The sequence below is a fragment of the Lissotriton helveticus genome, chromosome 12 (assembly GCF_964261635.1).
Source record: "Lissotriton helveticus chromosome 12, aLisHel1.1, whole genome shotgun sequence".
Lineage (NCBI taxonomy): Eukaryota > Metazoa > Chordata > Amphibia > Caudata > Salamandridae > Lissotriton > Lissotriton helveticus.
In genome coordinates, this window is record NC_136073.1 from 416,196,508 (window position 1) to 416,484,865 (window position 288,358).

The 288,358-nt window shown below is 42.1% G+C and overlaps 1 protein-coding gene across 1 annotated transcript; it reads right to left on the reverse strand.

The window, feature by feature from the left end:
• Positions 1-10,908: 10,908 nt before the first annotated feature.
• Positions 10,909-215,587, reverse strand: TOX3 (TOX high mobility group box family member 3). Its single transcript, XM_078669357.1, has 8 exons — positions 214,816-215,587; positions 87,991-88,056; positions 86,404-86,433; positions 79,184-79,435; positions 48,144-48,413; positions 45,071-45,298; positions 31,231-31,311; positions 10,909-12,775 (listed from the first exon to the last, which is right to left on the reverse strand). Exons 1-8 carry the CDS (start codon positions 214,915-214,917, stop codon positions 12,029-12,031), a joined length of 1,776 nt encoding a protein of 591 aa, XP_078525483.1. The 5' UTR covers positions 214,918-215,587; the 3' UTR covers positions 10,909-12,028.
• Positions 215,588-288,358: the final 72,771 nt, after the last annotated feature.

A 288,358-nucleotide genomic window follows, 5' to 3' on the forward strand; every position in this document is an offset into this window, starting at 1 on the left:
CAATATTGCAGGGGTTCTTTTGACTTGCTAAAACTTTGACCACTTCAAGCAAATTGTGGTGGATATGCATACTCAAGTAGTGCAAGCCTGCATCCAGAATAAAACAAGCTACAAGCTACATATAAATAACCAAGTAGTATGCAAAGTAATAATTCAATGGTTCAGAAAGACTAACTTCAATTTACGTAGCAGTGCTTGCTAACTTTGGACGTAGATAAGATGCATAGATTTTAGTGTTGATAAATATTTTAGTCAGTTAAACGCCCAGCATTGTTCCTGGTAAACATTTTCTCTTTTTAAGTGATGAGAAACCTAAGCATAACCAATAGGTGGGAAGGGGAATATTATGTAGTGGTGTATTTTGTGTATCTTACTTTTGAAGTAGAACTACATCGCCATTAGGAACTTCTTAGTGCTTCAAAGGAGTGACTTTGGGTGATACAGCCGGACGGTCTGTCGAGTTAAACTAATCAAATGTATTCCAGTGTGGGTGTGGTTTTATATCGCAGACTGGGTCTAGAGTTTTTATGTGTTCCATACGTCAATGTAACATGGAACCTCATTTGGATTTATGTGTTTAATCTGATAATTTTCAAGCATCATTTGATTACATTTTAAGCCAGCAGAGTAAGTAGAGGAATGCGAGTATTAAATATGGACAACATAGATACTGAGGGCCATATGTATGAAACAAAATTTTGTTTGCAAATGCCGAAATGTGCAGAATTTCAGCGTTTGCGATCGCAATTCAGGTAAGTGGGATCTAACAGCCTCGCAAAATAAGGAATCGCAAAATAGCGATTCCCTATTTTGAGATTGCATTTAAGGAATCGCAAATTGCGATTCCGTAAATGCAATGTAAGAGGCACAGAAAATGTGCAATTTGGCCATAAAGAATCGCAAATTACCACCAACTTCAAGTTGGTGGTAATTTGCGATTTCTTTGAAAAATGCACTTTTTTGCATTTTTCAAAGTGCCACAAGCACACACATGTACATTTCAGGGGTGCAACAGGGTGTTCTTTTGGCACCCTGGAATTTGCATTCGCAATTTGCGATTCTCTAATTGCGAATATCTCCCCATTCATTCCTATGGGCCTCTAGGCCCATAGGAATGAATGGAGAGGTCTTCCTTAATTGCGAATCGCAATTAAGGAATATGTAGGATTCACAAAATTTGCTAATCCTACATACATAGCATTTTGAGATTCTCAAATAGCGATTCGCAAAAAGTCGCAAGATTACTTTTTGATACATATGGCCCTGAATGAGGTCATAGAAGGTCAGAAGATTAATAAACGGTTGCAAAGCTTTTCTTTGTTTTTAAATAAGAAAAATATGGCTTATGAAACCAGATGGATAACAATGTTCAAACAGTGTTGCATCCTTGATGAAAAAAACCTTGAATTTCTTCACGAAACAGCTCTTTTAGGAAGTTGAGAAATTAAAGATGTGACCTCTGGAGAAATGGAGCTTAGAAAGCAGCGTAGATAATAAGGTAAAGCATATCCTGGACATACATTTTGCTATTCTTTGCTTTAACACATAAAGAAAGAAAGGAGTACTCAGAAAAAGAGGTGCTAATCCCTTGGCCTGCATGACTCATACATATTAATTCTTTCTGAGGGAATAATTTGGCTGTTTATTCAAGAGGAATAAAGGAGTCGAGCCTACCTTGATATAGATTTTTTGAGTAGACTGGTGCAGTGGCAGATCCAGTACCTGCCATTTCCCAAATCTTATTTGCAAAAACATTTCAAAGAGGAATGTGTTATATTGAAAGATGCAAAAGCCTCCAAGTACTTGCCTAGGCTTATAATGAACTTCTCAGAAAAAAAAAACTTTATTAGAGTAGGCCAGGTAGTCATAAGGAATGGATCGATAAGAAGGTTCATCCTTACATCTAATAAGCAGAACGGATGTTTCCCATCAAACATCAGGTTCATTGGGCCCACGTGGAAAACACATCTAGCATCTCCTGGTTCACTCCAGACTAAGTCTACTCTGTAACAGCACTTCAATTTTTTTTAAAGAACTACAAATGTAGAACTCCAATCCCAGTGTTAAGGCCAGGCCCTATCAGTAGCCTTTCTCAGCTCCTTATCAGGCTCTGGAATGTAATTATTATCTATGGTTGGAGTGCTGACGAATATGTTGGGAATACAGGGCCTATGGCAATTAGCCATACATTGATACTAGACAACCATGTCTGAAGGCTTCCTAATAATACCTTCAACTAGTGCACCCCATGAGTGGCTGGACATGAGTTCCAAAAACGGGGATGTTGTTAGCATGCTAGACTTGACAATTTGTCCCTTGTGGGAATTCTCTCAAAACTGTGGTTTTCAATAAAACCTTCACAAATGTCTTGTTATCTTACATTCTGAGCATCCAATCAACTGGTGACTCAAGAGTTTCAATGCATTCAGGGCAGTGGAGAAGGCAGATACATATTGTCAGCAGTGTAAGAATGTGTAATTACATGAAACAGTAATCTTCCTACGGACGGTCTAACTCTCAGAAGTTTTTCAAGGCATTACAGGGACGACTATGATCCAAACGCTGTAAAAACAAACTCACCAATGTTCATATTAGAATACTGTTTGAAAGTAGAACTTCTAGGTCAGGTCCAGATATTTTGTTACCAGGTTCCCCTTTTTAAGGACATTAAGTAGGAACATTGAGCCTGCTCCACAGATCTCATCTGCTGCAAGACCATGAGTCTACATATTGGGACTGAGTCACTTAAGTATACTCTCTGCTTCCATTAACAAAATGGGATTGACCACAGATGGCCACAATGTGTGTTGAACATTCAAAAGGTGTACATCACCAATTTTGTTGTAAATTCCAAGCCATTCATTTTCTGTATACATGTAATTTTGTAATCCCAACTAGACGACATCACACTAGTAGCTATCCCTATTAAGGTACAAGGATAAAAATGAGGGTTGTGCAAAGTTTACGTAGTATGCTCTCACTTAATTATATGGCATTTCATGAAAACATCAAATTATACAAAATTCAAATCCGACATTTTAGAGCAAAATAGTCCTTCCTTACATTGACAGGATGATGCTCTCTGCACCCAAAACAGGGCAAAAATCTAGTGCTGCCAACAACTGCTTGTGTTCTAATTGTTCGCATTCCTGCGCTTCCATGTCATGATTTTGCTGTGAATGTGGTGTAAATTTGGGATGTGGCATAATTTGGAGTGCTTTACATACGCCAGCGTAACTTAAATTTCACTCGGGCCTAATAAAAATAAATCTTTTCCCAGAGAATTCTGGAGAACACAAATGGATTGTGACCAAGGTGCTCTGTGATATAGTATAGCTTTTTCTGAAAATCCATTACAAAGCTATCATTTAATTGAACCAGAGACATGATATGATTGCAATAACTAGTTTCATTTTACTTCCTGCACACAGAAATGTATCCAGCTATTGATAATAAAAGTTTACACTGTGGTCAGTTTATAAAAAAACAGTAATCGCAACATAGCGAAATATATACGAATTAAAATGATAAACACACACTTCTCAGAGTATCATTGAAAATAAACGAAGGTCTAGATGGACCATGAACAACTCTGACCACAACAAAGTGAGATTATTTTCAATAGAACTCTTTGCAAGTCTTCCATTCAATTTTGTGACTTAACAGGTGTCGAATGCAATACCAGTTCGGATCAACTCTAACACTCCCCAGCAGTAAAACATGTCCAAATATAGTTATTTGCACATTTTAGGGTCGCTACAAGGGATTGAAGGTAATATCACATCTTTCTACCTGAAGGCAAAAAAAAAAAAAAAAGAGATGAGTCTTGAAAGTTTTTGACCATCACTGAGCAAAGCTGCAGAATGCACCAATTGAAATTGGAAAGGTATTTCTAAGAGAAGACTTTAGACTCTATTTAAGTGAGGAACACATTTCAGAATCTAAATTAAAGCCCTGGGGTGCAAGAGAGGATGATCTTTGTATGCATTTAAACTCACTTTTCAGGTCTTTTCCTCTATCTCCTTTCCCATCCAACATGAGAATTAAACCGGTGTATAGTAAAATATAAGAATTTTGAATTTTTTCCATGGTTCCCTACAACAAGATGTACGGCTGTAATGTAGACAATATCATCTTTTCAAAGCCTTTCGATGTTTTAACATGTAGTCTCACTGCATGTGCTATATTCCTAACATTTAGTTTGTTACACTCAAAGAAAATGATAACAGATAACATGAACATTGAAAGATCATTTAGTAACAATTGATTTTGAAGTACGTTTCATTTCACTATTATTTTTTAATTCGTGGACAGACTTTGCAATTTCCAATGTAGTATAAAGCTTAGGATAGCTAAGGGAGCCAAGTTCTTGGTTGTTCTTTTATTGGTAATGAAATATTCTTGACACAATAGCACCCATGTTCATAACTTGATGTATGTGATTTGGGGAGGACAGCTAAGCTTGAGCTGTAGATGTCATGCATTTGACATATCTATCTTATTTATTTTGAGATATAAAAGTCCACACTGACTAGATGCAATGTCTTTGAAAATACATCTTTATTACTTTTTCATTCATCATATTGTGTAATGAATGTTCAGGAGCCTACCAACTAACTTGCTGATGATGTTGTATTCATTAAGATAGCTTCAGACTCCTTTTTACATCCCATTAGCCACTAGTGGCCACTCTGGTCTGCATGGAATGGCAAGTTAACTACGCAGACGACACACAACTAATCCTCCAGATTGATAACTGCCCTCAAGCCCACGCCTATGTGCAAAACATACTCAGACACACTGTGAACTGGATGACGCTAATTCGCTAAAAATCAACCCTGATAAAACCAAAGTCCTTGTCATCCCCTCTAAAAACAATCCCTGGAATTATCTCTTCTGGCCACAAGAGCTTAGCACCACCACAACTCCAGTCGTAAAAAGCTTGGGCATCAAGATTGATACCAATCTCTCCATGGCAAATCAAGTCTCTACCGTGGTCGGAACCTATACGGGCTTAATGAGACAGCTGCGGAGACTTTCCCCCCCTCCTTTCATATGCCACGCTACAGATGGTCGGGTCGGCTATGATTGTGTCCAGATTGCATTATGGTAATGTCTTATATATTGGTCTCCCCAAGAAACTTATAAGTAGCAGATGACCATGAATGATGCAGCTAGGTTGATTTTTAGGCTTCACAGATGGGCTCATGCTACCCACCCTGCTGCAGCAGCTGCACTGGCTCCCCATTAAACAGAGAGCAAAGTTCAAAGGTCTCTGCGCTCATAAAGCGGTTCATGGCCAGGCCCCAGCTTATATCAAGGAGCACCCAGGGAACTATGTGCCGGGACGTACACTTCGATCGTCCGAGGAAGGCCTTTTGCCCTACCCGCGGTTTAAATCCGCATCTAAAGTCGGCAGAGCCTTCCCGGTCCTAATCCTCAACTTTGAAATAGACTGTCCAAGAATCTTCGCAAGGAACCAATACTCCTCCCTTTCAGGAGGCGACTTAAGACTCTCCTATTTAGGGAGGCTATGGACACAGCCTAAAACCCCTCCAAGTGTTGTATCTGTGATTTCTGGTGGGTTTTGGCCACTCTCTTAAAGCGCTAAGAGACCTGCTGGTGATTATGCGCTACAAATCTCAGTTAACATAACATATTATATATCTTGGTTTTTTTTGAGGACATGACAATTTAGTTGAAAGCTGGAAATTAGTATTTAAACACTACTATGTCTCACTTACACCAGGAGTCTAAAACCACAGGAAACCCAACCACCTTAACAATGTGTAACTGGCAAGGTTATCCCAAAATATCAGTGAAAGAGAATACATGGAACACAACATAAACCCTATAGAACTAAGAGCAGAGGATTCTTAACTCACTTCTATTATGTGCAGAAAGATACTCGACAAGCAACTTCATTGAGATTGCTAATATACAGTAAAATCAAGAACAGATGTGTCACAACCGCACTGTGGCACAAAGAACTCACAATGGCAACCAGCATTGTACCAAGGAGCTGCCATAGTCATAAATAGATGGCAGAAATGTGATTATTCAACAGTGGCAATGTGAACTCAAATATTAACACCCAATTGAAAAAAGAAGATAGACTGTGAGGTAAATAATTCAAAATAAACTTGGGAATCGGTTTAATAATTGTACATAAATTGCAAAAACAGGCTTTAGAAAATGATGCAATTATAATAAATGTAAAAGCATACAAATCATGTAGGGCAACAATTATACATTTGACCACACTAGTAACTGTGCCAACACCTGGTTTGGAGGGAAAATATTAATATTTTGCTGCTGTATTTATCTCAGGAAAGACAAATCATTTTTCACTTACCATTTATAAATGCATACCCTACTGATATTGCTGTTACTGAGAAAGTCTGTTACATGCTATATAGTTCCCCAAAACTTGCCAGTGTTCTGATTACACATAATTTGACCAAGTTTAAATAAGAGATAATGTACACTAATATTAATGTTTAGGAAGATGTGAACCGGTTTCCTGAGAATATTACATTTCTAATTTTTTAAGTAATACAAATAATTATTCATGGGTAGCAGTGAATAACGGCAACATTTTTCACCCATGAAATAGACAACAAAATAAAAGTATGAGTTGTCTATAATGTCACTGAGATGCCCAAAATATAATTTTTTTAAATTTATGGTAACAAATCTAAATTGTATATTATGTATGGCTCATACAAATAATTTCCTACTGGTTTCAATAGCTATGCAGGAGTAGAGGAGCAATTGAAGGATTCAACATAACATGGCCTCTCTCATTCCAAATGTAAAAAAACAACAACAAAAGACCCAGGCCTTCTGCATCCACCCTCTGTCATTCCAATCCCTTCTTCTCCCAGAGATGTGCTAGAGCCAGTGCTGCACCAACAGGCCCGGTTAGAGCAGCCTGAAATTTATTTTTGATGCAGCAACAGTGGAAAACAAATGTTGGTTCCCACTATTGCCACATCATTGCTGTGCATAACGAGATTTAGAATAGGTTATTCATTACAGAAGTTCCTAATAAAAGCCATACATAATATATAAATATATATGGCTTCGTGAGCATTACATGCCATTCGCCAAATAAAAACGGTATTATACTGACGTAAGGAGATGGATTGCCCTTACTGTGTCTACCTAGATTTCTTGGATTTCACCGAGCGCATACGCCAGAGGTTGTATGAGAGCACGCTGTGGCCGCATGCCCTCCTTGTTGTTCCAACACAATTAGGAGCTACTCATGAGCTTCAGTAGGCAGCAATCGATTAGTCCACCTATCAACCATTGGATCCCTTTGAAAACCATAAGGATTTACACAGACTATTCTTTTCTTGTCCTAAGGAAGACCCTAGTTGTTGTTTTTCATATTGCACAATATTATGTGTCGAAACGTCAATGCCTAATCAGAACCACTAGTCCACTTTGACATTTACTAATAAGAAAAATTGATATCTAGGTCATCCTGAGATTAATATTATGTTCTCACGCTATATTCACATGTATTTGTTTGTCATGTAAATAATGACTGTATCTGTTGTGTTGTGATAGATGTACAATTTACTTTCTTTTCATGTTTCATCTCTGTATATGTCCTGTCTTTAAGCAACTTATGATGATTGTTTGGTTATATTACGTCTGAATTTGAAGCAATTAATTTGTAACTTTTTTCTTGAATATGTATTTAGACGGATTTCTTTGGTTTTCATTCAGTGAAATCCCATGGTAGCAGGGGATACAAATGTAATAAGTGTGTTGTGGCAGAACCACTGTTCGTTTAATGGTATAATCCCCTGGTTCTGCATATTACTGGGTATCCCCATTGAGTAATATTCATTTTTTACAATGAGCATCTATGTCAGTCATTCTACTTTTTCAAAAGTATATTTATCTTTTCAAGCAATGAAACAGGACTGTAGGTAAGCATGGCAGGGCAGAAAGTCTCCCAGCTGGAAAGCAACGTCCTCGTTTTACCAGTAGAGCTTCTATAGCATTTTTCTTTCTAAAATGAGTCAATTTTTCCTTTTTTGTCTTTTGATCACAATTGGCTTCCATCCTCTAGTTGCTTTGCTTGATTAATTACAGCATCTGTCCTGTCAGAAGCTATATTGAAGCAGTCTTGATATAAATTGCAAATTACCAAAGGCACCAATCTTAAACAGCTTATGAAAAAATTAAAATTAAAATCAGTAAGTGTTAATCATGACCAGAATCTTAATGTGAAAGGAACAACATTGTTAGAGGTGCGATCTACCGATGAAATTTCAATTAGATTAGGTTTATTACGTTTTTTCTTCCCTGTGGCTGCTTCATGCATTCACTCGTTCTAAAAAGAGCAGTTTATATTTCTTTGTTACTTTTAACATTAATTAGCAAGCGCTTACACTGTATAGATTTTCTTTCAGAAGTGTTCATGTTGTCCAAACTGTTTATACGATGAACAACCTACAGCTACAGAAATAAAAAAAGATAGGTGTGCATTGAAATGTACTTTGTTTTTTTAGAAATGAGGCGAACTCAAGGGTGGCAATGACAACCTCAACCTGCTGCATGCAATATTTTGTGAATGCATTTCCCAAAACGAGTGGGAATACTTCACTGCAGAACGGTTGGTGAAGTTCTCATTTACATACTTTGGAAATCACGTTGACAACAGACCATACACTGCAAAATAGGCAATGTGTTACTTCAGTCTTGTATCGACACTTTAAAAAATGTATATGCAGCTAATCAGGAATAAGTGCCTGTGAATGATTTTTTTTAAAGCACAATGAGTGAGCCTGCTTGTCTAGTAGTGTGTGGCACGATTATTAAGTGAGATGGTTGAACATATTTAAAATCTGTCCAAGTATATGACAACGTTTTTTCCACACAAGTGGTAGTATGAATACACAACAAGCTTGAGTTTGCTAATGCTTTTCAATGAAAAATCCCAATTTTCTCCATTTGCCCTTAAGTAAACAGGGGTGGCTCCTCCGCTAAGAAGGAGGAGCAGGTCAAAAAGGAAAAAATAAAATGAAAACACATTGTTATTATCATTTTATTTTTCCATCATTGCTCAGCTGGTAAGGGGTGGGGCTGTCACAGAGGAGCAGGTGGAGTAGTGGTGAGAATTCTCTGAAGTGAACAGGACTGAATGTATGACATTACAACGAATTCCGTAGCAACGCATGCCTTTACCACGCATGCGTTACAACGGAATTCGTTTACCACGCATAACATTTACCTCGATTGCTTGCGTGGTGACGTCATACATCGTTAAGAGAAAGCGGAAGTTTATTTTCCGTTTTCTCTTAAACAACGCTGATTAAATACATAACCTGACGTGACTTCAGGTGAGTTTTTTTTTGGGGGGGAGACTCCCCCAAGCCCCCCTTTTTTTACTTTTTACCTTTACCACATATACCTTTACTACAAACCTCGTAGTAAAGGTATGCGTGGTAAAGGCTTTCGTGGTAACCACGCATGCGTTGTACTGCATGCGTGGTTAATGTTTCCGTGGAAACGGCTTCGTTGTAATGGCCGTTTCCCAACAGGACTATTTAGCCGGCCGCCTTGGCCGGCCAAACAGTCATGGCCACTTTGCATGTTCTCCACCAGGCTGTAATGCACAGTTGGTTGGAGAACATGCATAGCCACCCAGACCCTCTCTGAGCACCAAACCATGGTGCTCAGTCCAAACACAATGCTGCTGTAACAGCGTTGCAATTGTCTTGGGGAGCCTGTGCTTCCTGCCTTTTGCTTGGTGTCCTGGAAGAGGGCAAAGAGGACTGAGAGGCAGCAGACAGCAGGCAGGCAAGTGTTTTTTAAATTATTTTATTTCATTCCCTCCCACCGCAACCTGCTCCCCACCACCATTAAGTATCAGCCGCCACAGTAAGTAAAATCCAAAAACATTAACACTGGCATGTAAGTAATGTCACAGTGACAAAATAATACATCTAACCATTTGTTTTCTTTAAGTGGCACAGACAAGGTTACTTGTGCAACACAGCTCATGCAACACTTCTGGATTCCCTATTCCTTTGTGACATTTCTGTTCAACCAAGTCTCTTGGTAGCCAAGATATGAAAGCAGCATATGCTTCAGAAAAACTGCAAATCATGATATACGAAAGCATATGTTTGCTTCATAAAAATGGTACTCAACCCGTTTGCAGACAAGAGCCATCAAAAAAACAGAAATCTTTCTGTATCACAACAAGCACATTTCATTGTTAGAGCAGTATTTTCTTGGTAACACTTGCTAAAAATGTGTCCCTTCTCAGATGTCTAATGTGACCTTCGGCTGTATATTAAATGTTAGTAGCTGTTTAACATGGAGGGCCTATGTTCTAGTTAAGGTCACATTAGTGAGTTTTTTGGCAGTTAAAAAAAGGAAGTGTTCGTAGCTACTATTTGTTTGCTTTTCCCTTCACTCTACTGTTCGGCTTTGTTCAACCCATAGACATATACCTAGTCCAGTCTTCATCAAGTGTTACACAGAAGAAACTCAGAAGGTGGAACAGCAAAAAAGCATGAACGTGGAAGACGCCCAATGCCACCAGTGAAAAGACTTACCATACATTGCACAGTCCTTGTATCGACACATGATATAGATGGACAACTTAAAAAAAAATATGAATAAATAAATGTTTTTGGTTTGTGACATACAAATGTTGCATGTATTTAACAAGTGCCACCTGGAAGACAACCAATCACACAAAGTAATATAATCTGTTTCAGGTGAAATCGTTCAAAGCCAATGAATCCCCATTTACCTTAAATGATAACACTTACTTCAGGAGGTGCAACAATTTCTCTTTGAAAGCCACATTACATTTTAAAGAGCCATATAGTTTTTCCGCATGGTTTTCTGATGAACAAAGGCAACACCAAAGGCTTTACTGAAATGTGTTTATTCTATAGCAAGATAAAAGCTTTTTTCAGGTAAGCAAATTACAAACAACTTAATTGCTGCTATTGAAAATCATAAAAAAGTATAAAACAGCATAAAACACAATAAGCGATGTCGCAATTAATAGTTCATGAAACCAGTGTTTTACATTAAAGCCTCATTTATGAAAACTTTACAACACATGATATGAAAACGTACAACTTAGAAAGAAAATATTTACACCAGATGTAGACATCCTTTAAATATTCTACCAGTATTACAGTAAGTTACAACTGTTGCATTTTTTAAACTTAGCTCTTGAAGTAACTGTTTTTACAGTAAGTGCATTTCCCTTTTAAAAATACATTGTTTTTTTTTTTAAAGAATCTCATCACTTGGACACAGAATATAGTATTCACATTTGTTTTCTAATTAAAATGTACATAGTTGGGTATGCTGCCAATATACATATCATTACAAAGAGGTTTTATTTTTGGGAAAACGAATCCAGTAAAGAATTGAATGAAAAGATCAACATGAAGTTTAACTATTTGCATTCCGTTTCTCAAGACGTTTCAGAGAGGAAAACAGAGCTTTGGCAAATATCTGTGATTTACAATTTGCATGGCAAAAATGCCATCAACTATTCATTTCATACAAATACAATTGTATGAAATTGAAATCATAATTTTACAGGTAGTTACAACTGTGCTTTTGAGGGCCCAATAAGGTTCCCTCTGCCCTGAAGTGCATTTCTGCCCTTGAAAAGAAACAAGGGCTTATACTTACAGTATGGTGCAATTCTCGAGTGAAAGTCCGTGTTTATGATACCATCCAAGCAGTGTATTCATCTGGACGTTGTATTCACATATTTTAGGAAAATGTCCAATAACTTAAAAAGGCATCACAGAAACAGCACAGCTTTCAATTTTAAGAAAACGATTTAATAAGCTAAAAGATGATGCACTGCTACATTGTAGTTCTTTATTGCCTATCTAATAGACACATTAGAGAATATTTTGATCTGTTATGCATCCTTGCATAACCCATACCAACAATTTACAGGTTTCAACAAAACGCAATTACCACCGATGAATGCAAGTTGCAGTCGCAAGTGCATTTATCTTCAGAAAATGCTGACCTGTGATAACACTTGAGTCTGTGCTTGGGATTGTATTTGTGATTGGTGTTGCTGTGGTGGTGGCTGAGGGCTCCCAATTGATGGGATGGGAGACCCCATCTGTGACCCCGCAGGGGAGTGCTGCCGAGGAGAGTGCTGTGATTGATGCTGCATGTGTTGCATTTGCTGCTGCTGCATTTGCTGAAGCTGAATTTGTTGCAACTGGTGTTGCATTTGCTGCTGACTCATCTGTTGCTGGATATGCTGCTGCTGCTGTTGCTGATGCAAATGTTGTTGCATGTGATGCTGAAATTGCTGATGCTGCATTTGCTGTTGTATCTGTTGATGTATTTGGTGCTGGTGCAGCTGCTGTTGCTGCATTTGTTGCAGCTGTTGGTGTTGGAGCTGCTGTAATTGCTGCTGCTGCGTTTGGATCGAAGGGCTCAATTGTGATGTAGGGGGTGATGCAACCATTGGTGCTCCCATTGAGCTCATTAATGGAGTTCCAATGTTTGAAGACATGTTGGGTGAAATGGCAACAGATGTAACTATCTGATTCTGCTGCAACCTCATGGACAGAGGTTTGGGTGCTATTGGTCTAGGAAGAGACTGTTGTAGAGTCTGAGCAGCAGCAGATATGGATGCATGTTGAGAAAGAGAACTATTCATGAGAAGAGAGGACGACAGATTTGTAGAAGCCAACGTCTGCTGAACAGATCGTATTGTCTGTGCTTCAGCTGATTCTGCAGCAGCCTATGTGAAACAAATTAGGAAACCAAATGTTATTGCAGCATATTCAGCCAAACCATTTAAATTATTTTAACAAGAGAATCGCTTAACTGACATGTTAGTACTAAGGAAAATATTACTTACCTGTAACACTCCTTTGCAGCTTGTAGGGCTGTAGAGTCGCATGCTTTACCATTTGGTGCTGGAAACAGGCACTGCAGGATGGTTTTCTGAGAAATACACGTTTTGGTTTTGATGTGACTTGTGATACTTGTCCAAAAACCCACCATGCACTAGGACGTAGATTCCACCTTAGCTTATGTTTTGTCAATATAGATAAGAGTAAGGAGATGTGGAGATGACAAGCTAGTAAGCATAGGTGCACTGTTAAGTAAATATGTATTTGAAAAAAGCAGTTTGTTGAAAACGTCACAGCATGAGAATGTATCTGGAGAAGTGGTCGGTCGCATATGAATCTGGAGCATTGCAAACTGGAAACCACTTCTTATAGGTAAGCAACATTTTCGATTACAGCTTGTACTATGCAGATTACATAATTTTCATAGACTAAAAAGCAGTGCCCTTCTCCCTCATGTGGTAGCTTTTGAGCAGAAGGGGAAGATTTTCAGTACAATTTGCCCAACTTGTGCCTCTTGTTGGGCCCAAATGTCCACACAGTAATGTCTGCTAAAGTGTGGATCATGGACCATGTAGCAGCTCTTTATAGGTCTGCGAGTGGAATGTTGCCTAGGAATGCCATAGTGACTCCCAACTTGTGTGTGGAAATGTCTCTAAAAGTGTAGTTTGGCACCTGCATAGCAAACCTGAACATATTTAGCAATCCAAATAGTTGTGGCCTACTTTAGAAATTGCTTTTTCAAGATGGAGCAGGCCTAAAGCTACAAATAACTACTTGGTTTTCCTATTGGCTTAGGTAGGTCAACATAGCACATAAGGGCTCTTTCAACATCTGGTGTGTTTAAGACTCCTTCTCAACCAAGTTTGGGATAACAAACTTGTCATATCAATAGTTTGGTTTACACAGAAAAAGACAACCTGAGGCAGAAAACAAGGGAGTGTTCCGAGGATGACTTGATTCACTAACTCAATGGAGAGAAGTGACTGCAGCAAAAAAGATCACTTTCCGTGCAAAGAACTGCAATCGGCCAGATTTGCATGCCTAAAATGGCAGCCCCATAATTTGTGTAGGACTAAAGTTGAGGTCCCATGAAGGGACTTGTAAGGCTTTAAGAGGAACCACCCTTCCAAGGCCTTACATAAAGGCCCTAATAGAGATCTTGAAGATGCTATTCTTTATTTTGCAGGGGGACAGCTACAGTAGTCGTTCACATAAACCTACAAGGGCTACTTATGGAGACTGTTACAAAAGTGGCTTTATAAGTTTCACGTGGCCACATAGCAAGCCTTCATAGTGGACCTTTGGGCTTCCATTAGATTTTGAATGCACTCTTCTAGCATCTAGGATTTCAGGTTCCATTTCACAGAATTCAGGACCCTGAGGTTGGGCTGTTGCAGAAGAATGGCCCTTATTATGCACTACATATGAAATTAGTAGTATTCGCGGAAAAGCATATGCAAATATCCCTGCCCAACTCATCAACAGAGCATTGCCAGACTGTGGGTCCTACTATTGGGGTCCTCCATCAAAGGAAGTATTGTTGGATAACCTGGGCACTGGTGTCACATATTGTGCCTGCTGATGCGTCCTGCTGAGCAGGCCTGCAAAGTGGTTGTTCACGCCTGGTAAGTGTTTTGACAGCATAGAAAAGTGTCGGAGCAATATTTTGTTGCAAGTGAGTGTTGAACATTTACAGCACTAGCTTAACTGCCTTCAATGTGAGTACATTGAGAGTTGTTGTTGTTGTGGAGACCTTTGACTGCAAGTTGGCCCATTTGCTTTCTTCACCTCATGAGTGATGCATCAATGTAGCGGATTGCTGATGGTTGGCCACTGAGGAATGACCTGCCCTGGAACCGGTCTTGTTGGTCCACCATTGCAGTTTGTGCTGAACCCTGGGCTCCACCAAAACTAGACACTCCCACTGTCTCTTCGCTTGTGAGCATGTTCTTCTAAGCTACTCTTGCAGAAGGTGCATGTGCAGCAGAGCATTTAGTACTATTGCAATATTAAATTGCCATCAATTAGCAACTTTTTCAACATCAGTCCTACTGTCAAAGAGCAGGACAATGAAGCAGCCTGTGAATGCTTTGCATGACTATTTAGAGTATGGCTACCAAGAACGGTTGTTTAGTCTGGGGCAAAGGGGAGATTTTTGGCATTGATGGTGAACTCAACATATGAAGGAGTGAGAAGACAATGTTCAGTGCAAGCAAGGGTTTACGCAAAGCTGCTGCTTTCTACCAGCCAGCCCACGAGGTATGGAAAGACACGAATGGCACTGCGACAAAGATACGCAGCTACAAAAAGTACTCAAGGTGGTGTTGTACCCGCAAATGATGACACTTTGAAGTGATAATGCATTCCACTTGCAACAAACCCGAGAAACTGGTTGTGTAATGGGTGAAAATGGATGTGCCAGTAGGCATTCTTGAGATTGAGGTTCACCATGTATTACCTGACTGTAACAGAATAACATCTTGGAAATTGTCATCTTGAGGTGCTCAAACATGATGTATTGATTGTGTGGTTGGAGGTCTAGTATGAGTCGCAACATTCTGTCTTTCTAGGAGATGAGAAAGTAAAGGGAATACACTCTGTTACCACTAGTTTGGTTGGACAAGCCTGACAACTCCCCTTTAAGCCAGTGCCAGCACTTCTTGAAGCAGGCTTTGTGAGGTTGGCTAATGGTGTACCAGTGTAGAGGAAAATTGAGGGGCATGGTATGAAACTGCAGGCAATAGCGGTCAACAGTGGAGAGTACCAGTTTGTCCAAGATTATTTCTTCACACTGTGGAAGGTATAACCTCAGGCATCTGGTGTTGAGTGCTCAGCAGAAGGGGGACCCCCAGCTGATAAACAGCAGGTAAGTGGGGAGAAAGTAAATTACAACAAGAGAAAAGATACCTGACAGGTAAGTTAAATATAGGCCTCACAAGGAGGTCCTTTAATACATTTAGAACCACCCAAACCAAAATAGATCAATTCAACACATAATGGAAAATAGATACAAATGTTATTCCATAAAAAACAATTTATTTTCAATATGTAAGCAACAGACCACATGGGGCTTTTTCTTAAAAACCAAATGATTAACAAATATAGTCCCACATATACAAATCATAAAAAAAAAAAACTTATACCTTCAAACATACCAACATTTCAAACAACTCATACCACAACCAGGCATACAATAGAACAGTACATAATAGCCATTGGCTGATCTAATAATCACAGATGGAACACACTCATCAGGGGGATGGACAAGAGATCAGTCAGATAAACCCCAGATGAAAACAACGCCGACGCGCGTTTCAGTGTAAGGCCCCAGAGGGGGCTACATCTTCTTCAGGGCGATGATGTACAATTCACAGTGGGACAAACAATCAATTTTAAATGAAGACACACCAAATCTCATGGGGACTTCAGAAAAGCAACGATCCTCAAATAGGAAACATCAGGATATGCTCATAGGGAATAAAGGTCATTCTTATGGGTGACTCCCATGATTAATTCCGTCCAATGGCGCCAGGTCCAAAAGATGAAGAAAAGTGGGAGGTGCCAGAAATTCACGAGGTAATCTCCGCAGATGTGCGAGGCTGACTTCTCAATTTTCTATGGAAAACCAGTGATGCACAATCTTCAGGTCGACAGAAGGGTGTTCACCCGCTCCCCGTGATCGAGGGCGTCAGCTTGGAGGCGGAGAATCTCTTTCTTTTTGCACTCTTGTCTTAGAAGCGACCGCTGGAGTACATTTTGGATAACTGAACATCCTGAAAGGTCTGATGTGGCTGTTACAGAAGACACTAGGAGGATGCTGCAGACTTTATTCCAGCACAAGTGTGTTGTCTTCAATATGTCACTTTTGATGGCTGTGGTTGGAGTGTTCTCTAGCATAAGCTGTGTATGTATTTTATTTTTAGCTTTTCCTACATAGAGCCAATTTGTGTGCTGAAAAGCTGTTCTCCAAACCACACTGAGAAGATAATTTTATACTTCAGAAACCAGATACTCTCAAGTCAAGCAATACAATGAAGGACAATGCTGGCTTTGGTTTCACTGGAGGCAGTATCAGCTGTGTTTAGGGTGCACCTAATTCTGCATTTGTGATGTTTTTTCTAGTGGAACAAGTTCCTTACTGCATGTGTCAGGTAGGCACATTATTAACTCCATCTTCTCCCAGTGACATCTGTCATACCTTGAGAGCAGCCCAACACAGAGGGTTATGCATGATGGCCCACACAGCTACTTGCCTACCTGCAGCTTAGATTTGCTTGTCTTCTTTGACATGTGAAGAAGTACTCCCCAAAGCTTGCATGAAAGCCCTTTTGCCTGTTATACGCAATAAAAGTCAATCTGGGTTACCATGACATCTTATGTAGATGGAGTCTTGTGGCATCCCTTTATACCTTTTCTTGACCCTAGGCAGGACAACTCGTGCTTTGACAGGGTCTTTGGGAGTTTCCTGTAGAGCATTTAAGCCCAGAAGGAACCTGCAGACTTGTCTGTTGTTGTCATCTTTTCAATGAGGCAATCATCACCTTCATCCACCACATGAAATCTGAATTTGTGAATGACAGTCTGCAACAGGCTGGACAACTGTGTGGCATGCAGTAGTATTGTCAGGTGGGGTGGCTTGACAGGACAGCTTCAAAGATTGGTCACTTGGTGGATCAACATTATGGTCCTATCATGGGTCATCTATGTCATGTCATCCGTGAGTACCGGGTCCTCGTAGGGGTCTGGCTACCCTATGGTGGGATTCGTATCTAAACTTGTATTACCCAACTATCCTGGGGATGGAGACTGTGCAGGTGATGGGGTGGTGGGACAGGCCTTCTAGGCTTTAGCTTGTTGGGAAAGGGGTTTACCATGAGATCTTCTGAGATTGCTTTTTTGAATGGGAGATGATTTATTTGTGTGAGGTTGACCAGTTTGAGTGGTCATGTTACAATATGCCTTGAGATATATAGCCTCCCTTGTCTAAAATCTGATTGTTTTCTTTTATCTTCTGCTTGCTCGATTTCACTTGGCACTGAGGCCGATTTCAAAGCTGATCTCAAACTCGATATTGATATCTTTGCCAGTTCCAAGGCAAGCAGTGTAGCCACTTGGGACAGGGGTGGGGTGTCTGTGTCAAGGTTTGAACTCAGGGTCTCGATGCTGTCCCAGATCGGAGAATGGTTTTGTTACAGAGATGGCTTGGGAGTAGTGTCTGCACTGAATTCTCAGGCATCTTTGGAGGTGGTTCAGGGCTTCAGGCATTGCACTGTCTGGCCTGTTCCGTGCATTGGAGCCAAAGCTCAGTTGATGTCCAACCCTAAGGAGAAGATCCTCTAAATGTGCTGATCAAGACACCTGGGGTGCGGGTTTTGTTACGGGCCTTGGCAAAGTATGCTTTCTGAAGTCAAATTTTTTGTATGAGAAATATTTAGGACTCCTCCTTTTGGATCCCAGTTTACTGGCAGTCCGACCACCTTCGATATTCTAGTAAGTTCTTTCAACACCTACAATACCATGTGCAGTTGACAGCTTGGAAAACCTTGGTGCTGCATTCCAAATTCCGTCCACTATGCATCTCTTCATGTCCAGAGCTCTGTTACACTAAAAGGCCATTTAAGCTAAAGAGGATGATTCTTCGTGGTCCCTCAGGAGGTTGCAGACCTGATGTTGAGCAGACTACAGGAAACTTCTGTTACAATTATGAGAGAATTCCAAAAGGTGTAATATTCATGCCCTTTTTCCCCAGAAGCCATTTGCATACGACGCGTCACTAAAAATTGTGGTCCGATTCAGGTCTAAAGCGTGTGATGATCTTTTTGTGTTAAGGGTAGTGATTTCTGTGTTTCATGTCTCTTCTGAGGTACAGTCGGATAGGAGCTCTCCTATATATGTCAGAACCCATTGGTGAAAATAAAAACAATATAAGTGGAGCCTATGTTCTGGTTCGGGAGAGGTATCATGGGTGATATTAAAACCAATACCTCTCCTCCAAAGAAAAACAACTTTCAATGTCTAGGCCTAACACGGGATGGCAGGAGTGTGCAAAGCATATGATCTCCATCAGCCCATGGTGCAAGCATGTTATGCCTACTGTGAGGTAAATCTAACCTAATTTCTAAGTTTCTTAAGACACATGCTATTAAAGGAGAACTAGGAAAATATTTCCTGCTATAGTATGACATCCACACAATATCGAAAAGTATTGTATGGAAACCATGCTACACTAGGTTACATAGGCAAAATTGTACACACTCCGTGAACTCTCGGAAGTGTGCTGAAACTCCCCTATGTAATTTTAAAGCCTGGTCACACAATTGCCTAGGGCATTGTCATAGCAAGAAAATATGTTTACTATTTCTTTCTAAATGATGTTCAGTGCATTTGCATGCCTTCCCTTAACATGTTCCTTTATATGGGTACTAGTACCGGTTGCATTGCAGAGAGAGAGGCATGGACCACCTATTTGGGGACATATGGCTTTCCATGAAGTGTACATGGCATAATTTGTTCAAATTAACCATTTTGCAATAAGCAACCAATAAAGACACGTAGTGCTGATTTTGTGTCTCTGCGTTTACTTAAGCACAGCAGCATTCTGTTTGCTGTATTTTTAAATGATGTAACTTGAATTAGGGTTACTGCCATTACCATAGACTTTTAAGATGTTGCCTCAACTCCAAGAGCAAAAGTCAAGAAGAGGAGAATTCTACGATGCTTCATATGTTTAAGATTATCTGGTAATAGTTGGCAACTGTGTTGCCAAGAAAACTAATGCTCCATACCGATGTTTAGATTTTCTACTGGTGTCACTGGCACTGTAGCATGGTCCATTAACAACATTTTGGTCTTGGTAGAATTCATTTTCAAGCTTTTAGGCATTTTATGAAGCCACAGTACTATGTTTAGAACGGATTAGAGCTTAACAGTGTTTAACAATTATCATTGGGACGCCTTTTTGTATTATTAGCATTTTGCCTACTGCTTGGGACTGACTACTCTGCAGCCTACCAGCCTTCCAGCCTTTCTGCCCACCTCTCGCGGAACCCGCTCCGCGGGTCCCGCATCGTTGGAGTCTTCGTGTTGCCGCCTGGACTTTAAAAGGGACAGCTGAGGGAAGTTTGTAACGGGGCTGCGAGCGAGCGCGCCTGCTCCCTGAGGGACTTCATTTCCCAGGAGTGAGCGCCAGCCCGGAGCAGCATCACCTGGGCCGCTCTCCCCGACCCCTCCCACCCTTCCACCGAGCACTCTTAAACAGCATTCGCTGGGACTGAGAGCGGGACGCCTTTTTGTATTATTAGCATTTTGCCTACTGCTTGGGACTGACTACTCTGCAGCCTACCAGCCTTCCAGCCTTTCTGCCCACCTCTCGCGGAACCCGCTCCGCGGGTCCCGCATCGTTGGAGTCTTCGTGTTGCCGCCTGGACTTTAAAAGGGACAGCTGAGGGAAGTTTGTAACGGGGCTGCGAGCGAGCGCGCCTGCTCCCTGAGGGACTTCATTTCCCAGGAGTGAGCGCCAGCCCGGAGCAGCATCACCTGGGCCGCTCTCCCCGACCCCTCCCACCCCTTCCACCTTTTGTGTGCAATTCCTATATTAACCAACCACACTCCCGCAGCGCGGGAGAGCGCGCGGGAGAAGCCCGGGACAAGGGCGGGACCGTCTGTGGCCGTCCGGGGCCGCTGGAGGCCGGGCAGGGCCACCCCCTTAACAACTATAGACTCGTGTTTGGGTATAATAAATTTGTCTAGTGTTCACTAGGATTATTTAATCACTTGAGGATAGCTGGGGGGTGTGCACTATGGCGAATACCTTAAATACTTCGGCCTTACAGACCTCCATGGGAGAGGCTGATACGGCGGTCATGGGGCCCTTAGACTCGTATTTCAAACGTCTGCCCCAAGATATCGATAGGGAGATTGCCCTGGCGGAAAGACGCGCCGGGCGAAGGTTATCGAGAAAAATCCCCTTGAAAAACACATAGGTCAAAGTTTCCCTGCATTGGTCACACCGTTATCTTCTACAGTACTGCCACTCTCACAAGATACACTGTATGATATATCTGTATCTAATGAGCCACTGGGTTCCTCTCCTGTAGACAAAGTGGTTACCACCTTATCATCAGAGCATTTAAAGGGTGCTAATATAGCACGAAGAGGGCAAAACGCCATACCAAAGGCAGGTGTTCAAGCACAGGCTATTAAACCCAAAATATGCGCAAAGAGGAAGAGGGCCACAACCATAAAAAAATCCTTAGTCCCCAATCCAGCCAGGAAGGTCAGGAAGCTGGCCACTAAAACACCTATAACTAATGTCCCACCAGAAAATCTTAGTGGGGTAACAATGGGGGAGGAATTGGTTGTTCTAATAGACGCAGAAAACCCAATGATTCCGGAATCATCAGTAATAGAAATAAACCCCATTACCATAGCAGCCCCTGGGCAAGTGAGGCTCCATCCGGAATATCTATTGGATCTGGAAAAACTAATACGCTCCCTCTTAAATCCCCTCGAGACTAGACTTGAGAAGTTAGCAAAACAATTAGATCATCTCGAGCAGGCTAGTTTAGATAATTTTTTTTCAGTAAAATCACTAATTAAGTCCCACAATAAATTGGGAGATAATGGGTTAAAAAATAAGCTAGCCGATCAGGATTTAGGTGTCACGGTGGCCGAAGTGATTCCCCCAATTGTGAGTGGGGCACCTATTCAGCAGAAACAGGGACAGAACAAAAAAAATATAGCAGTACCCCTACCTCCTGTACACAATAGTTGCTCTGGGCGAATTAACACCAGCTGTATTAGCGCAACGGCCAATAGTACTAAGGATGCCCCCGCGGCTAACAAAAAGAGTTCACTTTTACCACCTACTACAGACCGTGACCAGAGTACACTGATAGATACAGATAAAAATCTAGGTAAGAATCTTGATGGATTAAATGGGCCGCCTGTCTCTCAGACAGCAAACAGGGGCGGTTATGTAAGGAATGGTAACCCCGCAGCCGGTGGAAATAATGTTAGTATGGTTGTGGGAAATAGTGCTCCCTTGAGTCTTGTTGCCCCAGAACGCTGCCCACCAAAACCACATGTTAATAAACCTTTAATTCGGATTCCCCCGGTTCAACTTACCCCTGATTCTTATCCATATGTGGCCATTCTCACTAACGTCCCACCCCTACCGGATGGCCAAAGGGAAACATATGACATGTTAAAAAATAAAGCCATGCATTGGCTGCGGGTCAATAGACCCCTGCCAGGAGACGTGGACGGCCTGATCATTGGGGTTAGAAGGGTCAATTGGATTGGGAACACTCTGAAAAAGCAGGGGGGTGAGTGTATCATAATTAACTTTCAAGACCCAAGGGTAGTAGGGTTAATTACGAAACCTGGATGGAATATTAGCATTGGTGGGATTGGCGTTGTGGATTTGACCTTTTTCTACCCTAGATCTTTGTCATCTTATCCGGGGGGGAATGAGTCACTGAGAACTAGTCTGCCTCCTTGGGGAGAGGCTGGCTCTTTCCCGGCTCCTTTCTCGCGTCCACATGATGGTTATAACCAGGTTTATAACTTTGAGGGTGGTGCAGGGTACATGAGATGGGGATGCTGACAGAATTTAGTTGAACTCTTTGACTCAGTTGTCCAAATGGACAGGGAAATTATTGTGGAGTCAATTTTGTTATCCAAGGGGGATGCAATGTATAATTTAGTAGAAGAGGTCCCAGATAAGGATTGTGGAAGTATGAGGGGGGGTAATAGGGACTGTCAGGGCGGTTGGGGAGGTGATTCTGGTCCGTATTTTTGTTTAGGTACAAACGACGTCAATGTGGCCAACTGTGTAAATATTGCTATGGGAGAGGGCGGTGACTGTGAGTTCTTGACTAATTCTCCGGTTATGGTAGTTACCGAAAGGGGGACAGGCAATGACGATACTGTGGGGAGGTTCTTTTCATGGAACATAGCAGGTTTGGCCTCCAGATTGTTGTCTCAAGATTGGTTAGATTTTGTTAATGGGTTTGAAATGTGCCTATTTCAGGAAACATGGGCTTGTGATCCAATCTACCTGCCAGGTTATTTAAATTTCTGTATACCAGCAACTCGGGGTCCTAGGGGAAGGCCTTCGGGAGGCTTAACAGCCTGGGTCAAGCAGAATTCCCAAGTTAAAATAAAAGTTATTGATCTAGGCTGCAAGGATATACAACTACTGAGGTTTACATTAGGACAGGGTGGTGTAATAGATATTTATAACATTTACGCTAGGGGGATAAGTGCTGGGAATTCCCCCACCCTCGATGTTCTATTAACCTCCCTTGAATCCAACTCTCTTGGTAATAGAGTGGTTGTGGCAGGCGACCTGAATAGGACTTTCGAGCCTTTGGAAAATACTGAACATCCTATAGGTCAAGAGGAGGATGCCTTATGGGGCGTACCAACCCTAAATCTACCACCAGTGAAGCGCTGGACCAAGGATGTACTACTGTTGAATTCGTTATGTCTGGAATATGGCTTGAGGGCCCTTAATGGCAGGACAAAAAGTGACCTAGGAGGAAATTGCTCTTTCGACAATGGGCATAGTAAGAGTAGGATCGACTATGTCATTTGTAGTCTTGAGCTATGGTGTGGCCTGGGTGATATGGAGATAGTGGCGAGAATAGAAAGTGACCATAACCCACTCAGTGTTACCCACTCATGGTGGAGGGCTGCACCCGTTGACCTAGTGTCAGGTAGTGAAATTGTACCTGTTATAGCAAACGATTCAAGAAGGGTGAAATGGCCAAATGTGTTGGCCAATTTAGCCACTATAGAGCACATTAAGCTGGAGGTGGATAATGCTATTACAGCCATGGAATCAGTATACCCTGTAATACCGGGTTCCTCCTTAATAGCAGACATCCACGACGCATTCTTTCTTTTGATAAAACCGTATTTTATCAAATCTGTTAAGGCAAATAGAAATCCACCTATCAAATTGGTAAGGTGGTTTAATAAGCAGTGCAGGGCAACCAGGTTGGAGTTGGGCAGGGCAATCAAAAGCAGGGACAAGGCTTTGATTAGTACTGCTAGGAAACAATATAAGGAGAATATTCGTAAGGCTAAGAAGCTGTGGGACGAGGAATATTGGGAGGAGTTACTTGAGGCCTCTGGGCAAAAGGACTCAAGACTCTTTTGGAAAATTATGAAGTGGGGCAGAGGTGGTACGCCAAACAACCCCGATAATAATGTTAACGAATCCTCATGGGTTGAGTATTTCCAACCCCAGTATGCGGAGAATAGGGATATAATGGACATTGAACCAATCCCTGTGGTATTTTCCAAGGGAGACCTATTCTCATCTAAAGATGCAGAACTCGTAATTTCATTACTGCGGGGGGGGAAAGCTCCAGGGCTGGATGGAATTCCCTCAGACATTTTTAAGCACGATAAGGTTCGGTGGGCAAAATATGCGACTGTGCTCGGAAATGCCCTTGCAAAAGGGGCAAAAATCCCGGATGTCTGGAAGGGGGCAATTATAATTCCGATCTTTAAGAAAGGCGATCGGTCGCTACCGGCAAATTATAGACCCATAAGTCTGCTGGCCACTATCCAGAAAGTGGTGGGCAAGATGGTGGTCGACAAACTTATGTCTTGGGTAGATGATAACAATGCCTTATCCCCCTACCAGGCAGGATTTAGACGTGCAACCAGCACGGTCGACCAGATCTTTCGTTTCACTATGCTACGGTGGGGGACTGTACTCCTTGGTGAAGGCAGCCTTTATGTAGCATTTGTAGATCTGAGGGCTGCCTTCGATTTGGTGCCCAGGAGCAAGCTGTGGGGTGTCTTGAGTAACATAGGGGTTCCACTCGAACTACTCACATTAATAATGCGTCTCCACGAAAGTAACTTTGCTAAAGTCCAGTGGGGAAGGAACGGGGAATCTTCCATCAATTTCCCTGTTGAGCGGGGGGTACGCCAGGGTTGTGCCATGGCACCCTTGTTGTTCTCCTTGTTCATCAATGGTATTGTCGATAGGATGTTGGATGCGAGGGTAGACGCACCATCGCTGGCGGGCATCAGGGTTCCGATCCTGATGTTCGCCGACGATACCCTGATTGTGTCCAAAACCCCGGTAGGACTCCAGCGAGCCTTGAATATATTCGATATGTTTTGTAAAGAACGGGGTCTTGAAGTCAATGTAAACAAAACTAAGCTGATGGTCTTTGGGCAAAAGCGTCACGTCCAACCCAGAGTATCTCTGAACAGTATTAGACTAGAGGTAGTAAATGTTTTTACTTACCTAGGGGTGGAGATATCAAGTAAACTTGGGTGGACAAGACATATTGAGAAGGCAGTTTTGAAACATCAGCAGATTTCGGGAGCGCTTCGAGTGGAACAAGCCAAATCTAAAACCAGGCCGATTAAACCTGTTCTCATGGTATACGACGCCAAAGCCTTAGGCGCAGCCCTTTATGGAGCTGAAGTCTGGGGCTTTGAGAGGTTTGATACGCTCCAAAGATCAGAGAACAGGTTCTTGAGAGGGATAACTAGTCTTCCCCAAAGTACCCCGCTAATACCACTAGGCCTGGATTTAGGAAGAAGATCGCTCAGTGATCGCGCCCGCTTAAGGCCTATCCTTTATTGGAGACGGTTGTGGACAACCCCAGAAATTAGACACTATGCCGAGGGGTTTTCTGCCCTAGTAAAATCAGATGTTTTCCACAAAATTACATGGCTAAAGAAGCTCAGGGACGTGCTTGCCGAGCTTGGTCTATCCCAACTGTGGGAAAATCCCTCTGGGGAAGTATTCCCTAGCAAAACAACTATAAAAGCTATATATTGGGATCATATTGACCAGAAGTTTTGGAGGAGTGCGACCCCAGAATCTATGGCGGGTAGGTTCATGGAAATTAAAACAATACCTGTACTAGAACTATATTGGGATACTTTAACTGTTCCACTAGACAGGAAATTGTTTTTCCAGCTAAGGGCAGGTTCACTCCCCCTGCGGTCATTGACGTCTAACTGGGGATCTAATAGTAGTTCGTGTTGCCCGATTTGTGGCGCCCCCAATGAAAGTATAGCACATTTTCTATTCTTGTGTGAGGCCTATCTGAAACCAAGAAAGGTGTGGCTGGCACCTGTTTGTAGGAACCTTGGTGTCGTAAGTGGTGTCGAGGGGCTGAGAATTATTTGTTCCTCGACCGAATTGCCCATAGTAATAGGAACGGCAAAATACCTGGGGTGGGCATGGTCCATAAGGCGTAGGTTCCTATCCCTATCTAGTCTTTGAATCTTGTTTTCTTGCTTACATGCTTGTATGAATTGCAATGCTAATTATTTGGAGGGAGATAATTATGAATTTTAGCTATAAATATGCTGCTAAATGCACGTAATAACTTTTGATTGTCTAAACTTTGCTTATGGTCCACATTGTGGGAGATTCGGTTTTTTAACTTGCATTTAGCTCATGTACCCTATGAGAAAGCTTATATTAACTTTTGTGTGAATATTTTATGTGTTTATACTGTGTATTTTAATCTGGAAACAAGTGTTAATGTATGTTTAGAGTTTTTTAAATGTGTAATTTTATATGTGTGCTTTTATGAGTGTATAACTCGAATAAAGCTTTTTCAATTACAATTACAATTATCATGGTATCTGAAGAACCCAATACCAAATAAATTAACCACTCTCACGTAGGGTAGCAACCACATGCTAAGAAAGAGAGGGAAGAAAAAAATCCATTTGGAAGCCTAAAGGGAACTACAAGAGTAGTGAACTGAGTGGGAGGTGTACCAATGGACTCAATAGCTTCTGAAAGAAGTGCCTTAGTCAGTTTCAGCAGGCAAAGGCCATTTACCAAGTATGGAAAATATGTGACCTTCTATAAATGCCTAATAATGCAATGAACAAATAGATGTAATTTTGAGAAAGACTTCCAATTAGACATAGCAAACAGATTAGCCTACTATTTTATAAAAATCAGTGTAACAAGTACTCTTAGGGGAGGCAAGCAGTGTTCCAGTTTGCAGTGATGGGTTCAGAAATTTCCGGAGTGCAGATTCATCCTAGGGTAGGAGCTAAATTCTTCAAAGCCTGGTAGCTGATAATCTGTGAGTGATCCTTGTGCATAGTTAAATAGGATCAGTTTCTTCTGGTCTTGATTTATGGTTGTGGATTGTGGTATATGCCGGTTACATTCTCATGTATACATGGGATCTGTTCTTTCAACTTAAGAAGAGATGGATAACTAATTTAGTGTAGATTTCTATAACTAATATTCTAAAGTTCTTTGAGTCATCACCAAAGTAGGGGTCAGTGGTGTAGAGAAAGATTTTCTCTTTTTTTCAAGAATATTTTACAACAGTCTAAATTACTTAGGTGCTTTAGCTTTTTATGGAATTATAGTGCCTTTGCCAGTTTTGTTACAATTAGAATAATTTTTTCACTCCAAAATGTGGTGTGTGAAACAATGATTTTCATTCTTTACCAAGGTTTGTATAATTTGTGTTTAATGAAATCTAAATAAAGTACTCTAAATCCTAGTAACTTTTACAAAATGGCAAGTGGTGTTTCTAGCTGCACCCATCCTAAAGAGACTTTTATACTAGTTTAAGAAGGCCATATCTGTCAAGTTATTTTTACTTTCTCATAATACTGTCATTACCTGATTTATCTGTGAGGTGACTAAATGGGACTACAGGGTAGTTCTACTTTATGAATTTAACTGAATCAATTATTTGGCCTAATAACAAGTATAAGTTGCAAAAAGTGGAGTATCTCCAAACTGATTCTAATGCTATTTGAAGGAGATCCAGCTGGCTACTGGATCTAGAGCGGACCAAAATTACCTCCGGAATTTCCGAAAAGGCAAATTTACCCTTTTTCCTTGTTGAACCGGATTAGCTTTGCTCCCCAAACAAAAAAGTAAGCCCACCACAGTTGTTTTTAGGAGCACTTTCAGGATGACCCAGCTAAATTATACAAAGTGTGTTGTAGAGGTGGGCGCTAAACTCTGCTGTGCCTGCAGAGTTTGTTGAGTTTTGACCACTCCACGCTTCGCCTGGAGTGTGGAGTTCTAGAAAAACTCTAGCTTTCTAGCATGCAATGTGCCAAGGTTAAGGAGGCGAGTGAGATAAATTGAGAGCTAGGATGAATCCCTAATGATTTCTCAATGTGGACAGTTGTGGCAGGTTACTACCGTTCAAATTAAGAATGCTGCCACTCTAGTAGGAAATCTATTTGAGTGGTATAATGAAGCAGAGCCCTCTGGCGTGTTAATGTTCATGCTGCTTTACAATGCAGAACAAACTCCCGTGGCTACAAATCAGAGCTAGCAATGCAACATGCTGAACTTCTACCGCTCACAGAACTTTGCAGAATCTCTGACCTCCCCCCCGACCTCAGAAGCAATGAGGCACAAATCAGCATGGTCTAAGGTGCGGACCACCGATAGAAGGTAATCTACGGATACCAACCTGTTCCACCACCAGCCTGAGGAGGGTAACCGGATGCTCGAATGATCGAGCTCCACCCCAAATCTTGAGGAGCCCAAGATGGCCCATGAATAGACGGTTGAGATACAGACCGTCCCTACAAATGTGCTCCCACATCACTTTGTCCTGAAGAAGACCCCAACACGAGGCACTACTAACCTGCAACCATTTACGGGGTCGAAGCGTAGACTACACCAACCAGACACACCATAGGATCTAATGATTTGGATTGCCTAGCCTATGTATGATGTGACTAGGGAACATGTATACAAGCTAGAATGTAACGGTCTACTGATTTTACTGTGATACTATTTGATGTCACACCACCTTTACCCAGTCCCTCACATACCCTACCACGCCTATTCCTTTCTTCTCACCGTTTTCACTGAGAGCACTACTCAAGTAATGTTTTGAAAACTATGTGTGTAACTTTGATTACGAAAAGTCATCTTTTGATATGATTAAGTAATTGTGATTCAGACAAAAGAAATACAACTGGACTTTGAACTTTGAGAATTAACTTTTGCAATCTACTATTTCTATCTAGGCAATGAATTATGAATGATGGTATATAACATGTGGTGAACATATGTATGGTTGAATACAGTTTTGAAATAATTGTTCAATAATCATTCAAACTTGGACCATCTCCTTTGTACATAGGATGACATGGGCTGACAACCGGGCATTCTCGAGGTTGGTAGCTCCATTATGGTACCACCGAAATATATCATGTTTGGTATCAAACAATGGGCTTTGACATCCCCGACACAGATCTTGTGCCCTAGGCGATGTGGCATACACCCAGGTAGCTAACTTATAAGTTGCCCATCTGGTAGCCACAGCTTCTCTGTGCGTTCAGCCCACGCTTCATGCATTTATGCCACCAAGACAGGATTTTGATCACTTGCCAGGCAGTGTGATCACTTCTAGGAGTCAGGAATAAAGTCTTAGGTAGGAAGGAGTTCACACCTCCCTCCTCCCAAGCAGACTAGTGTAGTGGTACCTCAAGTCGGTGAGCTTCAAAGGCTGTACCGCCTCTGATGTGCATCAGGCACATTTGCACCTGAACAGGCAGGAAATGACTTATGCAAGGAGAAGTACAACCCCAGAAGTCTAGTCACATCTTCAGGGTGAGCGCCCTGGTCTGCAGACTAAAATTTTATTTCTGTCATCTTTAGGAGTGGCAGAATAGAGGGTTCTGAATAGAAAAGGTGACACACAGCCCAGGCTGTGGTCACCTCAGGGATGGACTAGCTGCAGGGACTTGCTGACCATTTACTATTAGCTTCCGCATCCATAACTCCCCTAAATCTGGGATTTAAGGGACCCCTTGACACCAGAACCTTAGTACTTAACCTGCAAAGAGGACAGAAGAAGAGCTTCGCATCAGCAACAACAAGGTTTGACCAAAGCAAAAGAGAGATATCTTGCACCTGTGACCATGCTCTTGGAAATGCCTGATCGAGACTCATCCTAGGCTATTTCTTGGTTCCCCCAGAGGGACCAATGTGAAAGCCTGAAGCACCCTCAGCCTGCCCCTGGACTAGTAAACTAATCCCCTACAAGCTGCAGGTATAACAATGCTCTGGATCCAAATAATTACTGGTCCTCGGCACTCCGAGGGAATCGCCCAAATACAGATGGTCTAGCATATTGTGGAAACTGTAGCCCTGCTTTCCACAAAGTTACAGGCAGCTGCCGCGTTGCCCTGGGCTACCAGATATCAAAGTTACGACTTTCTGCTGTACCAAGGCTTGTTGGTCGCAAGTTAAACAACTGCGGGAGAAAAGTGACAAGCAAATTCCAGGATATTAAGGTTGTTCCACAAAGTTACAGGCAGCTACCGCGTTGCCCTGGGCTACCGGATGTCAAAGTTACGACTTTCTGCTGTACCAAGGCTTGTTGGTCGCAAGTTAAACAACTGCGGGAGAAAAGTGACAAGCAAATTCCAGGATATTAAGGTTGTTCAATAAGCGTGTTGTGACTGTTTTCTTAACCTTGACAAGAAAATTATGCATTCATTTTTGTTGTTTTTGAAATGGGCAATTCTCAGACATTCTAGTTTGCATTCTCAATAGAATGGCTCATAGCATGTAAATGCATTTTACATTCAAAATATGCAGTGGGTTAGAAACGTCTGTTATTTACAGTACTTAACCTCGCCAGATGTGTGGTATCTAAGTGCTAAGCGAGAAAACAAGTTATATTTGAAATATGCAGTGGTCATATTTAAGCTCTATCTAGCATTGTACTTGACATCAACTGGCTTATACCCACAGTCACAGAAGTGTTTTAAAGTTTCCAGATGAACAGGAGAAGGATCAAAGTAATAGTTTATATTATCTATGTATAAAAGGCTGGTTGCACTGCACATTTGAATTGTAAACACTCAAAATGCTTCTACAGAAGGTGAAAGAACAAGCAAACTTTTAGTCTGCGATTATTACTAGAATAAACACAGAGGCAATTTTCAGACAAACCTGGCAATGCTTATAATATTTAACTGCATTGCTTGGTATTTTTAGAATTCCTGTGTAATGCCACAAAAAACTTAACAGTAGATTTTAAGTGCATTGCCATTTTATATGATTCATTTGGCATATTTTCATGTTTTAAAGGTTATTTCACAACACAACTTCAAAATACCTCGTTCTTTAACTCTTTAAATTTGACAAGAATTGACTATTTGTGTCAGGAAACGTAATGCTGTTGAAGGCTGAGTATGCATTTAGTATGGTGTTTTAGTTATGATAAATCAACAACCAGTAACTAGGCTAATGCAGGAAATGGTTAGATTACTGCTGGCAAGTGAGGGGAAAAAAAGTAAACCGATTTTGCTCAGCTAAGACAAACTTCATACATACCTTAGAAACGAGGCTTGCTCTATATGCAGCTAATGCTTTCAGGTATTCTTTTTTGGCAGCTTCAGTTTTTCTTTTGTAAACCTGTTAAAAAAAAATGAATAGAATAATATAACAAGAGTGTAGTGTACTTCTCAAACAGTCAAACATTTTTAAATAATTTGCTATAGTAATAATTGGAAGAGTGCAGTGTCCCTCTGGAGAAGGCGTATTCAACTTCGGCCCGGGTGGACAAGTTCTGAGACAGATTTTCATTATAACTCATTACTAGGTGAATTAATTTTAGTGTATGCAATTCATATTATGTGGCAGGTTGAAAATATCACTTGGCCATACCCCTGCGGGGCCTTCTTGGGACATCACTGCTAATAATCAAACTGCTGGTGTGAATTGGCAGGTACACGCAATGGCTTGTGACTGGCTTAAATAAAATAAGGTGAATAGCTCTAAATATTACAAAGTCTCTAAGGCTTTTTGGAAGAATGTTCATTTTTATTAACAGCACCCTAGAGTAACTCTTAACAATTGATCTAAAATATTGTTAAATCCATCTCATTCGGCGAGTTGCTGGCATCCCTCAAATCATTCAAATTGTTCTCTACCTGATTTATTACTTTTGGAGGGTTTTATCCAATGCCTCCACGCTTTGGAAAAATGAAAGGCTGATTTGGTGTCCAGTGCCCTCGACGCTTTGGACAAATAGAAGGCTAAATCAGTGTCTTTCAAATCTTTATTTCGGCATTACGCCATAAAAGAACAGGTTAAACATTACAATTTAATATAAATACATAATCACTAAAAAGATAAAAAACATTCTATATAACTGTGCAACACATATTGGAAAATACTTGGAGCATGACAATAAAAATCATATGAGACAGGAGGACACCAATAGTTATATAAGCAAATTCGATTGTGTAGTGCTATTAGTGCTAATATGAACAATTTCAGTTCCATAAATCAGGACCAAAGTTATAAAAAAATTCGATTCACAGCTGATGGCCCATTTTTTTCCTACGGTAGCAAATAGAAAGTAGAAATCTACTGACACTGAATATTATCTGTTGTGTAGTGTTGGTAGTCAAAATTCTCAGAGCCTGATGGCAGGACCTCAAGCCTAATAGAAGGCATATCGGTTTAATCCATCTTTTTCTTTCATGGGCATAGATAGGACAGAAGAAAAGAATGTGCTGCTCATTCTCTATTTGGTTGTTTTCACAAAGTGAGCAGGCTTCGTCCAATACCTCGGCCGATGGATCACGGTTCCTTGCCCAACGTGCCAAAGTTGATTTTAATAAAAGATTACCATATCTAAACTTTAGAAATAGTGTTTTGGCAAGTGGGGGCTCTATTTCGTCCATAAAGGACTCATATAAGGGTTCGTCCTTAAAACTTAAAAATGTTGAGACTAATGAGCCACTAGTACTGATGTTTACAGTCATATTTGCTACATAGGACCAGAAAGCTTTTTTCAGGACTAATTTGGGATTAGATGGTAACAACTCGGGATGCACCCAAAAATGTTTCAGGCCTATGATGTTAAGCCAAGTCCTAACGTGTGTAAGCCAAGGGATTTTTTTGTTACTGTCCAACGCCATGATCTCTATCAGCCCTTCTCTATATGCTTGAAGCTCAGAAACGTGCCACAATCTTACCCAGAGCATAAGCGGTCTAAGAAGAACGTGATGATCTGTTCTTTTAAAATCGAGGTCCAATTGCAGGGGTACTAATGGGGTTCCTCTCGGAACCCTTACCAAGCTTCGCATAAAGTTGTTATTGTGGATACTAAATGTCTCCTTGGACCCTGGCCCCCACAATTCAGCACCATATAGCACCGATGATTGAACCTTAAATTTAAAAAGTTCCATAACTGGACGCACCGCTTTACTGGTGCTTAAGCTTTGCTCTCTGAGTATTGGTTTGACGTTCTGAGCAAATAACAATTTGCTTTTTTCCAATTGTGCTTTCCAGGTAAAGTTGCAATCTAGTGTCACCCCTAAGTAAGAAAAGTGAGGCACTGATTCCAACTTTGACCCTTTTAAAGTTAGGCAACCCTTGTCTGGTTTGGTTGGATTAAGGGCCATGTATTTCGTTTTCTTTACGTTAATCTCTAGCCCCTTTTGACTACAATAATCGTTAAAAGTATTCAATAAAGTCTGCAAGCCGTTTTTTGTTTGGGATATCAGAATAGTATCGTCAGCAAACAATAGAGATGCTACCCTTTCGCCATTCAATTTAGGTGCATAATTTTTACATCTTTCTAAGTATGAGGGAATATCGTTCACAAAAATGGAAAAGAGCGTGGGGGCCAAAACACATCCGTGGCGAACTCCACGTTCAATTGGAATTTTCCGTGATAATTCGCCATTTTGTCCCCATCTAATTCTCGCGAAGTTCCCATCATGTAGTTTTATAATTTGAGCTACTATATTGTTTGGCATACCCGCTGCACTCAGCGTCTTCCACAGAAGATCACGTGGGACCAGATCAAATGCTGCCCTTAAATCAACAAAGGCAACATATAAGTGGGCCTTCTTTATCTTTACGTACTTCCAATAGAGGCAGCAGAATCTGAAGCACTGATCTATAGTGCTGACTTTAGTTCTGAACCCGGCTTGAAATTTAGTCAAAAATTAATTTTCATCCAACCAGTTACTCACTCGTACTAAAATATGGCGTGAGTATATTTTCTGAAGGATGTCCATTAAGCTTATTGGGCGATAATTACAGGGATCCTTCCTGTCTCCTTTTTTATATATTAAAACAATTTCAGCTCCTTTCCAGCTTTCAGGAAATTCTAAGCTGTAAGATAGTTTGTTGCATAGGTAATTGATATAAGGTGCCCATGTTTTCAAGTCATGCTTGTAAAGATCCCCAGGGATTTTATCCAAACCTGGGGCTTTCCCAGTTTTTACTTGACTTATGGCCAGCTCTGTTTCCCCCAAGGTAAAAACAAGCGGATCTACTGGAGTTTCAGGACTTGTTGCAGTGGATGCTGTATAAGGGTCGTCATATTTCCTATACAAATTAGTAAAATGGGTTACCCAGGTTTGCTCGTCTAGAAAAGTGTCATTGACCACCCTTCCTACCTTATTCCCATTTGCTATCAACTTCCAGAAAACTACAGTGTCGTGTGATCTTGCAGCTGACAGCAATTCCGCCCACTTTTCTTCCTCCCGCGCAATTTTCGATGTCCTTTGGGCAGTTTTATAGTTACTTCTAGCTTTTTTTACTTCCAATTGCGACTTGGATTTAATAGCAATTAACAGTTCCCTCTTAGACTCTCTACAGGAACTGTCATACCAGGGCTTGCTATGAGACAGGTTCTGAGTCTTCTGCTGGGGTTTTTTAGGCATTTTTGTTACCAGTAACTTTAATTTTTTTTAAAACTCCTGATGTATGGTCAAAAAGGGAGTTTTTGCTTCCTCCTCAGCAGTTAGACTTAGATATGTAGCAAAAGTCCCAGCAAAAAGTGAGTATATTTCACTCAAGATATCACCATGATCCAAAATAAATGGCCATTTTAGCGATCTCCTGTTATTGCTAATATGAATATCATTACCATCCCCAACACCCTCCTCAAGGGAGAGTGGTGAAGAAGGATCGCTAAATAATGCAACGTTTAGGGTCAAGTTTAATGGAAAGTGATCACTTTCTGCCCTCTCCATTATTTCAAGATCTATGAGATACGACCAAAGAGGGATAGAAACTATCGCAAAATCCAAGATGCTCCTATATGTATTCCTACTAAAGGTTGGTTTTTTTAAGGTGTCAGACGGTAACCGGCCGTTACAGGCCCTAAGGTGATGCTCTGTACATACTTTGATAAGTTGGAGAGCCAGAGTGGAACATTTCACCGATTTGTTGCTCCCGAGGAGGGGGATTTTGTTTGCCTGATCTTCCTCCTCAAAAATCTCACTTATGCCCAACACAGGTTCGTAGTTACAATTCAGATCCCCAGCCAAGATGACAAAATCCTCCCCAGGATCCAACCCTCTCAAAAAGCAATCCAACTTAAAAACAGTCGGGGATTCCTTTGATGACGGCGTTGGCCTATTATAGATATTTATTAGGAATAATTTGTTCCCATTGGAGGTTGTTATTTTTAGTGCTAGGATATCTGCAGAGTTTGTGTCTATCACCTCAATGTTAACCCTTAGATTGATTTTAGCCCAGATCAGGAGACCCCCAGACGGCCTACCACTCCTAGATGGGATTGCTCCAATACCAAAAGTCTTGTAGCCCACCCTATGAGGAGTGTCCACTGCCCATGTTTCCTGAAGTAAGCAAAAGTCAAAGGATTCCATAAATGCGGCCCAGTCAGGATCCCTCAAATTGCTGGCAACCCCAGCTACATTCCAACTGACTAGCTTAACCGAAGTCCCCGGTACAGGAGACATAACAGTATTAACCCTTGGCATCTCATCACCGGTATATGTCACTTGTTGGATTCCCGAAGATATTCCCTCAGAAGGTGAGTGTCTTAAAATACGAGTTAATTCTACCTGTTCTTCAGGAATATTGACGTTACATGTTACATTTTTTTCAGAGATCGAGATACCGCAGTTGGCAATAGATTACACTCAGTTACAACTCCCATATCAGTGTTTCCTTGTGTCCCCTCCCTCCTCCCCCCCACTCAGAAACCTTCAATCGCAACTGTCAAGGCCACTGAAGACATCAAAACGATTTGACGTCTCAAGTGGTGTGAAGGGTTTCAGATGATCCATCCTTCTGTCTTGAAAGGTTTGAGAGTTTTGATGTCTAACTGGGACAAAGTTCCATCCCAAGGGATCTGGGATTGTTACAGGGCAAGGGGCACAAGGTATATTTCTCATACTCTGATGGATCGGGGGGTGCTGAGCATATTGACTACTCCCAACATTCTGTACAATTGAAAAATTAAGTGGATGAGTTTGCGTTGGACCCTGTAAAAGGGGAAACTGAGATGGAAACACCACTGACCTTGGATAAAAGTACGTTAGAGGTCTTGGGATTATAGTACTATTAGAGCTGCCCATCTGCCAGTTCAATATATAGTGGACAGCATTTGGATCCCTGAAATTAACAACCACTACGTCACCTTCGATGTCTTTGGTTCTGCCCCCCAACCATTCGAGGCGTCGAACATGAACTATTTCCCCATTGATATAATTTGCAATAGGCCTGTGTGTTCTCAGCCAGTGACTTATCTTGTTTTTTAATTGAAAAAAACCCTCCCTCTTATTTTGTTCAAGGGCCGGCACACCTGTTAGGACTACCACATAGGGTAATGCCTCCGGTGGAAGTTCAGGCAACGGAACCCTTTTTGGTTTCCCCCAGATGCGTCTAGTTTCCCTCACCTCCCTTGTTAAGTCTGTCGAGGCTAAATTAGTTGTATTGCCAGTACTTTTAGATGTATTAACACAGGTTTTACTAGCAGCAGTACCCAGCAGTTGATCACCAGTTTTTACTTGAGATGGTCTAGGGACAACATGGTGATGAACAATAGCTGATACTGTATTCCCCAAAGATTTTGGTGCGGATAGAGTTGAGAAAGGGATAGGTACAACATAAGGGGAACTAGGAGGAGGAGGTTGAACAGTAGATAACAAAACTTGTGGTGCACAATTAAGTACTTGGCTGTCTGCGTTGCTAACACCTTTATGGCCTACAAGATCGTTTTTGGGCAATGCATTCTCAATTTTTGACAATCTACACTCCACCTCCATTAACCTCTCCAAAATAGATGCAGAATATGATCTAATCAGATTCTCAATATCAAGTAGGGACACAGGACCCTTATTCTCAATGTAAACATCATCTCTCGCATTAGTATCCATATTGTCCTCTTTAACTACAGATGTATTCAGTAAGGCTGGGGATGCGGAAATGATATGGATCCCCTCAGAGTCAGATTGAACAACACAGGGATTCTTGGCAACTGTGGACAATTTTTTGCCAAAGTCAGAACAGCTCAATTTGGGTTGCAACGGGTCCCTCCTTTTCCGTCGTTTTTTGTTCGGAGGGGGACCATAAATTTTCCCCGTAGCTGGTAATTTTTTAGCCTTAATGCGGGCTGCATGCAATTGTGACAAAGCGTCTCCCTTTAATGTCGATAAGCTACTTCCAGTAGATGTTGCGGACGGGTCAATCATATCCGCTCTAGATACGGTTTCAGGTGAAAGAACAGCCGTATGTACATCCGGGAGTATACTATCTAATAAAGAGATCGACTCATTGACTAATATCCCAGTAGCATTGGCAGGGGGTCCAATCACAGGAGATAAAGATGGTAAAGCGGACCCATTCTTCATACTTTCCACTGAACGGCGGCGGTCTGCCCGCCGCTCCGCCAGCACAATCTCCCTAGCAATATCAGGCGATGATTTGGAGAAATAACTGTCCAAAGTCCCATTGAGCAGCAAACCCTGTTTGTCCTGCACATGCAGCTCAACATTAACAGTTGCCATATATAAATAACAGGGATCGGTTGGTATGGCAAATAACGATGGTGATACGAAGATTGAATAAAAGAACAGTCAGTACCTGTATACAGGAAGGTATGCCCAGTCCGGTCTCCTCGGTTCTCGGAGGGTCTCAGAGGGTCCGCCCTTAGTCCGGGCTTAGTCCCGGGATATGTCCCGCACACGTGTCCCGCTACCGCGTAAGTGCACTAGGTCTTATTCGTTCTATGAAGAGGGGGCGGAGTCACGGGAAGAGGCGGCAGGTGTGCTCGATGGATCCCGCACAGCCTGCCGGACCTCGCAGTCCCGTTCTCCTTTGGCAGCAACTCTCCCCCTCACAGATCCCAAAGTCCAGCGGGGCTCCAAACGGGCAGCAGGCAACACAGGTTCACACTCCTTGGCGAGCGGCTCCCGCGAAGCGGGGGCCGCGAGGAGTTAAGAAACGCACAGGGCAGAGGGCGGAGTCACGGGAAGAGGCGGCAGGTGTGCTCGATGGGTCCCGCACAGCCTGCCGGACCTCGCAGTCCCGTTCTCCTTTGGCAGCAACTCTCCCCCTCACAGATCCCAAAGTCCAGCGGGGCTCCAAACGGGCAGCAGGCAACACAGGTTCACACTCCTTGGCGAGCGGCACCCGTGTCAAAAGGACTTATAGATTTCGCCAAGTTATATTTACATTAGAGCACCGAGTTCCTTTTTAATCGGATAATTATACAAAAAAAAACTCCTCTAGGTATTTCAAGCGGCACCTCGGCACGATCTTACTCCCATGAGTAATATGGGAGTTTTGGAAAGTTGCCACATTCAAAATACACACCATTATTTTGAAGTACCGCTTCCATACTTTTAGCTCATGCAGCATGCCCAATCAGGTAAGCCTGCTTACGTTTTATCCCCACTCGGAGCAGGTCAGATTTACACCACTTTCTTCTGCCTCAAGATGTCCTACATGCTGCTGTATAAGACATTTCACTCAGGAGTTCCATATTTTTAGTTTTCTGTATAATAATGATTTATGGTTTGTATACAATCAACCATTGATGGCCATAGTTTGTGATTTTGTTCCCCCTCCTCTCACCAAGTAAGACTCTGCCTTCTAGCCTGTGCGCTCGAGACTACTGCATTTGCTTTGGTCTAGTGTCCAGAACCAGACCGGCCCCTTTATTGGTGGCTTGGTGGTATTACACAAAGCCCAGGCCTCTACCCCATACTATAAAGGCCTGCCTGATATTCAGACAGGTATCATTATCATTTCCCTGGTCCAATCTAGTTATTATAGAGGCAGCGTTAACCTAATCCTGGGACTTGGGGGGCAAAGCGTCTCTCCACTTCAGGCATATTTCCCTTTGAGCTATTAAAACCAGGTACAACAGTTAGCCTCTATGTGTATGTCTCAACTTCTTGCTGAGCGTGCCATCATCTCCAAATAGTAATATAGTCACTTTTAAGATGATTTTATCTCCGAAAATACCAGATAAGGCTTCCTCCACTCCCCTCCAGAAGCCGATGAGTCTGGGGCACTCATAGAAGATGTGTGGGTCATTAGCATGGATAAGGTCACATCTTGGGCATTTGGAGTTTGAGAGAGAAGCGAACTTTGCTATCTTGGCAGGGGTATAATATAATTGATTAATAGCAAAGAAGAGGTTCTTCTTAATATTTTTCGGTTTAACATACTTGTACAGCAGCTTCAGGGAGGGAGAGATCTTCAATGTCACATTCCAAGAGGACCTGATTCCGTGTAATGGTGGGGGGAGTTCCTCATCCTCTGCCTCTACAAACATCTTGTACTATTTTGAGATTTCTTTACGTTTAGGATTTACATCTTTAAAGGAATTTTCAACCTCCCATATCCCTTGAATTTCCCTCTTCTCGGCAACAAAGTGAGAGACTGATTGCATATATTTATATCTGGAGAGGCCCCCTCCAATCCTAGCTCTTAAAGCCTCCCATGGATGTATCCCCTCAGAAAACACCAAATCTGACCAGATGGTGATACCTGCTCTTTTGATTGATATTGCCAGGCTATCCTTCAGACAGCCCGGTGTCCCAGGGGAGTCCCAGATTGGGGCATACTCAAGAGTAATACCCTATCCCCCATCTGGTTCTGACCTTATGCCACAGACCGAGGGCATCCTTTAGAACTTTCAAACAAACTTTTTTGAAATACCTAGGTGCTCTGAATTTATACAGGAAACCTTCTCCTCCCTCCTGCCTTATCTCTGCTAAAAGTCTGCCCCAAGTGGACTCGTCTGGTTTTAAGAGAATCATCCGGATATTTTTTAATTGGCAGGCAAAACAGTACCACTTTATATTCCTGGGAGAGCCAAACCCCTTAAACAGCCTACACCTAAGCTTCTTCCAAGCCAGTCTGGTCCCTATATAGGCCCATATAAAACCTGTGATCTTACTCTGGATTTTACTGATATCTAATTTTGGAAAGGTAAGGGGAATGGCATTAAAGAGTTACGTTAGTTTAGGGAGAATAACCATTTTGACTAGGTTGACCCAGCCATAGACTGTTTGGGGGAGATTTTTCCACCTGGCTAGTAATCGGTCAAATTCTTTTATAGTCCTGTTTTGGTTGATCTGCAGGATTTTCTCAATCTCTTTGATGATTGTGATACCCAAGTATTTAAACTCTTGACTTGCACTACCCTCCCAGTTATCTATATTCCAGAGCATCACCTCTGTTTTAGAGGTGTTCGCTAGATATCCTGAAAAGTCTCAGAATTCTGCCAACAAGGCTTCAATCCTAGGTATTGCCACCGCTGGGTTATCAGTGTATACTAACAGATCATCCACGTATAGAGACCTTGCTGCTGTACTGATGGTGGAGTCCGGAAAAATCATCACTGGCACTCCTAATCAGCAATTCCGTTTTTCCTGAGCTTGTTGTAATAGGTGATCACTGTCCCTGTAGTGAAGCAGCCGCACTACTATCGGCTGAGGAGGGGCCCCTGGCTTGGGCAGTCTAGTCGGGACCCTGTGAGCTCGTTCGAGTGCATAGAATTGGGAGAGCTCCTCCGGAGCCACGTCGTTTTAAGCCAGTTCTCCATAAAACACACTGCATCATCCCCCTCCTCCCGCTACGGGACCCCCACAATGTGCAGGTTGTTCCTGGGGGGAGAGCCCCTCGCTGTCTTCTGCTCTCATCTCCAGCACCCTGACCGTGGCTTCAACTATTTTAAGAGAATGCTGTAGTGCAGTAACCACCTCCGGGACTTCCTCCAAGACCTTCTTGTTAAGTTTCACTCACTCCTTGAGCTTGCGGTGGTCATCCATCATCAGGTTGAGATCCACCCCTATGGAATCCATCTTTGTTTCCAGAGCTTCCCTCGAAGAAGTGAAGGCCTGCATGATATCCACCAGAGTGGGGCCCTCAAGGGCAGCATCCTTCCACCTCGCCGCCACCTACTCTTCATCATCAGTGTGCTGCCTGTGTCCTCCAAGTGCAGCACTGCGAACCCTTTCTTTCTGGACACCCTTCCCATTGTTAGTGGCTGCGTAGGTACTCGGGGGTCTCTGGCGCAGTGACAGCAAAGAACTCCAGGAGTTAGCGTCAAGTTCGACTACAGAGCCCTCTTCCATGCACACAGGCTGTCGGCATGGAACACCGGTGCGGGGAAACACCTCTTCGCAGTGACCGCCCGCACAGGCAGCCTCAAAGGGACACCCAAGTGAAGCAGCGCCTTCCCGCTGCGTTGATGCCCTCGTGCACCGCTTAATCAGTTTACAATCTAATCCAGTAAGCTCTCACCCTCTTGCTCCCAGCCGCTCTCCGTCCTGCAGTGCCCCTGTTCAGAGTACCTCACAGCACATGTCCAGTACAGCACCACCCACCGTCTCCCCAGTACCTCAGCACAGCACTCTGGGTGTGCACCCCAGCTCCCTTCAGGCTGGTAGATGAAAGCGGGTTGTTCTACAGCGGTCACCTTCAAGTCGTACCCCCGCAAGGTGCCTCTCACTGCCGCCATCAGGGCTCAGCATTACCGTCCACGGCTGCCATTTTGTGGAGGTGGTGGGTCTCCAAGCAGTGCTCGCAGTGAGCCTCAGTTCTCACCGTCAGTGCGCTGGTAAGGCCGCCCCGCCAGGGCCCGGCCGGCATCTTGATCACCCTGCACCCAGAGCCGTCAGGAATATAATCAACGTTTTCCCCACAGCAGAGGGACCGTCACCCTTCTGCAGCCTCACAGCGCCGGCACCAGTGCTTCGCCACTAGTTGTGCGGTAAGGGGCCCCATTAGGACATCAGGATCATTGCGGGCGGGGGGAAGCCACGGACGGAACCCTGGAGTCCGCTTCCCCTCACATAGGCGCCTAGCCACTCCCCACCCTTCCACATTTAACTGAGAAATGTATATTTGGATTTGAATGTCCAAAAGGTTTCAGTAGTATACAGTGCAATAGTGTTATTTTAGAATAGCATAAATAACTGTAGATCTGCACTTAATTTCCCCTACCTCGCAATCTGTACATCTACTTACCTGGCACTTATTATTGACAGTAGAAAAAAATATCCAAAGAAGGCCAATTTTCAGTATTTTTCTGCATTTAAAAATAAATACAACCAGGAAAATACTTTTTTGTCTGTATTGATCGGTAAGAATCAGTAAAAACAGAAAATTGGGAGCCCTCTTTATGATCCATTTAGTAGAGCATTATTGAAAAGAAGCATCGCTTGCTACCATCGAGAATATTCCCATTGGGCAAGGTGTAATCTTAAGTCAGGTGGGGGTTTTTCATACCAGAGTTCATATGTGCTACACTACCACAGACCCGGCGAGAATTTCCACTGTGTGATATGAAAGAGTAGGAATAGAATGTTGTAGGGAGCTGGCTCTCTATATAATGTACTAAACCAAAGTATACTGTGAGCAGTGAACTCCTTATTAGTTTACAAAGACAAAAGTAGGTAATACTAACACTATTTGGGGTAATGTGGGTGAGCATTTGTTGTACCCGCCGAGACAATCAATGAGACACACTCCAGAATAAACCCAAGACCAATTTACAAAAATAATATCAATTTTTATATAATTTTTCAGACCATGAACTTCGTTCTACAATAAGTACTTTTAAAGTTATGAATTTTTAGAGTTCAGAAAATCAATCACATTTGTGAGCAATTACACACCATTGAAATCAATAAAGAAAAAGACAAAAATGCATATAGAATTATACAGTCTACTTTCAAGGTTCATCTCTCGGATCTCATTAGTTAGCAAGGCCAGGTCCAATGTTCCACCAGCGGATTCTTGGGAAAGTCCTGGTTTCAGCCGGAAGCAGGGTGCTGAGGTTGTTAGTAGCTGGAGTGCTACAGAAGAGGGGGGCCACTTGAAAATGCTCTGGACAAGGGAACTTACAGATAAGTCCCAGGGACCCCACTCAAGAGAGCAGGATGCAAGGGTCTCAGTACCATGGCAGCACAGCTGGATAACCGTTACCGAGGCCGGTCGGGTGCAGACTAGAGAGGTCAGCCTGCGTCAAGATGTTCTCGCAGTCCGGAGCAGGCAGCTTGAAGAGGTGATTTTGGGACAGCTGGGCCACTCACTAAGTGGGTCAGAGGGGTTTAGACGTCCCTCAATGGGTGCATGCTTCCTGGGCAGTTGGAGTCGGAGTATACTCTTCGTCTCAGTGCAGGTTGAAGTGTTTCTGGTACTGTACGGCTCTGGCAGGTCCTGGTGTCCTCCCAAGTTGATGGGGGGACAGATCTGACCATTTGGAGCTGGTGTACCTCTTTTGGTCTGGGTGCTGCATCAAAGTTAACAGGGAGTAGCAAGTCACGTTTCAGTACCTGCTGCTACAGGGGAGCAGGGCCTCTGCTCTTAAGGAGGCTCCAAAGGAGGCTCTTTGACAATTTGTCAAATATGAGAGGTGCTCCGGGGTTCTTGGAGTCATTACAGTGGCAAGGCGAGGCAGCACAGTAGAATTCCTGCCATCTGAAAATGGAGGATTTGGAAAAGTAGTGTCCACATCACCTGCCGCACCTTAGGGGTGGTGCTGGCTGAATGTGGGCATACCTCATGATATTACCCAATGTGGAGCAAGACGAGGGCGTTGCTATCCCCCACTATCTGTGGAAGCCTTGGTTGACCTTCAAAAGGTGGGACCGCCTTTGAAGCTTCCCGCTCTGGAAGACCATTCGGGCCTGGAGGAGGAGTGCAGCACCTCCACCCAGTGCAGGCTTTGTTTCGGGCCTCAGAGTGCGGGCTCTCACCCCATGAGGTCAGAAACATGTCGGGTGGTGGCAGGCTGGCAATGACTAGTAAGAGATCAAACCAGTGCTTGGTAGCCTTTCAGGGGATCTTTTAAAGGGTTTCCTGTGTGCATTTGTCAATAAATCCAAAACTGGCATCAGTGAGGATTTATTAAGACAAGATGGTTGGTACCAAACATCTTAGGGTACAGTTAATCCATCATGAAGCTAGGAAACACGTAATAACAAGTATCCAGCCAATGTACTCTCTATGGCGTCCCTTTGCACTTACAATTTCAGATATTGCAGGGTCACATCTGCCCCTGCAGATATGTCCACACATGGGATATAGTGCAGGCCTGCAGTAGGGGTGACGTACCTATACTTCGTGCAGTGTATGGGATCATCGCACTCAGGGCTGTTTGCCATGTTGATTTGTTAATTTTCTCTGCACCAAGACCTGCATCCTCAAATGGCAATTTGCATAGTCTTGGTGAGGGGTTTGAGGGGTGGCACAGTTGGTGCTGCACCCCCAGAGGATCTCTTCAGTCCCAATGTTCGGAGCAATTGCAGCACCTGCATATCCGACCTGCCACAACTGCGCTCCATCACATCTCCTGAACAGGGGGACAAATCTAAAATTGACCACAATAGTGCAGGTTATCTACAATTAAAAACCCAACTGTGTAGGCATTTCTGAGTTCACTTCCTGTACACTTCTTTGATCACTGGGTACCATGTAAAGAGTGCTTCAAAATTGTATAATTCTTGTATAATGTATCCCCCCATCTTACCCAATTTTTCCCTCCCTTCCTAAAACTTTGTAGACCACCCTCAAACCTGTAAAGCGCTCTGATACCCTGACGGGTCGGGTTCGCGCACTATAAAACCTTAAAATAAATAATAAAGTAACAGATGGCAGCACCATGTGAGTTGGCAGGTCTGACGATACCATAAATAATGACATGCGTTAATCCTACATACCTGCTGCTTTAATAGCAACTATATGTTATTGGGTTAATTCAATTTCATAAACTGAGGTTTAATCAAGTGCTTTAATAACTGACTATTTCCTATCAGCACAAACTAATTGACATACTGTTGGATTCATCTTCTGGTGCACGCTACAACCCATGCGTATTTGGCAAAGTCACAGAATCTAATTGTATCAAAAAAGTTTGTCATACGTTTCTTTTAGGTACCTGTTTTTGTTCCTCTCCCAGACCATCCCACATAGATGCAACTATTTTGGAAACCTCTCCGAAGGTAGCATTAGGATTCTGCCCTTTAATGGCCGCTTGTGTGTCTCTGAAAAACAGCGCATATGCTGATACGGGCTTCTGCGGCTCATTGGGATCTTTCTTTTTCTTCTTCTTTGGAGTTTTTGGCTTTTTGCCGGAATCTGGAGCAGCTCTTTTTTCAGCAATTCCCTAGAAGGAAAGCAAACAGGTTGACTAACCTTACCAAAATACCTTTTCAGAAATATTCATTGCTTGGACTCTGCTTTTTCAACAACCTAAAAAAAAGCAATTAAATTGGAAAAGTGAGTCCCGAGAAACGTTATTTGTTGGTTGCCAGATGGGCTAGAGATGCATTCCTTCATTTAATTATTTAAGCTGCAAAATTGGGGTAAATGATGTTCTACAATGTGGAAACAATTGGATGTATACCTAACAAATGTGAGAAAAAATAGTGACACAAAACTGTCAAAAGATGTTGTGGAATGCATCACACCATTTGCCCTACTAATACAATTCCTTGTAATGCTGTGTCTCCACACACATAAGTATACATTTTATTAGTAATTCTGGAAGTGACAGAAAGGAGTGGCTGGCAAATGGGGAATATTTACCACTGAAAGGGAAGGAAATAGGAAGGACTAAGGAGAGATTAAGGGAGGAGTTTAGGGAGGGATGTCTAGCACCCACAAAAGAGTATGTCTATTCACAAACTGCACTTTTAAAGTATCTACAGTCAAAAAGTGACCCAAATCAGTAGTAAATTACTCCATCTTAGAGCTGAAACCTGTAAAGACGACACGTGGTCAACCACGGGCACTACAATACCCTTCCATAGAAATCAATAGTGTTAAGAACTTAAACTAAAACCCAGTGGGAAATAATGCTAAATTAAACTAAAATAATTTACATAGGCACAAATATAAATAACTACAATTTAATGGTAAAAATGTATATGAAACGGTTCAAAATATATATAACTACAGTATCATGTTAAAAATATATATTAAGCAGGCCATACATTTTGATTTATTATTAAATAGTTTAATACATATTTTGCATTAATAAATAGAATACATCATATTAAATAGTAGTACATTACTTTTAATTACTTCTATACTTCACTTTTATTATTCATGTACAACTGGGAGAAAGTACTGATTTCACTGATCAGTAGATTTAATATCATTAGAATGGTTATTTTTTAATATTTTTTATACCTCTTCTGTTCTATTCCATTATTTGTTTCAAATTCTTTATGCCATCTTCACTCCAATATTAGTAGCTTTATATGGGGCTATGAAAGAGCTCTCCGAGCTGTGAAATTCCTTAATTTGTCCATCTTAAAAGGCGGCTGTCATTTCCCAAATTCCCTTTTATACTTTTGGACAGTGGTGGCAAATAAACATCTACCCTCATTACCCCATCATGTGAAGGTAGTTGCCCAACCATGTAGCAACTATATTTGGGGCCTCAGGTTTCAGGTCATGTTTTGCAATCCCAATTACTACGAAACATGTAAAATTTAAGGTAGTGAAGACAGAATTGTACATATCGTAGACCTGGTGAAAAAGTGTTCAAATCTCGAGAATATGCAGATATAAACAACTTGGTCAAGAATAATCTTTACAAGAAATGTTCTTTAACATGGTATACTGTGTTTGGTAGTAACATGGCTTCACATTCTCTGTGAAAGTTGTTTCACAAAGGTACTTTCTGCAATTTTAGTAATATTCAAACCTAATTTGCTTTAAATAGAAAGTTTAAAAAAAAACTTTTACTAAAAAGATTCTTCGCAGAAGATCAATAGTAATGATCTGAATATGGATAGGATACATTTTATAGCAATAAAGCAAAAGAGGCAAAAATGTGTCAGTATGAATAATATACAGCCTTAAATCGTTGACTCCATGGTTGACAGTTAAGAGCATCTATCCACTCAATCATAGAAAGCTAAATTTGACGCCATCAGTGGACATCTTGACAGAACATACGTTATGATTTGGAGCCAATTAACAGTTTCAACAGTCTCAAACTGTGCAGGTGCTGCATTATGTGCATATCAAGCAGTATAAATGGAAGTGGAAAAATGATTGTAACTGCTCTAGAAGCAGCAACATGGATGCAGATGATTGGCACGCATTTGCTACATTAGTCAGATAAATACTGGTCTGCTATAGCTTGTAAAGTAAGTTGCATATTACAAACCGCTATTCATTTTAAAGTTTAATATGATGCCTGGCTTTGATGATGGAAGTATCTAACAGACTCTTATTGGGTTATGTTTTATTTCAATAGTGGCTGCCTGACCTGTTACTGTCAAATATTGGATAGATTCGAAACCCCTCACTTCTGAATACATGTTGGCTAGCATGCATACCAAGAATTGAAAATAAAATTATTATAGAAGCTAGAAAGCTATACCAGAAATGAGATAAGGGGGTGGTCTACTGGGGCCCTTTTAACAAATAGATTAATATGCTTTAAAGGTAATGATGTAACTAATCATATACGAATGGAAGGTATAACATGCTGAGTCATATGACCAAGCTCAGTCCTTTAATTAATGCTTTGTATAAGCGGTTGATCAATACGTGTATGTATGTGTGACATTTGTTCTTATTTTCTCTACCTTCTCAATAAAAAAAGAATTGATGATTTAGATGCAGAAACTGGAACTCTATTAGAAAAAAACAAGATTACTGGTCACCCATATGTACAGATCTAAAGACACATTAACTATTTAAGGACCATTTACAGAACTGACTGACGTGTTAATAGCAATATTGCAATATTAACAGACATTCTTAAAATGTGTACAACAAAATGCACTACATTACTTTATTCTGTACCTTGAAAGCAATGTGGAATGCATTACCAGGATGATCTGTCAATAAAAATTAATCAAATACTATCATTTAAAATATATATCACACAAGCAGTACAATGCTGTGACCAGTTGAAGTACCCACTCTAACATTATATTGTTTTATGACTGTTCATCACTCTACAGAAATTGTGCCATGGGTTAACCTACCCGGTTAGATTCCTCTGCATCCTCTTCATTAATTGAACTGGATGGAGAAGGCGTTGCAGACTTGCTAGCAGGAGGTGATGGAGAGGTATGTGGTACGCTTGATCCTCCTAAATTTAATCCCAACTGTGCACTCAACTGAGATTGATTTATGGTGGTTAGCTGACTTGGTGACATCATTCCTGCATGAGCAGCTTCAGTCATATGGATGATAGACCTCATTATCAAGGCCTGATCTTGACGATATTGTGAAATTTGCGTCTGTCGGTGATCCTAAAATAAAAAGGTTAAAATGTTAAATGAAAATGTACCACTTGAAGATATGGGTTATCTTTATGAAAGTGAGCACACAAAACAAATGGGATTCGATATCAAAGCATTCTTAAATACATACTAGGAAGGGGATTAGAAGAATGTTATGTGAACACAATTGAGACTTTGCAACAATATCTTAAACCAACATCTATTGGAGAAGCTTTAAATATTTTACTGAATGTCCCACTTTAAGAAAATAATGAAGCATTGTGTTAAATAGCATGCTCAGAGAAATGTCATCATAGTACATAAGGTAATATTTAGGCAGATTCAGGATCCCTGATGGCAGCTTTTCCAAGGAATAGCAATTACTTATGGGCACTACAGGTAGAGAAACCAAATATTTAGTAATACAAGAGAAACCCAGATGGCATGTACGATATGTGCTTGAGCTGAGGGATTTATAACACAAAAGGAGACTGGGAAACTTTTTATCAGGACAATACAAATGGAGGAACCTTCGTAAAAAGTGAAGATGAATTGAGATCAAAGATAAGAAGGTAAATACACATTAAAAAGTGAATTATGTTGGGTCATATATTTTTATATATTTATTTCTGTGGAGATCACCTAACAATTTCTCCATATAGGATAACCATTACATAGCATAAACAGATATGCAAATGTGTAGTAAGAGCATTGCATGTCTCATTTATAAAGATTTAGAATGATGTACAATGTAAATGGAGATCAGATATTGTTTGCTACATTTGCAAGATCAAGTCTGATTTTGGAGATTGCAAAATGGAGGCATGCATGTGACGTTGGTTAGGATAGAGAAGTTTGTATTGTGTGTTGGCTGATGCATTCTAGTGAGTTGTGTTTACAATCAGGAGGGTTCAGTTGATTGATTAGGTTTAATACACTGTTAGAACATGTGATCTTCAGTTGCTGAGTTTAAATGGGAGATGTTGACAGTGAAACCACTGATCCGTAGTGAAAGCCCATTTGGAAGATTCTGTTCTGGTAACCCAACGTGCAAGAAGTAGCAGCTCCATACATGTTTGGTTGTTTCGCTAAAGCCAGTCAAGAGGTTTCACAGTGAACAGCTTGATTTCACCTGAGCAAATGGTGACTGCCTCAGTTTCGAAAACTTTTAACATGAATGGTAAAACAAATTTTAACAAAAGACTTCTGGCGACTATGAACACCTTAATTATTTCAAGCACCTTACAGGTTATATAAGCATGCAGACAACCTGCAAGAGGTTCTCGGTGGTAAAATAAAAAAACAAATGAGTATGGTAACAGGAGTGGCTGCTTCTAAACAATATTGCTTTTGATACTCGCACTGAGAGCAAGGAAGTGATGTAATAAAGTGAAACATGCTTTCTTGTATTACACTTCTTCCCATATAATATACAAAACATTTAAACTGTTAAACTTTAAGCTCAAGCAATAAAAGAGATTTAACTCTGAAAAAGGTGGTCTATTTAAGAACTTAATATGCGTTTCTCTAATAAAGGGGTCTACATTTAGCTAAAAATTTAGATTCCAAAGAACAGTGCAAGTATTTTTAAAGGTGCGGGGACCTTTAGACAGACCTTATGGTATTTTGTGTGAATTATATATATTTAGTACAGACAGAATTACTTAAGCATCATTCTACAATGTCCACAACACCTTAGTGCTGTCACTGTGTTTTACAAGGAAACAGTTGAAGATAAAGAGAGATCCGTGTGAAATAGATGCATGCCCTCTCGCTCTCCCTCATGACAAAATTCAAATGTAAATGTGTTGTATGAAACCTCCAAAATTATAAATTAACAACTTTAAAATGGAAAGACAACAAGAGACATCATAAACACACTTTATTTGCAAGCACATACTGTGCACCTTGGTTGGGGAATGAACATGCTTAAACTTGCCATTCTGCTTTTAGTCTGAGTGGAAGGATCCAATATTCATTGGCAAATGGCCACCCGGGAAGCTGGGGCACCTTTCAGTTGAAAGGCATGAAATGCTCTCTTGTTGACAGTGCCTGCAAGTAAAACAGGTTGGCTGTACTATTCACTCCGGTACACGGATCTAGAATTAACAGATAGGCCACCAGAATGTAATGTACAGTCAGACGGAAATACTTCTGGCATGGCTGAGGCCAGATATTTTTTGTTTTTGTTGGTTGGAACGAGGAGGATAGTAGAAAGGTACGTTTTAAACTAAGTCGGCGGCTATAAGCAGGGAGTCCTTTTGATCAGTTTCACATGAGTAAATGGCAAAAATTAGGGACTGTAAACCCACATTAACATACAAAAAGAGGGGGTTGGTCAGCTAAAAGGGTTTCTTTCTCACTTCGTGCTCTCTATTGCCTGTTTGGTACATCATTCCACCTTCTATGGAGTATTAGTCTTGCAGTGCTTGAGGCACTATTTTAAACCAAGAGTGCACTATTATCATAGATTTTTTTTTTTTAAAGCAATGACTAATGAAAAAGTTAGGTCTTCACACTGTCACAAGCAAGCTGAATGTAGCAGGTGAAACATGCTTGATCATCACCAGGCTGGCTCTGCCGTAAAGAGGGAGGATCTCTTTTCTATTGTTTGTTTTAATGTCTCCATGATCATGCACAAGCTGAAGGAGTCAGGCACTAGTGGGAGCTCCTACTGGCTTACGACTTGTCTGCTCTACATGCTGTTACCTGCATTCTTTCCGACGGCATGGTGTAACATGAGTGCATGATGTGTGGCTGTTACGCTAAATCATGCATTCACTGTCCAACTGTGCATCATGTGATAGCTGCCTTCAATGTCTGACCCAAGGATTTCATTTATATAAAGTACAAATATTTCCATTCCTATATAGCAGCCATAATTCTGCATGTAGGGGCTAGTATTATGGGCATCTGGCAGCTAGTCCACTTTCTATTTTATAGCATTTAAACCGGTGTGTTTTGGAAGCTGAACTTAGTATCTTTATGGTGAGGAATCATAATCACTGAAGGCATAACAGCCCCCACCCCAGAGCTCTTTTCACATGGGGTGTAAGAGTCTGCAATATGGATGACATTTTTTCTAATAATTTGAGTTTCTGCTATGCAACCTAGTAAGGCATTTCATTCAAAAGAGGCAACTGACAATATCTAGATGTAGGACATTAATGCATGGATAAACGAACTTGCATACTTTTTATTTCATCTGCTTGACACGGATTTTACTTTATATACTTGTCCAGTTCTGTATAACGCAGATGGAATGTTAGGATAGCTCTACTCACTGGTATTAGGACAGCACTATTCTGTTATTATGATTACATTGCTTGATAATAGGAGATGCATACTAGGTGAGCCCTTCCAACTAGACCCTAATCAGCCTTTACCTGAACAAGTTAAAAATACTTTATCATCATGCTATACACTCCAAGTAGAAAATCTTTCTTGAGCTTAGAAAAATGCTGCTCTAGCCAGAAACTCTTCCCAATCACGGTGGTTGAGGCCTTTTACTCCTGATGTCCAGAGTCCTGCCCAATTTGGATCCAGAGCAACTAGGCCAAGTACCTCTTTCTGCACTTGAAAGAGCAGTCTAAGCTATCTCGGGGGTGGGGGAAAGTTGTGGATAGAGTTCAGTGAGTATGGCTCATACCTCAAACAGCATGCAGCAGCAGTAATATAACAATATCCAGCCAAATAATTTCTTAACAAAATATGTATTTTATTTCTAATTCTACTCATTCAGTGGAAAGTTAGAGCATTCCCAGACAACCTCCCATTTTCCCCTTGAGGTTGAGGCTCTAGTGTTTCATTGGCATGTCCCTGTCCCACCCCTTCTGGTAATGTGATCATGGTTCATTAAAATTCACTGTTGGCCACATCCAGGGAATGCTCACTAGTAGTCCTTAACTCAAGGGTCCATGCTGACTCTTTGATTACAGTCAAAAGTGTCTCAAGGTCGCATCACTTTTAGCAGTGTGTCCCCTGGGGAGTGGTAAGCCAGTAACAAGTCGTACTTGCTCTGGCAGAGAGGTAGCATTAAGCGTCTTGAAGTGTGCCCCCGTCTAAAGGCATTCTTAACAGCTGCGCTCCTGCTAAGGTGAGTCAGCTGTTCTCGAGCATCGCAAGAGCACTGGGCAGGCACAAGCTCTGCTCTAAGCTTACGCTGTTTGCTCCTGCAGTGATCCGAGCTGATTCCATGCTCCTTCTGCAGGGAAAGTGTCCACACTCTTAAATAAAGGGGGGGCTGATTCCAATGCTCCTGATCTCTATCCCACGGAGGTGGCGATGCCTCCACGGCATCCTCACTCGATCTATTGGGTCAGGTCAGATGTAGTCCTCATTGCTACCGGTGATTTAAGTCACTACTGCTCAAAGTTTGCAGGCTCCTACCAGAAGCACATGGTACAATTATCCCTGAAGCCCCTTCTGGCATACGGGGTGTCCGCGCCACAGCCACACAAGGTTTCAGCCTTGACCGCACAGCAGACCTTACCACGGTGACCCCCCCTGGCATATTGGGTTGCAGCTATTGTGTTGCACAAGCTTTGGCCCTTCTCTGCAAGGCAGTCTTTTCCATTGCAACCTCTCCTGGCACACAGGGGTCACCACAACAGTGCCATGCAGGCTTCTGCACTTACCCCATTGCAATGCTTACAAGGGTATATTCATGGCTGCCCTCTCATGGTATACAGGAGTCGCTGACTCAAGCTGGCACATGGGGAATGACATGATCAATGTAGTAGCCATTTCCTCACATCTTGTGCAAGGATTCCACTGGACCTTGCTTCCTCAAATACTCTACTCTCCTTACAGGGCACACTGGTCTTGACAAGGAGACAGATGCTGGTGCACTAGGCTCCTGAGTAGGTGGCCTTGGTTCCCCTGAATGATGTCCCCTCAGACAACAGAGAAACCCGCAGGCCTTATCCCCAATCCTTGTCAAAGGCAGAAGTTCTTGCAGAGCTTCCCATCCTCACACAGCCTGTCTGACTGTTCGGCAGATGACAATCATTGGGACCTCCACCTCCCCTTCTTATAGTCATTTTCCAGGAACCAAGTGTAATTTAGGGTCTGGGTCTTTCAAGTTTTATCTTGGGGTTCTGCTGCTTTTTTTTAAACCCATTCTATTGGTTTTACTAATAAGAGTGTACATTAACATTGCAACAAGTTGCAGCACATTCCCAAAACCTCCTCACTGCCCCCTTTTTGCCTCTCATTCAGGTACACAAGCAGAGATGTCCCTTGCCCAGCTTGTATCAATATGTTGCCAATCATTCATGCAAATTTCGATCTCTAAATTAGCTGTGTAGCTGCGCCTCTGCCGGATGAGGATTCCCCCTTCAGTCCGCTGATAGGAGACAACCTTTTCTGTATTTGTTTGGGACCACCACATGCTTCAATCCAGTAGCTCTCTACTCATACACCAGTGCAGACCTTTTGTTCCATTGATCAATTGAAGGCAGTATCAGTATTCGGGACAGTACAGTTGGGCACAAGTCCACTTCCATTCAGATGATCAACATTAACCCTATACTTTAAAGCAAAAAAAAAAAATCTTCCAACTTTTCCCAATACTTTTGTTTGTCATTATGATTCAAAATGTTAATGTCATAAACCTTTTGAATATTATATTCACACACTTCATTTTCCATGAAATGATATATGTTAATATTTTGGAAATTTGAATTTGTATATGCACTCTTCCATTACTGAAAAAAAACCTGACTATATAACAATGAAATAGGACACTATAAGTTACATGTCTTCATTTATAGATCCTATTTGCTTTTCTTCACAACTCCTGGTCGCCCATTTGTGCAGCAAGCAGGAACAGTTTTTCCCAATATTTGACTTCCTACACTCCTCCCATATGTACAGGCACATTCATTTTAATAAAGCTGTTCAACATCCTATATGAAGTACTATTAATGATACCCAAGGAGAATAATCCTAAATCTATTAATTAAACTAAAAAGGTAACTAACATTGTGTCACCTTCTCTACAAACCTCCTTCTCAGACTCCCCTCTGCCAAGAATATTAGTACAGTCGTGCCAACTGGGGCAGCACAATGCACTTGAACTGAGAATGTTGCATCTACTGGCAAAGGAACAGTCATTCCTATTTGCACTAAAGCAGTCTGTGTCACAAATAATATGACACAGGGTTAGGAACAGCTCTATGAAGCATGCCCACAACTGTGGCAATAGCCTCCCAATAAACAATACATATATTTTTGGGGTCTCCAAGACTTGCCTCTTCCTCACTGCACATCAGTCTTCCACTGAGTGGAACAAGGTGCACTTTATCACACTACCAGGTATTCCATCCCATTTCATGATAATCGCACTTCAGTGGTTCTCGTGCACAGCCATGGGAACACTTCCACATAGGCTCAAAGCAAAGACAACACCCTTCCAACTACACATACCACAAGGTGTTGCATGCTCACTGTGGGTAAACACTGCAGCACACCACATAGGGGGAGTAAGTGTTCAACAAAAGACCACGATACAATACAACATGATTGCCTTTCGCTTTGCTGTGTGTCCAGATGTGAAAGAATAAATTTTTTTATTATGAATTATAATGGACAATGATATTACAGCCTGCCAAGTAGTGCATTTTAAAAGGATACCTCTGTCACTTGTTTTTTAAGGGCTCGCCTGCACAGCGAACATGCTCTGCTGAAAGATGTTATAACTACAATTAAGAGGGCTTACAACCCACCTAGAGTATAACATTAGTTGGTTTTGTTGCCACACTTATTTGCAATCTTGCAATTGCTTAGCCCCCGTAGGCTTCCCTTTCTTTCTTGTGTTGGCTCCTCCTGATGCATGGACCAAGTACATGTGTTCTTCCTGGCCTTTATTCTTCCTCTTTTTACAATGCACTCTTATTTCTGGACATAAAATATACTTTCCTACTTTTAACACAGGAGTGCAACTGCTTATTTTGGGTGCTTTAAGCCTATCTACTGTCTCACTTTAGCTACTTACACACATACCGGTACTACTCTAAGCCACTCTTCTTAACTCCATTCCTCTCTACACTAGTCTAGATAATTCCACTCCTCGCTACTTTATGCCACTAACTTTTAGCACTGCTAAACATTTATAAAAGACATTGGAAAAAGCCATTACCTTTCACATAGGTGTGACCTATTGACTTTGCTGCTGCTTGTTGACTTTGAATACATACAATGAGACAGGACCATATCCATTTAAATCCATTTAAAGGCTAAGGTGAATGTTCTGCAATATATGTAGCAGCCACTAGCTTTCAATGTTATTTAGATTGAAACTTATTTTTAGATTGTGTGTACTCTGCTTGAATATAGTACAGATTATGTATAACCATCTATACATTCTATTATTCAGCATTATCGGATGGATGACAGTTTCTTTTTCACCTTTGATTTTTTTTTTGTTCCTTAACTCATATCTGTGTCATTAATGGTCCTTGTTCAATCAGAGTGCTGCACTATATAATGGTGTTAAATAAGGTGCGCATTTTATTTTTTGATAAACTAAGGCCTACACTAATAGATGTTATTTTATGTGCTATTGCTTTCTGCCTGCAAGCATTTATATATTTTTTAAATACAGGTTTGCCTAACTGCATGCATTTTATTCATAGTTATACAAGCAGGCAATTGTTTTCATGCATATACGACCTGCTAACATGCAAATGTGATGTAGCACATTAAAGCCAAACCTATTGGCTTTGCTAATGCTAGGTCTATTATCCTACACTTTACCCAATTGCGTTTTATTAAGATGAATGAACTGTATTTTGTATCCTCAAATACCATAAAATTGTAGCCAGGCATTTTCACATAATTGAAGATAACATGTTTGTTAACTCTGGATTGCTGTGCAAATTTTGCTGCTAGACTTTTCATATCCTTAAACACATTATAACATATACATATATATATATATATATATATATATATACACACATATACATATACACACACACACACACACACACACACACACACACACACACGTACTTGTACACCCACTTATTTACCCATACAGCCAGTCACGTGGATATATAAACATACATACATGCATATACACATACACACACACATACAAACACACATTCTCTGAAAAAACAAAGGTTACAGGAAGTTATAGCTAGGTTCCGAATTTACATGCACAAAACCAAAGAAATTCATCAGTTTAACTATATCTCTTGCCCTAAGATAAGTATAAATCGCGCCCCTGCCATGCACTTTTTTTCCATCAATCATTTTATTACAAATGTTGCACTGATAATCAATCATGCTATAGAACATGTCATCAATGATTTAATATGTGAGATAATTGGCTGTGCATGGCAGGGCGCTAGTTATAGTTAGTTACCTTAGGGCATGAGTTAAAGTTACTTGAAATAACTAGAACAGCTGAATTTCTATGGTTGTGTGGTACTAGACCAGCTAAATTTCTATGGTGGTGTGTGTGTAGATTTAGAACCTAGCCATAACTTTCCTTTAATCTTCAGTGAATTTCTAAGGTGTTTTAAATGCTAATTCCCAATGATACTGTCCCTGTAACCTTTCTTTTTTCAGGCAATTTCATAGTTTTTTTTATTGATTTCCTTACTGTAATCTGTAACCTTTCATAGTGAGTGTGAGACTGGCTGTAAAGGTTTGTGAGTGGTTATGAGGGTGTGTGAGCAGCTGTGTGTATGTGTGTGTGTGGGCTTGTGAGTAGCTGTATGGATTTGTGAGGGGGTGTGGGAGTGGCTGTTTGGGTCTGTGAATTGGTGTGCGAGTATCTGTGTGGGTGTGTGAGTGGATGTTTAGGTGGCTGTATAGGTCTATACAGTAGGTGAGGAAAGGGGGCTGGCCTCCAACAAGCTCTCAGCTATACCACGGTGTGGTACTCAATGGTTGTAACAGGAAGGTTTCTTGGCCCCCAGCGGCCATGAGCAAGCAAGGTAACTTCATCCCCCAATCAGTAGCACGTCAGGAGGTGTTTTTGCAGAGTGGTGGAAACAGGGGGGGCTCTGGCGAGCTCTCAGCAATTCTGCTGTGTGGGACTTTCTAGTGGTAACAGGAGGGGTTATTAGCCCCCAACAACCCTCAGCATTGATGGGGACTTCATTCCCTTAATTCCCCCAACAATAAGTGCAACAGGGGGCGCATTTGCAGAGTGGGGCATGATTTGCGGTTCCACAAGCAGGATTTGCAGTTCCAGAGGAGGCTGTGCCTGAGCCACATTGCTGGATCTGTGGATTTCGGAAAATGTAAAATATATATATATATATATATATATATATATATATATATATATATATATATATATATATATATATATATATATATATATATCAACACATTTTAAAACAAAAAATAATGATTTTATCCTCCTTATATCCTCCATGGGGTCAGAGAATCTCTACCCTGATCCCTTCATAAACATTACAGCCAATATTTCAGCACCGGGGACTGTTTCCAGAGAAAAGAAAATGCTGGCTGCAACTTCTGTCAGGTTGCTGGCAGTTAATCAGATTTCTTTTTTGGCGCTTGAATCCATGGATTGACCCACGGTGGATCCGTGGAGGATCGGTAGATCTAGATATATATAGAAATCTACTGAATGGATTTACACCAAATTACAAAAATTGTGATCTATGTAACCACTCTACATATATCCCAAATTTGGTGCAATTCCATTTAACAGTTCAGGCTGTAGGCTTGTTCAATGGTCCTGCAGGAATTAACATGGGAAAACACGTTTTGGGATCATTCCTTTTTCTCTTCCCCCCCACCTGACTCATCACACCAAAACTTTCATCACAGCAGCTGAACTGACCAAAGTATACGTTTTGAGTACTTCATGAAAATTCGTCCAGCAGGCCAAAGTTATTGGCAAAATAAAATGCTCTTCCTATGGAAACTAGGTCTCAACAATAGCTACCCACTTGTGACTGCTAGTAGGTAATTATTAGAATATAAATGTATTAACTGAAAAAAAACAAAAGGTTACAGGTGTGTTGTAGTTAGGCTCAGATTTCATTCATACAAATCCTTTGATCTTAAACGGTTATAGTTACCTGAGCTAACTAGGAATTATGCCTAGGGCTACCGGTTTCATGGTATTTATTGGTTTGACATTTCCTTTTATATTTATCCATATTTCTTTTTGGCTAATTTTACCTGTATTTATCCATATTTATTTTGGTCCTTGTGAAAAAATAAAGCTGAAGTTAGTACATTTCCACATTTATTTAACCGATAAATATGCACTCATGCGTGAATGCCTGCCAGGTTTCAGTGCTAGGAAAACCCGCTGAAGTTAAATCAATGAGCTTATATGAAACATGCAAATTACAGTATCAGCCTTGTGTATATCTACTGCTGTTAAAGCCTCTTTACTAAAATCCCTTTCTTTTTTAACCCGCTTTCCCATCAACCTACACAGCTATTGGCTTGGCAGTCAAGGGAGGCAGAATTTAGAGTTACTCAAAAAACAACCCAATTTCTGTTTTTATCCACATTTAAAAATAAATACAGACACAAAAATAAATATTTTCTGTCCGTATTCATCTGTAAAACTGTAAAAGCGGAAAACAAGGAGCTCTAATTATGCCCCAGTGATGCACTGCTTATGACTTCCCATATTACGTCACTGGTAACCTAGTCAATGATATCACTGATGACATCTCAAATTATATTACTGATGACATCATGCAGTGATTGTGAGTGTTTACTAAAGGTTTCTGAGGGTTAAAGAGTTAAAGAAAAGTACTACATTTAAATTACATACTATCTGTACTACTGAGTGATACTATTTCTAACACATATATTATATATGTGGCTGTGTGACTGTGTGTATCCATGTGTGAGTGTCTACATGGGTGTGTGTGACTGTATGTGTAAATAAGTGGGTGTATTAGTAGCTGTATGGGCGAATGACTGGCTGTGTAAATGGCTGCATTGGTGAGTGGGTTGGTGTGCGAGTGGCTGTATGGGTGAGATTGGATGTGTGGGTGGCTGTATGGTGAGTGAGAAGCTGTTTCAGTGTATGTATGTATATGTAACTGAATGGGTGTGTGAGTGGCAGTACTGGTGACTAAGTGGCTCTGTTAAGAGGCTGTATGGGTTAGCGTTGTGGATGTGTAAGGGGCTGTGTGGGTGTTTGGGTAACTGAGTGGCTGTACTGGAGAATGTGTGACTGCACGATCGGCTGGATGGGTGAGTGGATGTGTGAGTGTTCGTACGTTTGTGTGAATGGGTAAGTTTGTGCTTCTGTGGGAATGGGAGTATGTGAGTGCTTGTATGGGTGAGTGGCTATGTTCAGAGGCCATATGCATGAGTGTGTGGCTGCATAGGTGTGTGACTGGTTCTCTGAGTAGCTAAATGGAAAAGTGAGTGTTGTGTGATGGCTGCATGAGTCAGTGAGTTGGTGTGTGAGTGGTTCTATGGATGAGAGAGTGGTGATTTGAGTGCTTGTATGGGTCTGTGAATGGGTATGTGCTGGGGTGTGAGTGGGTGTGTGAATACTTCTGTGGATGATGTCATTTGAGATGTCATTGTCAACAGTGATGTCACGGACCATGTCATGAGTGATTTAATATGTGAGGTCATAAGCAGTGCATTGCAGGGGCAGTAGTTATAGTTAGCTCATGTAACTATGTACGAGTGAAATCTGAGCCTTACTATAATGCACATATAACTTTTGTTTAGGTTTCGCGTACGCAGCACACATGTGCTGCATAGGAGAGGACCTCATGTCATCGATCAGCTTTTCTCCCCACAACCGTGCACGCGTTCAATTGCCTTCAATGGAAACGCGTGCACATGTGGAGATTCACTTGCGGGAGCGAGCGCCACCATATGGTAGCAATATTTGCTCCCGCAAGTGAATTGCGCCAGCCCCCCTCATCCCCCCTGCTGCCACGGGAGGTGCGCCTCAAAGTGCAGGACTTAAGATCGGCCATGTTAGCCGAGACAGAGCGGACTCAAGCCTCCGAGGCAGTCGGGCCCATGCACGGGTCCGTTTGGTCCGAGGAGGCCCGAGGAGACCACAGCACACACTAGCCAGCCATATTCCCTCGCTCCACCCCACACATACATGAGCCGAAAGGAGTCGCTCGCCACACTGTTATCGGACAGCGGCTCTGACACAAAAAGAAATGCAGTGAGTTGAGCGCCAATCTGTTGTATTCCTTTCTGCACTGTCTGCATTCCTCTGAAGCTCAAGTCGCTATATGGAAAGACCGTGCATCGAGGCGCTTGGCCTTGAAACCTCGACAGTCACGCGGTGTGGGTGGCGGGAGATTGGTGTGGCTCGCTCTAGGTCTATTGACCCAGTGCTCCTCACACTGAATAAGCTCTTTGCCTCCAGGAAGACACTGTACTTCCAGGAAACTACCAGACAAACGGTCATCAGAATAACAACAGTAACCTTCTAGCCGTGTGTGCTTGCCCCCTCTGGACACTGGTGAACACGGAGCACGGGTGCACCTGTGCCCCCTGCGGCGTGACCTCGGTCTCAAGTACGCGCGGGTAGGCGGCATCAGTTCAGCAACGTTTAACTAAGGACATGATACCTATGAGCACGTTTCACACCTTATTAAACCCACAATCCACAAGTATTGAAGTAAAGAGCAGCCGCCAGTTAAATGCCTACACTGCGACAAGGCCCGCTCACTAACACTACATCTGCAGCTACACATAGCAAGACTGAAAGGAACAATCACAACAGGCATTGGCATAGCCAATAGGTCTTGTTTGTGTTGGAGCGAAGTTCATTGTGAGGAGGTTGGAATGGGCACACCAATGAGGGGTGCCCCAGCGGGCTGCCCGGGGTGAGGCGGCTTGGCTGCATCTCGACAGTGCTTTTGGATGGGTCATTGTGGTGGCTTCCGTGGTTGGGTCCGAGCTTTGCGAGGTCGCTCAACATTCTGTGGTGCAGCAGCAAAATCACTTTATTTCGCCTTTCGTGTCTTTCCGTAACGCAATTGGATTATGTAGAGTGCTCAGATTCTCCCAAGGTGTATCGATTGTCTGGTTTTGATAGGTGGGCGCCGGAAAGCAGTGAGTGAGAGTAGCATGCACGCCATGAACCCTGTGAGGGGGGAAGCGAGGGGATTGTGAGGTGTAGTGGGATCCAAGATCTACTTTCACTGGAACACATCGTTGCTGCTTTTTTCTGCCTAATTTAAAGAAAAGTTACGTCAAGAGGTCCTTACCTGGTCTATTTCACCGTGGATTGGTGAAACAGGAACATTGTTGTGTGTGTATATATATATATATATACACACTTACTACGTGACTGCCTAGTGTGAAATTCGGAGTGCTGAGTTTCACGATGCTCCCTGACGTTTACCAGCAGGCGTCACCCAATCGTAATGAGGCCAGCTGGGTTTGAAAAGGTGGACACGGAAAGCACTTCCCAATCACTAGGGCATCTGATGAAGTCAAACGACGAAACGCGTCATGCCTGGGATGCTTAAATAAAGCGCGTTTTCTGACCTGCAGAACTGGTGTGGCTTGTTCTTTTCCTTGGAGGGGAACGTGGTTTGGAAATGTTTTTGTGCGGCCACAGCACAAATTGAGCCCCCCACCCAACGAAGCTGTTCGGCGGCAGTAGTGGCAAACTTTCTATTTGGTGTTACCTCACAGACTGGGGACGCTGCCGAACCACCGCATTGCACTTCTGTGACCTGCCCACTGTTTGGATCGTGATCACACAAGGGATTATCGCACACAGAGGTGTCGCTCCGAGGCTGCAGAGTGTGCCCTGCGGGTGGGTGATGGTTCCAGGTCAGCCGCTTTTACATCAAAGATCTGAGCGCCAGGTGAGAATAGGCAGTCACCGCCCACTTGGGGGAGTACTTACTACGTGACTGCCTAGTGTGAAATTCGGAGTGCTGAGTTTCACGATGCTCCCTGACGTTTACCAGCAGGCGTCACCCAATCGTAATGAGGCCAGCTGGGTTTGAAAAGGTGGACACGGAAAGCACTTCCCAATCACTAGGGCATCTGATGAAGACAAAACGCGTCATGCCTGGGATGCTTAAATAAAGCGCGTTTTCTGACCTGCAGAACTGGTGTGGCTTGTTCTTTTCCTTGGAGGGGAACGTGGTTCGGATATATATATATATTACCTACTGGCGGTCGCCAGTAGGTATATATAGTTAGGATTTTTTCTCTATGGGTTTTTTGAAAATTCTATGTCTAATAACTTTGGCGTTTGTGGACGGAATTGGCTGAAATTTTCAGGAAAATGGCACATTTTGTTTCTGAGCAGCCCTTGAAAATTTGGGGGGGGTTCGTCCAGTGGGGGCCGAGAAAAAAGGGGGGTCCCAAAACGTGTTTTTAACATTGAGTTTTCCATAGGGCGGTTGGCCTCACTTTTAGCCCGAACGGCTGAATGGATTTGCACTAAACTTGGCAAAATTGTAGGGACTGGTAGCCCGATGTGCCTTTTGTAGGTCTCAATATATGTGCTCCAGTGGATTTTGAGAAATTATCGTTTAAAAAAAGATATATATCTGTAACAGCGGACCAGTTAGCGCACTGGTTCGCGGACTTTTCGCGCAACGGAGCTTTGTGAAGCGAAGCTGATTGGTTCTCTGGCGTCTGTCAACATTCCAAAAAGTCCGTAGCGGCCGCCATCTTGTCTCTCGGTAGGATCGAGAGACAAGAGGAGGCCAAAGCGAAGGGGCAAATGACCATAAGGGGGAATAGTAGATCCTCGCTGACCCCCTAGGTTTGATGTGGAGGTTTTAAAAGGGCCCCGCGGGGCAAAAAAAAAAAATTATAATAATAATCTTACGGCTGAATGGATTTGCACGAAACTTGGCAAAATTGTAGGGACTGGTAGCCCGATGTGCCTTTGCTAGGTCTCAATATATGTGCTTCAGTGGATTTTGAGAAATTAACGTTCAAAAAAAGATATATATCTGTAACAGCGGACCGCTTCGCGTACTTTTCGCGTTACGGAGCTTTGCGAAGCGAAGCTGATTGGCTCTCCGGTGTCTGTAAACATTCCAAACAGTCCGTAGCGGCCGCCATCTTGTCTCTCGGTAGGATCGAGAGACAAGAGGAGGCCAAAGCGAAGGGGCAAATGACCATAAGGGGGCATAGTAGATCCTCGCTGATCCCCTAGGTTTGATGTGGAGGTTTTAAAAGGGCCCCGCGGGGCAAAAAAAATAAATAATAATCGAACGGCTGAATGGATTTGCACGAAACTTGGTAAAATATTAGGGACTGGTAGCCCGATGTGCCTTTGCTAGGTCTCAATATATGTGCTTCAGTGCATTTTGAGAAATTAACGTTCAAAAACAAGATATATATCTGTAACAGCGCTCCGCTTCGCGGAGATAAAATTATATCTGTATTACGTAGCTGTTGCTAGCACCAGTTAGCGACGGCTAGTAGGAGATAGCGACCATCTTGGGCCCCACTTTGCATGTGAGTGATATTTATCACTAATGACATGCAAAGTGGGCATGCCAAGATGTTAGCGACTGGAAACAGTCGCTAACATCGCTATCTCCTATTATCAACTTTTGGAAATATTCGAGATAAGCGCGAATATCTCCAAAAAGTAACAGCTGCCCTGAGCAGTTCTTAGCCATGTTATCCAATGGGAGGTGGATAACATGGCTAAGAGCATTAGCTCGGTAATGCATGAATATCGCGGAGTTTTCAGCGATATTAATGCATTGCGCTCGTTTTTTATCGTATTTGCGATAAACCTTGATAATAGCAAGGTTTATCTGCGATAATTTCTGACGGTAAAAAAATCTTTGCAATGCATCGTTAGGGATAAATATCGCTTAACTTTGGTAATATGCCCCAACGTCTGTTAACGTTCGATTCGAAGGAAATCAGGAATTGTTGAAAAACATTGTGTGCGCCATCTTGTCTTTTTTCAAATGCCACACTTTTGTCGTGCACGGCAGCCATTTTAGATGCCTTGACCAGATCCACTCTGTGCACGCTGTCGATCCTTAGCATGGCTCCCCACCCTCGCAAGCATCTCCCCCAGGCAGTGGTCACCCCCGCTCTCTGTTTTATGCATGGGTAATAAACCTCCCCCCATCTGCGCTGTTCTTCCCTGAGAATCACACCCTGTGCCCGCCCGACACCTCCCTTTCGCCCTATTCACTACCGCACCCTCTGACACTCCTTTTCCTCTGTGTCCGATTGTCCAGGCCGGTCCTAGGCTATCAGCTAGCCCTGCAGATGTAGTTTATAGCCACAGCTGTAAAGAATCACCCGTCTTCAAAGGAGTTATAGTAGATCAAGGCCCACACTCGATGAGATCCGTCACAGCAGAAGCGTTGCTATTATCTGAAAACCATCCTGTATTGTGATTGGGGAGGGGACCGAGCGTGAAGCGGAAGATTCCAGGGATGACTCTTTGTACATCAAAGTTTTTACAATTATGTGTCACATTAAAAATATATAGCACTCCGACAAAGTAGTAAGATTATAAAACTTTAATAATTTATAAATATATACAAGAAAACAAAAATAGTAATAACATATAAACATTTTTAGAGAAAAACAACGAAGTAGCGGTCGGCTGTGCGAATAGTCCCAACGCAGCACAACGTCCAGATTTCCGGCGTGGGGCGTCGCGGGGGGTGGGTGATCAGTAGCAAACTGTTGTGCGAATAGTTCCAAGGCAGCAGAACGCGCCGAAATCTAGATGACACAAAAGTGATGTCTAGTAAGTTGCCACCCAGCAAATAACGGCGTGGGGCGTCGCGGGGGGTGGGTCATCAGTAGCAAACTGTTGTGCGAATAGTTCCAAGGCAGCAGAACGATGGCACCAAGGTGATGTCCAGTAAGTTGCCGCACTGGTTTTGGTATCCTACAATGCTGCTCCGAATAACGGCGTGGAGCGCCCCGGGGGAGGCGGCGTGAACGGGCCTCTCCAGGTGGAGTCTCGTCTGTTGTAGTGGGGCGCCCCTTTACCGTTTCAGTTGCCATTCCGTCCGCTTTTGGTCCACTGTGTCAAAATCCGCCATTCAGCTGAGTTGCGCCCACTCTTGCGGTGCAGCGATAGGCGGCTGTCACAGGACTCTCAAAATGGCGGCAGGCTGTTTCCTTTTTGGGCCTGGTCCACTGAAATGGCCCTGGGACACCTTGGAAATCGGACGCTTGTCTGCTAGGTCTTGGACCCCATTCTCGAAAGCGTCCCCTCCGCCTTGAGAATTCATCAAAAGTTTTGGGGGCCCCGACTCCTGCAGGCTTCTGGTGGGGAGCGGCTGCCATGATTGCTCGCGGAATGACCACGACGGAGCTACGAGATGGTGGTGCTCTCATGGTGACGCCAGCTTCAGTCTGAAACATCCAGAAACAAGGTGGGGCTTTCATCGTTTGGGAAAAAAAAAAAGTTTTCATCCAATGAAAAGTGTTGTTTTTAGGTCATATGATCAAGCCTTCCATCATTAGGAAACCAAAAGTAAAATGAACCAATGAAAAGTTTTATAAACAAGTCACATGACCTGTTATGCGGCATAGGGTATAAAATGCGGAGAAAATACGTTGGCACGTGAGGCGGCGTCAGTAGCGGACCGATGTGCGAATAGGCCGAAGGCAACACAACGCGCCAAGATCCGGATGGCATCGAGGTGGTGTCATAGTTGAGAGTTCTGAGCAGCGGTTGTAACACTGTCTGAAGCTTATTTGCAGCTGCTGCAGCTTCACTACGCGCCAAGATCCGGATGGCACCGAGGTGGTGTCTAGTAAGTTGTCGCACTTCTGTGGCCATCCTACAATGTTGAAAGTCGGCGTGGGGCGCCCCGTTGGCCTGTGAGATGGTGTCAGTAGCGGACTGATGTGTGAATGGGGCCAAAGGCAGCGCAACAATATTTTCTACTATATTTCCGGTGTAGAAGAGACCACAAGGCGCTGAGATGCCAAGATCCGGATGGCACCGAGGTGGTGTGTAGCAAGTTGCCGCACTGGTGTGGCCATCCTACAATACTGAAAGTCGGCGTGGGGCGCCCCGTTGGCCTGTGAGATGGCGTCAGTAGCGGACCGATGTGCGAATAGGCCGAAGGCAGCACAACAATATTTTCTGACTGACACCACAAGGCGCTGAGATGCCAAGATCCGGATGGCACCGAGGTGATGTCTAAGTTGCGGACTGATGTGCGAATGGGGCCAAAGGCAGCGTAACAATATTTTTTGTATGGAAGATACCACTAGGCGTTGAGATGCCAAGATTCGGATGGCACTGAGGTGATGTCTAGCAAGTTGGTGTGGTCATCCTACAATGCTGAAACTCGGCGTGGGTCACCCCATTAGCCTGTGAGATGGCGTCAGTAGCGGACCGATGTGCGAATAGGCCGAAGGCAGCACAACGCGCCAAGATCCGGATGTCACCGTGGTGGTTTCATAGTTGAGAGGCACTTCATCTGCAGTGGGGCGCCGAGATCCGGATGGCACCGAGGTGATGTCTAGCAAGTTGCTGTACTGGTGTGGTCATCCTACAATGCTGAAACTCGGCGTGGGTCGCCCCATTAGCCTGTGAGATGGCGTCAGTAGCGGACCGATGTGCGAATAGGCCGAAGGCAGCACAACGCACCAAGATCCGGATGTCACCGTGGTGGTTTCATAGTTGAGAGGCACTTCATCTGCAGTGGGGCGCCGAGATCCGGATGGCACCGAGGTGATGTCTAGCAAGTTGCTGTACTGGTGTGGTCATCCTACAATGCTGAAACTCGGCGTGGGTCGCCCCATTAGCCTGTGAGATGGCGTCAGTAGCGGACCGATGTGCGAATAGGCCGAAGGCAGCACAACGCGCCAAGATCCGGATGTCACCGTGGTGGTTTCATAGTTGAGAGGCACTTCATCTGCAGTGGGGCGCCGAGATCCGGATGGCACCGAGGTGATGTCTAGCAAGTTGCTGTACTTGTGTGGTCATCCTACAATGCTGAAACTCGGCGTGGGTCGCCCCATTAGCCTGTGAGATAGCTGTTCTTTGGATTTGGGCCTGGCTCGTCTGCTGTAGTGGGGCGCCCCTTTACCGTTTCAGTTGCCATTCAGCTGAGTTTCGGCTGCTCTTGATGCTACAGCGACAGGCGGCTGCAACAGGACTCTCAAAATGGCGGCCTGTTCTTTGGATTTGGGCCTGGTCCACTAAAATGGCCCTGGGACACCTTAGAACTCGGACGCTCGATTTTTTTTTCCTTTCCTGTACATGCAAAAAAAGGTAAATGCCCGGTACGTTACACGCTTCATCTGCCACGATGAACTCTCCAGAGGAACCGAAAAAAAATATAGTTGTGGTAACTATACCATGCATCGTCATATGGAGAGGTGGCACCAATTAATTATAGTGCTGCATAAAAGAGAGATTTGGAGGAGAACCCCTGACCTGCTAGTACATTCATCAAAGAAGTGGCACTGAGAGATTCAGAGGCAAGGGAAACGGTCCCAAATATTTAGAAGAACTTTGGAAAGATTAAAATGACATGTTTAGATTGTGGCAAATTAATTTCATGTGGACAGATGAGTGTTACTCTAATAAATACAGCATATGAACATCATCATAGTCGATGGTTGGTAGAGACATTTTGACTATATCCTGGACCTGCCCGTCCTCGCCCAAAATGGCGCCAGAATAAATGGGACTCGTAACTCCTTGTTGTGTACTGGTTGCAGAACCTTGAAATCACGAGATACGTATGCAGTTTTGAAGCAAATGGCGGGCGGGGACGAGAATTGATTGAATATTTCGACATCCCTATTGATATTAAGTTCTGATGTGTTATTGATTACTGTACTGTTGAAAGTTCGAATTAACGTCACCCATGGTACTTGCCCGCAAATGTATATCTAGATAATTTTATTGTAACTGGCCCTGTCGTATTTTAATTATAAAATGTACGTCCACCGATTCCGTAACTGTTAGACACCTTAGTTCTTGCAACGTAATGGCCCGCCCGTTACGTTCCTCTACAGTGTAAATGTCTATTCATCATATACGATTACAGTTTGCTCCATGGCCGGCCCACGTGGTTATAGGCTCGTATTTGTATAATGAAATTTTCACAATAAAGGTTTTTAAAAGAAAACATGGTAGTAGTATATACATTGGTAAAGTTTTTAATAATAGTCACTGTTTTAGAATCATTAAAAGGCAAGTGAAATAAAGCAGACCAATTACATGAAGGGTAAAAGGTATAATACGAAGGAACGCAGTAAAGATAAATGGTCAAGGGCTGTTGTGTTTTCTATTCCTGCAACATAAAGTGATCGATAAGAATCTCATATTCAGGCGTATCGGCGACTAAGACAGCAGGTCGACCCTCTTTTGCTCAACGGCTCCGTCATGGGACGAAGAAACGCTCTTTTTCTCGAAAAAAGAATATATTTTACTTGCAGGACAGTTGTAAAATTTCCGGGAAAGTACATTAGCCTGGAACATTATAACATATATTTAAGAAAAAATAATGTTCGGAAGTAATGAAAAGCGTAATTTTTAGGTCATATGACCAAGCCTTTCATCATTACAATAAGAAAAGTAAAATGAACCAATGAAAAGTTTTATTAACAAGTCACATGACTTGTTATGCTTACGTTACGCGCTGCGCGCCCCGGATGACTTCCGGATGCGCTAACGCGGCGCGTCATATGACGCATTACGCGACAACGCAGGTACAGAATATAGTCAAAATGTCTCCACCAACCAGCGGTCGGAACACAACCCCTTTCAGCAGGCTAAATAGTTCTGTTAAATGACAACAGAAGGGACAGGCAACAAGAACCATCAGTCAAAGAGGGGAGGGCTAGTTCTTCTCTACCGGGTTACATTGGGGCGCTACCGGAACTGATCGAATTGGTAGTGTACAGTGTTTCTGGATGTTTCAGACTGAAGCTGGGGTTAGCATGAGAGCAGCACCATTTCGTAGCTCCGTCGTGGTCATTCCGCAACCAATCATGGCAGCCGTTCTTTATCGTTATTTTGGGCGGGGTGGGTGGCGGAGCCGAGCTGTTTTGCAGCCATCATTGTGTGGAGTTCAGTTCATCTCACTAGTTTTGTATTTGTCATGAGGGGTTGTTCCTAATGTTTCTATTTTAGCGAGGTCAAAAAGAGATCCCATTAGTGGCCTACTGATTTTGCTCGATTCCTTTTCTTTTTTTTTACACGATTTTTCGTTATCTGCAAAGACTAAACAGAGTATTGCGACTCTGTGTTTGTTTGTAAATAGAGAATGAACCAAAGAGAACTAATTCTAAAACAGTAAATACTTGGATAACAATGAATCAAATGGAGAGAGAAGCAGGCACGACGGATTACAATAGGGGCAAAGACCTGCGTTAACTACCTTTCACTATCTGCAAAGAGAGAGTACTCCTAATAGAAATGAGGGGGGGGGGGCACCATTCAAAGCAGATCAGTGTGCATAAACACGAAAATGTTTTCACTTACCACGTACTTGACATTCGACAGCTTATGATATTTGCTATTAAAAAACCATTGAAATTCACTGAAAAAACCATAGGTTATAGACCATATATAGTTAGGAATTAGCATTTACAAAACCTTGAAAATTCACTGAAAAAACCATAGGTTATAGACCATATATAGTTAGGAATTAGCATTTAAAAAACCTTATTTTACTCTCACAAAACCATTGAAATTCCATATATAGTTAGTTGCACTAACTATATATCGCGCACCTGCAATCCACTGCTGATGATGTCACATATTACATCATTCATGACATGGTCAGTGACATCACTGATGACATCACTGATGACATCTCAAATGACATCACTGAAACGCCGAAACGCGTCTGTTCATAACGGAATAAAGAAGTTTACTGAAACGTTTCCTTCCCCTTTGAGTGCGGTTCATTGTGCTCAAACAAAGCAGTGACTGAGCTTTATATTGGCGGGATTCCACGACCGCTGCCCGCACCCGCTGAAGAGTGCCCTGGTGAATTGTGGAAAGCGAGTGTTATATATTACCTACTGGCGGTCGCCAGTAGGTAGTTATAGTTAGGATCGATTTCCATAGGGAAATCGCAACATTCTATTTGGAATAACTTTGGCGCCGGTTGAGGAATCAGCCTGAATTTTTCAGCAACTTTGCCTCGCGGGGCTCCGCTCCTTCCCTGAAAGTTTGGGGGGCATTCGTCAAGCGGGGGCTGAGATAAAAGGGGGGTCCCAAAACGTGTTTTCCCCATGTTAATTTCCACAGGGCGGTCTGTCGCGCTTTTAACTCGAACGGCTGAATGGATTTTCACCAAACTTGGCAAAATTGTAGGGACTGGTAGCCCGATGTGCCTTTGCTATGTCTCAAGAGATGTGCTCCAGAGGATTTTGAGTAATTTAGGTTAAAAAAAAATTATATATCTAGAGCCGCGCCCTGGTACGCGTACTGGGGAGCGCTCCGGGCGCGCCACGCGACTTGCGCACGGCAAGCTGATTGGTTCTCGGGTGTCTGTAAACATTCTAAACAGTCCGCAGCGGCCGCCATCTTGTGTCTCAGTAGGATTGAGACACAAGAGGTGGCAAAAATCAAAGGGGGAAATGAGCAAAAGGGGGCAGGGTACACCCCCCTGGCCCCCTAGGTTTGATGTGGGGGCCATTTTCACGGGGGGGGGGGGAGCGTACCATAAAGATAAAAAATGACATCTTTTTTTTAAAAAATAGCATTTTTTTATAAATTGAAGGTAGTTCTGAAAAGAACTTTTTTTTGTTTTTGTTTTATATTTATTTAGACTTTTTAAAATGATTTTATATTTTTTTGGGATTTTTTTCAGGGGAAAAACAAAAACAGGGATTCCAAAACTGCTCAACAGGAGCAAAAAAATGTGAAAATTTAGGGACTGGCAGGGCAGCGGTGGTCCTGTTTCTTTATAGCAATGAGTTCAACACTGCTCCCCATAGCAGAGCAGTTCGTCACACTGCGTGCACAGAAATTTGATGCCGGCAAACACCGGCTGTATGTTAGGGACCATTCTTCCACGGGGTGGTCCCGAAGGTGTTGCTCCACCAGTGGAGGTGCTGCCGCCATCTGTGGGTAAATTCCGTGCCAGCTCCCTGACACTCTCCCTGGCAAAGTTTTTTGGGTGTCTTCTTTTGACATGCCTGATTAAATTGGCATTTCGGAAGCTATATTTTTTTAGAGGATTGCCTCTGGATAAAGTACTGCCACATATTTTGCAGGTTACTTTTGGAGCATTGACTTTTTTTTGTCCTTCAGGGATGTCATAGAATTTCCAGATGAAATGGTCCTTTTTCTTCTGGAGAGGAGGGTCCTCATCCAAAAATTCGTCGGAATCACTGCTGGATGACTCCCTTGCAGCCATTGCTGTAGATCAGGAAAGTAGGAGATGAAGACAGTACACAGAACAGCTCTTGCTCTCTCCAAGTACAAAGCAATAGTGAGAGAAATGGGTGGGTTTCACACAATTTGAAAAAAAAAAGTTCTGAACCAATGAAAAGTGTTATTTTAAAGTCACATGGCTTGACGCGCTTACGCTACGCGCCCTGGGGCGCGTCCCGGGGCGTGTATTGTAAGCGCATTGGGGCGCTTACGTTGCGTGATCGTATGCGCTTCCGGGTGCGCTTACGCGGTGCGTCATAAGACGCATCTCGCGGCTACGCGATACGTGTCTTATGACGCAAGGCGTGGCGGCTACGCGATACGTCACGATGTTGTTTTCATTCGCGGCAATAGCGCTATCGGGACGCTCACCTGTACGCGCCCCGGGGCGCGCCGTAACATTGCGCTTACCCGTGCGTTCACCGGTACGCGCCCCGGGGTGAAAAATAAAATTAAAAAATGACATAATTATACAATATAAAATTCGCTTTTAAATTTATTATTTTTTATAACTATAAAGATTTGCTATTAAAAAACCATTGAAATTCACTGAAAAAACCATAGGTTTCACACCAGTTATAGTTAGGAATTAGCATTTAAAAAACCTATGAGTGATGTCACTGACCATGTCATGAGTGATGTAATATGTGACGTCATCAGAAGTGCATTGCACGCACAAGTTATAGTGAGTCCAACTAACTATAACGTGTGAATTTCATTGGTTATATGCGAGTAAAACTTCCAGCTAACTATAACTGGTGTAAAACCTATGGTTTTTTCAGTGAATATATATATAAAATATATTCTCCATCCATCTACTAGGTTGGACTGCCACTGCCCCGAATGTTTTAAACTCACCTATGTAAGCAACACAATACCTTTTATAAGTAGCCAATACACCAATAAACGTTTACGGCCTTTAAAAATAGGTTGCATTTCTCCCTATTATCTAAAGCAATAAACATCTTCATAAATGTTTAAGTGCTTGTTTTAATAGTATGTTCCACCCATTAGGCACATTAATGGTGCATGAAATAACAGTTTTATCTGCAACAAATTAAACAACATTGCTGAAACTGTATGTTAATTGAAAGCAGTCCCATCGTCATTGAAAAACGAGATAAAACGTGAACAAAGGAATATAGGATAGTATTATATTTTTCAAGGGAATTGCAAAACGTCTAGTGAAAGAGTACTTTTGTCGGCGCTGAAAATATCGCAGTCTATCAAATCCACATTTGCAATTTAATTGATTTAACCTTATTGGGTTTGAACTGGTTAAGGGTTTAAGTAGCTGGAAAATTTCAGCACACCCAATACTGGACAACAAAATAGAGATAAATTCTCAAATATATTTTCTCAAATATATTTTCAAATTAGACTCCTAGGTTTTTTGCTGCCTCTGCTACCATTGTTTCAACTGGTTAAAGAACTGATATATGTACGTAAAACACATTAAACTAGTATATCAAAATCATAACCTTATTTTAAGAATAACCAAAAGAACTACATGTTTTAAAAAGAAATTCATTTCTTTCTCTTTTAGACTTGTGTATCTATTTTTGGCGGAAAGAGGCAGGCAGCTGATAAAGGCAAAAAAAAATCTGACAATTACTTTTCTCTTTCCGCGATAGGGGGAAGAAAGGGAATTTCAAAATTCATCAAAGCTAACCTTCTGTTATGTACAACAGGCTAAGCTGAAAAGAATGTTAACAAGTTCAATTTTCATTCAATCAGCACTGCTGCTCTCTGAAATGTTTCATTGCAGTAAAGAAATAAAAATAATCTATATGGTAATTATGAGGATGAATCTCCCAGTAACTTTCAGCTACATGAAAGGTCAGTTCTATTCAAGATATTTTATCAGTCCCTTGCACATACTCCTGTCCTGTCATTTTAAATCTGAACAGTATTTTATTTTCCCATTTACAGCTACCTGCAGAATTAAGTACTTAAGCCAAATAAGAAAAAAAAGAAATGTTGAATGCTGGCAAAGGCTATAATAGCGTTGAGATAAATCGTTCAGCTGCACTCTCTCAAGCCTCTGGGGCTGGAGATTTTTCTTCTCCTGGTGCACTGTGGGTATTCAAAACTTGTTCAACATGATTTCATTTCATTTCAGGCACTGCCTGAGAAAACTAAATTACAGAATCAATCATACAGAAGGTCAGAGTGAGACTTCATTACAAGTATTGCATGCTTGCATGAATATCTTTCATTTATGACTGACCCAATATGTCACAATAGCTGTCTAGTAAAAATAATCCACTTTCTGAAATTGATGTACTGCCGATGTCAATGCTACTCAGCAGGCTGGGCAGATTACAGAGGGGTGTTAAAGGAAGAACCCTCTGGAGCACGAGCAGCAGTTGCGCAGAATTGCCATCTTTTGTAGATCAAAATAAATTTTGAGATGATCATCTAAAAAAGCCTCCAAGAGAAATGTTTTTACTGTAGCTTTCCACTTACAAGCACTTTATGATTTTAACTGCAGTATCAGGATATGATGAAAAAAATATATATACCTGTGCATCAGGACCATGGGGCTCAACATTCTCTTAGATTATTATATTTCCCATGATGAAGATGTGTTTGTCTGGAATACATTTAGAAAAAATATTCGGAAAAAAGGTTCCATATGAATTCATTTCCTACGTTTATTTTGTTGCGTTGTGTATTAAACAGAAATGAGATGTCCACAATAACCCATCCCCGTAAAAAAAACAAAAAAAAACTAAAAGGTGTTGATGCCAATAAACATGATGGGGGTATATTTAGCTATCAGGCGAACTATTTTAGCCAGACTGTTAATGAAGAATCTGGTTTTCTTAAATGGTGAAGTCGTATGCATATGTATGCTAATCATCTTGCCTTCACACTCCTGTGGGCCTTGTAGTAGCCACATAGCAATAACACAAAGTACTATTATATTTTAACCGCATTCCTATGGGAAATATAATGCGAGAATGGAGCAAAACCATGAGGATGCAGCTAGCCAGCATTTTTCCCTGAGGGAGACATAAGAAAACCTTGACATAACCTATTTTTACCCATGCCTAAAGCAATTCTACATTCAAGTTTATAGGTGAACATGTCAGGTAGTGCAGAGAACAAAGCCAAATAGACTCTATTAATCATAATTCTGTCCGAATAGATTTCATGGTTCTAACATTTTGTTGTTTCGTTTTTTAAACTCGTGACATTTAATCAAAGCGACTTCTCAAGGATGTTACTTCCGCATTACTAACGCCATTTCTAAAAGCAGATAAGTAAACGTGTTTATCGTGTTCTGTTCTTTCTTCCCTTCTCCATTTGTTTTTGTTGGGTTTTTTTCTTACTTTATCGCAGTTTAACTGCCAGGCTATTGAGTCAGTTTACACGTGCCTAATGCAACATTAACAACGAAGCATTAAAGTAATACTATCCAAATATTACCATATAATGGCCTTATTCTCCAAATGTACATTTGCATTATGAGTTACTTTCCTGCCACGTTTTAATCATCTCAGTTATAATAAATTTAATTGACCATGAAATGAAATTTCATAGCCAACATGCCTTTTTTTAGCCACCATTTTATTGCTGTTAAAATGCTTTTATGGAGAAAATGGAAGGCACTATACAGAATGACTAGATTACAGAACAATTTAAGTATTAATAAACAGCCCCCAGTTTGGCACATAACACAATTTCAAATAAAACCTGGAACAGATTTTCTTTTCCATTCATACTTAGTTAATTCAGTACTGTGCATGTCCAGACCAACATATAAATACATTATGAGAAAACAAATGGAGTCTGTTTTGCATGCTCATTAATTGGATTTGTGGGTTTTATATTCGGAATTACCCCTACTTAAGTGAACAGTTGGAATGTGAGTAGTATGCAGGTTGTTATGGTTTACTTTCTCAACATATTTCAGAAGGACTGAACGTAGGCACATTGCAGCCAATAATTTAAAAGATCCCGCAATACCTTCCTAATAGACTGAGGCATAGAAAGCCATCTCATGAACCTTGCAAAATGCAAATATAGACTTTAGAAAAGTGGTAAGTCGGGCTGTAATAAGATGGCTTCCAATTTTCAGAACGTGGCAGACTGTCATGAAATAAACGAGGGAGAATCAAGTTTAGGATTCTGGCATGAATTCACAAACCTACGAATTAACCTAGCTTATACAATTCAACAGAATACAATGATTTTGCAGACTTGAAACCTTTAAAGTAATTGCTCTCATAACTCAATTATCAAGCTCATTTTTCCCAGCAATTTCCTTAAAGTTATAGCTTTTCTATTTATAGGCTTTTACAGAAGAAATTCCCATTTGGCATAGTGTCACATACCTGCTTTCTAGGCAGGAGCGTACCATTAACATAAATAATGCTCTAGAGGAAAATCAAGCCATATTCCACTACTTTTCTGTTAGGATGCCAAGCTGATGGAAAAAGTGTAGTGTCACACTTACAGGCAATCAATGGTCACATATGGCTATCAAATGACTTCATATTTAGCAACATTATCTCTTTTATCACCTCCTAGTGATTCTCTGGTACCTCAGAACAATGTAGTGAGACAACCACCTGAATACCAGACACTTACAATGTAAAGTTATGATATGCGATATGTCCCCCCTCACTAAAAGACAGAAAAGTAGGATGACATAATGACCGAGGCATTGAACTTTACCTCCTTGGTCAGATGAAGGCACTCCTCAACCCTTCACGTCTGCCTTTGTCCTCCAATATTGAACCAATTGCATTTGTATTGGATAAGAAAGCCATGAGGGTAAATGTGTAGTTGACAGGACAACAGCTATTTTGTTTAGGTTGGTGGGACAGGATTTAGGATGGACATTGAAGAGGGTAACAAGAAAACAAGTATTTTTGATGGGATTGAGGTACTTTCAGAGATACTGTAGAGTTTGCCACCATGTATATTTATAGGTTTGTGATGATGGGAGATGGGGCAGAGTAGGAGCACAGGGGTTATTTCGCTTTTGCGAGGGGGTTTGACGGGAGCAAAGTAGTGCCTTGGAGTAGTCAGGGAGACAAGTGATATTTTACGTTACATGTGAATCATTTCTATATACCATATACACTGTGGTAGTAGAACATCAGAAAGATTTAAGACTTATATTCACTACATTCACCCTTAATTATAAGCTTAAGTTGTAACAGATTTAACAAGAAAGGTAAGTATTGTGCAGATGAACATTAAAGCTAAATACAATCAAGAAATTCTTCAGGACACTGTCGGACTGTATAAATTTACTGAGAAGACCCTGCCTGCCATAGAGTCAATAAGAAATCAAATCCTTCCTGACCATTAAGTACTTTTTTTATTACATGGTTTCAGCTTCATTTGTTTATTTCATCAAAAGAGGTGTCCAATGTCATGCTTCAGTACGTCAAGCTCTTGTGTCATTGTGATGGCCATCTTTATGATGTCCAGGATATGGTTGTTGTCAATGTTATATCTGTATTTTGAAGTATTTTTCTATTTTGCTTAACTGCTCTTTTCAGAGTCAAAATCATTTAAGAAGCCAAGGTCTCTGGCATCTCCCTGTATTCTAGAATGATTTTCCCTGGCCCATTTCTGCTGCAGCCTTACCTACTGTACCACCCAACATCATTTTCCTATCTTTCATAATGTCTTTGGTATTCATTCTTTTGGTTCCTGCCATCTTCCTCACCCACCATCTCACAATTTCAACATTCTGCCTTCCAAAACCATTTCTCTCGCAGCCCTATATGAACCCCCTCCCCCCATCCCTAGTTCACCTATAACTGCCTCAGCTATCTTCCAGTGCATGCATGCTAGCCCATTCGGTCCAGTGCTGACAGCCCACAAATCAGCTGCTCTTTAGTCTGCCAAAGATTCTATCCACAGTTTGTTAGCCCTACCAGTCAGGACATGGCCACTGAAAAATTAGCGATTAAACAATCTGAGGCAGTAAGTGAGTTGTCCGAAATGGTCAGCCTAATAAGATGGAACATTACTTATATGATACTGTGCATCAGGACCAGCCAATTTGTTTCGTATTTTTTTTAGAAATATAGTTATTGAGCAACACAGCCCAAGATGTGTGCTTGGATGACAACTCCCTAAATAATTCCTGGGGGACGGAATGAACGTGTGAACTGAGATTGGGTCTTACCTTCAAAGATAATCCACACATAGTAGTGTAGGAAACCAGAGTGATGCTTTATTGTTCATAGCAATAAACATTTTGTTAATAATAGTGTGTGTCTCCTTTCTTGTGTGTATATCTAAGAAAATCAGGGATGGTCATGGAGTGGCAAGTCTTATTTTTGTGATGCAACTTGAGTTACATACATGTGTTAAGAAGGCCGCCACAATTCTGCAATCAACGTGCTTGTCCCTAGGGTCTTCAGTCACCAGTCCATAGTAGCAATTCTGTGTGCCCTTTAAATTTCTAAAAAAGGATTTCAGATTTTCCACACTAAACAATAATTTGCAGAATATGATCAACAATCATTTTTTACCTTTAGCCTCATGGATTGGTGAAGTCACAAAATAGTAAATGCAGTAATTCACATTCTCTATACTTTCCATATTTTGACCCAGGTGAGTCACTGAGGCTACTAAACAGGTTTTTGAAAGTCTCAGGATAAAAAAAGTGTTTTCCCATGTTGCTGTACCTGGGTCTCTCAGGATATCACCCTCACAATGTAAGTAGCCTCTTGCCTTTTTATTCCACCTAATCTGTATTTCACTTTATCAATGCGCCTTCTTTCACTTCTAGGGCATGTAGATCCTTGAGCATACTGAAGAGAAGAAATGTATCTAGAGCATGATTTGCTATGCGAAGATCATTCCCTGCATCCAGTTTGTCCAACAGGTGAATTGCAGACTGGTTTGGCAGGAAAAACTGTTTCTCTTATTTAGATACTTTTCAGTTTTCTCGTGTCAAATACCTTTTACCTGCCTATAGGCAAAAGCTTCCTGTGGGCCATACCCAAACCTCACAGTGGGCTTAGAGCCCCTCCAATGACTATCATTGGTTGGCTTTAATATCGCTCTCATTGCTTTTGATTCAACAGCATAGTTTCCTCTTCTTGTGTTTGTCCCTCCCCTTGGAGAACAGTCTCTTTACCATACTTTTGATTGGTTGAATGGTATCCTTTCCACTGCTCATATTTTTTTTTAACTAGGTCTAATGAAGTCAATACGATGTAAATAAAATGAATTCTGAGTTAACGATTTTATCGTGGACATATTTACATACACCAACTGAAAGTCTTTGATTGCATACTTTGAATTGTGAGAATTTCACATCATGAGAAATTCACAAATTTTGCAAGCACAAATAATAATTTGCATAACCCAAGTTAAACTTACAGATTTGCAAAAATGAATACATTGCAAGACGGCACAACAAAGATGTCATCTGAAATTGTAATTCTTCAAATAAAGTAATATCTTGGTCATTAGAAATGTAATATCTGCCTACCATTGGCAAACCATTATTATGGATTACTCCTTCTTGCTCCAACAGATTTCGAGATATTGTAATTGATGGCAGATCCAAGCTTTGTGGTGGAAATTGGGGTGTAAACTCATTTCCATGTGTAGGTAATGGCTCACCGAGACCTTGCAAGGGCAGCAGCATATCTGTTAGTGCAAGTGTAGGGTCTGAGTCAGGAGGTGGAGTTATGGGTGGAATCTCAAACTCTTCATCTCCAAGGCTTGGAGTGTGGAATGTCTAGGGGATGTAAAAAAGGAAGTACATTCAGTGTAAAGAAGCAGTAGGTTTTAGTTATATTTTCACATTCACATTTCTACAGAAAACGTAGATTTACAACAGCTGAAAAACTGAAATGCTGCAACACACTTATTATGCCGTGAATGAAACCCACATTGACAAAACAGCATTTGCACAGTGAGTCAACACTCTGCAAATGTGCATGTGCGCTTTAACTCACATAGGGAAAGATATGGAGGAATCTGGAGGGCAGACCAGGCTCAATTCATCCATGCCTCCTATGGATAATCAAGCAGTGTGCACACCAATGTTCAGTTGACTCCCATAAAATGTGCAGTCTCGGTCGATCTTTTTATAGACAATCTGATGTTTTGGGCCCCAATCCTGGTAATCTTACAAAGGAGCGAGATAAATGCAGCCCCTCCTAACTCCTGGTCACGGGCAATGACTGTGCCCATCTTTAAAAAAGGAGATAGAAGTGACTTGCATAGTTACTGGCCAATATCTCTCATTGTTGCCACAGCTGAGATACTTCACAGAGTCATGTTAGACTAACTAGAAACCTAGGATAATGAAAAGGGCATATTAACACCAGCCACTACGGTTTCAGCAGGGGTTAGGGAAGGCAGATCAGTGCCTAATAATAACAAGCAAGTATGTAGTTGCCAAAGAGGGTTGACTTATTTTGGGCATTCGTAAATTTATGTGTGGCATTTGACAATGTTATAAGGGGGGAGCTACTGTCTATGCTACTAAATAACGGTGAAAATCCCAAAATTGTTCACCTCCTTGCCCACATGCATACCGACATAGAAGGTAGGATTAGGTATGGACCAAATGCGGAATGCACCCCATACATTAATATTAAGGAATGTGTCAGACAAGGTTGTGGGATGGCACCCTTCCTTTTTTAATTTTTACATTAATGGTCTTGAGATCCAGTTGATCGAAGCTGCAGCTGGCCTGCCCAGGATGGGGACACAACAGCTACCTTTACTTATATACGCAGATGACTGCGTCTCTAGAAACATTTAAATAGCTTTGCGATCTTATGTCAGTTCTGAGTCTTTCTATAAATACAACCAAATCTTATGCAATGGTTTCTGTGAATCAGCGAAGCAGACTAACACCCTTTCAGATCAGCGGAAGAACCCAAAATGTGTCCCTACATTTTCTTATCTGGGGGTACCATCTGATAACAGAAACACCTGGAGGCACCTAAAGGGAGTAAGGGATACACAATTTGAACAGGCAATTTCGTCCCTGTGTAAATTTGCTTCCAGGTTAGGGTCTATGCCCATAGATGCAGCAATTACTATTTATAAAGACAGACCCATATCATTTGCTACCTAAGGGTCTGGGGTATGGGGACATACTGACCCTTCACCCAAGCAGAGTTGGGAAAACACATTTTTGAGTAGACTTAGGTCACTCCCTCCTATTATGCCTGCGATCATAGTCCATGAGGATTGCAGCATCTGGGAGATACAGTAAGGATGGCACCTGTACAATTGTGGTTGTCAATCTGGTCCACGCCTGAAGCAGTTTTGACATAAAGCTGATTACTGACAGTGTAAATTTAGCAGGGGCACATAAGATCAAGGGGATCATGTAGGTAAAAAATGAACTCCATGCCATCAATAGATCTGACCGGTTTCTTAAGCCAATGTCTATAGACACTGGAATCAGACCTTTGGCAAAAAAAGAATTGTTAAAACGACTAGAGGAAATGAGTTGGGAGGGCAATTTAAAGAAGAGGATGGTGGCGGCTTACCTTCCACTATGTACAACACCCCATATTGAGCCATATCTGCTAAAGGTTCAACATCATCAGAGATATTATCTGTCAAGATTTAGATTGGGCCTGGCTTTTTTTCTGACGTCTTACCCTCATATATGTTTGCTGAAAAAGACTTGGTTCCCTGCACATGTAATTCAAGAACGTCTCAAGCACATAGGTTTTTCTTTTTCTGTGAGCTCTATAGAGAACAGAGAACTCTGATACTATTATCTCTTCTGAGAACCTTAAACATTAGGAAATTCACAGAGGCTCTGCCATACTTACAATGCTCCAGACTAATCAAGTGTGCGTAACAATATATAGATATATCTCTTCAGTTGTCAAGAGCAGGATAATAGTCCAGAAATAAGGATATATTTGATGCTTGCTCATTTTAAGGATACATCAATTTGCAACCATTGTTTTAATTCATTTTTAATTTTAATGTTGAAAACTGTAACATATTTGGGCATTATGTTTGTCTGTACGATAAATTACTTGTTTACATTGTATGACTGCTTAGTTAGTCCTAAGAGGTCCAGGTAGGAATAAAATAGTTTTAAATTAGGTGAGTTTGCCTAAATTGTGAGCACCCAGGAATAGATAATTTTCCAAGTGAAGTACCTTCTCCTCTAACGCGAGGAAGGAGGAAAGGGTAGTACATTTGGAAGGATTGCTTTTAACCATTTCATCTATGCACTAGGACACTTTATAACGAGCTGCTTGCTAATTCATTTGCACAATTGTCTCGACTGCAAGTACTGTATATCGATAATGCATTTTATGAATCTTGTATATGTACGCTTTTATGGTTTTCTTGTGAACTGAAATGTTAACTTGTGTAGAAAGCAACAGAAATCTGTTGTCATCTGTGGGCTCTGGGTTGTCCAGCCACTTGTGTGTGGGAGTTAATTTTTAAGCTGAGGCCTTTTAAGGGGGTTCATCCTTGTATCTGATTATTTTCTTCCTTTAGGTAAACGGTGGAAGTGAAGCAAGAAAAGCAAATCATAATGCTCTGCGTAATATGTTGTGTAATGCTGTGAACAATAAAAGCACGAGAGATATCTGACCCGAGTTTGTATTGCACTTTTTTCCTGTGCAAGCTAAACATCATACTTAAACTCACGCAATTGGGGGGTAAGATACGTAGAGCCAGGCACATACCTATGTGAAAAAGATTTACCTGGTGGGGCTCATTATTTCCTTTGGAACCTTCTCATGAGCAAATGTTCTTCTTGGTACAACTTTAGGAGCAGACAAGTTTTGGGGCAGAGGAGACTCCTCCCAATATGAAGATGTGCATATAGTGTTTCTTTTTCGGATTGCCTTCAGACATTGCCTTCAACATTTCATTTTAGAGTAGCAGAGATTTTTACTTGAAGAATGCATACTGTGCAATGTGTCTATAATAGCTATGAAATAACAGTAGGAAGATAAATGGACGGGTCGTTCTCATTAACCAAAAAGATTTAGAGGATGTATAGCGGTACACACCATGTAAGTTCTTGCAATTGCATTGGCTAAGCTTCTATTCCATTTACACACAAAACAAGTTTCCAGTATATTTATGGGTTTCTATTTTTCCTGCTCAGAATAACTTTAACTGGCTGAGATTAATTCAAACATTTATTTTGCGCTGTCTACTTCATAAATTATTGACATGATCAGCATCCAACTTTCCACTCATTCAAAATGTCCACGTCAGGTCAGTAAATTTGATGATGGATACATTGGTAGGTATTGTTCAACAAACATGACTGCAAACATCCACAAACATTTTAGGGCTATGTTAAGTACTGCTATATTCACACTACGTGTTTTATGTTCTGAAAGAAGTGGACCCATGTCACTCTTTTTGCCTGGGCATGGTTCAAATTAGACAATTAACAACTGCGGTTCTAACTAACCAAGCAGAAAAACAGCCTCTATGAAACCCCGATACTCAGTTTGGTAACTGCAAGTAAAAAGCAGAGAGAGAGAGCAGAAAAGACTGCAAAACAGACCTCCTGCAACTTTGGAACAGGGGGACGTATTAATGCTAAATGACAGTACTAACACACAAGGGACAGATTGATTTGATTTGTATAAACTGTCACTCCAGTGGATTAGATTATACCTGCACTTTACAGTAACTTCTAAACAAAGCTAGCAAAGTAGTTCAAGTTAATTTTGCATATGCCCTTTTAACAGCAATTAAGGCAGACAATGTGGACAAAAAAGCTTCTAAATTTCTACATTTTTTTTTATTTCTGCATATTAATTATAAACACAGATGCAGGTCTGAGAACTCAGTTTACCTTCAGATTTTGAAGGACTGGAGCAAATTAAGAGTAACTAACCAAACTAACCAAACACATTTGCATGGTCTCCTGCTATGGCATAAGTAATATTTCTAAGAGGGAATCATTTATAAAAAACAGGTTTGTTCTAATATATGTGGCATTGCTTTCTACTTATTGCAATGACTTTCTCTTTTGTCATCACTGTAAGCGAAATAATCCATTCAATGTTGTTATAAATAAAGTACATATTGGCTAATTTCTACAAATGTTGATTTCATTTGCACTACAGAATTCGCTGCCAAGATAACAGAGCTATTATCATCAGTACCCCACAAACCACCTAGTATGTTGCATCTTGGTGATACCACTACAGTATACTGCATTTCTAAGTGCCAATTTCAGTACTACAAGGCTTCATTGTGGACACTGCTTGCAAGGCATATTATAATAGAGAAGGCAGACCAACTCCATTGTTGAATGATACAATGAGAACAATGCAATTTAGACATCTTGATTTAATGCCCAATTAATTTTATACATCCATTATTGGTATGAAATGGGAGTTTTCCAGTCACTTATGTATTACTACACACTAAAGTGGTTCATGTTGGGCGACACATATTCACTCTGTGATTTAGTGTATGAACAACCATATAATGGATGCCAATTGTCAGGGGAGAGATCAAACTACACCCTGGTCATGGATTATGGAAACCCTAGTCCATTCAATGCCCAACTTTCCTCTATGGGCTTTAGTACTACATGAGCTTTTTCTAGGCAGTAATGACTAACAATTAATTGATAATCAAACCGTTCAATAAATTATTTTGAATAAGAGTTATTTGCTGAGAGCCCATACCTCAACATTGTGAGAATTACAATTTTAAAGCTATTTAAGGGACATATTCATTTGGGATTAGAAAGATAGCTTTCATTGGTCAATAACAGCCACCAAATCAAATGATCAAACAAGGTAACTGGCTTAGTCAAATGCCCCTAAATTGAAATTCTACACATCATACAAATTATGCCAAGAGGCATAGTTTAGCCTCTTATTAGTTTGTTTCATCATGAAGAAGAATTATGACCAGTAGCGGTCGGTGGTGGGAGTAGCTGCCGGGCGGTGACGTGGGGAGGGGCAGGGTGGGGTAGCAATCTATGGATTACGGAGGATTACAGGTAAGTAAACATATAAATAAATAAAACGAATTTCCTTGTGTGCACTGCATTGCATTTGGGGATGCAGTACTCGCAAAAAAAATAATTCTATTTATTTATATGTTTACTTACCTGTAATCCTCCATAATCCATAGATTACTACCCCCACCGTGTCCCTCTCCAAGTGCCCACCCGGCAGCTACTCCCACCACCGACGGTTACTGATTATAACTTTTTATTTATAGAAAGTATGTATACATTTGTTCTCATGTTAAAGTATCTGGAAAGGGGGTTCCAAAATCAATAGCTGCCTTTATATACAGCAAGCATGATCTGACAAATTTGACCCAATCTGCTTTTCTAATGCAAAACTACTGTATTCATGTAGAAAGAACAGTAATGCTACCAATTAGTAATTAAACAAATGTTTTAAAGGTTTATAACCTGCTGCTGGGGGCTACCTGCTGTTAAAGGCACTGAACCCAAGAGCCTTGAACAAGGGAGAGCACCTTTAACGAACAATACAACCCAGGGTTATAAGCCTATTATGCATCTACTGAGGATATAATGTTCTAAATTAAAAAGGAAGAAGCAGAAAGGCAAAAACTGGAATGTGGAATTGGAAGAACTACACCAGCCATTAGTGGTCAGACACATTCTCAGGTCTTAAATGGAGCTCTCAATATTCCAGTGCTCTATTGTTCCTGAAATGTCTCATCTCTACAGTAAGTAATTCAACATGTAAGAAGGGCGATGCATCACTCTTGTTTTAAATTGTTTCAAATATCGACATCATGCTTGTTAATTTAGAAATTATATGTTCAGAGAAAGATCTCATTATCTGTAAATTATCATCGTCAAACTAGTAACGATTATATAAATTAAAAACCACTTGAGAGGAGATGGAAACTTAATTGCTGAAAGACACGTGCTTGCATTTATAACCTGTCAGCTGTCATTATTGGTTTTCCACCAGAAATGATGTGGTCATACCTTGTTATAGCCTGCAGTTTTCAATAGAAAAGTAACTTTTTGAGCACTGGTTTGTGTGTGCTGTTGCAGGATGCGCCTTCTGGACTACTCGTATTTCTCCTTGTTAGTGCTCCATTAAAAAGACGATTTTATGCCCTTTGAAAAAAAACTAATTTTGCTTTCACAAGAAATGGATAGGGCACGAGGAGAATTAGTTTTCTGATGAAGATAACCTGTGGCTGCCTGTGCTGTTTTTTTGGCACTAATGTGGTCTTGTAACAGATGCAACAGTAATTTGTGACTCATTTGCTACCCCATTACTGCTTAATGAAATCTAACATATCACATTAACAATACGGATAAACACTCATTCTTGTTATGTGGTATTTAGCTGTTTTCATTACCACTGTAATTAACACTTGACACATTATTTCAATAAATATTTAGGGCTCCTAAAGACTCCATCAAGGCGATGGTAGTACCCAAAGATGAATTAGTTTGAAATGTGTATGGCTGAAGTGCTTCCTGAAGCCACCTACTTGTGTAATAAAATGTAAACGTTACAATCATTCCATGTAATTTTTTCGCTTTCAAACGTATATGGGATATGTTAAATCTGATTTAAAAAAAATTTATAAGAAAAAAACACATGTTGAAGCACAGTCACACACACTTTTTTTCATGCACATATGCATTTTGTTCCAAAAATATAGTTTCATTATTTCAATTTATAATGTGCAAATAACCGGAGAAATACATGTTTAAATATAAAATACCTTGAAACAGTCTTCAAACCAGGGCTGCTTCTGTGGGAATAAGAAAGGAATAAACGATTAGATTATATTCGTGACAATTAAATGTACACGAAAAATAAAACAAGTAACATTCCAACAATATAGTCAAACAGCATTTTGTTTTCATGGGATAGTATCCTGTGTTGAAGAATATTCTGCAATATTGGACTTTGTATTAACAACCCACATCGTGTGATTCTTATTGGCACTTTTGTCAGTATGTAGTTTTTAAGTGCTTCAATTGCTAAAAGCCATCTGTATTGAAATCGTAAAACGCGTTTGTTCCTTTTGATATAAATGCAAATCTGGAGGACTGTTGTATCAAAACATAACAGCCAATGTCTGACACGGTGAATTATCACAGCTGGAATTAAATTGTCTCTTAGCAGCTGCTGGCAGCCCCAGCTTTCATCAGCATTTGAATCAAATGTAGGGAAATTATTCTACAGCATGAAACATCACGTTGCTCTTACGGATGGCTATTGTGTTCATTATTGTCAATTACTCAGGTGGCTTTACGAAAGAGTATTCCCATATCGATGGAGTCTTGTTAGGTAAGGAGAGGGAGAGAACGAACGACTCTTATGTAACCCTTCACCAAAGGCTACAGAACCACTGGTCCCAAAACCATTGCAGCATATTGTCCCTGATGGGGTCATACAATGCTCATCCATTCTGCCATAACAGGAACAGTCGGGTATGGCTGCCATGATAGTCTCTCCGTTCAAGCCAGCATTGCTTACCTCACTCCTCCTTTTTGTTTATCTGTCTCACAGGTCTAGTGAGAAAATAGAAATATATACAGCAATATGCCCTGGCCAAACTTAATTCCTTGAGATCTGCCCATGTATTAACTGCAATTTTTACATTTTAATTGATTCTACAGACAGGAAGACAGAGCGAAACAGATCAACAGAGAAATTCCATTTGGAGACGTTGACCATTTCAATGCATGTGTCGAGTCTATAAAATGCCTGACAAGAGGTCTTGTAAGAGAAAAGGCCATAATACAGGGACTGCATCTCCTTTTTCGTCGTCTCATAAGCAGGAAACTAAATATTTTCGCCTGCTTCACACAATTGGGCACATCAGCAGTCCGTTTCTTGTGAGCTTGGCCCTACTATTATCACACTGGACTATCCCCTTAACTCTTGAGCCACTTTGCAATGTTAACGCATGTGGGTTTTTAATGATACAAAACATGCTGTGTTTTCTACATATGAAATATATCCCTCCTCATAATAAATGATTTTTACTACATTTCAAAATAGCATGCATCCACTTGGAAGGGCATATTCCAGCGCAAGTACCTTGCCTTAATTTTCTGCTATTATTTGCAATATGTCTTTTTAAGGATGATGTGCTCCCATTGGCATGCCATGCAATCAGGACGCTTGCAGGCAACTAAATTGACTGGTAATGGAGATATGTCAGATCAGTAAGTTTTCCTATTAAAGTCTTGTACTTTGTGGTCGATGAATACCGAGAAAATCATTATTTATCTAGTTAAGGTTTGAAAAATTAGTTCAGCTAACAGCAGAACAGACAAAGGGATAAAAGATGACCTACCTCATTTGCCACAAGAAATGCGTTGTTAGCATCTGCCATGTTCATGTAGTTACTGTTACTAGCAAACTGAAAGGAAAAACATAGATTTGTGTTAGCCTGGGCCCATGAAGAAGTATCTTTTCAAATTACACATTAAAAGATTTCTTTATTCAAAAAGACAGGGAGCATTGTATACGATGCATTTAATTTGTAGTATTTTCAACGGAATCAGCTAGCAGAACCGAAATTATTCGTTGACTAAATAAAAAAAAGCAACGGACTTCAAAATTGTTCAATACATTTCTGTATTTCCCAACATTACAGCCATAAGATTGGTGAACCTTAAGAGAACTAGCAACCAGTGAAATCATCCAGTCATATTATGTACTAGAACATCTAAGAAAAAAAGACCAAAAGATTGATTCGTATAATTCCATATATTTATAAATCAGAAAGTTACAATACAGGCCTATGTGAACAAGATATATTGAGCGCCTTTGCAACACTGCAAAGATGATGGCAGAGAGAACGTTCAAAGTCAACAATCCCTATTTTTTGGTTTCGATTTAAATCTTCAAAACCCCTGTTTTGCTGGCATGTGTGTGCATATATTCTGCCACTGGTATCGTCTCAGTCGTTTTAGCAAACCAGTGACTTACCAAATTGCTCCGAGGTATCCATTGTAGACTGGGGTCTGGTTTGGTGTGTATGCTCTTTTAGGGGTATTGAGTTCCAGTCCTAGAATACATTGTGGTGATATGATACGATTTACTCCTTCAGCAGATGGTGTATGAATGTGATGTTTAGGATGTATGCCTTATCAGTTGCTTACATACACAAATATGCCCTAGACAGAAGCATTGTACAAGCAACTCATAGTTAAGAGTAAATTAAATATAAACATTGGCAATGCCAAAAGAACTGGCTAATAACTGAAAATGCCTATGCAGTCACTGGCGAGTTTAGACATGCAATAACTAATTCTACATGCTGTACCGCTCATTCTTATACTTATGCACACATTCACCAACTGACTTATTCTTGTATTCTTCCAATTACCCATTCTCAGTAAAACACAAATTGAACAAGAATATGTCAAAAAATAGTGAAAAGAATAAAAGTAGAAAAAAGAATAAAAGTAGGAAAAAAAAACGTGTCCACCTAAACATGGGAGGTGTATGCTGGCATTAAAAAATAAAAATAAATGCAGCAGCATTCTTCTGTCTTGCAGTAGAATTATAGAATGTACTGTGCAATATTCATCTTTTGAAAGTTCCCAAATGGTCGTCACATTTAACAGCAACATGTTGGCCTGTTGACTATGGGCAATAACATTGAAATACAGCCACCTGGGTAACAAAACGTGACCATGTGGAAGGATGCAAAGCACTCTAGATGAAATGAGAGGCAAGGTCAAAGCCCAGCATGATTGTCAGGTGAGCTGCACTATGCTCTAAAAAATAGAAAATTGGATACAAGACAAAGAATGTAGTGACAACGGACCTATAAAAGAAGAATATTAGAGGACAGGCCCACCTGCCTAACTTTGAAGTGAACTCGTTTTAGACAGATGTGCAAAATGCCATCACACCGTTCATGTGTGTAGTATATGCAGGTTCACAATCCTGCCTGCATGAATCATCATAGAAGGGGGCTATTGAATCTAAAATTAAGACCAGATTTCCTTATTCTGCATTTCCAGCCATTCATCTGATTCATCAATGCAATATCTCTGTACTTGTAACTGTGGCAGATCAAATGACTCCATGTTGTCATGTTCAAGTTACATTTTCTATAAATTCAAAACAGCAGGCATATTAGTCAAAATGCCTAGGGTCTAAAAAATAGGTTTTATCCAGATAAACTGCAAAGATCAGTGTGTTTTGTTCTTCAGTATCTAGGGTAATCTGTTCATTAATTTACTGGGAAAGGTTTATCCTTTTTTAATAACATATTTTAATATGTTCTTTTGAGGTTGTAAGCTTCTTATGTTTTCTGGTTCCAACCAAAGTAGTACTATTACAGAAAACACTGTCTTTGTCCGACTAATTTTATTTTTTAAACCTTTTAGACGTTAAATGAAAACACGGTTAGTTTTTCACATAGAACCCTTGTAAGCATGTACTGGCAATAAAACTGTAAACTATCTCTGGGGAAGGTTCAGTGATCCTTGCCATTACTCCAACAATTCCTGATCCCTTGTATTGATGACTTTCCTGTGTGGTTGCTCTGGACAGAGTTAAAATCAAGAGCAACTCTGACTGATACTTAATGTATGATTCAGTCATCAAACCTCAACAAGAACAATGGATGTAAGAGACAATTCATCCACAGCTTTCTCCTTCATGGAATGGCACCAGAGTGAGGGAGCCATGAGCCCTCTGATATTCTTGAGATAATAGAAAACATGTTTTTTCTAGACTTGGAAAGTAGCATGGCCCCTTCGATTCCAAGCCCCATTTCTTCAGATATCAGTTTGTGGTATTCTTGGGGTAAGGGATAATTTACTGCTGATCCTACTTAGTGCTTTTTCTTTATTTTGCTAGAGGGAGTACATCGTCTGACTGCACCTTTTCTAGAGCCCTTTGAAATCAGTCAGCAGCTAAACAGCAACTATTCAGATGCAAACTAATTAAATTACCTTCCACCATGCATATGACTTTGAGCCATATGCACATCCCTTGGAAAACACAAATAGCCTACTTGTAGTAAAAAGCTATAAACATTCAGATATCACAATAAAGTGCAGACAGAAAGGACAACACACACAAAGTAGTCAACACAGAAAAACTCAACATAACTACAAGCCCAAAACTGTGACAGTCAGCAGCCTTGGGAGACAAACTTGTAATTCGTCAACTACATGTGGCGGCTAGCTTTGGAGCTCAAGAAAAAAATCATCATATCCTAACCATCATATTTCTTCAGTTCCGCCTTCTTCAGCAAATGTCTTTCGCTAAATGTGAAAACTTTAGAAAGGTTTCAACAGCGAATGATAGGTGGAGTACTATGTTTTTAAATCCTCCATTTCGAACCCTTATGTATTGATATGTGCCAACAACTTCAATTTTTATTGAATTAGCACACTGAGGGGCCGATTACGATTTGGTTAGGAAATCATTCCCAATTAATAGGGTTTGGAATGCTTTTCCAACTAATTGTATTTGGAGAGTCCAAGCGACCGATTTTGATGTGTCTGGATGCTTACGGACTTTGTACGTTCGGATTCCCATTGACTTCAATGGGAGCCATTGTACCGCACGCAAACACAGGCTCCCATTGATAAAAAGGGGTGGTTGGGGAAAAATGGGCACCCAATGGTGCCTGCCACATTATGCATGCCTGGGAAGAGGGGTCCTTTGGGTATCCCCAGGGGGCACATTTGGTCGCCTCCGGGTGAAGGGGGGGCCCGCAACAGTCCCCCAAAGAGCAAATTCCCAAAGCTGTTTCATCTCGGGCAAACCGATTCGTAACTGCTGTCCGAATCGGTCATCATACTCGCTTATCCGGAAACAGTCTCCATTGTGCTGTACAAATCGGCTCTGAATGACTCGGGATGTACGAAGTGTGTTCAGAACCGATTTGGACAGCCTGGAAGGTTTCCCAGCATCATACTCCGACATCAAAAAGTTTGACCAATTAGGTAAGATATAAGGGTTCCAGATCGGATTCGATATTAACGAATCCCATCCAAAGCCCTTCCGAACAAGATCATAACGGCCCCTAAGAGTGTTTACTCAGTGTAGCTGTAGTCTTCTGAATAAGGCAACCATCTTCCACTTGTGAAATTTTACCTGCTTGTCATCAACCAGCAAGGATGAAAGGTCCAAACAATGTTTTGAGATTCATCCTGTGCCCAGACACAGAACTAAGCTGGTAGCCCTTAACTCATTTAGGGACCTTCCTGGTTTTGACTTACAATGCGCCACTAAGGACCTTTGGTCACTGCCAGTTAACTTTTAAATGCCACTGATTTACAGTGACATTTATAGTGATTCCCATCAAAGATGCTTTATAAACACATTCATTTTACATATGAAAGACAATAAAAAAGTACTTTGTTTAATATTGATTATTCCCCATATTACCTAAAGGAAATACAATACAATGCTATTTCTACTTGTCATAAAGAAAATAATTTCACAAGAAATATTCAGTGGCTGCTCCTCCCCTAAGGCGGAGGAGCCTCGCCCCACTGAGAAAGTCAAAAAGGTTAAAGTAAAAGGCTAACTTATTGTTATTATCATTTTATTTTTACGTTTTTGCTCAACTGGTGCATGGTAGGACTGCTCTGTTCGCAGGGTAGGAGTGGTTTGCCCACTCCAAGTGTGCATGATGCTTTGAATGGCCATCTCGGGCCGGTCAAACCGACATGCACACTTTACATGTTCCCCATGTAGGCTGCATTACAGCCTGCATGGAGAACACGCCTATCCGCCCATTATCTGGCTGAGCACCGATCCACAGCGCCCAAACCAATCACAACGCTGCATTGCAGTGTTGTGATTGGATATCGGGAGGCTAAAAGCTGGTGCTTCCTGTTTACTGCCTTGGAAGCGGGCAGAAGGGGACCAAGAGAAGGCGGCAGCGGAGGCTGAAAGGTAAGTGTATTTTTCTTTTTATTTTCACTCCCTCCCCTCCTACCCACCCCATCACCCGCCTCCACCCACCATTATATACCAGCCGCCGCTGGATATATTGGATTGTTAAATTCATAGACGTGCAATAATAATCTTACAATGAGAGTAAGAGGCCAGTAAAAGAAACGTAATGATAACATTGATAGTCAAAGCAGACACTAAGGTTGATGATCCGCATGTGCTTTTGTAAACATTGAAAGATGTATGCTCGGAATATCCGAAGAAAAAACATAAAAGCATTACCTTTATCTAAAATATTTCTGCATTATTAATTGCCCTGCTCTACCAATGAAACAATCTTGTCTTAATCATTAAAAGTCACATATTTTTCTCTTTGATGGAGGTAGTGCTGCCAAGAATAATGCTTGGGTTCACGGGGTTTATATTGAGTGGCCACCAATGTTCAGGCAAGATCTTACTACCACAATGGTTGTGGCAGTGGTAGTAATTCTGGCTTTCTAGAGAATAAATGATTAATGTGCATTTCGTGAACAAAAGTACTGTTCCAGGTCCAGTTGGAATTGTTAGTCGGTACACCGCAACATATTAGCAGAATTATTGGGAAATATTGTATATTTTAATTTGCATTCTAATGATTTAAACACTGGCAATGGATAGACTGTCAAGACTAAAACCCTTGATTAAGGTGATTTGTCGTGCACACGGTTCCCACGCCTGTTTTATATTTAATTATTTACAAATCACAACTTACTACTAAACTTAGATTTGCTGAACAATTTGTAAAGTAAATTAAATATTTTGTACATTGATAATGCAGACCTGAACAATACAACAGGGATAAAGTGACAGGCAACACTTCAGAAGGCTATGTAGGTCATCTGCCAAGTCCCTTTACAGAATTTATAAAAAGTGGTCTATCCAAGTTCACTCCCCAAACGCGAGACCTGCAGATAAGGCAGATGGTATCGCAGGTCCATTAAATTACATAGAGAGAGGAAGTGTAGAGGGACGGATCAAAACTGAGAATGGGATGGTGAGATTGGTTCCTTCTCATGAAAGCCGCCTGGTTCACAAGAAAACCGCCTGGTTCACCGAAGACCTCCGGACCTCCAAGCACACCTGTTGGAAGCTGGAGAAGAAATGGCTCCGCGACCGAACACCAGAAAGCCACACAGCCCACAAGAACGCCACCCGCAGGCACCACCAACTCATCAGGACCGCCAGGAGGACTGCCTAGACAACAACGCACACAACACCAAAGAGCTCTTCAACATCGTGAAAGAACTCTCCAACCCCAGCTCCAACGACATTCCACCATCACAAGACCTGTGCGACTCACTGGCCACCTTCTTTCACCGCAAGATCACCGACATCCACGACAGCTTCAACTCCGACACCCCCGCACCCACCGCCGAGACCACCACCCCTGCGACCTCCACCTGCATCAGTCGACTGACCGCCTGGTCCAACATCAGCGACGAAGACACCATCAAAACCATGAACTCCATCCACTCCGCATCCCCATCCGACCCTTGCCCTCACCACGTGTTCAACAAACCCAGCACAGCCATCGCACCCCACCTCCAGAAAACAATCAACATCTCCTTCGAGACAGCAACCTTCCCGGAAAGCTGGAAGCACGCAGAGATCAACGCCCTACGGAAGAAACCCAAGGCGGACCCCAAGGACCTCAAGAACCTCCGGCTCATCTCCCTGCTTCCGTTCCAGGCGAAAGTCACGGAGAAGATTGTCAACAAACAGCTAACCCGCTACCTCGAAGACAACAACAGCCTGGACCCTTCCCAATCCGGCTTCCGCAGCAACCACAGCACCGAGACCGCCCTCATCGCCACCACCGACGACATCAGGATCCTGATGGACAAAGGAGAAACAGCCGCCCTCCTCCTCCTGGATCTATCAGCAGCCTTCGACACGGTCTGCCACCGCATCCTATCAGCACGCCTCCATGACGTCGGAATCCAAGGGAAGGCCGTGGCCTGGACCACATCCTTCCTCTCCGGCAGAAACTAGAGCGTCCGCCTCCCACTCTAAAACCACCAAGAACATCTGCGGCGTCCCACAGGGATCCTCCCTCAGCCCGACGCTGTTCAATATCTACATGGCACCCCTCGCCCACGTCGCACAACAACATAACCTCAACATCATCTCCTACGCCGACGATACCCAGCTGATCATATCCCTCACCGAAGACCCCCAAACTGCCAAAGCCAACCTCCACAGAGGAATGAAGGCCGTCGCCGACAGGATGAAGGACAGCAGGCTGAAGCTAAACTCAGACAAGACGGAGGTCCTCATCCTCGGACCCACCCCATCAGCCTGGGACGACTGTTGGTGGCCCACATCGCTAGGCACACCCCCGGAACCCACCGACCACGTACGCAACCTGGGGGCCATCCTCGACTCCGCCCTCTCCATGACAAAGCAAGTCAACGCCGTCTCCGCGTCCTGCTTTAACACCCGCCGAATGCTCCGCAGGATCTTCAAATGGATCCCCTCTGACCCGAGAAAAACCGTCACCCAGGCCCTCATCACCAGCAGACTCGACTACGGGAACGCCCTCTACTCAGGAACAACCAAGCTCCTGAGACGACGAGTCCAGAACGCCTTGGCACGACTGATCCTCGACATCCCCCGACACAGCCACATCACACCCCACCTGAGAGGCCTGCACTGGCTCCCCGTCAACAAGAGGATCACCTTCAAACTCCTCATCCATGCACACAAAGCCCTTCACAATGCCGGACCAGCATACCTCAACGACCGATTCAGCTTCTACACCCCCACCCGCAGCCTCCGCTCTGCGAACCTCGCCCTCGCCACAGTTCCTCGTATCCGGAAAACCACTGCCGGCGGCAGATCATTCTCCTACCTCGCCGCCAAGACATGGAACATTTTCCCTACCAACCTACGACAGACCAAGGACCTGCTGGCCTTCAGAAGACTCTCAAGACCTGGCTCTTCGATCAGTAGCAGCCCCCCCCAGCACCTTGAGACCCTCACGGGTAGGTAGTGCGCTTTAGATATGCATTGATTGATTGTGAATTCTTTCACTCTCGTTCCTCAGAATCAGACTAGAACCATGTCTGCCTCACTGAAAAAATGTAATGACATGGAATTTCACATTATGGCATGCTATAGGTAAAACACATCTCAAATGAGGCCCACTAGAAATAAGAAATTTAGACCTGGGTGACAATTTTGCTACTCTGGCATGATCCTATGCAATTCCAGAATTTTGGCATTGCAAGAAACCCTATATTTCGCATAATGCAAAGTTTCACATCATTGTTTGCCCATCATTGACTATTTGAAGTAGAACATTTATTGCAAAAACATTCTCTCCTTGAATAAAAAGTTTTATTCACGAACCAACCTCCTCTGGTTTAATTTCTGTACGAGCTATAAAATTGAGGATAAAAGTTACTTGATAAACCAGCAAGATGTATTTCGCAAATGTTGCACATCCCAAAAAAAGGAAATCACTTAACTATATTACTAGAATTTAAAAAATATTGAATGGGGTTAACACTGAACTAAAGGTCAGATGTACAAAAGCAATATTCAACCTGTACGTGCAATATTACCTCAGAGGATGAAAAATATTGCATTTTAAACAATGCATAATTCAAGAAACATGTGTTGGCTAAGTCTACTGAAAAAGTTTAACCTATGTTGCCATTATTCCAAGATAATAATATGCATGAGAACATGTGACTGTGGTTGAGGTTTGTGCAAACGTGGCAGAGGGCCTCATTCACAAAGAGATGAGACTGCTGAACCAACAGCTTGATGCAAAATTATGGGGTCCCCTGCAGAATATGATGAGGGCCCCTTGAGTTTCCTAATGTCAGTCATATATTTATTGGCCTTGGACTGAATGGTCCCCGGATGCGTTGAGGGTCCTGCTCCATTACAGGGGCCTGTGTTACACACTTGGCAGTTTCTGCAGCAGAGGAAGGTGTTGTGGGGCTAGAGACGGAAAATTAATCCGTTGTCTAGTCTAAAATGCACTATTTACGGAGGGCAAGTGCATTGAAAAGTACTCACATGGGTGACGGTCCAAGATCTGCTGATGCTGCAATCACCTCTGCCTAGGATTATGGGACCCAATGCATCAAAAAGCGATCAGGTATGTGACAATATTTGCTTGAACACGGAGATCGGCTTCGTCAGAGCTTGAGATAAGCCAGCTGTTCATGTGCAATAAGCAAACTATTTATTGCATAGGAGTAACAAGCTATCTCCCCCCCAATTCTTAGCAATTGCAAGGCTGTGCTATTTATGGGATTTTGAGTGTGATCAGGTCTCCTTTTAAAACAAATGTTGGAAGCCTAAGCCTTGACATACTGGACTCTTAAAATAATTGCTTTCACGTTATTAGAATAAAAATTCCCAAAACGTTTTTTTATTATAGGTATAGCTGTACCAAGTCATTACACTGAAACTGCACAATAGAAACACGTCAGTCAATTGTCATCTAATGTCGAAATCCTTATTGATCAAACAAGAAACTTGTTTTGGATTACAATTTGCTTATTCAACGTTAGTGTATAAATAGCGGAGAAAAAGAAGCAAGGTATTAAACATTTAAAGATATAAAGTGCTAAAAAAATGCTAAGAAATCATTTTCTCAGTATTCACCATGAGTATGTAATTACTGAAGAAACGACAGCTAATCAGCTGTGAATTGTATCCATTAATTAGTATCAGCCCTGGAGAAATGAGACACAAATACAGGCGCAGTGTTAACACTGTAATGCACGGATGAGTCCTGAAATACAGGCCCTCAGCATTTAAGCAAGCAGGTGGCTTCAATGGCCCGAGTAATTTAAAAAGCTTTCACCTGATGTATCGTGATCAAATTAGATCCCTTTCCTCACCCATCTTTTGTTTCTCCATTAAGCTATAATTAATAACGTTTGATTAGACATACGGGGAGATCAGGTGGGACCAGTTTAAGAAAACAGAGCCTCGTGGGGGAAGACGACTCCAGCGTTCAATTTCAGGTAAACTGAACCTGGATGTACATATCAAATGATAAATACAATGGGCAGGATTTCTAATTGTTCATCTCCGCATATTTCACACCCTTGCCCTGTGCGAATGTGTTGTGCAACTGATTGGATTTCATGAAAGATGTTGTTGGCACTCTAGAAATGACCTATTTCAGCTGATCATGTGGCGAACAATGCTAGTCTCTCAAAACATATTAGGGTTGCCACATCAAGAGGAAGCAAGACAAATTCAGTTATGTGTTCCTAAATCTATGAATACTGGGGCTTGGAGACTTTGCTGGATTAAGGTACTAGATAATGATTTTGTAAAAATCCCTCAGAACCGAAGGCATGTTATACAAATGATGGGATGTGATATGGCACCCACACAATAAGTATCAGGCACAATCCAGCTCGTAAAGGATTAAAGATTGAAGATTTCTTCCATTTGTTTAATGTTTTGGTTCAGTATACCATGGTTGTACTACAATAACAATGGTATTATGCACTTTACAATGTATTATTAGTTTCAGTACAGTAAAATGAAAAGGAATATTGCTGTTCAAGCAGTGGGGTTAAGGATATAAAAACAATTGAAAAAGTGCGATCTGGAACACGGACTACGTTTTTCAGAAAATGGGAGAAATAAAGGGCCAAATTAATTCCGAAGATAATTCATGGTATTTGAGGGTGCTGGGGGGGGTTTAGTGTGCATGGCGTTCCATATGCTTGCAGCCTTTGAGGAGGATTACCTACAATGAGGTCTTTAACAAGACTGCATTATGGAAATTGGTAATGTTTTTGCTTAACAATGAAGCAATTATTCGATATCAACCTAATATCGAAACTGTCAATTTACGTAATATGCAATATCATAGGCAAGCCATTTTCATGCATAGAGGGAACTTACCCTTTGAAATCCTGTTGTTCAATACATTTATGTGGAGATTAACTTCTTCTATGCAACCGGTCTAAAATGAATGCCACATTACTGTTTTATACAATATAAATAACCCAGTTAAAGGCTGGGAAATGAACACTCAGTTGTTGAGGTTTAGCTTTCTTACCCTATGAGAGCTACCTAAAGCCCCTTCAAAAGCTCAAAGGTCATGGTCCTTCGGTGCCCAGATTGTGTCCTATGCTGATGACACCCAGCTTCTTTTTACCAGTCAGAAGGGGTCAGACTTCGATAGGGGGCAGATCAGAGGCTGTTTGGGAGCCGTTTTTGAGTGGTTCGAACGGCACAGCCTGAAATGCAACTCCGACAAGTCAGAGCTGCTGTTTTTTGGCTGTCCCGCCGACCCCAGATGGCAGTCCTGGAGGACACCGGCTATGTTTCTCCCCGCAGCTGTGTCCTCCAGGGCCAAGAATCTGGGGGTTCAGATAGACGACGGTCTTACCTTGAAGCCTCAGGTCTTGGGTCTTGTTGGCAAATGCTTCGGTATTATTAAGATGCTGAGAAAATTTCTTCCTTTGTTGGCCCTTTGCCATCGGAAGGTTACGGTCCAGGCTCTCATTGGTTCACGTTTGGACTATTCCAATGTTCTCTACTTGGCCTGCCGGTGCTTCTTCTTTCTCGCCTGCAGGTCGTGCAGAATGCTGCTGCTAGAGCCATTTACAGGATTCATCGCAGAACTAGTGCGACTATTAAAAAATCTTCACTGGCTCCCCATTAAAAAATTAGTGACTTTTAAGGCTCTCTCACTGACCTTCAAGGCGCTTCACGGCACAGGAGCTAAATACATTAGAAGTCGTTTGGCATTCTATCTGCCTACGAGGACGCTAAGGTCCGCTTCCATGGCTCAGGCTCAAGTTCCATCAATTAGGCGGGCCAGGATCGGCGGACGCTCTTTCCGCTATCTGGCTCCCAAGCTTTGGAACTCCCTGCCAGTGTCCATGAGTCTATTGGGTTTCAGGAGGGAGCTAAAGTCCTGGCTCTTTGTCCAGTAGGTCCTTTGCTTGGTCCCTTTTCGCCCCCGATGTCTGTCTCTTAGTTTTTATTAAAGCGCCGGGACACTCCCCGGAGTAGCCGTGCGCTATATAAAATTATTTTAACATTAACATTAACATGGGCCCCCCGCACACCCAGACCATGAGAGGAGTGACACTGCTACTCTCATGTACTGTGAAAACAGTTGAGCCAGGTTGGAGTACTAATTATGTACTCCAAAATGCAATTCAACGATCTCCGGTCTAAGATGTGCACATCCGCTTAACTTTTCTTCATGGAGATGTCCAGCCCAGTGATAGAGATCCCTACTCATGTAATAACAAAGGTGAATGATTGTAAAAAGAAAAATATTTATTCCTAAATCAGTGGGATTTAAGAAGGGACTTGCTACTACTACAAAACACATACCCACATAGGACTCCAAAATTAAATCTACAAAACAAGATCAAATGTACTTCTGCCCAGCCTTGGAATAAGTCATGTCATGCATCACACAAGGCCAACTGCAACTTCTATCTCTCTCAAAAAAAAATGACCTGTACCTTTTGTACAGGTGAAATCTGAGCCTAACTATGACGTCCCTGTAACCTTGTTTTTTTCCGTGAATTTCTGCATGTTTTAAAGTGTTTTTTCCTAACTATAACCTATAACGTCCTTTGATTTTGTGTGCGTGTATGTATGTGTATATATATATATATATATATATATATATATATATATATATATATATATATATATATATATACATACATACATACTCACACACACACATACATACTCACACACACACATATACACGCACACACACACAAATAAAATCAAAGGAAGTTATAGGTTATAGTTAGAAAAAAAAAAACTTTAAAACATGCAGAAATTCACTGAAAAAAACCAAGGTTACAGGGACGTTATAGTTAGGCTCAGATTTCACCTGTACAAAACCAATGAAATGCAGCAGTTACAGTTACCTGAGCTAACCAGAACATATGCCCCCGCAATCACTACTTATGATCTCACATATTACATCACTCATGAAATGGTCAGTAACCTCAGTGATGACATCTCAAATTACATCACTGATTACATCTTCCAGTGATTGTTTTCTAAATGTGTTTGTGTTAAATGTATAAACGATGGTACAACAAAAGTGAAATTAGTATACTTTGTGTACTACTACGGAGTGATTCCTTTTGTAGGTCTCGTCTAGGCAGTGAATGCACTTTCTCTTCGAGACATGCAGCATATAGGATATGGGCTTGAAAAAAAACACCCATCTTTTTCATGGGCTCCTGTTGCTGTCCTTTAGAAATGCTGGCTTTTTACATAGTAGTCGCTTCTTTTGGAATTTTGAATCCTCCCATGAAGGCTGCCCTTCTTGAATGTGTTCTTACTGTGTAGGTTATTTTTTTTTATTTATTTTTTTTAGAGAGAACTCATTTTTAAGTTGGCCTACCTCTTTGCTCATTACTTGTTCTGTTTGCTTGTTTTACATTGATGCCAAGCACTACCAGCTTGATGTGAGCAGTATCTTTCAGTATGGCAGCGACTTTGTTTTGTTCTGCACCACACGGATTACCCACATATAACCAGCTTGTTATTGCAGTGGCATTTTTTGTTTTTAAACACACACTTCACACGCTTATTACGTCGAGACTCAAAGAGGATGGTGCATGCCTTAGGGTTACCTAATCTTTCAGCATGCCAGGACTTCGGTGCCATGACACGGTGAACGCTCGGAGCAGTCTTCTGCCCCCTCACCCGGCATCCCACACTGCTCCCCAGCTAAGTGAAAACAAAGCTCAGCCATTGGCACTATCTGGCCATGCCTCTATCATCATGCTCATGTAATTTCTAAATAATAAGTGTAAATACGTTACACTTACCATGTTGTTCCTGCTTACATTTCACATGTGTATCTTTAAGTGTGGTGGCCGCACTTTTTGTTTTGCACTGTATGGTTTACCCACCTCCATTATTTAAAAGACTTTAACCATACATCAACTCTCAGCCTGGCGCCCATTTCATGATCACCGAGCTTTATCTTCTTCTGCTCAGCTGCTAGAAATGGCAGTATTTATTTCTAGTTTTCCACTGCATGCCTCCCCCTACCTTCATTTTTGTGTCTCCTTCCATGCTTTCCTTTTTGTGCTACACTCCTGGCATGGGGAGAGATCAGGGCAGTCTTCCGCCAACTCATCTGGCACGCTTTGTGGCCACCCAATCTTTCATCATGCCGTGCTTCGGCCAGACTTCGGTGCCATGACATGGTGATAGCTCGGAGCAGTCTTCTGCCCCCTCATCTGGCGTACCACACTGCTCTGCAGCTAAATGAAAACACTCAGCCATTGGCACTCTTCTGCATATTATCATTTGCAACACCAATAACTCTAACATTAAATAATGCAAGACCTATTAAATTGCAAATCCATCCTTGTTTAACAGTTTAAGTGAGTTGCTGTGTGACTGGATCTGTGGGTGAGTGGGTGGCTGAGTGGCTGGACAGAGGAGTGAATGGGCGTGTGGGTGAATTAGTTGCTGTGCGAGTGGCTTTATTATAGAGCGAGTGGGTGTCAGTCAGTGGCTGGATGGCTTGATGAGTGGCTATATGGGTGTGTCAGTGACTGTATGGGTGAGCGGGTGTCTGAAGGTCTGTATGAGTGATTGACTGATATGTAAGTGGCTGTATGGGTGGGCAAGTAGCTGTTTAAGTGAATGTTTGGTTAAGTGAGTTGGTGTGTGAGTGGCTGTATGGGTGAGTGGCTGTGTGAGTGCTTGTATGGATGTGTGAATAGGTATGCAAGTGGTTGTATATGAGTTAGTGATTGTATGGGTGAGGAATCGGCTCAGTTGAGAGGCTGCATGGATAAGTGGGTGTATGAGTGGGGTCATATATATATAACTGGGTGTGTCAGTAGCTATATGGGTGTGTGGCTGTGTGAGTGGTTGTTTGGGTGAGTGACTGGTTGTATGATCAGGCTCTATGAGTATGTGAGTGGCTGTATGGATAGGTCAGCCGTTGTGTAATACTTGTATGGGTCTGTGAATAGGTATATGAGTGGTTGTGTGAGTGTATGTTTGTGTGTATGAGAGGTTGTATGGGGGAGTGAGTTGGTGGGAGAGTGATTCAGTGGTTCTGTGGATGAGGTTATCAGTGATGTAATTTGAAAGGTCATCCGTGAGGTCACTGAGAATGTCATCAGTAATGTAAATTGTAAGGTCATAAGCAGTGCATTGTGGGGGCATAGGTTATAGTTAGCTCAAGTAACTATAACTGCAGAATTTCACTCGTTTTGTACAAGTGAAATTTGAGCCTAACTACAACATTCCTGTAATGTTTGTTTTTTACAGTGAATTTCAACTTTTTTTTAAATTCTATTTCTCCAACTAGGAAGTCCCTGTAACCTTTGGTTTTTAAAGTGAATTTGTATTTTTTTTTTGTATTTCCAGCCTGTACCACTAAGCTTTGAAACTAAGGGGTCGATTACGATGCTGTTTGGACAGGCTCCGAATCTGATTCGGGTCCTCCAAATCGGATTCGGAAACCTTTCTGAATGACAGATTACGATGTTCGGACTTTCTGACTCCGTTCTGAAGCGGAACCGGACGGCATTCTGAAAGTCCAAGTTGTTCGGACCCGAATTGCCTACGGACCGCGTTTCTCACCGAGAGATTGCAATGTCAGATTCGGGCAGCCATTCTTAATTGGTTGTTCCAACTCAGATCAGCTGTCACAAGCTGACTTTGGGGTGCCCGTAGCAGGCTCCTTTCACCTGGAGCCTTCCGAATGGGGCCCGTGGGAGTACCCAAGGGATCCCCCTTTCATACTATGCACAGTGTAGCAGGCACCATTGTGTGCCTGCCACAGGGTGCATGATTTTGTCCCGCCACCCCTTTCTTCAATGGGAGCCTGTGTATTCAGTCGGAACACAGGCTCCCACTCTGACCAAATTGTATCCGGAAGCATGGTAATGGGCTGGTCGGAAACCATTCTGAGACCGATTCGGTCAGAATGCTTTCCCACCAGCATTGTAATCGACCCCTTAGTGTGAGAGTGAGCAGTTTAGTGTCTCAGTGAGTGTATGAGTATCTGAGTAGTTTTGTAGGTGGGTATGAGACAGTATGAGTGGGGCTGTAAGTGGGTATATGAGGGACTGAGTGAGTCTGTGGTGGTGTGAGTTTTTAAGAGGGTCTGTGACTGTCTGTGTGCTTGTTCTGGTGCTTTATTTTGCCTCTTCATGCTCATTTCTGAGCTTTATTTTGCCTTTCTGATACTGATTTACCCTATTTCTGTTCATTTCTGACATTTATTTAGCCTTCTTCTGCTTATTCTGGATGTCCATGTTTCCCCTTTCTTCTCATTTTGGACCTTTAATTTGCTTCTTCCTGCTAGTTTCTCGCCTTTATTTTTCCTTTTTCTGCAAGAGTGGGACCTATATTCAGCCTCTTTCTGATCGTTTCAGGCATTTATTTTGCATCTAAGAGGCTCAGGAGGGGGTCCCATAAACTCCCCTCCTTTGATTTTTAAAATATACCCGCAATTATGTGGCAAAATTAAAAACAATTTGTTTTTCAAAGCCGAGCAAGGTCCCTCTGGGACCCCATGACCACATTTAGAGAGGCCATGGTATTCTTATCCTGCCTCTTTTATATCTTTGACATTTTTGTGGGACATGGCTGAAGCAGAGTACCAAGATGGTGGACAACACTTCCTGGTTGAAGTGTTGGCAGGCAATTCGATTACAGCACAAGGACTGTCAAATCGGAGGAGGATCTGCACCCCTAGATATACATATTTGGATTTTGCTTAATATCCCTAATACTACTGAACAAATTTACACCAAGCTACCAAAGAAGGCATTACTCTGGACCAATATCTAGCTTTCTGCAATATTTGGTGCAATTACAACCGCAGTTCAGGCTGTACTCGTGTCTTAAGTCTCTATGGGAATTAATATTGGAGAAAAAGCATTTCGGGGCCTCTGATTTTCTCAGCTCCCGCTTGACGAATCACCCCAAAACATTTAAGACAGCAGCTGAAGTGACTGGCAAATTAGTTTTGAAATTTTGTTAAGAGGCAATCAAACAGCGCCAGAGTTATTAGCAAAACAAAAAATGCTTTTCCTATGGGAACTAGGTCCCAACTAGAACTACCTACTGGCGACCATATCATAAATGCCTTTCATTCATCATTGCTGGATATCTGTAAATCCATCTATCTTGGGGTTCCTAATAACTTCGTCAAGAGATTCCAATTTATGCATAAAATTGACGCCAGATTTACATTTAGAAGAAAGATGCAAGATCACATAAGTCCATCTTTGAATTCACTATATTGACAGTCAGTGAAAGCTCTTGTGTTTGGTACATTTATCTTTTCATCAACTTTCTCAAATCTGAGTGCTTATTCTTCTCGGTATCAGCTGTTGCAATTGCTTGGATTACAGAATATACGTCTTTCTGTTCTCAAAGTTCTCTGCCAAACATCTGTTTGTCATGCTTTCTCTCCGATATCTGTAAAGGAAAGGAATTTGGTACCGTTGAATCGTAAACGGATCAAGAAACCTCAGAAATCCTGGTAGTAGTTAAATACATGGCTGCTTAAAAGATAATTCCACAGGTGCCTTCCGTTGTCCTTGTTCAATTTGGTGTGTCTTTGTAGCCAAGAGGTAATATTTCAGCTCCATGGTCCCCCATTGGTGATACAAAGAGCATTATCAATGCTTAAACTAAACTAAATCAAATAAGCACTGCAAAACACTTCCTTTGAAATGAATGGCAGGAGGCAATAAGACAAAGAAAAAAGTAAAACGTCAAATAAATAAATTTTTTATTTAAAATGTATAAAATTTTAATGTTCATTACTTTTCATATCGTTAAATTGTATTTTTCATATACATGCCGTTTAATAAAATATTGTAAATTGTAAACAAAAACTAAATACATAACCGGTGAGCAAGATTTTGACACATGCAACGTAAATGATAATTTACTTAAAAATAATTTAAATGAAAATAAAGAATTAAATTACTGAAATGTATTAATCTATTGAAATGGAATGCAAGTGTGATATCCCTTGTTACTCTGGTAGTCACAGGAGTTAGTGAAATGTGTTTTAGTATTTTTTAATTTAAAAGAAAGAAAAATCCTTTAATAATTTCAAATACATTTCCCTGAATTTCCTGTAACTTTCTAAAGGGAGATATTCACCCATGTCAATAACGTTTTGCTGCGATCTCCAGTAGTACCTTTTTGGTTTTAAATTCAGTCATATGAGTCTCTGTCCCATCTTTGGAGGGGGTGGAGACCCTCAAGTCTACATCCAGGTGTAAATCTACACATGGAAAAGGTGAGAAGATTTGCATCTACACCTAGATATACATCTACACATGAGGAGATCTGCACATGCAAATGGATCTTTATGAAGAGATCACAGTGTGTGCGTTTGTCTCAGTTTACAAGCAAGTGGGATAGTATATGTCACTGCACCCCACACTGCTCTACAGAGCACACAACACAAATTCCCTGTAGTTTATGCAGAGGGGTCTTCCTAAGTAATACTTCTCTGAGAGCTCTAACTAGGAAACAGCAGTTCTCAATGCAGCACCTTTCTGGTGGATGAATCTTGGCAAGCACATATTACTATTCTGTGGATAGCGTTCAGTTTCTCTGGTTGATTTTAAAGTGTTACTATCATCTGTTCACTGTGTTGCAATTGCCACAGATCTCTTAATTTGTAGAATCTTAAAAAGATGAGGCATTCTAAGCAACATTGCCAGGTATCAAGTTTTGCAACTGGTGTTTCTTCCCCATACTGTACACCTCATACACAGCTACTAGATCTTCTGTGTTTCATTGCTGCAAGCAAACGTACTTTTTAGATTCTTCATTGTGTAAGGCAGAGTGGCGTGTTAATGTTGGCAAACATTTACATTTCTTTTGTTTTACTTTCACTTTTTCTAATGAAAATGGACATTACAAGAGAAAGCTATAAACTATGTTTTTTGTACACAACCTAGACTATAACTGCAAGATGTTTTTAACAAAGTAGATCTAATTGAGGCTTATCAGGAAATGTTGACCTTTTGATTATATGAGGAGTTTCCCCGATTACCCTAATACTAGGACGTGCATGGTAAAAGCTGTTTAGAGTGCAGCCTGGCTGGGGTGCCATTCTGTAATAGGAAAACAAACTGGAAATAATTAGGTAGCACGACAAGACTTCATCATATCATGGAACACCCTATAGGATCAGGGGAGGGTTTATTTGCAGTGCAAGTTGGGAAGTGGGGGGGGACAGCTGGTGGTTGGCTGACTGTGCTTGGTGATTTCTTCTGGCCACTACCACAATCCAGGGTGGAGGGGTGGGGGAGTGACTGTGGCTGCGTACATTGTTAGCTTGGCAAGGTGATTCAGGCTGCCATCACCTTTCTGGTCACGGGTTGGGTGGCTGCAGGCTGTGGTGCTCACTTGAGTGTGCATGAATACTGCAGGTGGCCAGGAATGAGGCCAGGAATGAGGAACCAGTCTCCTGGCATCACTGTGAGCAGGATGGGCTTGTTATCCAACAGAAGTGTTAGTTAATGTTGGAATACTTGGAACATATCATAAAATAGACAGCTACTATGAGGCACCAATCACCCTACTGCCCCAAGAGGGCTATCATAGTTTTAAACTAAGGATAGTTATGGGTGCTTATTTATTTTTTTTAAACCTACAGGTAACTGTGTTGTAAGCTATGAGACTTCCCAATTTCGCACACCACTCAATGACCAAATATATCCAAAATGCTTGTAAGAAGGTGAAAAGCAAAGAGAATGTCATCTTCAGATGAATATACATAAAATGAACCCGCATTGAATACTTTTACATTGACATGGCTTATTCTAAAAATGTAGCAAAGGTCCATCCCCCCTGAAATTACATGCAGCTCCCTGCTATAAACAACAAAATCGCAAATCAATGATTCAAAAGTAGGTGTGTGTAGGTTCTGTGACACATACTTGTGTCACAAAGAATTTTTGAATTCCGCATTCATATATACTACTTACACTAAGACGTACTTGCAGTAATTTCTGGGTACATTTGCATGAAATATTCCTATGGATTTGCTAGTTTAAAAGTTACCACTTAAGACAGTACAGCATTTGTGCTACTGCACACCATCACATTTCTGCCATGAATTACCACAGTGTCTTCTTTGCTAGGATTCAATTCTCTTCAGACACGTTGTCATATTATAGAATCTCCAATATGGTTTTACTTTTATCATTGACATATACCAGGCACATGTATGAATTCATTGCCACACGGATATATATTTTTTATAAGTAGACACACGGTCTTTACAATCAATTGAACATTTCTTATATACTTCCACAGGAATACATAGTCGTTTTGTTCAAACGGATTCTATGACTTGATCAGCAACTAAACACCCGAGGCAAATTCAACATCTGATTTAGAGAGCAATTAAAAAACCACATTGTGTTGTGCAGAAACAAAATAATTATTTTCACAGCCCGCCTGATTAAACAGATGCCAAATTAAATTAAAGAAGATTGCTAAATCTAGTCAGTTGGTGGAGAGTCATGCATAAAGTGGGACAGACTGGACAATAAAATGACTGTAATTAAGCAAAGAGAAGCTGGACAAACGATGCTTCCGACTGATTAGGGCAAACAACCGAAAACGTACTCAAATTATTTTGGCAGAATGGAAGAGTATCTCTTTTTGGACTCATTTACAAACGGTGCTTTTGCATGTGACTCAGTAGCTTACAATGTATAAAAAAACAGTGACAACAGTTGGACTGGTACTTGTTCATGTTGTAGTAAAACAGATTTTAGTTTTTGTGGATATTTGTCTCTGGAAAACTTGATCCCCAAATAAGTATGTTACAACATTATTTCTAGTACCCTTTCAAATAATGATACTGTGACAGGACATTTGTTGCCAAATACCTGAAATACCACTTTTCTGTGCAAGGAAATATCTGAAAACAATTGACCACAATCACAGTAAACACAAAGTCATCCTTTTAAAGAGTAGATTGAGTGAAGCAGCATCCAAAAAGCATGTAATGGACAAACAGGATACCAAAATCGAAGATGGTTTAGTGCACATAAAAATAATCCTAACTACTGTCAATTTCATAGAAAAATAATGAATTTGCATCATGACCTCATCTCAGTATGTATACTGCCAGGCCAAATCCGGAATAGAAAAGCACTTATACAATTGTTAAACACAAACTTCTGGCACCCAGAAATGTATCAAAATATATTTTACCAATCCAAGCACCATTCTAAATTCAAAGGAATAATTAGCTCAATAGATTAGTGTTTCCCATACTAGGGGTCAAGATCCAAGTGAGGGTCTGGAGCTGGCCCGTGAAAGTCCAAGCACTAAATAAAGAGGCCTTTACATTACGTATGTATCTTGTCCCATTTGCTTTAAAGGCTGAGGTCAAAGGTTAATCTATTTCTTCTAACAATTTTCTGCTTATTTTTTTAACATTGGAATTAGTGTTTACAAACTCCTCTCACTTTGTAGTCCGAGAAACAAAAGTAGAGTGAATTATGCGACAATCTTGCTGAGGTAAAGTGAGTGTGAAATGGAAAGGATGTTGGATGTCATTTTTTGCTACACAAAAAGAATGAAAATACCTATAAATGAACAGTACTAGATCAGTTGTTAAGAAACAAAAAATAAAGCATTTTATTTATAATTCTGAAGTGCAATCAAAACAAAGGTTTCATTAGGATCAAAACAAATCAAACACTTTATTTTGTGATGGCCAAATGATACATATTCACTGAGGGCCTGATTCTCAAAGGTTAACTTACTCTTTTGTGCATGTTTACAATTTTGTTTGTAAAAAACAAGTTAACTGTAAATATAGAGCTGCAGAGACTCCACGGTTGGGGCAAAGAACTCTTCACATAAACAAAATAGGACAGGGCCATCTTTTGATGTGACTCTCTGCAGTTGTAAACTTACTATTAACCCATTGTTTATGAATAGAAGAAAACAATAGTAAATAGACACAAAAGTATAGGTTTACTTTTGTGAATCTGACCCAACAACCTTATTTTCACACATTTTCATATGTGTGCAATATAATTTTATAAATAAAACTATGTCTGCGCAAATTTAGTTGCCATTTCCATGGAAAATCTGCTGACTGTAAATAACAGTGCGCTGCCACATGATGGTTTAGTTACACTAAAAAAATCACCAGCTTCATGTCCATTTAGGCAAGTGAGATCCTGAAAGTTTGTTACTCTAAAAAGAGGGTTGTGGGTTTAAAAGGTTTGGGAAGCAAAACACTAGATCTGTAAGCACACTAGAAAGAAAGCCAAAAATGCAGAGTACACAGATCTACTTGGATTCTAAGAGTAAAACTTTAGATGCCTAGAAATCATCAGAGAAAATCAAAAATAGACACTAACAGTTCTATAAGAACAAATGCAGATTAAAATAAGAAACATGAAGGAAAAATGCAACATGCCATGATCGTATGGTAACCATGTCAAATAGACCAAAAGAGTCACTGAGAATCACAGTAGAATAAAGAACAGCACATCTCTGCTAAACGTATGACATGGATACTGCAAGACAAAAAACAGAACAAACCATAGACCAAAATAAACTGAAACATTGATGGTACAAGCAAGTGCATCCATGCCCATCTATACAGCTGCATAACTTTATTAAGGTTGGCTCTATTTGAGTAGAAAGCTACTATATCTTTTCATGGTGATATGTGTAGGTGCCACATCAGTGAATTGCTATCACCATTTAAATGTTAAATTTTCCATTCAACACCTCTGCTTTCTTAACAGATCCGTGGCCTTCATTACAAGACATGCAGTTGTATGCCTAGAGGTAATAACGCTCCAGGCAACTCAAAGTTCTCCCTTTCTCCAGTCCCAGAATTATTGGGGATGCAAACACTGGACCCAATAATTTTGGGGCCCAGCGATATTGGATCTAGCGTTGATGCTACAGTGACGAGAGCTGCAAGCAGCAGTACAGCCTGGTACCAGCCCGACCCTTTCAACAGCACAAGGGAGCAGACATTACTCCCATAAGAAGACAGAAGCCAATCCAGAATGGTCAGCCCCCACCCAGTGTCACCAACTCTTTTGCAGCTTGCCTGGGTGCATATTCTACTACATCTGTACAGGCGGACATTTTAGCTTTCTAACCAGAATGTAGAAAAGTGTCTAGTAAAGGATTTAGCAACACTGGTTCTGAGCAGTTATTTCACATTTGGGAAAATGAACTGGCATACATGGAATGTGGTAGGGGATTCCAGTTTAAAATCAGAGATTGTGGCACCTCACCATACCTGCACGAAATTCTAGAAAATACGAAATGAGGGCCTTGTGTTTAGAATATATCAGCTGTTGTGAACCCCATATCTGAATTCCATTATGAGCCCACACACACTTCTTATTTGCCAATTGGTTTTCTTAGGACTGTCACTCACATCCCCCAAGTATGCTCAATGTCCAGTCCCATGATGTGGTAAACGTGCAACCGACATGTGCTCAACCACCTACCTCTGAGCAGTTGGTCTCCCCAACCCCATTGTTTACATCTATATAGAGGGGTTCAGAAGGCTATCTACAATCTAGACCTAGGTTAACATTAGATCTACACGAATTAAAATATTGTATGTGGCACTTTTCATCTACAAGGCAATGAAATGCATTATCAGCAGATTATGTGTGCTATCTGCTTGAACACCAAAGATGGAGAACAAACATTGCTATACAGAGAGTAATTAGAAACAAATACAATTCAATACAAAATATTTTACGGAATGAAAACCAATTCCTGTTGCAAGAATTGAAAAGTCTGTAAATAGCAACGTTCATTACTCAGTCTAAACTTAGGAAACGGTTACAATTGTTTTCTGTCATCATAATTGAATGCAGTCCAAGAGTCTAGTAATGGTCTATAAATGTACACATCTGTTATATTTCAAAATGCACTTGTTACACAGCCAAAGACCATTTGCTGGTTGAGGAAAAAATGACTATGCATCTCCCAAACAAAGATCATGTGCATTCGTTTTAAAATTGCAATCTTTCTTAACTAGCCCCTTTGTGCACACTAGAAGCAACCCAATCCACAAAGATACGTACTTTTTACCATTTTCATTTGCCTGTAGTTTCAAAATATGAGATTCCTTCCCAGTCCTAAACTGGCTTTAGTTTTTGCACTGTGAATAAAATGCAATAGGTATGGAATAGTGTGCTACAATCCTTAGCCTTAACTTACAAGTAGAACAATGCTTTTAAAATGTATCACAGCAATCCTGCCATGCATTTGTCAGTAGTTCCACAGCATTGGTAATCAATCAATAATGGCTAACTTATTTACTTATATTACTGTTCATATTTAACCCCCAAAACAGTAACAGTAAAAACCTATATTTTAGGCATGGGCAGTGTCAATCTTTAAAAAACAACCACACAAGTTAAACAAGCATTGGCAAATTCAACAGACCCAGTTTTGGGAGTGTTTGGTTATATTTGGGAAACTTTGTGATGTTTTCACCTGTCCCAGAAATATAACCTTATAATCAGGTAACAGCCTGGGCTACAACAATAGGGATGTTGTGAGTAGAGCCCAACAGACTGAACATAATTAAGATGTATTCTTAAAGAATACAAAGGAGAATAAGAAGGTACATTTTGTGTTGCAAGCGGTGAACTTAAAAACCACAGAATATTGCATAGTAAATACTTTTAACAAAGGGGAAGTTTTTTCTTTTCAGCTTTAAAAAAAAAGAAAAAAAAAAAAAGATTATGCGCATAAGCATTTTTATCATATGAACAATTGAACTTGTAAATCCAGCTGATTATCATGACCACTATTAGTGGATTGCACAGTATCTTAATGGCAGCCATGACATTCAATGTCGACACGCGTTACTTGCTCCCAAGTACCACAATCACATCGCACACTTCAAATCTCTTCATAACTTGTGAAATAATGTCTTCTTCACATATTGTTCATGTTTACGTCTTTTTAATTTTCGTTATTCTGTTAATTGTTTCATCATTAACATTTCAGTTTTTTATGTTGATTTCAAAACTTTTCAATCTGCCCAATGCATTTCAAGCAAAACATCGCACTAAGACGGAGGAAAGGAGAAACCGCCATGGGCGTCCGTTTACAAGCTACCCGGTAAGAGGAGTTATAGGCAGAGATCTGAATGGCTCTAACTGCCGTTATGAGACCGTTTTGAGTGACTAGGTACTTTTGTCATTGGTTACAGTTACGAAGTCATATTAATGAAAAACGGCGAGTGAAGTTTACATACATACATGTAAGTACAGCTATATTAGCACAGCATGAAGGACATTGGGAAGTAGCCCGGATACAAAGTTAACAACAGAAAGGGTTATAAGGTGTATTATTTAGACAGCACGTAATGGATATGTTCGGAAGTGAATTTAAATTATTTTGTTGAATTATTTTGTGAATACAAGCCTGTAGATATACATGAATGTACCGACATATTGTTATACCTTTACAGAACGAAGTCCCCTGAGGAAGGGCATTTTTTTGCTTGAAATGCATTGGGCAGATTGAAAAGTTTTGAAATCAACATAAAAAACTGAAATGTTAATGATGAAACAATTAACAGAATAACGAAAATTAAAAAGACGTAAACATGAACAATATGTGAAGAAGACATTATTTCACAAGTTATGAAGAGATTTGAAGTGTGCGATGTGATTGTGGTACTTGGGAGCAAGTAACGCGTGTCGACATTCATTGTACCTCCCATGCTCAGTGGGAGCATCACATGAGCACCAACTACACTGTGCAAAATTTAAGAAAATATAAGAGTATTGATCAAACCGAGTGCGGAGCCATACCCATTGTGGTGGTTATAGCCATGACATTCAAACAGCACGCACTTCATTTTAAAAAAGCGATCAAGTAAAATAAATTACAATGTTGTTGTGTCAGAAAAAGTAAATACATCAAGGTACACACTGGTTTTCAATTCCAATATATACTTTGTCACAGTTTTTCAGGCAGACAAAGAACTGCTTGATGGACCATCATCAAAACTTCATGGGAACACAATTAGGACAATGCAACCATCCACAGAATGACATGACCAAAATGGATTGCCCATTCAAGGAATGGCAAACAATGAAAATCACATGAATGCCAATGGCTGAAGAGGGCTGACCTAATGCTCATTCTCTCCCTCTCTGTATCCCTTATTGCAATATTTTAAGCAATGGTCACATGAAACCGTCTAGACAGCTAAGACTCCCTGTAGCCCAATGTAAAATGTAACACAGGTGTGCACAATGTGTACATTTAAACAACTTCATTAAATCTGCATAGAAGCAATTTATCCTACAAGGTCACACATTCATATTTAAAATGTGATGCACGTCCCACGCAGAAAGCATTCAAATATGGCTCCTACTTCCTATGGACATGTGCTTGCCACAATAACTCAAAATATGGAATTCCTGTTTCCTTGGTGCCTGATCTTATTACCAGAAGAAACATACAGGAAAGAAAGCCACAGCTGCCCACACAGAAAGTCCACCACACATGTGGTGGCAAATATGTGCACTCCCCGATGTCAGCCACTGGGAGGTGGGCACATTGTTGCTACTACCAGGACATCCAGCCTTGCCTGCTATTTGAGAAACTTAAGTCTTCATGGTCCACATGTACAGACACGGTCAATGTGGCAAAAAGCAAGCTGTTAGTGTCTGTCATGCACACCTTGCACAACACATTTGAGACGAGTGTATATTTGTTAAATGGAAAATGTAGAAAACTTTTAAGATTCTTAAAAAATATATATTTTACTGTCACAGGGTAGTTATTCACAAAATGGGGATCTTCAGAAAGGTTTCACTCAAACTGGTAAATGGAATAAAGCACATTGATTAGGTCATAAACCAGAATTCTAAAAAAAAAAAAAACATCCATTTGTATTGTTTGTATAAATCATGTCCGCAGAAGCCTTAATAGTACATATAAATAAAAAATGTGCACAGACTAAACGCACATGCATAAGCCAGGAAAGGTGGCATTAAGTTCTAACACTGTGGCACTAGCAAACATAGGAGAAATTAAAACATTTGCTCTTCCTAAGTCAAACGTTTCATAGGAATAATGGAAATGGCTAGTGCCTCTTTCAAGGAAAGGAGAGGAGGAGGGTGAAGTGCATCTGTTCCAGTGTTTTTACTCTACATTTCTGGTTCTAGTTTATAAAATCTTTACAGTGTTTACAGATTTGCAAATCTCAATTCACGTTTATACACACATCCTAAACAACTACTAACAAATATGAGTATTTTCCAGAAACGTTACATTTTACCCACTTTGGTTAAAAAAATCTGTAACATTACAAATATTTCTGTGTACTCATGTAAAGAGTGGTAGACCACTTTTTCATATAATTATATAATAATGTAAAAAAGCTATTTAAAGAAAATCGTCAAACAGATTGTGCATTTACGACGCAAAGTATCTCTACAAGAACAAAGATAGCAGATGGCATATGTAGCACCCAATGTGTAAAAGCGACCCGTGTAGAGTCATCACAAGGTGTAACAGGGCATTCATACAAAGAATGTTAATAGTATGATTTGTGGTTTCTTGTAGATATTTTTGGGTACCTACTCGAGATTCCATTCTCAGATGAGAAAGCATGAACTTTACCCCGTACTCTGCTCCTCCCAGCCAGTTACACAGAGGAGCCACATCTCATCTGCCATATACTGTAGTTCACTAGGGATATAATAAAATATATGAACTATAGTCATCAAGACATTAAAATGAAGTACCAATGACCAAGCCAGGAGTTATTACCAATTTTGCATAGGTTACTTCCTCCTATACACTGGAATGATTGTAACACTGGCCATCTCAAAAGAGTATGGCATCTATATCCCAATGGAAATTCAAGACCGTAAAATACCATTTGTAGTATTTAAGCAATTTATTTCACCAGGTGGTTCAATTTATGGCAATATCAATGCGTGTTGATTGAAGCACTCTACTTTACATAGTATACACGGACATCTCTCTACTTCACATTATATAAATGGAAAGAGAGAAAATTATTTGAAGAGGGGAGAGTGCCAAGATGGCACTCTGATACAGTTGAATAACATCTCATCCAATCATGGAGAAGTACACATCTCCCTGTGGCTGTCTCACCTGGAATAAAGTGGAGAACACAGGGTTGATCAGAAGTACAAAGAAAACCACAATCTCAACACAGAGGACAGATGGATAGCTAGAGAAGGTTAAAATGTTTCAAGATAATGGAGTACCACAACAACAGAGTAGTATAATTAATTAGGCTTCTGTTCAACCGCAAGAGACCACATGTTCCACTACACTTATAATAAAGTTTAAGAAGCCAGATCAGCAGTGTGTGTCAAGGACACCACAGGAACAAAGGAAGGGATCAGTGCACTGGCAAGTAGTTATAAAAGCTTAACAGACAGTTTCTCTGTACATTCCACAAACGCGGTTAATGGTCTTCACAAGAGCATACAAGATGTAATACTTTAGACACTAAGGACCTTGTTCTGAGTACAATCAGTTTGTTCCCGATTTTGGATTCTGAATGGAGTCCAAACTTCGTACAGACCCAGGCATTTGCCCTGAAGAAAGTTTCTCCATGCACATTAACTACGGAAAAGCAAATCAGTAATACACAGTTTTACCAGTCCTCAAGAACAAAATTCATCTTGCCCCCTCTACAGACATGAGGAATTGCCTAATAAAACCACATGGGGGGTAATATCCCAACTTGCACTATCTGGTTTTCCTCTGGCTGGTTTTAAAACCGAAATTCCAGACTGTCTTAGAGGGAGGGACTTGGTAACTCTCCAAGCCTAAACGATTATTTCAAAATGTATTTCCGCTATTCTCACTATCATTAAGGTAGATTTGCTTTCAGTATCTTTATAAATCTTATGGCTCTGGATCCTAGTATTCCTCTTTTCGGCATTGAAATACAATTTTTCTACACCATGTTGAAATGTGTATTTGTTGAATTCCAAGCTAAGGGTCTACACAGAGTCCTCTCATCATTATACTTAAATACCAAGACCTATGAAATGCTTAAGAATCATGCCTTTTAAACAGAAAAATTACTTATTGTCCAAAGGTATGGGCAAGTAAAACAATGTTAACCGCATGCGCGCTAGCGGTTTTCCCGCGGCGCGCTGCGTTTTTAAAAATACCGCGTTACATGACGAGCTCAGCTAGTCATCAGCGTACGAGCGTCGTCGCTCATGATGAGCTGAGCTCGTCATGAGCGCGGAAGGGGTTAACATGGCTGTGACAGTTGAAGCAAAAATATACTCTGTTATGAACACAATACTGTGTGCACAACAAGATGATGGACAGAATGCTGAAACTCTTCAAACACTCACTCCAGTCAAGAGATCTCAGTTAAATCCATTGTTCTATTGCTCACCATGTCACACTAGTTTCGACCCAACCATATGCAAATCAGTCATGACCCTGATCCTCATGGGAACAGTCCAGCCTGAATTGCCAGACCAGGTCCTCCCTGGGCCGGAAACAAGCATCCTGGGACCAGTTTCGGGTTATCACAGCTCATCAGCCAGGCTAGCTTGAATCCAGTGGCACAGCAAGCAAAGGACCCATGTCTGGGCATACCCATGGCCACTTAGGGTGAACTAAACAAACGCGTATGACATCAAGTGACATTTTTCATGCAAGAAGTAGACAATTTCAGATTTACAGGTGTGTCTTTATATTTACCAGTCAACAAATGTGCATCGTTCTTAATGTCTGAGACAGTGCGCCAGAAAAAGTAAATCAAATTAAGTGAATGTATATTTATAGGCTTTCGAACAATTGCCACTTCACACCTGCAATTCCAATTTTATTGACACAGTCCAAAAGGCTTAAACAACATTTAAATGTACATGACCTAAATTCTGACTTTCTATGTTTGGCCATTACAAGCCCACGAATCTCCAAATATAATGCCAATGTTCCATCTGCACACCCTGTTTTATGGCAATATCAGGTTTGAGATTGCATTCTCTATCCCTCATCAGCTTGAACTGTAAAGAAATTGAAAATGATGCATGCATTGAAAAAACTGGATCAAACTCACCTAGAGTGTCTCTGCTGGTGTTGTCTTTTATGTTTTGTTGACAGTATTGCAAGATGATATTTTGCTGGACTACAAAGCAGCCAACGTACATGAGGAAAATTATGCATGTATGTTTAGGTTTAGGCTATTTATAAAGCGCGCAACTACCCGTAAGTGTCTCGGGTTAGAGGCTCTTGCCCCATTGGAGTATTATTTCCAAACAATGCCTATGTCTAATAGCTAGGCAGAGCAGTGATCACCATTGAAGAACATTGGTGTCATACTCCGGCCTGCCTGTGCTGTTTGTTCCCCATTCTCATCTCTGTTATCTAGCTGGGAAGGTGTCATGTACTCGGTTATGGACATTTCACAGTTTTCTAGTATGGGACAGGCGCCATATTCTCTGCGGTGACTGTATTTAGGCATGCTATGTACTGTAGTTTGAGTGCAGTGTTGCAAGAATTGTTTAACTTAGTGGAAATTATTGGAATTTCTATTTGAACAAACATGTTGAACTGATTAGGTAAAACGCCTCTGTCTTTTGTGGACTTCAAGGATGCCTGATACGCTCACTTGTTACTTATTTGTTCAACTGCCCAGTTATCTAAAGGCCTCCATTTTCTGCAACAGTCTCCTTCCAGATACAGCCTTCAAATTTACAGAAACACTCAGTAATCTTCAGGAAGGCTCCAGATAAACACTTGTATGACAGGCTATAAATACTGCTTTCAAACTCACCCCTGCTTGGCTTTGTCAATCCGTCTTGAGAGAGAGCTGTGTCTTTCCGCAGCGCTGTCCACCACCTGCAACAACAATAACTTGGCCACCTTCACCTGGAAACTGGGGGCCAGCAACCTCTCTTGGAACATGGTCAATCAGCAGGCACTGCCATGGCTTCCGTTGCCTTGACTATAAGCATATTTTCGCCATTTAACACTCCTGTTATTTCGGCCCTTTACATGGACCTCAGGTTACTGCACTAATAATTCTACTTTTAGTATCCCCTTTTTCTTCAAGTACACTCTAGCAATTCAATGTGAATAAGAAGCCCTGGCTAAAAGAACGGACTAGTTGTGGGAAGTAACAACACTGAAGACAGAAAGATCATCTAAAAGGATAAGCACTCAAGATTCAGTGCTCAAGCGCCCTTCACCTGGACTCAAAAGCAATTATTATTTGGTATGTTTCATTAGGGACTTGCATCCTCAGGCTAACTGTAAGCATTCATGTATGGTTATCTCAAATGACTTTTCTTGTTACAGACTCTCCTGACTGAAGGAATGTACCTTGCCACTACAACGTGAGGGGTCCTGCTCAGAACCCCTCCCCAACCATCATCCTTTTCACAGAAGCTTTGGGTACAGCAGAACCACTGCTCAGTCTTTCTTTCTCTCCAACACCGCTTTCCCTCAGGGTTAATCACAGTCTCAGTCTTCCCTTCCAATGCTAAGGATTAATCTCCAGGTGTAGTGGTGAAAGATCTTCACTACAGCAGAAGGCCTGGGAACTCAGGTGAACGGCCCCCAGTAAGACAATCGGTCACTGGTAACGATCCACACCAGAAGGGTCTTAAACTCCCCCTTGTTCTTTTTCATTAAGTAATCTGCCATGCATCCCAATTGTACCTTCTTACAGACTCCTCAGTTATATACTCCGCAATCTGAAGTGACCCAAAAGCAACGTGCCACAATTTCTAAACCTACAAAATAAATATTCAGGTGTACAATACTCAGGATGTTGGCATCAAAGGCTAGTATGGTAGGGGTGAAGTTTGATTCCCTTTGTGAGTTTGCATGCTTTGGACATCAAGGGGAAATTTTGACAGATGCCTTGGAAGCAATTATGAAAATTCAGCTAAATAATGCAAAGTAATATTCCTTTATGAGATCCATATTTTCTATCATAGTGGAAAACTGCTCAAGTGCACTCCTATTAGTATTCTCCAATTATTGTGAAGGGTATGAAACATAAAACAGATAATAGCCACATTTACATTAAGGCAAACATGAAAAAAAAATATTTGAAAAAAAGGCTTTCGGAAACCATCAAGAAGTTTCTTAATGAATAAGCTGGAACCCACTGAATGAAGGCAACATCTAGGATGATATTCTCAATCTTAGCAATCAATAAAAATATGTCAATCTAAACTGAACGCGGAGAGACATTTAAAATTCACATTTTTTTTCTCTTGTCTTTTTAGAGTTGTATATAGCGCAAACTAGATCCGAAGATATCGGGTATCAGAGCGTTTCACATGAGCATCAGTTTCGTTACAAATGAACACATTCATTTTTGTTAGGCACAGGCAGATTAAGTGATGCGCCCAGAAGCATGTGATGTTGAGCGTCGTTGCCTAGACTCGAACCCTGTTCCCTAGCGTCAAGGTTGAACGCTCTAGCTCATCCGCAAGCTTATTACATGCTAGGCATAAAAAAATACAATTACAAAAACCCCAGATACATCATACTTAGTGTTGCTCTAAACATCTTAAGATCTTTAGTAAAGATCTTAAGAGACCCAGGATTACCTCAGTAAAAATAGAATTATACCTGCAGGAGATGAAAGACCAATATTAGTCTCTGCCAGCTGCTGACATTTCGATAAACTACTACATTACATCCAGTTATAGTTGGGATTAATAACTATGATTGACATACCATTTGATACGTCCTCCTGATCGCCATTTAAAAGAGTTTTAAAATCATGTATGAGTTTTTCAGTATTAAATTACACCAGTGAAGACGTGTTTTATATACAATCGCAGAAAATAAAACCAGTTTTATAAGTGCATTGTTTCTTCTGAGAAGGCGTTGTAGAGGCAGGTGCAGATAAAATCAGACGTTTTGTATTGTGGCTATGTAAACATTCACTGGTAGAAGGTGATTACTTTGTCCAGCTGCTCAAACAGATTTGTATCTCTGTTTGCATATCAGGGTATTTCTGTCTCTACCGTTTGCTACAGTTAAACATGCTCAAACTAAATATTTGGGGTCGTAAAACATATTTTACCTATTTTTCCCAGAGACTGCAAATTTGAGTCAGTCTTCCTCGCGATCTAGGTGATATTAGAAAACGTAGAATGTCTTTTTAATTAGCAGACGTCACGTGCAACATAGAGTAAACAAGACATTTGAAACAGCGACCCCACATTAAAAAAGCATTTTTCTCACTCATTTATTTACAAGATCACTTGTTATTTATAGATTAATAATAAATCTCCTCAACTAAAACAATATTTGGTTGTGTAGTTAACTCAGTCTTCACAAGAAAAAAATCCAACACGATCAGTTTCTCTAGGCCCACACGAGCTTGCCTAATACTTATTGTTTGAACAACTGTAACTAAGTGAATTATGAGCCAGTTGCTCAATCTATAGAAATTTAAGAAACACACATTGCCAAGGAGTGACTCATATATCAGTCTATTATATGCACCGGGGCCGGCTGCATTAAACAAATCACTCTGCCTACAGCTGAAGAATAGAAGCTATATATGGAGCAGAGGTTATTGTCCAATTTAAATCTTGGCTCTCTTCCCAGTCCTTTACAAGATTCCAATTTGTGGAAATGTTGCTCTTTGCTACTGCCAGAAAGACTGCAGAAAATAGCATTGGATGGCTTCCAGAAGAGCGTCTGCAGAATGCCAATCAACAAGTCACCACAGATTTACAGTATGACTGTACCAAATTAATTTAAATTAGAGAAACATAAGGCAGGGAGTTTGATTTGCTCTTAGGGTAATATCTGAATGACAAATAGCAGTATCTGTTCTGCAACAAAAGCAATGTTAGAGACACATTAGAGCTGGTAATGGAATTACAGCAGATATGTGTACATATGGTGGTTCATGAGTTACACATTCAATTTAAGAAATTTGTTAATATTTTTTTTATCAGAAAGGTATTTAGTGATGTTAACTTTTGTATTGTCCCTGGATAACAGCCCACGCACATCAAGAGCATGCCTAATGTATGTTTTTTGTTGTTTTGTTTTTAATCATTACGCGATCAAGCTGGCAAAAGCTAAAAGTATTTTGTACTGCTGTAGAGATAGAGGTTTGCTAATTTTGCTTACTCAATGCTGATGCTGAAATATTAATAGAAAAGTTAATTAAATGCTCAGTAATGCAAATTGCCACATATAAACACAAATGAAAACAAAAATAGGTAATTTTGCCCAAAGCGGTCTTGCAGTGTCAAATCACAAAAACACAGGGTCGGTGATCACAAAACATCTTTTTGAAATGTACAGTTTTTGCAAATAGAGAAATCATTCGGACTTTCACTGTTGGTTTTGAAGCCATCCACTTCTCACATCATCACAAAAGTTTGAAGTTGTGATCGGTTTAAAAAATATATAGTGCGACCGGGGCCAGATTGTCGTTTTTTAAGGAATCTTGGATTGTTATTGACCAATCTAGCTGCTGTGCCAAATCGACTTTCTGAATTGCTGATGTGCCACAATCCATTCTTTAGCTTCTAGATATTTAACCCAATCCTCCCCACTTTGCCATACTGTACCCTGATACTTTGGTTTCTATGGATATACTCAAATACATAAATAAATCAGTAAACCCCGCCTTTAATATATTTATGTCTGTATTAAAGTAATTTACAAATGTACCATGACAAGGAGCCCTGGCCTGTAAATCATTCCATAGCACCTCACATGGGATAAGGGAAGAAAGGGCCACTACCTAGCCTGAAAATTCTAGAAGTGAGGCAAATTTCAAATTTCATACTTACCCTGGGGAATTGTGTGTAAACAGATTTGATTTCATACCTTTGAATAGGAAAAAAATGACCAAACGGCTCAAATAAGGCGACTTCTCTGGAGATGAAATCTGCCTCAAACTGAAGCAGGACATTGGTAAGTACATATATAAAGTTGCCCTAGTTACACTCTGACATTCCTGTAAAAAGTTAGCTATTCTCTTCTCCATTTAACACAAGGTGGCATTTTCCACGACAAGATCTCAACTTCAAACACTAACCCCATGCCTGCGACATCATCAACATGCACACACTCATAAAAACAAACCTCAGCTCACCCACTGGGACCCTCTCACAACTCAAGCCACAATCCCCATCATGAACTCTGTGCATTTGTGAGTACCCATGGACCCCTGTCCCTGAACCTCAGGAGCAAGACAATTGGTGAAGAGCTCATGAAAGTCCTGAACACCTCCATTACCCTGGTCTCCTTCCCGTCAAATGCCCCAAATTTTATTTTTGCATACTCCTTTTGTTAATAAGTTGTGGCACAAAATTGCAAAACATTTTACTGAGATTAATCAATTGGAAAGACCATAATTTAGTTTATCACTGGGTTTCATTTGTCAAAAGAACGCACAATCTAATTGAAGCAACTGATAAGGCCACAATTGTGTAGCCTTTGTTGTGATGACAAAATTATAGACCACAGCAGCATTCCACTGAGTATCCCATGACTTTCTCTCAGTGGTTCTTGATAATGTATATAATGGATTATTTATTTATTTATTTATTATGCAATTTGTATCGTGCAAACTAAACCCGAAGGTGTCAAGGCGCCTATCAAAAAAGATCAGAAATGCAAAGCACCACTACAGGTATGCACGTACAAAGAGGTGTGTCTTTAGGGCAGATCTAAAAGCTTGAAGAGTGGAAAGAGACCTTACTTCAAGAGGGAGAGCATTTCACCATTTAGGAGCCAGATTGGAGAAGGCTTTCCCCCCCCCATCTGGCCTTTCGAATACGAGGAACGGAAAGAAGCAATCTGTTGGAGGAACGAAGATTCCTGCCAGGATTATAAGGTGACAGAATAGATCTAATGCCCTTGAGGCTTGCTTTAGCTAAAGCCTTGTAGACCATACACAAGATCTTAAAACAGATACGGTCCACAACAGGAAGCCAGTGAAGCTGCTTCCGGGCAGAAGTGGCAGAGGCACGTCGGGGTAGATCGAGAACAAACCTGGCTGCTGCATTCTGGACCACCTGCAAGCGCTGCAGCTGACTTTTATTCAGTCCTATGGATGATTTTAAGAGCCTGGTAATGAACCTACTGTAAATGTCATTCAGTTCTCTTTGCTCATATTCCTTCCCAAAACACAGGAAGATTTGACCGGGAGGAGAATTCTTTTTCAACCCAAAAGTTTAGAATGGTCTTATAAATCTTTGCTAATAACTGGAGAAATTGCCATGCAATTGTTATTTAAGCATGATTAGATCTATAATTTTTAGCCTGTGTTTTTCTGTATTCTTCTGAATAAAAGTTGTAATAACAGAGAGATAACATTGTTAATTGTGTTAAGACTATTTATGGATATTAAGGGAATGACCGTAGAAATCATGAATTTAATCAACTTCCGATTTGTGAGCTGTGAAGCTCAACATTATATATGGAGGTGTACCAACAAAATAATTACACATGGCCAAATTGAATAATCTTCTCAAATGACTTCCAGCAACCACTCTCACGGTTTTCAATATGATAAATGAATATAATATACATGGAAATACTATCTAAGTAGGTGTTTCTCTTTAAAATTGTACATCTACATATTATATATATATACATACATATATACATACATATATACATACATATATTCACATTATTTATGAGCAGTTGTTTTTATGGGCTTTTAGCACCAGTTGGAAAGGAGTGCTAGCTAAAGAAAGGATGTATGGAATGCCCCCTCTCCCCATGCATCTCGTGGATTGCTAGGGTCATAAATGAAGAAAGATGCACTGCTAGCAGGCACAAGAAAATAGACTCAATTGAAATCTCTGCAAATGTATCACCGGGGTAGGGAACAGGGAACTATGGCAAGCACATACAATTCGCAGCCCTGATGATAATCCTCCAGAATGCCCAACAATTAATGATGTAACAAAAACAAAAAACGCATAAGATTAGGAGACATTTTTGAAGGAAAGATCGTATATTTCTGATAACTGAAATGTCATTGTACCCACCACTCAAAACCATGCATTAAAAGCATTAGGAAAAGTAAACTAAAAAGAATTTCTAAACACAGTAACTAGACCATTTTTATAGACATATGAAATTAATGAAATTCAGAATGAAGCCCTTCAGTATCATACGTAAGATCATAGGTAAGATCATCTAGATTATGTTAGATTTCACTAATTCGGTACACACTTTACTATTTCAATGAGGATGGTTAGGCATTTTTATAACATGTGAGTACATCACTAACTTTTTATTACAAAATGGTTAATAAAATTTGAACTTATATTATTCAAATGAATATGATTTAATCCGCTATACAATTATCTGAATTGGTTTTACGATGCAGTAACGAAGTTCTATTACATTTGTTTCTCATATTTCTTTGACATGAGGTTAGTGCACGTTTATTCATAGGTTACTCAAAGGTCTAAAAATCAGTTATGTGTCAAGCAAGGGTTCTGACAGCTTTTCAGCTGCATCAATGTCAATGTATTTCTTTCAACATATAAGAACACCCCCATCAGGATCTACGAGACATAATGTCCTGCAAAACAGGTTTGTCTAGTAAGTGTGGAAATATAAGCAGGAGTAGAACCCAGGAGTCTCATCAACAGCCATTGTGTGATATCCCAACCATCTTCAGAATATATTTTAAATTAGAAGTAATTTGCAACAAAATAGAAATATTCTATGACAGCATGAAATGCTTCGCAAATATACTCAAAGCCAATTGGCTTCTAGGGGTTTTACTCTTGCAACAATATTTACATGTTCTAACAGGAAATTTAGAAAAGGGAACCATTTTGTATTTCTTTCTGCAGTTTTTCTAACATTGTCTAGTAAATGGAAATCCATGAGACAGATGTCCTAGTACAGCAATAAATATTACAGTTGACCTATTCAGCTAGGAAAAATGAGAACAAAGCTGCTCACTTTTATCCCAAATATGACACTGATAAATGAAGCTAAGAGATTCTATCACACTTTCAATAACCTCGGCAGAGCTTTCACCACGTGATTCTGTACCAACAATTTTCTTCATTCATCTTCATTAGAGAGAAGCTTGACCTACAGCCTAACATCCGTCAGTGTGTTATTTCACATTCTAACAATATCTTCTAAAGGTTACAGTTGCTAAATATTAAGGTAGCATACACAAGAATATACACAGCTAATTGCTGAGTTTAAACCTTACGTCACACGGCTGTGAGGAATGTTCTAATAATTCTTATAGTACGCATAAAAATCTAAGATTGTGGCATAGATAGATACAACATTATCCATAGTTTCCAAACATTTGAAAGTGCTTTCGAGAAGCCATGTTTAGAGCTGTCGAAAGCTATCAAACAAACAGATAGATGAATGAACAGTGATCATATAAATGTTATGAAAATGGTGATATGTAAATTGTATCATTATATATGGAAATACACTTTAAAATATCCTGAGGTAATAGTGGATCATATTTTGCTAACAGAAATGATCTAACCTTATAATATAGCATTGTTCATGGATGTGTGCTTGCTTTAATGTATATGTTTTTATTACCATAGAGACTCTACAACAGTATGAAATAAATCTACTCAGCTAAACGATAGACATGCAAGCATCTTTGAGCTTTTTAACAGGCTTCACATATCCACTGAATGTTGTAGTTGGAAAATCAGATCTTCAAGCAAATAAAGGACCTAATGGATGACTGTAGGTTAGCTGCAACATTATCTGCAAACAGGAATAACAGAAAAATAGCTATTCAATAACAGAAAAAAAATCAAAAATAAGGGAACAATATCACGTCTTAGCTGTAAAATAGAAGCAATAGGTTTAGATGCTTTATGATATAACTTCTCCTTTTTTAGTTTTATTTCTGTCCATCGAACAAAAGTGAGAACAGTTGTTGGTTTTCCTGGTTGCTTCTTTTAGGCTGTGTAACAATGCACTCCCAAAACGTATATCAATTTTTGGAAAGGAACTGCTTTGTTAAGGTAAGGAACTGCTTTGTTAAGGTAAACGTTGTTGAAGAAGCACCTTCATGTGACCAATTCAGACAAAAAGAACAGAAATGTAAATGTTGAGCTGGCTTTAGAGTACCTCGATGTTTCTATAGGTCAATATTTACATTGTCAGTATTGGGTGGTACATCTGCCAAAAGGTGATCAATGATAACTTACATTAACAATATTAGATTATATTCGGTCCCACCCCCACAAGTGGGTGCATTTTTTTTTTTTAATAGAAGGAATGAGGACTTTTTTTTTTTTTTTTTTAAACGCCTCCCACAAGGTTTGTGCCGAATCCACTGTGCCCTGATTTTCTTGGAAGTACCTGTCCGTGGCCCTGACTAGATCTTTCTTCGTGGTGGGATCCCTCAGATGCCATGGGTTAATAGGGGCAATCTTTCCTGTAGTGACCTGGTCAAATTCCAGCCGGAGCCAGACTGGAGAGTGGTCTGAGATGCCCCTCCCCAGGTGCCGCACCTCCCGAATGGCGTACACCTGGGCGGCCGGGACTAGAACGTAGTCTATCCTAGACATGCTGTGGTGTGCGGACGACATGCGTACACTGCACGCCGTTCGGGTTATGCATCCGCCAGCCATCTACGAGCCCCATTGTATCCAAGTAGTCAGAGAGCCACCTCTGTGCCGGTCACAGTGTTCTGGCAGGATGTCGATCCGTTTCACTATCAACTACCGCATTGAAATCACCTCCCATTGACCAGATATGCCAACGTATCTACCCCGCTGATCGGACCATGTGGCCTGAATGGTCAGGTAAAAAGAGTTTTTAACCAATATGCCGACCCCTCTCGACCCCGTCATGAATCCTGCATGTGACACCAACCTGTAACCCCCTCTATGTACGGTCATGCACCTATTCCCAATGAGATGTGTCTCCAGCAAAATCTCTATGTCCGGGGAGTGACGTCTAATGAACTGGTTAACCATCCCCCTCTTTGCTTGGTCACCCAGTCCGTTCACATTCCAGCTAAGCACATTGATCCCCGATCCCCGTCTATTGTTTCACATTGAACTGGTATAGAAGCGTCATAATTGCAGCACTGTCTCCTGATTTTATAAAAATAAAACAAACTACAAACATGCCCACACAAGGTGTAACACCGAGAACCAGGAGCCCCACCAACCCCAAACCCCTCCCTGCACCCCTGCTCATGGCTTCCGCCCATCCCCAACTGGCAGTATGCCTGTCGCCCCACACTCTAACTCTACTAACTAACTAACTAAAGGTAGTAATAAGGAGGAAGGCCGGTGCCCTGTCTCCCCCCCCCCACTCCCCTGGAGAGTGATCCCCCCCCCCCCCCAAGAGTCTGTGGCAGCCCACACTTATCATTTAGTCTATGGGTCTAAACAGAAGAAATAGCTGTGGGTCTAACCCCACTACCTGACAGTTCTCAATAGTCCTGTGGATCTTGCGACCTCCTTCATTCCTGCTGTCAGCTTCCTCCGTCACGATCACGCCCCTCGGCCCGTCCGGAGGTTGGCTGTCTATCCAGTCCGATGCCACCTCCGGATTATCAAAAAACCAGGCCCTCCCCTCAGCTTCCACTCTCAATCGAGCCGGGAACATCATTGCATACTTCAAGGAAAGGGTGGGATTCTTTCAAAGGGACAACTCCCTCACACTGTAGCAAGCCTTCAGTACCTTCACGTCAGTCACAGTAGATGGCAGGTCTAAGTATATTCTCTGTAATGTACATAGAATGTTAGTATTATTTTTCATTACTTTTGGTGTTCACTGGACTTTTAATGCAGCACATTTTACCAATGCTTATTATAAGCAGCAATTTTCCTTCTCATATTTAACCCCTTGACCGTGGTGCATTGTGAGCTGCGGTGCTGGCAAAATAATGAGTGGGCGGGGTTCAGACAGCCTCTGGCCATCCTCCGCACACGCCTTCTGTGACGTCGGATGGCTGGGCGCAGTCTGACGCATGCAATGTGTAAACCTTACAGGTTACATTTACTTTGCATTTTTGTCTTATAAAATTCCCATATTTATCTGCAACTTGATCTGGACATTGAAGTTCATTAGCTCTACAATAACGCTGTACTGCTTCTTATGCAAACAGACTTTCTCAGAGAGTTGCCTTGCTGTTCAAACCAAGCTACCAAAGGTGAGTGCTAGTTTCATTCATTCAAACTGGTTACATCTGAAATGGGGATGGGTCTGCTAAGCCTTGCCATCCGGGCCAGCAATATGTTTTACTACAGGATGTAGTCACAGTCCCATTAATCTATTGCAACAGGCATGTGGTCAAAAAGATACTTTATTAAATGCAAATAAAATATATATTGTACCTACACTTTTATATCCAGATCTCAACTAGGTACACTGCACAAAAAAGGGGTTGCATCTCAGCAAGAGACAAATGTTGATAACAAAATGTTCTCTACAGATAGAGATGAACAGTCATCCTTTAGACAATGTAGACTCCTTATGTGGTATGTGGATGGTAAAACATGATCTTCACCAGTAAGGACTAATTTGTGTTGGTGTGTGTTGTCCAAGTCCAAACCACAATGTACAAATGGATGAATGTGGGATGGGTCTGCTGTACATTACTTCATTTTTGTTCATATTTGCATCTATATTGGTGCATATTCAACAGTATTCAAAATAGGACATCAATAAATTAGTAATTAATACAGTTCCTAATGGACGTGTTTCAGAACCATCATACCTGTATATAATTACTCAACATGATAATCAAAAACATAATTAAAGTTTATACATACTCTAAGGGTTAATTATGGACTGTGCAAGTGGTTTGCCATGCCTTAACTGAAAAAGGTTCAACATTCTACATTGTACCTAATCATTGTTCAAATCATTGGCAGGCATTAAATAAATACTTGGTATGTCTGAGATTTCAGCACTATTGTTTTTCTGTATTCAAGAATTCTTAAACAATATTAAAAAAAATTCTAAGCTGTGGGGCTGCAAACGGGTTTCACAACTCTGGTACTTTGACGTTTCCTTGGAGCAAACACAACAAAGATTTAATTGTTAAGTCTCCATTCAAATGTCATTGGAGACCTTAAAATCTGTATATGCGATTCAAGGCATATACCTTTTTCTAGGAACAAACTCTGTCATTCTGGTCAAATTTATTGACAAGATTTTGTTTTTGGCTCCTCACAAAGGCATAGTAAATAACTGTATATCTCAACTCAGCAAGAACAAACCAAGGAGCACAGAATGTTGATCCCATGATACCTATAGCACCCACTTGGAGGCAAAAATACATTAAGGGGACAATTCTCTACACCTTTCTGTAACACCAACTTCACAAACAACGTAAACGGTAATTCATAAAATCAGGAAACGAAGCTTTTTTGGAAAAGCAAAGTCACTTGCACATTAATGAAAAGTCAACCTACTTGGTGAATATTTCAGTGTGATTGGCTATGCGCATGCTTGTGCACATCAAATTAGTTTGAACTATATGTTTATTCACAAACGTTTTCCATGGCATGTTCTCACCCTAAAGCAAATGGACATCAATTTATACAAAAGGAAGGGGTAAATATGATTCCAAGGCAATATACTGAAAAGATTGGTAAATTTGGATCTCTCAAAATAAAAAAAAGTCTCTGACCAGAAAAAACTAAAAAAGGATTCATGTGTAAATTCACAGTACTAATGTAAGCTATCCACTGAGTGGGTAATCTTATGAAGTTGATGCAATTCAGTATGAAACCCCATGGCAATTTCAATATTACACACACTTCTGTAAGTACTTCATGTGATTCAGTGGAATTAAAAGAAGTAGTAAATCTACCTCAAACCTAAGGAGGAGTATGGGATGAGGAGATGTCCAACTTTAAAAAACAAATGGTGTCACTCTGATACCAAACAGATAGATTTGCTGCAGTCTAGGTTAAAGTAGGTTTGGCAATATAGCCGGTTAATACTCAGGCTACAGCGATCAGTGATACAACTGTATGTTAAAGTTCAGAAACTATGTGTGACTTAACACTTATTGGAACATGGTTTGTAGGCTAAGAGTTGAGTACTAGCAATGTCTAATGTTTACCACACTACATGGTTAAAGAACTGTGAAAGGAAGAATTACTTAAAAAACAAACACTTATTATCATTAAGCCTTTACTGAGCAAAACGCGTTGGCCTTCAACATATTTGACTCAGGATTACAAATATAGGCCACAGAAAAATTGGAAAAATAACTTTAAAGTAACCCAAAATTGAATTGTGCTCCATTTTAAATTAATTAATCACATCCCATAGCTACATATTGGGTTGCAACTTGAATTGACAAAGTTCACACTTGATAAATTTCGGTTTCGGATCTGTCAAATAATATACATGAAAGACTGTTTGCCCAACATCGGACATAATTCGCCTAAACACTATTGTATTTTCTGTAAATCTCTGTTCATGAAATTCCATATACAGCATGTAAAGAAAAAGCCCCAACTCTGCAGTAATTAATTTCCAGATGGATTCCCACAGTAATTTCCATTTTCTAGGAGATGTTTCACCTCTATCAGCCAATGGAGATGATTGATTTCTGTCTTAATATACCATTAGCTTAATACTAATGCACAAGGCAAATTTCCAATTTATCTGCAAAATGAATCATGTTGTAGTACTTCACAGTCCAAATAATTATTCAAGGACCTAACACTGTGTCATATGTTTATGCTTTGCAATTATAATGTGAAAATGAATAATACATTTCTTATCTTTCTGGCCACTTCCATGTTGGACGTTAAAAACTGCATAAATGAGATACAATATAGTGAAATTCCATGGTGCATTAGTCAGCCCAGTGCGATACAGCGCAAGTTTCCCAAATTCGATTTAATTTAAGGAGATTATGGCTTCCTTTTCCTGATCCAATAACAATTCACATTTGGTTTAATGTTGAAGCTCAATTTTGCGCATGTTCCTTCATTACATGATAGACTACAAAATTAATTCTGTTTCAATATAAACACAGATATTTATGCATCTCACACAAAGCACATATATCATTTTACACACAAACACACACTTTTTAATTGAAAATATTATAATGAATAGCTATACAAAGTTTCAACTGAGCCAATGTTGTGACCCATTATTAAACTAATAGAAATGAATGGTCTTACAAAGTGCACCTTAGTGTGATGAATTCAGCGGCTACACTTAATAATAAAAGCTCCAAAAAATATATATAATCTCTTGTTACCAGAAAAGTAGCTCAATATTACCAACCAAACATACGGAATGTCGTCATTAAGGTGTGGCACCTTTATGAGAATATGACAACACACCATCTTTCTAAATATATGGACTCTGGGGAGACTGCATAGGAGAATTGAGTACTGCCTGATGGGAATCAGGAAATAAAGGTTATGGATCACGGATAGGCGTTTAGGAACAGATGACAGAGGAATCTTCTTCCATGTCTAACATATTCTGACATGGTCTGTACTAGATGTATAGAAAGGAGCAGTGATGGTGGCATGAAAAAAATGCTACTGTGGTTGAATTTATTCAGGGGTGGGGAGATTGCTAAAGGGCAGTAATAGAGAAGTGCTCAGATGTGAGGCAATAAACATAAAGAAGCCTATGATGAGTTTTGGAGCCTATCAGATGGAGAACAGAATCCCATGTTTTTATTAGATTCGTAGAACAAGGGCATCAATACTCATTTGTTTACATTGAAGGGGTGACCTCTAGCCATTGTATGCATCTTAGGGTAGTTGTGGGGATAAACCAGCACAAAAGGCATTTTTTACTTGACAAAGCCTTGAAAATATTTTGAACATAATGGTCTGACCCATATATACATTCCTATAGCCCCTTCTTTATATGATTCTACTATACTTGGTTAACACAAAATATTTGTAAATGTATATCTTTAACCTACCATATTTTAAGTAGGACTGGGCCATTCTAATTAATAGGAATTATTTATTCTCTTATGCATCATAGGCCAATGTTACAACATGCTACGATTTACTATCCCTTTATAAATAGCCCTCTTTTGAACATTAGGTTTGGATTCATGGTAGATGCTGGTGTCTACCAAATAGAGAGCTACAAATAACGAATTCATGGCCATTCATGACCAATCAGGCACACTATGTTGCTTACAAAATGCGAACAGTGGTCTGCAAGACATGCGCACACTTTTCTACAGATGACACTTGGTGGCAGAGAAGGCAACAAACGTGTAGCACTAAGAAGACCTGTCAATTTTGCCATCTGCAAATTGTGAAGATTCTGGTGCACTGCCTCCCTTTAAGAGAGCTTAAGGGGGAGGGGGAATCTTTGAAATTCATTAAGGAGTAGATATATAGCGCATCCTAGAGAAGAACAGAATCCTGGAACCCAAAATTCTGCCAGGTGTGCAACATTACCATTGCAGCTGTAATGAAGTGTATACTATATGCAACTGATTTCCTCTTGACTGGACTAAGAAGAATGTTTTATGATCAGTTCTGTGCTCACTAATCATGCAAATTACCTGCAGCATGGGTAACAGATCAATATGCGGTCACCCAAAATATATGCCCTATGGTGAAATTGGTGCTTTTCAGACAGGAAGAGAGGGTAAGAAGTATTGATGGTGTCAGGACTTGCAGTTTTATTTATACTCATGTTTTCATTTAATTTCAGGCTCCAATGGACCATACAATATTGAAAGAATTCAGTGTCACAAACAAACAATATTCTTTACAAGTAGTTTGAAATCATATTTTCTTCTGGTAAACACTTGCTATGGCCAATGTTTGGTTCATAGTAAAAAAATCGGTCTGAATGGAATTAGTATGTCGTCGAGTTCGGGCTAAAAAATTCCCACTCTGAACTAATTGTTATAACCTTCAATATCTTTAATCTCTGCTGAGAGATAAATGAGTAAATCTAAACTAATATGAACCTTTCTTTAGGACATATACAGCAAATTGAAACATTCTCGATACAATGATTAATGTTGTATGAATTAACTTTTTACTCGAAGTGCTGTAAACTGTCGCATTTTTAACCATTAGTAGTTAAAATTACACGGGTGATATATTAGGTTCTCTCTTCATGCTTTATGTTCCTTTCTAACAATACCACTGCTCTGGAGATTGCCAATAATAATGTCTTTGTATTGTTAGCTCTGCTAGTTCTTTCATTAAACTCCATTCCTAATTAATGAACATGTGATGACAAAATGCAGACATCCAGGGATTAATGCATACAATTTTCTGAGTGGGATTTGTGGAGAAAGGAATTAGGGAGGAGAGTGGAAAAGCAAACATGTTTAATGAGTAACCAGAGTAGGAAAGGAAAATTAAAACAACATTAATCCCAGCTTGCTTATAAATAAACTTTTATTTACTCTGGTTCTAAGAACACACAGAGTAAAAAGCGGGTGCACATCCTATAACATGTTGTTCAATTGTTCTGAATGTACTGGGCCTTCAGAAAATGAATGGATTCTGTGATTTAATATAAATGGGAACACCAAACTCATTTTAATTTTATTGCTTGATAATGTAGACAGAAAATATGGTCTATTTTGTTCACCAAAATGGTTGGTAAGCAATAAAGGCAAGGCTCATTAAATGTCATATAAAAATAAATCATTTCAGGGAAATCACATCAGGAGAGCATTGCTTTTCATGTAACCATAATGATAAAATACCAGGTCATCATCTATTGTACTGATCTATTAAACTAGTGCACAGATGACTGGCTGCAGTGCAAGTGTTCAGCCTATTTTCCCTGAGGAATAGGTTACAGTTCATTATTAACATTGGAGATTAGAAAACAGATGTATTTTATACACACGGGTATGTGGTGCTCTGACTTTATTCCATTATTCTGCAGGCACATTACAACACTATTGGAAGAAGTGGCTGTTCTTCATATAGTTTGTAATTTCTAATTTAGGCTCATAAAACTAAAGCATCAGGAGGTAATGTGAAATTCATGTGCTTCTCTGCATACAAAACAACATAGTGCTGGGGTTATTAAAAGGGTAACAGATAATTTTCTTAAATGGAAATAAAGCATACAACTTCCAGAATATTATAATTTGAATTGTAATAAATGTAAAAAGTTACAGTGAGGTCATTGAAATGATTTAGGAAACAAAGGGCATTATTCAACAATTGCAAATCATACTATTGTAAACAAAAATTTTGTTCTCCGATTGGCTCTTAGCAGGTCGGTATCCACCCAAGAGTTATTGCTATTATCCGAGACTAGCCTCAATACAATTTTAACCTGCATACCACTCCACTGTCTTCCCATAATAGCTACCTGTTAATGTCACAGAGCCCCAATAAACATTCACTTTAATTTATTTTTATTACATGTTTAAACTTTTCCAACTCTGTGGACGTGGGTAATATGTGACAGTATTCCTTGCATTTTAAAAATAGAGCTTAATTTGTTGTCCAGTTTAAAATGTTACACATAGTTAACTGAGTTAGTTGATTGACCTACACTGAAGTGGTTTATAAATTTTAAAAGGTCATAATTTGTTATAGAAAACAAATCAATGTGTTTTAACAATTCCTTACATTTAACTCACATAAAAAACAATTTTTTAAGCCATGCATCTTCATTCAGGTAGGTGCAACTACTGATGAAAGGGAGTGGGGAAAACACACAAAAAAGAGTGCATACTTATTTTTAGGGCCTCATTACCAATTAAAGCACAGCTGTATTTGTTTAAATAGCACCCTGAACCTCTAGAAATGGAATCTTTTCCTATACATTTAAATGGGAGGTATGGGAAATCAAAAAGAAAAGCCAGTTTTAACCAAAGTGTTAATATTTTAAAACTAAGGGGGTTATTAAGAGTAGAGAGGATTGATATATTGGGTAAAGAGAGGAGGAAAGAGGGTGATGGACTTAGGTCGAGATTTCTCTCTAACTATTTTAGCCACTTTAAAAATATATGACGCCATAAATGAGCAACAAAAAAAAACCTCTTTTCACTCACTTTAATTTAAACCAGCTGCTCATTTAATTTAGACTCCTCTTTAAGACAGGCTTTAAATTCAACAGGTCCTATAGTAACAAAATGGCGTTCAGGAGTGATTCACTCTTTTTCTTTCAAACACACAAAAGAGGGCTCGAGGAGGTTTGAAGAGCTGCAGAGAATGACCCCCCTCTATCACAACTTTAAAACACCAGAGAGAGCCCTGGGCCTGATCTAAGAAAGAGTGCTTTAGTGTCCCTTTTACAGGACGGTTTCCTCTCACCCACCCAAAGGTGACTAGCTTCATCACAGGGCAACCTCCTCGCATTACAAACCTAGTCCTAGTGTGGGCTACAAATCCCTCTGAGAGGGAGGAGCTAATGGATGTTTTGTGAGAAAAGAGGTATCCTGAAACCTATAAAAGAGCATGGTGTGGTGAAGGGAGCAAAAGAGAGAAGTGTGTGTGAGCTAAAACTAATGCTGAGGAATGCCAAAACAAATTTTAATGGGGCATCAAGGGGTTAGGATTAAAAGAAAAAACTCCAAGACAGGGTGTTATTCAACCTGTCACAGGAAAGTGTGGGGGGGCGGGAGGGTCGACATGTTTCAGCTGATACCCTCCGTAGAGGTGTAGCTGCTTTCTTCAGGACCAACAAAAAAATAACAAGGAGGACTAAATTCTCCCCACATACAAACTGTTAGTGAAAATACAATACCAGTGCATGGAGTGGTTTGTCACTTCAACATTTAGGGTCCACTGGTCAGAGTGTTACCTGTAATTACAGGTAACTGAATGACACCCTGAACTTGGTGCAAAAAAGTTTTTAAATTGTATTAATTTAATTATTACCCAAGAATATATAATGGCAGCACAAAAAGGTGTTAGAGGACATACATTCAACAACAGCAGCAGCCTATGTTCTACTCAACATGTCAGACATGTATATCACACAGATGAGGTAGATATTGTGAGTTTATAGGAATCACAGTCTATCAAACATGATCCATCAAATCTCAGCAGAGGATCAGCATTTTACAAATGACAAGTGGACCTCAACATGCCCCACAATTCAGTATGATACACCCACCAAATGATTTACATGTTATTAAATCCGCTGTCACCCTTTTTATATGTTCCTTTCCAATTCCTCAATTCTAGACACCTCTCCACAATGCACTTCAATGGGACGAAAATGGCAAAACCTTAGCATTACAAAAAGAAATTAGCTATGCTTCTTGGTACCTTTCACCTAAATAGTCACATGAAAATACCCCACCTAAATAATATTTTTCGGAAATTCCCCCAAACATTAAGAGTGTGGTTTACAATAGCAATATGATCCAAGGTTAGACTTGCCAACTAATCTTGATTAAATCAATATAATTATTCAGACTAAACACAGATACAAGTTGTATTCGTTTATCACAAAGCGGTTCTGTTGAACCTATATGAACGCCAATCCCTGCCATGACACAGCAGGAAGACGATTGAAAAATGGTGTCACACCTCAAAAAATCAAATAATTAATGGAAAAGAGGAGAGGTAGAAATTAAATGTTTCTATGTGCTATTTGAAAATGTTTACCATCTTGGAAAGTACTCTATAACACGTGGCCAACAAGTGATCATTGAAAAGAGACCTTCATTACATGCATTGCACCAGTGAACAGTTTTGTAATGATTACTGGACTCAATTGGACTGATGACTAGTGCAATATGTCACTTTCAATTGGTGCTATGCCAGTTTCCACTGTTTAGAAAGTGCAAATGTTGTTGTGGTTAGTCAGTGCTAACATGGATACAAGCCTGAAGCAAAACGGCTCAGACTTTTTTGAAATACATGTAATCATACACATTATGATGTTTGCTTGATTGCTAACAAAAAGTAGGCACTTGTCTCTATGTTTATAGTCTACAAAACAGAACCAGAGATTAGCATATTAGCTGTTCTGTGACCCTCCAATTTTACATAAAGGTCATTTACATTTTATGTACCCGAGTACACCATATAATCTATATAACAGTATAAAAATCTGTATAACAGTAAAAAACAATCCGTACAACAGTATATAACAATCCGTACAACAGTACAAAAATCAGTATAACACTACAAAAATCGGTCATGGTCAAACCCCCTCCCATAGGTCATCTAAGCCCCTCCTCTAGAGGTCTCACTTACCTCTCCCCTTATGGAGAGAAAAAATCCCTTTGAATATAGGTGGTGGGTTAGTCATGATCTAGCAAGAACAGTTCAAATAAATATAATGGTACTCACATTTGTTGTTGTTGGCAGAGGCCAAAAACATGAATTCATCAATATCAGCAGTGTAAAGCCTGATTTAGGTAAAGCTGGATGATTGTGAAAGCCAGTGAAGCCAATATCAGAGAAGTAGGATCTGTCCTTATCACGTCAAGCACAAACTCCAACTTAACATGGAGTCATTGAAGTCCTACTTCTTGCTGGCACAATAACTTAATACCATGTGACACAAATGCAACCGATTAACTGAGAAAACGAGGGCTGGAGGAGTCACAAATATTAAAAATTAGCCTGCCTGTCGGCCAGACTACAAACTCCTGTCCATGCAAACTTAGAAAAACATGGCTAAATTCTGACAGAATAATTACATTTATGTAAACTCTATAGTCCTGTATGTTAACAGTTGGTAGTGATTGTTATTCCACAGTTTTAAACACGAGCATTCATCTTTGTAGAACAAAAAAGAAAATATTTTTTCCCTATTGCTTAGAAAATATAATAAGCCCGAATATGTAAAGGGTTGTCTCTTTTTTAATTCTTTATTATTTGACTCATACATAATTGCAGTAATTGTGAAAATACTATTAATAGAAGAGTGACACACAAGAGGTTATATACCCAATAGGCTATATAAAAAAAATACAGTTAACCGCAGGCAAGGCAAAAGTTGAGGAAAAATCCTCGGAGCTTAGTCCTATTAAATAACGGACCAAACTTGTTTGCATCATTTTGTAGCTTGAAGACCTCTAACCTCCGCAAGAGCTGCTTCACAATTTTACATTTGATGTATAGTCGCCCACCATTCAGCAACCTTCGGGGAAGACAACACTATCCAAGCCCTAGCTATACATCGATTAAATTATTATTGAAGACAGCAATGTAAAGCTGGTGTGGCAGCCCAATTTGTACATCATCCAAATATTCCTTTACCGACAGCTGGAAACCCCAGCCAAAACGAGATGTTACCAGCTGAATATTCCTGTAAGGCTGGACAGCAGAAAACATATGCACTAAGTCAAACGAATAGTAGGAGCATTTCGGGTGTTGAGTTTTATCTGAGCCACGATTTGTGGACCACTTAGATATCTGCTTAGGTGTATAATAGAGTATACGCATCGTTTAAAATTGTTGCAGCGTTAGACTTACTGAAAGGAGCGACTAATCTACCTTCTCCAAAGCATCCTGGATCCAAATGCAGAGACCTTTGAATCAAGCATTAAACTCAATTTAGAGGCTAATAGTAGACTATCATCCTTGCAAGGTGAGCAAAGCCTCTGATACGGCAAACTACAAAAAACTTTTCCAGGTGCCCTAAAGAAGCAGTGTAGTACATCAAATGCATCAAGATTGATGGATTCCTTACATTTTTGCATGAAACAATCCTGCAACTGTAAATATTTTTTAAAAAGGATGAGAATCATAAGAAACCTGTAGCAAAGAAAAAAGTACTAAATGCATTTAAATCTTACAATTGACCTAAAATCTTAACCAGCGCTGCCCATGCCTGCCCCATTGAATCATGAAATATTTCAGGGAAAGCTGGATTACCCCACAATGGTGTATCTGCATGTAATGCCGCTAAGGAATATCTATAACCTATTTCCTTCCAAATACAGACCATGTCCATGGTGTTAATTAGGGAAAATTAACCTGTGTAGGAAACACTTAGTGTCAGACCCCAAGGCAAGTTGATATCATATGATAGATGTATCTGGCGCCTGCTCGGTCAACAAATTACGAATGCGATCTGCGAATGCAGTCCAGAAATTAGATATTCATTTTAATATTATTACAGTGGGAAGCCAATCCCATAGTCACAGCTTAAAAGTGATGAGTTTATTAGAGGCTCATAGGTCGAGTCTAAAAATGTATTCTACCATACTGCTCAATTTTATACCCAAATATGTAGCCATAACTACGTCTCCAGGTACTGGGTCCTCCAAGTCGTAATTAAGTGCTATGTGTGTTTTAGTTACATTTAACTACGGAGAATGATCAATCAGTTTGTCTGGCCTGTTATTTGGGTGAGAGCAGCTAGTAAGTTTTTTGTAAAAACTGCCACATTATCAGCATATGCTGTAACCTTAAATTCAAAGCCACAAGATATTACTAACTAAATCCCTTTACTTGATAAAAGGCACTTCAAGAACAGCTCTATATAGAAAGAGTACAAAAGAGGTGAAGGCAGACAACCCTGATCGATGCCCCTGCAGATTTTAAATCTAAGGTAAGAATTCCCCCGTATTACTTCAGGACTAAGATTCCTGTATAAGGATTGGACCCATTTGATAAATCTATCCCCGAAGCCTTGTGCCACCATCATAGCCCATAGATATTCAAAAACAAACAATGCGATCAAAACTCTCTCTGCATCCAACATAATCATGCTAATCCTATTTCCATTTTTCTCAGCCACATCAAATGCTGCAATCAACATATTAGTGTGACTTGTAGTGTCCCTTCCATGCACAAAGCCATACTGTTGAGGTGATACCAAATATTGCCGTAGAGGGGCCAATTATGTTGCTAAAAGCATAGAAAAAAAGACCTTTGCATCCGCATTAAAAAGAGAGATAGGGTGATAAGACTCCCTACCATCTGGCAGCTTATCCTTTTTCAAATAAACTATGATGTTGGTAAGATTCCAAGTAGCAGGTACATCTCACCCTTATCTATATGCCTGATAATGTTAATAAATTCTGGAAGCAAATCTCAATTCTCAATATATGTGTTATAGAATTTCATCGGAATTGTGTCTTTGCTGGCCGCTTTCCCAGCAGGCAAAGCTCTAATAGCAGCTTCCATCTCACAAGCAGTAATATCTGTCTAAAGGTCCAATGCTTGTTTATCTTTAAGACAAGGCAACCCGCAACCATATAAGCATTCGCTGAGGACGACCTGATTAAATGTTTGGGCTGGACAGTAGATCCCTTGATAAAATAATGTAAATTGTTCAGCAATGGCGTGAGGGTTGGTGTACAAGACCCTGTCGTCCTCTTAAATTCTTTGAATAGTGCTCCTAATTTTCTAATTGGAGATCTGGAAGGCTAAGACTCAGCCTACTTTTTCACCATATTCATACTGAAGTGCTTCATATTTATGATAGCTAGCAGCTATCTTCTCTCTAAGCCCCCTACTTAACAAACACCATCTTTCTATTAACTCGAGGTATATATTCTCTCATTCCAGAGTCCCTTGCTAATATGGCCTGAGCATGCTGAATCTCTAATTCAACAATTTTATGTCGAAGCTGGGCCTCTCTCTCCTGTAAAGCCTTATTGTTATTAAGAATAAATTGCAACGTAATGCCCCTTAAGAATGCTTTCATAGCATCCCAAACTATGTACGGTGGGGCGGAACGGTTATTCACTCTAATGAACTCCGTAAGTGAGCTATCCATAGGAGCAAGATAGTCTAAATCGGAAAGCAGATGCCTAAGAACCGTGAACAGTCACTGATCCCCTTCCCCCCCATATCCGCTCAAAACGTCCGTAGTAAAGGGTTACGGTCAGAGGTGACCTTAGCACATTTCAGTTTCTGTTCCCGCTTTTAGCTGAGCACTGACAAAGATCATATCCATACATGAGTATTGTTTATGTGGGATAGAATAATAAGTATATGCTGATTTGGTAGCATGATTGGCCCTCCAGATGTTAGTCAAATCATGCAATCGGACAAGCTCTAAAATGGATGCCCTAGTTTTAACCATCCTCAGATGAGCGGGATGACTGGTAGAATCCACTCCACATTAATTATTGCGTCCCCTGACCAATCTAAGAGTTCTAACCATAATGAATCGAACATTCCAAGTTAATCATCACTCAGGCCATAGACTAGACAGATAACATTTTTGCCCATAAATTGCCAACTGGGCGATTGCCTATCATCTCAATGGATCCGCTAACGTTTGTAGTACATTACCTTTCAGATTTCTAGCAGTTATGATATTGATCCCCCACATTGAAACAGATTGTGTAGTGCTTATAAGGACATTATAACCAAAATATCTGAATGTTGAGCAAACTTTCTAAGCCAAATGGTTTTCGGCTACAACTTATATCTGGGGTTTATACATACTAGTTGTCACCTACTAAAGTGGTTAAGGCCAGCAATGTTCCAACACCTGCATCTCAGTTCAGTCATTGTATAAAAGATTGTTTTACACTCCTCTTTGCTCCGCACTCCTAGGTTCGGACCTCCATTATTGTTGTGCCAAAAATGTAACCAAAGAGTCAAAAGTCAATCTGCAATCATTCTAACCCAGTTTATCCCTACCACACTAACCCCAACCGACCCCCTTTAGAGTTCATGTTGATGTTAATATTACTCAGTCAAGCAAAAAGTTCCCTTTGGGGCACCTTATTAAAGTAACAAACATTCAATACACGATTAAAACCAAAAACATATATACTAAAAAATACTGTAGTTATGAGGCAAAACACAAGTAAAATTATGAAAAGATCTGGACAATTTATTACACAATGCAATGTTTAAAAACAGTAATTCAACAATAATTAAAAAAGAGGGAAGGACATACAAAGTAAGGAAACAATAAATTCCTATTGGTAAAAAAAGGAGGTAAATACAGAAAATTAAATTCAGCAAAAAGTGTCGGGATTATTTTCTAAATAGATGAAACAAAATCCTCCTTTTTGTTAATGCGACGCGTTTCGGTGGATCACATGATAAAGCCACCTTCATCAGGTTTACATGAAAATGTCTTCCCAACAATTCTCAGATGTTTTTATCGAAGCGTAAACACATGGGGTATATACCTCCTATGCTAAAAAACACTATCTCGTCCAGCGAGTTAAGAAACTTCTCGGGAACTGCAATCTTGCTATATACTCGGTGGCACCAAATGCTGAGGTGAACCAGACCAGTCTCAAGGATATAGCTGCTGGGCACCGCGATAAAAATCTGATTAAAATTCTTGTGCTGTTGAATGATCTTCAAAACGGCACACGGTATACGTGAAACAGTGTATGTTAGTACAGGAAACTGCTACTAAGTCACGGTGGTTCCGCAATTAATAAACTTCGGATACCATCAAATCAATGGCGAAATCGGCGTCCCGTGTGTCGACATGCAGCCCATTTTCAAGCCAGTGGGCTGGATGTCGACACACGGGACGCCGATTTCGCCATTGATTTGATGGTATCCGAAGTATATTAATGTGTGCCGTTTTGAAGATCATTCAACAGCACAAGAATTTTAATCCGTCAATAAAGCTTTATTCGATTTTGTTTTAAAATCATAAAAGCGTACATATAAAACAATCTTAAAAATAAATGCATACATACAATAACAATATGACTACAAGTTAAAAGGACATAAGCCCAACCTCAGAATTCGATAGTAAGACATGTTAATCATACAGTTTATCATTATCGACTATGGTAATACAAAGAGCAATCAAAAGTTGCGACAATTGTGTAATGGTTCGAATCTATTCAGAGCGGAGAAACTAATGCCACTGGATACACGAACCCCCCTTCCCAGCAGATGGTGATGCTCTACTGTTGGTGTAAGCAGGGGAATGTTTGGCGTACAAGGATAAAAGTCAAGTAGGTCCCAAGTGCATATAGAGCCATCTCCTTCTTGGGGCGGGCAAGATCTTAGGTACGGGACGATGTTCCTATTCCTGAATTTAACCAGTACCAAGTCCCCGGGAATGTTTTTAGGTAACGAGCCCAGCCAGCTCACCCTTCGAACGCTCAGGATTCCGCCATCTTGGTCCGATGGTAGGGGTCTATTTTTCCCCAGCCAGAATATGACCTTATTTAATAGGTCCTGCTGTCTTTCGGCTTTCCCGAAAGCAAGTGCTGGTACTCCTGAAAGAACGGACACATATGGCACGGCTTCTGGAGGAAGGTGTATACATGGTGGTTTGTTTAATTCTGTTCTAATCCCTGTGAACCTTGATGGAGCAGGTTTAAAAGGGGCTTTGGGTGCAATTGGGGCTGGGATTTTGGGTGGTTGTGATGTAGGTTGGGTGTTTGTACATTTAGGAGTTGGCTTAGTTGTTACCAAGGTTGTAAGTGGCTGGGAACGGTTAGGTGTTACCATATTATTGATAGGTATCAGAATGGTCACGATTGTGTTCTCTAGCCCTGAGAGCCTTTCCCCTCTAGAATTGATTTTATCAACTAGTGGAGAAATTATGGCTTTGACAAGATGCTCAATCTGGGTCAATAGACACAACTGGGGGTAGAGTAATGTATTGTCTGATTTATCTGTGGACTCCATGGTAGTAGGCAGATTGTTGACAGGTAAAGTAGGTAAAGTAGGACTTACGGATAGTTTTTGTAATTTGGAATGATTCCCTTCGGGATTGTCCTCGTAGTGCTTCCTTTTAGTGGGTAGAGGCCGGGGAAGGGCTAGATCTTGGATATTGTCTTTCATAGGTGAAAAGGATGGATCCCGTAAGCTACCGTTAGTACATGAAGAGCTGGTGCCTTTAACAGGAGAAGGTGATTTCACTACGGCGTACTTGGTGTTGCACAAGGTGTTTAATTCATCCCACAAAGACAGATTTTGCGCTCTGACTGGAGTTTGTAAGGGAGATTGCATACTGAGTAGAGAGTGGCAAGGAGAGTTGTAGTCTATCTCATGAACAGTAGGCAGTGTGCTGGTGCTATTCAAGTGGTGCTCTTGTAGCCCTTGGCACGGACCCCTCTCTGAAGCAATGTTTGTGTCCCCCTTGCGTGACATTATTAAAGTAGGATAAATCAAACCACAAAGATAGTCAATTAATAAATGGAGTCACTCTACCTCTTCTCACAGTACAGACAAGGGAGTGGGCCCGTCCCGACCCCTTCAGACCACGGAGGGTCACAGAGGGCCCGCCTTTTGCCCGGGCTTAGCCCCGGGCGCTCCAGCGGCGCTGGTGCTGTCGGTGAATTTATGGATGCCTCCGTGCGCTCCTCTGGCACTTCCGATTCTGGGGCACCTGGGATTTGAAGTCTCCCTCCGCTCGGCGGCCGCGTTCGTAACTGCGGCGGCAGGAGGGAGACAAGGTAAGCGGCAAGACCCCCAGCAGCTTTGGCACACAAGTTCAAATGGCCCCCTAGGCAGCAGGTTGTAGGGATCCTGGGACTTCGAGTCCTTCTTGATACCTTCGGCGTTACTACCAACAAAGTTCAGGCAAAAGGTCCTTTGCACACTGCGGCACCCGCGTGAAAAGCAGCAGCGCTTTTGAGCACTGATTGGCTCTTTCCCCCAGGCAGCTGATTAGAGGCAGAGAGCACCCTGGGACATGGAGTCCCACCAGGGTTCGACGTTACTCCCCCAACAAAGTTCAGGCAAAAGGTCCTTTGCATGCTGCAGCAGCGCTTTTGAGCACTGATTGGCTCTTCCCCCACGCCTGAGGCAGCTGATTAGAGGCAGATTAGAGGCAGAGAGCACCCTGGGACATGGAGTCCCACCAGGGTCGAGTGTGGCTGTTGGGATATCAAAACGTTGATTTCTAGTAGGGTGAGCGCAGATGTTGTGGCCCACTGTATCAGAGTTCCCACCAAGGTTTTAAAGATACCGCAGGCTGGACCCCCCAAAAGCAGCTTCTGTCGTCCCGCATTAAAGTGCCGTTTGGCCTCTCTTGCCTTCCTCTCCTTACCTCGAGCAGGCGCCGTCCACACCTGGCAGGGAAAGCGGGGAAAGCGCGACGCTGTAAACCAACACCTCTAAGTTGAGAACAGGTCGAAAAACGGGAAACAAAACGCTGCTGGATGATTAAAGAATGCTCCGTTTTACTCTACTATGCTGCTACTCAGTCCGGGCTCGGCCGTGAAAACCTCCAGCAGGATCCGAGGTCCGAAATTAGAGGAGCTTGAACGGCATCCCCTCCCTCACACGCCAGGCACATTTCGCCATTGCTGATTTTTATCGCGGTGCCCAGCAGCTATATCCTGGAGACTGGTCTGGTTCACCTCAGCATTTGCTGCCACCGAGTATATAGCAAGATTGCAGTTCCCGAGAAGTTTCTTAACTCGCTGGACGAGATAGTGTTTTTTAGCATAGGAGGTATATACCCCATGTGTTTACGCTTCGATAAAAACATCTGAGAATTGTTGGGAAGACATTTTCATGTAAACCTGATTAAGGTGGCTTTATCATGTGATCCACCGAAACGCGTCGCATTAACAAAAAGGAGGATTTTGTTTCATCTATTTAGAAAATAATTCCGACACTTTTTGCTGAATTTAATTTTCTGTATTTACTTTCTTTTTACCAATAGGAATTTATTGTTTCCTTACTTTGAATGTCCTTCCCTCTTTTTTAATTATTGTTGAATTACTGTTTTTAAACAGTGCATTGTGTAATAAATTGTCCAGATCTTTTCATAATTTTACTTGTGTTTTGCCTCATAACTACAGTATTTTTTAGTATATATGTTTTTGGTTTTAATCGTGTATTGAATGTTTGTTACTTTAATAAGGTGCCCCAAAGGGAACTTTTTGCTTGACTGAATAGTCTTTTTGGTACCCCATCCCTTTGGTTGCGTGGTCCCTCTCTCTTTTATTAGAGTGATGTTAATATCACTACTGCACCCCTCTGTTTCACAGGCTTTGCAGAATAAACAGCTACATAAAAATGTCATTAGTTTTTCAAGGCTTACAATAGCCACAGTTAACCTCATGCAACCCTTCGTGAACCATTTAATTAGCATATTATCTGTGGTGCAATAGCAGTTTTTCATCTCATATATTATTTCCAATTAAAAGGTTTACGATGAAAACCATACTTCATTTTCAACGTTAGCTGTATGAATTAATTGGTTGTGTTCGAAAAATAAGGCTAGTTGTCGATTCTTAAGATGAAAAAAAGTGAGGAACAGAAAGCTGGAAAAAGTGAAGCATTAATGGGGTTCGTTACGAAATGGAAATCTGATTTTTACGAACCTTATTTGCTTTTTTGAATTGTCGAGTACGCTTTAATTGGTTTTGGTTATATATTATTTGAATAGAACATGAACCTACTTTAAAAACACATTCATCATTGCAATATAGCATTTTATAGGCCGTTAGAACACGGTCATACTTCTGAAATTCGATCTGGGGAAAAACAAAAACAAAACAAAAAAAAAATCAGGTGTGTACACAATAGTCGTTCTAAAAATGCAAGGTTGCCAGCAGCCTCCGCTGTATTTTAGTTTAGGTTATAAAGCCTCGGAAGTAGAAAATGATAAAATATTTGAAAAATATTTCTCCACTCAAAGCAATCAGTTACTGTATGAATGAGTATTGTGTGTTGTATTAATATACTCGAGCTAAAGACGTCCACACACCTTTGTCAGTATAAAATGTATGTTGCCATTCGGACAATAGGCATGCAAGACGGAGCTAGATGGCAGCAAAGACACCAACCATGCATTTTGTTGAATGGGGCATTTCATAGCAAGCAGCTTGCAAGCACAGGCCTCAAACAAGAGTAACTCGAGAAGAACGAATATAAAATGACTTGTAGAAGAAGAGCGCACTTTCAACAGGTAGATTCTACTATTAGTATGCAGAAGGGACGTTCTAAACACAGCACAGGAAGTGGGAAGTAATAGGAGATCTTCTGGGGCTACATCAGCACAATGCACCATATGGTTGGGATTTAACAAAGACGGAGATCATCTCTCTTCATATACATCTTCCTTTTGCTCATTTAGAATACAATGGTGCCCTTTGCTCTACTTCACTACTGTAGGTTTAGCACAAACCTGAATGATGTATTAATATATTTGTGTTAGTCCCGTAAAATCCAAGATATTAGCAATTAGAGTAGACTCTAATGGTACAGCTGGTGAAATTGATGGGATGTGTTAACTAGAAAAACATTGCTCAAGCAAAAGGTATTCGACATTATTGATACTGCAGTTTGTTTTTTAATCCTGTAGGCACATTTATTTAAAGTTTGTTTTAAAAACATCAGGCCTTTTTTTAACACAACACCGCTATTTCTAGGGCCACAGAACTGTTTACTTTAATGGTCTTTACTCAAGAGCCACATTCAAGATGCTAGACAACAATTTAAAATAAAAAAATAAAATCTACAGTTTCACCACATAGATTTTATGTTTTAGCCAACAAATCCGCTATGAACGTTCCTACTCTCAAACACCTCAAAGGACTACCAGACCAAGGCCGAATGGGCTTCATTATTACCTTGCTCACTGACAGGACTTAGCAAAACCTTTAAGGAAACCCTCTTACATCTAGGAATCTCTACTCCCATTGCAAAGAACATGTGATTGTTTCAGAAATCGAAAGGACTGCAGGCAAGCAGGTTTCTTTTAGACCCAGTTCAACGTTATCCTCTCCGCAACTGCTCTGGGATTAAGTCAACTTTACAGACGGTTACTTGCCTCCACATCTCCACTCTCTACATTTATCAAAAACCGTTTCAACACATTGATACCCAAAGTGTAATAAAACGTAGGCTGTGCCTCATAGCTCAATTCCTCAACACAATTGTATCCCTTCTAAGCGATTTACTGTAAAAGGATACATTTTTTGACACAAAGACAATCTAGTTTAGTTAGGAAGAAACACAAATGGAGCCTGATTTTTATTTTATGGATTTAAGTGAAGCAACTTTTTTTTAAACCTAGATTGCTATACGTTACTTTACAAGGATGCAAAATATTTGATGTAGTTCAGCTTTTTCTAGTTCAATCATGTTGGTCCAGATATTCTAAGGCTTATGCCGGAGACAAGGAGTTGCAATGTTTGGCAGGGGAGGTCGCCATCCAGAACAAAGGTTGTTTGGCATATGAAAGGCACCTTTTTCTCAACAAAAATAAACACCTTTAAGCTGCTATGAGTGGCTAAATAAGTATTTTTCCCCTTGCGCAATAAAACACAGGAAGACGTGTTGCTGCAATGCATTGCGTAAAAGGTTTGTGAATATGGGCCTTTTACTCAAACTCATTGAGTCCCTTACGAACTACTGACCGTTGTCATATAGCATCACATTTAAAACTCATTTGAGAGATAGAACCTACTCACAAAGCCACGTTTATAAGCTGCACTCGTTCAAAATAAACTATTAGGATATCGGAAGCCCTATAATTGAAAGTGTGTGTGAGAACAACTGAAATATGAATCAGCTTTTGGTGGTCCCAGGACACTTTGGGTTTATGCAGGGGCTGCAGAAACAAAAGCAGCCCTTGCAGTAATATGGATTGTGGTAGTGCACATGTAGATTCTAAGGGGCATTCTCCTTACAAATTAGTAGGGCATTTGCACCTGCGCTGTATTACAGCTCAGGTGGAGAGGCAAACAGACCGTAAGGAGGTGCACTGACTGTGCCACGAAGTTGGAGTACAGCCACTATGCCAAGAGGGTTCCCCTTGGAAGGACAAGAAGTGGGGTCTGATGGCCACCACAGACATCTTCTTGATCCCGAGTGCAGTTACTCATTGCACACCGATATGGTGTCCTCAGCCTTCCTTTCAAATGAACACTGCTGTGCTGTCGCCTCAACTATAAAAGGCGGACTGACTGCTTCCCAAAACTTGTTCACCTTCAATAAACATGAAGCTCCAAGAGAAGGCACACTATCACAATGTATGTGCACCCCACAATACGGCTGTGTATGAGTTCACTGTACCAGTTAAAGTGTGCAACGGTGAGGATCAGGGCAGTGTGGACCACTTATAAAATGGGTCTAGGAGTGATCTTTCCAACAGATCATTCACAGAGCTATGAAATAAATACAAACTTGGTTTTCCATCACTTGTGTGCATCTTCAAAGACTGCAAAATTTTAAAAGCACTATTTTATATGTGCTGCTTTATATATAGGAGTTCCTCACGCTACCTGTGAAATAGTCATTTTTTACCCCATACATTGTTCCAAAATATGATAAACACTAAGTTACATGTGGGATAAATGGATGTCATAATCACTCGACAGCATGCAATAACGAAATTAACTTTTCCTATTTCAATCTTGTACTCCAGTATCATCTGCAACAGTGAATTTTAATAGAAAACACTAATAAAATTCCAGTGATTTGATAATCTGTGTCTAAAGTATTTATATTATCCCACCTAGTTGCAAGAGGCCAACTGTAGTTAATCCCTATTTGAATGGGCTCGTAAAAGCCATTGGGGAAAGTATGTAAAATAATGGAGGAGGCATATTCGGGCTAGGTTTTCTATGACCAAAGACAGCAATTATTTAAGTGTGAAGTCTACACTTGTGTAGCACTGGGAAGTTCACAGGGTTAAACAAAACTAAAACCATGCTTCAATATTTAGGATGGATTATAAACAAACAATCGATTAACAAGTACTGTGTCTCCATTCCACAAAAAAAAAGTGGTCGAATTCAGATGGATTTACATGTTTTCACTTAAAGAAGAAACAAAATATTACCCTACATTGATACTGTAAAAGCATTTGTCCAGGAACAAAAGAACGATGGTTAGTCCCATTACCACACTATCCAGATACCCACAGTTCAAGTATATAAGAATCTATTGGTTTTTAGTACGCAAACCTAGCTGTGAAGGAAGGCAGCTCTGTCCATTATGTGAAGGGCTGTGAGGCCATCTACAAGATTGTGTACATGAAGTGGAGATTACACAAATTCATTTTACACACATTTTAGGCACAGGGAAGTCAAGTGATTCGCCCAGAATCACATGATGTGGAGTCTAGGGTCAAGTCCCGGATTCAAACCTGGGTGTACAGGATGAAGGGGCAGCTCAAGCCTGTAGGCAACATCTCTCCATTTTCCATGATTGACCATTTGCTGTCAACAGAAGTGCACAAAAAGGTAGGCGGTCTTGACGTGTCATGCTATCTCTTTATCCTAAGAAGTTTCTGCAAGTGTAAGGGTTGTGGACCAGAGAGTAACCACGGATGAAGTTATCTGAGATAGAGGCTGGCGAAGGGCAAACTAAATCATCCACATTCTCTTGAGAGGGTGCAGGCCAAAGGTTTCTATAATCACCCTTGCAGCGGAATGTTCCAAAAGAGTCTGCAGCACTGGGCAGAGAACGGGTGAGGATTGACCATGTCTGAACATATCAGGAAAACAGTAGAAAATAGCTACGGCCAGATGCGAAGTCTGAGGAAGATCTTTAAATGGATCCCACTCTCAGCGTGCATGCCCCTGGTCCAGGGACTGATTGTAAATAGGATGGATTATGGAAATGCCCTTTTTTCAGCCATCAATCTAACACTACTGAATCGACTGCAGGTCCTCCAAAACACTGCTGCTAGGCTAGTACTAGATCTACCTCCGCATACCCCCTCAGCAGCCTGTCTCAGGACTCTGCACTGGCTTCCGATACATAAACGCATAAAATTTAAACTCTGCTGCCTGGTCCATAAGGCCGTAAATGGCCATGGGCCTGTTTATCTCGAACAGAAGCTCAAGGCCCATGTCCCTAGCAGGACGCTACGCTCTTCCAGTAAAGCCCTTCTCTCCGTTCCCAGAGTCCGAACAGTTAGAAACGGAGATAGAGCTTTCAGTAAAACTGCCCCAGAAGCATGGAACTCCCTCCCCATTCAACTGAGATTAGAGCCCGATCACACTAAATTTCGAAAACAGCTAAAAACCTGGCTCTTCTAGTCAGATGAGTCTTCCTTCTCCTTGATCAGTCGGTCATAGGGGTTCTGCCTCCTGCCAGCGCTCTGAGACCTTCGGGTGATTTATGCGCGATATAAATGAAATAAAATGAAAATGAAATGAGGATTAACCCAGGAAGAGCTCTCCACATAATGAAATCTCACATGATGGGACTGGCCACCCTTGTCCGCAGGTGTCTCACAGAGACCCTAACTGTAGCCATCAATCAATGGGAGTTCTAATACAGTCTGGTGCAGAGCACTCAAAAAACAATGGCATGATTGAGGTTATTACAACAGTGTGCATTAGGCTATATTTTGTACGTGTAACACCAGACTAATCCACAAACTCAACATACAACTGTGTCACCTGAATCGCCTTAATTAAATTTCAACCAATTAAAAAAACAAAATTCAACCAACAGCAGTATCTAGCCCTGCCCTGTTACTTCACTGTTTTGCAGCGATAGTGTGATAAAACATTAAGTCGATTAAGAGCCAGAGAAACGTAACCTCTAATTCATCTGTATTTCAGTAATTGCTACTCTCACAAAAAGAAGTACATTATTGTTTTAATAGGCTGCCCTCCCACACACTGTCCATTCTGTGCGCTTAAGTAAATCTCTGCTAGAGCCGAAAAAAATCCTGTTTAAATGTAATCAGGATGTGAATTCATAAAAGGGCAAATACCCAGGGAGAAATAGATACATGCATAGTTATTAAGTGCTTGATTTGCACATACTGTGTGTAAGCCACAAACATAAACCTTGAATTAGAGAGCTCTTTTTCAAATAATTATTGAAATTAGTGTTTAACTTTTTCCCTTGCATATATTATGCCTAAATATGCAAGCAGCCGCTGCACAACAGCTAAACGTTTGCAATCATAGCTAATATATTTTCTCCCCTTTGTGTTATCGTGTTTTCATTTTCCAAGAAGGGCAGCTCTCAGAAAGCCAATTAACAAGATAAAAATAACCGACAATACAAAAACAGAAAACGTGGGTTTTCATAGCAACAGGATTAGTTGGAGGGGTCTTTAATTTAGTGTACAACGAGAAATATTTTATACAATATGTGAAAGGAAAGAAGGTTGACAATGCAGTAGAATTCAAACTTAGTTTTATATTCAGCAGTCGGCAAAATAGGTCTCTGGCTGCACAAGGAAACAAAAAGGTATAAAATATAAAAGTAAGGAAAGTATAAAAATAGGGAATGGTGGGTAAAGTGATTGGGGACATGGACGGCATAGTCGCTTGTTTGAACAGAGAGCAGTGTTCTTGTTACAACCACCACATTCAGGTTCGACGTGGCTTGGCATATCTGACAACTTGTCTGAAAATATGATAAGCTGATCCCATCATAGTGGAGGGGTGTCTCCCCACTGAAATGACCCAAAGAAGAAAAAACAAGCATTTACAATGCAACGGTTTCGCCTTTGGAAAAGTTTGAGCTATTGGCACTGTGAATGACAAACTTTTTATTTATGTGTTGGTTTTGAAAACAGATAAATAAATGGCATTGTCATTTACAAAGGCAATAGCTTAATCTCTCGCAAATGCGATTTGTATTGCATTTTCAATGCAATAGGTCACGTATTTACGCAAGTTTGTGCTATTGACATTGCAAATAATTTGTTTTATTTATGTTTCAAAAACCAAAACATAAATAAAAGGTCTCACACTGCTGTCTCTCTCACACTGCTGACTCTGCCTTGAACACACCCACTGCCGTCTCTCTCACACACACTGCTGTCTTTCTTACAGACACTGCTGTCTCTCATACACACGGTCTCTCACACTGCAGGTGTGGGTTGTTTCCAGCTCATCCCGGCTCTCACAGGCACCGCCTCCGGGGATTGATAAACATGCAGGGACGCGCCTGCTTCGTGGGAGAGCAGACCAGCGGGATGTGCTAGCGCTGAGAAGCCATGTGACGAAGTTTGCGCCTACCATGTAATCAAGAATGGAAGCATGGCAGTACTCTTGGGGTGTGGTTATGTGGTAACTGACTCCTGGACGGGTAGAACAGATGAGGCGCACGATGAGGCAAATGATTGTCCAGGCCCTTATCACCTCGCATCTAGATTATGCGAATGGTCTTTACCTAGGGTTGGCCTCTGGCCTTTTAGACAGGCTTCAGATCGTCCAAAACGCTGCGGTTCGGTTAGTGTGTGGTATCTCTCTGAGATAGCATATTCCCCCCACCGACGGGCATTGCACTGGCTACCGATCCAAAGAAGAGCCGAATTTAAGGCTCTCACCCTTGCACATCGTTCACTTAGGGGTAAAAGTTGCGCCTACCTGGCCTCCTGCCTCCAACCCTATAGCAATGCAAGGGGTCTCCGCTCCAGTTCTCAACATTTGCTGTCTACTACCAGATACAAAAGAGCTCGCTCAGGGGGCAAAACTTTTCAGGTCAGTGCCTCTGCCCTATGGAACAAACTGCCTGTTTCTATTCGTATAATTAATGAAGAACTACCATTTCGCAGAGCTCTAAAAACTCTCCTCTTCTGTTAATTTCCCCTCATCTGAGTATGATCATGCACAGCGGCTGAAGCGCCGGGACACCCCGTTGGGGTAGCTGCGCGCTATAGAAAATACACTTAAATAAATTAAAATGTCCGATGAGTGGGCCGGCCCCAAGTGAAAGTAGATCAAAGAATAGTATTACAAAGAAACAAGCAGGTAAGGGGAAAGGTCACAAAACAAAACTGGTTTTATTTAGAGTAGATGCTCAGGCTAAGTAACATGCAGCTCGACAAGTTCACCTCCTATTAAAAAAAAAAAAAAGAACATAGGCAAAATAAACTCGTTGTGCCATGGACAATTAAAAAAACACTGATCCAATGTATTCGCAACTCATCATGCTCCTGTGTACACGACCTGGGTCTAAAACAACCTCCCACAATGTATCCATGTATTTCTTAGGCTAACTACTATGATCGTCAACCTAATTCCACTGATGTGGGGACAGGCGGGAGACCCTTAGAACAAGAACTACATTGTCCATACCACATATTATGGAAGAAGCAGTATTCCTACTGGTTCTGTATCACTGTGTTTTAGTACACCATCTGCACGTCATAAGTTAACATATGGACTGCTTGTGTCTGAAATCTCATCCAACAGTGGGTGTTCCGCGTTTCATGCTTAGAGATTGGAAAGATGGATTTTATATATTTTCGATGGGAGGGGTAACCTCACAGTATGAAGAAAACTGCAAATTTTAAAAGGAAACACGCAGACCATTGGTTGAGGCTGCAAGCCAACTACCTACTGAAAATTCATGGCCACTCTGGTGCTGAGTGAGACATAAAAATACAGTGACAAAAAAAATTAAATTTGGCGCATCGTTTGATGACTGCGAGCTAAAATAAAATCAAGACATCCCATTTCAGCCAGCCCTTCCCGAGCCTTCCTACTCGATTGCCTCATAATTACCCCATCCGCAGTCCAGGCACATCCAAAGAGCAGGGATTACTCATTAGACAAGGAATTAGCAGGACTGCGGGCTTCACTGGCCAGAACAGAATCCTGGCCGAGTCTGGCAGCGGCCGAGCCTGGTTCCTCGCCCGTGGTGTCACAAACACAGCGCAGTCCGGACTCCGGGTGAGGTAGAGCACCTGCTTTCTAATCTTCTGTGAAAGAAAAGCGCTGATTCAGCAGGCAGCACCAACAACCCATGCCAGGCACAGCGGGCTGACGTCAGCTGGGCCCCGGAGTCAAAGGGCACCGTCTGGGTTAATAAGCAGCACGGCCGAGTCCATGGCAACACTCATTTAGGCGCCGAACAATATCCGACATGCCTGCAAAGCTGAAGGCGGAACGGTTCGCCAGAGTGTCCGCCTGATGGGGTTACACTCCGAATTAATTTGAAGGCGCTTGTGTGGGAGTGGCGGCGGGTAGACTTGTCCAACAGCAAGGAACCCGCACACACTGGTCTATGAAATTTACGAACTACACATTTAAAATAAACAAATAAAAAAGGAAGCGACAAAGGAAATAAGTCTAATTATGCCTTTATAAATTTTAACTTAAAGCAGACAAACTCAAGTGATTTACAAGTGGGGCCGGAGACACGGACAGCGGGAGGGGGGGGCGGGAACGGGCACAATCAAAAGGCAGAAGGCAAGAAAAAACAAGGTGGGCTGACTGTAAACTGAAGCTGCTTAGGGACGGGGAAGAATACAGCAAGTCCAACTGGTTTTCGTCGCTCTCTCCCCTCCACCACCGGCACCGGCTGAAGGCAGAGAGCAGCTGTCCCGCGTCCCCTCTTCAACACAACAAAACCTCGGCTCCTTCGTCTCCGTTTAAAACCAACATAAATCGCGCAGCCCACTCCTGCAAAAGGCAGGACGAAAATAAACAAAAACATGACGTAAAAAAAAAAAAAAAACACCTGCCCACCGCCGCATGACGTACGAAAAGGGGTGGGATGAGTAAAAAATCGCGGGAACGCCCACGAACCTGCTCCTGCAATGATGGACAGATCTATCTTCCAATGGCAATGGAAGAGCAGGCGGGACAAAGCCCCCGTACTGTTCTAACATAAGATTTCACCTGCGCGAATGCTGCTGCGCAGCGGACGCCAGGCGAAACCTAAAAATGGTAATGAAGCTAATTTATTACCATTTTATTTTTCGTTACCCCATCCCAAACGGAGAATCAGGATGGGGGCGCGTTGCTGCTGAATGGCAGCAGCAGGGAGGAGGGTAGGCTGCCTTTTGCATTTGTTTAAAGTGTGCAGGTCTCTTCGGCCGGCTGTTTTGCGATGGTCAGCCACACATGCGCACTTTAAACCTCTTAACCCTGCTGTCTTAAGACATCTGTGTTGAGGTCAAGTGCAGGCATCCAGTGCCCTCGGGAGCGCAGACAGAGGCCGCTCCCTCCAAATCAGAGTGCTGCTTGCAGGAGAGCAGTACCAGGATTGGCTTTGGAGCCTGCATTGAGGAGAGACTATGACGGAGAACGTTGCCTCATTGCAGAAAGGTAAGCCTTATATTATATGTATTATTCGCCCCCCCCCCCCCACACACACCTTACCGACATGCCAGCCACCACTGAAAGGGACAGTCCACACAAGTCACGCTGCAATTATACTGAAGGACTGTCCTATTTTACTCTGCTTACCTACTGTAAATCCTAAACCCAAACAAGCATTTGCAATGCAATAGGTCTCGCATTAGGAAAGTTTGAGCTATTGGTATTGTAAATGGCAAAGTTTTTATTTATGTTTCTTTTTTTTTAAATAGCTAAATTAATAGCTTCGTCATTTACAATGCCAATAGTTATAACTTTCGCAAATGTGATACCTATAGCATTTGTAATGCAATATGTTTTGTATTTACAAACCGCGAGAGGACAAAAAAAAGCTCCGGACCACTGCCTCCTCCCAGGCATTCAAAAGGGACCTCAAAGTTCTCCTCCTCCAGAGACACCTCCAAAAGTAATTCACGTCCTCTTGCTATTTGTGAGTAAGACTTCCCACTACTGATAATTTCTACTTTCCATGACCATGGAAGTGCCTTCCCAGTGTATGCCTGTGATTGGAGGGTCTGCCTTTTTGCAGTATTTTCATGTACTGGTGTTCGGTGCCCTTTTGTAACATGCACACACCACTCTGCCCTTGCAACACACGGCTGCTACCTCTCACATGTCTTTACCTTTGATACTTGCACAAGTGCCACCTTGCCCATGTAACGTTTGTTCCTGAGCCTGAGTGTCTAGCACTTATTGCAGGACTATACCTTTAATTATACTCTGTTTTCTCTTATAACTGCACACTTGTCACTTTCATTTCCTCTTGTGCACTTTTGACTACCTCATGTATTTTGGTTGCTCACGATTGTCACTATTACCTTTACTACCTCATGTATTGTGGTTGCTCACAATTTTTACTCAAGTATTTTGTTTGCTCACCATTGTCACTATTACCTTTACTACTTTATGTATTTTTGGTTGCTTATAGTTTTTACTACCTCATGTATTTTGTCTGCATCTGTGTGTCATGCAACATGTGGCAAACTGAATCTTTTGAAATATCTGACGTGTCTAAGTTTGAGATTGGTATTTTATTGTCACGTCGCCAATGAATGCAATTGGAAAAGGTCGCTGTGTCAAACTATCAAGAGGATCTGTGAAAGGCACGTCTGAACCCTATTAGTGGAAGACGAAACCTAAGACACGCGACAAGCGCTGAGGGGAAAAAAATGCAATTTACGGCTATAGACCTGGTATGATTTTAGCCTCCGAGTTCCCATCTCTTCCCCCTCCTCCGCCACAAAAAAAATCCTCCAGCAATAAAAAAAATAAAAAAAAAAATTGTCCCAGCTTTATGTTTATGAGTCTTCATCATTCCCTTTATATTTATCAAGAATTCGGACAGTGAGGAAAGAGCCAAACGGGTCTGGGGGCCACACAGCTGGCACTGCCCTGCTCTAGGAGATGGGGAGTGACGTAAGAGGGAGGGGAAAAACTAACAGAACATGAAAACGTGATGTTATTTTTTTCAGCACCCAACTCCAGTGCCCGCTCACGCTCACACTGGCATCTGCCGCTCTGCCGGGCACTTGGCCGGGCAGGGCCGGTGCAGCTGAAGAGAGCAGCTGGCGACACATTTAAAATGCCTCCTGGAGTAAGAGAGGGGGGGAACTGCACCCCGCGCGCAGGACATACGCTCCCCCGTATCCTAATCCGTTTTTTACATTTTTAGTCATACTCCTGTCGAACGAGTAATTAATGTCTGTGTCGCCGGGGAATACTGCAATAGCAGGCCTGCTGCGGGGAGTGGGTGTGCGGAGGGGATTAATACACCCCCATCCCACTGCCGAAACAATGCAGGCAATATTTATACAGAGCGGGGGTGAGGGGGTAGCAGGTGAGTGTTATCCCCCACATACACACGGAAATCACCCATCTCGCAGCGTGGCATGGAGCATGGGCTCTCTCATCACACCTGAGAAGAGAGTGCACCTTGTCTGTCTCACCGTAAGTGCTTAAAACAGACTCGCCGCGCCTATTAGGTGCTATACCAATAATAGCGGCTTTAACTGCTGTTGAGACAGCACAATACAGAACATTTTTGCCACAGCCTTTACACCAAAGGTTGGTTCAGACGCCATTTTACCTGAAATGATTATGTATAAATAAACGCATCTTTACCTCAGGGGCAAATGCACCAGCACACTATTGGCTTCCAGGCAAAAAAACAGTCAAACACTGGTAAGAATTCTCAAGCTGGCCCTGTCCCAGGATCCTTTTCGAGGGCCCGTTGATTACGTATCATAGCGAAAAGCTCGATGGGGGCGGAAACATGCGATGGTTCTGAATTTACACTGCAATATTTAAGTGTAATAATAATATCCGGGGCGCCTACAAAGCGCCACCAAACCAAAGGTTGTACTAATACCAGGCCATATACCATTCATTTACGCAACTCTGGCGGATGAGAGGCCGCGCAGACCCATGACCACGACCGTATTATCACACACCAGCTCACGCCTTAGACCGGTTTTCGTGCCACATGACGCATTTCAAAATCTAAGTTGTTGGATTTCTTCTGTCTTACTGTTCCGCGTGTATTCAAATGTTTTCGCAAATGTGTCTCACTGCAGTCGGTTACAGCATATACATTTTTGAAAACCGATTTCCCCTTGAATTGGACCACAGGCAAAGCGAGCAAGTAGAACATATGCGACTTGTTAATTAAAAACAACAACGAAAACGAACAGACACCACAAAACAGCATCTACCTGCAATTTTTGAAACCATCTACTTTTTGCTCACAATTGTCACTATTACCTTATCTAAGTAACGTATGTTTTTGCAACCTGTTCTTTTGTAATGTTTCTCATTATGTTTCATTTCTGTTCCTAATGAGAAGCGCTCTGACGCCTTCGGGTAAAGTCCGCGCTATATAAAAATGCATAAATACATGAATAAATAAATACCGCCTTCGGGTAAAGTCCGCGCTATATATAAATACATAAATAAATAAATACCGCCTTCGGGTAAAGTCCGCGCTATATAACCATGCATAAATACATGAATAAATAAATACCGCCTTCGGGTAAAGTCCGCGCTATATATAAATACATAAATAAATAAATACCGCCTTCGGGTAAAGTCCGCGCTATATAACAATGCATAAATAACTAAATAAATAAATACCGCAAATCACCGCCGTCACTCTGCCGGCCTGCAACCAGGAAGTCAGGCAGGCCGGCGCGACAACAGGAAACAGGAAGTAGGAGGGCGGGAGCCTACCCCGCCTCCCACGGAAGAGCCGCGATTGGAGCCGTGTTTGGAGGGGAGCACCGGAGCAGGCAGGAGCCTACCCTGCGCCCCGGTGCCGAAGGAGAACAGAAGAGTCCTGCTGCCGGGCCCTGCAGCTGAGGAGAGCCGCCGCACAAAGGAAGCCGGTGAGTGGGTTGCTGAGGGGGGGGGGGGTAGCATGTGCATGTGCGAGTGCGAGCGGGCGGGCTGTGTATGTGTGTGTGTGTGTGTGCGTGCGTGTGTGTAGGTGTCTTGGAGTGCGTGTGTGTGACTGTGGGGGAGGGGGGTATGTGTGTGTGAGCGAGTGTCTGTGTGCCATGTGCCTGTATGTGTGCCGTGTGCCTGTATGTGTGCCGTGTGCCTGTGGGCTGTGAGTTACTCTGCGCATGCGCGGGTACTCTGCGCATGCGCGGGTCAGACGCGCGCTCCCGCGGTGAAAACTGCGATGGAAACGCTCGTGTCAGATTGGTGTCCCACATTCCCAATAACGGGCAACATTAGGTCTGAAGCAGACTCTCTCAATGCTCACGCATTGAGAGTACGTCTGCTCGACCTAAAAAGGGTAGCGCCCACCTTATTTCTTAAGCAGAACAACGTTTTACTTTAAAGTGCCCCATATACCAATCACCATGACAACAGTGAGCATTTTTGAAATCATGTTCCTTGAGAAATGTACCAATGACCTTGTCCTCCTATCTATGAATGTGGGCATGAACCGCTTGGACACAAACAGTGAAGTTTCATTTTGCACTCTGCCCAAGCAGCCTAGCCTGGATAGAAACATTTACTTCACTTCCCTGTGAAACAGCCACCTGACTTGTGAAAGATCATAGACAGATATCAAGACTCTATGCCTGCTCTTTGTAGAAGGTTCTAGTGATTTTGATATAAGGTAGTATTCCAGGTCAGAATAGGTGCAGAATGGGGAGTTTGATGGAGAATCAGTGGGATCACAAAATACCTTTTCTTTGAATAAATTAAGTTAGTCTAGCCCCTTCCATGCGGGGCTAATTCCCCTGCGGTGCGGAGGGGGGGGGGAACCATGCGTGGCGCCACGGTACTCATGACGAGTCCAGCTTGTCATGCTGTGCTCATGCCGAGCTGGACTTGTCATCACTCTGCCCACTGCAATAGAACCACCGCACAGGCAGGGAATTAGCTGCGCGTGGGAGTACCGCGGCCGTTATGATGAGCTCAGCTCGTCATGAGCAGAGCTCCACTGTGCCTCATGACGAGCTGAGCTCGTCATAAGCATAGAAGGGGGTATAAGGCCCAAATCGTCAGTCATGGTTGCAAAGGGTTCATCACAGTCCTAGCTCTTTCCACTAGAACAATCTCTGCCTTGTGCGCCACAACAAGTGTATTACGTGGAAGAGTCATTTCTGATACATCTTAACCGCGGCGCGAATTCCGCTGCAGTGCGGCAGTTTAATTAGGTGGGCAGGGCCCAGTCGGGAAAACGTACGTGCCTAGCACTGCAGAAGTAGTGCTCGCGATGGCCTTTAGCCGACAGAAGCAGCAAAGGGGTTAAAGTTTCTGGGTGCTGTGGACTCATGACTGCTTGGGTTAAGCACACCTGTAAGATCAGTGTCGGACAGTAAAGGGCTCTGAGACCCCCCCCAAACACACACCCCACTGGTGATTCCCATTCTTCCTCTAGTCCACCAATCCCTCCTAGTTATGTTTTGTAAATTCCAAATCAAACAGAAGTATTTTCCACAACAGTCATCAAAAACATTAGTTTTGGTTTCCTACCTCCGCATCAATTAGAAGTGGTTGAAACCTCTCTGGCATCTGAAACATGGGAGCATAGGATGCCAAATGCAGTTTGCTAAAAGGGCTTCTCATCATTCTATAAGGAGCAGCGGCGTAAGAAGGGGGGAGCGGTGGGTGCGGGCCGCACGGGGTGTCAACACTGAGAGGGGTGACAAAATGGCAAAAATGTACTTTAAACAAATATTTTTGTCATTTTGTCAAGTCGGGGGTAACAAGAAATTTTCTGCACTGGGTACCACCGGACCTTGCTTTGACATTGATAGCGAGAAGCTCCTAGACTCATTTTCTGCTCCCTAAAGCCTCCTTCTCAAGCGCTTCCAACCAAAGCATCCTCAAAAGGAAATAAAGAGTCCTCTCGAGGTCGCTGAGGACAGCACAGACTTCTACCTGTGCTTGAAGATCTTCTAAAGGTCATAAATGGGTTTCGGGTGAGGGTGCAATAATAATCCTACATAGTACGCAAGGTCTAGCCTTAATAAGACTAGATATGGGAAGCCTGATCTTCGGTTGGCTTCTGGTAAGTGTCTCGGAAATAGCCTACCACTCTAGTTGGCCCCCGGATTCTCATCCATTTTGGGCCCATCACCCTGTCCCCAGTAAAAAGGAGCTTCACACTCCAGTACAACAAACTGTAATCAGTTTCCGGAAGAGGCAAAAAGGGAATGAAAAAGGTGGCTAGACATTTTACAGTCTAGAGAAGCAGGCTCTCACGCACCCATATCTCCCAGGACCAGTTTCTTCCACCCAATCTGTATGGCCTGAACAGTCAAGGTGAAACGTGTGGCAGACCTGGCCAACTTCATGATTTATAAAATAATACGGTACCTTGAGACAGATGTATGTACTATTACAGGACCACAGTATAGGTCACAGGAGCCTAACAAGAGTCTGGTTTGCACAGAAGACTGCCTGAATCTACAAATACAAAAAGCATGTGATCTTAAGCTCATGTAGATGAAGCTAGAATGCGGATTCCAACGCGCAATATTAAATCGACATTAACACTGTTCCTTGATTTATACTTGGTCTGTGTTATCCATGTGTACTTATCGTACCATGGCTTATTACTTTTGACCCACCACCATCTCTTTAACATCTATTGAGTTAAATGTGACCTCAGGTGGCTATTGGCCGCAGACATGTGAGGAAGATCACCTTTCCATTATTCCCGTCTACTTGCTTCCCGGTCATGTGGTTACCCTCTTTTAGGTCACAAGTGCATTTCTAACTTGCTTTTTCTATGATCGCATATGTTTAACAAATCTTTATTTGGGGCTACTGCAGAACTATTTTCATTCGTGAGTTTGCTTGGTGCAAGTTTTAACACCAAACTTCAGACACGTTCCCCCTGGTCATAGTTGTCATTTCATAGCCAGTTCATAAGTGAAATTGCTAAATTGGAGCCGGTGTTGCTTCCTTACGATCCATACAAGGATATGACATATTTTGAGACGTTTATTTATTTTTGTTCTAAAAAAAAAAAAATGCAACGATGGAACAAACACCTCTGTTTGTTTACATTATTTTGTAACCAATTGTGTCAGTCATAGTCTCAACTCAAAGTCTAGAAAATACTTGGAAAACCAGTGGGAACTGCAAATCAAATGGAAAATAGAATAACCGGTTGCTGAGATTTCTCAACAGACCGAGTAATGGCTGTGTACATTGATGTCAGTTTTGAGAGTATTCCACAAAATATATGCTTGCTAATTTTGTCAACTACAAAGAGCCGGTGGCACTTTCGAGCACGAATGCAAATTTGAAAAAAAATACACGCATTTTGCACACACAGAAGATCACATGTTTGGCAGGTGCCGACTATAGTCCATCTCTCATTTACAGAAGGTTAGGTTTACATAAACACGTGCCACATCTGTCTTTTCACTACAGTAGTCCAGGTCTAGTGACGTGCACTGCTGGAAAGAGACAGAAACTGCAGGTTTACTTTACAGATCCTGCACTCCACCTCTAATGAAATACCTGATCACAGAAGTGGAATTGAATGAACATATTTATTGTCAGTTTAACTAAAATCATCACAAAGTAATACATTACATTTTTTCAGCATTTTAACATATAATATTCTTGTATCGATCATGCAACATTATGGGAACATTCGGCAACTTGATTAGAAATAACACACATACAATTCGTCAACTTTAAAAATCAAGCTACATTTGTCCTCGCCCTCAGAAAATCATATGAATTGCATCAAAGTGCTAAGTGATTATAGACATTATATGCGTAAAAATGCATCAGGGTTAAACAATACATCAAAGTACCATGTGAAATCATTCGACAGTCAGATTAAAACCAATACATATAGAATTCATCAGGGTAAAAATTAAGCTGCATTTATCCTAGCCCATAGAAAACCGTAGAGGTTGCTTCAAAGTGTCAAGTTATTGTAAACATTATATATATATATATATATATATATATATATAATAATTCATATGTCAAAGTGTCTTACGTACATATTGATATTCCCAACCCTAATATAAAAATGGAAATATATTTAAGCAGTGACATACAGGAGACGGACATAAGAATAGTGTTCACATGGATAATGTGGGTGTAATGGCATGAGGCTGCCAATATTAGAGTGCCTCTGTTTCCATACCCACATGACTTATGGAAGCCAATGCATAACAGCAGTGGTGAACCCATACCTTGGTTAATCATGGAGGGAAGTGCACATAATTAAAATGCAAGACCAGTCCATGCAGCCCGACTCTCCACTTGTCTACAGATACAATTCATGAAAAGAGCCCTTAAAGCTTTAAACTTTCACCAGAAATGTGTGATGGTCAATGCCAATACTTTATAAACTGGTGCACAAGATGTGAAATAGCAGCATGCCAAGTCTGCTAGAGAGAAAGTCTGGAATCAAATGAAATTTTACCTGTCTAAGTTTACCAAGGCACCCAATTAATTGAAAAAAACTATGATCGCAGATCCATGTAAATTTCCAATTTAGAAAGAGTGCATTTGGCGGATGAACTCCCTTTCAAGTTTAAGCTGAAGGAACATATTACGAAGGAGGGCACTTTGTTTTGCAAGCCATAAGACGGCAAGATGCCTCAAGCTGCTCCACTCGAGATTGTTATAACAATCACTGTCACAGCCAATAGGCCTCGCCATAGAGACCTATTGGCTTTGCCAATGTTTTTAGGGATGCTATGCGGCATGACTAAAAAGGAGGGGAAAAAAGCCTTCAAGGCAGATGGACACATCATTTTGTAGGTGTGTGCAGCACTCTTGTGCAAGTCTTCAACAGGACGAGGAGGCTTTTTTTTTCTTTTTATTCACCAATCCAAGATTGATGAGTAAGTAAAATGAAAAAGTGCAAGTGTTTTTTTTTAAAGGGTGGAGAAAGAAACATGGAGGGTGGGGAGTGGAAGCAACATAGGGGGCAAGGAGGCAAAAGCAACACAGAGGGCCAGAGTGATAGGGCAATGCAGAGGGTTGGAGGGACCAGATCAATGTGGAGGGCTGTGCCAGCATAAGCAACACAGAGGGCCAGCATGATTGTGGGCAGGAGTAGGGAGAAGCAACACAGAGTGGGTGAAGCAAAACAGAGGGTGTAAATTGGAGGGAAGCAGCACAGAGAGATGGAAGCAACTTAGGAGGGGGGACATGTACACGCTCCAGAGAGAGACCAACGTGGAGTGTAAGGAGAGAACAGAAACACTACAGTGAGAGAGCAACATGGAGCTGGTGGAAGATGCACAGGGTGAAAAAGCCATGTGGGATAGAAACACTTGAGTGAGCGCATCACAGAGGGTGCTAGGGAGCAACATTGAGAGAGTGCAACACGGAGCGCGGTGGGAGCGGGATGGAGTGCTTAACCAAAAAGAAAAAAATGCAGTGTTTGCAAGGTAAGCAGTAAAAGTATTCAAGTAAGGAAGCCATGATCCAGAGGAGAAAGCTCACACATGTGAGCAAATAAAAAGCAAGTAAATGAAAGTGACATTAAAGCCGGCCAATGTAAAGACCCTAGGCTCACTTCAAGTGGACAATATATATTTTTTGCAAACAGATGCCGCCTTCGACACGGTCTGCCATCGCACTCTAAAGACACGCCTCCTAGAAGCCGGAATCCAAAAGTAGACCCTTGACTGGACCACGTCCTTCCTCTCCGGCAGAACCCAGAGCATCTGCCTCCCACCCTTCCGATCCGAAGCCACCAACATCATCTGCGGCGTCCCCCTGGGCTCATCCCTAAGCTGTTCAACATCTCATGGCCACCTTCACACAAGTGGCCTGCCAGCACGACCTCAACATCCTCTCCTACCCCGACAACACCCAGCTCATCCTCTCCCTCACCAAGGACCCACACACTGCCAAAACCAACCTCCGCGAGGGAATGAAGGCCGTCGTCGACTCCTCCCTCTCCATGGCTAAGCAGGTCAGCGCCGTTTCTCCCTCTTTTTTTTTTTATTTAGTTATTTTTTTCTCATACATTTGATACAAACCAATTTGTAAATCCGATTACATTTTCCAAAAACATATGAAGAAGATTTCTTTAAAGAAATAAAACAAATAAAACAATTAAAACACAAAGGAAGAAAAGAGAATCCAACAAACTTAAATAATACCAAAAAATCTACAAAGAACTCTAATCTTAATTGGGGTGATTAACTCGAAAAATTCCACACAAAAAAAAACAAAAAACTATGAAGGCCATGGTAATAGGCCTGCGCCAGGCATTTCATACCACCACACTAATTTGCAATAGGCCAGTGAAACCTAATAAAAATCCAAACCATTTATCCACTCCTCAACCGGTGCCCAGATCTTAGACGCCAATTTCATCCTCCGCTTTCCATTTAAAGAAAAAACAGAAAACTCCGTCTTATATATAGCAAGCAATCTAGCTCTTCAATTCATGAATGTCAGTGCCTCAGGATAGAACCATTGCGAAGTTATACACACAACTGAATCGGAGACATGGCTATGAACAAAAAAGCAGTCATGTGCCACGTGTTTCCGATAATCCCCAAGTCATAACCCATTATCACCATTTCTGGGGTCAAGATGCACTGAATCTAAAGCGTAATATTAATAAATTGCTCAATATCTGATAAAAAAAATCCGAAAGGCGCGGACAAGAATAAAACATATGGATGGCATCTGCTGCAAAGAGCCCGCACCTTGAACAGTGATCCCCCTTTCGCAATTCTTGCATGCGTATAATATAAATCAAACAGTGTCATATAGCTTTGGGTCCTAAGACTTCCAGACACCAGCACCTCGCTGGCAAGCTCCAATGCCGGCTTTAAATCAATACCCAACTTTCCGAGTTTGCCTTCCCATTTAGCACTTTGGGCCACTAAGTCATCCGGCAGACTGGACAATAAATACTGTTACACCATTCCTATTCTAGCTCTCTTTAGAATAAATTCGAATATAGGTAATTCATCCAGTATTGAAGATACCCCGCCCAAATGTTTATGCACGAAACTTTGAACCTGAAGGTATTTAAAAAAATCATGGGGAAGCAGCTGAAATGTATCCTTCAGAGAGACATAAGATAATAATTGTCCATCCCCAGCTAGATCCCCTATGACCCGCAATCCCTGCGCTTGCCATCTAAACATTGTCTGATCCTGAAATATACAGGGTTAAAGTCGGGCCGCTTTAAAGGGTGTATATATATTAAGATTAGGAATAACCAATTTCCGCCTAATTTTCTGCCAAATTGCAAACATAGCTATGATTACCTTAAATCTGGTTCTCTTATAATAGCTCGGCTCTAAAACCTTCACCAAAATACCCTTAGCAGCAGTGCCTAAGCCAATCTCGAAGTGGTAGGTTGATTGCATAATTGCACCACTACATTGTCCCCTAACAATGGTACTCCAAGAGATTGGACCATCACCGGCCAGTAATACAGTACCAAATTCGGTACCGACCAGCCAGCTCGGTCCCGGGGAAGGCGCATCCACTTAGCTGCCCTACGGGAGCACCTATAACCTCACAAAAACCTGTGGCAGATTCTTTCGGCCTTTATCAGGCTTCTTTTTGAAAGTTCCAAGGGGATTGTCTGAAAAAGATATAAGAACTTCGGAAGTACTAGCATCTTGAGAACACTGCAACGACCATAGAGGGAAAAGTGTAGGTGATCTAACCACTCTAATTTAGTGTTTACCGCATCTACTACCGAAAGGATATTCAAGTCCGGAATGTTTTCGACTGCAGCGGTAATCCGAACCCCCCAAATAAGTTGCTTCGGTAACGACAGGAGCCTCCGAGTATGGCATATCTAACGTTTGAACAACCTAAGTTTTGGTGACATTTAACTTGTATCCTGATAATAACCCGAACTGCACTGCAGACTCCTTAAATACACTAAATGCAGAAGAAACATCCGATGTTAAAACCACAATGTCGTCCACGTACGCGAAGGCCCGGTACTCTGTGTCACCAACCCTTATCGGTGTAATACCCTGGTTTCCTTCAATTTTATTAAAAAATGTGTCAATGTAGAGGGCAAACAGCAAGGGTGAGCACGGACACCCTTGCCAAGTGCCCCTACTTATGTTAAAATAACCTGTCTGCTGGCCAGAGATACGAAGCGCTGCTCTTGGGGAGGAATACAATACCTGAATTGACTGAATGAATTCAGTACTGAAACCCTTCCACCGGAGCACAGCACACAAGAACCCCCAGGAGACCCTGTCGAATGCCTTTTCGGCGTCCAACAGGATCACCCCGAGGGGAGAGGCCGTGACCTGCACCCAGTCTAACAGAGCAATGACTCGCCGAACATGGTCTGCAGTGTCCCTCCCTGGAATGAATCCATGTTGACGGAAAGATACTAATGGGACAATCACCCAAACTAACCTAGAAGCTAAAATCTTGGAAAAAATGTTAGAATCACTATTAATATGTGAAATCGGGCGAAAGGATGGCGGGCTCGTCTCTGGCTTACCCTTCTTTTTGAACAGAACAATAATAGTCTGTTGCCATGAGTCCGGAACAATACCTTTCTGTGCCGCCCTGAGCACCATAAGGAGATCCAGCCGAATCTCCCCTAAGAATGTCTTGTAAAACTCCAGGGGCATCGAATCTGGGGCACTGGCCTTACCATTAGCCAAGGCCTTAACAGTCGTCTCCACCTCCTCCCAAAGAATAGGGGCTGATAATAAGTCGTTCTGCTCATACAAAATCTTAGAGGTATCTACACCAGATAGAAAATCCGCAATCTCTGACTCTAACTGAGCACTCAATATATCGTCGGTATACAATTTGGCATAATATTTTAAGAACACCCCATTCACCCCCTCATGCTTATCCTGCAGAATCTATCGTCCAGAATTTTAATATAACAACCCTGTACACTTCTCTGCTGGAGCCTCTTTGCCAGTACCCTGTCAGAGTTTTCACCGTACTCAAACATCATCATGCGGTATTGGAGATACTTAGTGGCAAGGTCCCGGCCGAAAGACTCCAAGAGTTTGGCTTTTATTATAGCTACTGCCTGCTGGCACTCCTCTATATTATGACCATGCTTCATTTTAGAAGCTAAATCTAACTCTGCGACTCCGAGTTCCTCCATACGACCCTTAAGCTGCTCTTGTCCTGCCTTCCACCTAATTGAGGAAAATATTTTAGTCTCCCCGCGTACTGCGGCTTTTAAAGCATCCCAGACCACTTGGTCGGACGCCGTACCCATGTTGATATCTTAAAATTCAACTATCCATTTGGGATATGTGCTTGATAAGTTTCATCCAGCTAAAGCTTTCTTTCAAAAGTCCACTCACAAGGGGACTTTCTAACACGGGGCCAAGGACATTCAACAATCAATGAATTGTGGTCGGATAGAATCCGGGGAAGAGCATAAATAGAGGAAACTTCAGCAAGCTGGTCAGAAACGAAGAAATAATCCAGCCTAACCAACTTGTTATGGGGGGTGGAATAATAAGTATATCGCCCTCAGTTTGGTTATGCCGGAACCATAAATCCATAGCCCCATGCTCTTGTGACAGTGTTTGGAGTGCCGTAAACACTTTAGGTTTCCTTCCACAATAATTGCCATCCCTGCCAAATTAAAACTAATAACAATATTAATATTCATATCCCTACATAGAAGGAGCGGACTAGGCCAGGTGGTCAATTCCACATTTAAATATTTGAATACTACGGGGTCTATATTTGGACCATAGACTGTGCAAATATTTACCGACCTCCCTCCAACTAAAAACTCAGCTATGGACCACCTCCCCATTCGATCTTCTCGAACCCTTTTACAGGCCCCTACTCCTCTCTTCAAAAGAATGGCCACTCCTCTAATCCTAGAGGTCTGCTTAGAGCATACTATCAGATCATAACCTGGCAATCTCAGACAATCACGCCTCCCCATGGTATGTGTGTCTCTTGGAAGCATAGTATGTCTAGGTGCATAGAATGTACAATTTTAGAAAATAATGCATGCTTTTTGGCGTCATTAAGGCCACAAATATTCCATGTGCCTATGATAAGTTTATCCTGCCCCATCGAAACCAAAAAAGTTAAACCACCTCCTTTGTAACCTTTCACAATTTATAGACTTAAGCACCAATATATAACAACATTGATCAAGATTTAAAGCCATGACTACAATACCTTTCAAATCCCTACTTAACCGTGCCTTCCACACCCCCCCTCCCCACCCTAACCCGACCCGCCAAACCCCACCCCCTCTGCACCCACCCATCCCTTACAACACCGACTCCCTCACCCTCCTGAAGCAAACCCTAAGGGCTAGAGACGAAAACATTTGCAAAAAAAAAAAGAGAAAATAATCAATAAGCAGGAAGAAGACATAGGGGCAAATACCCCCTCCTATAACACTTGCGCTTTCCCAGTCTCCAGCCATGTCTAGCAAACTAAGTACCTCAAACTGGCTACCCCCACCTTAACTATATCGTGGCAAAAAATTCCTTGGCCTGAATTTCAGATAAGAAAAATCTTGTTTGCCCCTGATGAATAATTTTCAACTTAGAGGGAAAGAGCAGAAATGCCTGTGCACCCTTCGCCTGAAAAGGGGAGATCAGCTGGCAGAGCTGCCACCTCCGCTCCACTGTGGCTGGACAAAAGTCCGGCCTAACAAAAAAAAATCACACTCTTTTCCCCGCCTTTTTCTGTCCGGCATGGCTATATCATATATCCTTTCTCTTGCCAGAAAGTTATTAAGGCATATCAATATAGCACGTTGTTTATCCCCTACAGTTCCAGACTTTTGCCGTTGTTTAAAAGGAAATCAATGGGCACGCAGAACCTCCTGCTTCCAGTCCCACTGTGTAACTTCCGGGAATGCCTCGCCGAACAGCTCCACAACAAATTGTCTCACATCACTTCCCTCACAACCTTCAGGGAACCCTAATATCTTAAGATTGTTCCTTCTGGCCCTATTTTCCAAGTCGGTAAGCTTCCATAAGATGTCTTCTTTCTGCATGCCGATCAAGTCAGTTGCACTCTTCTGTACTGCTAGGGCATCCTCAAGATTGGAGATCCTCTCCTCTGCCTCTCCAATTCTAGCTGCAATATCCGTAGAAGTTTTTGCGAATCTATGAATGGAGGTCTGAACTCTACGGCAGGCCCCCTGAGTACGAACATTCTCCTGGCAGGACTCCTCACGAAGTGCCATGATCGTTTGGTAGATAAGCGCAAGCTTGATCTCAGAAGGTGGCAAATCAGACTGATTATTTTGCATTATAGAAGCTGTAGCTAGCTTGCCCACCCCTGGACACTGTAAAGCAGTAAAGGAATTATCAGTAAATGACAGTCTGTGCGCTTCTAGGCCCTCTCTCACAAGATCCCGAGCATTCTGACAATCCATCTTTCGAACTGTACGGGGGTGCCGGGGGGGACACATCTCACTCAGAACATCATTCTGCCGTCAGTCCCCAATGTCACTGCCTTCATCAGTCCATTCTGGGTCGTGCTCATCCAGAGAAGATCCTGTATGTTCTGGGAGAGAAGAACTTACCCCCTTCAAGCTCTTTAGAGGACTCATTAACATCAGATGCACAGTGAGCAGCACCATCAATTGCCTTAGAAATGCTGACTACAGAGCGGGAACACACAGAGCTTGAGACTTTATTAGCTGGCTGGACTACAGTCCCCAGAATTCCATTCACCAGGATACTTGAACTTAAAACCGGAATCCTCTTTCTGAGGGCTCAACCCGGACAATTCCAAATAACCCCCTGTTGCTCAATCAGCGATATCTCACCATTCTTGCCATGCGAGGGGATAGATTTTTACCAGAAGTACAGGGCCCGATATTGATGGCGCCCTCCCCTGTTTCCACTTCGCCAACTTTCACTGTACCCGCCGATGCTTGGCTTGCTGCCACCGCAGCAGAGGCTTTTAGCTTTAAGTTAGTGTGCTGTTTAAACAAAGCCGGTACTGTCTTACCGCTTCCTTTGGAACTGACCCGGTTACAGAATGCGCCTCCGTCTTCGGTTGCTTTCTCACCACTCCACCCCACCTGTAAGGTCTTTCCAGACCCATTCATGACCTCTGGGGTGTTTGCTGGTGCCGCGGCAGCAGCCGCTGCCATGGATCGAGCCCTTGCCATCAATACTGCCTTGGATACGACTTTTGGAGCCATACTCCCACACCGATGCCGCCTCAAGACCTGGTTCTTCGAGCAGTAGCAGCACCCCCCGCCCCTCCCCTCCCCTCAGCGCCTTGAGACCCTCAAGGGTAAGTAGCGCGCTCTACAAGTACTCTGATTGATTGATAGATAACATTTGGAGCAACCAGTGATTGCAATTTTCCACTATTTCAGCACACTAGCATTTAGGAATGGTTTAATACCATTTAATATATTAAAAAGGTAATTGGGTGAAAATATTTTACACAAATTTAAAACTGTTATAACTTTAATATATAAACTTTCGTTTTCATGGAAGAAAAAAAACAAATATCAATTCTAACATAGCCTTTATGGATACAACTGATAACTAAGATTATTAATAAAATAAGCCGCCTGGAAAGGTTTCCTTTCTATTTCATATCTAGTCACATCACAGGCGATCTTGTTTAGTAATAAGGAGGTAGTGCAATTAGGTGTGGCCTGAGAGATACCAGCATGTGGAATACAAAAGTGTATAATCTTTAAAAAAAAAAATCTTGAGTTGCAATTTAAACACCTCTGATTTCTGCGGGACTCACAGAGGTCTAGTTCTGCTTCATAAAATATATGCTGTGTGACATAGCCTGCAGAGCAGTGACGTTTAAGAGTGCCTCGTGAATATACAAATACAATGGGTATGCTAGACTTTGGAAAAACGAATGATTAAGTGCAGTGTGACTGGCAGAAATTTGGCTTGAAATTTCCCCAACAGGACACATGTGAGTGTACTATCTAAGTATTTAAAATACATATAGGTGATCTGAGCAACTTTATGATGTGTGGCAAAATCATTCATGTGCCCTTGATCAAATTAGATATTTAAGCAGTGCTTAATTTGAGCCGGTGGGTTCTGGTGCTCAGCATCGGCACCCAATTGTCAGCACTGGCACTTTGGACAGTCTGCCACATGGTGGCAGTCTTTATCTATGTTATAGAAGAACACAGCAACAGCTGTTTATTAATTCAATATATAATAACATGATTAGATCTGCAGGCTAAGCCATTGTTATAGCTTTAGTTGACCTGGAAGAGTCAGAATTGTCACACTTATAGGAGTGCGATTGTTATTAGTTGTGTTGGTATCATCATCATTACTGGTAGCACAGGAAGAGGCAATGGGTGGTGCAAGATGCAGTGGACTGGACACCTGACGAGGGCCCTGACAGTTAGTTTTTTTTTTACAAATTAAGCACTGCATTAAAGATGTGTTGGAAACAGCACAATCAAACCCATTCATTTGAAAAAATTAGACTTAAAATCTCAAAAAGTATATATTCTGTTGTGTCCGAGTCAATCGCAGCACAATGTGCTAGTCTGTTGACATAAAGCTAATTGCATTGGGCTCATACATCCTTTAGCTGTATGAAATGATAGAGCTAAACATATAAATGCTCCATTCTCTGATCATCAAGTGTAAGAAATACAGAGTCAACCTCCCTTCATCACCAAGGCTTCCAACCACATCTTTCCGAGATGTTGCCCTTGGCAAAAGCAGGCAACTCATCAAGATATTTATAGCATCAAACCTGTCCACAATGATTTTCCTGATGCAGATGTAAAGTGCCAGTTCAGGAAGGAGCCAATCTTGTCACAATCACCAGATAAGAGGTGCCCAGAGTTGGGCAATGCATGTGTCAGGGAACTAAGGTGAAGCGGAGAAGTGTAAGGAACAATGAATTGGATTGAAACAGAACAGTGCATGGTTGGGTGCAACTTGGGGCTGTACTTGGCATACCTTTCAAACTCGTATGGATTCAGAACTTTGCAAGAACAAGGGAGCCAGAAGCAGCAGGTATGGTATGTGATAGCTGCCATGTAGGACCAGTCCACCCTTTGTCCTGAGCATCCCTCGTGACAAAGGGAAACGTTTCCTACTGTTGCAGAGAGTTGCTAAAGTTGTCCCTGTTCTTTTCCTTTTCAAACCTTACTACACAAAATGGTTATGTAGTTATGAGTCGGGTAAATTTGCAACTACACACATCTCTTCTTTCTGCCAGCAAGATGGTCTGAAACCTTCGCTGCACTGTTGAAATGCAGTGAGATCTAGAGTAGTTGAGGGAGCTTGTCATTTCAACCTCATGGTGCACATTTTCACTCACTTTTAGTCTTGAGAAGATCACAGACACCACAATTTTCCAGTTTATGGCGATTGTGTGCAATGTAGAGCCATTTGTGTTGAGGACACAACTGGCTCATTCCATGAACTTGGCTATTTGTTTCCACCACTTTTAGGGTTGCATAGTAGTTGAAAGGCGCCACCTTAGTTCTACAACGTGCACTATTCTTTGATTCTTTAACAAAGGCTACTCCTAGTACTCACTTCTGAATCAGATATCCAATTCTCTTCATCATCACCACTATCCTATTCCAACTCCGAATGTTCAATCTTCTCTTTCCATCTATATCAGATATGTCAAAACAGTTACATGAAGACACTGTTTGTGGCAATAGGGAAGGTTGCTGCTCATCCAAGACTACCACACTAACTCCTCCAAAGAATCTCTAAACTTCTGCTTGTGCTTCTGTGCTGCCAGTAATGTCAGTGATAACAGAGCTTGCTAGCATGTTGCTATCTCTTAATCCATGACCTAACTGCTGACATGCATAAGCACATAATACTTGCTGATGTTTTCATCAACTATTGCATGGAGAGGTTCATGAACCAGAAGGCTGTATGTAATCCTGGTCTAATTAAAAGGCCATTCTCAGTATGATGTTCCAGAGTGCCAGTGATTGTAGATTTACTCACACATACAAAATGCAAGAAAAATGCATCACAAAGGAACAATTGATTTAGTAAATACATACATAGTGCAGCAAATAAACTATTCCTGGGGTTGCTTTTTGTTGGGTTGGCAGTGTTTGTTGTGATCATAGTTGCAGTTTGAGATATTCGCTGCTCCTTTCAAAATCTACCAGGGGCCTCCAAAAACTTCTTGATACATTTGACTCCTCTTGTAGCATAAGAGGCCTAGAACTCAAAATTGACATAACCAAATATTTGTTTTTCAACCCTTGCAAGACAATGCGCCCAAATCGAACACTTAAAGGGTCACCCTTGGTGACACATTCACATTCCAAAGTGTAAAATCAGGCTAGAGCAAACCTCAGGGGGTATAGTCAAGTTGCACTAGGGCTCCCCTTTTCACCCTATCTCTCCAGCATTCCAAATCTATATCTACCAGGTATTAGGCTTAGGTCTTTATTGTGCTGATCTATGGTGACATAGGGTCGTCTTTCCTCTTGGCTTAGTTGGATATTGCTTCATGCGAGAACTAACTGGCCTTCCCTTGAGGTTGGACATGGGGCAAAAAAAATATATAGTAGATGTAGTTGGGTTAACACCAATCTTAAATTAGTTGATGCTTTTGGCTACCCTTCGTACTGTTCGCTTATAAGTCATGTTTACTTGCAATATTACGCAAGGTGGGTGCCCCAGTGACATTTCATGGCTGAAGTATGCGAAGCAGACCCTCACAAATATTGGATTGATGCAGTTATGGGATGCTATTTTAGAGGCGTGTGTGATCCCTTAGGCCCAAATTAGGAGCATATACGGGCATCACAAATTGAGCTTACTGTACAGGCAGTCCAATATGGGTTCCCTGACCTTGCCATTCCTTCAGCAGAAGGAAGGACTTAAGCAAGAGCAGTTTTTAGGTGAAATTGAGCGCACAATAGCAAGAAAGCTATATTTGCAGTTCAGATATGGGACCCTACTGCTGTCCTTCTTCACAGCCAGTTGGAAGTATGCATCTAGGTCTTGTATGGAACAGTGTCCATCATGTTCCGACCCTAAAGAAACAGTTGAGCATGTCCCGCTTTTTCTACCACACCTACCAGAGTATGAAGGGAAAAAAAATTGATCACCCTGCCGTAATTTAGGGATCAGGATACATCAAAAGGCTCTGAGAATTTAAAAAAATAAAGCTAGCCAATGTATGGTCTTTGGGGTCCTTGCTAGCCATGTGTAGGATTAGACAAAAAAGTACCCTGATCAGCAATGTCCAATGCTAATGATCCTTCTAGCCTGCTCAATGAGCAACCTCTTTTAATCTTTATGCTACACTTTATTACCTGTTTTATCTGACAAACGTAGGAATTAAATGTTATGTTTTTTATCTGAACTCTAATGTTTTACTTTGTTGCTGCTAAAAAATTATTTATATTGTGATGTTTAAGAACATTGATGGTGTAATACTGAATTATATGTTTTCATATCTGAATCTGATAACAAATACGTTTCAGTAATAGTGATGTGGTGCTGCTTTCAGTATTGCAGCTATTGCTGTGCTCAGAATGACTAGTTAAAATTTCTACAAATACAGCAGTGATCAAGGTGCAGGCCTGACACTTTTTGGCAACACGACACTTGTGCTGGTTTCCACGTATATGTCAGACTACAGACAGAGTTAGCTGTCTGGTAAAACTCATTACTATTTCCTATACATTTACACAGGGAAGGCTTCTCCATCTGTGTGTGTTCTTGTTGTTTCAGGAGTATTGCCTGATCCGGTTTAGGTTGGTTATTGTATTTTGCCCCTGGTGGCTCTGCAAACTGGGTGAAGTGCAACACTTTCCAGATTAGACTCTCAGGGCGAGCAGTTAGAGGCTTCTCAATGAGGTAGTGTGAGGGGCAAAAGTGAAAAACTCAAATAGACAAAGTAATGTTAAAGTAAGTGTCAAAGTACACAAAACTACTGTGGTGCATAAAAGACCGATCTCAACGAAGCCAAGACTGTTCTTGTAGATGATTCAATCAGATCAATATTCGTGTAGAATAGCAGAAAAACACTCCGTAATCCTGTATGCTGCGAGCAACATTTAAGCTTTTGTTGACAGGTCATTGGGCAACAGCTGCGATGAATTTATTACCCCTGCATATGAAAATACTCCTGGCATCCAAGGGCAGAAACGGTAATGGCTGGTATGACATTGGAGCAGGTTTCCTTAGCAGGGGATAACAAAGGCATGCATGGCTAAACCGCGCATGCCTCTACTACGCGGCCCCCAACAACGAAAGTGTCTAAACAATGCGTTCCTTTACCACACATGCCTTTACCACAGAATTTTGTGGTAAAGGCATGATTCTAAAGTGATGTGTGGTAAAGATCCCACCACAACCCTCTTCCCAGAACACTAAAAACCAACCTGACCTCCCCAACCCTAAACACTAACCAAACCTCCCCTGAGCCATAACCACTACCAAAATTCCCCTGAGCCCTAAACCTTCTCTGACCCCCCCCCCAGTACCACGACCACACGAGCCCTGTAAAAATGTAAATTGATACTTGTTTAGCGCACAACTCACCCGCAAGGGTCTCAAGGCGCTTGTACGAATACCGCTGTGGAACCTATCCTGGCTTTCCCTGTGAGGTGTCCACTCCTGGGCACCCCCAAGGTGCAGCCAGGCATCCTTAGCGTTGTGGGGGCCGTTGTGGAGATTAAGCAAGCTATTGCCCAGAGTTGCAGAGTGGGACTCCATGATTGGAATAGGCACCGAGGCGAGAATTATCAGGTCCGTGGAATTTTTGAGCCCAAGACCCGCCGAGGCGGGGAATTGAACCCTGGTCCCGGGCTAGACCTCTGCATCAGGGTCTGCCGCTCTAACCATTGAACCACACTTCTCCACTACCCCAAACATTAAAAACTACGCTTTAAACCCAGCCCCACTTACCTCACTGAATCCTCTCCTGATCCTTCCTGTTCCTGGGCCCACCCATTCCAGCATCTAGACCATGCACAGCTTTAACCATGCATATGCATGGCTGAGGCATATGTGTGTTTTACCTTGCAGGGAAACGGCCCGCATGGCTCTGCCCGCATTTTAAAGACTATTTACCCTTTCTTGGCTGATGGACAGACCTTTCTGTGCAATTTCTATGCATAGCCATCAAGGTTTGTACTAGGTCAGCACTTTCACCGTAGCAGTATGCCAGTGCTGGGGCAGTTATTTTCACAATAAATCCCAGGAGGTTTGGATTTCCATATCTGTGTGCCAATCGGGTACTCTGTTTTGCTGTCACAGGCACATGCTTGTAGTTTAAACATTTATTAAAATATATGCCATTAAGCGTTCAATCGTCAGTCCACGTTGTGTATGGTGCCTTCTATTACCATTAGTAAATGAATGCAACATTATTTATTGGAATACAAATGCACTACACCTTTTTAAGGCACAGTGATAATATTCAACGTATGCAATAATGAAATAAACAGTATTGGATTTGTATTAGCTACCCCTCGACCACGGGTAATAAAAAAAACACACTTTGAGGACAGCTAGCAGAATTCAGGTCCATTGTGGATGTTAGCCATTTACTATAGCGTGTTAGATTTCTTCTTAGTTAAAGTAATGGACAGAATAGGTTAAGAAATAGTCAAAGGTGAATTAAGACTAAGTAAAATCAACAGACGCTTACAAAACAAGCAGCAATTAGCATAGCAACACAAGGATCAGAGATTTACAATTTTAGTAGAAGTAGGTATTCTTTTTCTTAAAATGTAAATGTTTCTGTTGTAAACAAAAGGAGGCCTATTTTTCAAAAATATTATTTTAAATGGGGCTCAGAAAGCATTATAAGGTTAAGACCGAATTATTAATAGCGGACGTTGCCTTGACAAGTCACACATAATATATTTGTCTAGAACTATTCAGCAATGGTTAGTAATTAAAGTTTGACAGTTCAAACCATGTACTGGTCTCACGAGAGCATATTTTGAAGGTAAAAAACGAAAACATTTTAAGACAAATCAAAGCATTGGGTTTTTTGGCAAAATAAAACGTGGAAATGAAAAACGGTCATAAACACACCGTACTACTCATTATTACCAAGTGTTTTTTTCCTACTGATTATAATAATGAAGCATATTGCTGCAAAACAGTCCATCAATGTAATCAAACCGACATTCGCATAGTTCTGTGTAAACGGATATAATGGTCTACATAAATGAAACTAGTAGAATGACATCAAAAAAATGCTCAGGTATGCTCTCAATTTCAGTGTAAACAGATATTGCCAAATGTTGTAATGTCAATGTGATTTTAACTGGTGCGATTCTGAAAGACTCAGTTGTAGTCCACCACCTTCCGCTGGTTCGATAAAGACAAAGGAAGGGATGCTACCTTTTCCTTCTTCCACAACCTACTCAGATTCAAGTGAGTGGTGATGCAGCAGTGGACACGAAGGCCTTCACCTGCCTACTTCAGCTCTCAACTGAAACGAGGGAAATGAAAGAGGCAGATGCGGTTTCCCCACTTTCCACCAGCTAAACCTGCCTTCAAATCCATGGAGTCCTAGGGAACCAGACTAATTAGACAATTCAAGACAGAAACCCTTTAACTCCGACACTCGTTTTTACTCTAAAAGAGCTGATGCCAAGGGGTTGCGGCTTCCCACGCTCTTGTAGCGAGTCATACAGCACTCAAGGAGTAGGGGGTGGGACAGAACGGAGAGAGTTGGATGATAGTGGATGGATAACAGGCACATTTTTATTATGTAGAACAAGGTAGTGTTAAAAAAAAAAAACCTGATGGAGGTGAGGGACACAGGCACCTATTTGCATATTTTGTGGGTAATGGGAGGACATGCTACAGGAAGTAGCAGAAGATCACAAGAGGCTGCATATACCTTTTTAAGTGTACGACGAATAAGAGGGAAACTGAATCCCTAAGAAAGGTCAAGTTTAAGGTGCAGGAGACCAGATAGTTGGATGACTCATGAGAAAGGGAGACAGACATGAGAATATGCAACATACGATATGCATGGGTAACAATCAACAAGGAGAGAATTTACACAGCAAGAACCCAGTGACATGTTGTACAACTCAAGCGTTGAGCTAATTGCTTATGATGTAATTACGCACTCTTCAGTGGAAAACGAATACATGCAGAATAAATGCATAAAGCTAGTCTAGACCTCTATGGTCCCTTTTTGCTAGGGTTCCGATACTTATGTGGAGTACCATGGGTTAACAGGTCGCTAGGTAGTTTTGAGGGTGCCCAGTAAGCATGAGACGAGATTATCCTTGGATGTCATTAGACAGCCGCTCTTCTTCACTCTTTGTATGTGGGCAAGATATATCATATGTTTCTGGGTGTAAAATAGGTGGTATGCAGCTTTTCATAGTTAAGAGGCAGAGAGGCAATTTAAACTCCAGATATCTAAGAAAAAAAAGTGACTTTACCTCCTCATTTTGGGTGAAGCGCAATGGTTTCTCCTTGTACAAGACTATGGCTCAATGCAAATTTCTGGTATTCCATTCACCTAACCATAGTTAACTGGATGATATTGGTAGGTAGGATAAATTGGGCCTCCAAAATGTAGTGGGACTGTTCTGAAGTCCCATGTGTCCAAGGACTCCAGCAGGCAATCAGGATGCTACGTTTGATGATAATGCACTCCATTGCACTGCATGCCCCTATTTCATTTTTGTCCGATTCAAATACAACCATGGACCTAAGTTGTCGGGCAGCATGTCCTGGTACTAGCAAAGTGCAAGTCCGCCATAATTGCAAATAATATGCAATAACATTAATTCACCTTCAAGAGGAATTCCATTGGAAAAAATGTTTTATAGAGGAGTCTTATTACCACCTTTATAGATGGGTAGATCAGGTTTGGGTTCCAGAGTTTCTTCCCTTACAGATTTCTTCAGAGTAAGTGAAACCTGAAATATGAAACTTAAATCTCTACCTGCATCATTACCAAGGTTTATTTTACTTCAAAGAGGTGGATATGAATCATTTTTGGGGATTTTAAAATGCTTTCTTTCCATCTAGTTTTAGGGCCACTTAAAATCGCAGGTAAGCCAGGTGACAAACAATTACATGAAAATACCCTTAATCTAAATATAAGTTAAAACATTGTTTAACCTTCCTCTTGAATTCAAATCTAAAAAGGCATGTTCTGAAGATCCAGGACAGAGGTTTGAATTATGCAACTCAACCACTATGTAAATCATGAGAACTTATAAATGTAACAACAAAGCCGGACTAATTTTTGGGTTTGATGGTCATCGTGGATGGCTCCTTGGAAACAAGAATAAGTTAGAGTAAGCTGTGCTAGACAGACAAGTGTTTGTCATTTTGAAACACGATCTGTGAGAGTTAGGAAGGTAATACATATCATGATTTTGTTCTGAGACTTTCATTGTTACAGAGTGACGTGTCTTTGAGTGGGGCAAGTGTGTGGTGCAAAGGGCATACACCAATTTGCACGATTTAGGGCATGGGTGCAAAAAGAAATGCTCTGGAACACTGGAGCAACCATCCGTCTGGTCCCTTGCTGTGCTTTCTTCGGGTGAATCACTAACTTGTAGAGCCACCAGGATCTAGACAGTGCATATTGACTGCAAATAAGTACCTATCCACCCTAGCTCCAGTGCAACACCCCAGGATGGGATCATAGTGAAACAGTTTGCAAATACTAAACCTCACTACAAAGTTTAAGGTTGTCCGTTTGCCCATCGATTATCCCATCAGTGTAGGCCTGGCAAAGATCCTTTAGCTAAGGTGTCCCTGAGCCCTTCCCCTGGAGTGGTTTAGTAAAAGGTGGTTCATCTCTGGTGAGGTTTAGGCTTAATCCAGGTGCCAATATGGTTGACCAACCGACAACAAAGTAAAGCTAGATGATATCAACAGCTAATCAATCACATGCTACTGCTATTCTGTTTTGCACTTTTTGTGGATGCTCAAGTTAGTTCTGCTGTATGGAGAGTTTCAGGTTCTTTGGCGAACTCAGACCTTAGTAATTAATAATACCGGGTGAAGAAGGGTCTCCGTCTCCTCATACTAGTACTGAACTCGGAAGACACATCAGTCTTTCAGCACCTGCCTAGGCTCTTCTCTGCACACTCCGAATATCAGCTGTGCTCTACTTATTGACTGTTCCATCTGTTTACCCGCTTCCTTTTGTGAAGAAATCAGGCTGCTAATCCTTGTGGGTCAAACATTGTTGCATTTATCTGTGGAAAAGGGTATGTTGACAGTACATAAAGAGCCTGCCTGCACCTGTTGCCTCAAACAAAATGAACCAAGAAAAATACTGCTACATTGGGCAATGGTACGAGTGCGTACAAATCTCAGTGTTGCAAGGATAAATGTTGAACTCGGTTTACAGCGTCATATTATGGAAATGACACACAAGACAGTATTGTATTTTCCGAACAATATGTGAAGCTGCTCTGATTTCTGGTTTGAAGTACAGATCCCATCTGCCTAATGTAGCAAACAAAGAGGACAAAGACGACAGAAGGGGAGCACAAAGAACCGCCATCTGCTTGCGCTGCTGAATAAACAATGGGTAGGTAGATCTTTATCGCATACATTTATTTCCCTGTACGGGTCCCTCGGAAGTCCAAACGAAACGTGTGAGCGCATGCAAGAGTCTGGGGCATGTGTAAATCCATGTTTTACATACGGCGATTTGTAAGTACATCTACCAGTCTATTCACAGCACCGGCATTGGAATAATAAATAAAAAAACGAAGCGCATATCTATACATTATAACGAGATTCTCGCGGAGTGGTAGGCAGCCAATATAAGTTTGCGTGCTGTTTGTGCACACAGTTTGGAAATTATAGGTTTGTCCTCCCGTGAAAAGCAATTTTCGGGAATCTTGTTCTAGATATAAGTATTGGTGTTTTCAGTACAATCGCATTTACTTGTGGCAGGCCCTTTTAAGCACACTTAAAACGTGTGCATGTATTTCAGCGCTGCGGCGCATTCTTGCTCCACGGAACGCAATTAAGTTGTTTTCAGCAAAAGGCTTAAATGACAGAGAAGACACTGCACATTTTGAATGCTGTTTACAGCAACACAAAAGAGTAAATAAACGAGGCTTAGAAAAAAGCATTTCAATGTTGAAAATGTTGCACAACGTTGGGTTGTAAAACGCCTCATGGTGCGCAGCAATGGAGGTTCGGAACCTTACAAAGACATAAACAAGTCCGGTTTCAGAGATTAGAGGGAAGGGAAGTTGTGGTGTACAGTGCAAGCAGAAGTAAAACTGCTTTCCAGGTATACTACATGAAGGTCTTCAAACACGAATGTTTCAATTCCCATGGATGGTGCCTCTAGGCACTTTGAAACTCACTCCACTAACATTGAAAACGAAGACAAGAGGGTGACTGAAAGTAAAACAAGACAGTGTGCTGTAATGCGTGTGTGTGTGTCTTTCTGGGGGAGGAGGGGGGGGTGGACCCAACCCAAGGCCTTCAAATCGACCAAACTACATGGTGAAATGGGCTAAACAAAAGCTGTGCGATTCACACGCTTATTCTCCATGTCCAAAACACACTATATCATTGTTTAGGAGACTCTCTCCTGCTGCGAGCTCCCAGTTCTCCTTAATCTCATCTAATGATGCGATTCGGCTGCTCCAAAGAGAGCCGTGGCTGCTGTGAGGAAACACAGGCCTTACAGTTTCCTTCCATTGAAATATAAAATGCAGAACAAAAACACCGAACTGGTGGTTGGTAGGCGGCGTGAAGGGTAGTCAATTCAAAAACAATATTATTTGTACATAGAAGCAACACCGGGGTCCGTGGGTGCCGAACAAGAAGCAAAGTCACCAGCTGTAAAATGTGTCCCTAAATGTTTAGTAATATAATAAAGTCTGTACAACCACAAAAGGAAGACACTGCTCATTACTGCTTCAGAAAGCAAAGGCACAGACAGGATTGCTGGACTACATTTAAATCAATTCTGGTCAAAAGGGGACAAATTCCTTTGGAGTGGAGAATGCAGATTGCCAATCTCGGTCTGGCCGCATGGTGAGGCCTGGTACCCTCAGCACCAGACAAACGCAGGCCCACACACAGTTGTGAAGGTATCCGCAAAAGGCCCCAAGCGACCTAATGTCGGTTTATTTATAGCTTTCGCCTTGCAGTGGTGGATACTATGTAGTGTAGAGGCCAGGTGGTACTGTACATCCCTCCTTTATTTTAGAATTTCTTTATAATAACTGAAATGCAGGATGCTTAATCGAACAAAGTCTTGTAGTCTCCGGCTGTGGGCCAGGTTGGGTCACAGATATTACCTTTGGCTCAGAGAGATGAAATTAGCCCCTGGCCCCTCTTGCCGAGTGACAACAAAAACCCCAGCCGGGGCACTTCCTGCTAACAGTTGTTCCAGAGAGGGTGATACTGAGACTCCAAAAGTATGTGCACTCGTCAGTGCTGGCAGGGTTGTGCTCTCTGGTGGTGATGGGGGAACTACAGAGTATTCCCTGCTGTCATTGGTGTCATCATCCACCACCCTTTCAGAAAAAGCCATATCTGCCGGAACTTCTTTGAACCATGATACATTTCTTGTCACCTGTCGTTCACCTCGCTGCACCGTTATCATCCCATCAAACTTGACCACCTCCCAGATTTCAGTCTCAAACCGTCTTCTTTTGCCTGTCGATGGGACTAGCTTGGTCATTAGTGGTTCTTCTTCGTAGCTGGAAAGTTTCAACATCCAAGTCTGAAGGGCGCCCCTCTGCATCAGCTGGGATGCTATCTCACTTGGGCTGCAAGAATAGTAGGTTGGCTGGAGTACAGTTGGTGGTGCTATGAGGGATTTGCCTATAGGTTTGGAGGAACCTATGCAAGTAACATTCAGCATCTTCACCGAGATCAACACCGAACCTCAAGGCGGGGTCGAATGCCACATGCCCCTTTTCACCTCCCCATTGGCTTGGGGCCACAGTGGGGTGATCTTCCTATGATGGAGGGCCAGGGATTCCAAGTACTCTTGAAAAGCACATAGTTGAAATGGGTAGTCCGTTGTCCGACTTCACCTCTTCTGGCAGCCCCATTATCACAAACGCCTTCTTGAGGGCAGGCTTGATGTGGAAGAACAGTGGATTACACTAACTCCACCATGGGAAACTTGGAGTGCAAGTTAGTGATCACTACTGTAACCTGCCCATCCAGGAAACTCCCAAAACCAATGCTGACCTTTGACCACGGCTGAAGACTGGGTTTTTCTGTCCGAATTGGCACGGATGAGGAAACTCCGCTCAGAACAGTGTATGAGTGGCAACAACGTATCTTGTCAACCATTACATCCATGCCTAGAAACCACACCTTGCTGCAAAGGAGTGCCTTTGTCTTCGACGTTCCTTGGTGCTCCCGGTGTGCCACGTCAATCACACAGGCCCACAGATTCTTGGGTATCATAATCAGCTGTCTGCACAGCAGCAGGGCATCCTGACTTTCACCAGGTTCACTCCTCACTCTCCAGAGTTGCTGTTGTGAAGCTCTCTCATTCTGTGTCAGATTGCAAACTCCCTCCAGGAATCACTGCAGTGGTCTGTTGGCTAGTACCTCTTCCGCTTTTGTCAGGCTCTGATGGTTTCTGGTGACCTCACATATCTTTTGAGTGGTGAAAGCCTTGGGGCAGTCCTCATTCACCATCATCTTAATGAAATCTTCTGTTCCTTCCTCTTCAGTTGCTGGGTTGAACAGATCTTGGGGTGAGGGGCGCTGTGACAGGTAATCAGCAGACTTGTTTGAGCCCAGGCAATAGATCACTTTGAATTCATATGATTGCAGTTGGATGGCCCATCATTCAATTCGCAGAGGAGCCAATCGTGTAGTACCAACAAAGAGGTGAAGGAGTGATTTGTGGTCTGTGATAACCTTAAGCTCATGGCCACAGAAGTACAAATGGAAGTGTTGGCATGCCCACTTGATCATGTGGGTGATCTGTGATTGAACAGAATGAAAAAACCCAGAGACGATAGTAGACCTCAGGAATACTAATTGGTTCCACAAATGCTGCTAAATCTTTAAGGGTGAAGAAACAATGTATGCCCTTACAACCTTAGCCTAAAAGAAACAAAGGCAACAATAACTCAACTCATTGAATGAGTGGCTATATAAGAAGATTGAAATAAAGGATTGAAGAAATAGGATAATTTGCAGCAGAGTACAGAACATATCCACAGACTCGGTGCTCAGTTGTGTGGCCTGGCGCAATTTGAAACATTCATAATCAGGGTTAAGCTAATGCTCAAAATTATGATTGAGCGCCCTCACGAAAGCGTCATAATCAGTGTCACCCCAGTGTTCAGTAGAGTCTCATACAGGTAATAAAGGTATGTGTTACCAAAGTGGGGAAGTAGAGATTGTTTCACAGCTCCAGCCGTTACCAGCATTGCATGCAAATAGTGCTATAAGCGCCCAATCCAAGAACGCAATCTTGGTGCCGCTATGGCGGGATCAGATAGTTCACTGAAGGGCGGCTGTGGTGTCACAAATGTGTGAACATATGGGGTTGGGTCCCCTTGTGCAGCAGCAGGATGGTTATTGTTCTGGGCTTGTTCACGCATGGTACAGGACCACTAGGTATAGGCTGTGGAGAGTGGGGTACCATCACATTGGCTGTTAGGGAGTGTGGGCTCCTAGCAGATGAAAGGCGGTGTGGCAAAAGAGCAAAAAGGCACTTGAGGCAGCAAATCACCACCATGCAGGTCCGTTCTCACCATTGAAAGTTCTGCCCTGTCCCTCCAAAAATGTCTCCGATGGGGCATTTCTTGGAGTGCCCTCCACCAGCAGAAGAGCTCTCTTTATACAGCCACTTGTTGAGATGTGGTGGCCAGAAGAATGAAGTATGTGTCCCTGCGAGGGACAGGTGTGCATGGTGGAGAGAGATGGTAGTAGAGCAGGGAGCGAGGGACACATGCGGCAGGATCACAAATTCTCCCAGCGTCACGTCACTAGCATGCGATAAGGGTCACACCAGGCCGCAGGCCTCACTCACCATGACGGTCACTGTTGGTAGGTGTTGGGGGTAAGGCTACACGCACAGGACCCGGAAGAGGTCCACTTAGAGGAGCACAGAGTCGAAGGCCTGCGCCGTTTCAGTAGGCCAAGACAGACAAGGAGGCAGGAGGCTGGGTCACAAATAGGAGTGCGGTCAGGCAGCCACATTAGAGGAGGCTGCCAGCTTAGTGCAGCAAGGATCTCCAGAGGCGGCAGCAGCAGCATAGTGGAGTCATGGGCCGAAGCAGGGCCTGAGGTACGCCACTGGAAGCAAAGTCTGTGAGGGCATCACACAAGGCAGTCTGGTACTGGAGAGGCACCTGGCCCACCGTGAATGCACACAAGTATTCCGGCACCAAATGTGTTCTGCGAGGTGGGACAGCAGGCAGCAGCAGGGTTGCACAGGATCGAACCAACCCCATCGCCAGTGTAGTGGGCCAACCTCACTCTGTCCTCGTGGTGAGGCCTGGTACCCCGAGCCCAGGACAAATGCTGACACACACAGTTGTGACGATATCGGCAAAAACAGCGTGCATGGTGGCTACTCTGTAGTGTAGAGGCCGGGCCGCAATCTACAGAGAAGGCAATTTCTTTTCCACCTGAGAATTTATGTTTAAAAAACCTTGTGTTTGTGCGCGCAGATGTTTCTGCAAGTGTGCTTATGTTTGTGCGTCTGAAGGTGTGTGCATGTATTCGAGTGGGATTTATGTGTGCATGTGGATGTTTCTGTATGTGCATCCTCTGTTCGCCTATGAGAGTATGTGCGCGCATTTGTTGTGTGCTTGTGCCTATCTGTGCGTATGATGGTGTGTGTGCGCATGTATTTCTGTGTACATCCTTGGGTATTTTTGTATTGGAGCATGTGATTGTATGTGGGCTTGTTTTTGATAGTCTCTGTATTGTGTGTTTGTGCGTGTCTGCGAGTATGAGAGTGAGCGCATTTGTGTGCCCTTGTGCATGTCTGTACATGTGATTGGTGTTTGCGTGTGCATGTATTTGGGTGTTTTTGTATTAGTGCTTGGGATTTTATGTGTGCTTGTGTTCTTGGATGTTTCTGGCTATGTGCGTGTCAGTGTGCATATGAGAGTGTGCTCACATTGGTGTGTGCTTGTGCATGTCTGTGCGTGTGATGGTGTGTGCACGCTGCATTTGTTATTTTCTGGCGGCCGCTGTCCTGGATATTGACTTTAGATGCCTGACCTTAGGATGGCCACCAGTGTACCGTACAGTCCCCTGCCTGACCCCAAAATGGCTTCCATAGTGGACCCCTACATGTTGTTTTACTTCCCTGAGACAACAATTGGACATTGACCAGACCTTGAACCTATCCCCTAACCTGACTACACATCAGGACTTGGAACCTGTGGAACTTACCCCAGACTGTGGAGACCTAGCGATTTGGCTGATGCCCGGTGGAGCTACCATATAGCGAAAGAGGAGATGGGTTGTGGACTCCCCGTCCCTGCCGTCACCTACCCAGACGGACCTTGGGCAAATTTTCCCCTTGTCTCTACGTCCTATCTTCCTCCTGCCCCTTTACCCTATCCCCTTACCTTCCTTGCTCCATTCACCTTGTCCCCTATGTTCTTTAAATGCTTTTCTTGATACTTATGTAACTTTTATCTGATGTAAATTGCAACACTATTGTCCCTCATGGAAAGGGCTCCGATTCCATCTGGTCTAGCCAGTGCTATATAATAACTCATTAATTAATTTTGTTCCCATTTAGTACTCCCTCTTCCTCCCTAGCTCTTATCCACTCTCCCCTTAATCTCTCACCTTGCCTGCTAGTCTGCCTACCCCCTGTCCTTTGTGCTCCTTGACTAAGCACTCCTTCGCCCCTTGGGAAAGATCCAATATTTATACTCCGGAGTCGAGAGAGTCCACTGCACCTAGGGAGCCACTCACCGATGAGGTATGGTATGGCACCCCTTGCCAAAGCACTCCCTCTCCCCTTTTTGGGGGAAGGATCCAGTATGTAGGCCTTGGAGTCTCAGAGACCCCTCAGAGAGTCCACTGCGTAAAGGGAGCCTCCCGCAACAGAAATACTGAAGTGATACCACTTCCCCTGGGATCACAGCTTACTGGACTTTGGACGTTGCTTTGACTCGTCTACCGGTTTGTGTCCCAGTCACCCTTCCCCTCCTCTTTCCTTACGGTGTCCCTCACCCTCCCCTCCTCTTTCCCGCCTTCATTACCTGTCCACTTCCCCAGCACCTTCCCCCTCCCCTGAATCTTTCCCCTTGCCTGCTTTTTCCCTTACATATTTGTGCTTATTGTTTATCCTGACCTTACAAGTAACTATGTTGCCATGCTCTAACAACTGCGTAACCTTTCTAACGATGTAACCTGTAAATTTGATCCGTTGCTCATGTAAAGCGCTCTGATGGCTTCGGGTCTAGCCAGCGCTATATAAAACCTTTATTGTTTATCCTGACCTTACAAGTAACTATGTTGCCATGCTCTAACAACTGCGTAACCTTTCTAACGATGTAACCTGTAAATTTGATCTGTTGCTCATGTAAAGCGCTCTGATGGCTCCGGGTCTAGCCAGCGCTATATAAAACCTTTAAAATATCTCAATGGTATTCAAATTTATCAGCCTACATAAAGGTTTACTTTGCCTTGGAACACTCGGCTACAATTAAGACTTGTGAACATTCCCATTCACAAAAATAAAGGTTTTTAATCGTACTCGTGCGAAGATCCATAAAAGTATATTCAATGAAAATGATGAAGCTCTGATTTTCTTATAAGACTAGACATCCTTTGTTGGAAGCTCTGTCAAAAGGACAGACTAGTTCATCTACAAGGCTTACATAAATCAGCAAGAGGTGTCTACGGCCTACCAAGTCATTCCCATGCGACACTATAGTAGGTCTCCAAATGCAGTAGCCATCTTTCTTCAAACGGCTGTACATTGCACATGGTTTGCAAACCCACCTTGTTGCAAGAAGCCCCATCTGTTTCGTGTGTGCCCTTAAATTATTTCTCTTTTGGAATTATTTCACTTCTGCTTAGGATTCCTAACCATGTTTCCAGAACATATATGCTCCACTAAAATGTTGAACCCTCCCCTCTGAGTTTAGTGTCCATTACTGTGAACAGATCTATCTGTTTTTTGTGTCTGGGCACAGGAAGGCATAACTTATTTTTAAAGGGAAAGATTTAGTTCACAAAATGGTGAGACAAATATTTCAGGAGTGCCATTATTGTAGTTCACATTCTAGGGAATTCAAAATATTTTTGACCTCAAATTCCAGAACAAGAATTATCTCACATTATTGAGATAGTCAGGGTGCGGGCTTTTGGGTACTACAGTTTGGTTTAAGGATATCTGTCAATATCATGTCAGCTCGAAACTTTAAAATCCCGCTCTGTTACCAGGTCAACACAGAAAATGAGATGGGTTAATGCATTCTTCATCTGTTGTTGCTGTAAAATCCCCTGTTGCTTGCTAGCATACAATTGAACCATATTTTTGAATTTCTGGTGTGAATATATCTACCATTGCAGGATTTTCTCTGAGACTTGAGCGAGTGTGTTCCCTGAAAAGCCTGACAAGGCTTTTTAGGCCTCGGTCTGCTGGGGACAGCTGTGCATCTGTTGAGCAACTTATCTGACAAAGAACCTGACTGACTAAGTCTGAGAGGGCGATATGGCAGAGGAGGTTGCTTAACCAGGTAACTCCACCGGTGTTTTACTGGAAAGACCAGATTCCTGATGTAGGGAAATCTAAAACTAACTCCAGGTGGAATCAGGTCAATGAGATCAGCCCAGAAGGAACCAGAATACAGATGGCTTACTCGGTCTTAAATACCTTCTTTTGCATCACTATTTGTTCAATTTCTTGCTTTTGGGGGACTTGGGCAATGGGGTGGCACAACTCCATAAGTGATTCACAAAGCCTTAACCTGCGCTACATTTTTCATTTTGTTTTTTTAATGTAGAGAAGAAACTCTCTGAGATCTCCAACCTCATTGCAGCAAAGTGCCCCTTTTTGTATGGTCACTAAACCTCCCCCCAACTTTTTGATCCAAATGCTGATGGTTATAACTCTGATAGTGCACTGGGCTATGCTGCTAAGACTGCATGGTCTCCCAAAACAGCTATGTTCAACTTGGTACCCCCTTAGAAGTCCCTAATATATGGTACCAGGGGTATCTATCCAGGGAATAGGTGGTAAAGGGGTCCCCAGAGCTGCAGCACAGTTTTGGGCCACCCTTGGTGACCCAAGCAAACTACGGACAGCAGGCCTGTCAAGCCAGACTGCAGGAGCAGTGCAAACTGCTGAAAGTTGACTGTACCCTCACCATGTGCTGCACAGTCAATACACTGTTTTTAATACGTTTCAGGCACTCTAAGGAAGGCCTCCTGATCCCAGGAGGCAAGGTGCATTAAAATAAAGGTGAGGACATAAGTACAAGACTATATCCCTTTAGTGCCATTCCCCAATGGAAATTACTATAAGTGTTAGCGTTCAATAGGAGAACATGGGCTACCACCCAGGCATTCTCGAGGTTTATTTTATTTTATTTGCCGTATTTGCAAAGTGCAACTCTTATCTTCTTGTAAAGAATTCCACTGGACTGCAGCCTACAACGAAAACGATCGGCCTCATGTTCTTTCCTTATTAATTTGGCTATAACAAGGGCTAGAATGCGGGATCTCAAATCTCGAGTAGGCTTATAAAATTCCACTCTAGATAGTGATCTCGGGTCCAGAGTTGTACAGGGCTTTGTGAGCATGGCATAGAAGTTTGAAACTGGCTCTGTTTCGCATAGGTAGCGTAAAGTAACTGAGCAAGCTAATGCATTACTAAATCTGTAAATGGTACAGATTAGTTTGGCGGCAGCATTTTGAATTACCTGTAATCTTGTGAATAGGTAATCAGCCATGCCTACAAATAGGGCGTTGCCAAAGTCCAATCTACTTGTTATAAGAGCCTAGACTACGGTGTTACGCCACACTATCAGAATCCATTTAAACAGTTTTCTCAAAAGCTTAAGAATGCCAAAGCATTTACCACAGATGGCCTTGATATGTTCTTGCATGGAAAGGCAGTCATCAATAATGACACCAAGGTTTTTGGCCACTTTCTTGGGAGTGGACATCTCCCCCAATAAGTCTGGCCACCATGAGGCATCTCAAATTGAATGCACTCCACCAAATAGCAGGATCTCCGTTTTATCTGCATTTAATTTTAGGCAGTGATTGGTCATCCATCCTGCTACTTCGATTAGGCACTCTCGTAATTTGCCTCGGGTCTCGTTCTATCCCCCCCCTATCCCCCAGTGATATAATCAGCTGGATGTTGTCTGCATAATAGGCTCCCTCAAAACTCCATATCTTCACAATTTTTGCTAATGGAGAAATAGACATTAAAAAGTGTGGGGCTCAATGAGGATCCTTGGGGGACTACACAATTGAAAGAAAAGGAGAAAGATTTGCAAGTACCCAGCTGAAGTGTCTGTGTGCCATTCTTTAGGAAAGAGCTCAACCACAGTAGTGCGTATAAGTGGAAGACAATTTCACAAGGTTGTTAATCAAACTGTGGGAGACAGTATTGAATGCTGCGGCCTTGCTCTGATCAACTACTAACCGGATATGGTCCAATACAGCTAACAGCGTGGACTCTGTGCTGCTGTTAGCACAAAATCTTGTCTGGAAAGGATCCAATAGCTTGGGGTTTTCTAAAATAAATTCATAATTGGCTGTTCACTAATTATTCCGGATTTTTTTAATGTATGGAAGGAGCATTAAAGACTGGTAATTGGAAAGGGTGGATACATCAATTCCAGGTTTTTTGGCCAGGGTATAAGTATTGCTTCTTCAAAATCTCTGGATAAGTTGCCTCTGCAAGGGATTGATTAGAAATTGGAGTAAAATGGGGACATTGTATAGTAGCTAGTTGAGAATAAATAAAATGAGGGCAAGGGTCAAAGAGTAAGGCAGACTTGACTTCTGTCATCAGCTTTAAAACCTGATGAATGTTAGCATTAAGGTGGGGGTCAATAAAAGCCTGTAAAAAATCATTGAGATGTGTTGGTCTCAAAGGATGTGGACAGCTACATTATGATGCCGCCAAATATGTCATGTTAGGTATCAAACAACAAGCCTTCTCACCGCAACACAAATCTCATGCCCTGGGTGGCGTGGCATGCACTTAGGTGGCTACCTTAGAAATTGCCCACCTGGTTGCCCCAGCTTCACTGTGCTCTGACTCACCAGCCTGCATGTTTCCACACCTGCTACCACTAAGACAGGGTTCTGGCCTCCTGCCAGGCAGTGCGATCACTCCCAGGAGTTAGGAATAAAGGCGTGGGCAGGAAGAAGGTCCCAGCTCCCTCCTCCCAAGCAGGCTAGTGAAATGACACATCAAGGGGATGAGCTTCAAAGGCTGCACTGCCTATGATATGCATCAAGGCGGACTCCCAGTCGAGTAATGGTCCTTCCTCTGCCCAGCCAGGTAGGAAATTATTTATGCGGGGAGGTGTACACCCCCAGAAGAATAGCCACACCTCCAGGGCGAGCAGCACGGTCTGTACACCACAATTTGATTTCTTCCATCTTTAGGAATGGCCAAAAAAAGGATTCTGGTTAGTAAAGGTGACCTACTCCATCGGATGCGGTCACCCCAGGGGTGGACTAGCGGCAGGGACTATATCACATTGGGTACTAGCCCCCACAACCCTAACGCCCCTAAATATAGGATTTAAGGGATCCTCCTGACACAAGAACATCTGATCTGAACAACTTGCATCAAAGAAGGATCACAAGAAGATCTGTGTTGCAGACAACAGGGCGTTGCCCACAGCAACAAATCAAAAGATGGATACTTTGTCCATGTGGCAACAGACTTGGAACTGAGCGAACAACCCTCACCCTCACACTCCCCAGGAATAGTGGCACTAGTCCCATGCAAACTGCAGGTCAAAATACTCACCAGATCCTAAGAATAATTGGCCATCAGATCCTTCATGGGAATCACCCAAATCCAGGGGTCCAGTGGATTGTGGGAGTTGTAGTCTCACCTGCCATGTTATTTCAGGCTGCTACCTCACTCCCCAGGACCCAGTGAAGTTACAGTACCTTTCTGCTGTGCTTACCACTGCCAAATCCCCACACGTGATGCTGTATCTACAGGGAACACTGTGCAATCTTCCTCTGACTTCAGCAACTGAGTATCTGTTGTGTTTTTGCATTCTGTTTCTGGACGCACTGTGTAAGCGGTAAAACTAGCATCCCCACAGCTCCCGTTCAGCACCAAGGACAGCCAGGACAACTGTGCACCCAGACTCCACGGGCTAGGTAAAATTGATCTCCCTATAAAGGTTCCAAGTAACTCGACCTGCAAGTGACTGATTGTCACTAGTAGTTTTTTCCATTGACTGCAACATTACTTTTTTCATGTTTTGTTTTGCACTAATTTAGTATGGCTTCAGAAAATGATAACTCTGGTTATGTGTATGCTATTCCAATTGTTTTGAATCCTAAATTAAGATAAAAATATACTATAGGTTTATTAAATTGGTGCGGGATTTCTCTCGAGTCAGGTCAATTACTTATGTTGGTTCTTTCAAATGCTTAATACGTCTTCCTCTAGTAAAGCCGGACTGCTCTTTGCCACACTACCAGGACTGAGCCAAGGATTTATTTTTGTGAATCAAAGGACCATCGTTGGGGTATTGTGATAGTATTAGATAGTGAGATCCAACCCACACACCACATAACACTCCACTTTCCTACACACATGAAACATTTTTCAGATAAAGGTTTTGTGTCACTGGACTGTTTTGAACTCCAAAACGTTTGTAGGTGTTTATGTGAAAACGTGGATTAGGATCAATCACTGCATTGTTATCTGAATTAAAATTGCTCAATGGCTGCAATTATTTGGTCTAACGTCAGAGGTTTCACACCATATGTTCAATTTGCAATCTGGGCTGCAGCATCACTTACAGATCTTCTGATATCCCAACCCAGATATTGGTTTCAAGTTGCTTCAGCTCCGTTGTAATACTCTAGAATTCATGGAAGTGTAAAGGTAGAAATCTTGATCACCAAACCCACTTTAGGTCTCCAAAAGACAGACTGACTATTTTATTGGTTTTGTTATTGTGATAGATTTCATTTTTTAGCATAATTATATTTTCACCCCCCCCCCCCTCCCAAAGGAGACATTTCTTTTTTGAAATCTCGAAATACCTTTCTCCAATGTTCTTAATACATTTCACTATTTACGAAAAGTTATTGCCTACCTAGGAGTACCTTACAACTTGTTCAGGATTGTCCAGGGCTTTCAGTGGGATGAAAAAATTGGGGGGTCTCAAAGGGGCATAGCCAATATAATTGAGGGTGTTGCTTAAAAACACGTAAACGAAAAATCCGTGCTTAGTATAGTGTACCGCCCGACTTGTATTTTGCTGTTTCTGTCATTGCATCCAAATATAGGATACAGCAAGTAACATCATACCTACAACAAGTCAGGACTGTTGGCTTTGTCAATGGTGGTTAGTTGCATAAGATAAATAAGCAGCAACAATGGTTTTTGTATATAATATTGAAAATGCTTCCACTTAAAGGCTGTGGTGACACCACGACAATGTTGCTGCTCCCAAGTTTAAAAAAAGAGAAAGGAAATCCAGAGAGAAAATTACTTTTTAAAGGATTTCCCCTTCCCCTTCAACGCTCACCTGGCATGACGTAACTTCTCCACTAGTGAAAAGTGAGCAGCGCACATCGGTGTGCGAGCTGTCACTGCAGTTCGAAAAAAACAGACCGTCTGTGCCAGGGAACAAAACAGAGCCCGATAGAGACCCGTTTCGAGGCCTCCTTAAAAACTGCCAGTGCTCAGCACAGGTGAGACCCGGCCCATTTAAAGCCCTGGGATTGTCTAATTTATGTGTTTGCATATAATACCTTGCATATTTTCTTGATGATTTACTTGTAACAAAAAATTGTGGGGGGGGGGGTAGGGAGTTTCAAATAGCACAAACTTCACCCGAAGGTAAAAGAGCACTTTATGTGAGCACCAGTTGCATTAAGATGGACACATTCATTTTGTTAGGCCCAGGGAGACTAAGTAATTTGCCCAGAATCACAGGATGTTGAGCGTCCCTGCGGAGTCTCCAATCTGGTTCCCCAGCTTCGAGGTTGACCGCTCTAGCCATTAGGCTAGAACTTCGGATGGTAGTCCAAGGATACCCATGGAGAAAATGTTTTCCTTCTGTTCAGGCAACGTGAGAACTAGGCCTCTGGTCACGTCAAGGTTGTTGCCTCATTTGCACAGTGGCCGGATGTTAGCACTGGCTTGTTCTTGCCAAAGCACATTGAAATGGCAGATGTGCATTAAATGCACCAGGAGGGACATTGAGGCCACTAGTGATGTTTTCCTGCCTCCTTTATTCCCTCATTTGCTTCATGAAATCTGTAGCTGAAATTAGGGTCCCCTAGGTATTACCACTTTTTTTTGCACCAGTGCCTTTCATTGCCAGAGACAGTTCATTTATGGAAGGCAGATTTCTTATTATTGCTCATGAATTTTTAAACAAAACATTGGGAACAATTCATACTGTCCTACAGGAGGGGTTCTGGCATGGTACCAGACAGGTCCCATAGTCTGACCATGCAGAAATGGTAATCAGTCCTGGTAACATTTCAAGTCTTAGAATTAGATATTGTAACTTCCTTTAAGAGTGAGCGGACGATGGTTGTGTGCACAATGTTGAAGCTAGATCAATGTTTAATTGTAGTTACCGACCACAAGCTTCTGAAGTGGTTCAGAGAGTCAACTGAACTCCCAAGTCAAAAGGTATCAGAAATTTGCAATTCGACTTCTTTGAACTGGCCTGATGCTTTACCACTAGCATTTGAGTATTAGAAGCACCACAAACAAAATGACTGGACTTTATCCTCATGAGTTCCTAATTGGGAGAGCAATGCAAAATCCAAATCTTCCTTTTGCTGCACTTGTAAAAATGTCAGATGAACTAGTCCTGGAATACCGCAAAGGTTTGGCTGTTGTGATCTGCTCTATATCGCACCAGGTAAAACTTAATACACCATTGACAAGCAAGTAGCCCTATTACAATTTAAACCCCAGGAGATTATGTTAAGGTGAAGAAGCTCATGAGGAAGAGCTGCCACGTGTGAGGTGGCACTGGCGCCACCAAGTCTTCCTTGTGACAAATACTGCTGTGAAATGTTTAGGGTGGAGATACACATCTCACACAAAAAGAGTGAAGACTTCAAATGAAGAAGTGGTAACACCAACTACTGTTTCAAACGGTCAACCTGAATTCGCCATGTGGATCCAGAGGAGGGAGACAAGAGATTGTGCTCGCAGAAGAAGCAAAAAGAGAAAACACAAGAAAAACGAATCAGGGAAAAATCAGAAATCAAAATATAAAGTATCAAAAACTCCCAGAACACATCAAACTGTTGCAGTCAAAGACTGAACAGATCAATTGGCATTGGAAGATGAAGATGCAGCATAAGTGGGTCCCAAGATGAAAGCTGTCAACAAGATGGTTTGCCTGGGAGTGTGAGAGAGAGTGCCATAATAAAAACGCAGATTGAAAGCCGTTGAAGAGGAGACTGATCAAAAAGCAGTGCAGGCAGAAGCAAAATTGAGTAACAAAGAGTTAAGACAGACTAGAGTAAGAGTGCTGGACAAGAAGTATTTAGCACTGAAGTGGTTGGATCTGGTGAAGATCTAGCCAGAAAACAGAGACATTGATTTGAAAACCGATCATTTCATTTTGTGAAGAACAACTATGAACATGTTGTGGATCGAGATTTAAAATAAACTATTTTTGATGGATTGCTGAAGAAAACAATTTTGACTTTTTGATTATTTTTCACAGTGCATTAAGTACATCCTAGAGTCTCATTTCTCCAGATTTCCTTACTTGAAGATTTATTTTGTACCTTGCCTGAGTTATTCAGTTGAAAATGGTAGGTTTCTTGTGAACATTCCCTAAACATTGGTTGACGGCATATTGACATATGAAAACTTTGAAGTTTTTGATTTTGTACCATCATTAGTAGTTTTTAAGGCTTTTCTAGAGGAGTTATGTACAAAATAAAGAGCCGTAATTAGATTTAAAGATATCTTCTACAATTTTCTTGGGAATAATTTTAGTAGGTATTCGGGGCAACCTATACTCATCAGTTGAATAAGTTTCACCTCAATCTAAAAATGAAATTGGTTATTGGTACTAATAATACTAGGGATACAAGATTTAATTATAATGTGCCTATAAATTAATGTATTCAGTGACAATTCCTATGCTAGTTAAAGCAAAGATTATTTTGCAATTATGAATGTACCAGTTTCTGTTGCAGAGGGATGAGCTGCAATCAACTGCTGTTTTCCTATGCCCGACATGCAGTATCATATTGTTTGATCTTTTTGATCAACACTGCCTCAAAATCAGTGATGTAGATTTAGATATTCTTTCAGAGAAACAAATTATCGAATATAGCTTATGTTGTAGATCATCTTGGAGTTATTAAATCTATTAGCGCTGCTAACAATGGAAAAAGTGTGCATAAGTAGGCTGGTGTTGAACTGAAATGTATTAGATAATTTAATGAGAGGAGAATGAAAATTAGTAGAAATGTATATGAAACAAGAGAGATTGAGTTGCAGCGTGAGACTGAAGACCGATTTGAACGTTGAAAGATACACTCTAGACCAAGAATTGAACAAGACTGAAAGGGAGTTGAACATATGATGCAAGATAATTCACATGGTTTGGTATACAACCTTTACAACGCAACTTTTACCACGACCTACCATTACCACGCATTTTTTACAACGCAGGATCCATTACAACGCATACCATTACCACGCATGTATTTACAACGCAGGTACTTTTACAACGCATACCATTACAACGTAAGTATTGGTAAGTATATTATTTTATTAAAAATATTATTTGGGTTTTTTGGTAAAGGGGTATTTTTAGGGTTCAGGGTCGGTTTTGGGGTAAAGGGGTATTTTTAGGGTTCAGGGTCAGTTTTGGGTTTTTGGGTAAAGGGGTATTTTTAGGGTTCAGGGTCAGTTTTCAGTTTTTGGGTAAAGGGGTATTTTTAGGGTTCAGGGTCAGTTTTCAGTTTTTGGGTAAAGGGGTATTTTTAGGGTTCAGGGTCAGTTTTTGGGTAAAGGGGTATTTTTAGGGTTTAGGGTCAGTTTTCAGTTTTTGGGTAAAGGGGTATTTTTAGGGTTCAGGATTAGTTTTCAGTTTTTGGGTAAAGGGGTATTTTTAGGGTTCAGGGTCAGTTTTCAGTTTTTGGGTAAAGGGGTATTTTTAGGGTTCAGGGTCAGTTTTGGGTTTTTGGATAAAAGGGTATTTTTAGGGTTCAGGGTCAGTTTTGGGTTTTTGGGTAAAGGGGTATTTTTTGGGTTCAGGGTCAGTTTTGGGTTTTTGGGTAAAAGGGTACAGGGTAAAAATTCAATATAATTACATTAAATTAATTAAATTAAATTATATTAATTTTAATTAAATTAAATATTAAAAAATATTATATACTTACCAATACTTACGTTGTAATTGTATGCGTTGTAAAGGTATATGCGTTGTAAATACATGCGTGGTAATGGTATGCGTTGTAATGGATCCTGCGTTGTAAAAAATGCGTGGTAATGGTAGGCGTGGTAAAAGTATGCGTTGTAACGTCATACATCCACATGGTTTGGAGTCCTATGAAATGGTTGGATAGAGTGAACGTAGTTATACTTTTATAGCTGCTTATTCATTTTTGAAGAGTGAAAAATCATTTTTTTATGTTTGTGGTAAAATGGCTTATTTTAGCCAACAACAACATTGGGAGGATAGCTGCTATCTTGCTTTAGTGTTTGAGGGTGCATCATGAGAATAAAATTGGTGAAAATGGAATCAAAAAAGAGTGAAGCTGGGATGTGGACAAGTATTTTTAGACACTTTTTTTGCGTTGATTCCTTCTTTTGGTGTTCCTTTGAGTGATGATGTGAAGATTAGAAAGCTGTTGACTTTAGGTGATCAGCTTGAAATGAACACTAACTGTGCACTAACCAGAATTAACGAAGAAATGATTGCTTTTCGTGCCATGGTTTTGCACAACCAACAAGCTTTGGATATCTTGCAAAGAAGATGGAGTGTGCCATGTATTAAAATTGAGAACGTGTTGTACATACATTCCAGATAACACTAGGCTCATTAATCATAATCTTCACATGTGTAAAAAGTTTAATATTGGTTTTTACGTTCTTTCTAGTAATACTTATTAGAAAAGGGTTGAAATGTGGGCCAATATAAAATGAATGACTAGTAACAAAAGAAAGAGGGATGATAATGAGTTGGAGGTTAACAACGCAAGGTTCTATTATGAGTTGCAGAATTTGAAAATTCCAGACAAAACAGAAGCAGCAAGGGAATTATAAAATGGTTTTGTAATAATATTTTGAGAGGATGGTTATCATCAGGGGGATGTATTGTGATGCGGATTCTACAATAAAAAAATTCTGCATACTATTTAATAAAATGAGACTTAAGGCTTACTCGTGTTTTCAGACTGCACACTTTAATGCATGTGGTTTCTAGCGCTTCACACAACCTCGTCTTCCCCCTCGCTGTCTGTACACCACAGAGCTCAGATGGGACCTTCATTGTTTAATAGGATGAAATTCATTCAGCTCAAGTCTATTTGCTTTGTAACCTTTATAAAATGTAATGTTTTCTGTTACTGGTGTGAAGGATTTACAACAGTATACAATAAAAAGGTCATTTTCCAGGCTGAATAGAGACATTGCTTAGGTTTCCAATTGTTTTTTGTGTAAGGTATAAAGGTACAGTGTGTTAGTTAGATGTGATGAATTTGTTTAATAATAACATGTGATGGCTTTTCTGTTTATTTCTTAGATAGTTCAATGGTACTTTCTCTCTTTCTTCGTCAGACCATGGTGACTGTACAGTTTATCTGTCTAGAAGTGTATAAAGGTTCACCATTTTGGGGATGAGCCAAGATTTACTTCCCGACTCTTAGAGAGCAGACCCCATGTTTGTTTAGTTTATCGATCTGCTCATAGAATATTTTTCATGTTCTTACTTTTCTGCCTTACTGAGTAGGCCTTATGACAAGTGCTTCTTTATTCTCATTTGCCTTGGGCCCATCATATTCGATGATAGATACGGATTCTGCTTCCAATGATACTTTACATTTATTTGCATTTTTAAATGACTGACTAATCAATGCCCTTTGCCTTCAGTATTGATTTCTTAATTGTTAATAGTTTGCACTTGTGTGTGGATTTTGCTCTCAGTTTCCCTGGGTTTTACATGACTTGTTTTGGAAATGGCCCTTTTTGCAGGGTTATCCCAAAACGTTTTGCTTCCTTCTCCCTTGTTTTTCCTGACCTGTGGTTGTTGGCAATAGGACTCTGGGCACTTTGCCTCTGCAGATCAGTGCTATAGTGCACATGCTCTCTGTATAAATTGTTATTGTGATTGGTTATCCATGATTGGCATATTTGTGTTACCAGGAAGTCCCTAGTAAAGTGCACTGAGTGTGCCAGGACTGGTGATTCAAATGCTACTAGTGGGCCTGCAGAACTGATTGTGCCAACCACATGAGTAGCCCTAAAATGATGTCTCAGTCCTGCCACCGGAGTGCCTGTGTGCAGTTGCTAACTGCCATGCTGACCTGGCCAGTGTCCACACTGGCCAGGCCTAACCCTTCCCTTTCTGTACACATTGGACACCCCTATCGAAGGCCCAAGGCCCTCCCTCCCCACCCCCCCCTCCCCCGGGCAGGGTGGAGTGTATGTGAATGGTAGAGCATGTACTAATGTGTGTGACATGCTCTGGTAGTGAATTACAGCCATTTTCGTTTTTCACTATTGAAATGCTATCTTGCCCATAGGCTATAATGGGGAATGCTGTGTATAATGTTTACCTGCAAATCTTCCCATAGGAGCAAGATAGAAAATTGAAGTCTGGTATCCCTGAACTCAGAATTTAATAACACATCTTTTAGGAAGGATGGTTTTTAAATCCTGTGTTTGAAAGCGGCACTTTTAGAAAGTGGCTGCTTTCTTGTCTGACCCTTCTGTGTGCCTTTGGCGGTTTGTGAATTGACTGTCTGGTTTGTGAGTGACAGGGCTGGGGGATTCCAGGAGACAGAATGAGTCCGCCCAGTGGTGAATAGAGAGATCTGCATCTATATGGGAGGGAGGAGTTGCACCTGGGACCTGAATAGGACTGTGCCTGCCCCCCACAGTGCTGGCTCCACCCCCTGTGGTGCATCTGATGTCTCTGCCCTGCACTGTGAAAGGAGAGAAGGAATCATGTCAACAAAGTGCTCCAGGGCTGTGCTTTCCCTCCAGAATGCTGGTTCCACCTCCTGTGGGGCGTCCGATGTTTCTGCTCTGCACTGTGAAAGGAAAGGAGTCATGTAAACAGAGAGCTCCAGAACTGGTTTGGACCAGGCTCAGCGCCCTCCTGCACAAAGGGAAAAAATACTTTTTGGGGTACAAGTACAGGACCCCAGACCACTGAACTTTAGATCATCCTGGAATCAAGAAGGAACCTCTGCCAAGGAGAAAGCTGGAAGACTGAAGAAGGACTGTCCTGCTGTGTGCTTGTGGACTGACCTGCAGTTGTTTTGCTGCCAAGGAGAGGGGAAGGACTTTGCTGTGTGCTGTGTCACTTTGCTTGTAGAGATCTCCAAGGGCCGGAGGAGAGCTGGCCTCCTGTTAAGAAACCCCAGGAACAAAAAGGACTTCACCCCCAGCTTCCCCCTGAACTCTGCTGAGGGAGTTCTGCCCTTCCTAGAGTGCTTGATCCAATTGTGGGGCCTCTGGAAGGTGTGCCTGCTGTTTGGGAAGCTGGACAAGGAGAAAAAAAGACAATCTGTAATTTCCACGCATCGCTCGCTTGCGGAGCGCATCCCAGACAGTGGGAGGAAATTCCTGCTGCCGCGAGGATCGAGATCATCGCAGTGCCTGTCATCGCTGGGTGAGATCGCCGCACCGCTTGCTTGCGGACCGCATCACGTCGCTGTGAGTGTCATTGAATCTAGGGGACGCGAGAGGAGAAGATCGAAGATGCGCATCGCCGCACCCAAGATTGTCGCCGTCCCGAAGATTGTCGCATCGTACCTTTGCGAGACACTTTCTACGAAACCTGCGCACTGGAATCCACACAAGGTATCGCATACCTCCCCATACAGACCAGATTCGTCGCAACACGCCCGCTGCGTCCAGCGGGGCTGTCGCATCGCCTCCCCAGGGTCTCAGGAGTGATGCTTGCTTGTTATTCAACGCAGCAGCTTTCACTTGGAACTTATGTTGCATCTAAAGGTACTTTTGGCTAAACGTGACGCAACAGTGGAATATTTTAACGCAACCCTAAGAACTCTTTTGAAATCATATCCTTGAACTGCGTAAGTTGAATTTTTGTCGTTTTGGACTGGTTTAGTTTAGATTAAATACTTCTATTTTTCTAAACCGGTGTGGAGACCATTTGTGGTGTTTTCACTGTGTTACTGTGAGTGTTGGTACAAATACTTAACACATTGCCTTTGATAATCCTGTCTGCTCATGCCAAGCTACCAAGGGGGTGCGCAGGGACAAATACTTTACACATTACCTTTGATAAGCATGTCTGCTCGTGCCAAGCTACCAAGGGGGTGTGCAGGGGTTATCTAAAGAGTGTATCCCCCTTACCCGGACTAGAAGCAAGGGTCCATATTTGGACATTGGTAGCTACCTCTGCCAACTGGAGACCCCCAGATCTAACAACTTGTGTTTAGGGAGTTCATCTTTAAAGACTCACACATAGCCGAGATACATCAATCATCCATTTTAGTGCTGAAAAACGCTGACAAGTCTAAGGCTGAAACTCTAAAACAAAAACAAAAAGACCCCAAGAAATACAACCTCATTTAGTGCCAAGGCTACCATCATACTAAGTGACAGTGTGTGTTAAGCAGTATAGCAAGGTGCTTTGATTGACAGAACACAGACCATGCATGTTTACACTGGGCTAACACCACGTGAAACATGCCCAGACTCAGAATATGCCACTTGCAAATTGTTATTTCTATCAAAGTCATTCAAAAACACCAACAATACAATATGTCATTATTTGATTAGAAAATCTACTTGCTCAATCCAGTGTTAATTACCCCCACATATGTGCTTGTTTACCATGAACATACTCAAGAAATGCTTCAGCCCGCACTGCCCAAAAACAGCTTGATGATAAACCAATGAGAAAATTGAAGCAATCCTTGGCATCTTGGATGCAACATGTACATCAATTTCTTTTTCAATATAAAGCACATAAAATCTGTAGAGTACATGCAAGCACAGGATAGTACTAATAGTTATCTGCTTGTTGAGCCCTTATATTTTAATTAATTCTCGATGACCAACTTTAAATAATGCTATAATGAATTCCAGAAGGAACTAAGTAATAGTCTACTAAAAACGTTCAGAATTTTCAAATAGTGTGAAGGCTGTTTAGGTCTACTAGTGACCAAAGAATTCCTATGTATTACAATGCTGTCTCTTAGCAGGTAACCTGTTTAGTCCAATCACAAGATCTACACAGTGATTAATTAGATATCTCTTCAAGAAGTATGCTCCCCACTCCTGGGCATGCAGCTTTCATAATCACAAGCTGATTATTCCGAATATTGAAGCTAAAATTCACAACCACGCCCCATATTGCAAGAGAACCATTAATACTGATTGGGGTTATAACAGGAGATTAATTATCAATCAGGATTTTGCAAATAAGAGCAAAAGTACTGCATTTTCTGTCCAAACAAACCTCAGAGATCTGTGAACGGAAAAGGGTGCAATATTGTGAGTTATACAGCATGGCACAGGGGTAAATATGAAATAAAAGTAGGATATCATCCTTTCCAAGATGCAGTACTTTGGAATGGGCAGGAAATACAACACCTATATGATATGGCATCCTGTTGTATGGGTATTGATCTGGTGTGGCATTGCCTCCTTAATAGAAGGCCATATGTAAAGAGGCTACAGGTGTAAGAAGCATTAATGAAGAGAGGGTTAAGTATGTCAACAGCCCTTATGAATGCTTAACCAGGTCTCTCGGTGACCAATCATTATTTTACGTTATGTATTGTATTGTTTAGTATCACAAAATAGTTGTGAACTGCTGCTTATTTGGACTGAGCATGTCCTCGTGGGATATAAGAAGTTTATATGGTAAAAATCAGAGCAAAATATGATATGCTTACTAAACCACAAATGTAATTTCTGCTATAAGGTAGAGTCAATCGGACCCCAAGAACAGGTACTAAAAGAGCAGTAATCAGAAGTGAACAGATTTAATTTCTCAATCTCTTCCATAATTGTGACCGTCAAGTGGGTCTTTATAGTATTCTAATGCACCCCAACATTGATGATCCTAATTGTTTATGCATCAAAAATGCCTCAGGAAGCAATGGTCTGAAGTGCTGAAGGATATGGCCCAGAATTAGAAAGGACACAAACTGACACCACTATGGTTAAACAAATTCTTAAGCATCATTTTTTAAAAAATATTTTCCAATTCCAAAGTGTTAAAAAGTGTTTTTCCCCCCCTTTGGCCAGGTTTCGAGGTACGACTAACCTAATGGACATTCTCCTAATTTTATGTATGTGCCATGAATAACTTAATTCAAGGGTGTGGACAATGCACATGTGCCAACTGATATAAAGTAATTTGTAACAGACAGTATCAACATACTAAAATAGTGTAGCGGATTTTAAATCAACATGTTTATTATTAAAAGTACTAATGTAATCTACAGCCACAAATGTACATCAGTCTTGCAGTTATGAATAAAATGTACCCAATACATAATCCTCTCTGTAATATTTAAAAGTAGGCTCGGCTGAAATTACTAATTTCAGGGGTAATTTTACATTTAAGTAGTTTCAAGTTTTGCATGTTACATGAAATTCCCAAAACGATGTTATTACACCACCTTGCATAATTACATGCTGTAACCAGCAATATAGTGCTTTCAGCACTAGTGTTTAAGCTATTTTGTTCTACCACCGAACGCATCCCGATTTGCAAATTAGATGCAAGAACGCAATTTGAGCCAAAGAAAATTACATGAATTTTGCACTTATATTTAGAAGAGGCACAGATACGAAATTAGTAGTATTATCAAATGGTCCAAGGTTAAAAAAAACCTAAAGGGTAACTAAGTTAGACAAAGTATGGAAGCAAAGTAAACGTGTCTATATTTAAAATGCATATATCTATATATAGGATAACCAGGGAAATACACAGATGTGTGTGTTTTAAGGTAAATAAGTTTCAAGTCTGTGTTTTCTATTAGTGGTCAAGAGTGTTTATTGATATGTGACAACTATTGGAACAGAAAGCATGAGCTAAGTCAAGTCTTTTACATGGCTGTAAGCCCCCACTTGGCAGAGGACAATAGCCAGATGGGAGCAGAACAACTTTGGAAACTTTCCGACCATTATGCAACAGTCAAATGTCACAACTATCATATTCAATAAAACCATTATGTGAACTATAGCTCAAGCAGCCGCATGTCCAGATAAATGTAACAGAAGCATACTGCAGCCGGTCAGCACCACAAAGTAATATGATTTTGAGCTTTAACCTATGAACTCACAGACCAAGATGTTATTCACTCTCTACCCAAGTTCATTAATGACCAAGATACATTGATCAGCTCATGTATCCTTCCAAACATATGCCACTTGCACCAGAAACAGCAGCTAAAAGTTGCAACGCATCTTCAATATTAGAAATAAACATATAAAGTATTGTAATAATTTTGTCAATATTTCAAGAGGCAAAGATTCCTATCATGGATGGGATCTCATATTTTATACCGCATAATCATCTGCTATTAATGGAAAGCCTGCTTATAAAAGACAAAAGCTAACTAACCAGAAGCTTTAACAGTGTGGACAATGCAACTGTTGGGAAAACGTCTAAACAGGAATCCATGATTTAATGCAGGAATATTTTCAATATAGACTTTTGCCAAAACTCCTACCTTTGATAGCCTCCAAAGCAGATGTCCTGTGTTAATGGACGGGTTAGAGTGACCCACTGCATAGAGAGAGCTGTACTGAACAGCATATACTGTTCTATGGAATGCAACATGTAAATTAAATTCTTCTTTGTGTGCATTATAGTCATGTATCTTAATTAGCTAAGGAAAAGAAGAATCTGATTATTTTAAAATCATTAATTATACTAAACTAAAAAGCAAGATTTACTCACAGGATCAATAACTTGTCTAATGGAGTGAGCTGTGACTTAAATGTAAATTATGTTCGTGCATGAACAAATAACTGCATTTAAAGACCTATGTTGAGTATTTTGTGCTACATAGGGAACAGCAGAGCGCCACGGAGAGAAATAGCCACTTATGTTTTTATATATAGATGTTTACTACATGCAGTGTTAACGAAGAGGCAAGATCAGGACCATGCTGTTTGTGGCCTCCAAGCTCATGAGAGTTTTTTTCACTAAAGTGTTGAAATCAACTGCAATATTTTGCTGCAAATTATTTCATGTGCTGTTTTATCTTCTCTGCGGAGTTGCGGCGATATCTGTTTAAAATGTGTGACAGCGATTTTTAAATCTTGACTCATCCCTTCTTTGTTAAACTTTGCACAAATGTCCCATTATTATGTTCCAAACTGTGCTTTGCTTACTGGGTTCGATGTTAACCATCAAACTGGCCACGTTTAAAGTTCTTCTCTTCCAAGATAATTTGCTATCTTTAGATTTTGTAGAATCAGGTAGCCACAACATAATATTTCCACCTAAATTGAATTTGCATTCCCGAGCAGTGTTTTGAGCTGTAAAAGAGGGAACCTACCTTTAAAGAACTCATAGAAACCTGTACTGTGTTTAATCGTCCTATGAAATGATACAGCATTCAAAACTTCACCCTAGTTGATCAGAGAGTACGCTAGGTCGTCGCAAACCTTGAAATCCCTTCCTACACCCTTAAACTTAAATCTTCTATTCTGAAATAGGATGTCTTACAGAGCAGAGGATTTAAGACGCTGTGCTCCACTTCTATTTGAGCACTTATGGTACATTGGTAGCAGTAATAATAAGAGTTCCAAAAAGTCCTCCTTATACCCATCATCCCACTCCCATGTAGAAAGTTGGGTCAATTGTTTAATATGGAGCCCTTTGCACGGTCTACTTCAAATATACACTGGAAGTAGGCCTCTGCAAGGGCATTGAAGCTAAAAGGTATGGGTCCAGATTGCTTCTTATTGGCAGGACCACATTTTTCAAGTCATGGCCTTCTACTTTAGAACCTTTAATTCTGGTTAGCTCAATTGATGCTAAAGCATCATACCAGGCCCAGAATCTGCTGATTTGTCAAATAAAATCCAGGTACGCAAAAACAGGAAACAGTCTCCTGCCAACATGGAGTGATTTGCTCACTCTACTTGTGGCTGGCTTCACCTATAATGGCATTTAAAAATTGGCCCTTGCCACTTGTTCAAACCTTAGTCAGTCGCTTCTGCTTTTTTTAGTCTATTTGCATAAATGTACCAGGCACGTTAAAAATCACAGACAACTTCATTTGCAAAACTCTAAAGCATTAAAATGGTGAATAGATTTACTTCTAAGCCACTAAGAAGTCCAGTGAGATTGTGTGTGTTTTTATAGCGTCACCTAGAGAGAGTAATGAAACCCATAGTTGCCAGTGAACAAACAAATACTGGGTGTCCCAAAAAAATAATCATATCAATTATAGCCTTATACTTAAACTATAGTTTTACTACGACACACTGAAGCATGTTGCTACCCATTAGACACCACACTTATACAATACTATCTGTGTGTTGGGGAAGTGGTTGAGAATTGCGGAAAGGCATTGTGTCACAACCATTATATAGTCACAAGCATACCCTTTTCAAATGCAGATATATAAAGTACTTTTACTAAATGTCTGACCTTAAAAGTATTTCTGAAAACATCAGAAAACTTTGGCACATGCATAGAATATTTCCACATGCCAGACAATTCGCATTTAGCAAGAACAAACTCACAAGTGTTGACAAGCCAGGTTGTGGAGTTTCAAAACATGCTGATGAAAAAAAGCAATTCGAGCAAGCATAATTGCGGCTCATGGCAAATCAGAGTGGTTTGAGTAAAGAGAGCGCGCTGAACAGATGGTCTCTGTCAGTGTAATTGTTTAATGCATTCTTGGCAAAACAGGTTAGTGACAGCTAAGTAAGGTTTAGAGCAAACTCTATTACACGTGATGCCGGGTAACACCGCCCCTGCTCAGTGTTGATCTAAGTACGCTTTAGGGCACTCTTCTGTGCACTACTATGTCACGTAGGCACCGCCCTCCACACACAACGTTACAGGCAGGGCCGGCCTTTAGCATGGGCGAGCAGGGCCCAGGGTGTTAATTTACTGAGTGGCGCATGGAGCCGTGTGCATTAAGGTTATGCCAACAGCAGCACCCTTCTCCTGCTCCAGCCTTGTCCTCCCCCTGCCAGTTTGTTTCTGTATGATTTGCCAGATTAAAGTGGTTTTAGTCCTTCGTTATCATAGGGCAGGAGATGTTTTTAACACCGCTTTAGACCCCGCCCTTCACCCCCTGAGTCCTACTGGCACACATCAACAAAACCCATCCTCTGCACGAGGCAGCAAACCTATGGGAACATTTAGGTGATCTGGGGGAGAACCAGGGGATGTTTGTGTTCAGGGGCCAGTCGCTGCTCATCCAGGTACTGAGCAGTAAATACAAACGGGACCCCCTGCAGCCTCATTGAATGTACTACCATCAGCAAGGGCGCCAAATCTCTCTCCGCTCAGGCCCAGGGTGCTATCTTAGCAAAGGCCAGCTTTGGTTACAGGGAACACCTTAATGCAGTGCCAGCTACCCACGTGATTACTGCATCCCATGTAGTGGCAATGGGGGTCCACAGTTTACTGGTCTTTGCTGCACAAGCAAAGAGATGGGCTGATGTACCTTGCATGCACTGGAGCCAGCAGAAAGTTTGCAATGACACCGCATCTAACACAAGGTATGTTGCCAGCCGGAACAGAATTAATTTTACAAAGCCCGGATTTCAAAAATGTAGAATGGGTACATAATAAAACAAATTTAAAAAAAACTTTGCACTCTCAAGAATAAACTAACTTCATGTTTAGGGGGTGATGTGCTCGTGCTACTCAAGAGAAACATGGCTGTGAAATGGTTAACAGTAACTTTCACTCGTTGATGATTTCATGAAACACTGGCTTGAGTGCTGAAATGTCTAGACCACAAATTCTGACGTGGGGGAGGGGCGGGGGGTAGGAGAGGAGGAGGCTTGGGCAAGGACAAGTCATTTTGCCTGCACAGGAGAACAAATGCGACTATTGACCTTTCTGGACCCCCTCCAATCACGTGTAACCCGATAGCCAATGTGGCCAACGGTACTTACAGCAAAGCGGGCTTTCTTACTGCACTTCGCAGCGGATTATGTCTTCCCGTTCATTTCACTTGCCATAACATGCACATTATTTCACAATAACTGGGCTGCGGGGCCATGACAGAAAAAAGCAGAGTATACACAACTATTGCGGTCTGATGCACTGTTTTGGGCGCATTTTTACTCTCAGTAAATAGCGTCTCACAAATGAGTCCAAACAGAAAACGAGGAGTCTTTTCCTAACCAGTAAGAAAAAAAATGACATGCTATTTTATATATTTAATATTAGTTGAGCTATGCTCCAGCAATTCTGCAAGAAGCTTATTTGCGTGAGCCCCAACTCTGTAACTATTTTAGTGTGTATGATGTTTATTTTCTTAGCACGCTACACTGTCAGACTATTTTAGACATTGTGCAACAAAGTTTTAAAATAAGCGAGATATAACCGGTGCATGCAACACGTGGACGAAAAATGTAATTACATGAAAAACAAATAGACGAACGCACGTGACAACAATGCTTTGTGATAACGTAACGTAACCCCTGGGAGGATCACAATAAACAGTTGTTTTCCATCTGTATTCGCGTGCATATGATTCTTAAGTGTGCGAGCCTCTCGCTGCTTCTCACATGCGCTGCAGCTAAACAGCCAGTGTCAAAGCAAACATCAAGCTTCCAACAACAACGCACGCCCGGACTACCATACCACGGTGAGCAACAGCAACACAATGCAGTGTTACGTTAATGACCCTGTTATGTGAAGACTAACAACACGAGGAAGTGAACATTCCAACTGGGAGCCAGAGAGCTCGGCCTCCTCGGTCAAAAGTCTGCAGGAGAGGCAGGGTTGCGCCAAGGAAAATCTGCAATCAAAGCATGCCCAGCTAAACTACACGAAACCACAACAAAGGTATCCGTGTTGCGGGCCTTGCTGCATGGACAACAAACCCCCCTTTATCCACCGGAATCCAATAGAGAACATTGCATCTTTATACTAACAACACCCGAATGACACTGCATTATCCTGCCACAAACGCTCAGCTCGAATATTTCTATTAACGTTTTTAACCTCTTCCTGCACTTAAAAGAGGAGACAGGAGTGCGACGGGAAACACTGCAGGCGACCAATAACGTATGCTGGTTACTTCCAGGCTTAGGCTGTTTTGCTGTCAACACACTGTTTTGGTGCCACACATGTGTAGCAATTTAAAGGAAGACGTCCCTTCGGGTGCTTACACATTCCCCCGAGTGTGTCCATGCTAATCACAAAAATAAAGGCAGGTTTACTTTGTTGTTTCAACCACACACAAAAGAATGGCAGCTTTTCAGAGGGCCCGACGTAGCCACAAGAGCCCCAGCCTCAATCCTGAAACGAAAGTTTTTAAATGCTTCCTGACATTTCTGCTTTTCGAACAAAATGCACACACAACATACACCTACTTCACTGTGCTAAAATAATCCATAAAAAAACAAAGATGTCTATTTAGTCAACCAATAAATCTCTGAGCACTGCACGAGCCAACATTCCGGACCTCTGAGCAAATCACTCGCGGGCAGCGATGGATAAACATAGTAACAGAGCAGAGCTTTTCGTAGAAAGATGACCACACTGGCATTTGAGATGTAAACAAGTGCAAAACTTCACTCCCTCTATAGTGACCTAGTAGAGCTCTTTGCCGAAAGAGGACACCGTGGCATTTCAGACGTAAAGATGTGCAACACCACCATCACTGTACAGTGAGCAGGAAGAGCTGGCTACAGAACAGAAAGAAGGCCACCGAGGGATTTTAGATGTAAACCTGTGCTACTACACCACAATCTATGCATAGTTACAGGGTAGAGCTGACAACAGATATGGCAACATCGGTATTTCACACGTAAACATGTGCAAAACCACAATCCGGGCACACCAACACATGAACTATGCAGGAGGATGGCACTAACATTTCAGATGTAAATATGTGTATATGTGTAACACCACAGCCTGTGCATAGCAGCCGAGCACTAATCTCTGCAGAAAGAGGACACCCTGATATTTCAGATGTAAAAGTATTGAAACGTTTTTTAGATGCAAGCATGTGCAACACCACAGCCTGTGCATAGTAAAAGAGTACAGGAATAGAACACCCTTATAATTCAGATGTAAACACGTGCAACAACACAATCCCTGTATAGTAACATAAGAGTTGGCTGCAGAAAGAGGACACCACCAGTGTTTCAGATGTAAATATATGTAACACCACTGCCCCTGCATAGTATACAGCTCACCGCAGAAAGATGACACCCTGATATTTCAAATGTAAAAGTATTGAAACGTTTTTTAGATGCAAGCATGTGCAACACCACAGCCTGTGCATAGTAAAAGAGTACAGGAATAGAACACCCTTATCATTCAGATGTAAACACGTGCAACAACACAATCCCTGTATAGTAACATAAGAGTTGGCTGCAGAAAGAGGACACCACCAGTGTTTTAGATGTAAATATGTAACACCACAGCCCCTGCATAGTATACAGCTCACCGCAGAAAGATGACACCCTGATATTTCAAATGTAAACACATGGAACACCACACTCCCTGGATAGCAACCTAGAGAAGCTGGCAGCAGAAAGTTGACCACACGAGTATTTCAGATATAAAGCATGTGACACACCACAGCCCATGCAGAGTAACCGAGTACAACTCTGCAGAAAGATAGTATAGTGATATAAACACATGCAACACCACACTCCCTGTATAGTAACCTAGAACATCTGGCAGGAGAAACAGGACCTACAACATCATTTTAGATGCAAGCTTATGCAACACCACAGCTCGTGCATAGTAACCTAGTACAGAGTGCAGACACCCTGCTATTTCAGATGTAAACACGTGCAACACCACAATCCCTGTCCAGCAACGAAGGGCTGGTTGGAGAAAGACGACCACACCAGTATCAGATGAAATGAAGTACAATCTGCGCATAGTAACCGAGACGAGCTCTAAGCAGGAAGGACCCAGACCAGTGATCAGATGTAAGGTACAAAACCACAATCGAATTGAACTTTCTGCAGGAACATGCAACTAACATCCTAGATGTAAATATGTGCAGCAAAGCAAAGCAATCTTAGTACAGTAACCTGAACTATCAGCAAAAAGATGATTTTGCTTGCATTCTAGAAGTCAAAATAGGGAACGCCACAATGCCTGCATAATAGCAGAGCAAACATGAGCAGTACTGTCATGTGCAACATTGCTATAAGAGACTGGGACTGCAGAGAGATGACCATATTAAATGTCAGATGCAGCTACACTCCCTGTACATTAACCCAGTACAACTCTGCAGAAGGCTGACCACACTAACATTTCTGATACATGTGTGCACCACCATCCTTGAACAGACTGGGGCTCTGTGCAGAAAAACCACGTCACAAACGTTTCATATGTAACCGTACAACACCCCTGTATCATAACAGATCAAGGACCCTTCAATAAGTAATCAATTTGATGTTTCAGATGTAAACATGTGTAAAAAATGACTATAGACCTGAAGAACGACAGGAACATGCCACTCTAAGCAAGTAATATAAACAAGTGCACTGGCTACTACCTCCCCTATGTTAGTGGGAAGCACAGCACAAAGTTGACCGCTCATGTTTCATATGCAGGCATGTGCAGCACTGCATGTCTGAATAGTAACAGAGTAATGTCACCGGCAGAAAAGTCACCACAATGATGTTCCATAGGCATACGCGTGCACTTTGAGCAACAGGGAAACTTTAGTTATTTACACATACACCGCCGCTATCCCTTCATAGTAAGATATTAGTGCCGCCTGCAAAGAGTGACCACAATGAAGATTCTAATATGTACAGCATCACGAACCGTGTGCAGGGACTGACCAGTCGTGTCTGCAGAAGGGTGGGAAGATGTGCACAATGGATACGTGCATTTGCAATGCCAAGAACTCCACTGAGTAAGAGACCAGTCCTCTCTGCCGGAAAGTAACAACGTGGGCACTTCAGTTACATACACGTGCAACACCAAGGACGAGTCCTCTGCAGAAAACACCTGACACTTACATTTCTGATTTAAACACGTGCATCCCCACAATCTTTCTACAGTGACATACGAGTGTTCTATACAGAACAACAACACCATTCACTTCTCAGATATTAAACACCACGATCCTTGTATCCCAATAGCCAAATGTTCCATGTAGAGTGTGGATCACACTGACATTTTCGACATATAGATGTGGAACACTACAATACCGGACTTCGGGGTAGGGGTGTGTACGGGGGCACAAGGCACCTCATTTTACAGCTAAAGAACACATTCTGCTGGGAGACCAGTACATGCATTTTCTTCCTATGCCAATATCGCGGATCCCTTGCCATTAAACATCGCTCGTTTACCATTTAGCCTGGCATCAGGCATTTGCTTACAATAAAACCAGCCAAACCAGGAGGACTGCAAAAAAAAAAAAAAACTTAACGCACACAATTAGAAAAGCAAATAGTCACCTTGTTGTAGCTGTAGTAACCCAAACACTGGGAAAAGTCCAGATTGGAGGGGTCTCCCGGAAGGGAACTGCCAGCTGCCGCCGGATAAAATCGCACATCCATAGTCGCGTTATTTTTCTAACTATTTGTTAGAAGAAGTGCCCTCGAGGGACCTCCGAGAACGTCTGTTTTCGTTATAACCAGGCTCATTCACAGTTCAAGTTGCTGAGCCCAGCATCAGGGTGCAGAGCCAAGGGGGCACATAAATAAACACGCACAGGAAACTCGAAAGCAAGAAGTCCACCTGGATGTCTGTACCTTGTTCCGAGCAGGAGCCGGGCTGCTGTTTTAATTTTTCTTAACGGAGTGCCAAAGGATCTGCCCGTGCATTCAGCAGCAGCTGCTGTACACAAAGGAGCCACGCGACCAGCACTGATAAGCGCCAGCTCCCCCCACTCTGCTCCCCGCCCGAGAGAGGATGCTCGCAACACGCACAAAAGATGTCCCAACAAAAAGAAATCAAACGAAAACCAGCGAGCGCGACAGGACCAAACAGCTCCCGGCGAGAGGGGTGCAGCAGCGCCCTGCACTTCCACTAGGAAACAAAGTACAACTCATGCAGAAACTCCTTCCTCAGCGGGAACCTAGCAAAACGTGAGTTGCTTGAAGGAAGGGTTGAGTTGGTGGGGGAGGGTAGCCTCCCACACCCAAGCCTGAGGTGGTGCCGGTGGAAGTGTCCGGAGAGGTGGGAGCTGTTACTTGCACCGCTCCCCGGGAGGAATGAATAAAGTACGATCGAGTGAGAAAAAAGCTCGAAACCACTCCCACAGGGCCGCGAGCACCCCTCCCACTGAGCGCAGCTGCCACTGTTTACACACATCAGCTAGCAGCATCTCAAACGTTTTCTTGCAGGACCAGCTCGGGCTGGAGCCGTTCGGGGGAAAGTGGAAATGTAATCCGCCTCCCGATTGGCTGATCACAGCATGGAGCCTGAATAGTTGTTTTTGGTTGGACGGTTTCAGTTGCCTGCCTAGTTCGTGTTCTCTTTCTGTGCCCAGCAGAGAAGTACAATTTAAAACGTTTTTTATTGGCATTGCACAGTCTCCAATACAACTATCCACAAACAATGTGGCAGTTGTGTGGGAGGCTGCCATGGCATTGACACAATCATTCACCTGCCAGGTCATTGAGGGTGGGACAGAGCAAACTGAGTGCTAGGTCAGTGGGATTATAAACGAGCCAGTGGCATGGCAAATTAATTATATAAGAACAGGGGCAATGTATCAGGTTTGTGAGGTTAGGGCAGACACAATTGAATGGCAAACACGTGAAACTAGGATGTAGCCAATAGAAAGCAAAACTAGAGCTAGGAGGCAGGTATGTTAGTGTGGCAAGGGAAGAATCAGCGGGGAATTCGAACAAGGAGACAAGCAGTTCTGGCATGCCTTGCTCCAAGTGATCCTCAACTAAACTGTGCCTTGGTAAACATTTTGACAGCATGCACTAAGAAATTGCCGGAAATTAAAAATACTGACTGAAAACTAACTTTTGAAATGTACTTATGCATTTATAAACAAAGTATTATATCCAAGAATCACCGTGGTGTAAATAATTGCGATATGCATTTCTGGATATAACCTGCCTGATCAAGTGTCTGCCTATATCCGAACTTTTAATGTACAGTCTTTTTAATAGGATGTTTTACCTTTTTATAATTATGGAGATTTTATGGGTTTGTAATGAAATATTTTTTGTGTTGCAATGGTTTTAACAAACTATGCAAATAAAAATAAACTTGAAACTTGAAACTTGAGTGCTAAGTCAGTGGGATTATAAACGAGCCAGTGGCATGGCAAATTAATTATATAAGAACAGGGGCAATGTATCAGGTTTGTGAGGTTAGGGCAGACGCAATTGAATGGCAAACACGTGAAAATAGGATGTAGCCAATAGAAAGCAAAACTAGAGCTAGGAGGCAGATATGTTAGTGTGGCAAGGGAAGAAACAGTCACTTGCCAGACATTGGACCTGGACAGAATTATCTACTTGATTGCGGGCCAAGAAAGCAGGACAGAAGGTTGATCCCCGGGTCTCAGTCCTGTTAGTAATTAAAACAGACATCAAAACGGGTTCCTATTGGGCCCCATATTTATGTCCTTAACTGTACTGGTAAAAACACTGACCAATTTCTCAACAATGAATATAATAAATGTTAAAGTAATCCATTCAAGTGATTAAGTTTCTGTTTATAATTCACATATTTTACTTGATCTTGAAGCCCCCAAGAGTCTTAGGTATTTCCAGGAAGTTCTGCTTTTTGTTTTGGGAAGCACGTTACTCTTGTGTAACGCATACTTTGAACTGAGTCACCTCCAGGTATATATGCTGGGATACGAATGAGAGCTCTGGAGTTGAAGCTCAAGTGAGTGCAAATTTCTCACAGTGCCTGTCAGTGGTTAAACATATGTTCAAAATATATGGTCATCCACTCCTTGGACTCCCTGCAGAGTGCACAAAGCAATGGTCACGTATTCCAGTGACAATTGTGACTCTGTACAAATATGTGTGAAGGAGGTACACACCTATCAACATATTGACATAGTGAAAGTAATAGAAAAACGCAGTGCTTACAGGTGATTGAGTGTGTTGTGTGTTTAGGGGATAGTGATGTGCAGTAGATGCAAGGAAGTGTATTCAGGAGAGAAGACAACCACCCCTTTCACAGGCTTCAGTAATGTTTAATTCATAGTTTCACAATTTCACAATTCAAACATTTTCAATATAATTTACAGCAAAATCATTGTTGTTACTCATTTATTTTAAACAGCTAACAATCATTGACAAAGCCATTAGTCCTAGATGATTTTCAGTGTATGTCAGTTGTTGTATTCTATATCTGGATGCAGTAACAGAAAGCTCAGAGAACAACCAAAATACCAGTCGGGTGGCACCCTATGGGAATTCACAGAAATGTAGTTTATACGTTTAAGCCATGCCTTTAATTACTTAGGGCTGTGCCCCTTGTAGAAAGCTCAACCTTTTTCATCTCACTTAAAGCACTTTCGAGCAGTGCCATTTGAATGCAAAGTCAAGGGTTCTTGAGCAGACACAGTTGTGTGTAAGGTCAGTGGAGCTAGGGTCATGCAATTGAACGTCCAGAGAATAGGGCAGGGACACAGCTAGTTGCATGGAAGCTCAACAGGCTGGACTGGAGATCATTTTGTGTCAGGTCAAGGGAAGCAGGGCAGGACCAAGCATTTGCTAGCCCAGTGGATCTATGGAATACCACTATACATGCTATGTCTTTGGAGTTGGTGCCTAGCAGGTCACATGTGTGGTAAATAGTTCTATCTATTTTCCCTCTCTACCACTGCATCAGAATGTCCTGTGACATCATGGAATGTTAAGTGCCTGACTCTAGCTAGAGAGTCAGTTGGTCATCTCAGGCTGAGGAGCTGGAAGCTCTCTCCTGGTGGGGTTTATACTTGTATCTTACTATCCTGTAACCTGCCACCTACCTACCTGTCAATAAAGAGGGATCTTATACTACAACTGGACTACGCATCATTCATTGTGTACCACATTTTGGCGACGTTTTTTGGATTAATCTACGCTGCAAAGAAGGAAAAATGGAACCCAGCTATAAAGAAACCAAGGACTGTCCTAAATTCAAGTAAGTCGATTTCCTGGACATCAGAGTAACGCCCAGTAAACCCCACCAGTGTCCTTTTCAACTTGGGACAGCCTGCACCCTGGGCGTCTGTTTTGTGAAGGAACTAACTGCCATCCTGCTGTCATCTGGAGATTGTCTGCCTCCAGCTTTAAAAGCGTGTGTGACCCAGCTGGCCTGATCAACCTGTTGTGTCCCTGTTGCTTTTACACCTTGACAGTTCGCCCTCGCTACATTTCACTGTGGGACTTGTGAGACAATTGTGTTCTCCCACGTGTGAGTTTTTGCCTTCATGGACGCGCCGGGCGCAAGCAGTACTCCCTTCACAACAGCCAGCACTGTTCTTCATGTGTCTGCTCACAACTTCTAAGGCTTTTAGCGTCTACAAACAGCGTGTAAGGAACTTTTTGCGGTGAGTGGGGACACATTTGAGGTGTTTTCTGTACTTTTATTTTAGTTCTACTTTGAGGCAGTTGAGCTCCTACAAGTTAATAGATCAACTGCCATGGCGCGCACACATTCTTACCTCCCTAGTGGAGCTCGCGTCTTGCCCTGTGTGACGTCTTCCCCTCTGCCGCTGTCTCCTCCTTGGCGTCTCTGGACAGCGCATCTTCGCCGTGAGCCTTCCGGCACTAACGTGACGACGTGCCTCCATTTTGTTTGCTTTTACTGCGCAAGTCCACGCAGTATGTGCTGGATCGTTTGCTCCTGTCAGCCGTCAGCTTTGTTGTTATCTCATGGTCCGCTCCAGTCTGCCTCCTGTGCATATCGTCCGATAACTACCTCACCGAACGGTTGAGCATCAGCAGCTTTTCACCGGATGGCTGAACATCAGCAAGGTTTGCTTTCGGAGTCCTACCGAGAATGTTTCCCTTTTAGTATCTTCCTCCATGTTATTCAACATTCTCGGCACATTTGGAACTTATCACTTACAAGAGGAGTTCCTTACTGGGACTCGGGTGTGACATTAAAATCGTGACTCTTATTACGTTTTAAACATCTCCATTTTGATAAATTTTTTTTAAGTTTCATCTACATCGCTTATTGCATATGACTCGTACCATTTTCAAGAGGGCGTGTTTACAAGAATCTGAGGATTGTGAATGTTCCACCTTTAGATGAACTCTTGGTTAGAGGTTGCCTCTAATATCAGAACTTTTGGACAATCCTAGCTAAGAAGACCTCGGGTGAGATATCGCTCACCGGAGCTAAATTCTTTTATTTATTCTTATGCTTATGCTTCAACTTATTTGTTTTTCAGTGTATGTTGTGGGTTGGTGTGTGTGTTGAGCATAATGGATTGTTATATTTATTTATTTGGGAGATTGTGGTATGTCAGTGGTTGTTTTATGCTATACCCTACCATCTGGGTTTGGTTCCTAAGGCAATGTTTTAACCCTAAGTGTACCCTTATTTAGGGGAGGGTCTGTGGCCAGTCAATGCCATACTTTGAAACTAGGGCGATGTTGTACTTTATGGTGTACCCTTTAAATATATAGGGGATGTTGTGGTTTTAGTCTCACAGGGTGTATATCCTGTGTTTCACCCTGCTTGGGCGGCTAGGGTGTTTGTGTCTTATCTTACTCCATCCATGTACGTAGGGTTAGTACTTATGGTGTACCCTTACTTAAGGGAGGTTGTGGGGTTATGGTGCTAGTCAGTACCTACATTTTGTTTCCTAGGGTCTTGTTAACCTTTGGAGAAGTTACGTTGCGCACTTTCACGTGGTGTACCCTTTTATTAGGGGAGGTTGTCTGCATGTAACTAATTTGTTGGAAAGTTTCAAAGATTAATATCTTTGTGTACCCTTTTCTGGGGAAAGTGGTGTGCGTTGTCAGCGCCGCCATTTAGTGATGTTATCTTGAACAATTCCTACATTGTTCAATGGTGTACCCTTTTGTTAGGGGAGGTTATCTGTGTTGGTCTAATTTGCATCACTCTGTGTGGGTAGTTGAGGTGCGTTGTCAGCGCTACCTTTTGGTGTAGTTGTGCCACTTTGGTATGGCTACTGTCTACTTTGTTCCAGGGGTGTTAGGTTCCTCTGGTGTTCCTGGGAAAAATTTTTTGTTCCACGGTTTTAAGGTTGCCTTTCTATGTGTACCCTTTATGGGGAGGTTGTCAGTGCATATCATGCATTAATCTCTTTTGCAAGGCATTCCTTTTCTGTGTAGGTTGCTATGTTCTTTTCATTGTGCTTATTTCCATCTGCACTGATTTTGTCATTAAGTTGTTACACTCTGCTTGATTTGCTAGGATCGCTACCTTGTTTATTAAGGAGGGTGGATGGGCATGTTATGTTATTTGCATTTAATTCATCTGTGCATCTTATGTTTATCTTTCTACATGCCTCTTTTTATTGTTCTTTGTTTCTGCTTTCATGCTTGAATTTCCTGCTTTTCAAATTGTATCTTTTACTAGCTCTGAAGTCTACAGTCTCCTCTGAATCCTTCTGCTCCGTCTTGACTTCTTTCTTGCTGTTGTTTGTTAACGGAAGAGGATGTGTGGTAAATAGTTCTATGTATTTTCCCTCTCTACCACTGCATCAGAATGTCCTGTGACATCATGGAATGTTAAGTGCCTGACTCTAGCTAGAGAGTCAGTTGGTCATCTCAGGCTGAGGAGCTGGAAGCTCTCTCCTGGTGGGGTTTATACTTGTATCTTACTATCCTGTAACCTGCCACCTACCTACCTGTCAATAAAGAGGGATCTTACACTACAACTGGACTACGCATCATTCATTGTGTACCACAACATGCTAGGCCAGTATGGCTGGGTCAGAGCCAGTTCCATAGTAATTCAGGAGGCTAGGACAGAGCCTGTCACTTACCAGGACATTAGGGCGTGTGCACAGCCAGTCTTATGACAGTGGTCACATACCAGGTAAGTGAGGCAAGGGCAGAATCAGTTACATGGCTGGTCAGTAAAACCCAATGGGCATTGTTATCCAATATTAACCCAATGGGCCCAATGGGCATTGTTATCCAATAATAACTTTAGCATGCCCCCTCCGAGATTTGCTTTTAAAAGATCAAGCAATCTCAAGGATAAAGTGGTCCACACCCGGGCCCTACCTGCACGTGAGAATAAGGAGAGTACAATTCCCAAGGGCCATTTTCCGTGCGGTATGTGTTCGGTATGTTCACTAACAAGAAAAACCACAAGTGTAACATTGTCTTCTGGACGTGATTGGTTCCTCTCGCGATTCAGCAACTGTAACACCACCAATGTGGTGTATAGGTTGCAGTGTGCGTGTGGCCTGCATTATATAGGCCTTACGACCAGAAAAATTAAAACAAGAATCCAGGAGCATTTGAGTACTATAAAAGCAGGAAAGTTGACGACGAAATTGGTACAACACTGTCATACCACCAAACACAGTTTTACGTGGGTAGTGCTTGAAACAGTGAGAGGCTCTAACCAAAACATTGAGAAAGTCCTCTTTAATAAGGAGGCACGCTGGATATTTAAAGAAAAAACTGATCAAGTGGGGCTGAATGAGTTGATCGAGTGGAATAGGGTAAATTAACCATCGGAACCTGTTCCACTTGGACACATTCCAGAGAACCAGAATTAAAGTATCTCTATATATGAGGTATGATTCATCACAAATTAAACAAAATAGTTGGTGCGGCTGGGTGCATTGATCGAGCGACATAGGATAATTGAGAATCTCACTCCGTATGTTGTTTGGATGTACTACAGAGCACACCTTTGGTATTAGAAGAACCAGAACTAATATGTCTCTATATATGAGGTACGATTCATTATATAGGAGACAAAACAGTTAGTGTGGCTGTGGGCATTGACCGAGCGGCATGGGAAAGTTTACCATCATTCTCTGGATGCCGCTCTGATGTAATACAGAGCATTACAATGGTGTTAATGGAGAAAGAGGCACTATAAGCATTGTATCTCCATTTATAAGGGGTATGATTCATCGCCAAGGAGATAAAATAGTGAATGCGGCTGGGTACATTTATCGAGTGGCATAGGAAAGTTTATCACCATACTCGGTATGCCTCACGGATGCACCACAGAGCACACCGGAGGTGTTGATAGAAACATGAATCTAGTTGGATCTAAGAGCTTTAACTCCCCTTGTTGATGTAGTACTACCTATAACATCAGAAGTTGTTTTGGCCTCTATTATTGTGGGGGGATAATAACAAAGGATGTACTTATTTAGAATTATAGACACCGTGAGAAAGAGAGATTGAGTTGACCATTAACATTTCTTATGGTCCTGCTAATTAATACCCAAATATCTGTGCAGCATCAAAATATAAAATTTCTGAAAGGGTTTGAGCTTTGAATAACAATAGCGGCACTGTGTAATAAAGTTACAGTGTGTCCCTGGCTTCAAAAAAATGCCCGTGGGCGATTTCAATTACCTAAGAGTTATGGCTGATTTTGTGAAGTTTACTAGCTTCTTATCCCATTTCAAGATGGTGACTCGATCTCGCGAGATTATGCGAGTGGCCGCATTAGTTACAACTTAAACGAGCATAGCGAGGGAGACGCCGTGCAGAGGGAGACAACACGCTCCGTGTTGCCTGGGCGGTAAGGAGGTTGAAAACCGGCTGTGGGTAATAAGGTTAGGTATAACTGAATGTTAGACACTAGCGCTAGTGTTCTTGTGAGTGGTAACCCTAAAGAATACAGCGTGTTCAACAACGCGCAAAGGGAGATAACATATTGCATGTCACCTAGGCGGTAACGAGGCAGAATACTAGGTGTGGATTTTCAATGAAGGGAATCCTCCAGAGAATTTCCGAAACTTTGCCCGAGTTTAACACAGAGAGCGATAGGGGGGCAGAGTGTGATGATGCAATTACTGAAAGCACACTTTGAGAGGGGCGACTAGCTGAAGGTGTGCAGTAATTAAAATGATGTGACAATTTGATATTATGGCTCTGTTACAACATACATTCTTTGATAATGAGATTTCTAGTGAGAGACTCGCTATCTTTGTTGGTTTAGACGCAGCGGCTAATTGTTTATTGTTTGTCCTGCAGATACATGTGACTGTTGAAGCACTGTTTTTCTGGAAAAGGGTTACACATGAATAACATTTTTAGGTCATGAACCTCTGAGCCGGTAGGCTACATGGTGGCTAACAGAGGGTAAATATGTGCAATGAAGTATTTATTGAGCTTTTGAACATGTCAATAGGAGCTACATTTATACATGATGTCTGTGTTTTTATTTTTATTTGTTGACAGTTTTTTAGATTGATGTGTCCAATATACGGTGCTGTGGCGAAAAGAGCTTGGCCCTGATGAATCTGCACAAAATGTGTAAAGCAGAGAAACATGTTGACATCTAACAGTGGTATGCATATGTAGCATCCTATTCTGTTTTTTAATTTGAGTGGGTTCACTGAGTAAAAGAATAAAAGTGTTGTGCATCAAGTGAATCCCTTCAATTTTAACCACTATTTCCCACACTGTGAGGTGTGATTTACATTTTCACTTCACTGCACGCACCTTTACACCTCTGATATTTTTCTTTGGACACTTTTCTGTTGGGCTTAATGACCCCCAATGATGATAACAATGGGCTTATCTAGTGAGTACCTGCCAGTTACCCGCTTGGTGTTGCGCCCGTGAGGGGTCATTTCGCCGTTTCTCACATTTTTTACACAAATTAGTGTGTGTAAGGGACTGGAATATTTGTAAATGTTTTCTTATGAGTCCCTGATATCTTAAAAACTGTCAACAAAGTGCTGATAGGGGTTTTTATGTTATATACAAATACTACTGATTAGAGTACAAAGAGGGTTATGTAGAAAACGACAAGTCTTCTGTTTGACTACATTAGGACATATGATAAACTAGGATTCCTGTAGTCGCTTGATTCTGGTCTTGTGGTTGTTTATGGCCATTGTGATGTCACCTCCTTTCCGGTCAGGAACCGATGCCTGCCCTGCCTCTGCCAGCATCCAGGACACCGACGCATAATCTCCCCGAAGCAAGGAACCAACGCCGTATTCCAGATGGATTCATCTGAAGGGCGGTCTCAACTCTCTCTAGTAACACATTTCTTGCTAATTTCTTAATGATATGTCCTAAGTAATTAACCTCTTTTTGGTAATATTGCAGTTTACCTGGAGAACCTTTATGTCTGTTCTCAGCCAGGTGATTTATAGTGCAACTGTATCTCATTTGATGCCATAAGTAAGCCCTCAATTGATTACACGAGAACGGAACTGTAAGGTATCTGCAGAGATTCCAGATTCTTGTTTAAGATCTGGTTAAAAATGGATGGACTCTTTGTATACCCATGTGGAATGTGTCACCATGCCAAAACTCTCTCTCTGATCACAAAAGAGAACAAAAACTGGCTGCCCTCATTCAATGGAACAGAAAAGAAAGCCTGGCACAAGTTCACAACAGTGAACCATCATACGTACAAAGAATATGGAAAAGTATGGTGGGTGGATTTGGTACCAAAGGACAACATGGATCAACAATTTTGTTAATCTTTCGAAGGTCTTGCACAATCTGATATTTACCATTAGGTTTCTGTAAACCCAGAGAGTTGCAAGGGCTTCCAACAATTTTGTCTAAAATCCCTTTTCTTAACATGCCTTCAATTACTGGTGTTAATCCAGCAATTGTTTCTGGAGTCAAATTATATGGTGGTGTTCTTGGATACACAGCATTTGGCTTTACTGTAATTCGGACTGGTTCGACATTTTTTATTAGTCCAATATCCTTCCCTTGGCCAGGAAATAGGGGAAAATGGGTCCCGATCCTCAGCAGACATTTGGTAATAGAGCATAAAACTTAGGGTTCACTTGTTCTTGACAATAGGAGACCCATTCCCCATTATTAGTGCTGAGCTTGACGGTGTGCCAGAACAAGTAAGAATTGTCACTCTTATTTCAGGAATAATTCAAATTATTGCTCTATGTGAAATTCTTTGTGGTACTTGACTCTTTCCAGAATTCAAATTCATGCACTGCAGCAATGGATCACAGATCCATAATGCAAAGAGTATTTAAATAAACAGCCAGATCTTTGTGGTACTTGACTCTTTCTAGAATTCAGAATCATGCACTGCAGCAATGAATCACAGATCCATAAGGCAAGGAGTATTTAAATAAACAGCCAACACGTGTTTCGCCCCTTACATCAGCCTTTTGGCCATGAGGCTTCCTCAGGGCTGTACAATCAAGAAAAAGCAACACAAAATACAATACCCCAAGTCAAAGAGAAAAAAACGTAACAGAGCATATTTACAGCAGTACAGTAATGTAAATGTGAAGCAAACAACACCTGTGAGAATGTGTTAGGGGTTTCGTGCAATGAAATTTTAAGGGCAGGAAGCGGTAACAGGGGATGTGAATGAGAGTGAGAAGGGTGGAGAAAGAAATAGGACCACAACATTTATAGTGACAGTTTGAGAGGGCAAGAGAAATTAACCGGATCCCTAGTAGTCCTTGGGCCGGTTGAAATAGGTAAAGGGAAAAAAAGGGGGAGGAGAGAAGGAAATCAAAATAATCCCAAATTATCATTGAGTATACATAATGATTAAGTCCCAATGGATTTATATAGATACATATAGGATGTTGGTATCGGGGTTATAGGAGCATGAAACATAAAGAAAAACAGGAGAAATTAACATCATCCATTTTAAATTCTGAAACTCAACTGCACCTGGTATACATACATTGTACAATTTAACTTGCACAACTGGTCTCTCCCTAACAGATTTACAAGACTATAATCACAAACAACAAATTGATGGATTTTCCTCATATGAACCAATTTTTACCAAAATCTTTTCCGAAACTGGGTTTGTTAGCTGTTTATATGAAACTCATACAACTTGGATCTTCTTTCCTGAGAGGACTAGGTATGGAATTTCTGCTTCGCTAGCAGTGGAATGGGTAGCAGCATTGGTGATCATAAATTACACTTGGTGGCTGTTGATTTCTCCTTCTACAAATCGTCTACTCTGGTCTACCTCTACGACTGCACCAAACACTCAATCTTCCTCCTCCTAAGGCACCGTCATTGGGATTTGTGGGAGCCAAAACTGTAATTGACTAGCATTGTGAACTGTTGAAATTGATTCTGATTCTGGTTCTGAAATGGATTTGAATTTGCCTTGGGGTTTTGACTCATATTAAATCTAGGATTTCTCATATTCTATGGGACCATCGGGGCTTGTGAAACCTTCATCAACGGAACCTGTTTCTACATTGACACTTGCATTTGCTGAACTGGTACATTCTACAGTGCCTTTCCTCCTTGCATCTGACCATTACCGCACATTCTATCTGGATAAAGTCTATCCTCCCTCTTCCAATACCCAAACTTATTACAGAAGTGACAAACGGTTATTTTCTTCAGTGTTGCAACATCTATACCAGAATTTGGATCAATCGGAATACCTCTACCTCTACCCTGTGAAGCAGAAAATCCTCCTTGAACACCATGAGTCTGCATTTCAACACCTTGCATTACATCCTGATTTCCTGCAAGTGACCAAATCTGAAACCATTTCTGAGCAAATTTTAACTGGGCTAACATGAACTTCTCTTTAAGCTTTTTCAATTTCATCTCTTGTTCATCACTGTAATACTTTGCATACCTCAAGATCTCATCCAACAATTTTGTCTACCAGCAAATCTGATCTGATCTCTGGTCTTAACCAAAGAACAAAGTGAGAAAAAGTCCATATCACTCAGCTCGGGATATTCCTGTCTACTGTGTTGTCGAAAAACCTGAAGCAATCTCTCATAGTAATCATGCACTGATTACTTTCTTTCTTGTGAGGTGCTTTTAATCTTTACTCAATCAGTATCCTTTGGAGGAACCATGCCTTTCAGAAATATAATCACTGCATCAAATATTTCCATAACCACAGGAGATGGTGCATTAGTGCAGGCATCTCTCAGTGGTTCTGTGTGCGGCCATTGTACAGTAACTTTACATTTGGCCCACTAATCACTTGGCACTACAATATCAAAGAAAGTATTCAAATAAATCCACACCTCTTTTAAAATGTTAACAGATCTGTCAACTTGAGTGTACCATTGTACAGGTTAATTTCTAAAATTTGGAAAATCATGTTTAAATGCTGCAAGATCTCCCTTGCTCCATCGTACATGAACATATCCTCTTCTTGGTATCTCCCTCAATGGAAAAGCTGAAACTTCTCTTTCATCTGTGATTGGCTTATTATTTTCTTCTACTGCCTCTAATTGTTTCTTTTTCTTTGCCCATTTGCTCTCTAATTTATCAAATTCACTCCATCAGTGAACACATTTCACTAATTCAGTGATGTGTAATCACATTCCTGAAGAACGCATTGTCTCAATAACTTCATCATCCACCTTTTTAAAAATGAAACACTTTTTAAATTATTGACTTGAAGTTTTCTGGCTAATTCAGTTAATTTATCATGAGTAGTCACTGCACATATAGTAATTTCTTTGCTTAAATATATCCGCTCCTTCTCTTTGTACTGATTCATATGCTGAAGATCTAAGCATCGCCTGATTATTTCTTCTAATTCTATTTTTAATCTCTGGACATTTAACAGTCTCTCCTTCTCTGTCTGCTGTGCATTAGGAACTGACTTTCTGTTTTTTCATTCTCTGCAATTTCTTCAAAACATGGGAAAAATCCCATCTTCAAACAGGTTGGTCTCACCCTATGTTATTGGTGTGCTAAAGACAATCCTTTTCCTGAACTGTTTACAGTGGTTTTCAAGCAGTAATCTATGACTTCTGTGAAGTTGAGACAAACCCTATCATAGGTGCTCCTCCAACGGCTCCTTGAACTACTGCATTTGGGACAAAATTAATTGTAGCAGTTGTTGTGCAAATCTCTATTGGCTGTATAGTTATAACCCTGGCAACAGGAGCTGGGTAGTAAGTAACCGGCAGAGTAGTAGGCACAAGATGTAGTTAGCTCCAACACATGTATGGCTTACAATGAGTACTTAACAGTCCCCTAAACAATCTCTGGGTGGCCGGACACCATAGGAGGTCCTTTTTGGCATCAAAATGTATGTTTCAGACCTTAACAGTTCAGACTTTGTGGTGGCATCCACATCATTTGACGTAAATGACCATATTGCTGTTTTACAGGACCTACAAAACTTCTGTCACAACCAATCCAACAAGCAGTTGAAGATGTCTGCCTCTGCTGGACTTAAGGAGAAGCCAGAATCTTCTGGCAGAATTTCACAAGTTAAGGATCTCATACGAGAACAAGTTGCGGTGAAAAAGGAGTTTGGGCTATCATACCAATCACCAGTGCCGGTCCTTGGCATTCAAGGTACAAGAACTGCAATCTTGCTTCTGCTCCCTAGTTCTAAAGTCAATCATTTTGTCTCCATTGATCACATCAAGGTACATCATGTGGCCAATTCTCAACAGTAGGTTGTGAGGAGTCCTTGGTAGTTCCGTTACTCCTCTCGCTACCATACAGTAAATGCCTCTGCAGCTAGTGAGCATCACCAAAGCTGTTTCTCCCTAGCTGGGGCTGGGGGTGGAGAATGAGCATCAATTACTTCCCAATACTGCTAACAGCCACACAATTGAGGTGAGTACTGTAGTTACTACTGCAGCTAATGTTGTTTCTATTGATCCACCTCTTTTGGATTTTTCTACTCCTGTTACTGTACCTGTGGCACCAGTTTTTCAACAAACTACTTCTGGTTATTAAGTGGTCCCAGACGATTTTTCTTATGACTCTTTTGAAATTATTTTGTTGCGGACACTCTGCCTACAAAGACCTACTGTAATAACGTGCTCTTCCCTCGCACTCAAAGGGGCTTTGATAGCTCATCGTGGCCTTCTGTTCCAACTTTGAAGGCAGATTTTAACAAGCTTAGCAGACTCAAAGCGATATTGTTTAAAAAAGATGTAGCATTAACATCTGCTTGAGAAACATTTGAATTACAAATTGCAAGGACATCCAATGAAATACAGTCCTTGTTAAACAAAAATTAAGTGTGTCCCACACCGCTGGAATAGCACACATTCCAGAACATCTTTGGTGTAATACCAGCTTTTATTCATTCCCTATTTCCCATTGTGTTAGGAGGCATACAGTTAGTGTTTATCCTCATTTGCAGCATTTTGATTCTATTTTTGCTCCTCCACAATGGATGTTCTGTTTTAAAGCCCACTGGAACTACCATTGGTCCAGCAGTGTCGTCAGTGCATGCTACGATTCTTTGGATTCTCCTTACTCCAGGAACTGGATATTGGCTGGTCACTGTCATTCTGACTTGCCTGGTTTACCTTCATACAACCTGTGTTTCATTGCCTGTGGTGCTCCTTCGAATGGGTACTGGATCTTTGCCTGGCTCTGCGGATGCTAGGTCCTGTGGAGATGAGCCCATTGATGGACCCCATAATGACCCATCTTCAGAGTTGTCCCATGAATTTACGGCTGCTTCAGGATGTGCAGTATGAGCCACTCCCTCCAGTCGAGATGGGTGGTTTGGCATATAGAACACAGAAATCTGACTCTAATGACACAGATGCAGTTTGCCACGCGAATTCCCGAGCATTGACTGATAATGAGGATAATATCTGTTCTCTAGAGCTTTTAAATTGGGAAATAGCAAAATCATCATATGCGGAGCCGGAATCTGTTCTGGTTTTACTATCGATTGAAGTTGTAGAAGAAATCCTTGTTGCCTACAGATCACCTTAATTTGGCCATGTTTTTTAAATTATCATGTTAAGTTTTTTTTATTATGAACATAGTTTTTTTGTATAACATGGTTATTAGCAAAGCAGATTATTTGCTTGGATTGTGCATCTTATGTTTTAGTTAGTCTCTAAGTTACTTTCCTACCAAGGAGGGGGTATAGTAGGTTCCCTTAAGGCCCACTTGGTTCTGCCATATTTTAGCCTAGCTGCACATTTTAGGCTGCTTTTGCTTTGCACAGCCACACATACACATTTATTTTATGCGATGATATTATTTTAGAAATACGCTGTACATAATATTATTCAGTTGGTCTCTGGATTCAGTCTGAACATTTCATGCAATGTCAAACAACATGTAGGTAAATCGTATTTACCGATTCATAAATACCGAATTTTACCGATTCGGTATTTATGAATCGGTAAATATGAAGGAGGGAGATTTAGGTAAAATCGGTAATTGAATTACCGATTCTGTAAAAATCGGTATTTACCGAATCGGTAAATACCAATTCCGTATTGCCCATTCATTCCTATGGGCCTTGAAGCCCATAGGAATCAATGGGCAATACCGAATCGGTATTTACCGATTCGGTAAATACCGAATCCAGCAAGGGTGCAGGGGTGTCACTTTGACACCCTCTAGCACCCCGAATACAGGCATGTGTGCCATGTGGCAGACAGACATGCCCTAAGGGCATGTCTGTCTGTCACATGGCATAGGTGTGCATGCACACATGTGCATGCACACCTGGATTCGGTATTTTACCACCCAATTGGATTGGGTGGTAAAATACCGAATCTGAAAGGCCTTTGGGACTCAGAAGAGTCCCACCTACATCTGGAAGTTACCGAATCGGTAAAAATACCGATTCAGTATTTTACCGATTCGGTATTTTACCGATTCGGTAAATTTACCGATTTGGTAAATTTACCGAATCGGTAAAATTGGCCCCCTACATGCCAATACCTAAATACCGGTCGGTAACGGCCGAAATCGGCCGTTACCGACCGGTATTTGGGCTCCTACATCTGGCCCATGGTGTCCTGTTTTGCTATGAGTGGTCAACAACATCTCCTAACTGCTAGGCACAGCACAAAGGTGCAGCTGTTTTTTTTTTTTACAACACAGTACTTTTTATCATATAAACTGACACTAGCCTTTTGGAAAATAGAGAGGAGTATTCTTGCAGAGGGACAGTTCATGAAATGGGTGCCCCAGCCTTGACACTTAAGATGCAGATTACCTAACTACAAAATACCAGTTTAAAGGTTCGGTTCTAATCCTAGAGAGCATTGATATTTCCTGTGTTCAAGTAGTGATGGCAGGTTTGGACAAATATATTATTCTCCATGATAGGGCTTTCTATTGTATACAGTTTCCCCGTAATGTTGATTACTTTGCTCAGTTGCATATGTTTTCTAATCGCAGCACAGCTGCTTCATTATAGAAAATGATAGTTTCAATAAATATTGTAAACTGCCAATTCATGTGTTACTCTAAGAAGGTTAGGAGGGCCGGTGGGGCACTGGGAGGTACACAGATTTGGGCCCCTAGGTACTTGTGGTATGAGGAGTCAGTCCCTACATTCCGATGTCCTGTGATACCAGGTATAGTTCTGTTTCCCAAAAATATACATTATAAATATAAATGGTATTTAAAAAATATGGGGTGTTGCACTGCTCCTGCATGGGGATTGCTGGCATGTGTGAGATGAGAAATAACACACACACTTACCCATATATATTAGTGTGAGCCAAAACTGATCGAAAAATACTATAGAAGTCTGAGAATGGAGTTATTCCCAGGGGCAATATAAGTCGGCAGATAAATGTATATGACTTAAAAGGAATCGTCTGGATTTATATTTACTAAATAAGTGTATTATTGTATTGCAGGAATTTCCTGGAGTGTTGCTACAATGGACAAGTATAGTAACCAAAAAAACCTCCATGTGGAGAATATTTTTGGAGTGATCTATAGCTATATCCTGAGGAATGCCAATGACCCCTAGGGGGGGCAGATGAGTTTGACAGAAACATACCGATAAAAGCATAGAGGGTTTTCCTATCAGGAAGGACCCAGGAATAAAATATATAGAGGGTACCCCCGTAGATAGTTTTATCTTATTACTGTCTCAGCAAAGTGGATCCCTAGTGTTGTTTTTAAAAAAAGATGTGCGCTCCACCCTGTATGTTGGCCTGCAGTAGAGTGTAGTAGCGGCCCTATGGTAAAGCATGCCACTACCTAGCGGGCGAGGGCAGTATTAATAAACACTTAGAGATTCCCATGTTTGGACTGTGATAAATAGAAACAAATATGGAAGCTCCCCCTTTTTTGTGTAAATAGACAGTTCAGTTTTCAAACAGAATACCTGCAACACTGCTACAGTTGCAATAGAAGCAGTAATATATTGAGGCATCACTGTCAAAACATTCTCAATTCATGCAGGTATAACATTAGATATAACAGGTTATACCACAGGCTGTATTATCTGTAATAGTCTTTCAATTTGAATCTTGTTACAGGGGCCACATAAGGTGGTAGACGCACGGCTAACAATGCACCAAAAATGTAATCCCCTTAATCACTCTCAGTATCTGATTTCTTTGCAGCACCCTCCTCATCTTTTCCCTGTGTCATATTCTTTTTCAACTTCTCAGGTTTTTCAGTAGTAATAGCTGGATACAATCTAGTCCCTTCGACTACAGCTTTCCTCCATCTGTTTTGCTCTTCATCCAATTGAGAATCTGCATAATTACACACTGCTCTTTTAGTTTTATTCAGGTATTCCTCTCACTACTTAGCATCTGCAGTTTTCTCTCAAATATTTTAATGCTTCATATTATGTGGGTCTAGGTGTTGCCTTCATTGCATATAGTTTTTCTCTCAATCTTTCAATTATTCTTAATTCAAATGTGCCATATCTTGGAAAGCTCAAAGGACCTTCATATTCAATGATCTTGCACCATTGACGAAGCCACAAACATGTATGCAACCCCATATTCATTGGCAAATAATGTGCTGGTGTACCCTCGGGAGACAACTCTTCTTCTTCCCGTACCATAATTGTTACATCACCTCTCAAAAGAGTCTTAAAACCTTTAAAACATTTTATGAATCCAAATTATTCAACAAATAGCAAGCAACTCATTTTAGATTCCCAAATATTTAGATTAAATTCCGCAAACTTCAGGCTTCTTTTTTTCAATCCTGTTATAACTTTTAATACTTGAAGACTGGTTAACCAATCTCAATGCTGCACTTACATAGCAATCGACCTACAGCAGGGAGGCACTCTGTCTCATCATCAACTAATAGCAGTGCAACAACACACCAACAACCCAATTTAAGCAAGGCACACTATGACCTATGACCTCACACCTTGCAGTGGCACACCCTCTTTCTCTCATACACACAATTCTACAACTTTAAGCAAATGTAAATAAACAATTTTTGTTTGTTCTTTTAAGGAAAAACAAAAGCAATTCAACAATCAGCATATTAAGGTTTTAATACCCTCTGACTTTTTTACACAGAGAGATTTTCTACACACAAATAAAATCTCGATCAGTGGAATTCACCCTAATCAATGTAGCTTCACCTTTTTCACAAGTAGGCAATGCCAACACCAATCAATATAAGTACATTCCCAACAGTTTGTTATAAGCCCTATCTGAATTGTGTAATTTATGGTACCTCACGACCCAAACCACAAATCTTTAGTAGACAAGAAAACCATGAAGTGTATTCTACTCTTATCTCAGCATCCTGGGATCTTAGAATACTTAGGAGTCCAATAATCTCTTCAAATTCTTCACAATAAGCACAATAACATCACCAATTTATCCAACACTTTTCTACAACACACAACAATATTAAAAACAAGCGTGGTGCATAACGCTATTAATACTCACACTTCCAATACAACCACCTCCTTCGAAACTGTACCTTGTCATTCTTCAAATTCTAGGCATTGAGCAATGGAACTCAGGCATTATTTTAACTCAGGGAAACCATTTATAGCTCCTCTCCTCATAACCTAAAACATCCTCTCACTACCAATTTGATGTAGTAGGGATGTGGTTTAAATCAAAATATTTCAGTTTACAATTATATGGGCTAATCCCCGCTTTGGATATCTCCATGTCCAATGAATCTTTTCTGTTTTTTTAAAGAAGCTCAGGAGCTATGCATCACATAAACTATAATCACAATCACTAATCTATTTACAGTCAATAACGAGAGTTTGTTATAAGTTAAGGGTTTGATTAATCACCTCTTTTAGTAATTTATCTTTATTATAACTCACAAGTTAATTTTATATTAATGTCAATCATCAATATATCCATCAACCATGAAAATAATCCTTATTCAGTTACTTAAACCCATAAAAGACACACACAAGAACCAATTTTAAAAAGTGGAATATAGAAGTCCATGATCAATTTGACAATGTAAAAAAGAAGTTTTGTTTTAATCCTTTAAAATTCATGCAATCATAAATAGAGATAAATACAACACTTACATAAAACATAGATACCAGTCACCTACAAGCCAGAGTCGCTATTAACCTCTTCTCTTTCTGAGTTTATTTGCACCTACTAAAAAATGTGCTACATTCAGACACACATATCCGTTATGAAGCATCAGCAGGAAAATAAGGCAGGTCTGATTTGTTTGAATTGTTTCTCTCTTAGTAATTGTAAAATAAATTAGTTACTGAGAGTACTATATTATTCACAGAATAAAACAAAATGCATTGTATCTTGGTCAAAAAAGCATTCACAGCTACATGGGGCTAAGTTTTCAACTTTATTCCATCCCACCGGCTCTGCCAAAATCTAATGCAGTATGTTCAGCCCAAATCATGTTAACAAAAAATGATGCAGAGAATTTGTAACCAGTGTGGGGTAGGGATCTGTATAGCCACAACTTTTTGTAATGACATGAGCAGGCACTGAGGGCTTGCATAGCTTACTGCTATCTCTCATTGCTGCGCTACGAAGATGTAATTTTTTTTACCCACATAAGCTTCCCAAGGACATTCTTATCGGTGAAGCTATATAGATCTGGATGTACCAAATCCGCAAAGGTTGACTTAACATAATTTAGACAAGGAATAAAACCATACGTACCAAACTGCCTACAATCCTTCTATATTGCTTTATTCGACCCTAGTTCTGGATTTAGCCATATCAAGCACCATCTAAGTAAGGGTGGAGTGTTAGCAAGTAAGTCATTTAGCCCACCCCTAACTCATCATGTACAACAATAGAGGCTGTTGATTGAGGCACCTAGAGTATGCGCCTTAAAAACTTCTTCTCAATTACTTGTAACGCAAAAACCTCTTTATAGCCCAAGATGTCACTGCCATAAGACACCATAGAAATACATTTGAAGTGAGAAATCTTGATCAATGCCTTGGTAGGTGTAGCCCTAAATGGCAGGAGAGGTCAAAGACCAAGACAACTGCCCTGACCATGCAGTTCTTTTTAGGTCTTAATTAGGGGGGCCATGAACCCTTCTCATCAAATAGGTCCCCCAGGTAGGGGAAGGCTTTTAGTTTAAATATCTCTCTCCCCTCCAAAGTGTATTTCCTAAATCACATTCCTCCTTGCCCCAACACAATGGTGAAAGATTTACGGTAGTTGGTACACAAGTCTAAATTATTCATGAAACTAAGAAAGGAATTGAGCAGTTGCTGCAGACTTACAGCGGTCATTGCTAACAGGACCGCGTCATCCGTATATAAAAGAGTAGGAATAAGATTTAGTCCCACTCGAGCGATGTCTTTAGAGGCTGCACACAGGGTCTTCTCCAAATCATTAATATACAATGTAAATAAGAGAGGGCCCACTGTGCATCCCTGTCTTACTCCCCGGGAGACCTGAAATGGTGCATTGATGTTCCCAGCCTGATTATATCTGACTACTTCAGTAGACATTAGTATATGACAGAAATAGAAAATCAATATTGGTTAATCGAAAAATAATAATTGCATTAAAACATGTTCCATAAATGGAAAATTCCTCTTCTAGGAATGGGGGAGAAATGGTGACAGTCAAAACCCATAAACCGCTCTAGTTCGAGAGAGAATGAGAGAAAAGCATAACGTTTTAGCATCAAAAGTTGAATTGTCACTCTTATTTCAGGAATAATTCAAATTATTGCTCTATGTGAAATTCTTTGTGGTACTTGACTTTTTCCAGAATTCAAAGTCATGCACTGCAGCAATGGATCACAGATCCATAATGCAAAGAGTATTTAAATAAACAGCCAGATCTTTGTGGTACTTGACTCTTTCTAGAATTCAGAATCATGCACTGCAGCAATGAATCACAGATCCATAAGGCAAGGAGTATTTAAATAAACAGCCAACACATGTTTCGCCCCTTACATCAGCCTTTTGGCCACGGGACTAACTCAGGGCTGTACAATCAAGAAAAAGCAACACAAAATACAATACCCCAAGTCAAAGAGAAAAAAACGTAACAGAGCATATTTACAGCAGTACAGTAATGTAAATGTGAAGCAAACAACACCTGTGAGAATGTGTTAGGGGTTTCGTGCAATGAAATTTTAAGGGCAGGAAGCGGTAACAGGGGATGTGAATGAGAGTGAGAAGGGTGGAGAAAGAAATAGGACCACGACATTTATAGTGACAGTTTGAGAGGGCAAGAGAAATTAACCGGATCCCTAGTAGTCCTTGGGCCGGTTGAAATAGGTAAAGGGAAAAAAAGGGGGAGGAGAGAAGGAAATCAAAATAATCCCAAATTATCATTGAGTATACATAATGATTAAGTCCCAATGGATTTATATAGATACATACAGGATGTTGGTATCGGGGTTCTAGGAGCATGAAACATAAAGAAAAACAGGAGAAATTAACATCATCCATTTTAAATTCTGAAACTCAACAGCACCTGGTATACACACATTGTACAATTTAACTTGCACAACTGGTCTCTCCCTAACAGATTTACAAGACTATAATCACAAACAACAAATTGATGGATTTTCCTCATATGAACCAATTTTTACCAAAATCTTTTCCGAAACTGGGTTTGTTAGCTGTTTATATGAAACTCATACAACTTGAATATTTTTTACTGAGAGGACTAGCTATGGAATTTCTGCTTCGCTAGCAGTGGAATGGGTAGCAGCATTGGTGATCATAAATTACACTTGGTGGCTGTTAATTTCTCCTTCTACAAATCGTCTACTCTGGTCTACCTCTACGACTGCACCAAACACTCAATCTTCCTCCTCCTAAGGCACCGTCATTGGGATTTGTGAGAGCCAAAACTGTAATTGACTAGCATTGTGAACTGTTGAAATTGATTCTGATTCTGGTTCTGAAATGGATTTGAATTTGCCTTGGGGTTTTGACTCATATTAAATCTAGGATTTCTCATATTCTATGGGACCATCGGGGCTTGTGAAACCTTCATCAATGGAACCTGTTTCTACATTGACACTTGCATTTGCTGAACTGGTACATTCTACAGTGCCTTTCCTCCTTGCATTTGACTATTACCGCTCATTCGGGTCTTCTCCAAATCATTAATATACAATGTAAATAAGAGAGGGGCCACTGTGCATCCCTGTCTTACTCCCCGGGAGACCTGAAATGGTGTATTGATGTTCCCAGCCTGATTATATCTGACTACTTCAGTAGACATTAGTATATGACAGAAATAGAAAATCAATATTGGTTAATCAAAAAATAATAATTGCATTAAAACATGTTCCATAAATGAAAAATTCCTCTTCTAGGAATGGGGGAGAAATGGTGACAGTCAAAACCCATAAACCGCTCTAGTTCGGGAGAGAATGAGAGAAAAGCATAACGTTTTAGCATCAAAAGTAAGCTATATAAATCAAAATATCAATAAAAGCAAACTTCTCATAAAGAGGGGTTAAAAAAACTCAATAGAGTCCCAGAGTGATAAGGGCCTGGGTTCGGGTAAAGGGTCTGGAAAAGAGTGGTAACCTACTCTAGGAACACATACTAATATAGACAACACATTTCATTAATGTAGCGGCTTACTGTCTTCTTCCTCCTTCAGCCAACCAATCATCTAGTTATCCTCTCATTGTAACAGGATCCATCCTCATCTTCTCACAGAAATACCATAATCTACAAACACCAATGTTAGGTTTGTAAATACATTGGATCAATTCGAAATTAATATGGGTCATTCTCCCATTCAGATCTACTTTCCCACTTTTAAACTGCATTTCTAAACTAATGCATCAGGATTCTTAACAATGGTCTGTGTATAAGCTGAAACATCAATATAATTAAAAAAACATTTAGCCCAACAACCATTACTTTTCATTAAGAATGCTGCTTCTTCATGTATGAACTCTTCAGTACCCCATGAAAAGACTCATTTCTAATAATTTGTTAACAGTGATCTTTAAGTAAGTAGAAACATTCTGTGGAAATATGTGAAAACATTTATGCAACTACTGTTTATTAAAAAATTGTTAATGAAACGATCAAGGATTACATTTTCTTTTTTTTAAAACATTTCTTTATTATGACATTTTTTACAGCATAAGCCCTCCGCCCGGAGCCCCCCCCCCCTCCGATCCGGTCATCTGTTTGCTTGTCACAGACTGAAAAAGAGTTAAGAAAGAGAAAAAGGGGAAGAAAATAGGGAAGAAGAAAAAAAAGAGAAGAATTGAGGGATAGATCACAATAAAACATGAAAAATATCACTTTCAGACATGTTCAAGAGTCATAAACATCAGAATTAAACATTAGAATATAATGGCATTATTTATATTTCATAAGTATAGTATTCTATTTTATAGTTCTTGACTTCGTATCCATTGTGTTAGGGGATCCCATATTTCTAGACCCTTTTTTTGTCTTTTTGCTCCCTTCCTCCGATAAATTGCTATCTCTAGAGTGTAAGAAGCTAACAGCCTGATTCATGTACAGGCCGTTTTGCATGGCCCTGATAGCGAATCATAGCGACTCGCTATTGAGGACACGCTAAACGGCATTCATGTAGGAATTGCTAATAAAATAGCGATTCCTACATGTTCTTTATTTGCGAGTAGCAAATTGCTACTCGCAAAAACTCCCCATTCATTCCTATGGGCCAAGAGGCCCATAGGAATGAATGGGGAGTATCCCTTATTTGCGAGTAGCAATTTGCTACTCGCAAATAAGATAGCGATTTTAAGGGTGCCAGGGGGGTCCAAAGGACGCCCTGTAGCACCCCTAAAATGCACATTTGAACAGGTGTTGCGCACACACATGTCCAAAGGACATGTGTGTGTGCAACATGCAACTTAGAAAAATGCTTTTAAAAGCATTTTTCTGAGTTTTTGCTATTTACGACAGGTCTGACCTCTCGGTAAATAGCGGCCCCAAAAGTGCAAAATCGCTATTTCTTGATGTGTCATGAATAGCATTTGAGGAATCTCTATTAGAGATTCCTTAAATGCCATTCCTCGCAAATATGCGAATTCTTATATAGCGATTTTTGCATTTGGGATTGTGAATACCAAATGCAAAAATCGCACTCGCAAAGGGCCAGATTCTCAGAATCTGGCCCTTTTGCGAGCGCTATTGCCTACATGAATCAGGCTGTTAGAGTCTTGCCCGCCACTGTGAAAAGGTCGGGGGGTTTGGATCCAGCCAGCTAGATGCTAAGCATATTCTATAAACAGCCATGGAGTCGAATATGAGCCCCTGCATTCTTTTCGGCCTGTTATTCCTGTCCCTACCTAACATGATTTCAGCTACTGTAATTTCTATGTTTGAGTTCCAGATTTCGGATAAAAATGTTGATATTTCTCGTTTAAGGGATCCTAATTTTTCACATGTGGCAAAAATATGGACTATGTCAGCTGCTGTTATCAAGCATCTGGGACATTGTGTGCCTTTGCCTGTGCTCCATTTGGCTATTTTATAGGGTGTGTGATATAATTGGAAAAAGGTTTTATAGTATTGCACTTGCATTTAAGGCGACATTAAAAGTGATTGATAGAGTTGGAATGCCTGTTGGACTGAATCCTCGTTCCAATCTAGCTTATTTTGCCATTTGATTATATGTTTGTCCATTTAATCTGTAAATAGGGAAACCAAGTTAATATATATTTCTCCTATCTTTGCTGTGATGTTTCTATTGAGGATTTCTATAGTTTGAATCTTATAGAATTCCGCACTTCCACCACCTTTTTTCATTAGAAAATCTCTTATTTGAAGGAATTTAAAGAAGTCTCGGTGTTCTAAACCGAACTCATTCATCAATTCTTCGAATGATTTAAAGCCTGCTGATGTAAAGAAGCACCCACATCGAGTGATCCCGATATTCACCCATCTATTCAGATAGCTATCAGAGAAGATGTTTGGTAAATTATAATTCTGATGAAGGCTCGTGTAATAAGAATATCTGCCGACTCCGAGAAGCTTGCGTATATCCCTCCGTGCGTTATATATACAGGCTAATGTTTTGAATCGGACCATTTTGTAGTGACAATCAAAGGTAAGTCGCCATAGATGTTCGCCCGCTTCAGTGCCAAGGATGAGTTCTTGTGGAGTTGGGACGTCCACTTCTCGTGTAGGATTCAGATTTGGGGTTAATAGGATCTTACTATATTTCAGGAGTGTGGCCCACCAGTAAATCTTGAAATTAGGGGCGGCAAGTCCCCCTCTTTCTTGCCGGAGCAATATATATCTGTAAGCTCTACGTGATCTTGTATAGCCCCATATAAACCGAGAAAATATGTTGCCTATTGCTTTGAATATGTGTTGATCAAAATTAAGGCAGATAGTGCGGAAAAAATACAAACATTTCGGGAGATAGAGCATTTTGATGATATTGCATCTGCCTATTAAGGTTAGGTGTAAATTGTGTAATTTGCTAAGATTCCCCGTTGTTTCTTTCAAGAGTGGGTCTATATTGATTTTGACTAATTGGTCTAGATTGAATGTGATTTTTACGCCCAGATATACAGCGTTCTCAACAATCCTTTCGTCTCCGTAATTGATTTTTTTATTTATAATTATCTGCGTCTTTCCCTGATTTAGTTTATAACCTGAGATCTCGCCGAAGAGGCCTGCTTCTTTTTCCATCATTTTGGTGGCCACACGAAGATCACTAGTGACGATCGCGATATCATCCGCGTATGCTAGAGTCTTGGTGGATTCATATGTTGTCTTAATGGGCAAAATAGCTGGATTAGTCTCCAGTTTACGGATGAATGGATCGATAGCTATCGCGAACAATAGCGGGGAGCACGGGCACCCCTGTCTAGTCCCTCTGGTCACGTCTATCCTGTTTGATAGTCCGCCATTTATCATACTGACTGCTTCTGGGTTATGGTACAAGTTGCGTGTAGCGTTAATAAATCGTTCCTCAATCCCGCTCTTTGACATAGCCGTCCATAAATATTGCCTGGAGACCCTGTTGAAGGCCTTCTCTGCGTCCAAGAGTATAAGCGCCATAGGGTCTCCTGCAACTTCTGCTACGTCAAAGAGTGTGATGACTCTTTGTACATGATCCATCGTGGATCTTCCGGGGATGAATCCATGTTGTCGGACTGATGTGATCTTGTGGATGATTAGAGCAAGTCTGCTGGCTAATAATTTGGCGTAAATTTTAGAATCCAAGTTGATTAGGGTGATCGGGCGATAGGCTGCCAGTTCTGCTGGATCTTTTTTTTTTTTTTAAAACACTACGATTTTGGCCCGTGCCCATGATTTTGGTGGTTCCCCCCCCTAGGAAGACTTGAGTCATTAAATCAGTTAAGATATCTTTTAGTGATTTATGAAATCTCGCATAGAATTTGGCAGGAATTCCATCCAATCCAGCTGCCTTCCCTTTGGCTAAGCTGTTGATGGACAGCAGAATTTCCATCCACTGTGGTATGGTCGCTAAATTATCTTGGTCTGTGTATGATAATTGAGATGCAGTGACCTGCTTTAAATATGCATTAATAAGTTCTTGGTCTTTATTGGTTTCTTTATATAGATCTTGATAATATTTTTGAAATTCTGACCTGATCTCTTCTGGGTCTTGCTTGAGAACATTGTTCCAGTCTTTAATCTCTTTGATTGTGTTGGCGGTATTTTCTTGCCTCGTGCGGATGGCGAGGTGGTGCTCTATTTTCTCGCTTAGTTCATATCCTTTTTCTTTTTGGATCGTGGCATTACAAATTGTTTTTTCTGCAAATATTTCTGTTAATCTATTTTTTGCAATGGCGATTTTTCGCGATGCCGTTTCTATATTTATACCCCCATCAATAGCTCTTACAAGATCTTCCTCAGCCTCTATCAGTTTCCCCTGTAGTTCAGTTATCTTTTGTTTGGTAGCTTGGTTATTTCTTATTGAGAAGCGCAGGGTTTCTCCCCTGATGCATGCTTTTAAAGTGTCCCACACTACGTCTAGGGGTGCGCTACCCAGGTTATCTGCCAGAAATTCCGGTATCCATTTCTCAATAAGTTGGCAGTAATTCTCGTTCATTAGTAGAGCCCTTTCAAATGTCCAATTATTTTGATCTGTTTGAATTTTGTCGGTGTCAATGCTTAAGATTAATGGGTTGTGGTCTGACTTGGCCCTGGGTAATTTGTCGATGTGGCATTTGGTAATAAGGGTGTGGGAGACAAGCATATAGTCTAAAATGGCAAATTTGAGGTATGGATGGGAGAAGAACGTATACCCAGATTAATGGGGGTATTTAGATTGCCAACAGTCGGAGAGTCCATGTTTGTTGCATAGTGCTTGAAAGGCCCTAAATACTTGGTATTTGAAATTTGGTCCAGAGGACCAGTCAGAGGGTAGGTTAAGGTTAAAGTCGCCTGAGATTACTAGTGGGAGTGGCCAGTGTGATAGTTCACTAGATACGACTTCCAGTAGGTCGGGATCATCCGTGATACAGCCATAGATGGAGCAGATGGTTAACCCCTTACCCCCACTGTATGGACATTCTGTAATTGCCCATCGGCCAAGTTTGTCTGCCGCGGAGCGAATAAATTGGAGCCCTCCTCCTATTGCCAGGATTGCTACCCCACGTGTCTTACTTTCCTGTGTGGTGGCTGTAATAAGTTTGTATCCCAGCGTTTGTAAGAGGTGGCGTTGTGATGCCTCCACATGAGTCTCTTGAAGACACACGATGTTAGCTCCCATTGATCTCAATCCTATTGCGACATTCTGTCTTTTCCGTGGGTCATCTAGCCCACATATATTTATAGAAACGATTTTTAACTTAGCCATATCAAAGTTTTCTTTTTTTTTCCCTTTCCCTCCTTTTTTTCTCCTCTGCATGAGTGATGTGTCTGGTGTGATGTGCCTTTAGTGTGTATTCTGTTTAGGATTGGCTTTCTTAGGTTTCTTGTAGACCGGATTGCCCGTCCACCCCTCCCCCCCACCGTCCCCACTCTTGCCATCCCATCCAACCCTCCCCTGATGCCCCTCTCCCCCTCCCCCCCACCTATTGAGACGTCTTGGGTCATAGGGCACCCGGGCGTGGGCGTCAGTTAGGACAGTGCGCCTCAGTATGCCCCGTGGCTGGGAAACATCACTTACAACGCAACTTTTACCACGCAATGCTTTTACATCGCAGCTTTTACAACGCAAACCATTACAACGCATTGCGCTGGGGGGCACTCTAGGATAGGGAATATATTTAATTTACTATCCATCACCTTCCCTACTATCCACGGGGACTGGAGTTGGAATAGTAAATTAAATAATTCACTATCCAGCGCCCCAAAGCACTATGCGTTGTAATGGTATGCGTTGTAAAACTTGCGTTGTAAAAGCATGCGATGTAAAAGCATGCGTTGTAATGTCGTACATCCCTCCCTATACTAAGACATACTTTCCCCCTCAGTTTGACTCCTTCTTGTTGTATGCCCAAGACCAAATCCACTGATGAGATTGTCCTTTTTTGAGTTTTTATCCCTTTATCTGTTGTTTATTTGTTTCAAGGTTTTTGTTGTTTTCCAATGTTTTGCTTGGCTGTCTCCGAGATTTCTTTCAGGTAGGACTCAGCCTGGATTTCGCTTATAAAGCTTTTAGTTGTTCCCTTGTGAATTACTTTCAGTCGTGCTGGATTTTGTAAGAACACGGTTGCTCCGATTTGTCCGAATGGGGTGATCAGTTGCCTCCTTCTCCACCTCCGTTCTACTGTGGCGTGGGCGAAGTCTGGGCGCGCGAAGAAGGAAAAGCCTTTGAATTCTTTTTTGTTTGTAGGTCTGGCGATGTCGTAGATAGCCTCTCTTAGCCTAAAGTTCCCAAAGTTGACCAACATAGCTCTGGGGTATTGGGGTGTCTTATGAGCGCGTTTAGGGAGTGTCAAGGGGAAGCGATGCGCGTGCTGAACTTCGCTGTTCACATCCCAGGTTTCGAGTTCGGGAAAGGTTGTTTTTAGCACGTTGGCCATGAAACCCCTTGGGTCCGTTCCCTCCGCGCCTTCGGGGATACCGAGGAAGCGAAGATTATTTCACCTGCCTCTGTTTTCTAAATCTTCAACTTTTTGCATCAGGTCTTTGATGATTCCTTTGTGTTCTTTTCCTTGTTTTTGGAGTTTAGCGACGTCAGACTCTAGATCCTCTGTGCGAGTTTCCACCAACGCCATTCTGTTTGAGATTTTCAGAGCATATTTGATCTACTTTTTGGACAGCTCCTTGGAGTTTTTGTATGGCAGCATGGTTCCTGTTGCTGTCCTTCTTAACATCTTTGTGAAAATGCTTGATGGAGTTTAGTACTTCGCACAGTGATGGCTCCCTTGACTTTCCCGTTCCACTGCAATCTTCATTTAGCAGTGGGGTGTTTTCTTCAGGCTCCCCCATATTGTGGCTGTATGATTCCGGTCCTCTCACAGTCTTTGGGGTTGAGCCATTTCGTGTGTGATTAGACCTTGCTTTTACTTGATCCGTGTTGCTCCCGGGGTCTGTGGTTTCATCATAGGATGTTTTGCAGTGCCTTCTGTGCTTTGTTCTTTTTTTCTCCTGCCTTTTCTCTGGAGTGATATTTTGACCGGGTGCACCTGATTTCCCTAAGACTGTGATGTCAGTTACCTCCAGGGTTGTTACTGTTGGTTTATGGCTTGTGCTTGATTCACTTGCCTCACCTGCTTCTCCCGCCTCCTCTGACTCGCTTGTCACGCTGGAGATGGAGACTCCTGTCTCATAAATATCTGAGTCAGACTCCTCGGAGGATATTTCGGTGTCTGGAGGTGGTTTACTTCTCGGGGAGGATGTTTGCGCCATGGGTGTGGTGTGTTCGGGTCTCACGTGTTCGGTTTGGAGTTGTAAGGATTGCAGGCTGGTTCCACAGGAGCGTCAGGAATCCGAAGAGTAATCCGCAGCCTTCCCCTACGGTCTTCCGACTCTATCAAGCACTAGAGTACGAGAGACACGCCAGGGGAAAACAGGGAAACAAAACAAGGAAAGATGGGGGAAGACAACGATGATTGATGGTACTCTCCAGTAGTGAATACGATGGTGTCTCTACGTAAGGAACCGGAACAAACAGGTAGGCTGTAATAACAAGAGGAAGTCAACAATTCTAGCTCTAATCCAATAACTAGAATATACCAATTTACAAATACAACCATATCACATACCCCAGGTTTTTTGTATGTAGCAGAGGTAACATGTGAAGGTGAAGACAATGGCACAGCGTCTGGAGCTATAACAGGGATGACACAATAGGCTGTTGAGCACCTGCATGTGAGATGGTATTAGGTACAATAATGGCCCATATAACTCCCTTCTTACATCAACTATAATGGACCAGCCTTCGAAGACACTTTCACTACTGTGCGGCATATAATGACCTTTCCGCCCAACACTTCTGGAGATATCTTTACACAGTGTATCACCATCTAGAAGAACCAAATCAAGACATATAAGTCATACATATGTATATATAGTACTAGTAAAAAATTGGTAGCGCATGTGCGCTCTTACCGCGATTCTTAGTAGTGTGGAATATGCACCCACCCTGATCCACGCAAGAGTGCCACCAAATATCAAGGAAAAAAGGTTCCAGGGTTATCTCAGTGAATCTGGCTGATGTTCTGGAAAATGGGGAATAATAGGGACTAGGTGGATATTGGATGGGAACAGGTAAATAGTGAGGGAGCAACTAACTAACTAGCTAAGAAACAAAAAATAACAACTGGGGAATTTACTGACACCGGACAGCGGAGCTAAGTCCGGCCGCCGGGTACAGTAACAAAGTAGTTGATAACCAATAGGGAAAACAATCCCCACCGGATGGCGGAGCAAAGCCCGGCCGCCGGGTGGAGAATGCAGCCTGAGGATAATAGAGAAGAGCCCTCTGAAATTGAACCCACCGGACGGCGGAGCCAGGCCCGGCCGCCGGGTGGAGAACACAACCAGTGGATGACGAGGAAGTAAACTCCGGCGCTGAGTACAGGCTCTCTAACAACACCGGAGAATGCTGTGCCCGGCCGGATGGCGGAGCTAAGCCCGGCCGCCGGGCGAGGCACACGGAAAGGGGAAGAGGGGGATAGGCGTTCTCGAGGTACGCCGAAGGCAGTTGAACACTGCCAACCAAATGCTGCGTAGGCGTCTCCCGAGTTAGGAGAAGGCAGGGGACGCATACGCTAAACCAGCAACGGAACAGGGAAGCGAAACAGGAACTGCAAGGTCAGGCAACAAGGAATAGACGGAACCGGAAACAAGGGAAGCTTGACGCAAGAACGTGAAGCGTCGTTCCCTGTTTCCTGGTTCCTTAAATGTCATGGGTCTTAAAGGGACAGTGTAGGGGAGTCCCGAGACATGACAGGAGTGTGGGCAAGAGTTCACTTTCTGCGGGTATAATTGTAATTGAACTTGCGTTCTCTTTCTCTTTTCCCTTAATGATGTCTATGCACAGGGACCGGTTTTCTAGAGTGGAGTCTGAAGTGGCTGACACACCCATACTGTGTCGCCTTTCTTCATCAAATTGTTTATTATGTCTCTTTTCGTTATCCAGTATAGCCTGTTGCTGTATCGCCTTTTTTAATGATTTGCTCTGTCCCTCCTTGGGCATTGGGCTGAATATGTTCGATATCCTTGGCTGAGAGTCTGCCTGTTGACCAGGATTACATTTTCTATGCACATTTAGCATTTCGTAGTCAGGTCAGCTTGTCAAGCAATGCTGCCATAGCCAATTGAGGCCAATTACGAGTAAATATGGTTGCCTACTACAATTGTTGCATTTTTAAATTATTTTCATTAATGCTTACACGTTAATTCTGCACATTACCATAAACTGTATTAATTTATTTTATATTATTAAAACGCTACCCCAGTGATGTATAGGCGAAACTGTAAATTACCCTTCAGAATGCATACCAGGGCACTGGAGTCACATAAATTGGTCGGAAGACCTGAAAGAGCTGTAAGCAAACGTTTGCTAGCTTCTGCTCTTTGCAGGAATAGCACTCATCTAAATCAATTCATATATCTTGCAATATTCATGCATAGAAAAACTGTTAAATGAGCTTACATTTTCCCAGGTTCCCTGCTAACACCAAGGAATTACAACATAATTGACTTCTGTATTGTTGTGGTTGTCATCCGAAAAAGTAGCAGGTGTCTGTGTTTAGATTTCTTCACTGCAAGAACACTGTCTGAAATTAGAAAGGCTTTTAATATTACTTTCAAGTAGTAATAAGGTTGGTTGCTCTTATTGAATATTTTGTGTGAAGTCAGAATGGTTAATTACAAACAAGATATCAGTCTTAGCATTTTGCTTGTCTAGTATGAGCATCAAAATCATAAACACAAAAGAAATGCATACAGAACAGTTTTCTGGCTCATAATATCCTTGCTGACCTTCAGTATTGGCAGTTGTGATGGATAGTATAGATGGATACTATTTGTTGCAACCAATGGATGTAATTATTTAATTCCAGAAATGCTACTTTCCTGTTACCAAGCTCTTCATGTGTTTATTAAGGTACCTATGTTTCCAAAATAAAAGTACCAGAATGCAATCATCCAGTCATGGAGTCTCTTTATATTAATGTGCCCTTAAAACAATCAGTGAAGCATCCAACTTAATAAAGTTGGGTTTGGATGCCATAGATTGGATGCTTTTTGAATTTTCATTCAATACTTGCATGCCTGGTCTATGTTCAGGTGTCCATGAGACCTTAACCCCTTTGCTCCACATTTGTGTGATTGGTACAGTAGCAGCTGAGAATTGGTTGATCGATTGCTTATAGAAATTTGTCTAACAAATGAAGCATTGGACATAGAACATTTTTGATGGAGAGGTATGCTAGATAATTGATTCTATTTGCATAATTATAAACTATAAGATTTAAATAGAAGCTATGTTGAAGATACATTTGTTAAAGTCTGCAGTTTGTTTTGTCTTAAAAACTGTAAAACTGCTCAGACATTCTGTTTGACAGTTATTAGACCTGGCATCCTTGGCCCAATTCTCCCCAAACTTTTCGCCTCCAGACCTCCTGTTTTTGCCGACATCACTATTGATGGCCCTAGGACCATGTCCAGTTTACAACTGCTAAGCAGCACTAGTGTGCTTGTACTTTTTTGCTAAAACATGGTAACACTGGCTTATACCCGATTGGCATATTTAATTTATTTGTAAGTCCCTTGTAAAGTGGTAACTTATATGCCCGGGGATTGTAAATTAAATGCTACTAGTGGACTGCAGCACTGGTTGTGCCATCCACTTAAATAGCACTTTAAGAATGACTCAGGCCTGCCATTGGTGAACCTGTGTGTGAAGATTAAACTGCCATTTCGACCTGGCAAAATAAACTTTTTTCTGGGTCAAACCTTTTTTTTATACATATAGGTCACTCCTAGGGTAGGCCCTGAACAGCCCAGAGGGCAGGGTGTAATGTATTTAAAAAGTAGGACATGTACTTTTAAGTTTTACATGTCCTGGTAGTGAAAAACCTCATTCGTTTTTCACTACTGCAAGGCCTATCTCTCCCATTGTAAGACTTTGGAGTTGCCTTACTACATTTTATACGTGTGATTTCCAAATAGGAAGAGATAACCAGTTCATGTTTGGTATCTCTGAATTCATAATTCAAAATCTAAACTTATGGTGATGTCTGATTTTAAATTGCAATTCTGAAAATGCCACTTTTAGAAAGTTGGCATTTTCTTGCCTTAATCATTTGATGCCGGGAGTCTGTCTCTGGGTCACATGACTGGGCGTGGGTGACAGTCGGGCTCTGTGTATTCTTCCTAGATAGCCACACACAATGGAAGCTAAGGTGTGACTGGATGGGTCATCACTTGCAGTATGGGAGAGAGAAGCTGGTACCAGCCCTGCTTACACTTGAATAGGGTGTACCCTTTCATCGCACAAAGGACTGCATACTCCAAGTGGTTAGGCTGGAGCCAGGGCAGGAAAGACGGGGCATATGAGCACTTCAAAGGCATACCTCTAGAAACTCCTCTCTACTTCAAAGGCACAACTGTGTATAAAAGAAGGACCACACTTATGGTGACTTTAAACATAGGTGGGTGGCCTGTAAAGTGTAACTGACATGACACCCCCTACATCCCTGTGTAGCACTTACCTCATACTATCCAAACCAGTAAATGCCCATGTACCCTAAATATCCATTAACAACTCTTAAACCACGCAAGCCCTTGTTGAAACTTTGTACTTAAAACCAGAGGCAGGCCAGAAACCCACATCCCATGGATGTTAGAAACTGGGTTTCTGGTTGGCAGAGTTCTGCGCCCTGCCCAAGCAGGAACCACAGTGCTAATCCGGGTAAAACACCACACAACCTTAACTATCTTGTTTTCAGCCTCTGGCAGCTTGGCACATAGCAGTCAGGCCTAACTTAAGAATCAATACGTAAAGTATGTGTGCAACACTTCTTACAATAACACAGCAAAAACATCACAAAATCACTCCATACCAGGTTAGAAAAATAGATCATGATTTTATGAATAAAAGAAGACCAAAAGAACAAAACTTTATCAAGTTGAAGTCGAGATAGGAATTTTCAAAGAATAAATGTCAAAATAGTGCTTGGATGCAACACAAGCTTGTTGCAGGGATTCTGCACAATGACAGAACTATGCACAGGAAATGAGACCTTGGTGTATAGGGACTGAGTCTTCCTGCCACCTTAGGTTCTATGCAACTAGCTATAGTGTCTCACTTGCTCTCCTACTCATCACAGAGATATAAATGATAAGACATCCCAGAACACAACACTCCCAGATCTCTCAGGAATTGCGGAAATAAGACACACATTTTTGCTCACTCTCTTCTACTTGTGCACAATAAGATCTGACGGAGACATGAAACAGTTTAACATATTTATTTTAACTAACTTGCCTTAACACGCAGTATATGTGCCACAACAAGCAGGAAAATGCATAGTACAAATATTGTCAGCATAGCAGTCAGTCCATAAATCATGAAGGGAGATGTCATCATAAAAACATAATGGAGAAAGGACTATAGTGCTTAACCTCCCTCCCCTTGCTAAGAACAAGTATTATTATATAATAGAAAATCTCTGGGATTTGTCAGCAGACCCCATACCTTAGCCTATAGATGGTAGATCAACATCATGGGTGCCCTTCTCCCTGGAAAGGTGCTTCTCACTTATTCGTGCACCCCACTAAAAACCCAAGTACGCTGTCTAAACACCAGCTGTATCGTTATGTTTTGTCTACGGGCTAAGGACTGGCCAGATCAAAATTACAAAGGGCATTGTTGTTCGACCGTGCACAGAATGTTCAGTCAAAATCCCAGAAAAATGCAGAGTGATCACAGGGATGAGTTCGCATGTGAAAGTAGTCTTTGAAAGTATTGCAAAAAATAAAGGTGTGTAGGAACGTGTGCAAAGCAGCAGGCAAGCTGCAACATGCTCATGCTAAGTTAGTGAAAAACGACAATGTCTCTATGGGCCATGTGACACCTTCCCCTTGGCCAGGGCATTAGTCTTATTCAAAAACAAAAGTAGGAGGTAAGCAGAAGCAAAGCTTCTTTGTCAAAGTCCAATTTGTGTAATTTTGAAGCCCAAAATATTTTTTGTACTGTCAGGTTAAACTGTTCGAAAATGTTGCCAATTGGGCGCTCAAAAATTGCCAACCTTTCATAGTTAGTCTTCAAAATCAAAAATGTTGCAGGAAAAGAGGAATGTCATGAACTCCAGAACATTGGCCATTCCTTCCATCGTAAAAATGAATGCCATCCAGTTTAGTAGAACGAACGAGCACACATGCTCCTCATATTCAGAAGCCTTTAGGAGCATCTCAGGGCAACCTGTGTTAACTTCGATGAAACTGTGGTCTATGAGACGCTGCACAAGAGCACAGAAACTCAAGTCCGCCGTTGGTACTAGTAGTGGATCGCACACCAAACACCCACACCTGGCACACACTCAGTCATGGGCCTTCAACTGACCCATTAGCAGATTGTAATCCAGGGCACCGTGTGTGGTATTGGAGAGACAGACATCCATGGCCCCTTGAAAAGGGCACCGAAGGCAGTGAAACACAGGTTACACGCAGTGGAAGTATGCATTTCAGAAGGTCAGCCAGTAGTCAATGGCAAAATTTTCGACTGGCATAGAACCAAAGAGCTGCCATATTCTATCACAGTACAGATGCAACAGGACCGGGTTTGGCAGCTCCACAGATCGAGCATACATTTCAAAGCAATAGTAGGAGAACCAGCACGCCGCAAACCAACCCTCCGAAGGTGCTGGAAAAAATAGAATGAATAAAGGCCAGAATTACTAAAAAATAGTCTGAAAGGAAGAAACAAGCCGATGCCACAAGTTTAAAAAAGCGAGCAAGACCCTCCATATCAGACACATTAAATATTTGGTATATTAATTATTCAAAATGGAGTGGGAGCTTTGTGTTTAGTAGCGAGTGTATCTCGCTTGTGGTTCTTCCCACCTGCCATTTGAAGGTCTCTCGAGACAATGTGGGAGCCACTTCTTGTTGAAACAATTGCGCTTTGAGTCTGCTTAGTTTATTGAGATCTGTTTTCAAAGTTGGAATAGAAGGCCAAAGCGAACTATCTACAATCCCATGCGGGGTGGAAATAGGACATTGCTACAACATGTAACTTGTTGAGAAACCATGACTATATACGGGATGCCAGCTCTCAAGCCGCAGCAATCATGGTTATTCAAAATAAGGTAACTACCGTTAGAAAGCAAAGTTAATATGGGAATAATAGCCTGGACAGGGGTACCTTTCAAAAAACAAGCCAGATTAGAGGCCGAAATGTTACATGCTCCATGAAGCTTAACTTATTTACAGACTAGTGAATGTCCTAAAGTGGAAGCAAAGTCCTCCCCTGTAAGGAAAACTTCCTCCTCTGGGCATTGACATCTTGTAGAAAACTGGCTCTATATATACTACAGCAAAATGAGGTATAGTGTGTTTAGAGACCAGGTGACCCCAGAGGTAGGCAGAGGTTAAAGTTAGATAGAACCTTACTCTCTTTTTGTGGTAGAGTGGTCAAGCACTAAGGCAGTGTCAGAGGGCAGTGTTAAGCATTTGATGTGCACACTCAGTCAGCAAATTGATTCACACACTCAAGAACTGAACTCTAGGCCAATTGGTTTTGTATAAAAAATATACTGTTGTTTTATTTTTAGAACCAAGCAAGCCTGGCACAGGTAAGCATTACACACTTTACAGTAATACGTTGGTGAATGTAGAACAGTTTGAAAATGCAATAGGAATTGCACTTTGTTTGATTTACAGGGCATGTAGTTGGTTGCAATACTTAGCAAATACAGTACATTGAAATAAATAGGCTTTTTCAGCGTACATTTTGGTGTCCACGTTTATGAGGGATTTGGCCTATAAGACCCCGGATTTTCTTTTGGCTTCCCTGTCTTATAAAGTACTACAATATTTATTTCCTTCCAAAGCTCGGGGATCTGGCCTGTGCATACTATCCCACTGAATAGATCTAAAAGTATTGGGGCTACATCAGGTGGAATGCACTTATACACTTCTAGTGGGATGCTATCTGGCCCTGCAGCCTTGCAAGTTGCTAATTCTTGCAGTGCCTCGTGTACTTTGCTGATTGACAAATCTTTATCTAAGGCTTCCATTTCTAACTCATCCAACTGAGTATCTACATCCCCAAACTCCCCATCTATTGTAACCGTGTCACTCTCTTCCTGGTATAATACTTGATAGAAATGTTTAAAGACTTTCAAGATATCACTTGGCTCTGCATAATCTTGGCCATTCTCCTGTATGCTAGATATTACATTCTTGGTGATTCCCTGCCTAATCCGTAGTGCCAGTGCCCTACGCGCCTGTTCTCCTGTTGCATACATTTTACACCTGTGAGCTTGATATTCGGAAGCATCTTTCTTGGCCATCTGTTTATAGATCTCCACTTTAATAGAACTGATTTTCTGTCGGCTTTCCTTCCCATCCCTTCCATGCAATATATCTTTCCCATGCTGCTCTTCTGCTGCTATCAGTTGACCTATGAGCATATCGTTCTCTAATACTGCCTTTTTCCTACGCTGTGCAGCATAGCTAATTGTCTCGCCTCGCAGGGCAGCTTTAAATGTGTCCCAGATGCTGTTTCTAGACGCACTGAAACAATTTGCATTGAAGAGTTATAGAGTCCATTTCCTCAAATGGTCCACATGCACATTATCTGCTAGCAACTTTCTATCGAAAGTACACCGCCCCTGTATACTCATGGGAATCCCCAAGTCATAGCTCAGTATTAGAGGACTATGGTCCGAGATGATTTTTGGACGCTTCCTTATACTAACCTTTCTCAATTCTGTTGATGAACTTAAACAGTAATCTAATTTTGTATATTTATGATATGGACATGAAAAATAGGTAAACCCAGGATTGTTAGGCTCTTTGTTCCCCCATACATCTACAAATCCATATGACTGAATCAAGGAGCTCAGAGCCTGAAATACCCTTGGTTTCCGACCTGTATACGGGGATTTGTTAGTACGATCTGCAGAAATGTTTAAGTCTCTGCAAACTAGAATAGGAGTAGGTCAGCTGATTAGTTCATTCTCTAATAGTTTGAATATCTTGGGGTCATCTTGATTAGAACCATAGATGCCACACATTGTAATACCGACAGAAAGCTCAGCCAATGCCCATCTCCCTGAAGCATCAACCTTACAACGCTTAGTGCCCCCAAGTGTAGATTTGCCTAGAATGGCTACCCCTCTAACTGTGGAGGTCTAGGAAGAACAGGCCAATATATCAAAACCTCTCAGGGTCAACAGATGTTTTTTCCCATGGCAAATGCGTCTCCTGAAGACATATAACATCTATACGCATTGATCTTACAAATTCGGCCAGTCTTTGCATTTTTTTCCAGTCGTTTAGACCCCCGATGTTGACCGAGCATATATTAAGTTTTGCCATACTTCACTAAAGGATTCTCCTTTACTTTTTGTACCATCAATAAGAGAGTATGCCATATAGAAAGTTCTCCATCGCACAATTTAGAAACAATGTAGAAACACAATAGTACCAGATATTCTCCTTTTATGTTTTTCCCCCTTCCTTCCCCCCCTCTGCCCCTCCTTCCCCCCCAACCTCCCTCCTACCCACCCATGCCCCTGCTACTCCCTCCCCACCCCATCGCCTCCCTCCCCAGTGAAGGGCTCAGACCTTAGTCTGTGCATGTGATGCATGCAACAATAGAGGACAGGCCATCTTAAGCAAACTAACGTTTAACACCATTATCCCCACCCATAACAAAAGAAAATGGATAAGCAGAGTAGCCATCACCGAGCCCACCACCCACACCCTCAAGAGTATTTCCACTTGCAGTCTTAACCTGACAGAGTACATTCAGATAGCTTTCCTAGTCACCCAGGGAATCTAAATATTCTTGCGTTTTTACTTCAGACGCAACGTACCGGGTCTGTCCTTTGTTTATCACTTTGAGTTGTGCTGAGTTTATGAGGTAAACTTGAATATTCTTATCCTGAAATGGTTTTATTAATTGTCTCAGTCTCCAGCGTCGCTCCACCGTTACATGACAGTAGTCCAGACGAACAAAGAAAGTGACCCCGCCACTGGACCTTCTTGCTTCCGTTCTAGCTTTCTCAGCTATTGCCTGCCTCAAGATGAAATTCTCCAGAAATACCAAAATTGCCCTTGGCTTATCTACCCCTCCTCTTGAGCCTACTCGTATTTTAAAGGGGGTACGGTGCTCCCTCTGAATTTCAGCCGACCAGTTCCAATCCGGGAGCTCAGGAAAGGCATATTTAAATAGATCGATCACATAGGCCCTTACATCAGTCCCCTCTACCCCCTCCAGTACCCCCAGCACCCTAGGATTGTTCTTTCTCAGCCTGTTTTCCATATCTTCCAGCTTCCACTGGATATCCCTAACCTGGGCGCTTTGGGCCTCTACTTTGGTGGTGGCAGCGGCGGCTTCAGATTCCATTGCGACAATCCTCTCCTCAAGATTTGAGACTCTGTCTTTTACATTAACACTGGTCTTGGACAGCTTCCTTACCACCCCCTGCATCTTTCTCATTGCTGCCTGAGATTTGCGACTGTCTTGGCGTGTTTCCTCCCTGTGTGACAAAATAGCTTGATGGATCATTTCCAATAGTGGAGGATGGGTTGCAGTGTCTATGATATTAGGACTCCCCAAGAGTGGGGTGGTAGATGAGTGATCCCAACTTAAATTCTTTACACCTTGATCATGGGTTTCTGGTTGAATATTAGGCTTTTTAATGGTTACAGGGGGATTGCAGTCCAAGTCGCACTCTGAGTCTAGATTACTATCCCCCAGGGATGAGCTCCGTTCCTCTTCAGACCACTCCGCCCCTTCTGAGATGGAAAAGAAGCAGTCGCTAGGATCTTTGTCCTTTTCATAATCCGTCCTTTCCTTCTCTTTCTCTTTTCTGATCAACAAGACCTCAGGAGTGGATACCGCTTCGAACTCTCTTCCTCCTAAGATATAGCATTGATCTGCCTCAGTCGCTGCCTGATCATACCCAGTCTCTGTTTGTGGGTGGAATATGTCATTGCTCAATGCTGCAGCCTCCATCATTTCCAACTTATTAGCACCCGGCTCTCCACTTGCCACGACATCATCAGTAGTACTATCCCTCTTTTCCCCACTTGAGCCCACTGTGAGCCCCGCCAGGAGGATTGTCACCAGGGTAGTGCCTACATGGGTTTCTGAGTCTGCTTGATTACTGACACTCCTTTAAAGGGGGGGTCCGAGTCTCTACTGAACTCACCGCCTGTAAGCACGCTGCTACTGTGATCTTCTGTGAATGCGGCGCTGATGCAGATACACCTTCCTCTCCAGCAGCCTTTGTGTGAAGTTCCTTACCACCGCATGTCAGCATCTCCGCTATTGATGGAGCCGCCAGCCAAATCTTTGCTGTGGTACCGCCTTTCCCTCTCCTTGGCGGGTCCGATGGCGGCGTTCGCAGCTTCTGTGGCGTTTCTCCCCCGCTCTGCTCCGGCACGCATGGCTCCATTGCTGCTGCTGAGCCTGTAAGAGTGTCTCCACCGACGTGGCTGCTGCCTTCGCAGTCGCTCCTGCCACCGGTTTCGGAGCCATGACTCCTCCGCTCTGCCTACTCTGCCTGCTTCGCCAGCACCAGTGAGCCAGAAACCCATCCAGCACTCGCTCCAGCCACAGCATGGACGTTGCGGATCTTGCCGACCTCCCCCAAATCAAACGGTAAATGCTCAATGTAAACATGAGTCTTATAGTTTAGTTTGCATACGAAAGGCCACTCTGCCGCTGCTCCTTCCAAAATATCGGTGAGGCACTATTCGAAACCGGACCCGGTCCGTTTGTGTTGCATTCGACCACTATGCGGTCACCATTTTCCTTCCCGCACGTGATTTACGCTAAAATTCTGGCTGGGGAGGATCATTGGGGGTCTGGTCTCCCCTTGGCAGCATGGATTTCTCCCTGGTCGCGGGACAACTGATCACATAAGACGGGCTATAGCTCTTTTTGATTTCCATGCTGCCATTGGGGGACGGAGAGCCATGATCCTCCTCGATGCTGAAAAAGCTTTCAACCGCGTAATGTGGGAGTTTTTGTGGGGGGTATTGGTCCGCAGAGGGTTTGGACCAAAAATCCTGAATGCCCTTAAGGCCATGTATCGGGATCCAGTGGCGAGGGTTCAGCTAATGGGGGACACATCAGGGGTGTCCCTGTTCACCCATTTTGTTCGCACTTTATATTGACCCATTAGTCCAGCAGATTTTGTGTAGTACGGATATTAAGCTTGTAATCACAAATGGGTTAGAGACAAAAATATTGGTATATGCTGATGGTTTGGCGGTAATTTCTGCGGAACCAGATGCAGCTATGCGCACACTTGTTGGAATTACACCAACATTTGGTCAACATTCAGGATACCGTTTGAATGAGAGGAAAACCGAGGTAATTTGCACCAACAACATTGTCAAAGCTGATTCAAGATATGTGGAATCAGCAGTATATCTGGGAGTAATGATTAATATATAGCGACAGACCTAGTCATTAAGGATAACTTTATTCCATTATTAAATTCAATTACGATAGACCTTAAAAGAATGGATGCGCTACATTTGTCACTAATTGGGAGGTCTAATGTGCTGAAAATGACGATGTTCCCCAAAATTCTTTATTTGTTCCACGCTATTCCACTCCTAATAGACAAGGGAGTGATTAAATCAATCGAAGCAATATGTATGAAATTTCTGTGGCAATATGGCAAGATTAGAAGGTCATTAAAATGTATGTCCCTTCCGCAGGAATTAGTAGGGCTAGGAATCCCTAATGTCAGGTTTTATCACTGGGCATGCCTGCTAACCCAGATGTCAATACTATTTGATCCAGCCTCAAATGAGTCGTACTGTGGCAATTAAAATCTCCCCTCTATATATGAATTACTGCTAGGTAGGGAGGCAGTGGGGGTTCTGTTAAGGAAAATAGACCAAAAATGCAGTATAAGGCTATGGGGAGTGTGTGGGGGGTCTGGAAACTTGTACAAAAGTCCTTAGCAATCCCAAAGATCAATTTTCATACCCCACTGTGGAAATCTGGAATCTTTCCACATCTCAGTATTGACGGTATGTGGAAATGCTGGGAGCAGCAGAGAATTAGAACAGTGGGAGACGTTATGGAGGGGAATGCTGTGCTGAGTTTTGAGTCTATTCAACAGAAATATGGCATCCCAAATGATCAAGGGTTTAAATTTGCCCAGGTTTCCCAAACGTTAAAGGCTAAGAGGCGCCGGGTTTACCCTGGAAATAGAAGTATTCTATTGGATTCTCTGTTAAACGGGGGTAGTAAGATCAAAAAGATCTATAGGATATTAATGACTGGGTTCCAAGACGATATGGAAAAAAATGAGATTTCGTTGGCCACAAAACTGGGTGATCCTGACGTGGATTTGGATAAAGCTCTTCAACTTGACAAGAGAATATTCCGCTCTTCGAATCTAAGAGCACAACATTTTAAGACGTTATTTAATCTGTACTATTTGTCTGCAAAACTATTTGACTGGGGTAAAAGGGTAGCCAACAGATGTCCTAGATGTATGAAAGGACCCGCTGACCTATTACATAGGTTTCACCAATGAGAGAAAGTCAATATAATTAAGGGAGAGATTGAGACATTCTAGGAGGGGTTGCTAGATTTGAAGATTAATCTATCCCCTACCCTAACGATAGTAGGCAGTGAGAGTAAGTTGGGGCTAAAGAAAGGGACCGAAGCCTTTGTTTTCGTCTCTGTGGCAGTTTTGCGCATCCTTATATCAGCAGATTGGAAGGATACGGCTGCCCCCACTTTCCAGATGTGGTTGACCAGACTTCTCGAGATACATAACATTGATTCTTCCCTGTATGAGCATAAGGGTAGGAAAGAACACGAGATGGGGCTAAATACCTGGGCACCGCTAAAAACCTGGAGAGATTCACGAATACAGATTAGAAGTGGCCCACAAAAAAACTCCGAAGTACGATGGTATAGGGATTGTCTTATCATCTCTGTGCCCGGTGATATCAGTGTTAATTTATTGTATGCATACATAATTAGGGCTGTGTAGAATGGTGGTTTTTTATGGATTATATAAGGATATATAAGCTATTATTTATTGTATTTATTCATGATGTTGATGTATGGAAAAATGTTAAAATCAAATTATATGTGGCTATTTTGTACCGGAAAATTCTCAATAAAAAAAATAAAAACAAATGAATAGGCTTTTTCAGTAAATTACAGGTACGTTACCTTTTACTTTCCTTTCCTAACTCAGTGCTGGATACCTAGATTCAGCACTGGGACATTTCCTGCAAACAGGTAAGTAAATACGTTTAGGTTATTCATGCGATTTTTAAAGAATATTTTTAGATTTCAAAACTCCACACTTAAACATTTTGGGGAAGAAAACAGGTTATCAGTTCAAAGGTAAGTTATCGACTGTGGCAGTTAAGGTTCTGGAGTTAGACTCAGAGGTCCCCCAGGGTCAGTGATGCACTCTTGTTATACCCTCAGCAGCACTAGGACGCCGGGTGCAGAGTGTTGAGGCCCAATGTTATTCAATGGGGGAAAGGGGGCCTCCGGTTGGTGGCTGCTGGCAAGCAGGCCCCTGGATTGTGGGAGCAAAGCTCCTATGTTTTAGGTCAGGGCAAATGGGGAAAGAAAGTAGCACAAAAGGTGCACCCTCAGCGGCACTGAGGCGGCCAGGTACAGAGTATTGTTTCGACATTGGGCGCCGTGTTGTTTCCAATGGAGAACATCCGGTTTGTAAAAACACTGCAGGTAGGGGGCCTTCTGGATTTTGACTGCTGGCGTCGGCTGGAGGCTTGAGGCAGGTCGGGGGTCACCGGATCTCAGTTCATAATCACTGGGGTGACCTCCTTGTGGTGTTTTTCCACCCGGGCTCAAGCCGGGTTCGGCGGATGCAGAGTGGGCTGGATTGGCGGTTTCCGGCTGCTGCCAGAGGTTTGCAGTTAAAAAAATCTGGTGTTCACGGAGAAGCAGCCTTTGGAAGTGAAGGCAGGCAGGTCCTCTGGGGTTTTTGAGGTTACTGGCTGCAGGACACACCAGGGTTTTGCAGGAGCAGGTTCGAGGGGAGACAGGCCTGCAGGGCTGGGGGCAAGTCAGTGGGTGTCGTCCTCTTGTTAGCTCTGCACGGCTGTTCGGTTCTTCTTCTTTTCTTCTAGTCATTTCTGGATCTGAGCAATCAAGCAAGGTTCAGGGTGCCCCCTAAATATGAGATTTAGGGGCGGTACAGGTAGATAGACGGCAGGGACCAATGGGTCCCTTCCCTGGGGTGGGTACACCCCTTATTTTGCCAGCCACCAGTGGGAGGGGGGCAGGAGCCTGTCCCTGGTTGGTTGGGTCCCCCATCCTCAAGATGGCGGGGACTAAGGAGTTAATGATGGAATGGAGGGAATATTTGGATTCTTTGCCGTGGCTAAACCAGAACAAGTAGTCTGTTGTACAGTGTCATTTAAAAAAAAGATTTGAGACAGTATCAGACATGCACGATGCAAAGCTTCAGTGCCCTGCACTTGCCAATCTCTAGTGCTCCAGGTAAATATTAAATCAATTGTTTCCTTCCAATGCTCATAACCCTTCATGGAAAAATCGTTCCTGAAGGACATAGATTAAACCAGTTTAGTCTGTGTTAACATAAATTTAGTTTGTGGAGGCATCTTTAATTTATAAAAATAGGACTGGGGATCAGATAAATTGTAACCAGAAAAATATACAAATTTACTTTGTTGGGTCTTCGAACTTCCCATTGATGGTGTTGGGCAATGCTCCCCTTGGGTATAATTAAAAAAGGGTCTCTGTGTTTTTGTCTTGTGTAAGAAATGATGGCCATAATGTTGATAACAAAATAGATCTGTGTAATTAGCCAAATTTAAATACAAATCTTCAGTGTCAAATGCAGCATAATATTTTAAATCAGAGAATAACAAATGAACGGCATGAACATCCCAGTCATTAGAATGGATGGCGGGTGAAACCGCATCTCCCAAGGAAACGTGAAAAACATATGGAATGTTCGTAATTTCCATCGGGCCATGGATATCATATGCAAATTTATCCCAGACAATGCCATCAACAACAGGGAATGCTGATATATTGACAAGGGCTTGGTCTCTTTTCATTATGTGGGACGATGTGTGAGGGGCCAGAACTCCATCAACAAAGATCACAGCAGTGTACAGTTAAATAATGGCCATTAATGAGTAGGAAAAATACAGTCACAAATCCGAACAAAACTTGAAGAGGAATATCATCATAAGCACCATCCAGATATATGTCCAGGGTGGGACTAAGTAAGTATTTTTGAACCAGGAGACGAAAACACTGGTACAGGTAGATGTCTCGTGTACAGAAGATGTTGTGAAAGATGTGCCACAGGAAAAGCTATTACGATCAATAAAATAACCACTGGACCCCAGCTGAAACAATGGTGGAGGAGCTGCACCGTTTGCTTCATGTATGGTACTCTCAGGAATGTCAATTATGACTTCAACCGGAGGAGCATTATACTTAATATCTGCAGATGTGGACATAGAAGGAAACACAGGTAATAATTCAATTGAAGTTTCCACCTCCCCTTGTGATTACTGGGGAGCAGTTGAAGAAACAGAAGCCATCAGATTCAGTGAAGGAGGGAGCTACTGGGATGAGTTTCAGGACAAGGGATCACTGTAGTGTAAAGTCCCCCATCCGGAACGACCCCAAATAACCCCCTCTACTGATGGCACGTCCAGCAATGGGCCCCTCAAAAGAACTGGAACCCTCGCCCCCGGACATCTAGTAACACGGGTGAGTCAGCATAGGGGTCGTTGCGCCCAACAAAGAGGACCGGGTCCCAAACCCACCGGAGCCCCCCCTTTACTTGACTTGGCGCACCCAACCAAAAGGGGAATCCAATTTCAGCACTTACCGGAGTGTGGAGAGGCTGAGAAGTGACCCGAGGCATCCGCGCCGAGGCTCGCGACGCCCTGAGGTCACGAGCAGCGGCGATTCAGGACCCTTTCGCCCAACGGACAACGAGGGCGCAGCGGAGGCTCCGACTGAGCGCTGTCCTCCTAGAGCAGCGGAGCAGAGGAGGGGGCCCTCTGCGGGAGGGCGGGGCATCACCGGCAGTCCTGCGTGTGTCTTTCACCGCCGGGGCTGCCTGCCCCCAAAATGGCCGCCCGCTAGTCAATCCACCCGGGAAAAAGCGAGGCCATACAAACTGTAACGGTCCCAATAACCGCCAGGCCCGGATCGCGGCGAGAGGACCCACGCGCCGTCCCTAAGGGGCACCAAACTCTTGGCTTTGCAAAAGAACCTCGAGCCCCAACTCGTTTCCCTTTTAGAAGGCAGCCTGACTTTAAAATGACCTCCAACATCAGACATCAACTGCTCAATTAAGGAGCAAATGGCATGAATCGTCACGGATGCTTACCACCCTGCGGAGTGGAGGTTGTAGCAGGCATAGCACTGACCCCAATGAACATCCCACCCAGCTGCAGAGTCCCCTCTACAAGTAAACGCTGGTCTCATCATCGGTCTAGCGCTGTGCCACTTTCCTTTGGGGTTGACAGCCCTCAAAATGTCCGCCCGGTAGCCTTAAACAGGCAAAAATTAGGACACCCTGACTGGATCTGACCTTTTTAGATGCCTGCTCCGGATCGAGGAAAGAAGATCACGCAACGACCAAAGGGGACACTAAATTCACTGCTTCACCTGATGACTGTAAGCTCCAGCTCGCCTCTCGGCAAAGAGGCTGCCTGACCTTAAAATGACCGCCATGTTTAGACACCAACTGTTCATGCATGGAGCTTGAAGCTCACCGTTGTCCGCCCTTAACATCTAATTTCAAGAATCCCCCGAGGACCTGGTGCCTAAACGCGCATTAACTCTAGGGGGAGGCCTAATCCCATAAGGCGTCAGCAAAGCCTCCATTCCTCACTGCAATTCGTTTTGGTCCGAGGAGCATCGTCCAGGTGGCTGGAGTGACCCGTTGCAACCCAACCAGAGGACCCCCCCCCTGGATGAAATCCCCAAGTGAGCATTGGGAAGGTGACACCCAGCTCAGCCCTCGATAGGATCACTCTGCTAAGATCCGGGACAGCTCATGCTGATCAGACCCTCGACGCCTCAGCATCCCCAGGTTAGTGAGGTCCCTGATCCTACCCACTCCCTTATCCAAGAGAGCCGAGGGCCTCTGCACCCTTAGCCCACCACCGCCCCGCCCCCAGAGCGGTCCCCTGACCACTCCTACAACACCTCCTCCCTGCTCCTCGGCAATCAGCTTCCTTCCCCCCACCAACAGTCCTCCCCTAAAGAGTGACCTCAGTGCGCTATACCCCTCTACCCTCCTTATCGAACAGCCCAGCCCCCACCTGACACAACACTCCCCCGCCCTTGCACTCGAGGACCCTCGCCTCCCCCTACAAACCGAAGATGCCCTCCGGCTGTGCAATTGGACACTTACCCATGCCCTTCTCTTAACTTCCTGACACCTCACGGTCAGAACACCTTCGCTATAACCTGCCCCCACAGTCTCTCATTCAAAGCGAAAAAACGCTTTAAACAGAAATTAATCAGCCAACATCCCGAAACACTAGTTGTTGACACTTACCACTGCTCTTCTAGAGGGCAGAGGAAAATAGACTTCATTTTCCATACCAACAGACCCGACCTCTGGGACACTATCTTCAACTCTCACCTCCCCGTCTCCAAAACCACCATCACAGACCATAACCGTAAACTAACCATCTCCCCCCTGAAACAACAGTCCCTGACCGGAGACATTTCCATTACCTTTTTTGATAACGGTACCATCCTCATTCAGGCTAAAGACCAGACCCTCGAGTTCTTCGACAAACTCTCTTCCCCGCACTAAAGTCAGCAACTTCTCACAACTCACACCTTTCAAAGACCCCCCCAGCAGCACCTTACAACCTGCTAGCCATCTGATCCCGCTTACGCCAGAGCAGAGATCTCATACCCTGGTGTTTCGTAGATCCGCCAGCCCCGCGTCACCCTCATCCATAGCTCCTCCTATCACCCGACCCCCCTCCACCTCCCATCTCACCCAACCTCCCAGAACTCAGCCCCCCTCTCAACCTCAACCACGGCTCAGCCCCCCATCCCCCATCTCCCGTAGCACTCTCAGTCCACAGCCACCCGTCCAAAGAGAATCCTGACTCCCAAGCAAACCCGACTCACAGCCCCCCTGCCAACCCCTTCCCTTCAAGTACTCAGCCACCCCCCCAGAGAGGAACTCTACTCCCATCCCCAACTGGGCCACATCCCCCCTCCCCCTTCTACCTTTCCACAGTAGATCTCTAAGCCAGAGTCAGCACCCCCTCCTCCTCCAAACCCCACCAGAACTGATCTGACTTCCAGCCCCTCACCCAGAAGGCTCACTTCCGCCCATCCTCCCCTCCTTACCCCCTCAGACAAGCTGACGCAACGCCTTGCTCTTTTGGAAGCGCAGCTCGGAACCCTGATTCATGGCCTGAAGGAAACCGTATCCTCCCTAGGGAAATTCCTTCTGCCCACCCCTCACTCCGCAACACCCCCCATCCCACCGCTTCCCAGAAGGAATGACTCACCTCCCCCAACCAGACCCTGACCCCTCCAGGTTCTCGGCCATCACTCTCCAAACCCAGAAATGAGTCACAAGCAGACAGACCCAGAAGAACTAAGCCCACCATCTCCCCCCAGGAAGCGACCGCACTCGCCTCATCATACGATCACCCCAATGACCAGTTAGCACTGGCTCCGCTGTTAAACTCTACTCCCACCTCCTTGATCCAAGTCATTACTGGAGTGGGTAGGAACCCTCCCCACCGAAGAGCCACCAGACCCCCATCGTACCTATCCTCCATCCCCAGAGCCAAGCCTGGCAATCCGAAAACAAATGATGAACCTTCCATCAACTGTATGCTTATCAACAGCAGGTCTGCTGTCAAACACCCAACGGAAATAGCAGAAGCCATCCTCTCCCATGACCTGGATGTAGCTTTCATCACGGAAACCTGTCTGAACATCCTGTCCTACCCCAACATGGACCTACTGGTGTCGCCTGGGTTCGCAATTATCCACAAAGATAGACCCGAGCCCAAAGGGGGCGGCATAGCAATTATTCACAAAAGTAACTTCTCCATCCTAGAAAGTCCCTCCTGCCTTTATAACTCATTCGAATGCCTTTCGGTCATCATCAAATCGCCCATAAACAGTTCACTACAATGCCACCTCCTATTCCACCTTCCAGGCAACTCCATCGAATTCGGTGCGCAGTTATCGGACCTGATCACCCAATCTGCATTCACCAACGATAACAACATAATTCTGGGCGACCTCAACCTCAGATAGAACGAAACAAAAAACCCGCTCATCCATTCTCTCAACAACCTCCTGCTAGATAACTATATGATCCAACACTGCTCAGATGAAACACACCATAGAGGAGCCGTCCTAGATGCAATCATTGCAGGAAAAAATGAAATCACTATTGACTTCATCATCCCCGTGGACTGATCCGACCACCACATCATACTCTTTCATATCAACCAACCGGGCCTGTCCCTTCCACCTATTCAGGCCTCTCCTATGTGGGTCAGGAACACTTCCTGAGTACCCCAAGACAAACTGGAAGAAGGTCTAAGCACGCTCCTTCCAAACACGGCGGATCTCCTCTTAACCACTGAACTCACCTCGCTCTACCATTCCAACTTGACGCTCACCTTGAACCGGCTGGTACCCTTGAAACTAAAAAAACCAGGAGCACCCCCTCCAGGTCCTGGTTCACCACAGATATAAATGAGGAATGAAGACACCTCAGAACCATAGAAAGAACCTGGAGGGAGAACCCCTCCTCCCTCCATCGGGATCAAATCAAGGCAGCACGCAGAAAGTACAATGATCTCATCAAGAGCAAAAAGACAACATTCTTCTGCTCCGCCTTAGACAATGCTAAAAACCGTCCCAAAGACTCTTTAACATCATCAAGAGCCAAACATCCAAACCAGCGACAGCTAACATGAAGGCGTCCAAAATCCACTGTGACAACTTTGCCAGCTTTTTCAACGAAAAAATCGCCAAAATTGATCGATCGCTCAGCATTAAGCCCTCCACCCCAATGGAGATCTCGACAACAGCAACTAATAGCAATACCCCAAGGATCACGCCTACTCATTGGTCTTCCTTCCGTCCCATCCAGGAAGAAGTGATAAGCAATCTGATCGTCACCGCTAAACCCTCTTCCCACGCCCTCGATCAGCTTCCCTCGAGACTGACTAAAGACTTGAAGCGTACACTAGCCCCAATTTGGTGCAAGATTATCAACAGCTCACTGAGCGCGGGAACCATTCCAGACTGCCTCAAATTAGGACAAGTCACACCGCTACTAAAAAAACCTGGCCTCGACCCTAAGGACATGAACATCTTTAGACCTGTATCGAACCTTCCTCTCCTATCCAAAATTCTAGAAAGATGTGTTCTTCGACAGTTAACCCAACGCCTTGAGAACATCAAACTACTAGACCCACACCAATCAGGATTCAGAAAGGGTTGCAGCACCGAAACCGCAATCTTTAATGTCCTAGACGTTCTTCACATGTCGCTTGAATCTGACCAATGTAGCCTTCTCATCCTCTTAGATCTGTCGGCCACGTTTGACAAGGTTGACCACACCTTGCTCCTCAAAGTCCTCCAGGAGAGAGCGGGTATTGAAAAGACGGTTCTAAAATGGTTCTCCTCTTTTTTCAACAACTGTACACAAAGAATAAAAATCAACAACTTTGAGTCGGACCCCCTTCCTGGTAGCAGAGGTGTTCCACAAGGGTCAGTACTCTCCCCACAACTTTTCAACATCTACATGGAAACCCTCAACACACTGCTAAGAAACTCCAACATCCCCTTCCACCTCTATGCGGATGACACACAACGTTATCTGGAAACCACCTCGATCGCAGACATTCACAGACTTAATGTCACGCTCATTGAGGTCCAACATTGGCTCTCAACTAACCACCTCAAACTTAACCAAGAGAAAACTGAAGTGTTCCTCATCTCTAACCGAGACGAGAAACCCCAAATCGTCGAATGGCTCAAATCCTTAGACGCCCTCAATGGCGCCCTTGCGCCAACAGACTCGGTGAAATCCCTAGGGATTACCCTTGACCCCAAACTGGACCTGAAAAAACACATTTCAAATACCGCCATAAGTGCATTCCTAAATCTGAAAATACTCTACAAAATAAAATCCTTCTTTCCCCCCGAAAGATCTTAAACAGGCCACTCAGGCATTGGTGCTCTCCAGAATTGACTATGCATCGCAGCACTGACCGGGTCAGCAAAATCCCACCTAGGTCCTCTCTCCACTACCCTCAACGCCGCAGCAAGAATGGTCACAGGAACGAAGAAATATGAGCACATCTCGCCGGCACTCAAGGAACTGAAATGTCTCCCTATTGACCAACGAGACAGCTTCCGTACAGCTTACCTCGCGCACAAAGCCTTGCACACTGGCAAACCAGAAAACCTGGCCGCCAAACTCAAAAGGGCCGGTCAGTCCAGGAACCTCAGAAGCTCCAACATGCTTCTTCTCATCCCACTCAAATCACGGAAACCCAAAACCTCAAATAAATCCTTTGCGGGAAATGCTCCCAAGATCTGGAACTCCATCCCCTCCATATCAGAATAACCCCCTCCTTCCTGAAATTCAAGACATTACTCGAAGCCCTCTTCCTAGAACGCTCTTGTCCGTAACGAGAACCCCGCTTTTGACTGGGGGTAGGACAGCTATCTCCACCTCTCGAAACCCCACAGCTGGAAGAGGCACTCTCGAACTCTATTCCTCGTTGCTCTTAAGTTGATGATCTGTAGTCTATTATTTCTCTTATTGTTCTTGTGTTCTTGTTTGCCACCCAAAATGTTCTTGTTCATAACTGTACATGATGTGAAGCGCTCTGATACCCTCGGGTCCAGCTAGCGCTATACAAAACTTCAATAAATAAATAAAATAAAAAAATATCGACGTGGAATGCTTTGAGGCATACCATTAAGTATCGGCCATATGGTGTAACTTGACATGTTCGATTATAATATAACTATTCTCCTTATGATCAGGTAAAGGAAGTACGGATCACAGTGTGGGTGCCTTTCAAACTAAGGACTCTGACCGGTGTATGGTAGGATGGACCATATTCTTTTTTGTTCCCCACCTTTTCACGGACCAGATCTCCAACTTTAGGAAGCCAGCCAGAAACAGGAATCAGCACCGCTGGGTCCACGGACAAAGGTAACTGGGTTCTAGCTTGTGAATCACAATCTTTTTGTAGATCCTGTAGCATAGCACAACGATTATCTATGTCAAAGGTTGTGGCAGAAGCCACATCGAATAGACCATCAAGGTCTGGCACAACTATTTTAATTTCAAAGAGCATTTCGTATCGTGTCCACCCACCCAGAGATCTTCTAAGGATATTATTCAGTGCACGTTTGACTCCATACAAATGAGTCAGCCAACCCCTGCTACTACCTAAGACTCTAGCTGTCAATGATTGCTTTAAGTCACGGTTCATTTATTCCACAACTGAATTGGCCTCAGGCCGTTATGGAGAGGAATATTGCACCTGCACCCCCAGAGACTTCATCGCATCCCCGTAAGTCTTAGAGGCAAACACAGGACCTTGGTCAAATGTACCGATCAATGCCACATCCTCAATTACAATATCCAATCAAGCGGGATGCGGAGGTGTCCGTCAGTGAAATCTTGACCCAATTGGATTATCAGGGTGTAATTGAACCCTGTGTTTCATCCATGAATAATCCTCTTTTTCCGATATTGAAGCCGGATGGTTCATATGGTATTGTTTTATATTACCATCATTTGAACAGTCATGTTTGTACCTTCGTGGTACAGAACACCCACAGCTCTGCGTTAGTCAATACCTTTGTTAGACAAAAATATAAAACGACTCTTGATATGTCAAATGGTTTTTACAGTCACAATTTGGCTTCTGACAGCTGTGACCTGACAGCATTCAGCTTCTTTGGCAATCATAAAAGGTATACTCGCTTGTTATAGGGTATAAGAATAGTCCCGGCACTTTTACGGCATGCATAGTGTCTGTTCTACATGAAATTGACCCTGATACTTTCTCTTAACGTCAATGACATTTATTTGATGGATGACAAATTGATACCGCATCTTGTACTTGTGGACAGCATCATAATGCCTTCTGCAGATTTGGGATACAAATTCAACTTTGCCAAGTCGCATATTGCCTGTTTGGCAGTTCTTTTTCTAGGTTACGAACTCACCAATGAAGGTAGGGGGTTGGCCCCCCATTTTCTGAAAAAATGTGCTCAATTGCAACTTCCTCCTACTCTTCAAAAATTACAATCTTTGCTGGGTTGTTTTAATTTCAGGAGGACATACATTTATCATTATGCCCAGCGTATCAAACCACTTTATTCTTTGATACAACTTGCTTTCTCAATTTCTTGTTGGCTTCCGGGACATACTGAAATTCTTTGGTCTTTGCAGTCTGATTTGCTTACCACCAACTTCATGTTAACATGAGACAACTCTACAAATTTGGTCATAAGGATTGTACCCGGTGCATTAGGTTTCACTTAATTGACGTTCAATGAGGGGGACACGGTCCCCAACGCATATACATCGCATTTGTACACTGCAGCTGAGATGCGTTTCTCTTCTACAGAAGAACTTTTGACAGCTGTCCAGATGGTGAATCCAAAAGAACACTCTCTGGCACAGGGTAAACTAATTTTCATGGTCTCACCTTTACCTGCTTTGGAAGAAGTTACAAAGGCTAGTGTTCCAAATTATAAAGCCTTGCATCCAAGTTGGATACAATGGGCTAGTTCTTTGATGTTTGCTGATGTCAACTTTATCCTTGACCCGTCTTTGGAGACACAGGGGTTTTTACAACATGAACATGTTCATCCACCTCCTCTGTCATTGCTTCTTCTTGATCAGTACAAATGCATTGTTTACACTGATGGATCTGCACAGCCGGCCGTTGGTTCCAAACATGCTTATTTGGCAGCATGCATGGTTGTGGCTGTAAAAATTATAAATGGGGATTTTAAAGCCTCCTTAGTGCAAACACAGTGTCTTGGTGACTGCACGGCTCAATTGGAGGAGCTACGTGCTTTGGTTTTGGCTCTTGAAATTGCTGATCCTGAAGTTCCTATACTTATAGTGTACAGTTCGTTTTACTGTGTGCAATCCTTCAATGACAACTTGGTCTTTTGGAAACAGAATGATTTCCGTGATTCTCAAGGTAGCGCAATTAAGCATAAAACACTTTGGGATCAAGTGGCTGCTCTTAAGGAACTTTTGCCACTCACACATGTTATCCATACTTTGGGCCATCAACGTGTGGGAGCACACGCTGTTGGTAATTCCCTGGCTGATGAGGTAGCCAAATCTGCAGTAGCCACTTGTTCTGTAGCAGCAGTCACAAGGTCTGTGACTAAAATTGATGATGACATTTTAGCAGCAATTGCTGCGACAAAGAAGGGAAGAGAATTTCCCCAATGTTTTCTTTCACGTTATACCTACCACTTGTTGTCTGATCAAGTTCCATTTGCAACTATTCCGTCCGTTGGGGATCAGCTGGTTCCCAACGAAGACCGCAGACTTTCTTTAATCATTGTAACTCCTGAAGGTGTGGCTTCTGCCCATGCTGGAGTAAATGTAACGGTTTTTCTTTTGCAGCAACGTTTTTGGTGGCCTGGTTTATACCACTAGACATTTGTCAACAAATGAAGCCTTTTACTGTTGCATGCCCACCACATACTCAGCTGTTTGCCTGTATTTATCTTGATCACTACGGTCCTTTGACTTCTGACACTGCAATTAAACACATCTTGGTTGCAGTGGATTAGTGCACTTGATTCCTTTGGGTTTGGCCTCACCGTAGTACTGATGCTCGAACTGTCATTCAATATTTGCGTGTCTTTGTCGCGACATTTGACTGGATTTAGGCCCAGATCTCTGCACTGGGTTGAATGTATGACATTGTTCTGCATTCTGTCCATCAATTGTTCTTTTTGCATTTGCCACCCCGAGTGGGACGTGTATGACCAGATGTGGGTCCCATGCTCTCTATGCCACTGGAGTGAAGCTATCCTGGCTGATGAGGGGTGAAATCTCGAAACCGGTCCTAGGATGCTTGTTTCCAGTCCAGGGAGGACCTGGCTTGGCAGTTCGGTCTGGACTGTTCCCATGAGGCACAGGTTCAAGACTGATTTGCATATGGCCAGGTCTAAACTGGGGTGGCATGGTGAGCAAAAGAATGATGGATTTAACCCAGATCTCTTGAAAGGGGGTAAATGTTCTGATTTGTTCTGCATTCCATCCATCAGTTGTGTGTCCTTTGCTTTCTCGCCCTAAGTGCGCCAGGTAAGCCCAGACGTGGGTCCTGGGCTCACTGTGCCACTGGACTCAAGGTATCCTGGCTGATAATGGGTGAAACCCCGAAACAAAAGCAAAATAATGATGGATTTAACCCAGATCTCTTGACTGGGGGTGAATGTTCTGATTTGTTCTGCATTTTATCCATCAATTGTGTGTCATAAACTGTATGACAGCTCTATGTATATGAATAAACATTATATGTAAGTGAAGTAGCTCTGCAAGAGGAATGTTAAGATAATTGGGATGTAGTGAAAAACCAGCCAAAACGGCCACATGGCCCCATTAACAGATAAAGGGGCCTAAACAGACCACAGATACAGGGTGAGGAAGGGCGTCATTAAACATATGGTATGCTCCCAGGCTGTCAACGGAACTTCAAGTAATCGATAAGGGCGATAATTCAGCGGAACCACAGCCACTGTATATTCATGAAAGAGATTATCATTCCTGTCCACTGCTGGCAATGTAACCCAAGAATAGAAAACTTCAAAACAGTAAGTTGCATCCACCTCAACAACAAGTAATATCAGCCCCTGCATTAGGGACTCCATGTTGAGTCAAATGTGCTGTGACTGCAGCATGATTAGGTACTGCAAATAGCGACAGCCATAACAAATGCAGAACAAATAAATCAAAAGAACAGTAGCGCAAAAGCGGGTCAGTAGAGAAAGAATAACCTTTTAAATTCCAAGCTTGAAAAACCTACAAAATATAATTAATGGAGGCTAAACCCTCACACCCGGACGTCTCTGGAAACTGGTGTGAGGGGATTGTGGACAAGCACAAGCACTACTCAGGAGTCTCGTGAATAAGTACCAGACCAATCTTTGGTGGCACCATGTTACAGGGATGCTGCACAAATACAGAACTATGTGCAGGGAATGGGACCTTGAGGTATAGGGACCGAGTCTTCCTAACACCTTAGTACCCACGAACCCAAGACCGACTAGCTATAGAGTCTCACTTGCTCTCCTACTCACTCACAGAGAAACAAATGATTAGACAACCCAGTACACAACACTCCCAGATCTCTCAGCAATCACTATAACAAGACACACCTTTTCACTCGCTCTCTTGTACTCGTCCACAATAAGATTAATGGAGACACGAAACATTTTAAAATATTTATTTTAAATAACATGCCCTAACATGCATTATACGTGCCACAACAAGCAGGAATATGCATAGTACAAATATTGTCAGCGTGGCAGTCAGTCCATAAATTATGAAGGGAGATGTCATCATAAAAAGACAATTGAGAAAATACTATAGTGCCTAACCTCCCTCCCCTTGCTAAGAAGAAGTATTATTATATAATAGAAGATCTCTGGGGTTTGTCAGCAGATCCCATACCTTAATCTATAGATGGTAGATCTACATCATGGGTGCTCTTCTCCCTGGAAAGGTCCCTCTCCAAGTGTGTCTCAGTTATTCGAGCACCCCACTAAAAACCCAAGTACGCTGTCCAAACAACAGCTGCATCGCTATGTTTTTTCTAAGGGCTAAGGACTGGCCAGCACAAAATAACAAGGGGCATTGTTGTTCGACCTTGCACATAATGTTCAGTTAAAATCCCATGAGCATTCATAGAGTGAACACAGTTACGAGTTCTCATGTGAAAGCAGTCTTTGAAAATATTGCAAAAAATAAAGATGTGTAGTAATGTGTGCAAAGCAGCAGGCAAGCTGCAACGTATTCATGCTAAGTTAGTAAAAACCGACAATGTTCCTATGAGCCATGTGACACACTTACATGGGTTATTTGGTCATGCTAGACCGGGGCAAAATCAAAAGTTCAGGCCGGATACAGGGTCCAACTTGGTCTGCACCAAAGTACCTTGATCTGAGATGCGTCACCACTAATGAGAATGCTAGGTGCAGTGAGGCAATGAGTCAGTGTCCAGTCACACAGTGGAGAAGTTGTGTTAATTTGTTCCATGCTACTACGGCGATGCATTGCCTCAGAGTGTGAGTTACTGTTTTCCAGATTTGATGCACGGCTGTTGCCCCCGCAATATGTGATGTTTCTATTCCGAAGGTGATGCGTTGGTTCTGAGGGTGATGCACCAGGTCAACTCCATGCAATGACATGGATGTGCTGGTTCTAAGGGAGGTGTACGGTGTCTGGTCTACTCAATAATGAGGATGTGCTGGTTCTGAGGGTGATGCGTCGGGTCCGCTCCCTACAATGATTTGGATGTACTGGTTTTGACTCACACAAAGGTGAAGAGGGGCTAGTTCTGATGAGAATATGGAGGATATGGATTAAGAAGCACCTTAGGCCTCAGTTCCAAAGGTCAAGTACTGGAGTGGCACCACTTGGCAGGGCAAACTCGCAGCTTGCAGAGTACAGGTGCAGATGCAGGTAGTTGAAGTCTTTGATATACCTGAGACATGGAACAGGAGGTAAGCCAGCAAGCAATTGGAGTCACTCTTGGTTCAAGTGATCTAGGTCCACTCCTTCTCACCCATGCAGGAAAACATCAGGCAGCAGGACAGCTCAGCAAGGCAAGAGCACAGCAAGGTAGAGTCCAGCAAAGAAGCAGTCCAGCAGATTACAGTCCTTTCAGCAGCACAGCAGTTCTTCTGCCTGGCAGAGTAATCACAGGTAGAGTACTGATTTGGTAGTGTCAGAGGACTAGTACTTACACCCAGTGGTGCCTTTGAAGTGGGGATGCTTCAAAGAAAGCTTTGAAATGCATGACAGATCTTCCTTACTGTCCTGTCTCCAGGTTCACTACGGGGTGCAATCAACCCTTTGTGTTGGGACAGGACACAGCGCTTTCAGGTAAAAGTGTCATCTCCTTCATCCCATCCAACTCAGGATGACCCATCTGCATGCAGGTGACTACTCAGGCACGCCTACCCTTTCTTCGTGTGTGGCTGTCTAGAAGGAATGCAGGAAGCCAGCTGTCGCCCATCCCAGATGAGTAATCCAGATACATTCAGAAGGCACCTAATGGCTAAAGTAAGTAAAATGGCAACTTTCTAAAGGTTAGTAATGCAAGAGGTGGGCCCTATACCACACTGCTCGATTGGGCCAGTAAATAGTAAAAAAGTAAAAACATATAGCTGACCATTTGTAAGCTGCTTACTTTTAGGCAGACTCAGACCAAATTCACAAATCAGTTGGTCTAGTACGTTTACTTATTCATTTTCAATCATTTCCTTTTATAAATCCTCAAGGCAGAGGTCAGATACATATAACGTTCACATTACATCAAACCAAACAAAATTGAGACATAGTGACAAATAACAAAAAGGTTTTTTGTGATGGTTTCCAGTACAAAAATTGAACATACAGGTAACCCACGGATCACATTTTCAAAAAGCACTGGGGTCACCACTCAACGGGATGTACACAACATTTCAGGTAACAAAGGGTTACAGTATTCAATACATATATTTCCCTTGGTTATTACACATTAGTACTTAAATTCTTTCCCGGTTGGTTAGAAGTGGCAACACTTTTCAAGTCCCACTCTATTTTTGGGGCTCTCTTCAGGGCTCTGACTGGATTCTCAAATTGGTCTTGGGGATCTCTTCAAGGAAATGGGAGATTGTTGTGAGGTTGTCATCTTGACAAAACTTACCTTTGGCTTCAACAGTTACCTATTTTTCAGCTTAGCGTTACATTTAACGTGGCGTGTGGTACCGATTTGTTGATGAGCTTTCAGTTGAAGTTTCTAATGACAGTTAGTGCCGGCCATGTGAGAAATTCAAGGGTCTTAATCACTCTTGTTCATAATCATGGCTTTGTCATTTTTGCAAACATCCTGAGTCATTCCTTCCGCATTCCGCCGGCTCTCTGGAATGGCGTTTGCTAAACTAGAATTTAAAATCCAATGTCACTACAAGTTGTGATTTGAAATTGTAAGTTCAATGACACCAAACTTGAAAAGTCTATTTCTTCACAATTGGGAATTACACTTAAAGGATACAATACATTAATCCCAATGTTATCCTATGAGAGAGATTTGCCTTGCAGAAGTGAAAACAAAAGAGGGTGGTTTTCACTACCAGGACATGTAAAACCTAAAAGTATATGTCCTGCCTTTTAAATACATGGCACCCTGACCTTTTGTTTAACACTAAGGGCTGACTTACATGTAGACAAATGGAAGGCTTAGGTCTTCGAAGAGTGTAAACTTGCCAATCGAAGTGGCAGTTTAAAATTGGACATGCAGGCTCTGCAATGGCAGTCCTGCGCCACGGTTAAAGGGCTACTTAAGTGGGTGGTAAAATGAGTGCTTCTTGCCTACTAGTAGCATTTCATTCACAGGCCCTGGACACAAGTAGCGCACTTTACTAGGGACTTATTCATATATTCAATATGGCGAATGGGAATAAGTCAAATATACCATTCTCAGGGGAAAGACAACACACACATTAGCACTGGTCAGCAGTGGTAAATTGTGGAAAGTCCTAAAACCGGCAAAAATTATTTCAGAAAATGGAGGGAGTCAGGAAAAAAGTTGGGGGAAGACCACCCTAAGGCTGTCAAGTCTAACAATAGACTACAAAATATAGGCAACTTGGCTTTACACACACAGTGACCGTATGACAGGTAGCATGCTTAAAACACCGAACCTGAAACAAAGCCCCAAATAGTGTCCCAATTAAATAGACACATACCCTCTGAATGCTACAGATACTATCCTCTCACAGCAGCGCTCTTGGGAAAAGGAATGACCTGCGTCTCCTATAGTGTTACACCTAGGAAATCGAAAAACCTGGACATTTGATTAAATGGGTAACATGAAAACATGTTGAAATCCACAGTCACATATAGCAAAAATTATAGCAATTTTGTCATTGCCAAGACCATAACCAACTAAAGACACACAGGTTAAAAGTGAATATTAGTTATGCTGGTATAGATTTGGCAAAATCACTGGCAATTTGAGTTGTCAAAATTGCAAGTAAAGCCCAGGTTTATGCCATTACACCTCCCATGTAATCAAGATGTGGTAGCATGGAAACAATGTGATCTAAGCAAACGTGAATTGTATTTCTTTAATACAGGATTGCTTATTCCTTTGCTCTGACAAGCTGATTACTTTTTATCTGTGCCCTGTATTTTCGGCGCTCTTGGCTCACACTAGCTTTCCCCCGCTTTGCACAGTTTTACCTTTAAATATGTTGGAATATCAAAACTGCCATTTGCACTGTCACTTTAAATTTTGAAATTGTCATTGCACTGAATTGCATCTGAATTTGAAACTTACGCGCATTTTGGTACGATTGGGAGTGCACAAAACCACAGTAGCCCTAGCGCAAATCGGAAGATACGAGAAGTAGTGCTAGAGGAGGGGCAACAGTCTAGTTGGTCAACATAGGAGAATACAAAAATGGGGCTGCGGGACCAGGGGCCAGGAACCCTGCTCGGAGTTACTAAATCCTAACAAACATCTCACGTACTCCAGAGAAATGCTTTTGAAACTGGCTAAACCACAGCAACTCTATAGAAAAAGAGAGGGATCCCTTAAGAAAGTCAGGGGAAATAGGGTGCTAAACCAAAGAAAAAACACAATTCCCGTAACTTTTAAATGGAAATATCGTACAGTAGTCAAACTAATAAGTTCATATAGTTATATCAACCCCATTTCTACACATCTCTGGAGTCTCCAAAGATGTGTAGAAATGGGTCTGATATAACTATAATAAAAATGAGGGTTGCAATATAATATCCTCCGTGTATACAGGAGTATGGAATACTAAGAAACCCTGCATAGTCTAAAGTGTCCCATCAAGAAGCTGACTGTTAATATTTATTTGTTCTGTATAGGACTATCAGAAAAACCGACACGAATAGAAGAATTAGAAACAAAAATGTGTTTTGGTCTTGATAAAGATGGGAGAATAAATCACATACCATCGAAACGCAATTCAAGGAACAACCCTATGCGATCAAATATTCAAGAGATTGTAATATTGATTGTTGGGTTTATTGCATTCACTGTTCCAGAATGTGTACAAGTATTTGACAAGGGGTTAGGTCAAACTACTATACTCTCTCTTTTCATGCGGGTCATGAGAAGGAGTAGGAAAACTAGTGTGTTAGAGCTTCTCTATGTATGAGTTATAATATTTATGTATTGTTATAATATGTTGCATTGATATGAATTGTCTTTTATATGTATTTTAATGAATTGTTTTCTTGTTTATGTAGAAAGATGTGTATCTTTCACTTTTAACCTTTTTTAATAAATACAAATGAATATTCTAATTTGAAAATATGAACTTATTAGTATGTGTACTGTATCGATATTTCCATTTAAAAGTTACGGGAATTGTGTTTTTTCTTTGGGTAAACCACAGCAACATCAGAATGAACCCTCTGTTGAAACATCTACTGGGGATTTGGAGGGTCCATTCTCATGCCTCCACTGTAAATGGGGCTGCCAAACAACACACGTAAAATATACTAGGAAAGCTACCAATTTAGATAGCTTCCAAATGACTTGAATCTATTTTAGCCTCAGATCAATGCCTAAACATTGCCTTGAGATCGGGAACATCTTAGCAGACTTAAAACCCGACCTAGGATTCATTACTGAAACCTGGTTAGATGATAATAACTCCCCCAATATTCCCATTGCCCTACCGGCGGGATATAAGTTATTAACACCTTCCCCGCTGGTCTAATTCCCCCGCGGTGCTTGTGACGAGCACAGCTTGTCACACTGCACGGTGGCGCTGTGCTCATGATGAATTATCCCCGAGTGGGCGTTCCAGGGCGGTTATGACGAGCTCAGCTCATCATGAGCACAGCGCCACTGTGCCTCATGACGAGCTGAGCTCGTCATGAGTACCAAAAGAGTTAAAACAGGATAGAAAGGGATGAAAGGGCGGGGGCATAGCTGTCCTATTCAAAGACAGTTTTACCTACGTTCCCGAGTCAGTGGCCCAAATAGGTGAACATGAGATCTTAGCTTTTTCAGTGTCCAATGGTAAACACAAACTGCTCGGGGAGCAGTAATATACAATCCCCCTGGCTCTCAGACAGATTTTAGCACCAAATTGTTGTCCCAATTATTCCCTCTCTGCCTAAAACACAAACACTTCGATTTCAATGTTCACTTTGAAAATTCTATGAACCCAGGGGCCAAACACTTGGAAAATTATATGCAGATACTGCAGCTAGATTAATGGATCAAAGGGCCAACCCACACAGCAAAACACACACTAGACCAGTTGTTCTCAAACATAGACACTGCCAATGTTTCCAAAGGTACACCTCTGTCTTGGACTGACCACTCTTTAATTTCCTTCTCTTTTAACCTGCTAATCAAACCAACCCATGCTACGACACTGCCAACAATGGTAAAAAGACCATGGAACCGTTGCACCCCTGACTTATTTGCTTCCCATTTTCCTCATACAACCCAAGCATTGCCAAAACACTTTCAGCTCAGGCAGAGGCAGAATATTTGCACAAAGAGATTGCTAACGCTCAGGATCAGTACACCCCTAAACTAGAAAGCAAATCTAGCAGACAAACACTATCAGAGAAATGGTACTCATTAGAACTGAAACTAATGAAAAGGAGATGTAATTCTCTGGAACATGAGTGGAGACTAACTAAATATGACAATGATAGGCATATCTACAAAGGAGAGGTGAAACACTTCCATAATGCCCTAAAAATACAAAAACACAGTACTATGCAAAACGAATAGAAGATAACTACAAATCATCTAAAGAACTACATAAAATATGTGAGAACTCTGCAAATCAATTAGTATTTCCCACACCACGACTCCTACAGTTGATAACTGCGAGCTTTTTCACTGATAAGTCTCCAAAATCTTTAATAGCCAGCCCGCTGCTAACACTACTGATTGGGAAACATTGGCACCACACCCCAAGCACATAGTTATTTAAGCAATCTGGCCCCTTTTTCGGAAGAACAGGTTGCAAAACCCATGATTGAGGTTAAAGCAGGATCCCCCACTTGATCCCTGCCCTCACTTTATCTTCTCATGACTTGTATCGGTCTTATGCCCACTTGTTACTCTTATCTTCATTAAATCCCTGGAGTCAGTTTAATTCCCAGCTATATGGAAGGAAACTGTGGTTTTTCCACTGTTAACAAAAGCAGGCTTTGAAATCTATGATCCTGAAAACTACAGACAAATCTCTCAACTACTGTACCTATCTAAAGTACTGGAGAGACTGATCAATAAACACTTGGTCATTTTTTTAGAAACGAATGATCTCTTAGATCCCTCTCAGACAGGATTTAGAGCTGCCAATAATACAGAAGCCACCTCAATCGCCGTGTCAGACAACATTAGATCCTTGGTGGACCTGAGGTAAAGCTGCTGCACTGATTCTTTTGGACGCAACGACAGCTTTTGATACTGTATCTCACGACCACCTGCTGCGCATCCTTCATGAAAAAGGAATACATTAAAAAGCTCTTCAGTAGTTCGCCTCCTTCCTACAAAATAGAACACACAAAATACAAATGGGCCCCCTTTCTTCCAGTTCAAAAACTATCAAATAAGGAGTACCGCAGGGGGCCTCCTGGAGCCCAACTCTTTTCAATGCCTATGTCTCCTCCTTAGCTGTGATTAGCAGGAAACAGGGCTTTGACATCTGCTCCTACTTGGATGACAAGCAGCTGTTAATTGCCCAGGAAGACAAGCATTAGGACACCAAAAGTAACTTAATGAACTGTCTCACTGAAATAGCAACATTGATGATGGAACATTGTTTAAAGTTAAATACCGGAAAATCAGAGATCCTGCTTTTCGGTGGAGCACACTTAATTTAGGACGACACCTGGTTGCCCCGGGCACTGGGAGCTGTCCCAGAACCCAAGCATGTTGCAAAAAATTTGGGCATACTCATTAATAATGCACTGACCATGCAAAATCAAGTTTGAACGCTGTGTGGAAAAAGCTTCACTATACTGAAACTACTTCGAAGACTTTATCCCCGATCCCCCGAAACTTTAGAAAGTCCATCACCCAGGCTTTATTTTCTTGCAGACTTTACTATGGGAATGCGTTCTATGTGGGCATGCCTAAGTATCTCTTCTCCCGACTACAGGTGGTCCAAAATGCAGCTGCTAGACCAGTTTGCAATAAAAGCAAATATACCTCGACATCTGATAGTTCAAGAGAACTGCACTGGCTACCTGTACGCCAAAGGGCTAAGTTCAAGCTCCTTTGTTATGCACACAGAGCGCTACACAAGAACACCCCCGCATTATGCAAGATAAGTTAGAAGTCTACGCTCTCCTACGAAACTTGAGGTTTCGCCATCAGGCCCTGGCCAAGATCAAACGGACCAAAAGGTTTAGAGCAGGAGGTGGGGGCGGAGCTTGCTCACGACCGCGATGGCCGCTTGAGCACTGAGCTCCGCATTGTCGCCATGCCATTCGCCAATTATCCTACAGCATTTTAGCCCATAAACTTGCCCTACCTAACATTGGGTGTCCAGAGTGAAGCGGCCAACTTTTGGCCCCACTTTGATCCCGCTCCGAGCAGCCGTTCCGGAGTTATCGCCTGGTAGGCTATCCAGCGACTAGGCCCAGAATCCCACCCCCCTAGTGGGGCAGAGGGCGGACCTGAGACAACAGACGGGCGGCGGGCTCTCCCGCACCACCGCCGGGGCCCGAAGCTTTGAAGATCCGACACCTACTGTGGCGGGGTCTCCGGTGCAGAGCATCGAGGCAGGGACTGCTGCGGCCAGGAGAGGATGAGTGGGAGGAGTGCTGACCGTGGCCCGACTGGTGCGTCTCAACGCTGCGGAAGCCCCTGCTGGTGGAGACCTGATTGAGCAGGGTGCCGGGGGGAACAAGCACCCCTAGTTGTCTGCTGCATTGGAGTGTTTGGTGGCGCATAGACGCGGCTGCGGACGTCCACGTTGGCCGCATCCTGAGGTGGCGAGTGCTGGGTGAAGCCCGACAAGGGGAGCAGCCACCATTTTGCTCAAGGTAACGCCAAAGCTGCGGCGCACTTGGACCAGGTGCAACTAGCTGCTGTAGTGGCAGCCGTTTTCCCCCCTCTGGCCCAGAGTAACACTGCTGGGTGGTGCACGGGCTGCGGAGGCCGGGGTCGGACTGCTGGACCTCACATGGTGATGCGACCTGAACATTGTCGTAAGTGTTGACTGGGCAGACTAAGAGGGGCCCGCTGGTTAGCCCCCACCGCGGAATGGTGATCTGAAGTACAGTGAGGAACAGTGGACACGGTGCCACGGTAAGAAAGTTCGCCCGCTGCGGGTGGTGCTGATGGAGGGAGACGCGAAGGGGTCCCCGGGGCCGGTGCTGGTCTGGAGCCCATGCCCTTCCTGGAAATACAGTGCGACACACAGGGGAATATACTTGGCATAGCGGGAAGACTAACCTACAGTGAATAGGGATAACTGGTGGATGCTGGTCTTTGTGGTGTGCTACTGGCCAGGACAATAAGTGCAAGGAGTGCCTAGGAGTAAAGTCATGCTCCTCGGTTGTCACACACAACCAGAGCAAGGAGGGAAATTTGGAACAACGCTCCAAACTGTACTGCTCTGCGAACTGCTGGGCAGACACGGAGGTGAAGAACAGCCCTAACAGGACAGCCCAGTGGCGCCCTCAACAGAGAGCTATCTGTGCGGCCGGTCGGAGAGCGGTCTCGGGCCCCCAGAAGATAACAACGAGCGTCTTGACTGCGGAGAAAGCAAACTACTCTCATTTTGTATCAGTGGCCTCTTGCCTACTGCCCACGCTCGGTTTCCATCATGGGTAGAGTGGACAAGGCACAATCTAAACTGACCTTCAAGTAAAAGCACTCGAAATCGCATGACTCCACGACGGAAGAGGCCTCTAGAACGCGCTCCGCCATGGACGTTGACCAGGACGTGGATATCCGCAGCATGCTTCGGTCCATGGAAAAGAGTTTGCAAAGTGGCATCACCTCTTTAGGTACGAAAATGGACGCCCTTACATACCGCATGGACATAATGGTGGAGCGACTAGACAATCATGCGGAGCGTCTAGACATTTCTGAAAGGCAGCTTATCAAGGTGGAAGAAGCGCACACCACCTTGGACTCGGAGCACAAACAACTTGGAAAGGTCCTCCCCATACTCCAGGATAAAACAGAGGATTTGGAGGCACGTTCATGTCGATGCAATCTAAGAATCACGGGTCTGACGGAGACGACCACCACTGGTAACATGGAACAATTTATTGAGAAGCTATTGGTTACTCTTTTGGGGGACAGAGTTTTCTCTAACATGTTTGTGGTGGAGAGAGCGCATCGGTCCTAGCTACCGTGGCCTCCCCTGGGGGGCCCGCCACGACCGATCATCGCAAAACTTCTCAATTCCAGAGATAGAGATGCTGCCCTGGGCATTGCACGTGACAAATGAACACTGCAGTACGAAGGCTCCACTATATCGCTTTATCCAGACTTCACTATTCATGTACAGGAGGCGACCAATATTGACTCCGTTGGGCACCAGCTGAACAATGAGTATAACTGATGAGAACTGTATGATGAGAACTTGAGTGGTTGTATGAGGGAGGGTCTGACGCAGGATGATTGCCGTAAGGTATAACTAACGTTCAATTATATTTGTGTTTTGTTTGAGACACTTCGCTACTGGTTACATCGCGCTGGCGATGCGGGTCTCTGAGACTAGTGTGGAGCTCCATGCACAGTGGGATTGAATGTACCAGTGGTGGATACATGGGTGCAAGGATGAGGAATAGTATAAGTAGCTGGGCACTGACCATGCTGGTCTAGATCTGTTACTTAGAAAATGCTGCATCTAAATTTGGCGACATGCGTAAAAACGGAGCAAATGAGCGATTGCAATCAAACATAAGTGCATTGTGCGACCTCCACCCACGAGTAAAATACACTAGTAAAGTAATAGTTGGGTGGGGGAGGGTACGAGGTGTTGAATGGGGACACTCTAGGGATCTGCGCGACCAAGTCAGGGGAGGTCTGCTGTGGGTGGGGGGAGGAAAAGTTGCTGTTTGTTTGTTTTGGTTGCTTGCGAATTTAGGTTGCTTTACACTCGCTGTACACACTGTATACACATATCGCTGGTCTGGAGATTATAAGAAATACGACACTCAGGATGACGACACTTGGTGAAAACCCCTCCCCGAAGCCGATGGATACATTCTGAGCTCTGTCCTGGAACATCCGTGGGCTTAATGACTATCGTAAACTTCGGAAGGTGCTAAGCTACTTGAATACGCAAAACCTTGACATGGCTTTCAAGAGACACACCTCCCACACCCAAGCGCGATGCTCCGCAGTAGAGACTTGCTGGGTAATATCAACACTTCAGGGTTTACGACACACGCCCGGCGTGTACTGACCTGGGTTAACCCAAAATCTGAGTATACGCTGCACCAGTTGAGGTCGGATACAGAAGGGCGATTTGTGTTCTCTAGATGCCAGGGTAGGGGCTTGGACTTGGTTATTGTCAATATATACGGTCCCAATTATGACTGCCCTGAGTTCTTCACGACATTAGAGAATGTGGCGAACCAGTATCGGGACCCGCAATTTCTCTGGGGCTGAGATTTCAATTTGGTTCGGAACCCGCAGGTAGACCGGTCAACAGGCCCCATGAGAAAGCCGGCTGCGCGTAAGCTGGCAAGTGTTATGATCAGTTTGGCACTGAGCGATGTCTGGCGTATGCGGCATCGAGATAAGTGGAGACATACACTCTGTTCGGCCTACCACAATATGCACACACGCTTAGATTATTGGTTTGTCTCTATTTCATTAGCAGAGCAGGTCTGCAGCTGCCTGGTGCTTCTGCGTACACTCTCGGACCATTCGCCACTTTTGCTGATAATTGACACACCTAAGAAATCACTGTTTACATGGCGTTTTCCCCCATATTCACTACTAGACCCCTCTTTGAAGGAGAACTTGCAGAGGCCATAGATACATTTTTTGCTACCAATATTGGATCAGTCGAAAGTTTCCAGACCGCGTGGGAGGCATTTAAAGTGTACACAAGAGGCGTAGCAATGGCCAAGCACTCTGGAGTTCTCAGAGCGATTAGGCAGAGACTGGCGGATCTAGAACAGAAATTGGGGAAATTAGAGTCATGTCAGATAGCTGATGGGAGTGAGGAGATCAAAAAAGAAATTAAGACACGGTAGGGGAGTACCAGGAGGTGGCAGTTAGCGAAGTCAAACATCTAGGCAAGTAGGCCACAGCTCACACTTACAGGGAGGGAGACAGGCCTGGCTCAGTCCTTGCACAAATTTTGAAAAACCAGCATAGTAAACCATTGATAACAGAGATTAGATCGGTTGATGGAACACTGCTGACCAAAGAAGCAGACATTGCAGATAGATTTAGGAAATTCTACTCTGAATTATACACTTCTCACTCTTCAGGCACAGACGAGGAAATACTTGCCTATCAAGCTACCATTCCACACCAACACACATAGAGAGTTCCTGATGCAATCAATTGAAAGGGACGAAATAACTGACGCATTGATGGGCATGAAAACTAGCAGTGCCCCAGGGGCAGACGGATTGACTGTCGGATTTTATAAAGCCTTTATGAACATCCTGCTCCTGCACCTCTCAACATTATTTGATGACATGTGTGAGTCTGGTACGATGCCTTGTTCAATGAGAGAGGCGATTATCATTGCTATCCCAAAACCAGATAAGCCGCCAGAGGAATGCGGATCTTACAGACCACTCTCGTTGCTCAATGTTGACACCAAGATTTTTGCCAAAGTATTGGCTCACTGCCTAGACCTCCTATCCTCCACGCTAGTAGCCCCGGAACAGGTGGGGGCTATCCCAAACAGGAACCTCACTTACAACATTCACACGGTGTTTATAACCATGCATCATGTGAAACAAGATACTAGTGCGGTGGTGAATTTCCTAGATATGGAAAAGGCCTTCGACTCTGTCGAGTGGTCCTTCATGCGACAGGTGTTGACTAGGATGGGACTGAGGTCAGTTTTCCTCCAGTTGATTGGAGTTTTGTATAATGCTCCTACAGCGAGAATCCGACTGGGCAATTTAGTTACAGACTCCTTTGCTATATCCAGAGGGACTAGACAGGAATGCCCATTGTCCCCTGTACTGTATGCCTTGGTGGCTGAGCCGCTGGTGTGTGCCCTCAGAGAATATCATGGGCACAGAGGCATCAGGTTCCCGACCTATAGGATAATTGTGTCGACATATGCTGATGACACTTTATTATATGTCCGTGATCCGATAACCAACCTTTCCACAGTCCTTAGGGAGGTAGTGCACTTTGGTGCACTATCGGGTTTACGAGTTAATTGGGCTAAATATCTTGTCTTTCCGCTGACCCCGATCACGGCACATTTTGAAATGGACTACCCCTTACAATGGATGACAGACTCTATTCGGTATCTGGGAATTCGTTTACATACAGACTCAGAGATAGTGTTTAGAGAAAACTATGGCACCGCAATAAGCAAACTAGAGTACGATGTTGACAATTGGATAAAACTACTGCAATTATGAAAATGGTGACATTGCCCAGACTTTTATTCCTTTTTATGAACATTCCTATAGTGCTACCTCGCTCCTTCTTTCACAGACTCAATCAATCGATGGTTAAATTGGCTTGGGCGGGTAAATCAGCAAGGGTCCAATGGCAGGTTCTCATGTTACCGTACCATATGGGGGGACTAGGCGCTCCAGACTTCGATCTTTATTACAGGGCAGCACCAGGGGCGCAAGCACATTACTGGATTCATGGGGAGTCAGACATACCATTTCTCCTTATGGAATGACTGTTCGCTGAGCCACTCCCGCTTCCAGCCATGATACTAGAACCCTTAGATCGGAGAACAGGGATAATAGATTCCATCAATACGACACGACACGCCTGGCATACTTTATTGCGTTTGCCGGCGGGAGCTCTGTTGTAAGCCCCGGAAATGCTGATTGAATGTAAATGTAAATTGATACTTGTATAGCGCACTACTCACCCGCAAGGGTCTCAAGGCGCTTGTACGAATACCGCTGTGCAACCCATCCTGATTTTCCCTGTGAGGTGTCCACTACTGGGTACCCCCAAGGTGGAGGCCAGGCATCCTTACCGTTGTGGAGATTAAGCAAGCTATTGCCCAGAGTTGCAGAGTGGGACTCCATGATTGGTATAGGCACCGAGGCGAGAATTATCAGGTCCGTGGAAATTTTGAGCCCAAGACCCGCCGAGGCGGGGAATTGAACCGTAGTCCCGGGCTAGACCTCTGCATCAGGGTCTGCCGCTCTAACCATTGAGCCACACTTCTCCTGGACACGTTGGCTAGCCCCATGTAGGGATAGTGGAGTGACGCGTGCACTACACACATTGAATATAGCAACAACGGGTGACTTATTCCAAGAAGGAGTGGTTAAGACTTGGGACCAGGTAGCGAGTTTGGCAGACGCAGGCACACTGTTAAAGCGCTTCCAATTTTACAGAGTCCGCAGGGCTTTGCGTGACTTGTTGGGTGATGACATGACTGAGGCTCCGGAGGTGCCAGAACTAGCCTACATTATAAAAACAAAGACTTCCCGCAAGATGGTCGCTACTATATTTACATTAGCTATGTCTCACAGGACGCACCAATACACGGCAGCCCGAACAGGCTGGCAAAGGGACCTCCAACTAGTGATAGATGACCCTATGTGGAACTACTGTTGCACTAACACTAGGCGAATCTCACTCCACGGCAGGCACAGACATATACACTCTAAGTGTATCAATAGGACATACTGCACTCCAGAGAGAATGTATAGATATGGGCTGAGAGACGATGCATGCTGCGACAGGTGCGTTACCGCCTCCGCGGATTTCATGCATTTAGCTTGGCAGGGCCCAGGAGTGTTTAATTATTGGGAGGCTATTTTCTGAGAATTGGGGAGTATCGTTGATATAGAACTTGCCCCAGACCCGGCGATTACGCTTTCGGGTTATTCTAAGAAACTACCTAAAGCAATAGGTAGGCTGGTAGACATGGGCCTACTCATGGCTAAATGTAGAGTGGCTATGTGCTGGATAAAAGGCCCCGTTCCACTGTAGATCAATGGGCTCATGATATGATTTACTGTTGTACGCAGTTGGAAAACTTCAGCGAGTTACTACCGCTGTGTAACAGGCCCAAAAACTTTTGGGGGCTATGCACGGCATGTGGAGAAGCGTGGCTCAGTGGTTAGAGGCGGCAGACCCGGAAGCTGAGATCGACCGTGGACCAGGGTTCGATTCCCCGCCTCGGCGGGTCTCGGGCCCAAAATTCCACGGCCTCGACAATTCTCGCTCTGGTGCCTACTCAACTCACGGGGTCACACTCTGCGACTCTGGGCAATAGCTTGCTTAATCTCCACTACGGCCCCTCGCAGCGGGATGCTTGGCTTTCACCTTGTGGACACCCTGCCGGGGTTTCTCACAGGGGAATACCAGGACGGGTTCCCTAAGCAAGCGCCGGGACGCTTACGGGCAGCTGTGCGCTTTACAAGTCCAACACATTAACATCTACATTTACAGACTACGTAAGGCTGCGGAGGCGGATAACGAGGCTCCGGCTGACCCAGTGGGACTTGTTTAATACCCCAGCATCCCAGAGCGTAATGAGTAGTGTGCAGGTTGAGGGTCCATCCCTGTAGCACATTTGGAGGGTAGCTTATTCCCCACCTGAAACAAGATGGGTTGCGTCGCAAGACCAGAAGAGGTAGGAGAGAGATAGATAACGGGATACCACCCTAGAAGGTCGCATCTTCTTCAGATACCCCTTGGATTTCAGCAAGCGCTGCGACACACCTGATAGTAACACAACAA

Coding starts and splice junctions, on each gene's coding strand:
- TOX3 (XM_078669357.1), bottom strand. CDS start 214,917: ATGGATGTGCGATTTTATCCGGCGGCAGCTGGCAGTTCCCTTCCGGGA. Junction 79,436..86,403: donor GGTTTGAAGACTGTTTCAAG/GTATTTTATATT, acceptor TACATCCCCTAG/ACATTCCACACTCCAAGCCT. Junction 48,414..79,183: donor ATAATAATGGTTTGCCAATG/GTAGGCAGATAT, acceptor TTTTTATTTTAG/GATCACCGACAGACGCAAAT.